General features: G+C 36.7%; 3 protein-coding genes across 8 annotated transcripts; all 3 read right to left on the minus strand.

Moving 5' to 3' along the window:
• Nucleotides 1-121,117: 121,117 nt before the first annotated feature.
• On the minus strand, nt 121,118-234,042 carry LOC149785671 (uncharacterized). Of its 2 annotated transcripts, XM_089979496.1 has the most exons (9): nt 233,988-234,042; nt 228,864-229,030; nt 224,940-225,428; nt 222,514-223,110; nt 221,282-221,884; nt 208,153-208,221; nt 173,364-173,432; nt 137,252-137,443; nt 121,118-129,970 (listed from the first exon to the last, which is right to left on the minus strand). In XM_089979496.1, exons 2-9 carry the CDS (start codon nt 228,981-228,983, stop codon nt 129,434-129,436), a joined length of 2,676 nt encoding a protein of 891 aa, XP_089835622.1. In that variant the 5' UTR covers nt 228,984-229,030; nt 233,988-234,042; the 3' UTR covers nt 121,118-129,433. The 2 variants fall into 2 exon arrangements, with proteins under 2 accessions (XP_089835622.1, XP_089835623.1); XM_089979497.1 differs by lacking the exons at nt 121,118-129,970; nt 137,252-137,443; nt 173,364-173,432 and adding exons at nt 197,867-198,565; nt 202,345-202,414.
• LOC149785672 (uncharacterized) lies at nt 144,431-169,845 on the minus strand. Of its 4 annotated transcripts, XM_089979501.1 has the most exons (7): nt 169,129-169,845; nt 162,403-162,550; nt 148,476-148,894; nt 147,868-148,143; nt 146,882-147,057; nt 146,540-146,672; nt 146,197-146,443 (listed from the first exon to the last, which is right to left on the minus strand). In XM_089979501.1, the coding sequence occupies exons 5-7, from the start codon at nt 147,009-147,011 to the stop codon at nt 146,332-146,334; spliced, it is 375 nt and encodes a 124-aa protein (XP_089835627.1). In that variant the 5' UTR covers nt 147,012-147,057; nt 147,868-148,143; nt 148,476-148,894; nt 162,403-162,550; nt 169,129-169,845; the 3' UTR covers nt 146,197-146,331. The 4 variants fall into 4 exon arrangements, with proteins under 4 accessions (XP_089835625.1, XP_089835627.1, XP_089835626.1 ...); XM_089979500.1 differs by lacking the exons at nt 146,197-146,443; nt 146,540-146,672; nt 146,882-147,057 and having other exon boundaries at nt 147,874-148,143; nt 148,584-148,894; XM_089979498.1 differs by lacking the exons at nt 146,197-146,443; nt 146,540-146,672; nt 146,882-147,057 and having other exon boundaries at nt 147,874-148,143.
• Nucleotides 180,743-195,800, minus strand: LOC149785673 (uncharacterized). Of its 2 annotated transcripts, none has more exons than XM_089979503.1 (5): nt 195,535-195,800; nt 192,888-193,092; nt 192,079-192,169; nt 187,395-187,442; nt 180,743-182,291 (listed from the first exon to the last, which is right to left on the minus strand). In XM_089979503.1, exons 1-4 carry the CDS (start codon nt 195,595-195,597, stop codon nt 187,400-187,402), a joined length of 402 nt encoding a protein of 133 aa, XP_089835629.1. In that variant the 5' UTR covers nt 195,598-195,800; the 3' UTR covers nt 180,743-182,291; nt 187,395-187,399. The 2 variants fall into 2 exon arrangements, with proteins under 2 accessions (XP_089835629.1, XP_089835628.1); XM_089979502.1 differs by having other exon boundaries at nt 192,079-192,172.
• Nucleotides 234,043-243,793: the final 9,751 nt, after the last annotated feature.

Consider the following 243,793-nt stretch of genomic DNA (forward strand, 5'->3'; position numbering starts at 1 on the left):
GTCTCATCATCATCATCATCATCTCTCTCTCTCTCTCTCTCTCTCTCTCTCTCTCTCTCTCTCTCTCTCTCTCATAGTGATACTTATTTTTCATTTCCATTATCAGACCATTCTTTTTATCCTTTCTGCAACCTTAACTCTTAATTAAAACACTCAAAAAAACTATTTTTGTTAATGAGGAATCATAACTATAGCTATATTTTGCAATTCGGCAATGATTCCACGTCCGGTTATTGAGTCAAATAGATACATCATCTAATCACATACATGATTTGTTATATCATATAAATAAACATAAAAATCATTAGACACAATTACTTTTGTCATTACTTCATTTCAGACAAAAGAAACAACTGATGGGGCAATTTTTGTTCAACATTAAAATATATCTCTTAAGACATAAAATTCATAATATGTCGAAGGTTTCATATATCGACCGGCCTCAAGGTGACCTTGTTCATATAAAGCGAAAAGCAAGCTGTAATTGCGTTAGCTGCGGATTACGTAGGAAGAAATAATGCCAGATTTACAAAATTGAATTTAGACACGCAAATGTTTTTCAGTTATCGTGGGCATGAGAAAGTTTACTTTAACAAGAAAAAGTGAAACATTGCAAGAAACTTCATGAAGATGAACCCTTCGAATAAATACATATACCTTTAAGTAAATCAAATCTTAGAATAAAAGAGTTTACAACGCAATAGGAAACAAAATTATAATATCTTTTGAATATAAACCACCAAAAAACTATGTTTCGTTACAATGTAAAGATAAAAGATGTAAATGCCTATTAAAATGTATAAAAGAAAACGGATAATGACTGCGATGACAAGTCTTTAAAATGTCGAATGATTATCGTTAAGTCAAACCATTAATCAGCCAGAGAGTCAGATATTAAATAAGTTATTGCTCTCGTGTGATTGATTGAACAATTAGTCATTCTACCGCATTAATCGCTTTATATTGGTCATTAAACTGTCTACGCCGCGGTGGAATTGTATACCTTGAGTGACAGTACAACTACTGTGGTTATGGTTGGTATTATTCCACCTGCGTCATCTTCTTTTCCAGAAAATGTTATGGACATAGATTTGCCTTTCTGCAGTTTGGGGGTGGGAGGGACGGCTGGATTTTTAAGAAACCTACATATCCTTCTTCCTCATCAAGGCCATACTTGTCAGATTATGACGATTGTAACAGGAAACAGAAGAACCAGTCTCAGATGTTTTCATCCCATCGACTTGTTCCGAGACTATGCTCTTAAAATAAGTAACAGAAAAGAGTAAAGACAACAAGCTTATTAAAATTTAACAAATAATTTATTTCCCTAGAATAAAAAGTGAAAAATGAGGGGAAAAAAATAACTTACGATATTGCGAAATAAATCCAAATATAATCCAAAAATTAAAAACACAAGTCCTAGTAATAAAGGTCCTGAATGAAACCTAATTCAAGTCCCGATGAGATCCAAAACTGAAGGCGATAACGTGTATGTTATAGTCAGCGAAGTGCTGATGTGTCAATAGTCTCTTGATAAATCACAGAAATATTTTTCCAGGTTTGAATTCAGTATAAATTCCAATGAATGTCTTTCTCCAAGAATTTTGTCAGAGAATTTTTGTATTTCTAGAGAAAATAATCACTTGAATTCAATAATAAGAAGAAAATAAAATTCAGCCCAAACTGGACACAACATAATACAACCTAAAGTGCCAGATGTTAAAGCACGACTGGTAAAATATAATAGTCACAAGATAATATAATTCTCTTCTTGACCTCAGGTTACATTAGCATTTTCTAAAAACAACCATTACATAATGGAAAATAACCATCACGAATGGTCTTTCTTTAATTTAAACAGAAAATCCTATACAATTGACTTTGCAATCTCCAAAACCTTGACCCTGATCAACATATTTACCACTTCTTGTTTACCTGAGTAATGATTCGGTTAATAAGCTCGTACACATAGAGTATAATAAAGCTATTTTTAGTTGTTTGCATAAATGACATTATTTTTAAAAAATTAAAAAGTCAATTAGGTCAAGCAGAAATGAACTCAATTTTGGACAAGGTCAAGTTCAGCAAACAATGTTACATTACAATAACATGGAATGAAATATTTAAAAAAATTAAAACTAACAGACAAACAAATCAAATTTACATAACCGACTATATACACACCAGCAATGGCAGCAACTACCTTCACGGCAGCTGTCGGACCTGGACGTGAAAAAGGATGTGTAAGACTGTTGAAGATGGATGTTTTTTGTTCTCATGAAACCCAACAGCCCTTTTCAGGACCACCATATGTTTCATCAAAGTGATATGAACCACGTTGACAAACAAAACAGTGCCCTTCTCTCCAATAAAAATATATGTGCAAAACAAAATCAAGAAACTGATATGCATTATTTCGCAAAGTCCATTTTCACATCATATCTATGTCTTACTGAAGTGGAACGGATTCTTCTGCTTTTAAAATTCCCTCCGTTTCTTTCCTTTGAATTTCCTATGCAGCGTCTTAAAAGGAATGGGTTTGTCCATTTCTGCATCTCAAAACCCCCTTACTTGTCTCTGATTCACTTTCTCTTTGATGTTCTAAACAACCCGAAGCCAATATACTTTTTCTTGTCAATGAAAGCATGTATCTTTACTTTTGTCTCGCGACATGATATATCGTTCGTTAAAACATCCTTTTGCTGTAATGTTGTGGATATTGTGTAGTCCAGTTTCTCGTGACATACATAACCTATATATTTACTTTTATCTCAGGAGGAAAAGACATGAATCTTCCCACATGTCTTGTTGGATGTGTATTATTGAATCGCTTTCTGTAAATCTCTTTTCATATAAGAAGAAGATAGCCACGCACAAATAAAATCATCTTTTGGCAGACGGCACATTTTCTTTTAAATAATTCTCTAAATTTGCCTATTAGTCACCCAGTAGCCTATGATTATTACTATAACAATGAAATATCCAGGATATAATTTGCGCTTACAGAACATAAAATAAAAGATGGCGATATGGCTCATCGATTTCTATGTCAATATAAAATATTTTCAGCATCCGCATCAAGTTGAAGTAAACTAGTTGAAATGAAAAATTTCAAGCCTTTATTCCTGTAGAAATAGTCATGTAAAAGTAAAATTTTGTGACCTAGACGATTTTTCTGTTGTTTTGTTTGTTTGGTCTGTTTTGTGTTTGCCTTAGAAAAAGACTCATTTAGAGTCGAAAGTGCTCAGGCTAGTTAGAAACTAGTTTTGCGCTGTGCGTTGTCAGTATTGCTGAACTCCAAAGATATTTTGAAGAGGAAATCGTTTATCCATATTCGTTACCCCTGCCGTAATTGTCAAGATCATCAGAGAGAAGATCGCGCACGAAAGAACATAATTGAGTAGCCCTTGAAGATACATTAAGTAGCCCCTGAGAACTAGTTTCACATTCAAGTCACTGGCGATGTAACATCAAGAAAATGTACAACTTATACTTAAACTTACACTGTCTACTAATCTGAAGTTTCCCTCTAATCTGAAGTTTCCCTCAAGTCGTACGTGTGCTGAAACGTGCAATCAGATAAAATAATTTCGTCGAGATGACCAAGAAGGTACCTTGACAGGAATGTGGATGCGTGTACACTTGCTTCATACTCTTGATTACGGATGCCAATTGCTAAATGTTTACGAAATTTTCTACTATCTTGCCACAGGACAATAGCTATAGGTCGATGTCTCTAGTCGATAATTTTTAGGCTACTTCAACGAATTTCTCCAGTTGGGTTATCCATCATGGTGTCACATCCCAGAAAAAGTAATTAAAACAAACAATTCAAGCAATGATACAGGTTTGTATAAGACATCTGCTTGAAACACGTGAAATAGAGCAAAGGAAGAAGGGTGTTTATTAAAGTATGGCTCAGTTGGCGATGGGGAAAACTCGTGCCCAATATTGCCTAAGACCAAATATTTGGGATCCAATTCAGCACCTTCAGGTCATCTAGGAAAAGAGGAAATATCCTCAAACGAGTCTAAATCGTGGGTAAAGATTTGATGGTGGTGAAGTATGAAAGGATTGTGGAATGTGTTCCACTCAACGAGTATTGCCAATGTAATAATCACTGCGTGCATGATTCAACAGAGTGCGATAATGAGTCGTGTGGCAAGAATGATGCAGCACGGCCTAGCTCCATCATCTAAAGTTATGTCATCAGTGTGCCAAAATATATGATTTGCATCCATATAGTCACTCTTGAGACGACAAGCTCATCGAGAAACTCGAATAAAAGACAAATACACAAATCCACTTGCTTTGCCAAATATTGTGGATGTACCAGTCTATTCCATATATTTAAGGAGAAATGGCCAAACTATCCGACAAGTCCTACCCATTAATCTTAAGATTTATCAGAATTTGTATAACTGCATTAAGGAGACTGTGTACAGTGGTTCATTTCTGGTGTGAAACTTTACGACGAATTGGAGCATAAAAATATAGCCAGTCTCCAAAATGGCAGATTGTGCCAGTACAATCACTGTATCCCCTTGTTGGATCCCGATAATTAATATACATGGATACTTTATAAGAAGAGAGGATTCGTAGTTTGGTTTTTGAGCTGTGAGATCCGATTTTTAGTTATTTTGTACAGATTCTAGTGAAACGCAGAGAACATCTTCACTCTAGATGGGATATGTTTTAGCAAAATGTATCTGAACACTATAAAGCATAGTGAGATTGAAGAACGATGTGGTACACTTAGAAAGAGAGATTTTTATTCCAAACACGAAAAAAGGCTCATCCACGAACAAATTATAGACTTTCAATGCCACGACTTCTGCACGCAAAAATTCCAGATCCGTAGTTCAATTAAATGATTTAAGACTCAAAGTGCTTTAAAATTAATTCATTCCACAAGAAGATACAACTCCATTGAATTTGGGAAGACGTGTCCCTTCTGTGTTCGCGTCTGAATTTCTTGGATTTCGTTAACTGGCAGATTTCCTTTGCAGCATGGTTCGCCATTCCATACAAAGACATGACCTTCAAAGCTTTGTATGTTCGCGAAATAATCATTCTGTTAAACGTTTAGCTATTAGCGATGAGTACTTCTCTGCCCTTGAGTGATGAAGATATTCGTTGCACTTATTATTTCCGAAATGTATGTCGCTAGTGATATACGCCAACAGACTTTACACGGGAAGGAGGTACATGGCTAGAATTGTCTTGGATTCGACGCCTGGAAACAAGAAATCGCTGACTATGGCAAAGACGTGTGACTCCAACTAAGAAAAACAAATGAACTTTAGAAAAGTAGAAATTTGGAAAAAAGGTATTAAACCAAATATGTTTATTTTGATGTATAAATGGTGTTGTGCATTATATTGCTGTCTCAGAATTAAAATGCAATTCGGTTCTCAACGTGAAAGACGAAAGGCCAAACATGCAAAGTTGTGACGCACTGAATTTCGCTATCTTTTTAAAATGCTGATTGCTATAGTTAGCGGTTCGGGAAAACTCGAACTTGTCAAAAGTTGGATCGAACACAAATTACTTTGATTGTTCTCCACAAGCGGTTTATACGTTATTGAGAGAAAGTCGATGGAAATCGTATTCGTTTGTTAAGAGATTTATCTCGAAGACGATGGAATCGTGTCCGACTCTATCCAAACGCATCTCGTCATCTTCGATGATGTGTTCTATGAGGACGAAGAAGAAATTGTACTTTTTTTAACATGAAAACATCTTCGAAAATGCCAATGCTGGTATTATTTACATTCCAAAAAATGTATTTCAACAAAGTTAAGTCCATGGCACCATCAGTTCCAATGCTAATTTTGGCGTTATTTAAAAGTCCAAATATTTGACAAATATTTAGGAAGCCCTGGCTGATATGTGCTTATTAAGATACCACGTATTGTGCCATACGTACTGCTATGTACATTTAATTTTTGCATTCTTTGTTAGTTAGGTTGTGTTTTTTATATATTTCATTACATGATATTGTAATGTAACTTTGTATGTTGGACTTAACCTTGTCGAAAATCAAGTTTATTTTCTACTTTACCTGAATTATCGAATTTTTCCATTTCAGAGATAGGTAAATATTATGTATGTGTATGGGTTTAATATAAGGATTATTATTAACAGAAGTAAAAATGTTTATTTGGGTCTGGGTCTAGGTTATTGGAATTCCCCTACAATTCACCTGGTGTACCTGATATAGTCCAGGTTATATATTATAATTTTAGTAACAGATTTTCCAACTGTAACTAACATTTTATTTTGTAAACATTCATTTTCTAGAATGTTATTTTTCATTAGGGAATAGTTTTCTTAAAAACTGCTAATTGTGACCTGAGGTCAAGCAAACGGCTATATAATCTTGTTACTGGAAAGATAATTCATTCGTGCCTTAAGATCTAGCAGAATCAGTTGTGTATTATTTGTTGTGTCCATACGTTCATTTGGGCTGGGATTTTTTTTTCAAATGATTTAATTAGGTGATTATTTTCTCTTGAAATAAAGAATGCTCATAAAAAGAATATTCTTGGATAGAGACATTCGCTGGGGTTTATAGTGAATTCAAGAATGGAATTATATTAATTTATTTCAACAAAAGACTTGGTACAACAACACGATACAGGCCGCCACAGGCACATCATCACCTTCAGCGTGGGACATAATTTGCATTTCCAATAAAGTTTATTCAGAACTTTAATTATTTGGACTTGTGTCTGTAAATCTATGATTATTTCGGGATTTAAATCGCCATACAGTAATGTTCTTTTTTTCCTCATTTTCAGTTTGTATTGTAAGGAAAGAAATTATTCGTTGAATTGTACAAAGCTTGTTGCTTTTTACTTTTTCTGTTATTTATTTTAAGAACTTGGGCTCGAAACAGTATTTACCATATGGATTTAAAACTTACCACCCGAGGTTATTTGAAATTCTGCACAAATTTATTTTACAATTTGTTCCTTTTTTGTTTTCGCCTAAGAAATAAAATCTATGAAAACGAAATTCGATTTCTTCCTCTCTGATCTTAAAGTAATAAATCTAAGGTATGTGCCTTTTGTATTTACATTTCCGTTTATAGCATGTTTGTTTTTAGTGATCAGTTGTTTGATTGTCGGAAGTCTGTGTTGGGGAGATATTTCTCAACCCGAGTAATTAGCCAGTATCGAGGAAAAGACCATAATGTACGGTATTCACGAGATCTTATGTTAGCATGGATTAGTTTCGTAAAATAGGTTAAGTGTTTAGTAGCTTGAGATATGGTCAGAGCAAGATAAAATGTTTCCGCTTGGCATGGGTGTTATTTGATTGTACTTTTCAGCGTGAGGTATTCATGACAGGGACCAATATTTTACCACAAAATGATGATGAAGGAGTCAGTACTTTATTTTGAGATGCTTTTCGTTATGATTGTAAAATCAGGTGGTGGAAATAAAACATGTAGGGTGTTTCTGTAATGCGGTTATAGGCTGTCTTTTGACTAACGCATAGATGGAACCGGAAATATTAATGTTCAGCCTTTCGTTTAGTGGAGAAGCCATGCAAATGGAAAACAAGGAGAAGCCTAACAAATGGGAAACAAGGAAAAGCCATGCATTTTGAAGATGTAGTTGCGTAATTGTCATTGGTTGACTAGAGGAAAACTTTTGTGTCTACGCGTTAAGTAAACGTTTCCAGCCAAACTCTCTCAAGGGTTCGATACGTTCGGTAGGGACCCCTTGCGTGTAACATTATTCAACATGACTCCCCTTTAGTCTCATCCTTCTGCCAAATGTCTATACAATCACGGACGATACAAATATGCGCTCGCATATATTAGAAACCAGTCAAAAACCAAAAAAAAACAAAAAACAAGTGAAAACCCCAGAAACAATATCAAAGAGAAAGACACGATGTAGAGAGTAGCGATGCATTATAACCACTCCAAATCCTCCTTTCCAAAGCAGGAGACCAAAATAAAAACAACTCCACCCTCACGAAAGACGTATTGCGGCTATTACGCCACACCACATCGACATTCTCTGGCGCCTCCTTCTCCTCTACCTCTTCGTTAGTGCAGATATGATTTACGCCAGGTTTAAAACAAGTGTTTCTCAATCTGCCGAAGAAATGGAAACCCATCTCTAAAGACACTCTGTCTCCTCCATTTTCTTTAACTACTGTTGCTCTTCCTGCTGCGGACAAACGGTTGAAGCACTTAAGAAAAAAGTGCAAGACAGAAAAGGAATGTTACAAGTTTACTCGATGTGTCCAAACAAGAGCCCACACAATTTAGTCCGTTGAAAACACGTCGGAGTGAAATAGCGTCCAGAGTCAATTTGGTACGGCCTACTCACAATCAAGTGGACACTCATCCCTGTCTATAAGAGGTTTTTCACAAGAGTCATCTCAGTTCCTCCGAACAAAGTAGATTTCAAATTTAAGTGCAAATCGTAATCTGTTCTTTTATCATTCCGACACCAAAACTTATTTTTGTAGCAGTCTGACCATAAAATGTCGACTCATTTATTGTGCGTATAAATTAATGTACTGAATATATTTCATAGTTTGTTCGCACCAGTATAAAATGAATCAAAAAATATTTGTTTATGATTCAAACGAATGATAGAAAATGCATTTTTTTAATCTAATAGTGAATATTTCAGTGCATTTTGAAAATGATCATAGTTTTTATGTGCTAATAAATCTTTTGAATTTACTAAAAAATCTAAATACAAAGGTAAACAGTAGACGAACATGTTATTATCATTAGCTCCAATCCGTCAAGATAGATCGATCAAAATAAATATGCTGGTCTATTATGTACGTTTTCATATTCATTAAGAATCGAAACTAGAACCCAAGCTTATATTAATATTTTAATAGGATTTTGTCAGCAACGGATTGAGTTGAGAAGTGGTGGGCGGACGAAATCTTCATTTAGTTGCCACGACCGTACCGTATATAACCATTATCATATATATCCAACTTTTTTTAAAAATGGACCCAGATCTGCCGTCGAATAATACGCTGCGAATCAGTTTCTCAACTGTTTATTTGAAGTTATAAATAGATCGTACAGTGTTGATCATTACATGCCGACTTCTTTTGCATCATTAGACCAGGCTCTTCGCTGACGTGCGCTATTCTCCTGTAGTACTGTTATATATCAAATGCAAAGTCTGTTCTAAGTTCACGAGCATGAGAACTACGAATGGAACATATAACACAAAAGTAAAAGAATGACAAAAAAGACTGTTCTGACTTTAAAAGTATGCAAAACAATTACACAGAAAACAAATTATAAGCGACCAAACGATCAATCGGTTATTAAACATTGTGTAAACTGGGTACAAGTATCATGAACGTTGAGAGGGCTTACTGATTTATCGAAATTATGTACTATAGAAACATTATATAGTAACCTTTAAATCTAATTTCATAAGTACTGTCAGAAAGCATGCTAAAAAATTCAAAAATGGGTATGAATATCTTCACCGAAAAGGTCAGATAATTCAGAATGACACCGAATCATTCTTAATTAGCTTATAGACTACAAAATGTGCCCATAAGTCGGTTTATATTTTATCAGCTCACGTGAGATTAATTAGCGTACAAGTGAGACTCTCTGCCCCTCTCTCTCTCTCTCTCTCTCTCTCTCAGATATTGAATCAAAACTTTGATAGTCGTAGTTTTCAGACAGGTCTTAAATATTTTAAGAGCGCCAATAATAAAGCACTGCGATAAATTATCATTGCTGATGGAGAACGGCTACGGGTGCCGAGTGGTCATCTTTTCAGATCACTCACATCTAACTTCTGTCCGCGTGGGTTCTAGTCTTGGCTCTGCCAACGTGGGTATGTAAGAAAGCTTGACAGTAGCCTGCCATGTGTAGTTGGTTCTTCTCGGTGACTTCGTCCATCACATATACGCGCCGCCACATATGGCCTCTTACGAATCTGGGTCTTAAAATATGCAACAAAAAGAAATGAAAGTAACAGAAAGAATGAAACCGTTAATTTAAGTAAAATCAACAAGCAATTTGGTTTTATACAATACAAAGTGAAAAGTCAAGAAACACAAATACCAAATAATCCTAAATGTCCTGTCCAAGTCCAAAAATTTATAATGTTTTGAATGAATTTTAATAGTCTTGAATGTTCTGATGTAACACAATAATGCAATCCAGAATGTCATTGAATGAGTTGACAATAATTCGAAGAAGAGAGTAGGAATTAAAAACGTGAATGAGCACTTAGTTATTCCAATGAATATTTTAAATCGATAATTCCGCTATAATTATATATAATGTCACCAACACAACTCGCAAATTTTGATCATGGATTCCCACAGGCTGATATAGAACTAAAATGAATTATTTCCTTACCAAATCGTTATCGATAAACGTTTTCACTAGATGTGAATCATTCCAACGGAAATCTCTAATCTAACTGTAAACAAGTCTGAGCCTAGAATGCTCCGAACTTAAATGTTATGCAAGCATTGTATTTACAACTTTCAATAATGGATACAAGTTAGCTACGCAAAACCAAACATGTTCATGGCGATATATCAATAATAAGTGGATATCCTATGTAACCATGCCATCTGTGTACTGACAAAATAGGTACCTTGTAGTAAAAATAAATACCTGTGTTTACTGACCAAATAGGTTCCTTGTAATAAAAAATGTCTGCGTTGACTGACCAAATAGGTAATTTGTAATACAAATAATACCTGTGTTTACTGACCAGATAGGTACCTTGTAATAAAAAATACCTGTGTTTACTGACCAAATAGGTACCTTTTAATTTTTTAAAAATGCCTGTGTTTACTGGTCAAATTTGATACTTTATGCTTTGTCATTTATTCTTACCAAACAGACTGATTGAAATTATCATGTAGAAAATGAAATACTTGCCCACATTTTCTGACTGAACGTACATTCAATCTAGTCATGTCAAAACTTACGAAAAACAAACAGGAAAAGGTCTCAGTTCTGTCCTTATTTTCTATCCCTTATGACAAAAGTATGCACAAAAAACACCTCCGTTGATTCGATGAAGCGACTGACATGAAAGTATCCTGAATCATCTGGTACAATGAATTACAGTCAGTAATAGGTCACATTAGCATAACTGAAATCACACGTGTCAGATTTTCATGCAACATACAACACTTGCCGTCACCACACGTGTATACTAAACATGTGACTACAAAATAGGAGCACCCAAATCTACCTTTGCATACATTAATGCGTCAAAAGATCAAGCTCCACGCTGTGGATATACAATCATTACATGATCTCACGGCTGACATTCTGATGTATGAGCTCGTAATACAAATTTTCGTGTTTCCTGTTGGCATTTTCGTACGCGTTATATTAAGAGAAACAAGGTAGAATATTGTGTTCTTTTTTCTCTCTCTCTCTAATATATCCTTGGCCATAAGAAGCTTTACAAGAGTATATCCTCGTTTATGAAAGGTGATTTAAATGTATAAAAAGAAGAATCAAGTGCATCGGCATATCTATGAAAACGATCGTTTGACTATCGATAGATCAGGCAAACAAGAAGCCAGACAACCATTAATCAAATATGCAATCATGCAATCGATCGATTAAAACAATCAGTCACTATTTGTTTGTTTCCCTATGCGCACAAAATACGAATAGTTTCGACCGTATCTAGCTCAGCATAATTCTATGGCAGAACAGGTCATTCTTATCCCCAAATAACATCACCCATCTCTTAACCATTTACATATAGACAACATTTCTGCATTTTGAAATTGGTTATCAATTTATGAGATATTGAGCTACGTGTAAATGCGCTTCAAATTGAAATTGACATTTTAATCGTAGTATTGTGTATGGATTAGATTTGTACCTTTTATCTTGAATTTCAATTTGATTTGCAGTTGCCATAATCTGCAATCTCAGAAACCCAGGAAAAGGCATTTGAAATCATATCTATCATATTTACGACAGCCACAGTACGAAGATCGATTACAAAGAGTGTGATAACCAAGAGCTTTGATTCAATGTGCCAAAATGGTTTCCTTTGATCGCCTTTTCTTATCGTAACATGTGCAGTACAGCACTTTTATTGACCAAGAAGAATAACTACACAATATTTTACTTGTATTAGTGTCTCGTAGCATGATTACGCAGGTCATATTCTTCCGTATTGGCTCAGTTATATTACTGTGTCATAATATGGAAAAAAATTTACTTGCGCTGTATATGTTTGGTACGATAGCGTAACTGATAGAAATAGAAACCATGCTGTAGTCAACATTTTCGCCAGTGTTCCTTCCATTTTCCATGGTAAATTAAGTTGAGTGGAAATTTTTGTTCCTTTTTCAATGGCTTTCTTGTTGATCTTCGCGATATTGCAGGGTTTACGCTTTGGTTTGTGATTGGTCAAAATACAAGGTTTAGATTTGTTATACGGAAAAGAATACGTTACAAGTAAAAATGAGAAAGATACAGTTTCAGAAAGGTTAGTTTTACTGTACAGTACAATAATAATAATAATAATCTATTTTAGTGCAGCGTTTAATCTTAAGAAGTTTTAAGCGTTGTACAATACTAGATAACACAAAGAAACATATACAACGACAAGATTACAAAAAAGACCATGGAAATGCCAAACAAAAACATACTGACAGGAATAAAATATTAAGTCTTTAAGTCTGTTCTTGTAATCGCAATACGTGACTTTTAAGAGCGCTCTTGAATGAGATCACTGTGTTCTTGTGCCTAACATCCATGGGTAATTCGTTCAATGTAGCTTGTTTCTGGTACGCAACAGGTCGATCTCCGTATGACTTCATTTTAACAGTGGGATCGATGACAATACGAGTGTTGGAAGAGGAGCGTTAGTTTCTAGATGGGTTATACACATGGCTGAGGTCTGGTAGGTATATTGGACTGTAGCCAGTCGACGAAATTTAGCATAGTGAACAAATGGTGTGTTAGAAACTTTTGATTGTAAACAACCAATGTACGCTCATGCAGCAGTTTGGTCCAGTTGATAGTAGAAGCGATAAAGTAGACGACATCTACGAGTTCATCGAGTCACAAACAAAACTTTCGGCCACACAAACGAATAATGGCAGTATCCGCTATGTCCATAATAAACGTGAGACATGCAGTATGAAAATACGATTCTGATCAGTTATTCAGGAGACATGTACGTAACTTTCCGTAGGTAACCTATGTTATTACCATAATCTCTAATTTTATCAACCAATCAGATGATGTCTTATATTTTCTCGTTTGGAGAATGAGGAGTGTGGATGAAGAGCATGAACGTATACCGAAAGATTTTATTCACTTTCACATTTTTGAAACTGCATTTCCATTGGCTAATTAAACGGTCACCTGAACATGTCCCTCAAGCGGTCGTCGTCACATCTAATTGTAGGACAGCGGAGATATGATTTTAATCAGATTCCATAGGAAGGCATATTAATGCCAACAGCTATCCCGTCTCCCTCAGAGATGTCTCATTTTACGAGTCAGTCCAAACAAAAAATTTGAAAACTAAAATGCAACTGAAGAAGGCGGGATTTTTGGCAGAAAACCAAAAGTCTCAGACATATTAAGTCAAGACGAGGAAAGAGTCTTAGTAGCTGTCACATTGCTGCTGCTTTAAAATGTAACGACTTTGTTTTGTAATTTTCATTGTCGCTGGTAAAGGTTCAAATTATACACATTTAAGAAATACAAGCAAGCAATCATAATATCAACATATGTTGTGAACTTTGTTTCAAGACCTACCAAGGGAAGGTCAGAGTCTATCAAAAAAGACGAGTGCTTTAGCCTTTCAAACATTATTAGTGTTTATTACAATTTGGTTAAAGAATATATCTTGAAGTGTTATGATTTAGTACCTGAGGCATATCGTCAAAAGTTTATGAGTTGTAGAAAAGAAACCGGACAAACCCATGTCGAATTTGCAAAGGAAAACTGTTTTTAAATGTCATAGGTCGTGTTCAGCCAAGAAGGTTGATAAATATTACGAGAACCTCAGTCAGCTCATATTATTTGAAGAGTTCAAGAACATAGTGGTGTCGAGACCTCGAGACCTATCTTAATGACCAAAGAGTGGAGAGTTTGGAATCTGATATTCGCACCGCTGATGACTATTACTTGACTCACAAAATTTCATTTTTCAATAAGTCTTCCTTAAAGAAGTTTGTTGAACAAAAATGATCGCAGTCTCATACGAGTATTTCCAAATCTCAATCTGACAAAACTTTAAGAAATCAAACATCTGAAAAGGCTGATCAAAATCCATACGTCTTCCTATGCTTACGTATTGTATTCGTTTTCTGGTTGTTACAGATTGAAAGTAGGTAAAAGAATAAAGACAGAGCTATTTCAAATTCTCTTATTGCTTAAAAGTCAAGGTCAAGGTCTTATATTGAAAGCATCACATTTTTTGGGTCAAACAAATGTTAGTCTGACTCTATTTTTGAGACTTTTGAAACATTCACGTCTGAAGGTTCTATATCACTTATTGGTGATTCTGCCAAGCATATCCCTGTTACAATATTAAGGGACACATAAGGTTCTCGGAGTCTTTTGTTATCAGTTACTTTACCCTTATCTGAGAAGTCATCTTCTAGTGAAATTGTTCGTAATCATGAGTAGATTGATGTTTTTTTAATATTCCTCTCCATTGTGTAAATTTATCATCAGACTCGGTCTGAGGAGCCGTGACAGTCCGAATAGTGACTTTTTGACCTATAGAAAGTATTCATTTATTACTAGGCGATTGACTACCTGGAGACAAAGTCATGATTATTCCACTTGTAACTGACAAGCCTTGTTTGGATCTACAAGTTGATACTATTGAGATTGAAATCCCTCTGTTGAATCCTGATTCTGCAATTGCCAACTTTATGGTAGAAAGAGCTCTTGGGAATGATGTTGATCAGAAAATTATTCCTTAACTGAAACATTTATTGGTCAGTATTTTGATGACGTCACTGTTGCTCCTAATATTGATCAATCGATCGGAATTTGTCACATTGATCCTCTTTTGACTACTTATTATAATCAGGGTGACAAAAAGAACCCCGTGTTGTCGAAGAGGACCAAGATTCTGAGTTCTTATGTTTGTTTAAGAGGTATGTTAAAGTCAAGACACATGCGTCCCAGATTGATATTGTGTTAAAAATGGGGTAATTATGAGAAAATATAGACCACCTGAGGTACCCACTGGTGATACGTGATCAGGGAACCCTCGGGTTGTCGTTCCTAACTCATGTCGACATAAAATTCTTAGTCTGCTACATATAACTCGTTTGTCTGGCCATTTAGGAATCAGCAAAACGTATTAAAAGATATTGAATGATGTTTTTAAATACTGTAAACCTTATCACACTTATCAAATAGTAAGAAAGCCCAATCAGAACATACATAAGGCTCATCCTCAACCTATTTCAATAATTTATTATAAAAGTCTGTTGATGCAAGTGATATTGGTGCTGGTAAAGTATGGATTCAAGAAAATAAAATCATCCAGTGTGAATTCTTTTTTATTTGGGAAGGAAGCACCTGAGAAATTATTTCACAATATAGAAGGAATGTTCAGCTTTGATACTGACTTTACAACATTTTAGTTTATATATTAGTTCAGCTTCCTCGGCAATTATTGTATTCATAGATCACAACCCAGTTACTTTCATTAATAAAATGAAAAATAAAACCTCAGAGATTTATGATATAGAGTTTGCTGGAAGAACGCAATACTGACATTAGACACATAAGAGAAAAGGATAATGTGATAATGATGATGCACTCTCATGTGTATAGAAGTACTATATTGTTATTTGTGTGTATATTTGGAGCCGTTCATAAGATGTCTTCCATTGTCATTTTAATTATTATAGTATAATATGTATATTTGACTAATATGGAACAGAAAGCTTTATTGAATAAATCTTTATTTCTCTTTATGAGAGGATTTATTTTATACATTTAATTTATATTGTGTTTTACTTTGTCTGCGATTGAGGGATGTGGATAGTTTTGGTATAACTATTTCGTGTCATAATTATAAGTTGTAATCAATATATTTACTAGAATTTTAGCTGAAGGACTAACCCTGCTTATGAGTTAGCGGAATTTCCCATTGAAATAATTACGTTTTCCACAACATTCTGTTTCGTCGTAGGTCAAGTGAAATATGTATAAAATGCGGTTTGGTAAACAGTCTTAATTCTTGTTTAAATACCAGTCTCTGGAATTGTTTGCAGTTGCGTTCAGATATATAATTTGAGAGGAATTATTTATTTAAATTATTCATTGGAATTAGCAAGTGCTACTTGAATACTGGACTAATACATTACTGTGAGATTATTGTGAACTCATTCATAAACAATCTGGATTGTATCATTGTGATACATCAGGATGTTCAAGATTATTGGTTTATCAGGACAATCAAGACTATTGAAACGTCAGGATCATCAAGGCATTTGGTACATCAGGACATTCAAGAGTATTGGAATTCATTGGAAACATTATATACTTCTGACCTTTTGATAGGACATTTATTAATTTTGGGGATTTAATTCACTCCACTGTAAGTGTTTCCTAAATGTACACTTTGTAACTTAGAGGATTTTACTACCATTCATGGTTTCGTTTCTTTCTGTTACATAGTTTAAGACCTAGAGTCATAACATTATTGCGTATTAATTCGGATCTGGGACGGTCCCCGTGTGTCATAGGAATCATTGCATAAAGACAGATACTTGTAGGGACCTTTCCAACTTTGTTCATAAATATATTTACTGGTAAAATTATATGAATTACTTTTGTTTGAAACCATCTCAGTCTATGACACTTAGTTATTTTAAAAGGTAAGAAAAATATTCGTTCCAATCACTCTCATCTGTAAACTCGTATTCTGGATTTCTTTTCAATATTGACTTCGGGCGAGAAGTACTGACAGTTAAATTATGATGCAGGTTTTTATTCTTTCTCTTGTTTCGCCTTAATGAGCCACAGTATGGCCTTGTGTAAAAATGCAAGGGTCACACATGTGAGAATTGATGTTTGTTTTAAGTTTCTTAAAAAAAATGATTGGGGCTGGTCTGAATATGCCATAAAACTCTAAAAGGTTTACATGCACTCAATACTTAATCTATAAACATTTTTCACCCATAGCATGTACGGGACACTAGAATCTCCTACTTTAATTTGCTTGAGTCCACGATACTGGTGTTTAAAGAAAATTCTCTGTGTCCTGTACATTAATTCATCAAGCAATTCAATATATGCTGCAAACGTATTTGTCCAAAACACATTCAAAATATTTTTCATAAAATAATTGCTAAATGTCAAAATGTCTGCAGTGTCGAGCGTGCAGCACCTAATAACCAAAGTAAACAAATAGCAATATTGTCGGTCTCTTTGACTGGTATTTGTTTTTCACAACATGTGTCTGTCATTCCCTGGCAAGTTTTATTAAACCTGTTGAAACCTATTTTTGATGTTTTAAGGCTCTCAGAATGCATATTTAGTCAACACAAAGAAATGGCCCTGAAGATTGGTAAACAACACAAAAACGAAAGAAGTGCAGACTGTCAAGTACACTGCAGGATGGGGAAGAAGCAGATAAAATACTGTCCCACTGTTGGAACGGTTTTCACACAGCAAACTTCCTATGGCCAATTTTTATTATGGAAGTACAGCCAGAGGGAATCGAAGTCTTTAAACCCGAGCCACACAAAAATAATTTCGTTGAGAAGAAAATGACAATTTCACTTTAAGTTTCTACCCAACGGGGTATATTGATAATGTGATGAAGTTAATCATGTGTTTAGATATGCCAATATGATATTGATCGAACAGTGTCCAAAATCAATAAATATTTATTTAAAGAAAATACAAGTTGTGAGAGAGGAAGTGGAAACATTGAGAAGAGAGCTGTAGGAGTTTCAGTGCGAGAATGACAAGCTAAACAGTAAATTTAGGGTCTGGAAATCGGGCATTTAATTTGGAAATTTATCACTATTTTAAAAACTCGAAGTGATGCTTTACTAAACCGGTTGAATAGCAGAACAATATACGTGACTTATGTTTTCACTAGAAGATAAGAATAAACGGAAATTGGCTAACACACGCTCGGAAAAGCGTGGTGACACTAGTCAAAAGCAAATTAGGAATATCCCTTCAGGATTTAAGCATCGCGCATCGCTTGGCTATATCTTAGAAACTGCAGATGTGTCTGTAATCTGTCGTTTTATCTCCCAAAGGAATAGACTTGAAGTCATCCAAAGGAGGAACATTTTCAAAGCCTTACATATTATATCATAAAGGGGATATAACGAAAGCAATGTATGACTTTATGGATAAGGTTAAAAGCATGAATTTGTAGAATAAATAGGAGTTTGTTCAGAATAGTTGAAAAAATGAAAACCGGAAAAAATCTTAGAATTTATGTGAGAGTAGACGTCATAAAACTAAAAGTAAAACCAAGTATAATCAGATAGCATATTACAGTTTGAGCAAAAATGTAAACAGAAACTGTGTAAAATAACTGTTATGCAATTTTTCAGATTTTCAGGTACAGAAGTGCTAGTTACTTCATGGTTTATAATAACGAAGGTTTCTTTTCGTCTTTATCCATCTGTTTTTAATAACAAAGATAATAACTCTTGTTCAACAGTGCAAATTTAAAGGATTTCCCAAACTTACCCATTTTTAGAAGCTTCGTTTTCTCTATATAGTTCTAGTGTTTTGTATGTGTCAAGATGAGTAGATAACTGGTCTATTGTTATTCCAGTTCTTACAAAGGTTTACTGCGTTATTGGAAAGCATACAAAATCCGTTTCTGTAATGACGATCAAGTCAAACGGGAGCTAAACTTATGAAGGGATGGTGGGTACCCACTGGTAAGCTAAAGCAAAACGTAGTTTTACTGATATCAAGAGAACAAAATTGTAGCAGACTACATCACCTTAGTTGCTTAATATTCTTAAAATAGATGTATTCTAAAGAGTAACATTTGAAAGAATCAGACAGAAAAGTGTGCGATTTTTGCGGCGAAACAGCCAATGTATGTGTGTGTGTCTGTGTCTCTGTGTGTGTCTGTATGTGTGTATGTGTGTGTGTGTGTGTGTGTGTGTGACTCAGATTTTTAACGTAGCTTTAACAGTTTTAGTCATATCGCTACGATGTGTGGCAGTTTATACTGATGTATAACACAAGGGTATCATGCCGTAGACATGTAGCATCATGTCCCACCCAGTCACATTTTCCTGACACCAGGCGACCAGTTCTAACAGTAACTTCTTAATGCTGAGCGTCAAGCTAGGCAGCTGCTAGTACCATTTTTATAAATCTTTGGCACGACTCGGTTTAAACCCACGACCACCCACATACGAGACGGACGCTCTAACCACTTAGGCCACCGAACCTGTCCGCAATCATAAAATACTCCCAATTAATGAGCATCGGCGTTATCATTTTTAGAAAGCGTTTGCAACATCTAGCTCGTTCTCCCAATAAATATCTAACGTCCATTGACATTTTTGGTTTCCTTCTCTTCCAGATGTATCTTGACACCAGGTATACCTCTCTCCCTCTCTCTCTCTCTCTCTGTCTCTCTCTCTCTCTCTCTCAAGAATAACATGAAATTTATATATATATATATATATATATATATATATATATATATATATATATATATATATATAACCAGAGAATAGCTAACAAATCAAACATTTACTATAGCAGTTTTCAATAAGGTCTTTGTAAATTGTATAGATATTTAATCTATCAATGTCAAATGTTAGGAATTTTATAATAAGGACAATGGATAATTCAACGAGAATTGCTTCATTGAATTGCCAGGTGTTAGGGAACCCTTTTAAAAGACGGGGTGTTTTAATGGCCTTAAAATGAAACAATACTAAATTATCTATTACAAACAACACTATTATCAAAAAAATGGGAAACATATATCAACTTGGGGTTACATATGTATCTTCAGTTCATTTTCATCCAAGTTCATAGGAAATAGATATTGTGCTAAACAAAACGTTTAGGAGACTAATCAGTTGCTAATGGCAACAAGACAGTTTTAGATATTTCAACTCAAACGGAGGCTTACGATTTAAACATTTGTGATTCTAATCTCAACATCCAAAATGTTTACACTGATGTGAGACACGATACAGATGGCCTAGAAAATCAGCCTATAATTCCAGGAAGTGATTTTTATTTCGTTAGGAATCAAGAACTTGAGACAAATAATTCCAACCCCCTAAATAACCATAAGGTCAGAGATTCAGTAGTAATATATGTTTGTACTGAAAATAATTACATATAATTACAACACCCTAAATAGCCATAAGGTCAGAGATTCAGTAGTAATAGATATTTGTACTGAACATAATTACATATAATTACAACTCCCTAAATAACCATAAGGTCAGAGATTCAGTAGTAATATATATTTGTACTGAACATAATTACATATAATTACAACACCCTAAATAACCATAAGGTCAGATTCAGCAGTAACAGATATTTGTATTAAATATAATTACATATAATTACAACACCTAAAAAACCACACGGTCAGAGATTCAGTAGTAATAGATATTTGTACTGAACATAATTACATATAATTACAACTCCCTAAATAACCATAAGGTCAGAGATTCGGTAGTAATAGATATTTGTACTGAACATAATTACATATAATTACAACTCCCTCAATAACCATAAAGTCAGATTCAGCAGTAATAGATATTTGTACTGAATATAATTACTTATAATTACAACACCCTAAATAGCCATACGGTCAGAGATTCAGTAGTAATAGATCTTTGTACTGAACATAATTACATATAATTACAACTCCATAAATAACCATAAGGTCAGGGATTCAGTAGTAACTGATATTTGTACTGAACATAATTTTTTTAACATATAATTACAACTCCCTCAATAACCATAAGGTCAGATTCAGTAGTAATAGATATGTGTATTGAATATAATTACATATAAGTACAACACCCTAAATAACCATACGGTCAGAGATTCAGTAGTAATAGATCTTTGTACTGAACATAATTACATATAATTACAACTCCCTCAATAACCATAAGGTCAGGGATTAGTAGCAATTGATATTTGTACTGAACATAATTTTTTACGTATAAGTACAACTCCCTCAATAACCATAAGGTCAGAGATTCAGTAGTAATAGATATTTGTACTGAACATAATCCAATTGATATGTAACAACAAAGAAATCTGGAAAAATATGGTGTCTTTGGAGTAAAGACAACCGCGTCAAGCACTCAAGGTTCGATTTCTTCTCAGTTTCATAAACTCTTTTTCAATGGTGGATGCAGTCTGTGTCTAACAAGGGTATACAGCTGATCACTCTAGAGTTGAATTAACTCTTATTTTTAAAGAATAAACGGAAAAACACATAATATTCTGAAAATCTAAAAATTCATAACGGAAGGATTTAGAATATAAAACACTTGCTAATAACGCAATTCAGATCAGCAAAAACAAATGTATCTCTCCCACATTCAATTCTAATACGGAACAAAGTCCAGTTTCTGAGAAGAGATTATCTATTAAGTATCCGTTATTGTTTGAAATGCTTATATTATAAATAAGATGCAAATATATTTCTTTCGCATTACATAAAAGTCAACAAGATCAGCTGGAATATTATAAATGAGATTAGTTTGTGTATTATAAGCCGGTTAGTTGAAATTTGTGCAAACCAAATGGAATGTATAAGAGTAACATCTACGGCTAAATGGGTTGAAACTGGGAAACGGTTCCACAATATTTCTGCAATTTCGGAAAATAGGAACTATACAAGTTAGATAATATCAAATTTAGCTACACTTTTAGGAAAAGTGAGCTTGCACTTTTAGCATAATAGTGAGCTAGTGTAGTGAAATAGGGTCTAAGTGGACTCGCATATCAACATGAACTTTGTGGTATTGTTTAATTTATATAATTGCAAAACACGAAGGTCTATTTTTGTTCTAAGACGATTAAATTTGTGTAAACACGCCTAACGCTGCTGAGAAGATAGAGTCTTCAGATTTATTGAATCTATATCTTCTTAGAACTTCTAGATTACATTCGTTCCTAATTATTTTCAGAGTAATTAGTGAAATGAGTCGTATCGTTTCACTTGTATCTATACAAAGTCCCTGTATCGTGGGAATACGTTGCGAACAGTGGATGTACTGATAGTAACGGACCATGCAGAAACTGAAAACACTATAGTTTTAACATAAGTGGATTGATCTGGACTCTAATGGGCATCTTAACATTAATCATTTAGTACAAAGGTTTAATACTGTGAATCTCGAGCCTTCGAAAACCACGAATTTAATGTTAGTTAGTGTTATTTATATTTAATTTGTATTGTGTGATTGACGTCTGTCCATAACTCAGAGTGGGAATTTGGGCATACCTGACTAATATTCTTTGGGCGGGGGGGGGGGGGGGGGGGGGCGGGGGTAAACAATATATTACATACCTAATTCCTGTTTCTGATTTTAGATTATTATTTAGGATCATTATTACTTTGAGTTAAAAATGTTTATTTGAAAATTATATGGTCTACCTGATTTCTGATTGGCTGGCTGTTAAAATTTCAGTGAACGACCCGACATTGTTTACATGTTAGAGTGTTCTGGAAATGAAGTTATGGCCTTAATCCTGGTTCTGTTATCGCCTCTTACGTTTTTAAATAAGGGTTGTTTACCTTGAAATTGCTGTTTCCTATTTTAAACATATTTCATAAAATCAGTTTTCTGGCTGTGTTCAATTATTATTGTAGAGGATTTAATTATTTTAATTGTTCATTAAAATTACAAAGTGATCATTGACTCTATGATAAAATCACCATTTTGAGATTACTGTGATTCTGGGTTATATAATTGTGATACATCAGGACCTAGCACATCGCCACATTACAGGTAAGTGGCACATCAGCACATTTTGGAACAGCACTGGAAGCCATTTACAATATTCTATAATTCTGGACTTGTGATATAACTTTAAGGACTATTTGGGGTTTATTTCGCAATACTCTAAGTTCTTATTAAATTTTCACCTTGTATTTTAGGGTAATATTTATTTGTTGAATTTTTTGTTGAATAGAACTTGTTGGTTTTCGCTCTTGTTACTTATATTAGGATCATAGAGTCGTAACAGTAATTTTATAACACATAGGATATAAACAAAAAATCGCCACGCCAAGATGGACAAAGAGAAAGCACACTTTTATGTTGGTTCTTCAAAACGATTGAAGTTAGGAAAATCTTCATTCATATTTTTTCTTTTACAGAGGAAAAAAAGAAAGAACAAGTACACAGCAGTTCCAAAAAATGTTCACATAAATATTTTTAAATACAGTATTAGTGCCGTTGACCCGCATGCATCCATGCATCCATCCATGCATGCATGCATGCAAACATACATACATACATACATACATACATACATACATACATACATGCATGTATGCATGCTTATATACATACAGACATACATACATACATACATACGTCCATTATTAAGTCATTTTCATCCAATGACCAATATCCTAGATTTTTGCATCTACCAATATTCTTGATTATTGGATACAGCAATATTCTAGATGTGTGGATCTACCAATATTCTAGACTTTTGGTTCTACCAATATTCTCGATTTTCGGGTGTCAGTATACTAAAAAATACTAAATAAGTATCCACAAGAATTACAACTATAAACAGTATAAAATACTGTCAAGAATACTGTTAAAATTGGAATGCATATTATTTTACATATTTATGTATTGCATTGTCCATAGTGTTCGATTATTTGGTCAGGGTAAATATTGAAAGCGACACTCGAAAATGTAAATCTTTACTTTTACAGTGGTCAAAGAGAACAGTTACCCCACTTACAATTTTAAATGCGATAAGTCTTGTTAATATCTAAAATTACTCACCTCTATATAAGTTTATTAAATCCATGCCCAATGAACTAGGTGCACCTTTTCATACATTTGTATTGGGTGGTTAAAAAATATAGCATCAAAAGAAAAACTGTTCATAAATTGTATTTTGAAGGTGGCTTGAAAATGATAGGTATAAACATGTTTGAGCATTCTTTAAAATTAGCTTTAGTGAGAAGGCTTAATACATTTAAAACTAAATGTAATGTGATTTGAACTATTTCCACCAACAATATAGTAAAATGTTCAATGCTCGACCAATCGTATTTTCACATTTTATATAATTATATCCCTACGAGAACATTTCGTTTTAAGTATAGGGGTGGTTCAGCAATCCTGAATATTAATATGATGAACGTGCCGCCCTTATCTTTAATCTTCTTGATTGATCTTTAATCTGCTTATCATGTCTGTGACATACAAAAAGCTGCTAAGCTTAAGTGTAGAAGTGATCGTTGTCAATAACTACTGACGGCTGGAACAGGGAAAGTCTTTCTTTATTAAATTTAGCTCAAGATCCTACCTACCATTCTTTTTTGTATTTTATTATTTTATTAATATTGTCTATTTCTTAATCAATAAAAGGACTTGCCCTTGTATTGCTCATAAACAAGTCTTGTATTGATTTATCTATAAAAAGAATCACATTTTTTTTACAAGCTATTAGGAAATCATATAAGAAACCAGAAGCCTTTATTGACTTTTCTATTGTGTGACTCATTAAAACGAAGGGTTTTGTATAATAAAAACAAAATGTAAATTTTTCCGAGCATGAGTTGAAGAATTGTCGGTCAAAAAGAAGTATTTCTTTCACGCTCCTTACATCAAGACTACATAAAAATATCCACATGCATATCTGTGTCTGTTTTGGTCATATACTCGTAGATAATTCGCTATTTTGTTTTATTTTAAAGACACTTTTAACACTTTATTGTCTATATCAAGTTGATAAGATGGGAGCTAAATGCGTCTCCCAAGGCCGACCCGGGCAGGCCAAGGCTCGTATCGAATCCGCAACCACTGGACTATGATTCCAACGTTTTACCAACTGTGTGACCTCGGCTTCATATTTACAGCAGATACAGACAGACAGATAGACATAGAGAGAGAAGAGATGTGTCTAATATGATAAATTTAAGAGGCAAGCAGCAGATATTGTTAATTATTCAAGTCAATTTACGATAAAACTCCGCTGGGCATACAACTAATTTATTTGGTATTTCGGGTTATTACACGATTTGGCATTGTTAGTACTAAGAAGACACCGAGCAGAAAAGGAGTGCCGACATAAAAACATTATTTTTCAGATGATGCCTGCTTTAACATTTTTACAGCTGATAGTTCATTATGACTGACTGACTGCACTTCCTCTTAAGGAAGTTAATCAAATACAGGATAATGCAGAAACACAAATAGAATCAATTTACAAAGTAAACGAGAAATTCTGGAGCACCTAATTATGCATAACTATACAAGCCCCACTATCGAAATATCAGAACTGACATCGTTAAGTATGGCACTGGCATTTTCAAATCATTTGCTAGACGCTTTTTTATAAAAGAATGTAAGTGCACACAGTATCCATTGTAACAATATTACCATTAGGTTTGAGATAATGCAAACAAGGAGTTTTGTATATAATTCTTCAATATACTTGATATTGTTGAATATATAAGTGTTGTTCCAAAATCCTACAGGAGAATGTTTTTTTACAACGTTAGGTCAATATTAATATGAAGAGATAAAATTATCATTTATACAGGTTATACTGGGAGCTATAGCTCCAGGCCTGCACACAGGAGACTCAGGGCTTAGGGTCACTTTTCACTGGACCGAAACAACGCAGGAACTCAGCTGCCCCTGATCTACTGGGCAGCTCTATGTAGGATCACACTGCCTACCCCATTAGCATGAGGAAGGGCCATTGAAGGTTCCCCAAACATTGCTTGATTGACCTTGACTCGTGTAAGCATACCACTGTGGATTCGTATTCCGCCTTAGCCGCCGTAAATCTAACACGAAGACATAGGTGCAAATGTGACTCCCACTGTCTAGAAAAGACATGCAAGGCTCCCATTGTCTGGAAAAGTCATGCAAGGCTTCCACTGTCTGGAAAAGACATGCAAGACTCCCACTGTCTGGAAAATACATGTAAGGCTCCCACTGTCTGAAAAAGGACATGCAATATCATCAGGGCCTATGCACCTGCCACAGCCAATCCAGGTTAGATCAAGGACTAATTCTATGAAGCTCATCATCCCATGTGACTTCAATGCTGGAGTTGGTGCAGATCACCTGATATCGCCAGGTGTCATCGGCAAAACGGATTTGGTAAATACAACAACAACGGACTACTCCTTCTAAACAAATTTGCTGAATACGACCTCCTGATAACCAACAAGGTCACCCGCCTGCAAAACCTTAACAAGACACCGTGGGTGAACCAACGCTCCAAGCACGGGATCTCAATGACTATGTCATAGACAGGAGAAAAGACAAGCTCGATATTTGAGTGGCAAAGGCTATGACAAGTGCAGAATCACGGACTGACCACAGGCTCGTAGTCTACAAGTTCAATATCCGATTTCAAACTAGCAGTGGATTATAAAGCAAAATTGCACCTATAAAACTCGATGTCTTCAAAGTGAAACAGGAGAATATGAAACATACATAGGTTGAAGAAATGTGCAATCAACTCAAATCAATTGATGTGAACTCCGAAATAGCCGCAAAAAGCTGTCCATTTTTCAGAGACTGTATTCGGCTGAATCCGAAACCTATCAAACGTATACGTCAAAATTAGTCTGATGAGAATGGTATTGCCATCAATTGAACGACAAACTTCGGCTCCAAAAGGTCTGTTCAGAAGACATCACTTTGTAATCTAAGAAGGCAGCTTTCAATAAGATCAGTGAGCTACAAGACTCCTGGCTGAGTAACAATGCAGATGAGATTCAGTATTACACAGTGATGAACGACACGAAGAACTGTTGCGATGCCTTGAAGACAAACGAAGAGCATCATTCATCAGGAGCATGCTCAATACCGAATGCTGACAGCACCACACTGCTCAGAGTCAAAGAAAATATGCTCTTTGATGAACAGAACAATTCTACAGCATCATCATCAGTCAAATATCACCTTTCAGTAAGAAGGCACCTGATCTACTATCCCAAATAGAAATCAATATATCAATATAATGATCTATTTCATGCATTCCTTAAATGACTTACAATAGATATTTGTAGCAACTTTGACTCACTGACATTTTCGCACATGTGAGCAGCGGAGAAATGGATATGCATTCAGTTTGATAAAGTTTGTTACTGGAAATGAGCGTTATGGGTGGGAGGCGGTCTATAGTCTCTTATTTATGCCCTTAAACTGTGTACATTACTGCATAAAATGTACATAACTAGAAACTGCTTTTAATGCTATTAATTTTATATATGTCAATTTCATTTTTTTCTCCTTTTTTATCATTTCATTCATTCAATATAGAGTGCCAATAATTTTAAAGCAAGTCCAAAAGTACAGAATGTTCAGAATGAATTCTAATAGTCTGGAGTGTCTTGATGTGCCATAATGATACAATCCAGAATGTCTTTGAGAGAGTTCTCAAATATTTCTTGGTATTGTTTTAGTCTAAAAAGTTAATGAGCACTGTGTAATTCCAATTAATCATTTTTCTATTACTATTTAATCTAATATAAATGTGTTTAAAAATCTGCTCTAATTTGTAAAATCAATTTTGTAATTATCTGCTATATTATTCTGCATCTTATTATATTTAAATTTGGTTCGATCGTAATCGGATAGGGTTTTGCCCATTACTTTCTAAAATATGTTATTGCTTTATTATTATCACTATAGTATATGCTCCAGTTCGTATTATTATTCCATCAGATGATTTTGTGCCATTAGGGTACAGAAAACCATTATTTGCTGATGCTGTATTAAATTATAAATACCATATGTCGTAGTGTATAATTACTGTTTTATAAGCTGTATTAATAGCAAACAATATTAACGGTGTTCTAAGATCCATCGTAAAATTGTGGCTTACACCGTACGTTGTATTCTCAGAATCTTACAAAAGTTTTGTCTCAGCTATAATTATTCAGTATCACAAATAGTTGTCAAACTTATTTTTATACTTTGTTTTGTTTATTATGCAATCATTATCTATTTTAGTATTGATTTCAGCAATCTCATTATCAGTAAGTTTCCTTTCGTTTATTTCCCATATTTTTCCTACCACATAATATTTGTAATCTCTGAACTAATTCGTTTGGGTCTTTATATAAACAAATCAAACCCCATTTTAAATATAATGTAATTCCTTTTATTTCTAAGTTATTGTTGCTAAGCCATATAAGTTATACAATTGTTTGCAATTGTTCAAAGATTTGTTGCAATAATTCTTTTACTATTTCCTCTTAATCAAATGAATAATATTATAATCTAGTTGTCAAAGAAATTATTAAAAAAAAATTACTTGCCTCGAGCTAAAATCTACGTGCCAATAAGGTCACTTTTTTAATACTGTTATATAGACACACCCACGCTCTCCCGAAGAAACCGAATCGTCTATTCCTTATACTTGTGACAGTATTCGTGAGCCAGAACCCTCATTCAAATTCTGCTGTAAAGGGACTCACGATTAAAGAGATTTTCCAAAATTCCAAAACATGAGCATGCTCAGTCACGGAATTCGGAATAATTGTGGTATACGCATCTGTTCTTCTGATCTCTGACTGTAAGTCTCTGCCTTCTGTATTTCATCCCGATCTGTTGCGATGAGTATTTGGGGTTCTTACTACAGATTAGTTTAGCTTTCAAACGTTGCACAAATCTCCGGGTCTCTCAAAGTTGAAAACAGAGTTTCAGTCGGAGCGATATTGATATGTTTTGTTTATCAATCAATAAAAATAGTAGCTTCAATAATCTTCTATTTACCGGCGTATATGTTTAACCAGAGCCAGGTTTCTTATTAGCATATTATATAACACGTTCATGGGACAGACCCTTCGGGCAACTCGCCTATAATGCAGGAAGTGTCCGATCTAGATTATAAGTAATAATGAGGACTTTGTATAGCGCCTAATCTTTAAAAGCTCTAAGCGCTTTTACAACATCAGACAACGCCTATAACATAAAAACATATATAATGATATTATTCCAAAAAAACAAACACCATGAAATTAGAAAATATAAAAACATGCTGAAAATATTTAAGGTAGGAAACCTTATTAGGTCTTTAAGTTTGTTCTTGCAGTCGAAATAAGTGAGTTTTAAGAGCACTCTTGAATGAGATCACTGTGTCTTTGTGTCTAAGTTCAGTGGGCAATTCATTCCACATTGCTGGGCCCTGGTATGCAAAAGAACGTTGTCAATATGACTTCGTTTACGTAGTGGGAATATACGATTGTCAGAAGAGGAGCGTAAGTATCTTGCTGATGTGTACACGTGGGTGAGGTCGGATAAGTATGTTGGACTAGAGTCCGTCAGTGAAACGTAGCACAGAGAACAAATTTTGTGTTTGATTCTGGATCGAATGGTTAGCCAGTGTAGGGTACAGAGCAGCAGGGAGGTGTGTTCTGATCGTGGTACTCTAAGTATGATCCGAGCAGCTGTGTTTTGAACTTTTTGAAATTTCTGGAGTAGATATTGAGATGAACCAGACAGAATTGAGTTACAATAGTAAAGTCTTGAAAGTACTAATGAACACACACGTGTTTTAATGGCATCAACTGAAAGATATTTGCGAATGGAGCTGATGCGTCTCAGCTCAAGATATACAGCCTTGCATATGTTCATGACATGTTGGTGCAATGTGAGTAGTTAAGTGGGGTACATTAGCGACAATGGGAATTAGCATTACAGAGACCCCTGGGTCAGATTAGCGACAAGGGAAATTTAACATGGTGAAAAATCGTGGGTCAGATTAGCGACAAGGGAAATTAACATGGAGAAAAATCGTGGGTCACTCTAGCGACAAAGGGAATTTAACATGGAACTATAGTGTGGGTCTGTCTAGCGACAAGGGGAAATTAACATGGGGAATAGAGTTTGGGCTTTTGGGAGTTTTTTTAAATTTTTTTAAATTTAAATTTAAATTTAAATTTTAAAAAAGGGTAGGCAATGGAAAGGCTATCTCTTTTCGAGAAATATGGCTGGCCCTGAAAATGGCCTTTGGGTTTTCTTCTTCTTCTGCTTCTAATTTCTTCTTTTTCTCCACCAAGTTCTTATTTTATCTCCAACACTCTTTCTCTTCTTCTCTTTCTTTTTCTCCTGCTCTTCTTTCTTCTTCTTCTCTTCCTCCTCTTCTTTCTTCCTCTTCTCATTTTCTTCTTCTTTTTCAATCTTTTCGTTCCATTTGCTTATTCTTATTCTTTCCTCTTCATCCTCCTTCTCCTCCTTTATCTCTTTCATGACACCACTAATCTTGTCCTTTACCTTTTTTAAGTTATTAATTTCCATCTTTACACGATGGGGACTATAGGAATAATGGTCTTCAACCAGTCTTATTAACATCTGCTCCATCATTCCTAAGTTGTCTAAAACGTCTTGTAATGTTTGTATTTTGTCCATTTGGTTAGAAGCCATCTTCTTTTTTTATTCTTTGCAGAATGGTTTGAACGACGAATACTGTGGGTTCTTATACTTAAAGCGCGTACGTGAAGGAAAACATCCCCCTAAAACGTAAAATTGATCTTACCTAGATCATGACCAAACAACGCGCGAACGTGAAGGAAAACATCCCCCTACTATTTCATTTCATATAATAAAACCCAAACTATACTTTCTCATTTCATATAATAAAAACCCAAACTATACTCTCCACATACGCTAAGAAACAATAAACAAAATCCATAATCTACTATCCACACAATCTTACGTGAGCGCTTACAAAACCCAAACTATACTCTTCACATACGCTAAGAACAATAAACAAATCCATAATCTACTATTCACACAATCGTACGTGAGCGGGTACAAACACAAACACACAAACACAAACACACAAACACATACGCTAAGAAACAATAAACAAATCCATAATCTACTATCCACACAATCGTACGTGAGCGGGTACAACACAAACACACAAACACAAACACATACGCTAAGAAACAATAAACAAATCCATAATCTACTATTCACACAATCGTACGTGAGCGGGTACAAACACAAACACACAAACACAAACACATACGCTAAGAAACAATAAACAAATCCATAATCTACTATCCACACAATCGTACGTGAGCGGGTACAAACACAAACACACAAATACAAACACATAAACACATACCCTCACACTATCTTAAAAAAGAGTTAGTGTTTATATTCACACTACTCTACCTACACATTGGCAAATTGATGGTTATTTCTTTTCTAGAGTATTGGGTAGCCCTGAAAAGGGCTGTTTTTTTGGAACTTCATGGACACCTGGTTAATGGTGGCACCTTCCAGGCCTGGCGCCACATACACATCTTATCCCCCAGTTACTTTTTACTTTTTGGGGGGAGAGAGCAGAGGCAGGATATGCGGCTTCAGAATCCCAATTTTCGCTCTCTGGGATTCTGAAATTTATTCTTCTTCTCTTCTTTTCCTTCTCCTCCTCCTCTTCTTTGTTTCTTCTCTCCTCCTCTTTGTATCTTCTTTCCTCTTCTTCTTTATATCTTCTCTCCTCCTCTTCTTTTTTTCTTCTTTCCTCCTCCTCTCTTATCCTTCCCTCCTCCACAATGGCTTCCGCGGCCAGTTCATTCAACAGGCGCCTGGCATATTCCAGATGCACATGAAGTTCCAACAGTTTAGACAGTCTCGTGTTCATTTTTGGTGTTGATCAATCAACAAGGGTAGCTAGACTGCCCAGCGAGTTTCAATTTATAGTGAAAGCGCGGACGTGAAGGAAAACATCCCCCTAAAAAAAACATAAAATTGATGTTACCTACATCATGACCAAAAACAACAACGCGCGGACCTGAAAGAAACACTCACTCACTTTTTTATGCTACCCATCACTATTTTAAAATTTTTTATAAATCACTTCATTAGACTATCCACATACGCAAAGCAATCCAATCTAACTCCAAATATACACCTCAAACACCAAAAAAACATGATTTTAATCTACTATTCATACCAACTTACTTAAGCACTTACTAACACACAAACACATACCTTTACATTTTTTAAAAAAGAGTTAGTGTTTATTTTCACACTACTCTACCTACACACATTGGCAAATCGATCGTTATTTCTTTTCTAGAGTATTGGGGTAGCCCTGAAAAGGGCTGTTTTTTTGTTTGCTATGGCATTCTTTTTTTAGTTTCTAAGAATGCGATGTCCTCTGAGGATAGACTTTCTGGCGATAGGTCTGCTTCTTCGGAAAGAAAAGAAGAACTCTTTGGTGTCGATACGGCAATCGACAAAGCCTCTGTCAGGTTCAGGTTGCTGCTGCTGCTGCTCTTGTTGTTGTTGTTGCTGCTGTCTCTGAAGTCTGTACTTCTCTGTCCATTCTTCTTTTTCCCTGTTCATTTCTTCTCTGAAGAGCTCTTCTATCAGGTCTTCAGTGATTTTTAACATTCTCACATTCTCTATTTCTTCTGGCTTCGGTATCAGACTGTGTCTGACCCTATGCAAATTCACGTAGGCTTCGTTGAGTTTAGCTAGTTTGGAGCACATCTTCTTAGGAGGATGAGTCAACAATGGATGGTTAGACTGGAAACAACCCGGTTCTTAAAGTTAAAGCGCGGACGTGAAGGAAAACATCCCCCACACGGTTTTTGAGTCGCAACGTTTAGTGAGTGTCATGAGAGGGATAGTAAGAAATGAAAGAGCATCAATCCAACATTCTTATAGCTAAACAAAAGACAAAGGCATTTTTTTCAAAACACAACATTTTTTATTCAAAAATCACTTAACACTAAACAACAACTCTAACATTTTTAACAATAATCCAACAATATAACATCAAACAATTTTTTTCAAAACACAACATTTTTTAATTCAAAAATCACTTAACACTAAACAACAAGAACTCTAACATTTTTTAACAATAATCCAACACTAAAAGTTTCTCCACTAGGTAAAGAGGGATAACAGTCTTCCATGGTTTCTAGTAATCTAGGATGACTTCTCTCAAACTGTTGATTTCTATGGTATTATCGAATTCTGCATACAGGATGACGTTCACCGTTTCATCAGGGTCTCGGTCTTTAAACTGAATTTCCACACGAATCTGGCCGGATTTTATAGGGTGGAAATGTCCCTCGTCGCTGCCTTGGTCTGGAGTGAAATCGAAAGCCCACAAAGCGTAGCCTCCTGCATAATCCTCGTACGTAATACCGTGACTGGTATTGGTTCCTAACTGTCCGGTGGCTTCGTACATGGACAAGTACGATCTCAAGTAATTCTTCTTGGTAAAGTCAGGTTCGAAAGGTCGGGTACACAAGGTCTTGCCATCGCGACTGACTTCGATTTTGGACACGCCAAAGTGTTGAAAGTAGAAAGGATTTTTTTCGGCAGCTCCGTTGAAGGCTGTATTCTCGACGATACCAACGATCAAACGTTTGGGTAACTGTCCTTGGAACAGATGATCTTCGATCATGGATCGCTGTCCCTTGGGAATGGTGAAGGTTTTCACTTCCACGCGTCGTATGGGATACTTGGCGGTCGTTCTACTCAACGTCTGACTGATGTCGTTTCCCACTTTAGGTAACACTTTCACACGGCGTACGTAGAGTCTGGCTTCTAGGATTTTGGTTTTGTAACCGTCACTATCAGCCATCAAATGGAAAGCGGCACTGCTACGATTCAGTCTCAGGCGGACATCCACCCCGTTCAGCAAATACTTTTCTTGCAACCACATGTCCAAATGCAAACGATCCATCAGTTCTAAACTTGTGTCGGCTCCCGTGATTCTCTTTCTTCGTTCTAGAAATCCATCATTGTTGTCTTTCTTTTCATCAGTTTCCAATATTTCAAACTTGGTAGGTTTGTCAGCTTCCCATACCACACAGGCATTGAGATGAGTGTTCTTGGCATCTATTCCGTACGTCAAGAGATTTTCCAGGTAGGCACGATACGGGTAAGTATCCATGCTGCTACTGACCAGTTTGTTATTCAAGTACAAGTCCACTCCACTGAACAAGGAATGCATGAAATTGTTGACGGGAGCTACTGCTTCATCGTCTATAGCACCTCCAGTCTTATCTAGAATTTTGACTTTCAGGTACAAGTAACTGCTATTCAGATCGATGTAATCTTCGGGCTGTCCTTTGATTTCAAACTCGATGGGAGCGGAATCGGTCAGTGAGGAGACGGGGTGAAATTCCACCCACTGGGATTCTTGCATGGTCATCATGGTAGGGGGCATGGCAAACAGATCCAGTTCCGTCTTGGAACAAGCGCAAGATTCTCGGTGCATCATTTTTTTTGGTCTCTTTTCTCAATAATCGAAAACGTCTAAGTCTCGAACGGTTCTTCTTTTCTTGGCCTTTCTCGCTTGAAGTCTGGTGAAAGGGTGTTTTCTTCGTCGTCTCTTTCTGCCTTGTCCTTGCTGAATGCCTGACTCGTTAGCGTGCAGGGCATTTATAGGTGTTTCTCGTTGGCCTAAAATGTCTTTGCCCGTTTGCAGCAAGACATTTTTGCCTGCCCTCATGAAGGCTTCTTTAGGGTTTTGTTTGTCGATGATGACATTTTGGAGAAATTCTTTGCCTTGCGTCAGTGCCGCATCTTTCAAGGCGTGCAATCCGCGTGTCACCATCGGTTTCAACACCGGGGCCACCGAACGAAAGGCCGATTTTAACATGTCTCCTAAACCGTGTCCTCGCTGTCGAGCAACCCCTCGGTACACTGGATACATGACTTACGTACGAGTCGTGAGAGAACCGTTTTCGAAAATGGAGTTTCACCGTGACTTTTCCTTTGGTGAATGGAATATTTTGTCCCAGATCTCCTTTTATAGCAATGTTGACCGTGTCCAAATACGACTTACTGACAGGCAAATAGTGAGGATGGACAAATTCGCGGTGGACGTGGTAAGTGTTTCCACCTTCCTCGTCAGCGTTCGTGGCAGAATCCACTTTGAAAGGAATGACACGCAGTAACGGTACGGAGGTGTGTCCCACCACGTTGTACTCCACCACATCGGAATACACGAACATCAAATTCAGTCCTTGGTTCAGTTCTACCGGGGCACGAAATAACTTGCTAAAAGGCTCGTTGTCGTAAACGATGGGTAATTCGTTTTTCTTGAGCATGGCCTTTCTCATGTCCATGTCTCCGCCCAACATGTCAAACAATTCAGGACAAAATAAAATGGACACGATTTTACTTCGTTCAAATTTCATCAAGAAGCGACGAGCTGCTTTGTGGTACTCCATGGTGACATTTTTGTTGACATGCTCCAAAGCTTTCAGAAACACGACATTAAACCTGGAGGTTATGGTGCTGACCAAATGTTGACCACTAAAATAATAGCCTGGGGGAATGAACAAGTGATAGGTGGTGTACTTTTGTGTACGGGTTTTCTTGTCATATTTGACATTGCTATCCATCCACTGTTGCATTTGCTCGTCATGAACTTCCACATCAAAAAAATTTTGATTGGGAAGGACATTGAGGACTTGGGTCGGGTGAATCATTTCTACTAAAGCCACTTCCCAATGGGCTTCGTGATCTAACTGGATGGCCTGAGGTAATTTGGCCGTGTAACAGCACAACGTGTTCTTGGGAAACGCCTCCATGGAACTGTCACTGGGTATAGTTAAGTAAAATTGGTTTTGGTGACTCATAATTCCAGAGTTCTGTGGCTGTCCGAGGGGTTACTGGACGTCAGAGGCGTGTCTCCGTCTAAAATGGGGTTCTGGTTGTGATTGAAGTGGTGACTGGCACTGGCACTGGACACAAGGTTCCCGGGGTTCCCGTTCGAGGTGAATTTCAGGGAGGGATTAGGAAGCAGGTAACCGATGCAACTGCTCAATAAAATGGTCCACAATTGTTTGTCTCCTTGTTGCAAACTCAAATTGGCGATGGCTGCCCCGATGACACAATACACCACGAAGATTTGGCAGAAAAAGACGATTTGCGTTTTAGGCACACGTTCTCAACACCACACCCACAAGGGTTGTTTTTGTAAATCTTGCACAGAAGAACTAGGGGAAGGAGGAGTGGTCGACGTAGCTGCGTCTGCTGTGTGAAAAGGCATGATGATCACTTCTTTTTATAGTCGATGACTTGCGAAGCGTCGATCCAAGAATCAAAACTGGGTGGATATCCTTTCCAACGTACTTTGACTTCTTTGACACGTCGTTTGCCCACTTTACGGGTTCTGCGTTCGAGAATGCTTTCGATGTCGTACACGTCGTCTTCTTTTTTGGTGACACGTTGTAACTCGGGCAAATAAAACGTTCCTTTGAGCACTTCTCCGTTCATGTCTTCCAATTTATAGACGGCAGGATGACGACCATGCACTCGTCCAGTGACGCGAAACAATTCGGTCGTCCAGTTAGGTAAGTAACCTTTGTCGAAAGTGCGTTTGGTTTTGCCAATGCGCACCCAATCTCCTACGGCCAACATTCCACTTTTCTCGGGGACAGCCCTCGTCGGGGACGTACCAAACAGGCGCTCAAACACCAACACTTCGTTGTCGGGAGTCACGTCTTGCGGGGCACGTCCGATGCTTCGATGGTAAGATTGGTTGTACGCTTGCACCAGGTGCGGTAAGATGTCGATGTACTTCAGAGTGTGGTGATGCGTAAAATATTTCCACATGCGTTCTTTCAAAGTGCGTTGAAAACGTTCCACGATGCTGGCTTTGGTTTCGGGATTCTCGGTGGTAAAAAAATGAATGTCACGTTTCTTTAATTCTTTTTGGAAAGCTTGGTTCAGAAATTCGGTGCCTTTGTCCGTTTGCCATCGAAGAGGGTGACGACCGCTTTGTTTCAGCACTCGTTGCAGGGCTCGCACTAACTCGCTGCTCGATTTGGAAGTCAAGGGTACGACCCAAGCAAATTTGGAAAAGACGTCGATGACACAAAACAAATATTTGTAGCCACGATTGTAGCTGGCCAAATGAGAGACATCGGCTAAATCGGCTTGCCATTGATGATCGATGCCTTCCACTCGGGTGCGACTTCTGGCAAACTTGCGTCGAATGGGTTTGTGTAAGGTGTAGGTAGCTTGTTCTTGTAACCATCGTTGCACTTGAGGTAAACGGAGACTTTTCAGTCGCGTTTTGGCAGCACGATACAATTTTTGAACTCCTGCGTAACCTGCAGGATGAGAGGGATCGTAGTAAATGCTGGCTAAGACTTTTTCCATTTTTTGTGTTGGTTGGTGTGTTAATAAGGCACCCACTCTTGGAGGATGCTACTCTTTTTCTCTTGAGGTATTTTCTTGGATTGCAATGCTTTGCGTGTGCGACCGGCAATAGGTGTCGAAGAGGAGAAGGATGTCTGAGCGGGGGATATCGGTTCTTGTTTCACTTCTGTCTTCACTTCTGTCTTCACTTTCTTTTTCTCTTGTGATGAAGAAGTGGTGGCCATCATCTTTTTAATCCATCCAATTCTGGAGGTAGGTGGTGTTGTTAACTTGCGTACTTTTTCTGGTGGAGTTTGAAACCCTTCTTCTTCTTCTCCTTTTTCTGTCTTGGTTACGGGTACTGGTGGTACTGGTACTGGTACTGGTACTGGTGATGGTGCTGGACTTTTCATCAAGGTCTTAAAATCTTTCAGAGTGGGTAGAGCTGTTTCGTCTAAAGCTTTCTGGTGAAAGAGTTGCAGTCGTTGCAAGAGTTGACCGTACTTTTGCGATTTTTCTGTTTCGGACAAATCTTGGCGATCCATCAAGGACTGCAATTCGTGTTGTAACTGGGACATCTCGCTTAAATGGGGATTGGGAGGTAAATGCGGGGTGCGTTGTTCTTGCCACCGATGGTATTCCATCCATCGTTTGTAAGGCACTAAAGCTAGTTTTCGTCCTTCCATGGGGTTGTCAGGGGTCGATTCTGAGATCTTGGTACTTCCGAGGCCTTTTTATCTTGCTCCCACCAGTCCTCCCAACATGGTTCCCAAGACTCCTTTCAGTATGGGGCCTAACAAGAGAGGTAAAATACCTCCACGTTGCACTAACATCTTCTTTTTTTGACGAATGGGAATTTTCTTTTGAACCATTTGGCGAAGAACGTGACGATGTTTGCCTAAGCATTGTTTCTGGTGTTTGGACAAAGGGATCGTGCCTTTCAAAACGTTCAAACAACATTCGCACACGGTATCGATGACCTCTTTGGAGGCTGTTTGAATGAGTTTTTTTCGTAGGGGTGGAGAAGCTTTGGACAGGACAGATAACATGTCCCCATGTTTGGCTAAACGTGGTGGCAGTCCTTTCCTTTTCTTTCCTTGGGGTTTTCTGGAGGGTGACATCTTTGAGTCTTCAGGAGCACCAAAAAACACTGATACCCGACTTGGTCACAGGCCTTTTTTATACTGGAACGCGTCGCCACTGATTGTCTTTACGTCGTATTAGTTTGAGGACAGGCATGACACGTCGTGCAGGGGTACGTAACGGACTAAATCGAGCCAGTTCTTGCTTGGACAAATCCAGTAAACTTTGTAACATGCCCGATCTTTCTTGAACTTTGATTTTGGGAGAAGGTACTTTGTGAGCAGCAGCCACTGCCACTAAATTGGAAGGTCCTGCCACTGGGGAAGTTCTTTTGGGGGTCATCAACGGAGAAGTTCTTGGTGTGATCAACGTCTCCAAGTACTCTTCAGTTCTGGGTGTCATTAACGGAGAAGTGGACAAACGTGAAGCTGCCGGAGACGCAGTCACCGCCGTGGCAGGTCGTGGTTTGCGAGTGTAAGGTTTGCGAGTGTAAGGTTGCGTCCTGGCCGAAGTGCCTCTCTTGCGACTAGTTTTCTGTGGACTTTTCTTTTTCTAGGGGGTTTCTTTTCTTTTTCCGGGGTGGTGGTGGTGTCTGCTCAGAGGAGGGTCCTGCCACTGGAGAAGTTCTCCTTGGGGACCTGGTCTTTTTCTTCTTGGGGCTTCGTTGGACTTTTGTCTTGGGTATAACTTTGGGGGCATTAGGATCCCATCTTAAGAGTGAGCGAATGATGACCCCTCCTAGAGTACCGCTCCCTCCAGGTTTCAAAATGATTTGTTTTTTGGTTTGAGTGTCGATGCGGGGATCGGCCAGTTGGACCAAAGCGACTTTGTTTCGATCGAAAAAGCGTTTGGTTTGATGAGGAATCTGAATGATTCCTTGGAGTAATTGACGTGCCGTCACCGTGAACCATCGTAAGACTTCTTTGAGACTAGCTTCTAAGACACGAGCTCGTGTTTGTGGATCTTTTTCTCGACTGATGCCACAAACACGATGGAATCGCCTTGACTTTCTCGCAAGAGGCTGTACGCCGATTGCCACTCTTTGTAACACCACACGATTCGTTGAGGGGGTCGATCGATCAAATGATGTTTATGTTCGATCAAACGTTTGACGAATTCGGTTTTGCCTGAACCGCTAGGTCCAGCAATGAGCATGTTAAAGGGATGGCGAAGATACAAAGCCTCCCAACTGGCACGATCTAAGTGTTCGTCGATGACTTTGACAGTAGAGGAAGAGGGAGCAGAGACAGCAGAGGTAGCCATGGTGTGAGAAATGTCACTTGTGACACGAAAAACAAACAAGACAAGAGTTTATATACTTTTTCAGAACACGTTTATTGAATGTTTTTTCAAACATGAATACGAAAGACAAAAATACATAAAAGCCAAAGGCTTAAGTACAAGAATAAAAGGCACATGATAACCATGAACGTGGAATAAACACAAGTGTCTGTACAACATGTTTTGAGTAAAGTTCTAACCAGTTCTATAGTAGGGTAAGGTCACACAAGTGTCCTCCCGAAAGGGTCTTTCAGGCCTGTCCACGACAGTCCTGTCCTGGGTGACGGGTTCTTCTGGCACCGTCACTAATAGCAGGTTGAAAAGTAACTTTTTTCCTTGAATACCTCTCGTGCATACTGGGCCACTTCTTGTGTCCAAGCCTCAAAACCCTGGTCTCGGTGATGTCCAACATTTGACTCCTAACCAGTCTGGTTTCTTCTTCGTCAACGACATGGTAAGTTACTTCAATGAACAATGAACTATCGATCTTGCCTAGGGTTCCTTTTCATATACAGACCAATACCGACGTGACCGTACGGTAAGGTGAAGTGATTGGGAAGTCGCACTCGCTTCTGGTATGCAATTTGATAGACTTTTTCCAAGGGTCGACTGACGATGTGGTGAGTGGGTAAACGTACAATCTTGTTCGGTTGATAGGTGGTCACTTTAAAGTTTCCATCCTCTCCCGATTGCAAGGCTTCTTTCAATACCCCAAAGTTCACCACTCGACTGGTACGATGATTCAGAGTCAGTCCTTTCACTTTGCACGTCGTGTGCACTTCTCCTTGTTTGTCCCGGTATTCGTACCCGTAATTTTTGGGACCACCACTGACGAAACTTAGAATCTTGTCGTCGGGATGCTCGTCTGTCCAGGCTCCTAAACGGTCTCCTTCGATGTCAGGGTGCTGTTGAATCGGGTGATGGATGTAAATGCAACTGTCCGTGTCAAAGTACAGGACGCGTTCTTCTAACAGTTCTAAAGCTTCGTACAATTTTAAGCGAGCATGAGCTGTCACGTAAGCCGCAATGATGACATTTCCAAAAGGGTCGTCTTGTACAAAGTCCAGATCTTCTTCGTAATTGACCAAGATCAAATCCTCTCGAACGACGTCCACGTGTTTCATGTATTTGGTTTTGTCGTGAATCATCTGGAAGTAGCGGGAAGGTTCTGTCAAATATTCCGTCTTGGGTAAACACGGTCGTTGTGCCATTTTACCCCACAAGCAATTTAACATCACTTTGGCAAACGATCGCCTGCCTTCGTTTTTTTCGATGTGGTCTAAAGAGATGCCTTCTTGTGCATAGTATTTCTCTTTGAATTGTATTTGGTCTTCGGGAGTGTGACTCCAGGAAGGATAGCCGCTGGCTTCTTGTTTCAGTTTCAAAAAGGCATCCACGTAGTCGGCGAAAATGCCTTTCTGAGTAGGGTCACCCTTGTGGTACTGTTGTGTCTTGGGAAAGTGGCAAATTTCGTACACTTCTAACAGTTGGTATCCCATGTCCAGAGCTTTGAACAATTCCACGCTGACCCAGGTTCCCGTCAAGGCACGTTCTTCTTGGCTGTGATGGCAAGGTTGGTCCTGGTTGCACGTTTCGGCACAAGTACGGCACAAGGGAAACATCAGTTTGCCTTGACAATGGTGAGGTAAGACGGGATGGTATAGGTTCGTGGGAGGCAAAACTTTACACTTGATCAAGCCTTCGTATTGTCGAATGTTTTTCAGGTCGATGTGTTCCGTCAACAATTGCGGGTGTCCTACAGGAAAGCGACAGTATTTGCACACGTAGGGATACAGCGAACACACGTCCAAGTATTTGATTTCTTCTCCTTTCTCTTCGTCGGCTTGGTACAGCAAACAGGTGGCATTGGTCCTTCCTCCGTACAAACTATCCCTCGGGTTCAGCGGGTCCATGAACTGGTAACTTTCCACGAGGCGTTTAAACTCGGGATCGGTTTTCAAACGGTGATCGTACTCGTGTTCCCACATTTCCACCACTTGGTATCCTTGCTGTTCTAACTTTAGGCGTCGCTGACAAGTGTCCTGGTACAAGTCTTCCATGGTTCGTTGCAAAAACTGATTTTTAGTGTCACGGTCAGGGTAGCAGACGGGACATCCGTGAAATAAGCAACCGTTAAACTCGTACACGATCTTGGGGTTTTCTAAGTCCCAGCCATCGACCGAATACGTTCCGATGGTCTTTTCGCCTCCTCCGTTGCGGGCATGCTGAATCCATTTGTCTTCCTTGTCGCACAAGTAATGTAACCAACGTAGGGCTTTGACCGAGTATTGACGCTTGACATAGTGGGTCGTTTGAGGACTGATGACAGCCACGGTGTTTTCAGGCATGAATCGTTGGCGGCACACTAAGGAACACGCTTTGGCAATGGTGCAAGCTTCTTTCAAAGGATCGACCCCTCCGTGTTCCATGAACAGTTCTCGAAATTTTCCACAGCAACGCCGTAAAATGTCCACGTCGGAACGACAATACTTTAACATTTCTTCCTGAAAGTCGAAGGGGTCAGAGGCATGAGCCTGGTACCAAGCGTAGAAAGCTTCTCGTTGTTCGGTACGCATGTTGTCGGGGTCGTAATAGTGAGCCTCAGGCAAATGGGGTAGAACAGCATGTTGATTTGCTTCCGTATTGAAAAAGTGTGGAAAGTACCCTTTAGCCATTTCTGTCATTCCAAACGTTTTAGGCATTCGACTCAAAGGCATGGCCAAGTAACTCATCGAATCTTTAAACTGTACTTGTCCCACTTGCATGAAAATGATTTTGGCTCCGTTCAAAATCACTTTAGGACGTTCGGTGCCATGTTCCGTATAGTACCTCAAAAGAAACTGTCCATCGTATCCGGAGAAATTGTGAGCCATCACCGTGGCATGACGATGACAATCTCCGTAACGTTCGATGTCCTCTTGGCTCCACGTCTTGTCGATGGGGTTTAAGACCCATCGGGCAAAATCGGCTAACGTGTTTGGTCCTCGAAAGATTTTTTCACGTCCTCCAGGAATCTTGCTGCAGTGAGGGCAATGACTGAAGATAGGTTCTTGAATGCACTTCTCGCACGCTCGATGAGCCACGCAGAAATTAGGAATGTGAATGCCGGTCTCTTGCATGCATTCGAAATCGAAAAAGATGAAATTGCCTTTCTTCTTGTGATCGTCCTCTTCCTCTGGTGGGGGTTGGTATTTTTGCACGTAGCATTGGTGTTCCAAGTCCACGATGTGGTGACAAATGTGACATTTTTTCTTTCCTCGACATACGTGTGCCTTGGCATTATTGGTAAGTATGCCTTGTCCACAGGTAGGGCACAATCTCAGGAGTTGACAAGCACATTTCTTCTGTGAACCTTGTGTTTTCAAATGTTGTTGGTAACAGGTAGGACTGACAAACGTGCGCAAACAAGTCGAACAAGGCACTGGTCCTTCGCTCAGACAGGGTGGAGAGGCCAAACATCCTGGGCATTTCATTCCACAATGCTTGTGTTGCTCTCGATTGTTATAACCATAGTCACATTTCTCACAATAATAACTGTATCCCAGGAATCCAGTGATACTGGTAATGGTATCGAAATGGTCATCGTGATGATAGACATGAATGTATTTTCCGTCCTTAAAATCTTGGCCTCGAAACAACAGAGTTCCACGCATTTCTTTAGGGTTCACTTTCAAGGTGTAGCGTGGAGCTAGGGCATCTTGCAATTTTTGCATCTCAGGAATGCCACAGGGTGTGTCTTTGGACAGTCCGGCTTGTTGCAACAGGAGTTCTGCTTCATTTCGTTGTTTGGCTCGATCGCATCGTTGAACAGTTTTCCAGGTTTTTTTCCATTCTACCGTGTCGTTCTTGTTGGCATAGGTTCGTCCCACCACGATGGCACGGGCTAAACACATCTGGTCTTGAGGGTTGTTAATTCGGACGAGACTCTTTTTGGTGTTGCGAAGGTCGTCCACCAATAACATCTTTTTGCATCCAGTTCCTTGAGGAGGAGAGACGTGAGCCATTTTCAGTGTGGCTTTACCATCGGTGATGTCAAACTGGTCATTAGATTGTTGCACCTGTTGTATCTTGTCCATGACTTTGGAAGGGGTCAGTTCTGCGGGTCTGCTAAACTCGATCCAAAGAGGGGATTTCAAACAGTCGTGATCTATGGATAGTGTCAAGCGATCGTCTTCTTTGGCTTGACATTGTCGCTTGAGTGCGGTGAGCAAAGAATCCCACATCTCGGTGATAAACCCTTCTGCTTTCTCCAAGGGTACGTCGGCCTTGAAATCTTTAAACTTCACCGTGTAGGTGTAAGCCGTGGTTCTAAATTTTCTAGAGGAGCGCTTTTCCGTCTCTCGAATGGAATAGTACTTTTCAGGGTTGACTAAGGGTGGTGAACTTGGTTTAGAGGGTTCGGATTCTGGTTCACTCATGTCCTCTTCAAAATCACTGGCATGAATTTGTGCCAAGATTTCAGCCCTGGTACGAGGCGATAGATCACGTTTCTGCCTCTTACTTTCTTCTTCTTCTTTCTTCTCGAATGAATGGGATCGTTTCATCTTGAGTGCAAAACGTCAAATGACTCAAGTTTAAACACCATAGACTAATTTATAGTCTTGGCAAACCAGCGTATATAAAAAGGGTGTGTGTCTTGTCCTTTCACTATTCATTTCACTCTCAAGCTGAGCACAACAATGGAAGAGACTACCCAGATGGAACGTTTCGTCAGAGCTTTGCGAGGGGTCATTAGAAAATTCTCTTCAGACCAGCCGACGGACTACTCTCCTTCCTTTCGAGATAAAAGTCAAGATACTTGCTATATCTGTCAGAAGAAAGGGCATTGGTCTTCAGAGTGTCCAGACCGTCAAAAAAAGAAAAAAAACAGAGGCTAAAAAAGACAAAAGTCAAGATACCTGTTATTATTGTCAAGAAAAAGGACATTGGTCTCCAGATTGCCCAAAAAAGAAACAAGAGGAGTCAGAAGAAAAGAAGGATTCTTCAGAAGAAGAGAGGGATTCTTCGGAAGAAGATAGGGATTCTTCGAAAGAAGAGAGGGATTCTTCAGAGGAAGAAGAGGAAGAAAGAAGACAATTCTATTTACAAGAAGCAAAGAAACAGGAGAAGAAAAGAAGAAGGGAAGAAAATGAGGAAAAAACGGTGAAGAAATTAAAAAAACAGAGAGACTAAACAAGGAGAAAGAAGAAGTCAATGAACTTTTAATTAAAGTGTTCTGTGGTGAATTGTGAATTGGATTGTAAAAAAATGGATAAAAGAATGCATGAATGATATAAGGTAAGTGTCTTTGAGTTCTGATTTTAAAATAAGAAGCTACACTCACGCACTCATACACAGACACGTACTATAAGGTAAAATGGGTGGGGTTTATTCTTGAGTTATTGGCAAATTGAAATTGTATTTCTTTTCGAGAAATGTGGGTGGCCCTGAAAAGGGCCTTTTTATTTTGGTGTAGGGGTGAGTTTAACCAATCAACTTTAACTGCCTTAAGCCTTTGCCACGGCCAAGGCCTACTTCTGATGATTGGGTTGAAATCACTAAGGGTGGTACGACAGGCTTAGTCACAGGGTTGGCGTGTTTAGCTCGGGAAGGTCGTATTCTCTTCGGTCGTGATAAAGAAGTCTGATACATTTGTTTCAGACTTCTTAACTCCGCTAAAATGTCCAACAGTACCGTAGCCGTTTGATTTTCACCCTCTTGTTTATTTGCTGCTACTTCTTCTTGCTGTTGTTGCTGTTGTTTTTTTCTTACCTCTTCTTGTTGCTGTTGCTGTTGCTGTAGGAGAAAAGCTTGTTCCGCTTCCTTTTGTCGTTGCATAAATTTCTCCAATTCTTCTTTCTGTCTCTGTCTAAAATTCTCCACTTGCGGTAATGAAGAAGGTAACGAAGGTTCCGGAACAAATTCTTGCGAGGTAAGAAAATCCACAAAATCCCAATGTACCTCTTCTGAAAGTAAGTCCGGGTTCCCTTGGGCAGTCTCCCCTGCTGGTGCACCCCAATGGATCGTTTTCTGAGTTTCCGTCATGTTGAATCACTGTCGCATAGATTGACTGCACACAAGCGCTAACGAATCTATATAGACCACGTGACGTCACAGACTGCTCTCTTCGGATTGGATGCGAGCTGACTGAATTTTGTAACGCGTGTTCGGATTGGTAAATGAATTCAATCCGTTTCAATCCTTCCTGTACCTATAAATAAGCGCAGTTCACTGCATTGATTCACTTGTTCTCGTCGCTTCAAGATGTGAACCGATGTGCAATCTTCTACGCTTGTGTCTTCCATAATGTTCCGGACGGACATGCTCATGTATGTCCGAGCCAAGTGGACCGTTGTCCACAGGACAAACACCAGCCTGTGGATACGTAGGATCTACGTTGAAAGACAAGGATGCCTGAAAAGAGTGCTGATTTACGGACCAACAGTGAGACGTAGCCTAAGGACAAGAAGAAGACCAATGCGGTACCACTTATGTTAATGAATACATTAACATAAACCCAAAGGACCTTTTCAGGGCCAGCCATATTTCTCGAAAAGAGATAGCCTTTCCATTGCCTACCCTTTTTAAAATTTAAATTTAAATTTAAATTTAAATTTAAAAATTTTTTTAAAAAATCCCAAAAGCCCAAACTCTATTCCCCATGTTAATTTCCCCTTGTCGCTAGACAGACCCACACTATAATTCCATGTTAAATTCCCTTTGTCGCTAGAGTGACCCACGATTTTTCTCCATGTTAATTTCCCTTGTCGCTAATCTGACCCACGATTTTTCACCATGTTAAATTTCCCTTGTCGCTAATCTGACCCAGGGGTCTCTGTAATGCTAATTCCCATTGTCGCTAATGTACCCCACTTAACTACTAATGTGAGAGTACTGTCCAGAGTAACACCTAGGTTTCGTACTGACTGTGTGAATTTAATGTTGGTATTACTGATATGTATTGTCTGAGGTAAAGGATGTGACTGAGAAAGTCTTTGTGTTGTGATCAGAATGGTCTCAGTTTTAACATCATTCATCTGCAGCTTGTTACATGTCATCCATGATTTCACATCAGAAATGCACCTCTCTACACCTTGGATGGTAGCATCAACTTCAGTTGGGTGGCTAGATTTGTATATTTGGGTGTCGTCTGCGTACATTTGGTGAGACACTGGATGATGATATATGACACTTGAGAGTGGCTGAGTTTATAGAATGAAGAGAACAGGTCCAAGAACAGACCCCTGTGGAACACCACAACATAGATCAACTGGGATGGAGTGTATTTCATTTGCAGACAAAATTTGTGTCCTGTTGACCAAGTAAGACTTGAACCACAGTAAGGCTGTATCATGAATGCCAAATATATGCTGGAGACGGTGAAGTAATATATCATGGTCTATTGTATCAAATGCTGCAGACAAATCAAGGAGGGTGAGGACTGTAATCTTTCCGCTATCCAACGCAAAGAGAATGTCATTAACTACTTTTAGAAGAGCAGTTTCAGTACTGTGGCAAGGGCGATATGCAGAATGTACATTGCTAAAAAGACTGTTTGAATTCAGATGAGATACAAGCTGAGATAGAACAACCTTTTCTAAGATTTTTTATATGAATGGGAGATTAGAAACTGGGCGGTAGTTCTTTAAATCGTTATGGTCGAGTGTTGGTTTCTTCAGCAGAGGCTTTACAATGGCAGTTTTGAAATATGACGGCAATTCCCCGGATGAGAGATGTATTAATAACATCAGTTAGTGAAGGCAATGCTGGATCTAAGCACTCAAGCAGCAGCGATGTTGGAATTGGATCAAGTTCACATGACTTTGGTGCACTCTTCATGACGATTGTACGTACTAAATCCATAGAGACAGGTTCAAATGCTACTAATGGTTGCCGCTGAAATTCTGTATTTCAACTGTATGGTGACGACGAGTCAATTGAAATTATGTTGTCAAGCTTATCTCTGATGGTTTGTACCTTGTCACGGAAGAAATTGCAAACGGTCCGGAAGGTCTACTAGAGAGAAGGTAGTTGGAAGTGGTGTACATTTGTTCCTTGACATTAGATTGTTAGTAATCTCGAAGAGCTCTTTGTACCTGGAACTTTCCATGATCTGAGTACTATAGTGGGCTGATTTCGCTGCATGGACTATGTTTCTGACGTTCTTCTTAGTGGCTTCATAGATTTGCTTATGAATAGTGAGTCTGATGGAAAGCCAAAGCCTCTCAGCTTTAAGGCGGTCTCTTCTAGCAGTGCTAAGCTGGTCCCTAACACTGCTATACCACAGAGAACACTTCTGAAATGATACTTTGCACATGGTGGCTGGGGCATGTTTGTCGAGCAATGAACGCAGGCAGTTATCGAGTTGTTCTGCTGTAGGAGGTAAGCAAGATGTTAGGTTTGCTTGGATTTTATGCATTAGTTTGGTTCTATTTATCATACGGAGGTTTCTCTTAGTAGCAAATAAAGGTGCAGGGTTAGGGACTGATATGTCAAGATGGCATATAATGCAGAGGTGATCTGATGCAGGTTCGTGGGATACCAGGGAGGACCGTAGAATATTATCATCAGGTCTATGAAGAATCCGTCTAAAATGTGACCATGTTTATGTATGGCTTGGTTAACTGACTGTTGAAAACATTAATGGAATCTAGGAGTTTTGATGTGTTTGGGTTTCCGGGACAGTCAAAGTGAAAGTTTAAATCTCCAAGAATAATCAGGTTGCCACCTATTGAATTTCCATACTCCAGGAGATTCGGAAACTTCTCCAAAAAGAGGGATTCAGTCAGTTTGTTTTTTCTACTAGGAGGGCGTTGGTATAGGCAGAAAAAATGGACTGACCTTTGTTCCAATGTGAGTATGGTTTGGACTAGTTTAAACGATATGTGGTAGAAATCGAAAGTTATTTGTTTCATGTTCTTGCCCCGTTGTGGAGCACAGTTGTTGTTTCCAACTGACAGTTGATTTTTCAGTAGTCGTATTTGGTGCACTTGGGTGCGCAGGGGTTGCAGGACCTGCTGTTGGTGTTACTTGTCCACCTTGTTATTGTTCTTTCTCTTTTAATGTTGACGGTGGTGACAGTGATGGTGATGATGATGCCAGTGATGCTTCTGGTTTGGTTTCTTCTATTTTATTCGGAGAAGCAGATGTTTTGCCTTTCTGCAATTTCTTTTATTGGTCTATTGGTGGTGGTGGTGCTGTAATTATTCTTGATAGTGTTGCTGCTCGAAGTGAAGGGGTGATTTTGTGATAGCAGTTGTCCTGGTTTCCTTGTTCTCCTCGATTATAACTGGCGTCTTAGTAATCACTGTTGACTCGTATTCTTACCATACTGTTAACCATCCATACGATTTTTTATTTAAGTCGCATGTGCGACTAATTTATTCCCACAAGGTATGCTTCTCAATTGGTCGAATGGAGAGGAATGAGAGCATAGTGTATATTAATTTGAGATTTTATATATAACTGAGACTTTAGTTCCGCCTTATGCGGTGGGTATGATGGCTTGAGTTATGGCTTTCTTATTTAATTAGTTGGTGGCTTACTATTTATCGTGCTTTGTACAGCAGGGCCTCATGATCTTGGGTTTAGAGTTAAGTTGGGACCTTATTTGGTATGCATCCTATTTATATGTTGGTCAATACATTGTCACCTTGTGTGGCGGGATCTGATGGTTGCGGTTGAAGATACCTTATACTGTCTAATTTGGGGCCAGATGTATATTGGTAAGATAGATTAGCAAAGCCCGTTACGAAAGTAGATTATGTCTTAGTAGAATAAGGGTTAATATTATGCTAATGCCTAAAAATAAGATATGCCAAATGTTGTTGTATAAAGAATTCTAAGGATTATTGTTAGTATTTCCCTGGCGACTTGGTTAACCTGTTACCTATTGGCATTGTTATTGACTTTTTGACCTGTTATTTTACATTGCCTAATGACCAGGTTGAAATTTCTTGTAGGCAGATGATGTGTTTGAGTGTTGCACGGTTTAAAGCAATTAACAGATTTTGATGGTTTTTTATTAAGCCCCGGCAGTTCCACTGCCATATTACTATCAAATATTCACCCTCACTATCGGCTTTTGTAACAGTTGTTTAATGTCGATTTTCTTACATTCCCTGAATTGCTTAGTTTTGAAAGATTTTTCAAGTCGTTTTGTTAGCAGCATGAATATATGTATAGTCGGGAATTGGTTGCTGCTCGTTATATGTATAATTCCTGTAAGTAATTTGATTATATATTGTAAGATGGTAATCGGATTTGTGTTATCTACTGGATGTGTTGATTGAATGACCATGCTATTATTGCGATTGTCTGTGCTTATTCCAGTTCGTTCATGGTTCTGGCTGATTTGGACTGGTTTACCCCCGTTACTATCTGCATAGCTATCTGCCTTCTTATTGATTTTCTAATTATTTGCATTGCCATTGGTAGTAATGTTTCCCTGTTCTTTAATTATTTTGCCTTGAGTGGGTACTATTCGTTTACAAATAGTTTTGGGGGCTGGATCCCTTCGGTTGTTTCCTTTATTATTCTGCCTATTATTGGCTGACGTTTCCTTTCGTTGTTTTTTTGTTCCTTTATTCGTTGTCAGTCGGGTTGATTTTCGTCGTCTTGGTTTTCTTTTCTTTGTCTACTTTTTCTTGTGCTGTATCTTTTCTCTCTGTTGCACCCGTGGATTTTGATGTTTTATTGACGTGTAGTTCGTGCTCTTTATTGATTTTGCTGATGGTTTCCTTAGCATTATTATATGGTATTTTCCCATAATCTTTAAGATTGAAGATCTTAGCTCGTACATTCTTCCGCGCTCCGAGTTTCTTTGTATTGTGATTCGTGAAATGCCTCGAACCCATGAATTGCTGTTAGGTGTCCAGCAGCTTCCATCAGGCTGGAGGGAGGGTCTTCGTAGGCCTCTAGATAATAGTTCGACAGGATTCCAAACTGCCATTGTTGTAGCCTTTGTTTACGGGACTTCACGGATCTCTAAACCAGATATTTAACAGCGCGTAAAATAATTACTGGCCTTTTTGGCATCGTCTATGCATCCTGAGGTCCCATATCCAGTAATATCTGTATGTATGTGTATTCCTCCTCGTATTCCTCTTGAGTTTCTTCTTATTCTTTTTCTTTTTCCGTGTTCTGTACATATTCTTTATCCTGAAAAGACTCTTCATTGCTGGTGGCCCTCAGAATGTTAGGTATACTAATAGTAGTTTGGGTCTCAGCTTCTGATGTTACTTTCTGCCGTGGCGTTTCAATGGTGGGCGGTGTGCTTCTCGTCAAAATAACGAGAGGAGGTGGATAGTGGAAACCTGTATTGAGGCTGGCACAATTACAGCGAGTGCCGAATGGTCGGCTGTCACGTATTCTGGCTTCTTTCATCCTCTCCCTCCACTTTTGATTTTTCTGGCTTTCTTCCTAGACCCTAAAGCATCATTTTCGTACATTGGCGCACTTGTATCGTCCCACGTTAAAAGGAGCGTTATCCCTTTTGCAACAGCTCGTAAGATAGCTAGTGCTTTACCTAGGATACCACACTGGCTGACTGAACTTTAGTTAACGTTTCTTTCACACAAGTGTGCATGTGCGATACGTCAATTCTCACAAAGCAGGACACTTAATTGGTCGCAAGGGAGGAAATCATAGTCACGCTCCCGTACGCGTTTATGCATACATGGTATGCTTCTTGATTCAGTCGTATTTTCGGGGCAATAAAACAGACAGTGACTGTAGGACACAACGAGTAGGAATCGTACCACCACACACTCGTTACAATGTTGTACCCTCTTGCATTTTCAGATTGACACCCTTGTGATGTCACCCTGGTTCCGTGCTTAAACGCTCTTCGGGGCACCTGATTACAAGACGATCGGTCCACACACTTTGGTAGTCCGAGCTAGGGAAGGGAGGGAAGGGGTTCGGCAGGAAACTCAAGCTTACACCGAAACTCTGAAAAACTGAAAGGTCAGGTGCACAAGGGTCGGAATGTTCTGAGGTGGTCTTCGTCTTCTTTGCATGCCGCCTCACTCCTTGTTTCTTCATACTGCTCAACCGGCAATGCCTCGAGACCAAATAGTTCAGTCAGTTGCTCTGCTGCGTCGACCAGAATGAATACCGGGTAGTGTTAAAATGTACTATTTAGTGAAGATCCGGATCCGAACTGGCACTGTTGTAACCTCGGTTACGGGGTTTTTAGCGATCGCCATGCTAAATATTTCACCGCGCTGATGTAATAATTTGATTTTTTTTATATCATCTAGCGCGGGTCCTAGCACCAGATGGAAGAGCCGTTGTCTATTCAAGTGACATTCATCTTATTCTACCTCTTCCTCTTTTCTACCCTTTCCTCTGAATTTTCCTCGACTGATTGTTGAGCTTCACTTTCATTGGTACAAGGTGTCTCTGCGCTGGCTTCAGCTGCCGCCGCTGATCATGCTCGATGGTCATTAATTGTATAAGGCTTTTATTGGTTTGAGCCTCACGGTCTGCTGTAACCGTCTGCCTTACTGTTAATGATGGTGTTTTGAAGGTCCTGGTCAATTCGTCGGTTGAAATTCGGGTAGTTGGTCCTTGCTCAATGAACTGTAGGATTGGGTGGAGAGTGGTCACTAGCTCTGAACAGTGCCTGTTTCCAATTCTTACTCGTCGTGGCTGTAACCAATGACCCAGAACTTTCGTTACCACCTACTGCCTCACTAGTCATCATACACTAGTAGTAAGGTGGTTCTCTTGACAGCAGCTCTCAGGCTTCAACTACTTGCCAGTGCTTTTCCTAGGGCCATAATGGTCCAAGAGCCAGTGTAAGTACCACTGCACTGGTTGGCAGTTTGTATAGTGCCTCGCCTTGTATTGTTAAGTTTAACCTCTCCATCACCAACGTTTTTCTTAGCTCGGTCTCGTCGCTACTAAAACAATTTTTTTTAAAAATGGATACCATACTGGCTAACGCACCGCTTTATATGCCTAAAGCGTGAACATGAAGGAAAACATCCCTCACACAAACTACACACCACATACAAGATACTAACATAAAAAAGAAATATAGCATGGACCTAAAGGAAATTCTCTCTCTCTCTCTCTCTCTCTCTCTCTCTCTCTCTCTCTCTCTCTCTCTCTCTCTCTCAACCTTTAACATACAAACATACTATACTACAACAAACACACTATGCTACAAACATGCTAAATACTCTACGTTTTTCCTCGAATGAAAAGACGAAGATGAACATATAGATACACATGCAAAAACACACACCATCAAACAAGCAAGGTATAAAGTGTTTATAGTCACACCACTAAACCCTCCCATACAAAGCACGCACACCGGAAATTGGAAAGAATTTTTCGGTTGGGGATAAAGGACAAAAACACATGCAAACATATATAAACAAGTTTTGTCAAAATGAAGAGTCACTTTCCTAGAGAATGCATCGCTTTGCATGCATCGTGACGGTCTCTATCTTTCTCTTCTGTGGCTGTTTTCTTTTTCTTTTGTTTCTGGTTCAAAGACATCTTCGTCACTCATCTCCATCTTTGTTTCTAATAGTCTAGCATCAGTTCTCTCAAGCTGTTGATTTTCTGAATATTGTTAAATTCTGCAAACAAAAGGGCGCTTAAGAGCAGCTTGTGCAAATTGAAGTTCCACACGAAGTTGGCCTGATTTAATAGGGTAGAAATGTCATGTGTCGTTGCCTTCTTTTGGACTCAAATCAAAACCCCACAAGGCATAACCTCCTGCATAATCGTCGTACGAAATGATGAGGCTGCTGTTGAAACCTAACTGTCCGGTGGCTTCATACAGGGACAAGTGAGACCTCAAGTAATTTCTCTGAACAAAGTGAGGTTCGAAGGGTCTAGTACACAAGGTCTGACCATCTCAACTGACTTATATCTTGGGTACTTTGTAATATTTAAACTCGAAAGGATTTTCAGTTATGAGTCCTTTGAGAGCTGCAATGTTGGCTATGCCGATGATTAAATGTTGGGGCACCTATGTTGGAAAAGATTATCTTTAATCTGGGATCGGAGTCCAGAAGCAATGGTAAATGTTTTTACTTCCACTCGTCTCTTCGTAAATTTGGTTGTCGTTCTACTCAAAGTATGACTGATGTCGTTTCTCACGTTGGGTAACACTTCGACAAGGCGCACGTAGAGTCGGGCTTCTTCGAAGACTGTTTTGTACTCGCTAGCATGAATAATCAAATGGAAAACGGTACTGCTTAGATTCAGTCTCCACTCCTTTCAACAGATGTTTGTCTTGCAATCACATATCCAAATACAAACGATCCATCAGTTCTAACCTAGGCCCATGTTTGATTTTGTTTCGATTATCGTTAAATTCCACATTGTGATGATAGCCATCTTCTGTCGACTCTGTGTCGATGAACTTCTGCAGCTTGTAAGGTTTCCATACCGCGGAAGCATCCAGATATGTGGCTTTTTTCTTTACGTCAAAGGACGCCATGTAAGGGTAAGTATTTTACTGCTGACCAGTTTGTTTTTCAATTATAAATCCACTTCACTGAACAACGAATGCATGAAACTGTCGAAAGTAGCTACTCTAGCATCGCCGGCTGGATTACTATTGTCCACTTTGTGAACTGTGACATTCAGGTATAATCAACCGCTATTCAGGTCGATGTCATCTTTGGTCTGTCCTTTGATTTCAAATTTGATATGGGCTGAGGTAGTCAAAGACGAGACGGGAGGAAATTCCACTTATTGGGATTCTTGCGTCATCATTATCTTGGTGGTATAGCAAGCAGATCCAGTTCTGACTTGGAACATTCGCAAGAATCTTGGTGCATTATTTTCTTTAGTAATCAAAGACGTGTCATTCTCTGGCTGTTTTTCATTTCTTAGTCTTTCACTCAACATGTTTATGAGCTCTTGAAGGGATTTCGACGCTGGGGTGTGGAAGACTGAGTGCCTTGGCCAGCAGCGTGTAGAGCATTTAAAGGGTTATATCGGCTAGCCTAAAGGTCTTTTCCTAGTTGAAGCAACACATTTCTACCTGCTCTTACGAAAGCTTTTGGGATATTGTTTGTCAATCATGACGTTTGGGAGAAATTCTTGTCCTTGCATCAAAGCCGCATCTTTCAAAGCGAACAATCCTCCGAATTTGAGCATATATCCTAAACAATGTCCTTGCTGTCGAGCGACTTCTTGGTACACATGATACATAACTTACAAGTCGCTGAAGAATATTTTTCGAAAATGTTTCACCATGAATTTTCCTTTCGAGAATAGAACATCTTGTCCCAGATCTCCTTTTGCACCACTGTTAACACTGTCGGAATACGACTTACTGACGGCAAATAGTGAGGATTTACACACTGACGGTGAACGTGATGGGTGTTTCCACTCTCATTGTAAGCAGCGATGGCATAATCCACTTAGGAAGGACTGATTCTTAGTAACGATGTGGTTTTGTTTCCGACCAGGTTGTACTCCACCACATCGGATTACACAAGCATCCTATGCATTCCTACGTTCAGATCGATAGGTTCACTAACACACTTGAAGAATTGCACGTTGCTCTGGATTTCTTTCTTGGGAGCCGTACTAGGCATTCAACCCATAATAGAAAACAATTCAGGACAAAAAGCAATGACCAAGGTTTCGGCAGCCTTAAAATACATGTCCAGACGATGAGAAATTGTATGGTACTCGATCTTGACAAGCTTTTTATGCTTCTCCACGGCGTTGCTAAATTGTTTTTTGAACATAGACGCAATCGTTTGGATCAGATGTTGAGCATTACAATAATACACTACAGAAATTTAGAGTATAGGGCATGTAATTACTGATTTTGACGTGAATTTGCTTTGGAGTCCAAAGCCATCAGGTCGTTTTTAACATTTCTTAAACTAATTCGTTCAGAATTTCGACCATGAAAGTGTTGTAATATTTCTTATGTCCAGGACTTGAGTGGGATGAGTGATTTTTTCCAAAGCAACTTCCCTATCCCCTTCGTGTTCCAATTGGATGGCCTGAAGTAATTTGGCCGTGAAACAGCATAGGGTGTTATTGGGTAACACATCTCTAGAACTGTCCTTGGATAAAGTTAGGTAAAATTGACTATTCATAATTCGATGGTTCTGCTTTCTGAGGAATCACTCGACGTCAAAAGGAGTTTCCAACGGTTCCATAAAAGGGATGTTGCTCCTGTTGTGAAATCTGGGGGTGACTGGCGTTGGTCGCAAGGCTCCCGTTGTTACTGGAATATTTCAGGGAAGGATTTAGAAGAAGATAACCGATGCAACTACTAAGCGCAATGGTTCACAATTGTTTGTCTCTTTTTGCAAGCTCAAAGTGGAGATGGCTGCTCCAATGACACAATACGCCAAAAAGATTTGAAAGAAAAAGATAACTTGCGTTTTAGGTAAACGTTCTCCTCACCACACTCACAGTGATTGCTTTTGTAGATCTTGAAGATAAGAACTCTAAAAAGGAGCTCTCGCTGATACCGTGTTGAATTAAAGAACCGAAACTCGGGGCATATCATTTCCAACGCACTTTTACTTCTGTGACTCGGCGTTTACCAACTTTAACGGTTCCTCAATCGAGACTGCTTTCGATGTCGTACACGTCGTCTTCTTTTTGGTCACTCGTTGTAACTCGGGCAAATAAAACATTCCTATTAACATTTCGCCGTTCATATCTTCGAATTTATAGACGGAAGAATGACGGACAAGCACTAGTCCAGTGACACGAAACAATTTGATGGTTCAGTTAGGAAAATAAACTTTGTCGAAGGTGTGTCTAGTTTTTCCAATGCACACTAAATCTGCGGTCGCTAAAAGTCCATTTTCTTTTTGAGGCATTATGGAATGTTCCAAACAAACGATCAAACACGGTCCTTTCTTTGACGGGAGTGATTTCTTCAGATGGGGTGTATCCAATGCTCCGATGGTAAGATTGAATGTAAGCTTTGACCAGACGCGATAAGACGTGCGTTGAAATCGTTTCAAGACGCTGAATTAGGTATCGGAATTCTCGGTGGTGAAAAACTGGAAATTCCTTTTTCTTCAGTTCTTTTTGGAAACCCTGGTTCAGAAAGTCTGTGCCTTTGTCTGTTGGTCATCAGAAAGGTTGATGACCTCAATGTTTCAACACCAGTTTTAATGCAAGCACTAACTCGGAGCTCGTTTCTGAAGTCAAAGGCACGACCCAAGTAAATGTATAAAAGACGTCGATGACACAAAACATAAATTTTGTGACCGTGATTGTAACTGGCTAAATGAGAAACATCAACTAAATCGGCTTGCCATTTATTTTGGTTTGACGTCTGGAAAATTTTCATCGAATGTTAAACTTGTTCGTAGCTGGTTCTCGTAACCATCGTTCGACCTGGGGTAAATGTACATTTTTCAGTTTGGTTTTGGTAGCAGTATACGATGCTTTTATCTCCTCAGTAATCCGCAAGTTGAACAGGATTGTAGTAAATGTTAGCTATAAAGTTCTCCATGAGGACTTTTTTAATTAACCCACCCATGTTCACCGATGCTACTCTTGGATTCATGGGGTTTCGAGACTGCTTGACTTGTCCGACGTACCACAGGAGGAGGCCTCGAGGAAGATGGTGTTAAAGATATCATTTTTTCTTGCTTTCTATTTACACTTATGGTTTCCCTTCTTTCTTTGTGACTTCTGCCGAAGTAGGAATCGACATCATCTTTTAGACCCAAGCTTGTAGTTCTTCTCATTGGGAAGTGGAGGAAGGGGTCGACAAGGACGCTGCAATTTTACTAGGGATGGGAGCCGATGCAGTTTGAAAGGCTGCGTCTGGCTTGGTTCCTGGGGGCGGCTTTTCATCATATCTTTGAAATATATGTGAGTCGGTTTCGCTGTTTCGTCTAGAGCTATCTGGTGAAAGAGTTGAAGATGTTGCAATTTTTCCGTTCCTGATAAATCGGTGCGATCCATCAACGCTTGTATTTCATTTTGTAACTGTGACAAAAGAGAGGTCCGATAAGGATTGGGAGGTAAATGATGTGTACTTTGTTCGTGCAAACGATGGAATTTCATCCATCGTTTATAGGGCACTAACGTCAACGTTCGTCCTTCCATGAGATTCTAAAGTACACGTATGACGTCTTTTCACCTTCTTCCTCCTTATCTTTTGTTGCTTGCTAACGCGTCCGATAAGCCCTCCAAACAAAGAAGCAACCACGCCTTTGAGTAAGTGTACTATCAGCATGGGCAAGTCGTATCATTTTCATGATAGGTATCACTCAAGTGCCAAATCGTGACAGTTCTTCTTTGGGTAAACTTTGTAACATTCTCGTTCTCTCTTGAGCTACATATATGCTGCCGCTAAAGAAGAAGCCACTGGAGAAACTACTCTAGAAACGGGTTTCTAATGGGGGTCATCAAATTGTGAAAAGCGTGTGTTAAATCGATTTTGACATGTATCACGAGCAACGACGATATCGAAGAAGCTGTAGACACGGTCACCGAGGGGCGTTGTTTGGGGCAGTACGGTTGCTGCCGTGTAGCAGTACCTTTCTTTCTGGTAGAAGCTGTTTTGGTCTTCTTGGGTCTTTTCTTTTTCTTCGGTCTTTTCTTAATATTGGTATATGACCTGGTCGTGGCACCACCGTACTTCCTGGAACGTCTTTGGGAAGATGATTTTTGTTTGCTCTTGGAGGTTGCTGCTGGGCATTATTATCACATTTTAGGAGGGAACGAATGATGAAACAGCTATGAGAACCGCTGCCTCCAGGTTTCATAATGATTTGTTTCTTGGTGTGAGTATTGATTCTCGAATCTGCCAGTTGCGACAAGGCCACTTTATGTTTGTCAAGAAAGCGTTTGGTTTGACGAGGGATGTGAACGATGCCTAGAAGTACTTAATGTGCTGTCAGCGTAAACCATCGTAGACTTCATTGAGACTGGGCACTAACGCATGGGAACGCACTTGTGGATTTTTTCGCTACAAATATCGTACACAGCACAAACCAATTTCTCTGGAAGATGAGACTGAAACGAAGTTATGTCAACGACTATGAGACAAAAAAGAAGTGTCGGAGGTTTATGAAGCTTTTTTCATGTCGATGAGGACGTGTAAATGACAGGCCCAACTTCTTGACGCCAGACGTGAAACAAATGGGTACGAAATCGCAAATAGTCGGATGTGATATGCTTAAAATCGATGGGTATGTAGGCGTGAGATGTTTGAGTGGCATCGTCTTACATATAGGTCAGGTAAGGAGTTCCTGTTTGGCTAACACTTGCACTTGAGACTTATCTCTGTGGCATTTAAGCAAGACCACGTAATGAGCGTTGAGACTTGTGATATGATGGGCTTTACTTTTTTGTTGAAACAAAATTTGGGTAATGTAAATGATACTGGCATTACGAAAATGCCCTTTGCGTGTAAACCAAAGTTTAATTTCTCTTTTGTCTTCTCCAAACACGTCATCGAAGATGACCAGATGTGCTTGACTCGTATCAGACACGATCCAGTCGTCTTAGTGAGGTAGCCTTCCACAAAGACAGTGGAATCTCCTTGACTTTCTTGAAGGAGGGTGTAAGTCAATTGCCACTCTTTGTGACATCACGATACGTTGGGATGGACGATCGATCAATGGGTTATGTGTTCCATCACTCTTATAGCATTCAGATTCCATGAGTAACTTAAATATCTATAATATTTCGGATACAACTGGGTTTTATTTGTGTTACACTTGTATCTTGACAAACTCTTTGTAAATTCGTTCGCTCAGTTCCAAAGGCAAACTACGAATGCTCTCTAGTAGAGTGTCCATGATGATGACATTACTTCTTGGGTCCCACTAAAGGAAGATAGTGACAGTACGGAGACCAGCTAATATGCTCCAGGTAAGCCGCATCGTTATGCTCCCATTCATGAAGTGCCACATCACAACATAAACACTTGACTATATCTCCTTAAATCATGTAGACAAATCCAGGTCTGGCTAATTGTTCCAGTGAAGGTCCATTCAGATATTTAGGCCATTTCCCTTTCAACGTTTGGAATCAATTTTCAAAGTCACAGTAGCTTGGCAAAGCCACAAGCAACGTGTATTCTTCTTTGACGGTTGGTATCTGAAGTGATTTGCACAGACTTGGATGATATTCGTAGGGTGGTACATGCACATCATCACGCTGACTTTGAAAACCAGCAAATGATCGTGCTGCATCTCTTCCACTTGTACAGAGGCAAGACTCGCGATAATAAAGTAGATAGTAGATATGAGAAGAGCCCATGTCGTGCTGTAGCGATGACGGCGCATCATTGCGATCGCAAGGCATAGCATCGCACTCGAGATTATCCCGGACCTTGAATCCCTCACTCGTTTGTGGCTGTACGAAGTAATTCATCTCTCTGGCTCTGCGTTTATAGTCGTCATGAAATGAGGGTCTTTTAAGTCTTCCCTTGTTTATATTGGAGAATACCGGCGTGTCCTTAAGGTAGGGTGTTGTAGTTCTGTCTAGAAACCGCACTCGTTTCTGGTATACGATTTATTAGATCTTTTCCAAAGGACCACTGACGAGTTGGTGGTTTTTAACCATACAATTTTGTACGGATCCAAGGTGGTCACGCTAAAGTGTTCATCCTTTCCAGATTGTAAAGCTTCTTTCAGAACGCCAAAGTTCACCACTTGACTCGTTCAATAGTTTCGCGTGAATCATTTGACCCTGCAGTTGGCATGCATTATCATCGTTGGTCTCGCTTTAGCTGTAATTTTTTGAACCCCATTAACAAAATTCGAAATCTTGTCTTCGTTTTGCTCGTCCGTACATGCTTCGAAACAATCCACTATGAGAATTTGGGTAAGAATAATCAAGATGATGAATGTAAATACAGCTGTCCGTGTCAAAGTACAGACACGATCTCCAAAGTGGTGTAAGGCTTTTTACAATTGTAAGCGAACGTGGACGGTCACGTAGGCTGCAATGATAACACTTCCAAACTTGTCGGGAGGTACAAACTCTAGTTCATCTTCGTAATTGACCAGATTAAATTTTCGCGAACGACATCCACGTGTTTCATTCCTATTATTTTGTCGTGCACCAGATCATATTAACGCTAGGATCTGCCAAGTAGTCCGTCTTGGGTAAGCACAGCCGTTGAACCATTTTTCCCCACAAGCAATTTATCATGAATTTGGTAAACGACTGTCTTCCTTCGTTGTCTTCACGTGGTCTAAAATGATGCCCTCGATGGATCGGTTCTCCTCTTTTAATTGTTCTTGGTCTGACACTAGGAGAGATCTTGTTTGAGTTTCAAAAAGGCGCTGACGTACCCCGAGAAAATTCCTTTCCGGAAGTCATCGTCCTTTTGATAAATTTCTGTGTCGGGAAAGTGGTAAATTTAGTAGACTTTTAACAAGCGGTATCCCAGATACAAAGCACCAATCAATTCCACGCTCACCTACGTTCTTGTAAAAGCCCGTTCGTTCTCACTGTGATGACAAGGTTGGTATTGGTTACAGGTTTCAGCACAGGTAGGACACAAAGGAACAGATTTTCTTGGCAATGGTATGATAAAACAGGTTGGTAAAAGTCGGTGAGAGGTAAGACTTTGCATTTTATCAAGCTTTCGTATTGACGAAAGTGTTCAACGTCGATGTGTTCTGTCAGTCTTTGAGGGTATCCTATTGGAAATCAACAATATTTACACACCCAAGGATACAACGAACACACGTCGAGGCATTTGATTTCTTCTCCTTGAGATTCGTCTACGTCATACAGCAAGAGTGTGTCATTGTTTGCACCTCCAAATAAACTGTCTTGGTGATTCAGCCGTTCCACGTCTACCATGTCGTAGTGAATTAAGCATCCATGAAATTCGTAGACGATTTGGGGATCTTCTAAATCTCAGCGATCCACCGAAAAATGTCCAATTTTCTTTTTGCCTCCTTCGTTTCTGGCATTTGAATCCATTTTCTTCCTTGCCGCATCAGTAATGTAACAAACGCAGAGCTTTGGCAGAATATCGACGACTGATGAATTGGGATGTTTGAAAGCGTATGCGGCCAGTGTGTTGTCGGGCATCAATGTATTGCGGTAAACAAAGGAGCACGCTTTGGCGATGACAGAGGCTTCCTTCAAAGGATCAATCCCTCCGTGTTTTCTAAACAATTGTCGAAAGTTTCCACAGCAACGGCGTAAAATGTCCACATTGGATCAGCAGCACTTTAACATTTCTTCCTGAAAGTCCTGGGACTGGAAGCGTGATTATGGTACCAAGTGTTGAAGTCTTCTAGTTGTTCGATGCGCATATTGTCGGAGTCATAATACTCAGCGTCGGGCAAATGCGGAAAGAATGCATGTTGATTGGCTTTGGTATGGAAAAAGTGTGAATTCCTTTAGCCATTTATGTCATTCCAAATGTTTAAGACATTCGACTCAAACTCAAGGAATCTTTAAAATGTATTTGTCCCACATGCATGTGGATGATTTTAGCTCCGTTCATGTTGACTTTGGGGCATACGGTTCTTTGTTCTGAATAGTATTTCAGCAGAAATTGTCCATCTTATCGCGAGAAATTGTGAGCTAGCACAATGGCATAGCGAAGACGGATGTTGATTATCTTTCTTGCTCCAAGTGTCGTCGGTAGGATCTTACATCCATTTGACAAAATCGGGAAGAGTGCTGGGTCCTCGAATATTTTAACACATCCTCTGTTATCATGCTACAGTGGAGACAATGGAGAAAAATGGGTTCCTGGATACGCTTTTCGCAAGCACGTTGGGCAACGCAGAATTAGGAATGTGAGTGCCGGTCTATTGAATACATTCGAAATCGAAAAAAGATGAAATTCCTTTGTGTCTATTTACTGGTTTTCAAATCATCCTCCTGTTGCTGCTTGTTCAAAGTCGACGATTTGGCAAAAAAAACGATATCGTTTATTCTTCTTTTACAAACGTTTGTCCTGCCTGGGGCTGTTGGTGTGAATGAGATGTCCACAGGAAGAACATAATCTCAACAATTGGCAAGAACTTTTCTGTAGTTGACCTTGCGATATTGTTCGTAGCACGTATGACTGACAAAGGTTCGTTGGCTAGAATAACAATGAATTTGTTATTTTCCTTCGTGAATGAAGGATATAGAGACCAAACAGAACCTGTACCTTTGCAATGTGATGTTAAGTCCGTTAAGAACTTTATTTTGATGTTTTCGAAGGAATAATTTTAGTCGACTGTGTCTTCAGTTCACTCTTGTAATATTTTACCGAAAAAAGTGATTTTTTTTCCTATTGATGCGATTTTCTAAGTGTGATGTGTGCTTTTGAAAAATTCTTAAGGAAAATATAACCTAAAAAACGTAAGTGTCGTGATATTTTAAAGTAGGAATAAAATATCATCTCTCTATCTCACAGTCATAATGCCAATTCTCTCTGTTTCACAAACACGCGCTTTAGTTTCTTCTAAAATGATTTAGATTGAAATCCTAAAGGTATCTGCTCCCGTTTTAAGATCCCTCTCCAAAATTGTAGTCAGTAGTCACAAGAACTGTTACGTTTGTTTTGTAATTTTTTTTGCAAACACTTGCAACTTTAACAAATTGTAGAACGATTTTTCTTCCATAGGTAAATCGTTGGATGATATCAAATCTTGAGTTGAATTATGCCTGTGCATGTCATGTATTTTATTTTGACACTGCAATGTATCGCGAGGAAGAATTACAACAATCAGTAGGAAAAATAAAAAACAAGCACACGGCCTTTTAAATTACTCGGCAATGGCACGTACAAAGCAAATAGCAAGAAAATCCGCAGGATTCTGAAATAGGAACCAGGGAATACATTTGAATACACTTGATGCCAGAAAAAGAAATCAAGTAAAATAATCACAAAGGAAAAATTAAACTAAATCATAAAGAAATACAGATATTACAGTTTTGACCAACAAGTGAACTCGAAGAACGTGTAACACGGGAAAACATGGACGCAGTTAGAAACAAACTGAAGAACCTAGAAAAATAATTCAAGATTAGATAAACCTGATGGGAGCTTTCTTGGGTGTGCATACAAAGAAGGGGCACAAGAGTTAGACATGTTACACATACCGAGAGACAAAGTACCAGTATCATCAGCTGTGATGTTTGCTTTGAAGATACTAAATCCGGACTACATTAAAGGCTGTACTCAAATAGCCCGATTGGATACACAAAGGATATAGCATTAGACCCAGAGAGAAACAACCAATACTACCCTATGGAGAGATCAACATCGGGAAAGAAAAATGCATGGTGAAAGAACCAACACCCATTTTAAGAAAAGTCAAGAAACAAACGAGACAGCTGTCCGATATCCCACTGCAAATTCCAACAGAGGCAGTAGTGGAAAAATTCGAAAAGAAATTTAACATTAAAGTAATCTCACCCAGGCTGGCGACGATCTCCTTAACAACAATCTACAACGAGATACGAATTTTGGAGATAGAAAAAAAGCAAATTGAAAGAAATAAACAGAGCATTCTTTATATATGGTTTCCTAGCAAAATCATGATACAAAGGATGTATGTATGACCGTAAATGTAATAGATGCGAGAAGACAGGACACACATTCTTTAAATGTCCAACAAATCCAGAAATACATGCAGTGAATTGAGAAACCCAAGAGAGGCAACAACAACAACCAAAACCAAATCTACAAAGAGAAGAAAAACTTAATCATACTGTACAGAGAGAAACAGACCTTAAAGGGAGGAGATCTGAAACGACAAGAACCAATACAGTGGAAGCGTTAACCGAGAAAAGACAAAATCATGGAGCAAAACAAACTACTAACCTGCAACACAAGGACGAGACATAACCCCAAACAACAGGAAAAAGAAAAAACACAAAACCAACAGCAGCAACATAATCCACGACTAAAACAACGACAAAGAGTACAACAACAACAACAACAAGGACAAAAATCAATCACATCAGCAACAAGATAATGAGAAGATAGACACAGGAAAGCAGAATCAGAAATAAGAAGAAAGAAGAGAAAACACAAGCACCAACGAATGTTAAGCTCGGACAACAAAATGAACCAGAGAAAGAATTACCTATATCAACTCAAACAGCAACAATAACAACACAATCAATCCTGAAAGAGGAACAAAGGATAATAAGAGAAAAGGAAAGAGATATAAAAAAGAAGAAAGGAAAAAAGAAGGAAACTAAGAGAAGAAGAGGAAGAAAGGAGTTTTCAAAGGCTGGAAGAATACTTTCTGGGAATGGACGAATACCTAGCAGAAGAAATGATTGAAAATTGGAGAAAAAAATCACAAACTTAGAAATCAAAAGTTTATACCGAAAAAAATTTCAATTCAAATAATAAACAAAAATATATATCGTGAGAAAATAAAATATTACAATATACCAATATATACAATATAGCAAACACTTATAAGTAGGGCAGGAGGGCCTCCCAATGTGGTCTGCAAAGATCAGACGGGATAGAGCACCCTCCAAAATTTTTTTTTAAATGGCTCGAGTATGACATGTCTTATCTTGCACTATATGACCCGTTCTATTCTACTCTCTCATTCTAAACAAAAAATATGCGTTCAGAAAAACCGTAACAATGTATGATCTATTTTTAGTCAGTAAGACTGCTGATATAAGAAGACATGTTTTACTGTTCTCCACGCTATGGTTCGAGGGAAATGTTGTGACATGGTTTGAAGTCTCAAGGCGTATGCTGAAAAATCATGACATCTCTTAAATTTGAGAATTGGTATAAATCAAATATTACAGCAGTCAGTCGACAATAAATATAATACTACCATTTTATGAAATTGATGAATGGAAACAACTGCCCATGAACATTTCTCACACAAACCCCTGTTAATTTATCCTTGTCCTGTAATACCACAATGTATGTTACAAGAGTTGGATAGTCTCGTGACTGGCAATGCAGGTGGCGAATTCCAGGTAAAGTTTCATCAACGTTGTAGTTTCATCTCGTCTGTCAGCGGATTAAACAAAAAACGAAATGTTATCCTCGCAATTTCTGAAAAAATAAATCATCCTTCTATAGAATGTCATGCAGGTATGTAACGATGTAAAGTCGTTCAAATTTGCTAGGCCGCCTAGTAAGCGGCTACGGTGTCGGCGCATTGCAGCATTTCGACAGGTCAATTAAACTGACTCTTCAAAGCAACATGAATGTCCAAATATCAAAAATGGGGTGGGAAGGGTCAGAGGAAACTCGGATTAGGTCTTTAAGTAACAAAAAAGAGCGCAAGCCAACAAGTTTAGTAAAATTCAACGACTAATCTATTTCTCTAAAATACAAAGTAAAAATTTAAAAAAGAACGTACAGTATTGTCAATTACATCCCAGATAGCCCTAAAACTTATATCATAATTTCAAATGTATAGAGTCTTCCGAATAAATTCCATTTGTATTCCGAATGAATTCCAATCTTGAATGCAATGATGTACCAATAGCCCAGAATAGTGTGAATGTGTTACCAGTATCGATGTTTTACAACGACGAAATCTAGATTATCCTTGAATAAATTCACAACCATCTCAATATATTTATTTAGTCCGAAAGCATTACTAGTACTTTATAATTCCAATGAATAATTAAAATTTTGAAAACAAATCCTCTCAAATATTAACTGAACACAACTAAAAACTAAGACTAAATAACAGAACCAGGATGATTGTCAAAAGCTTATTTCTAGAACATTTTATATTGTTAACAAGATCAAGTTTATTACTAAACTTTTAATACAGAACATGGAAAACATTCATGCGTACCAGATTGTTCCCAAGGAGAATACCACTGTCCCGATTTCAGTTCCAAGTAAACATGTTTACCTCTAATTAATAAGTATCTTAAATTATAATTTAAAATCATAAACAAGAATTAGCTATGTAATATGCTGTTTACACAGATAACGACATTAATTAGGTAGGCCCAACTCCTACCTCAATTATGGACAAAGGTCAATCACATAATACAAATTAAATATACATAACATAACAAGCAGACAACAAAACCTACAGATCACCAATGGTCAAAACAATAATAATGAAAATATTCACTATTTATTTAAATTGCAGTTTGTTGTACTTAAGCAAGCAGTGAATCAATCGCTACTTTTCTTGCGTTTTTAAATTCCATGATAATTATGATACATTGGACCACTCTTGTAAATTTAATGTAAGATAAAGTTTAATATTTCTCTTCGATCGATCAATTAATTTATTATTTTCTGGACGAATCTAGTGGGGTCTGAGAACTGGCAGGTACCCACCTTCTCTAAACCCTCTAAAATTACACTTACTTTTCTTTACAGTTAGATGGTTTTAAAAATGCCCTGGAAACGTTTAAGTGTTTCGACACATAAGCTCCCTCCGGGGCGTCCATCCCGCAGACACACAGACACATACATGCATACATGCATACATACATACGTACATACATATATATATATATATATATATATATATATATATATATATATATATATATATATATATATATATATATATATATATACATACATGCATGCATGCATGCATACATACATACATACATATATATATATATATATATATATATATATATATATATATATATATATATATATATATATATATATATATATATATATATATATATATATATATATATATATATATATATATATATACATAGAGAGAGAGAGAGTCGTTGATATAAATATGAGTGAATGAATGGATGACAATATGAATGGATTAGATAATAAAAGTAAGATTAGTGTGTCCTTCAAATTAATAAAAGTAAGACACGGTAAATAGTGCCACCTCTAACAAACCTAGTCCTGGAAACATATGTCGGTTATTCCAAAACAAGAAGCTGCACTGAACCAGTCTAGTGTGAGAGGACACTCGAATAAAACCATTACTATGAGCAAATGTAATGAAACGAGATGAGATGATTGATCCGTATGGGCAGTGAGTCAATAGCTGTTCTGATTTTATCGCATGCATTGAGTTTAGCAGAAAGACGATTTTTGTTCACTCATACAATTTTGTATGAACAATAAGGCGATATCCTTAAGTTCTTTTGTCTAAACTGTCGTTACTTTCTCGCCTGTAATCTTGCAAACGTACAATTTGATAATTAAAAGTTTGTTAAAGAACTTTAACAATATTAGTTTCCTCAAATGATGAAATCAGGGTCTGAACATTGTCAAAAGAGATGTTGATAAGTAAGGATATGTATTTGTTAGTCATAATAAGTGCTGAACAGTCAAAACTGGTTGTTTGTCTCCCGTAATACCTCGGTATTTTATACTGATTTTCCATATTCCCACCTCCAAGACTCATGGACTACGCTACCACCCCAAAAGCATTAAGGAAATTAATATTTTTTACTTCCTGTTGTCACTAGCAGAGCATTTTCCCTGAAAACCATGATTTTGGTGTGACATCAGATTACGCAGCAAGACGAAAAGCATATCAAGGACTTCTGAGTGATGCTTTTGTTTGGGTTTTCTCTTTTTTTTGTTGTTGTTCATTACGATGTTGTTGATCGCGAGCTTATTTGATATGAGGTGTCACTAGGAGCCTGTCATAGCCTAGCAACGTCTCTTGCTGAAGAACCAATAAGGGCTAAATATAATGACATGTGAATTTATTTTCAGCACTAAAACTGATGGGAAAAAGAGCGTCCTGTGTGCAATGGAAGCCAACAGTTGGAGATAATGAATTCAGGAAGTCTGCAAACGTCAAAATTGAATTGCTAGAATATAAATTAAGCAATTTTACTATCAAATTTAACAGGGCATAAGAAACTACTGGAGTGTCTCAGAATACCCATTTTTTTCTAAATAATACAAAGCTTTAAAGTTTCAGTGCAAATAAGCTACTTAAACCGATAGAAATGGAGAATAAAATCAAAGAATTTTTCCTTTAAAAAAAATGTTCGCCTTAGACTGAATTCAAAATAAATAGAGAAACCTCACAATAAAATTTATTACGATTAGAGTCGGGTACCACGAACAATTTTGTACCAAGGTATACCGCGGTATTCGGTATTTCTGAACGTACCGCGATACGTACCACGTTATAAGGCAATTTTGGTGACGAACAATTTAATACTCTGGGGCATGGGCCTGACACTTTTTAGTTTATATTCCGTCTGTTAATAGCTAGAAGAATACCATACTCAGATGTGAAACAAAATAACACCATCTTATATTCATATTATTTGGAATAGACCGCTCCGGTAGCCTAGTGGTTAAGAGGGTCCGCCTCGGATGATAGAGGTCGCGTGTTTGAACCCTGGCCGAGTCATACCAAAAACTTATTAAAAAATGGTACTTGCAGTTGCTTAGCTAGTCGCTCAGCATTAAGAGGTTATGTTAGGACTAGTAGGCATGGTGTCAGGATAATGTGACTGGGTGGGAGATTATGTTACATGCATGCGGCATGATCCCTCAGTGCTAAACATCACTATAAACTGTCACACTGCAGACATCGTAGCGATATGACTGAAAAATGGTTAAAGCTACGTTAAAAATAAAAACCACACACACACACACTTGGATAAGAAATATTATCTGGAGATAAAAGAAAAGAAATATTTCAGCTCAAAATAAAATCACAGCCATCCCCCGACATTAATAGTCAGTACCTTATAGTAGATGAATTTTGTACGTTAATTGCTGCATAGGTTGCAGTCTAAAAGCTATAACTAAAGTGGGATCGTATAGCTGATATTGCGAAAGACATCGTGCTGCCATTAGAGGGGCTGTTAGTACAAATAGAAAGTGTTGATACTAAAGACCTACAGTTTTCAAGTACACTGTAGAGGCAAGATATTTGTCAGAGAGGCCCAGTAAACATAAAACACACTTACTCGAACAAAACGATAAGACATCTAGTGGACTTGAGAAATTAGGTAAAGTTCAGGCAGAAAACAAGTGCGCTTCTGAAAGTAATAGGATGATTCAAAGTTCTACAAAGAAATACATATACTTCACACATTAACATACGCTTGTAAATAATTAAAACATGACATGTGTTTTTTGTAATGTTTTTATTTTTTGGGGGTGGGGCCGTTGGATTTGGCACGAATATGTTGCGCAACATTCCATTTGGCCACTGCGTTGGCATACATGACACATGCCAAATCATGTTTTAATTATATTTGTAATGTTTACCATTGATTTGTGAGAGAGACATCCGTTTGCTAGAAAAAGATATCATGATATTATGAATAATGAAAGCAAGCTGTTAAAGACGCAACACGATTCCTCGGGAATTTCCGTACATTCCTTACTGACAGGAACTACCGACGTAAACGATACAGTGAAAAAGTACATTGGTACGTACCACCGGAAAAAAATACCGCAGTAAACTGGTATGCCGGTAATACCGCGTATCTTTAATCACAGTAAATTATGTCTTTCATATACTCCAGGGTACAGACAAGTTGTTAACTTGAAGAGGAAGCAGAAATGTTTATAAAGGAATGTTATATTGCTTATGATTTCACTTATAAGTTTCTTCTATATTGGTTCAATCTCATTTTCTTCATTTAAATTTCAAGGTCAAATGGCAATTGTTTAACAGTTACACTCATCCTAATATTGAACTATCACTATGTATATACGGTTTATGTGACGAAAAATGCCTCATGTTTACCATCAGATAAGAAAAGCAGTCCGAATGATCATTTGACATGACCGGATATGCAATTTAAGTATAAAATGAATGGCAATAAAACTGTTAGAGATTATATTATTACTCTAAATACCTAATTTATGCAGTAATATCACTGTTACTACATTACTTTTTCTATCTTTAATGATCATCATCGCAGTCAGTAGCGTACTATCATGGTAGGGTCAGAATGGTCTTGGAGCGCCAAAACCCCTTTTGGACCATCATTGTCGCCCCGGGCCCCATTTACCCTTAGTACTCCACTGATCGCTGTTTCTTGTAATAGGGTATCGACAAGGGATGTTTTAAAAAAATACATTTTTATGAACTTGTTCTTTACAATGGAAGATCAAAAATGTGTTTATATTTGATAACTCTCGACATATGTTTGGTGTTACACATGTACCAAACGGAATATTTGTCTTTAATTTCTGTGCATCCGTTGTGCTTAGAATAAATTCAACTAGCTAATTTAACTGTTATTTAAAAATCTATTCAAAACCAACACTTGTTGTTTCTTGATATGGGGGTTGGGCGGCATAGTTACCGTCATATGCATGTATACATATATATATATATATATATATATATATATATATATATATATATATATATATATATATATATATATATATATATATATATATATATCATGTGTATAAGATACATTATTTATGTACACGAGACACATATGCATATAATAGATTTTCAAGTTCACATTTATGTTTTCTCCTTTATTCTTTGTCTTTCTAAACATTCTTTATCTTCCTTCATAATACTTTTTTATCTAATATGCAGCGACAAAATCAATAATAAAAAAAATCCTTTTAAAACAGGCTCCTTCAACACTGCTTCTGACCTTACACTTAGTCTTATAATGTTAAATTATTATTACGTACACATGTGCAAAGGGATCTAACTCTAAAGTCTCAAACTTATGGTAATTTACGGAATTATCGGGAACAATCGGGAAAAACGCGCATTACAGTTATGTTGCACGTGTAGTCTGGGGAACAATAGGGTTGAGCATTTACTTGCATAAAGCACGCGACCTGTACGTCGTCCTTACTGCTTGCTAGGAAAATGTACGTGTGTGTGATTTGGATTTTTAACGTACCTTTAATAATTTTTCAGTCACATCGCTACGATATCTGCAAGGTGGTAGTTTATAGTGATGTCTAGCACTGTGGCATCATGCCGCAGACATGTAGCATGATGTCCCACCCAGTCACATTATCCTGACACCAGGCTAACCAGTCCCGACACTAGCCTCTTAATGCTGAGCGCCAAGCGAGGCAGCTGTTAGCACCATTTTTTTATGATTCTTTGGTATGACTCGGCCGGGGATCGAACCCGCGAACTCCCGCATCCGAGGCGGATGCTCTAACCACTAGGCCACCGGAACGGTGCTAGGAAAATGCAAATAATGATTATATTTTGTAAACCTGTGGTCCAATAGCCGTCATGATAATCATAATAACTATTTACCAGGTAATAATATATATATATATATATATATATATATATATATATATATATATATATATATATATATATATATATCTTAGGTTTTTTTCACGTGTTCAGACGTCCTGGTTTTGTTTATTGCTTACAGTCCACTTTTTCCTTCTTTGACACACCTTTCCCAACTGGAGGCACCATGCAGAAATGACAATTGCTGATATGATCTGTTGGCTCTCTCCAAATCATTGGCATTGCACAATGCTTAGATTTCCTTTTCCTTCTCAACCACTGGCGAAGATTTGTTTCACAAGTGTTGCAGCATATGTTTGGGGCCCACCTCTTGTCCTGATCTCCATTTTTTGCAGCCAAAATAAAGGTGATAGGCTTTCTTAACCATAGTGGTTATACTGCGATGTTGTGATGCAAAGGTCACGTCACCAGAAACACAGCAGAAGTTATCTGCGTTGTTCATACAAGTACGAGGCATCTCTGCTCACTTTGGCTAAACATAAATGTGCCTCCTTGCAAAATCAAACACTCACAAATAAGAGAGCACGACAATGCATGATTTCTGCGTGATTTCTAAAGCTGATATAGGGCAAATGGTTCAGCAGAGTGATGTAAGCTTAGTTATGATTGCATCATGCAAGACTGCTAAGAATAACATGATGCAATGCATATCATGTATGACGCAATAGCAGTTTTATATTGCATCATTCATTGTTTTGCCTAAAAAGCAAGTACTGTCCAAACCCAGTCAGAGATTTATTCATAGATCCAGTCAAAGATGTATTTTAGTCATTTCTGGTTTAAATCGAGATCCCTTCCCTTTATAACCCACTCATCCTCCGCTTTTCCCCAAGTCAAGGGTCGTACATACTGACCAGTATCATATCTTTAAAACTAGAGCCAATCTACAATTTTAAGTATCATTTTCGTTCTCAGTGACCCAGAATTAGTAAAGTCTGACCACATTTGTTTCCGAAGCATTTTGGCTGTAGACCAGTGTAATTTGAAAGAATTTATCTATTTAAAGTATTCTTTGAAATTTCAAAGTGCTCATTGGCTTTAGGAATAAATCACTAATTTTGGAATTATTGTAAATTCATTCAAGAACAATTTCGATTATATCATTGTAACACATTAAGGCTGTTGACACATTAACACATTTACGAGTACCGGCACATCAGTACATTCAAGATTGGAATTTATTCGGAACACTACTAGTAGTATGGTGGGACGGTCTAGGGACTAGGGGAGTTCCATGTTAAAAAGGCAATATCCTCTCTGGGGACTACGTAAATTTAACATGGGAAGCAATATCCACTCTGGGGACTATATAAATTTAACATGGGAAAAAAAAGGCATCCACTCTGGGGACAAGGGAATTTAACATGGGAGAAAGGAAATATCCATTCTAGGGACAAAGGCAATTGAACAATGGGAGAAAAAATATCCATTCTAGGGACAAAGGCAATTGAAACATGGGATTTTTTTTAAAAATTAAAAAAATAAAAAATAAAAAAGAGGGTTGGCAATGGAAAGTCAATCTCTTTTCGAGACCTATGAGTGGCCCTGAAAAGGGCCTTTGGGTTTCTTCTGCTTCTAATTTCTTCTACTTCTCCACCAACTTCTTATTTTCTCTCCTACACTCTTTCTCTTCTTTTCTTTCTTTTCTTCCTTTTTCTTCTCTTCTTTCTTCTTCTCCTCCTCTTCTTTCTTCCTCTTCTCATTTTCTTCTTCTTTTTCAATTTTTTCATTCCATGCTCTTATCCTTATCCTTTCCTCTTCATCCTCCTTCTCCTCCTTTATTTCTTTCATCACAGCACTTATCATTTCCTTTACTTTTCTTAAGTTGTTAATCTCTATCTTCACTCGATGGGGGCTATAAGAATAGTGATCCTCGTTTAACCTCACTAACATTTGCTCCATCATACTCAAATTGTCCAGGACGTCTTGCAATGTTTTCATTTTATTAAGCTGGTTCGAAGCCATCTTCTTTTTTATTCTTTGTAGAATGGTTTGAACGACGAATACTGTGGGTTCTTATAGTGAAAGCGCTAACGTGATGGAAAACATAACCCCTAAGACATAAAATTGATATTACCTAAATCATAACCAAACAACGCGCGGACGTGAAGGAAAACATCCCTACTTTTTTCTCATTTCATATGATCTACTATCCACATACGTGAAGCATCAATAAACTAACCCCTAATCTACTATTTACACACGCAAAGCATTAAAATGAAACCCAAATCTACTATCCACACAAACCTACGTCAGCGCTTACAAACACAAACACAAGTAGTGAAGTGGGGCACTATAGGGTCTATGGGAATTAGCATTAAAAACACCCCTGGGTCGATATAGGGTCTATGTAAATTTAACATGGAGAAAAATCGTGGGTCGATATAGGGTCTATGGGAATTAGCATTACAGACTTAACCTGGGTCTGTATAGGGTCTATGTAAATTTAACATTAATCACCCTGGGTCTGTATAGGGTCTATGTAAGTAGTGAAAGGGGCCACCCTACGTACAATGGGAATTAGCATTACAGAGACCCCTGGGCCACTCTACGTACAAGGGAAATTTAACATGGAGAAAAATCGTGGGCCACTCTACGTACAAGGGGAATTTAACATGGGAATAAATCGTGGGTCACTCTACGTACAAGGGGAATTTAACATGGGGAATAGAGTTTGGGTCTGTCTAGGGACTAGGGGAATTTAACATATGGAAATTGAACATGGTGGGTCTGTATAGCGTCAAGGGGAATTTGAACATGGTGGGATTGTCTAGGGACAATGATGGTAGAGGGTCAAACACAACAGAGACAGAAACATACATACACTAGTACAAGCGTGAGATTTATATATAAAGCATTACCAAGACCTGAAATCTTGCTGGGGTGTTCACAAATTTGCATAATTGTAATGATGCTATAAATAGCTATAATCAAGGAAATGCTCAACGACAAAATGGATGTGACTAAAAGTAACGCTAAAATGACGAAATTGTCCCAGAATTTAAAGGAAAATAAACATATCCCCGAAAATTAAGTTACAATGGTTTAGACTAAAATGGATAAAATTAGTAACTACTTACAATATCAACTTCTGTGACGATCGTCGATAAATACCTATGTATCTATAATCAGCTGAAATTCCTATGAAATCCCACTATCTATTTATAGCTCCAACTTGTGGGTTTTTCCTTTGGAAAATCCCACTATCTTTTTATAGCCTCAGCTTGAGTGACGTTCCTGTTTATGAATTCTAGTATATATGTATAGCTACAAAATGTGGAAATCCCCAAGTCGATATTTATAGTCTCAAAATTTCCAGCGTCAGTGACGTCACTGTACTGAACACTAGGGGATAAATGGCAACAGTGTTGCAAGTGGCTGACCTGAATACGCGCTACTGTAGGTAGGTAGGTAGAGTGTATCTGATAGGGATAAAGTGAGTTTTATAGGGACAAACAGAGACCAATACACATACACACACACACACACACACACAACATACGCGCGCAGACACTCACACACACACACACACACACACACACACACACACACAGGGAAGAGGAAAAAACAAACCCCAAATATACTATCAACACAGAAGGGAGATAATGCAAACCCCAAATAAACTATCCACACAAACGTACGCGAACGCATACAAACCCCAAATATACTATCAACACAGAGTGAAGAAGAAAAAGTTTTTTGAAAGCACCTAAGCCCTCACCTGCAATGACCAACTCTGCCAAACACCTACACCCCACCCCTCCCCACCCCCACTCCCAACACTACAAAACCCATTTAACCCGTTATTTTATGGCATCAGTGTGTGATTTAGGAAACATCAAGACACAAAATGATGGATGAATAGACTGACTATTGTTTACCGACTTGCATGCCTAAAGAGCGTGCGTGAAGGAAAACATCCTTCCATTTCAATTCTAACTAAAACATGATCCAGAGGGATAGAGAGAGGTGAAAGAGCACAATTTCATAAAGTGTGAGTAAAAACCAAAACACGCCATCCTTATTATACAATGTCAAGACCAAGAGACACTTACGTTTTCTTTCTGGTCTATTCTCTTTTAGAAGGTAGTATGAAATTTCACATCAGGGCCAACGCATCGGCTCACCTTGTCAATTTTTTCCATTTCCATGTCTTTACTGGCACAAGTTCTTCATCATCTTCAATTTCTTCTTCTTCTGAATCCCTCTTCTCTGTTTCGTCTTGTTTTTGTTTCTTCTCTTTTCTCGTAGGGCACTCTGAATTCCAGTGTCCTTTCTCATGACAACGATATTAGGTATCTTGACTTTTGTCTCTCTTTCTTAGACGAAGCAGGTATTCTGGAGATAAATACCCATTTACCTTTGCAGATATAGCAAACTTCATTAGCACTTACACACTTTCGTTTGACTCTCATCAAATCAACGACCAAAAGAGTAAGTTTTGTTGCCACTTTCGCATGTGAATTATGCTTTCGTATGACTTTTAGCAAATATTTGACCAGCAGGTCGATCTGTGCTGACTCTTCCATCTTCTTGATCGTTTGAGAGCGGAATGAATACTCTGACGCTAAGACACTCTCCTTATATACAGAGACCTGCCGCGTATGTAACCTAGTCAAATGTAATTTTGCAATAAGATGAAACGATTTCATTGATGAAGTAAAAGGCAATGATGTACCGTATCGCCTCACACAAAACCTGAAGTGTTAGTTCAAATCCGTGTCAGCGATTTCGAAGACGACATAACTGGGCTTTAATCAATGCTCTCCAATATGCCACAAAACCACGAGTCCTGATTCACGACAAAAGAAATTTCGTTCGGTCCATAAAAAATAGTATCACATCTGAGAAACGCAAAAACGAACTTCCAGAAAAACTGAGAACGACGGCTTACACCTACAACGTAAATGTATGAGTTCAAGTAGTGCGTAAAACTTAGTCAAATTAAATTTTTATAGTCAAGACGAAACGATCTCTTTTCGAAGAAGAAAGCAGACACCAAACGACAATGGCGATCCGTGTCACACAACACTTTTCAAAATGTGTATTATCAGAGGTTTGTTCTAGCGATCTGCACGGTTAAATTAAATGTTGATGTATTTTGCAATAAGACGGACACAATTTCCATGGGATCGCCCATGCTACGATTGTTTGTGCATTAGTTTAATTTTTAAAAATATTTTTTTTATATAAATCGCCTATAGGATAGACCCAGTAAAGCATGGCCATTCTCGTCACTGTGTGAATAGCTACTCAAGTCAATTCGAAGCGAACGCGGTAAGAAAATAAGTATAGCCAATGAAATGGCTTACAACGGGTGATGCATTGTTTTGTTCTAGGACTGTGTGGCATAATAATCCCTATGTTCTTGCGTTGTTACCATTACAGTGCAGACACTGAAATGTGAACTTACAAGCCCTCTTTGTGTGTGTGTGTTGTACCATTTCCTCTTACCACATCAAACTACTGAGCGTCACAGTAATGGTTCGCGTTTTCAAGCTGGCCATTTCTTTATATCTCACTTAAACATTTTGACATAAACACTCACACTCACATCGGTAGAGTCAGAACAGACGTGTTACAGTATTGAGGGGCATGTTATCTTTTTTTTTCAAACTAATAAATTTGGGGTTTGTATGAAGTAAAGAACCGAAAGTACAGTGAAACTCAAGGATGATGACCCAATCTGTCTCTCTATTGATGCGTGTATTTACTTAAGAAGAAATATGACCTCTAAAACACAAAGAGATACGGCAAGCATGATTAGATTAAACACAACGATGTTTTTTCCTTCACGCCCGTGTAATTTAGAGTTTCAATCGTCTTTGAAGACAAACTTGGTCTCCTTTTGTAGGGCTTGAAATAATAAAAAAGCTGAAAAATCTTAAGCACTTTGCTATAGATAATTTCATCAACAGACTAAACAACATAAATACCGTTACAACAATAGAAAGCCTTAAATCTTCTATCAAAAAGAAATGCATGAAAAAAATTAAAGATTAACGATAACTAACCAATCAAACCGAATTTAACAAAGGAAAGGTAGGCGAATGTACTCTGCCATGCACCATCAGCTTGAAAAAAATTATAAACAGAGACAAACCTGAATTCAAAATTCAGTTGTTTTTTTTTTCTTCAAAATTATTTCGTTTCTTTTTTTTCTTTTTTTTTTTTTGGAACAAATCTAAGCACTAATATAGAGTGGAAAAGGGAAAATGCACATACAAGCTTTGATATTTCTGAAAAAATGAGGGGATATTCGTAACGTTCATAACCACCTACATATGCTTGGACTTGTCTGTGACTTATCCACAAAACAAGATGTACATATTTCTGGTCAAGTTGCAAGTGTGTGCGTGTTTTTGAAAATGGTAAAACTTGGATATACAATTTTCTCGTGACACTTATAAAGTGAAGAGTCTGTGCAAGTGTCAAAAGCCAAAGTCATATAAGTTCTGTATTTTGTACGGCTTGTAAAGATTTCCACTTTAGGAAATGTGAAGTATCACAAGTTATTATCACAAACAGAAGTGGAACATAGGGGCTTGCAAGAAAGAAAATGACCCAGACAGTTGGTGTCATCAAGAGTGCTAGAGACGGTACCCGAACTTGCTTGCTTGCTTACTTGAATTAAAGTGATTTTCGCTCTAATGGAGCATGTATCACTGGTTTAATAACGCACCGCGTGATTTTTAATTACTCCTGGGGAAGGAAAGAGAGCCTCATCCCCCAGGCTTTTATGTACTCACAGACTATTTTTAAATTTAGCCACTCAGGTGTAGGACTAACTAGTCCTTAACAACCTGACTGAAAGGCTTTACACATGAGTGGGAATTGTCTCACCACACACTCATTTTTTATGTCCGAGCGTGGTAAAGGAGGATAAAAGGTGCTCAGCAAGACAGCCATGGATGTTAAGTACTCACCAAAACGCTAGCCCGTACTTATTTCAAATCAAGTCGTGTCACCAAAAAAAGACGACGTGTACGACATCAAAGGCATTGTCAAACGCAGAATGCCTCAATGCTAACTGGCTAGGTCTGCATTTCTTGCTCCCGCTGCTGTTGCTTATATTTCTTCCCTCCACACCGAGTTCTGGGCCTAATTCGTTTAATTTCGTTGTACCCGAACTTACATTATCCATATTATCACCAACAAAAAAAAACAAAAACGCACAGACCTAAAAGAAACACTCACTCACTTTTTTTACAGAACATTACTATTTGTAAAATTATGATAAGCGACGGAAACGAACAACTTAGAGTCACACTTTCTAACCAAGATAAAGAAATCATGTGCTGATAGACTCACTTCTGTATTTTTTCTTCTTACTGACTAACATATCATAGGCAATGGAATGTTATTTCTTTTCGAGAGTATGGGGTAGCCCTGAAATTAATTTTTGGGAACTTGACGCTATGGCGATCGCTTAGGTTATAAGATGGCGGCCTCCTCTGATGACAGGCTTTCTCACAGGATAAGGTCTGCTTCTTCGGAAAAGAGAAGAAGAACTCTTTGGTGTCGATACGACAATCGACAAAGCCTCTGTCAGGTTCATGCTGCTGCTGTTGCTGCTCTCTCTGCCGTTTATGAAGTCTGTACTTCTCCATCCATTCTTCTTTCTCCTTCTTGAATTCCTCCTTGAAGAGCTCTTCTTTCAGGTCTTCAGTGACTTTCAACATTATGTTATTGTCTATCTCTTCAGGTCTCGGTATCAGACTTGTCATGACCCTATGCAAATTCACATAGGCTTCGTTCAACTTGGCTAATCTTGAGCACATCTTCGTAGCAAGATAAGTTAACAATGGATGGGCAGACTGGAGACTGCCCCGTTTTATGGTCAAAGCGCGGACGTGAAGGAAAACATTACTACACGGTTTTCGAGCCGGAACGTTCAAATAGTGTTATGGGAGGGATAGAGAGAAGTCAAAGAGCATGAATCAAGATTCCTATAGCCAAACAAAAGACAAAGGCATTTTTTCAAAACACATTTTTTATTCAAAATCACTTAACACTAACAAACAACTCTAACATTTTTAACAATAATCCAACAATATAACATCAAACATTTTTTTCAAATCTCAAACATTTTTTTCAATTCACACTCTACTTTAAACAGGGCTGACAACGTTGTGAATGAAATTGTGATTTCCACTGTTGGAAGTCATTAGGCCATTGATGGACACTACGTTTCCTAGCTTGAGACAAAAGATAAGCATAATGGTCACAAAACCATCGATCTACTTTCATATCGTTTCTAGAAGAAGAACGAGGATCAAAATGAGTCACTAAATGTTCTAAGGAATAGCCCAGGCTGCGATGATGCAGAAAATACACACAGTACTGTCCACACACCAAGGAATCTGTGCCTTGTAATTTCACATTATTGAATCGGGTGGTCTGAGCATTTCTTCTCATAAAGTCAATAATATCGTCTTCCAAAGGGGGCAATCCGTACGAATCGAAATATTCCACACATCCTTCTTGAGGAAAGTAAACGGCTACCCAGTGGGTTCCTGGGAGATGAATGTCGTCCGTGTTGATCACATAAGCTAGATGGTCTTGAGGTTTGCGATGAGGGAGTTCATCTTTAGCACAGACGACAGGATTCCAAGAAGCCGTATACGAACTGTGGTTCAAAAGGTAATAAAGTTCCCAGGTAACCATGTTTTGTTTTTTTCTTCTTCACAGGTAATAATAAGTCATCAATTCGATCCTGACTTTTTGCTTGAAAATGTCTGACAAATAACCGTTTCTTCGTTTCGTCTCCTCACTTTGATTCAGGAGAGCTTCGATACGATCGATCTCTTGAGTGGTTAATGGTGGACAAGAATGTTCACGCAAGTCTTTATACCACTGGTGCAACACGACTTCGTCCGAGATGAGACTCCAAGCTTCGTCCAGATACTCGTCCAATTTTTCTTCTTGACTCAGCATCAGGCATTTATCGTGTTGAATTTGACTGGGATGATCGTTTTGACATCCATAGCAATCTTTCTTGATCAATTCCGTCATTTTTTCGACCAAGTGTTTGGCAAAACAGGAGACTAAATGGGCTTCTTGTTCTGGCCATCTTGACTTCATCATAACTTCGTCGTCTTTGTCTTGAGATTCTTCTTCCACGGTCTCCTTACATTCCATTTCCAAAGTTTCTCCACTAGGTAAAGAGGGATAACAGTCTTCCATAGCTTCTAATAGTCTAGAATGACTTCTCTCAAAACTGTTGATTTCTATGGTATTATCGAATTCTGCATACAGGATAACGTTCACTGTCTCTTTCAGTGGTTCTGTAAACTGAAGTTCCACACGAATCTGGCCTGATTTTATAGGGTGAAAATGTCCCTCGTCGCTGCCTTGGTCTGGAGTGAAATCAAATGCCCACAAAGCATAGCCTCCTGCGTAATCTTCGTACGTAATGCCGTGACTGGTGTTGGTCCCTAACTGGCCGGTGGCTTCGTACAGGGACAAGTACGATCTCAAGTAATTCATCTTTGTGTCACTAAAGTCAGGTTCGAAAGGTCGGGTACACAAGGTCTTGCCATCGCGACTGACTTCGATTTTCTTTACGTTGAAGTGATGAAAGTTGAAAGGATTTCTAGTGAAGTCTCCGTTGAAGGCTTCATTGTTGACCATACCAAGGATTAAACGCTTGGGTAACTGTCCTTGAAACAGATGATCTTCGATCATGGATTGATGGTTAGCGGGAATGGTGAACGTTTTCACTTCCACACGTCGTATGGGATACTTGGCGGTCGTTCTGCTCAGTGTCTGACTAATGTCGTTTCCCACTTTAGGTAACACTTCCACGCGTCGTACGTAGAGTTTGGCCTCCTCGATTTTGCTTTTAGGATTGCCACCAGTAATAGCATCAGCATCAGCCAACAAATGGAAAGCGGCACTGCTGAGATTCAGTCTCAAGCGGACATTTACCCCGTTCAGCAAATATTTCTCTTGCAACCACATGTCCAAATGCAAACGATCCATCAGTTCTAAACTCTTTCCATTTAATATTTTTTTTCTTCGTTCTGCAAATCCCTCATTGATGTTTGCTTTTGTTTTGGGGTCATCACCAATATCTTTATCATCAAAATCGTTCGCTTCGTCAGGTTCCCATATCACGCAAGCATTGAGATGGGTGTTCTTGGCATCTATTCCGTACGTCAAAAGATTTTCCAGGTAGGCACGGTAAGGATAAGTATCCATGCTGCTACTGACTAGTTTGTTGTTCAAGTACAAATCCACTGAGCTGAACAAGGAATAATGAAATTGTTGACGGGAGCTACTTTATCGTCTACTATAGAATCTCCTCCTTTATCTAGAACTTTGACTTTCAAGTACAAGTAACTGCTATTCAGATCGATGTAATCTTCGGGCTGTCCTTTGATTTCAAACTCGATGGGAGCGGAATCTGTCATTGAGGAGACGGGGTGAAATTCCACCCACTGGGATTCTTGCATCGTCATCATGGTGGGGGGCATGGCAAACAGATCCAGTTCCGACTTGGAACAGGCGCATGACTCTCGGTGCATCATTTTTTTCTCTTTGTCTCAGTAATCGAAAACGTCTAAGTCTCGAACGGTTCTTCTTTTCTTTGCCTTTCTAGCTTTAGACGTGTGAAGTCTGGTGAAAGGGTGTTTTCTTCGTCGTCTCTTTCTGCCTTGTCCTTGCTGAATGCCTGACTCGGTAGCGTGCAGGGCATTTATAGGTGTGTCTCGTCGGCCCAAAAGATATTACCCGTTTGTAGCAAGACATTTTTGCCTGCCCTCATGAAGGCTTCTTTTGCGGTTTTGTTTGTCGATGATGACTTTTGGAGAAATTCTTTGCCTTGTGTCAGTGCCGCATCTTTCAAGGCGTGCATTCCGCGTGTCACCATCGGTTTCAACACCGGAGCCACCGAACGAAAGGCCGATTTCAACATATCTCCTAAACCGTGTCCTCGCTGTCGAGCAATCCCTCGGTACACTGGATACATGACTTACGAGTCGTGAGAGAACCGTTTTCGAAAATGGAGTTTCACCGTGACTTTTCCTTTGGTGAACGGAATATTTTGTCCCAAATCTCCTTTTATAGCAATGTTTACCGTGTCCAAATACGACTTGCTGACAGGCAAATAGTGAGGATGTACAAATTCGCGGTGGACGTGGTAAGTGTTTCCACCTTCCTCGTCAGTGACCGTGGCATAATTTACTTTGAAAGGAATGACACGCAGTAACGGCACGGAGGTGTGTCCCACCACGTTGTACTCCACCACATCGGAGTACACAAAGATCAAATTCAGTCCCTGGTTCAGTTCTACTGGGAAACGAAAATACCTCGCAAAATGCCCGCTGTTGTCAATGTCTACCATGTGAATTTTTTTGGTCTTTTTATCTGTGACCATATTGAGGTCTCCACCCAAAATGTCATACAATTCAGGGCAAAATTTAATACGTATACCTTTTTCCTCACTTTCAAATTTGATGAGTAGACGGTGAGATAGTTTGTGGTACTCAATGGTGACACGTTTTTTTAGTCCGGTCAGAACTTTGTCAAATGTTGCATAGAATTTGTCAGCGATGGCCTCCACCAGATGTTGACCACTAAAATAATGGCCTGAGTTAATTTTAAAGTGATAAACGTAAAAAGGAGGAGAAGGGTCACTGCTGTTACGGGGTAATGGGTCCTTCGCAAGAAATGACTTATGTTGAGGAGTGTTCGTCATGGTTTGCTGCACTGTTGGGTCCAGGATTTCGACGTCAAAAGTGTTTTGAGTTTCAGTGATGTTTTTGATTTGTGTTGGATAAATCATTTCTACCAAAGCCACTTCCCAATGGGCTTCGTGATCGAATGGGATGGCCTGAGGTAATTTGGCCGTGTAACAGCACAACGTGTTGTGGGGAAACCCCTCCATGGAACTGTCACTGGGTAAGGTGAAGTAAAATTGGTTTTGGTGACTCATAATTCCAGAGTTCTGTGGCTCTCCGAGGGGTTACTGGAAGTCAGAGGCGTGTCTCCGCCCAAAATGGGGTTCTGGTTGTGGTTGGAGTGGTGACTGGCACTGGCACTGGACACAAGGTTCCCGTGGTTCCCGTTCGAGGTGAATTTCAGGAAGGGATTAGGAAGCAGGTAACCGATGCAACTGCTCAATAAAATGGTCCACAATTGTTTGTCTCCTTGTTGCAAACTCAGACTGGCGATGGCTGCCCCGATGACACAATACACCACAAAGATTTGGCAGAAAAAGGCGATTTGCGTTTTAGGCACACGTTCTCGACACCACACCCACAAGGGTTGTTTTTGTAAATCTTGCACAGAAGAACTGGGTGAGGGAGTGGTCGACGTAGCTGCGTCTGTGTGAAAGGGCATGATGGTCACTTCTTTTTATAGTCGATGACTTGCGAAGTGTCGATCCAAGAATCAAAACTGGGTGGATATCCTTTCCAACGTCCTTTGACTTCTTTGACACGTCGTTTGCCCACTTTACGGGTTCTGCGTTCGAGAATGCTTTCGATGTCCTACATGTCGTCTTCTTTTTTGGTGACACGTTGTAACTCGGGCAAATAAAACGTTCCTTTGAGCACTTCTCCGTTCATGTCTTCCAATTTATAGACGGCAGGATGACGGCCATGCACTCGTCCAGTGACACGAAACAATTCGGTCGTCCAGTTAGGTAAGTAACCTTTGTCGAAAGCGCGTTTGGTTTTGCCAATGCGCACCCAATCTCCTACGGTCAACTCTCCACTTTTCTTGGGGACAGCCCTCGTCGGGGAAGTACCAAACAGGCGCTCAAACACCAGCACTTCGTTGTCGAGAGTCATTTCTTGCGGGGCACGTCCGATGCTTCGATGGTAAGATTGGTTGTACGCTTGCACCAGGTGCGGTAAGATGTCGATGTACTTCAGAGTGTGGTGATGCGTAAAATATTTCCACATGCGTTCTTTCAAAGTGCGTTGAAAACGTTCCACGATGCTGGCTTTGGTTTCGGGATTCTCGGTGGTAAAAAAAATGAATGTCACGTTTCTTTAATTCTTTTTGGAAAGCTTGGTTCAGAAATTCGGTGCTTTTGTCCGTTTGCCATCGAAGATGGTGACCACCGCTTTGTTTCAACACCCGTTGCAGGGCTCGCACTAACTCGCTGCTCGATTTGGAAGTCAAGGGTACGACCCAGGCAAATTTGGAAAAGACGTCGATGACACAAAACAAATATTTGTAGTCACGATTGTAGCTGGCCAAATGAGAGACATCGGCTAAATCGGCTTGCCATTGATGATCGATGCCTTCCACTCGGGTGCGACTTCTGGCAAACTTGCGTCGAATGGGTTTGTGTAAAGTGTAGGTAGCTTGTTCTTGTAACCATCGTTGAACTTGAGGTAAACGGAGACTTTTCAGTCGAGTTTTGGCAGCACGATACAATTTTTGAACTCCTGCGTAACCTGCAGGATGGGAGGGATCGTAGTAAATGCTGGCTAAGACTTTTTCCATTTTTTTGTGTTTGTGTGTTAATAAGACACCCACTCTTGGAGGATGCTACTCTTTTTCTCTTGGGGTACTTTCTTGGATTGCAATGCTTTGCGTGTGCGACCGGCAATAGGTGTTGAAGAGGAGGATGTCTGAGCGGGGGATATCGGTTCTTGTTTCACTTCTGTCTTCACTTTCTTTTTCTCTTGTGATGAAGAAGGGGTGGCCATCATCTTTTTAATCCATCCAATTCTGGAGGTAGGTGGTGTTGTTAACTTGCGTACTTTTTCGGGTGGAGTTTGAAACCCTTCTTCTTCTTCTCCTTTTTCTGTCTTGGTCACTGGTACTGGTACTGGTACTGGTGATGGTGCTGGACTTTTCATCAAGGTCTTAAAATCTTTCAGAGTGGGTAGAGCTGTTTCGTCTAAAGCTTTCTGGTGAAAGAGTTGCAGTCGTTGCAAGAGTTGACCGTACTTTTGCGATTTTTCTGTTTCGGACAAATCTTGGCGATCCATCAAGGACTGCCATTCGTGTTGTAACTGGGACATCTCGCTCAAATGGGGATTGGGAGGTAAATGCGGGGTGCGTTGTTCTTGCCAACGATGGTATTCCATCCATCGTTTGTAAGGTACTAAAGCTAGTTTTCGTCCTTCCATGGGGTTGTCAGGGGTTGATTCTGAGATCTTGGGACTTCAGAAGGCCTTTTTATCTTGCTCCCACCAGTCCTCCCAACATGGTTCCCAAGACTCCTTTCAGTAAGGGGCCTAACAAGAGGGGTAAAATACCTCCACGTTGGACCAACATCTTCTTCTTTTGTCTGATGGCAATTTTCTTTTGAACCATTTGGCGAAGAACGTGACGATGTATGCTTAAGCATTGTTTCTGGTGTTTGGACAAAGGAATCGTGCCTTTCAAGACGTTCAAACAGCATTCGCACACGGTATCGATGACCTCTTTTGAGGCCCATTGAATGAATTTTTTTCGTAGAGGTGGAGAAGCTTTGGACAGGACAGATAACATGTCCCCATGTTTGACTAAACGAGGAGGCAGTCCTTTCCTTTTCTTTCCTTGGGGTTGTTTAGAAGAGGGATGTTTTCTGGAGGGTGACATCTTTGAGTCTTCAGCACCAAAAAACACTGATACCCCCGACTTGGTCACAGGCCTTTTTTATACTGGAACGCGTCGCCACTGGTTGTCTTTACGTCGTATCAACTTCAGGACAGGCATGACACGTCGTGCAGGGGTACGCAACGGACTAAATCGAGCCAGTTCTTGCTTGGCCAAATCCAGTAAACTTTGTAACATGCCCGATCTTTCTTGGACTTTGATTTTGGGAGAAGGTACTTTGTGAGCAGCAGCCACTGCCACTAAATTGGAGGGTCCTGCCACTGGGGAAGTTCTTGGGGTCATCAACGGAGAAGTTCTTGGTGTGATCAATGTCTCCAAGTACTCTTCAGTTCTTGGTATCATCAACGGAGAAGTGGATGAACGTGAGGCTGTCGGAGACGCAGTCACCGCCGTGGCAGGTCGTGGTTTGCGAGTGTAAGGTTGCGTCCTGGCTGAAGTGCCTCTCTTGCGACTAGTTTTCTTCTGTGGGCTTTTCTTTTTCTGGGGACTTTTTCTCTGTTTCTTTTTCTGGGGGCTTCTTTTCTTTTTCCGGGGTGGTGTCTGGTAAGAGGAGGGTCCCGCCACTGGAGAGGTTCTCTTTGGGGACCTGGTCTTTTTCTTCTTCTTCTTGGAGCTTCGTTTGACTTTTTTCTTGGGGAGAAGTTTGGGGGCATTAGGATCCCATCTTAAGAGAGAGCGAATGATGACCCCTCCTAGAGTACCGCTCCCTCCAGGTTTCAAAATGATTTGTTTTTGGTTTGGGTGTCGATGCGGGGATCGGCCAGTTGGGTCAAAGCGACTTTGTTTCGATCGAAAAAGCGTTTGGTTTGATGAGGAATCTGAATGATTCCTTGGAGTAATTGACGTGCCGTCACCGTGAACCATCGTAAGACTTCTTTGAGACTAGCTTCTAAGACACGAGCTCGTATTTGTGGATTTTTTTTTTCTCGACTGATGCCATACAAGGCACGAATCAATTTGACGGGAACATGCGACTGAAGGGACGTCATGTTCACACTGTCAAGTTCCCGTCAAGGCCCGTTCTTCCTGGGTGTGCTGACAAGGTTGGTCTTGGTTGCACGTTTCGGCACAAGTACGGCACAAAGGAAACATCAGTTTGCCTTGGCAATGGTGAGGTAACACGGGATGGTACAAGTCCGTGGGAGGCAAAACTTTGCACTTGATCAGACCTTCGTATTGTCGAATGTTTTTCAGGTCGATGTGTTCCGTCAACAATTGTGGGTGCCCTACAGGAAAGCGACAATATTTGCACACGTAGGGATACATCGAACACACGTCCAAGTATTTCATTTCTTCTCCTTTCTCTTCGTCGGCTTGGTACAGCAAACAGGTGGCATTGGTCCTTCCTCCGTACAAACTATCCCTCGGGTTCAGCGGGTCCACCCACTGGTAACTTTCTACGAGGAGTTTAAATTCGGGATCGGTTTTCAAACGGTGATCGTACTCGTGTTCCCACATTTCCACCACTTGGTATCCTTGCTGTTCTAACTTTAGGCGTCGCTGACAAGTGTCCTGGTACAAGTCTTCCATGGCTCGCTGTAAAAACTGATTTTTAGTGCCACGGTCAGGGTAGCAGACGGGACATCCGTGAAATAAGCAATCGTTAAATTCGTACACGATCTTTGGGTTTTCTAAGTCGCAGCCATCGACCGAATGCTTTCCGATGGTCTTTTCGCCTCCTCCGTTGCTGGCATGCTGAATCCATTTGTCTTCCTTGTCGCACAAGTAATGTAAGCAGCGTAGGGCTTTGACCGAGTATTCACGTTTGACATAGTGTGTCGTTTGAGGACAGATGACAGCCACGGTGTTTTCAGGCATGAATCGTTGTCGATACACTAAGGAACACGCTTTGGCAATGGTGCAAGCTTCTTTCAAAGGATCGACCCCTCCGTGTTCCATGAACAGTTCTCGAAATTTTCCACAGCAACGCCGTAAAATGTCCACGTCGGAACGACAATACTTTAACATTTCTTCCTGAAAGTCGAAGCGGTCATAGGCATGAGCCTGGTACCAAGCGTAGAAAGCTTCTCGTTGTTCGGTACGCATGTTGTCGGGGTCGTAATAGTGAGCCTCAGGTAAATGGGGTAGAACGGCGTGTTGATTGGCTTCCGTATTGAAAAAGTGCGGAAAGTAACCTTTAGCCATTTCTGTCATTCCAAACGTTTTAGGCATTCAACTCAAAAGTATGGCCAAGTAACTCATCGAATCTTTCAACTGCACTTGTCCCACTTGCATGAAAATGATTTTGGCTCCGTTCAAAGTCACTTTAGGACGTTCGGTGCCATGTTCCGTATAGTACCTCAAAAGAAACTGTCCATCGTATCCGGAGAAATTGTGAGCCATCACCGTGGCATGGCGATGACAATCTCCGTAACGTTCGATGTCCTCTTGGCTCCACGTCTTGTCGATGGGGTCTAAGACCCATTGGGCAAAATCGGCTAACGTGTTCGGTCCTCGAAAGATTTTTTCACGCCCTCCGGGAATCTTGCTGCAGTGAGGGCAATGACTGAAGATAGGTTCTTGAATGCACTTCTCCCACGCTCGATGAGCCACGCAAAAATTAGGAATGTGAATAATGGTCTCTTGCATGCATTCGAAATCAAAAAAGATGAAATTGCCTTTCTTCTTGTGACCGTCCTCTTTCTCTGGTGGGGGTTGGTATTTTTGCACGTAGCATTCGTGTTCCAAGTCCACGATGTGGTGACAAATGTGACATTTTTTCTTTCCTGAACATACGTGTGTCTTGGCATTATTGGTACGTAGGCCTTGTTCACACGTAGGGCACAATCTCAGCAGTTGACAAGCACATTTCTGCTGTGAACCTTGTGTTTTCAAATGTTGTTCGTAACAGGCAGGGCTGACAAACGTGCGCAGACAAGCAGGACAATTTACTCTTTCTTGTCCTTCGCTCAGACAGGGTGGAGAGGCCAAACATCCTGAGCATTTCAATCCGCAATGTTTGTGTTGCTCTCGATTATTATAACCATAGTCACATTTCTCACAGTAATATTTGTATCCCAGGAATCCAGTGATAGTGGTAATGGTATCGAAATGGTCATCGTGATGATAAAGGTGAATGTATTTTCCATCCTTAAAATCTTGGCCTCGAAACAACAGAGGCCCGCGCACTTCTTGAAGGTGCACTTTCAAGGTGTAGAATGGAACTAGGACATCTTGCAATGTTTGCATTTCAGGAATACCGCAGGGTGTGTCTTTGGACAGGCCAGCTTGTTGTAACAGGAGTTCTGCTTCACTTCGTTGTTTGGCTCGGTTCGATTTTCGAATGTTCTCCCAGGCTCTTTTCCATTCTACCGTGTCGTTCTTGTTGGCATAGGTTCGTCCCACCACGATAGCCCTGGCTAAACACATCTAGTCTTGAGGGTTGTGAATTCGGACGAGGCTCGTTTTGGTGATGCGAAGGTCGTTCACCAATAACACCTTATTGCGTTGTCCGGTCCCTTGAGGAGGAGAGACGTGGGTCATGTCCAGTGTGGCTTTTCCATCGGTGATGTCAAACTGGTCATTAGATTGTTGCACGTGTTGAATCTTGTCCATGACTTTGGAAGCAGTCAATTCTGCGGGTCTGCTAAACTCACCCCAAACAGGGGATTTCAAACCGTCATGTTGTATGGAAAGTCTCAAGCGATCGTCTTCTTTGGGTTGACATTGTCGCTTGAGTGCAGTGAGCAAAGAATCCCACACCCCAGTGACGAACCCTTCTACTTTCTCTAACGGTACTTCAGCCTTGAAATCTTTAAACTTCACTGAGTATTTGTAAGCCGTGGTTCTAAATTTTCTAGAGGAGCGCTTTTCCGTCTCTCGAATGGAATAGTACTTTTCAGGGTTGACTAAGGGTGGTGAACTTTGTTTAGAGGGTTCGGATTCTGGTTCACTCATGTCCTCTTCAAAATCACTGGCATGAATTTGTGCCAAGACTTCAGCCCTGGTACGAGGCGATAGATCACGTTTCTGCCTCTTACTTTCTTCTTTCTTCTCGAATGAATAGGATCGTTTCATCTTGAGTGTAAAACGTCAAATGACTCAAGTTTAAACACCATAGACTAATTTATAGTCCTGGCAGACCAGCGCATATAAAAGGGTGTGTGTCTTGTCCTTTCACTATTCATTTCACTCTCAAACCGAGCACAACGATGGAAGAGACTAGCCAAATCGAACGTTTCATCAGAGCTTTGCGAGGGGTCATTAGAAAATTCTCTTCAGACCAGCCGACGGACTACTCTCCTTCCTTGCGAGATAAAAGTCAAGATACTTGCTATATCTGTCAAAAGAAAGGGCATTGGTCTTCAGAGTGTCCAGACCGTCAAAAAAGAAAAACAGGGGCTAGAAAAGACAAAAGTCAAGATACCTGTTAATATTGTCAAGAAAAAGGATGTTGGTCTCCAGATTGTCCAAAAAAGAAACAAGAGGAGTCAGAAGAAGAGAGGGATTCTTCAGAAGAAGAGAGGGATTCTTCAGAGGAAGAGAGGGATTCTTCAGAGGAAGAAAGCAGCCAGGTAAAGAAAAAGAAACAGGAGAAGAAAAGAAGAAGGAAAGAAAGTGAAGAGGAAGAGGAGGAAAAGACTGTGACGGTGAAGAAATTTAAAAAACAGAGAGACTAAACAATGAGACAGAAGGAGTGTAAGAACTTTTTAAAGTGCTCTGTTGTGAATTGTGACTTGGATTGTAACTATTGATAAAAGAATACATTAATTATATAAGGTAAGTGTCTTTGAGTTTCGATTTTAAATAAGAAGCTACACTCACGCACTCATATACACGTATGGGGTTTTTTGTTGATTTTTTAGTTATTGGCAATTGAAAGTCTATCTCTTTTCGAGAGACGTGGGTGGCCCTGAAAAGGGCCTTTGGTTTTTGGTGTAGGGGTGAGTTTAAGCAATCAACTTTAACTGCCTTAAGCCTTTGCCACGGCCAAGGCCTACTTCTGGACTGCGTACTGTTGATGATGATGATTGGGTTGAAATCACTAAGGGTGGTACGGTAGGCTTAGTCACAGGGTTGACGTGTTTAGCTCGGGAAGGTCGTATTCTCTTCGGTCGTGATAAAGAAGTCTGATACATTTGTTTCAGACTTCTTAACTCCGCTAAAATGTCCAACAGTACCGTGACCGTTTGATTTTCACCCTCTTGTTTCTTTGCTGCTACTTCTTCTTGTTGTTGTTTTTTTTCTTACCTCTTCTTCTTGCTGCTGTTGCTGTAGGAGAAAAACTTGTTCCGCTTCCTTTTGTCGTTGTATAAATTTCTCCAATTCTTCTTTCTGTCTCTGTCTAAAATTCTCCAATTGCGGTAATGAAGGTGACGAAGGTTCCGGAACAAATTCTTGCGAGGTAAGAAAATCCACAAAATCCCAATTTACCTCTTCTGAAAGTAACTCCGGGTTCCCTTGGGCGGTCTCCACTGCTGGTGCACCCCAATGAATCGTTTTCTGAGTTTCCGTCATGTTGAATCACTGTCGCATAGATTGACTGCACACAGGCTCTAGCGAATCTATATAGACCACGTGACGTCACAGACTGTTCTCTTCGGATTGGATGCGGACTGACTGAATTTCGTAACGCGTGTTTGGATTGGTCAATGAACTCAATCCGTTTCAATCCTTCCTCTACCTATAAATAAGCACAGTTCACTGCATTGATTCACCTGTTCTCGTCGCCTCAAGATGTGGACCACAGTCGAATCATCCACCCTTGTGTCTTCAATGATGTTTAGGATGGACATGCTAATGTATGTCCGATCCAAGTGGACAGTTGTCCACAAGTCAGACACCAGTCTGTGGATACGAAGAGTCTATGTGGAAAGACAAGGTTGCCTCAAGAGGACTCTGATTTATGGCCCTACACTAAGACGCAGCTTGAGGACAAGAAGATGCCGCAGATGCCCTTTATGTTAAGGGCATATTAACATAAATCCAAAGGCCCTTTTCAGGGCCACCCACGTCTCTCGAAAAGAGATTGACTTTCCATTGCCTACCCTCTTTTTTTATCTTTTATTTTTTTAATTTTTTTTTTTTTTTAAAAATCCCATGTTTCAATTGCCTTTGTCCCTAGAATGGATATTTTTTCTCCCATTGTTCAATTGCCTTTGTCCCTAGAATGGATATTTCCTTTCTCCCATGTTAAATTCCCTTGTCCCCAGAGTGGATGCCTTTTTCCCATGTTAAATTTATATAGTCCACAGAGCGGATATTGCTTCCCATGTTAAATTTACGTAAGTAGTGAAGTGGGCCACCCTAGGGACAATGGGAATTACCATTAAAAACACCCCTGGGCCACTCTGGGGACTATGTAAATTTAACATGGAGAAAAACCCTGGGCCACTCTAGGGACAATGGAAATTTAACATGGGGAATAGGGTTTGGGCTTGTCTAGGGACAATGGGAATTTAACATGGGGAATAGGGTTTGGGCTTGTCTAGGGACAATGGGAATTTAACATGGGAATAGAGTTTGGGCTTGTCTAGGGACAAGGGGAATTTAACATGGGAATAAATCGTGGGACTGTCTAGCGTCAAGGGGAATTGAATATGGAGAAAAATCGTGGGACTGTCTAGCGTCAAGGGAAATTGAACATGGTGGGATTGTCTAGGGACAATGATGGTAGAGGGTCAAACACAACAGAGACAGAGACATACATACACTAGTACAAGCGTGAGATTTATATATAAAGCATTACCAAGACCTGAAATCTTGCCGGGGTGTTCAAAAATTTGCATAATTGTAATGATGCTATAAATAGCTATAATCAAGGAAATGCTCAACGACAAAATGGATGTGACTAAAAGTAACGCTAAAATGACGAAATTGTCCCAGAATTTAAAGGAAAATAAACATATCCCCGAAAATTAAGTTACAACGGTTTAGAATAAAATGGATAAAATTAGTAACTACTTACAAAATCAACTTGTGTGACGATCGTCGATAAACACCCATGTATCTATTTATAGCTATAATCAGCTAAAATTCCTATGAAATTCCACCATCTATTTATAGCTCCAACTTGTGGGTTATTCCTTTGGAAAATCCCACTATCTTTTTATAGCCTCAGCTTGAGTGACGTTCCTGTTTATGAACTCTAGTATATATGTATAGCTACAACCTGTGGAAATCCCCAAGTCCATATTTATAGTCTCGAAATTTCCAGCGTCAGTGACGTCACTGTACTGAACACTAGGGGATAAGTGTCAACAGTGTTGCAAGTGGCTGACCTGAATACGCGCTACTGTAGGTAGGTAGGTAGGTAGAATGTATTTGATAGGGATAAAGTGAGTTTTATACGGACAAACAGAGACCAATAGACACACACACACACACAAACACACAAACACACACACACACACACACACACACAACGTACGCGCGCAGACATACTCACACACTCACACACACACAAACACACAAACACACACACACACAACGTACGCTCGCAGACATACTCACACACACACACACACACAAACACACAACGTACGCGCGCAGACATGCTCACACACACACACAAAAACACACAACGTACGCGCGCAGACATACTCACACACACACACACACAAACACACAACGTACGCGCGCAGACATACTCACACACACACAAACACACACACACTATAAAATGGATAAAATTAGTAACTACTTACAAAATCAACTTGTGTGACGATCGTCGATAAACACCCATGTATCTATTTATAGCTATAATCAGCTAAAATTCCTATGAAATCTCACTATCTATTTATACTACAACTTGTGGGTTATTCCTTTGGAAAATCCCACTATCTTTTTATAGCCTCAGCTTGAGTGACGTTCCTGTTTATGAACTCTAGTATATATGTATAGCTACAACCTGTGGAAATCCCCAAGTCCATATTTATAGTCTCGAAATTTCCAGCGTCAGTGACGTCACTGTACTGAACACTAGGGGATAAGTGTCAACAGTGTTGCAAGTGGCTGACCTGAATACACGCTACTGCAGGTAGGTAGGTAGAGTGTATCTGATAGGGATAAAGTGAGTTTATAGGGACAAACAGAGACCAATACACACACCCACACCCACACACAACGTACGCGCGCAGACATACGCACACACACACACACATACACACATACACACACAGAGGGAAGAGGAAAAAACAAACCCCAAATATACTATCAACACAGAAGGGAGATAATACAAACCCCAAATAAACTATCCACACAAACGTACGCGAACGCATGCAAACCCCAAATATACTATCCACACAACGTCGCTAACGCATACAAACCACAAATATGCTATCCACACTCGGGAGGAAGAAGAAAAAAAACAACCAAATATACGATCTACACAACGTACGCGAACATACACACACACACACACACAGGGAAGAGGAAGAAACAAACCCCAAATAAACTATCCACACAAACGTACGCGAACGCATACGAACCCCAAATATACTATCAACACAGAGTGAAGAAGAAAAAGTGTTTTGAAAGCACCTAAGCCCTCACCTGCAATGACCAACTCTGCCAAGCACCAACACCCCACCCCCCACTCCCAACATTACAAAACCCATTTATCCCGTTATTTTATGGCATCAGTGTGTGATTTAGGAAACATCAAGACACAAAATGATGGATGAATAGACTGACTATTGTTTACGGACTTGCATGCCTAAAGAGCGTGCGTGAAGGAAAACATCCTTCCATTTCAATTCTAACTAAAACATGATCCAGAGGGATAGAGAGAGGTGAAAGAGCACAATTTCATAAAGTGTGAGTAAAAACAAAACACGCCATCCTTATTATACAATGTCAAGACCAAGAGACACTTACGTTTTCTTTCTGGTCTATTCTCTTTTAGAAGGTAGTATGAAATTTCACATCAGGGCCAACGCATCGGCTCACATTGTCAATTTTTTCCATTTCCATGTCTTTACTGGCACAAGTTCTTCATCATCTTCAATTTCTTCTTCTTCTTCTGAATCCCTCTTCTCTGTTTCGTCTTGTTTCTGTTTCTTCTCTTTTCTCGTAGGGCACTCTGAATTCCAGTGTCCTTTCTCCTGACAACGATATTAGGTATCTTGACTTTTGTCTCTCTTTCTTAGACGAAGCAGGTATTCTGGAGACAAATACCCATTTACCTTTGCAGATATAGCAAACTTCATTAGCACACACTTTCGTTTGACTCTCATCAAATCAACGACCAAAAGAGTAAGTTTTGTTGCCACTTTCGCATGTGAATTATGCTTTCGTATGACTTTTAGCAAATATTTGACCAGCAGGTCGATCTGTGCTGACTCTTCCATCTTCTTGATCGTTTGAGAGTGGAATGAATACTCTGACGCTAAGACACTCTCCTTATATACAGGGACCTGCTGCGTATGAAACCTAGTAAAATGTAATTTTGCAATAAGATGAAACGATTTCATTGAGGAAGTGAAAGGGAATGATGTACTGTATCGCCTCACACAAAACCTGAAGTGTTAGCTCAGATCCGTGTCAGCGATTTCGAAGACGACATAACTGAGCTTTCATCAATGCTCTCCATTTATGCCACAAAACCACGAGTCCTGATTCACGTGAAAAGAAATTTCGTTCTGTCCATAAAAAATAGTATCACATCTGAGAAACGCAAAAACGAACTTCCAGAAAACTGAGAACGACGGCTTACACCTACAACGTGAAATGTATGAGTTCAAGTAGTGCGTAAAACTTAGTCAAATTAAATTTTTATAGTCAAGACGAAACGATCTCTTTTCGAAGAAGAAAGCAGACACCAAGCGACAATGGCGATCCGTGTCACACAACACTTTTCAAAATGTATATGATCAGAGGTTTGTTCTAGCGGTCTGCACGGTTAAATTAAATGTTGATGTATTTTGCAATAAGACGGACACAATTTCCATGGGATCGCCCATGGAACCATTGTTCGTGCATTAGTCTAATTTTTTAAAATCTTTTTTTTTATAAATCGCCTATAGGATAGACCCAGTAAAGCATGGCCATTCTCGTCACTGTGTGAATAGCTACTCAAGTCAATTCGAAGTGAACGCGGTAAGAAAATAAGTATAGCCAATGAAATGGCTTACAACGGGTGATGCATTGTTTTGTTCTAGGACTGTGTGGCATAATAATCCCTATGTTCTTGCGTTGTTACCATTACAGTGCAGACAGACTGAAATGTGAACTTACAAGCCCTCTTTGTGTGTGTTGTACCATTTCTTCTTACCACATCAAAATACTGAGCGTCACAGTATTGGTTCGCGTTTTCGAGCTGACCATTTTTTTTTATATCTCACTTAAACATTTTAACATAAATGCTCACACTCACATCGGTAGAGTCAGAACAGACGTGTTACAGTATTGAGGGGCATGTTATCTTTTTTTTCTTTTTTTTTTCTTCAAACTAATGAATTTGGGGTTTGTATGAAGTAAAGAACCGAAAGTACAGTGAAACTCAAGGATGATGACCCAATCTGTCTGTCTATTGATGCGTGTATTTACTTAAGAAGAAATATGACCTCTAAAACACAAAGAGATACGGCAAGCATGATTAGAATTAACATAACGATGTTTTCCTTCACACCCGTGTAATTTAGAGTTTCAATCCTCTTTGAAGACAAACTTGGTCTCCTTTTGTAGGGCTTGAAATAATAAAAAGCCTGAAAGAATCTTAAGCACTTTGCTATAGATAATTTCATCAACAGACTAAACAACATAAATACCGTTACAACACTAGAAAGCCTTAAATCTTCTATCAAAAAGAAATGCATCAAAAAATTAAAGATTAACGATAACTAACCAATGAAACCGAATTTAACAAAGGCAGTGACATGTGAAGAAATGTCTCTCACTTTGGAAAGGTAGGAGAATGTACTCTGTCATGCACCATCAACTTGAAAAAAAATTATAAACAGAGAGAAACCTGAATTCAAAATTCAGTTGTTTTTTTCTTCAAAATTGTTTCGTTTCTTTTTTCTTTTTTTGGAACAAATCTAAGCACTAATATAGAGTGGAAAAGGAAAAATGCACATACAAGCTTTGATATTTCTGAAAAAATGAGGGGATATTCCTAACGTTCATAACGACCTATGGAATTGGACTTGTCTGTGACTTATCCACAAAACAAGATGTACATATTTCTGGTCAAGCTGCAAGTGTGTGCGTGTTTTTGAAAATGGTAAAAATGGGATATACAATTTTCTCGTGACACTTATAAAGTGAAGAGTCTGTGCAAGTGTCAAAAGCCAAAGTCATATAAGTTTTGTATTTTGTACGGCTTGTAAAGATTTCCACTTTAGAAAATGTGAAGTATCACAAGTTATTATCACAAACAGAAGTGGAACATAGTGGCTTGCAAGAAAGAAAATAACCCAGACAGTTGGTGTCATCAAGAGTGCTAGAGACGGTACCCGAACTTGCTTGCTTGCTTACTTGAATTAAAGTGATTTTCGCTCTAATGGAGCATATATCACTGGTTTAATAACGCACCGCGTGATTTTTAATTACTCCTGGGGAAGGAAAGAGAGCCTCATCTCCCAGGCTTTTATGTACTCACAGACTACTTTTAAATTTAGCCACTCAGGTGTAGGACTAACTAGTCCTTAACAACCTGACTGAAAGGCTTTAAACATGAGTGGGAATAGTCTCACCACACACTCATTTTTCTGTCCGAGCGTGGTAAAGGAGGAAAAAGGTGCTCAAAAAGACAGCCATGGGTGTTAAGTACTCAACAAAACGCTAGCCCGTACTTATTTCAAATCAAGTCCCGTCTTTGCTAATGGACAGTAAAAAGTACCAATAATGTGTTAACCACTTGTGCAATTAGTTCAAATCTAACGAGTCTGTTAAATTTCCTACTTCCTAACATATCTATCTAATATTAGTACTTAGTGTACATAACAATAACCATACTGATCTTATTTAAATTATTATGTCTAAGAGACATATACCAGTTTGGTCACTGTTAGGTTTAAAAAGTTAAGTTTGTTGCGGTGTTCCAATGGGTCAAGTTTGTTTCGAGAAGAGTTTAGTCAAGGAGGGATACCAAGCCAAATATGGTTCCCTATTTAATAAAAAGCAATCTTTTGGAGCCCTAAAAAGGGTTGTTTTTTTCTATTAGAAGGTAACACGTCTCTCTTTTGCTTTCACGTTCTTTCCCGCACTCCTAGTCTCATGATTCTTGATATCAGGAAATGCGTAGCCATGATGGGCGGCAATGTAAGCAGCGGCTTCTACCAGTTGACTGAGGGGGTATCCAGTGTAGGTTTGTCTGTAGAATTGGGGAAGAACTCTGACCCTAATCCCCATTGAGAAGGTCTTGGTTTAAAGGTGTCTAGAGATTTGTAGGCAACGTATTGTATGGCTCTAATAAACTGCCCTGCTTTGTTGACGTCATACAATGCTTGATCTAGTCCCATTTCGGTGTACTTCTCAACGAGGGTCAGCGTCCCCCTCTTCCTCCTCAACCGCCTTAATTTCCTCTTCTGGTTCTGATACTAATTCTTTAGTTGAGGTAGATAGTTTCAAATCCGCTGCTATGGTGTCTGTCGCTTTTATTGTTATTGTGGTTGTTCTTTCAGCTGAGATTGCCTGTAGTATCGGAGTGAGAAAAGAACGTTGTTGTTGTAGGGTTTAACGCCATTTTTCAGCACGCGATAGGCTATACATGGTGGCCAGTATTAATGGTGGAGGAAGAACCCGGGAAAAACCCGGAAAGAACCACCGACCCACGAGAAGCTACTGGCAAGCTTTCTCACATACCCACATTAGCCGAATCCGAGACTCGAACCCACGCAGACAAAGGTGAGATGACAGTGATCCGTAACGGAGAGCGCTTTAGACCACTCGGCCACTCGGGGCCCCAGAAAAGAACGTAGTGCCTCCGATAATTACATTTGAATTTGCCATACCGTTTGTCTAACATAATTGACCCTTTGTTTTGCCACCACTCTTTCCGGGGCAGGTTGTTTGTTAGTTATAGTCGGCTGTTGACTAGATGTTATTTGTGTTCTCGAGGTGGGTGGAGTGCTAACTGGCTAGGTCTGCATTTCTTGCTCCCGCTACTGTTGCGTAAATTTCTTCCCTCTACACCGAGTTCTGGGCCTAATTCTTTTAATTTCGTTGTACCCGAACTTACATTATCCATATTATCACCAACAAAAAAAAAAAACGCACAAACCTAAAAGAAACACTCACTCACTCACTTTTTTACAGAACATTACTATTTTGAAAATTTTGATAAGCGACGGAAACGAAGGACTTAGAGTCGCACTTTCTAACCAAGATAAAGAAATCATGTGCTGATAGACTCACTTCTGTATTTTTTCTTCTAACTGACTAACATATCATAGGCAATGGAATGTTATTTCTTTTCGAGAGTATGGGGTAGCCCTGAAATTTTTTTTTTGGAACTTGAAGCTATGGCGATCGCTTAGGTTATAAGATGGCGGCCTCCTCTGAAGACAGGCTTTCTCACAGGATAAGGTCTGCTTCTTCGGAAAAGAGAAGAAGAACTCTTTGGTGTCGATACAACTGTTGACAAAGCCTCTGTCAGGTTCATGCTGCTGCTGTTGCTGCTCTCTCTCTGCTGTTTATAAAGTCTGTACTTCTCCATCCATTCTTCTTTCTCCTTCTTGAATTCCTCCTTGAAGAGCTCTTCTTTCAGGTCTTCAGTGACTTTCAACATTATGATATTGTCTATCTCTTCAGGTCTCGGTATCAGACTTGTCATGATCCTATGCAAATTCACATAGGCTTCGTTCAACTTGGCTAATCTTGAGCACATCTTCGTAGGAAGATGAGTTAACAATGGATGGGCAGACTGGAGACTACCCCGTTTTTATGGTCAGAGCGCGGACGTGAAGGAAAACATTACTACACGGTTTTCGAGCCGGAACTTTCAAATAGTGTTATGGGAGGGATAGAGAGAAGTCAAAGAGCATGAATCAAGATTCATATAGCCAAACAAACCACAAAGGCATTTTTTTCTTCAAAACACAACATTTTTTTATTCATACTAACAAACAACTCTAACATTTTTTAACAATAATCCAACAATATAACATCAAACATTTTTTAAAAAATGACAAACATTTTTTCTCAATTCACACTCTACTTTAAACAGGGCTGACAACGTTGTGAATGAAATTGTGATTTCCACTGTTGGAAGTCATTAGGCCATTGATGGACACTACGTTTCCTAGCTTGAGACAAAAGATAAGCATAATGGTCACAGAACCATCGATCTACTTTCACATCGTTTCTTGAAGAAGAACGAGGATCAAAATGAGTCACTAAATGTTCTAAGGAATAGCCCAGGCTGCGATGATGCAGAAAATACACACAGTACTGTCCACACACCAAGGAATCTGTGCCTTGTAATTTCACATTATTGAATCGGGTGGTCTGAGCATTTCTTCTCATAAAGTCAATGATATCGTCTTCCAAAGGGGGCAATCCGTACGAATCAAAATATTCCACACATCCTTCTTGAGGAAAGTAAACGGCTACCCAGTGGGTTCCTGGGAGATGACTGTCGTCCGTGTTGATCACATAAGCTTGATGGTCTTGAGGTTTGCAATGAGGGAGTTCATCTTTAGCACAGACGACAGGATTCCAAGAAGCCGTGTACGAACTGTGGTTCAAAAGGTAATAAAGTTCCCAGGTATCCATTGTTTTGTGTGTTTTCTTCTTCTTCTTCACAGGTAATAATAAGTCATCAATTCGATCCTGACTTTTTGCTTGAAAATGTCTGACAAATAACCGTTTCTTCGTTTCGTCTCCTCACTTTGATTCAGGAGAGCTTCGATACGATCGATCTCTTGAGTGGTTAATGGTGGACAAGAATGTTCACGCAAGTCTTTATACCACTGATGCAACACGTCTTCGTCCGAGATGAGACTCCAAGCATCGTCCAGACACTCGTCCAATTTTTCTTCTTGACTCAGCATCAGGCATTTATCGTGTTTAATTTGACTGGGATGATCGTTATGACATCCATAGCAATCTTTCTTGATCAATTCCTTAATTTTTTTCTGTCAAGACTATAGCATAACAGGAAACTAAATGTGATTCTTGTTCTGGCCATCTAGACTTCATCATGATGACTTCTTCGTCTTTGTCTTGGGGTTCTCCTTCCTCAGGATCTTCACATTCCATGTCCAAAAAATCCCTACTATACAAACATTGATAAAAGTCTTCCATGACTTATAATAGTCTAGAATGACTTCTCTCAAACTGTTGGTTTATATCGTATTGTCCAATTCAGCATACAGGATGACGTTCACCGTATTATCTGCGCGTAGATTTTCTGCAAACTGAAATTCCACACGCATCAGGCCGGATTTTATAGGGTGAAAATGTCCCTCCTCGCTGTCTTGACTTACAATTCGTTAGAGAACCGTTTTCGAAAATGGAGTTTCACTGTAACTTTCCCTTTGGAGAATGGAATATTGTGTCCCAGATCTCCTTTTATAGCAATGTTGACAGTGTCTAAATACGACTTACTGACGGGCAAATAGTGAGGATGTACAAATTCACGGTGTACGTGATAGGTGTTTGCACCTTCCTGGTCATTGTTTGTGGTACTATCCACTTTGAAAGGAATGACACGCAGTAACGGAACAGAGGTGTGTCCCACCACGTTGTACTCCACCACATCGGAATACACAAAGATCAAATTAAGTCCTTGGTTCAGTTCTACCGGGTTTCCAAAAGCTCTGTAAAAATCCATATTACTTTTGATCTTGGGGCTCATATTGTTTGCGACCATTTCTGCATGTCCACCCAAAATTTCAAACAAACTACTATTGAACCTGAGGGACAATGTGTCCGTATCTTGAAATTTGATCACGAGACGATGAGCCACTTTATGGTACTCAATCTTCACACTTTTTTTTGGCTCTGTTCAGTGCTTTGCCATAGGCTAAGTTGAACCTGTCCGCAATAGTGTCCACCAAATGTTCACCACTAAATTAATAACCTGAAGGAATTTTCAAGGTGTAGATAATGAAGGCTGGATTGCTGGCTGGTCTTGTGTCCCCTAAAAACCCGATTTTGTTGATTTCTTCCTCCAATTGGACATTCAGGATTTCCACCTCGAAAGTGTTTTGCTTTTCGGTGATGTTTTTGATTTGTGTTGGGTGAATGATTTCCACTAAAGCCACTTCCCAATGGGCTTCTTGATCTAACTGGATGGTCTGAGGTAATTTGACCGTGTAACAGCACAACGTGTCCTTGGGAAACACCTCCATGGAACTGTCACTGGGTAAGGTTAAGTAAAATTGGTTGTTATTGCTCATAATTCCAGAGTTTTGTGGCTCTCCGAGGCGATACTGGAAGTTAGAGGAGTGTCTCCGCCCAAAATGGGGTTGTTGTTGGAGTGTTGACTGGCACTGACACTGGACACAAGGTTCTCGTTGTTCCCGTTCGAGGAGAATTTCAGGGAGGGATTAGGAAGCAGGTAACCGATGTAACTGCTCAATACAATGGTCCACAAGTGTTTGTCTCCTTGTTGCAAACTCAAATTGGCAATGGCTGCACCGATGACACAATACACCACGAAGGTTTGGCAGAAAAAGACGATTTGCGTTTTAGGCACACGTTTTCCATACCACACCCACAAGGGTTGTATTTGTAAATCTTGCAGAGAAGAATTGGGTGAAGGAGTGATCGCAGTAGCTGAATCTGTGTGAAAGGGCATGATGGTCACTTCTTTTTATAGTGCGAAGCGTCGATGCAAGAATGAAAACTGGGTGGATATCCTTTCCAACGTACTTTGACTTCTTTGACACGTCGTTTGCACACTTTACGGTTTCTGCGTTTGACAATGCCTTTGATGTCGTACACGTCGTCTTTTTTGGTGACACGACTTGATTTGAAATGAGTACGGGCTAGCGTTTTGTTATGTACTTAACACCCATGGCTGTCTTTTTGAGCACCTTTTTCCTCCTTTACCACGCTCGGACAGAAAAATGAGTGTGTGGTGAGACTATTCCCACTCATGTTTAAAGCCTTTCAGTCAGGTTGTTAAGGACTAGTTAGTCCTACACCTGAGTGGCTAAATTTAAAAGTAGTCTGTGAGTACATAAAAGCCTGGGAGATGAGGCTCTCTTTCCTTCCCCAGGAGTAATTAAAAATCACGCGGTGCGTTATTAAACCAGTGATATATGCTCCATTAGAGCGAAAATCACTTTAATTCAAGTAAGCAAGCAAGCAAGTTCGGGTACCGTCTCTAGCACTCTTGATGACACCAACTGTCTGGGTTATTTTCTTTCTTGCAAGCCCCTATGTTCCACTTCTGTTTGTGATAATAACTTGTGATACTTCACATTTTCTAAAGTGGAAATCTTTACAAGCCGTACAAAATACAAAACTTATATGACTTTGGCTTTTGACACTTGCACAGACTCTTCACTTTATAAGTGTCACGAGAAAATTGTATATCCCATTTTTACCATTTTCAAAAACACGCACACACTTGCAGCTTGACCAGAAATATGTACATCTTGTTTTGTGGATAAGTCACAGACAAGTCCAATTCCATAGGTCGTTATGAACGTTAGGAATATCCCCTCATTTTTTCAGAAATATCAAAGCTTGTATGTGCATTTTTCCTTTTCCACTCTATATTAGTGCTTAGATTTGTTCCAAAAAAAGAAAAAAGAAACGAAACAATTTTGAAGAAAAAAAACAACTGAATTTTGAATTCAGGTTTCTCTCTGTTTATAATTTTTTTTCAAGTTGATGGTGCATGACAGAGTACATTCGCCTACCTTTCCAAAGTGAGAGACATTTCTTCACATGTCACTGCCTTTGTTAAATTCGGTTTCATTGGTTAGTTATCGTTAATCTTTAATTTTTTGATGCATTTCTTTTTGATAGAAGATTTAAGGCTTTCTAGTGTTGTAACGGTATTTATGTTGTTTAGTCTGTTGATGAAATTATCTATAGCAAAGTGCTTAAGATTCTTTCAGGCTTTTTATTATTTCAAGCCCTACAAAAGGAGACCAAGTTTGTCTTCAAAGAGGATTGAAACTCTAAATTACACGGGTGTGAAGGAAAACATCGTTATGTTCATTCTAATCATGCTTGCCGTATCTCTTTGTGTTTTAGAGGTCATATTTCTTCTTAAGTAAATACACGCATCAATAGACAGACAGATTGGGTCATCATCCTTGAGTTTCACTGTACTTTCGGTTCTTTACTTCATACAAACCCCAAATTCATTAGTTTGAAGAAAAAAAAAAAAAAAAAGATAACATACCCCTCAATACTGTAACACGTCTGTTCTGACTCTACCGATGTGAGTGTGAGCGTTTATGTTAAAATGTTTAAGTGAGATATAAAAAAATATGGTCAGCTCGAAAACGCGAACCAATACTGTGACGCTCAGTATTTTGATGTGGTAAGAAGAAATGGTACAACACACACAAAGAGGGCTTGTAAGTTCACATTTCAGTCTGTCTGCACTGTAATGGTAACAACGCAAGAACATAGGGATTATTATGCCACACAGTCCTAGAACAAAACAATGCATCACCCGTTGTAAGCCATTTCATTGGCTATACTTATTTTCTTACCGCGTTCACTTCGAATTGACTTGAGTAGCTATTCACACAGTGACGAGAATGGCCATGCTTTACTGGGTCTATCCTATAGGCGATTTATATAAAAAAAAGATTTTAAAAAATTAGACTAATGCACGAACAATGGTTCCATGGGCGATCCCATGGAAATTGTGTCCGTCTTATTGCAAAATACATCAACATTTAATTTAACCGTGCAGACCGCTAGAACAAACCTCTGATCATATACATTTTGAAAAGTGTTGTGTGACACGGATCGCCATTGTCGCTTGGTGTCTGCTTTCTTCTTCGAAAAGAGATCGTTTCGTCTTGACTATAAAAATTTAATTTGACTAAGTTTTACGCACTACTTGAATACCTGCTTCGTCTAAGAAAGAGAGACAAAAGTCAAGATACCTAATATCGTTGTCAGGAGAAAGGACACTGAAATTCAGAGTGCCCTACGAGAAAAGATAAGAAACAGAAACAAGACGAAACAGAGAAGAGGGATGCAGAAGAAGAAGAAGAAATTGAAGATGATGAAGAACTTGTGCCAGTAAAGACATGGAAATGGAAAAAATTGACAATGTGAGCCGATGCGTTGGCCCTGATGTGAAATTTCATACTACCTTCTAAAAGAGAATAGACCAAAAAGAAAACGTAAGTGTCTCTTGGTCTTGACATTGTATAATAAGGATGGCGTGTTTTGTTTTTACTCACACTTTATGAAATTGTGCTCTTTCACCTCTCTCTATCCCTCTGGATCATGTTTTAGTTAGAATTGAAATGGAAGGATGTTTTCCTTCACGCACGCTCTTTAGGCATGCAAGTCCGTAAACAATAGTCAGTCTATTCATCCATCATTTTGTGTCTTGATGTTTCCTAAATCACACACTGATGCCATAAAATAACGGGATAAATGGGTTTTGTAATGTTGGGAGTGGGGGGGTGGGGTGTTGGTGTTTGGCAGAGTTGGTCATTGCAGGTGAGGGCTTAGGTGCTTTCAAAACACTTTTTCTTCTTCACTCTGTGTTGATAGTATATTTGGGGTTCGTATGCGTTCGCGTACGTTTGTGTGGATAGTTTATTTGGGGTTTGTTTTTTCCTCTTCCCTGTGTGTGTGTGTGTGTGTGTGTGTGTATGTTCGCGTACGTTGTGTAGATCGTATATTTGGTTGTTTTTTTTTCTTCTTCCTCCCGAGTGTGGATAGCATATTTGGGGTTTGTATGCGTTAGCGACGTTGTGTGGATAGTATATTTGGGGTTTGCATGCGTTCGCGTACGTTTGTGTGGATAGTTTATTTGGGGTTTGTATTATCTCCCTTCTGTGTTGATAGTATATTTGGGGTTTGTTTTTTCCTCTTCCCTCTGTGTGTGTATGTGTGTATGTGTGTGTGTGTGTGTGCGTATGTCTGCGCGCGTACGTTGTGTGTGGGTGTGGGTGTGTGTATTGGTCTCTGTTTGTCCCTATAAACTCACTTTATCCCTATCAGATACACTCTACCTACCTACCTGCAGTAGCGTGTATTCAGGTCAGCCACTTGCAACACTGTTGACACTTATCCCCTAGTGTTCAGTACAGTGACGTCACTGACGCTGGAAATTTCGAGACTATAAATATGGACTTGGGGATTTCCACAGGTTGTAGCTATACATATATACTAGAGTTCATAAACAGGAACGTCACTCAAGCTGAGGCTATAAAAAGATAGTGGGATTTTCCAAAGGAATAACCCACAAGTTGGAGCTATAAATAGATGGTGGAATTTCATAGGAATTTTAGCTGATTATAGCTATAAATAGATACATGGGTGTTTATCGACGATCGTCACACAAGTTGATTTTGTAAGTAGTTACTAATTTTATCCATTTTATTCTAAACCGTTGTAACTTAATTTTCGGGGATATGTTTATTTTCCTTTAAATTCTGGGACAATTTCGTCATTTTAGCGTTACTTTTAGTCACATCCATTTTGTCGTTGAGCATTTCCTTGATTATAGCTATTTATAGCATCATTACAATTATGCAAATTTTTGAACACCCCAGCAAGATTTCAGGTCTTGGTAATGCTTTATATATAAATCTCACGCTTGTACTAGTGTATGTATGTCTCTGTCTCTGTTGTGTTTGACCCTCTACCATCATTGTCCCTAGACAATCCCACCATGTTCAATTTCCCTTGACGCTAGACAGTCCCACGATTTTTCTCCATATTCAATTCCCCTTGACGCTAGACAGTCCCACGATTTATTCCCATGTTAAATTCCCCTTGTCCCTAGACAAGCCCAAACTCTATTCCCATGTTAAATTCCCATTGTCCCTAGACAAGCCCAAACCCTATTCCCCATGTTAAATTCCCATTGTCCCTAGACAAGCCCAAACCCTATTCCCCATGTTAAATTCCCATTGTCCCTAGAGTGGCCCAGGGTTTTTCTCCATGTTAAATTTACATAGTCCCCAGAGTGGCCCAGGGGTGTTTTTAATGGTAATTCCCATTGTCCCTAGGGTGGCCCACTTCACTACTCACGTAGTCCCCAGAGTGGATATTGCCTTTTTAACATGGAACTCCCCTAGTCCCTAGACCGTCCCACCTTACTACTACCACTCGAATTCATTAGGAACACTATAATTTGGAATTGTGATAGAACTTATTGGACTATTTTGAATTTAATTCACAATACAGTATTTCTTAAATTTTCACTTTACACTCAAGGGAAACAAATTTTTTGTTGAATTTTACTAAACTTGGTTTTTGCTCTTTTCTGTTACTTAAAGACCATAGAATCGTAACACTTGACATTTTCCTTTTGTCACGGAGTTTTCCAGCCCGGAATCGAATGGGCTCATACAGATAGCTCAGTGTAATTCAAATATAGGTGTGGATACGTTTTCACGCAACCAACCAATGCAATTTTTTTCATTGCTCTTTATTGCTGGTATGGACCTAAATGTTTCCTGAAATGTAGCAAGCATTTGATTTGCCTTTTCCTTTCGGCAAGGGTTTTTCCATTCGGGAATCTGAGAGGCGCATGCAACCAGTTCAATTTAATTCAAATATATGAGCTGATATCTACCTTTTCATGCAACTAAACGACGAAATGTTTCGAACGAAGCTCTTGATTTATTGCAGGAAGTTACCAGCTTCCTGAACTATGGTATGCATTTCCTTGGCCTTTTCCTTAATGCAAGAGTCTTCCATACCAATACAAGATGAGCACAAATATTTGTTTAAAAAAAGTAAAGTTATAAAAAATATAAAATTTTAAAAAAAATCAGTATTATTATCAGCTAATAATTGTACAAAACCTATGAAGAGAAACACCGGCTGCTGTTGGATTAGGAATAATAAATTTTTATTTACATATATGTATGTATGTATGTATGTATGTATTTCAGTGCTAACGTATATAGGCCTACTGTAGTTCATTTTTTTTAAATGATACTATCATACAGGTGTCGGTTGTTACTGCTATTAATAATATAGATTTGTTTAATAATGTAATATACTTATGAGCCGAAGCACAAATTGTATGGATTTAATTTTATACAAAATAATCATTTGCCGCCATCGTCCCTTTATCTGTCATTTTTTCATACAGTTTCGTTTCCCTTTACTATGTATTCTGTACTTGTTAATTATTTTCCAACCTCCGTATGATTTTGTTTTGTATAATGGAGAGGAACTTGTAAGGTTTTGTGAACTTTTTTCCTATTCTTTTGCCGGTATATTACTTGGATGGCAAAAAACATGTTTAAAACTAACAAAACAAAATTGCACGTGTCAACACAATTAAAACTGGTCAGATCATAACATTTTAGTTGTCATTTAAGAGTTTAATTTTGGTGGGGGGTTTTCTGAGTTTATCGTGATATAAACTCTCAGTTGCCAAATCACACAGCAAATAACGCCCGTCCATACCAGCAGTAAGATTTTGAGTTTCCCAGCTTTTCGTTTTTTTTAAATCTAGTGAAAGAAAGAATCATTTATATTCAGAAGAAAAAAAAATCAGCAAGGATGTTTCATTTGATTCTGTCAACTCAATTTGTTGAATTTTCTAAATAATATGTAAACGCACTATTGCTATTATTTTTTAAAGGCACGCAAATGAGTATGCCTTCCAGTTCAGCGTTTACGTTAGCCACTTTGTAGGTAACTCTATAGAAGTTAGTATAACGTAGTTCTCCGTACAGTTTATGCAGAAATAAACGCTATTGGGTCTGATCACATGATTAATCAACTGATGCAACTGCAATTATCAATGCTTATGTGCCCGTTTTGATCATTAGACCATGTATTTGGGCCATACAGTTATTAATTCTAACTGAGAGACAAGCCTAGAATACATTATTGTAATAAGAAAGAGACCCAAATATTTAATCAAATTCAAATTAAACAATTTAGTCTTACATTTTTAGTTTCTAAAATTTAACCAAAGAAAATGACAAAGCCACAAACATTTAAATATTATTTTGAAACAAGCATTATAAATATGCACGAGATCACATTCCCGATATTATCACATAATTCTCTTCATCTAATCAGACCACAGTGGTCTCTGATTTCACGAGTGAGAAATCTTAGCTTTACAAGTACATCTATAAAGGGTTCTTTTAAAAGTAAATAAGGGGTCCCGGGTAGCCGCGTGGTCTAAAGCGCTCTCCTCTGTCCGCGTGGGTTCGAGTCACGTGCTTTTCCAATGTGAATATGTCAGAAATTGCCAGTAGCTTCCCGTGGGTCGTTGGATCTTACCGGCTGTTCCCTGGTTCTCGCTCCACCAGTTATGCTAGCAGCCATGTATAGCCTATCCTGCGCTGAAAATGGCGTTATAACCCAAGCAACAACAAAAGTAAATATGAATTTTTTGCTGAAGTTATTAAAAATTTAACAAATAAAAAAATATTTGGCCTGGTCGATTGGCTTTTGATTACTTTGTCTATTTGTAGCTATTATAAAGTAATTTAGGTACTTCTATCCTACCAGTTAGAATTAAATATAATAACGAGTTTCTGCTTTGCTCATTTGAAGTCATTGCCCAATACGTAATGAAATGACCGAAACGGGCTTGTAACCCTCCCGATTTGGTACTCTAATAACCCGCCACCGATTTGTTAACAAAAGTAACAACTTTATGTATCATACAGCGATAAAATACAACATTCAAGAAGTGAGATGCAAAATCGCCGGACTCCAAATTAGTGTATAGAGATGGAAACAACAGTCACTGCACGGCCGACAACTTAACGCAGCCATCGTTAATGTTCAACCCTGATAATGTCCCTTTAAACAACGTCTCTTATCAATGAACAAGAGTATTAAAGGATAAAGCGAATAGCGATTTCAGATCCTATCGAGACAATTATAGATTTAATAAGAGGAAAATAAAACTAGATATGACTTATTTCATAATAATTACAAATATTTAAGAAAAGAAAATTACTTTGAAAAATAATTTAAATGATCTAAGAAAAACTTTAAAAATATGTAAAAATGTACTATTATTAACCCGTTTAAATCATATATACATAAGCAATTGTTGACGGACGCACGGCGTCTTTGGTCAAGAAATCTAAAATATTTAATTTTGGATGGTCGAGAGACCAAGTATAATATATAAAATAGCAGCAGACAAGTTTTTTCAAACGTGTAGCAACAAGTGATAGTTTGATTCTTTTTTCAGTTATTTATATATATTGGTTATTTCACACCCTCTCGTTTGTCTCCCTTTGATTTAAAAAAGAAAAGCACAAATGCGATAAAAGATTTACAGAATTTAGTCATTTCATTTATTGAATTATAATTTCAAACCTGATTATGCCTTGGGACTGGGAGTGGGCCTAACACCGCTTTTCGTCTGGCGTTTCATTCCACACGGAAGTTTTCAGTCTTGAAGACGACCCTGCTCGCCAGTCATTTCCAGTTCCTGGACAGGTCTATTTTCAGAGAAGGGGTCTATGCACTACTACACATGTATGTACATTGAATGAAAATACTAAGTCGGCTGTTTCCGATATTTACAATCTCAAATCAAGCAAAGGAAAAGAATGACAACTTCAAATTTGCCTTTCACGTGGATTTAACATGTGGCGTAATTTCTGTTATGTGCAGTGGGATATAACTCTAAACTCTCAACCTTACGGTAATTTACGGAATTATCTGGCAGTTACCGAATAGGATAAACTAGGTCAATCTGTTGTCGAAAGAAAATAGACTCGCCCACAGTGTACGAAACATGGCGCCGTATTATTACGGAAAGTTCGTTCAGCATGAAAGGGGAAGAGAATGTTAGCGTTAAAGCCATTCCAGTCAGTTTGAAATTATTAATCAATGAATGAATTGACTAAATTCTCTGCACTTTTTTATCACATTAAAGAGTTCCTTTATTGAAATCGAAAGGGGGTACAAACAAACAGGAGTTAGATTCACACTATAGCGTCACCGATTATAAAAATTAAAAACATGAGGGATATATATCAAAAAATGTACAAAACGGGACCATATCAATAATCAATTAATAGTTTCTAATCCTATTGTTGCCAGGGATCCCTAAGTTCAACTGACTGGCTTTTCAAACCAAATGAAAGCTTCCCATGTCATCAACAAGGCAGACTGCACAGTATCTTTTTCTGGTTTCTACTCGGCAAGCCATATCGTTCAGAATGGATGAGTTGGAGCGATGGTAGGGTGAGCTGATCGTAGAGCGAGCTTGGGAGTAATCGTAGGGTGGCTGAGCTGAAATAATAATAATAATAATAAAACAATAATAATCATACTAGAGTGAGCATGAGTAATCGTAGGGTGAGCAAAAGTAAGCTTATATCGTAGTGCGAGCTTGAGAGAACAAAACAAAACAAAAAATGAGTTCCCTGAACATCCCAATGGGGTAAATAATGACCAAATAATTTAGCTATCTGATGAGTGTGAAAGCCAGTTATGGGTAATTTGCATTAAATAATTCAAAATTACGTAGTGATTGGGGAAAGTATTAAAAAAAAGTGTTAAATTGTAATCTGATCAGATATAAGTTTACATTGTATTATGGTGGAACCTTTTGAGAAGATTGTGGGAGTTCACCGTAATAAACATTTTCATTGCCTTTTACAAACTGAAAATCTGTCACCAAAGACGTATGACTTTGTGCGGGACATATTTGGACAGTTTTTTCAGGTAATCATGTGATCAAATTTGTCCTGATATGCCTTTCTTGGTTAACATTTGCCATTTTGAATATTTGTCATGATGTCATTACCCTACCCCGCGAAAAAGACAACAGAAAAAAGATGTATATTTTGTCATTTAGCGTATTCGTCATCATTTGTCAGCCATTATCTGTACAGTCATAAAACGTTAAGTTATTACATAAGTAGAAGCCGAGGGTTATGTTACACGTGTACGACTCTGGTTTGTAATAACGTTTTCTGCTTGTTTTAACTTTTTACCAAGAAACTTTATATTTCTTCATATATCTATATGTCTGTGTGATTTGGATTTTTTAACGTGCTTTTAACAATTTTTCAGTCACATCGCTACGATGTCTGCAGTGTGACAGTTTATAGTGATGTCATGCCGCAGACATGTAGCATGATGTCCCACCCAGTCACATTATCCTGACACCAAGCCGACCAGTCATAACACTAACCTCTTAGTGCTGAGCGCCAAGCGAGGCAGCTGTTAGTACCACTTTTTAAAGTCTTTGGTATGACTCGGCCGGAGATCGAATCCACGACCTCCCGCATCCGAGGCGGACGCTCCAACCACTAGGTCACCGGAGCGGTCCAAACATCTATATCATATTATTTCATAATATTGTTTTTATTTAAGTCATTTGGGTTAATGACAATATTATTATGATTGGTAATTAAAACTCTGTGTAACGCACTTTAAGGTGCGGTCACGTCGTGTACAAGAGTATATCTAGAATACGTTGTGAAATTTCCTTTCATAAACCTAGGTTATTGCCAAGTTCACGTCAAAAACTAATTTGGTTAAAGTAGGCCAACAAATTAATGCAATGCAGGCCTGAGGTTTATGCACGTCCTAGTTGTTGACTGACTAAATAATTTTTTTTTCAAAAGTCAGACCGTGACTTTTAACATAGTTTATTATAATAATAATAATAATAATAATAATGAGGACTTTGTATAGCGCCTAATCTTTAGAAACTCTAAGCGCTTTACAACATTAGACAACACCTATAACATAAAAAACATATATAATGATATGATTACAAAAACAAACACCATGAAATTAGAAAACATAAAAAACATGATGAGAATATTTAAGGTAGGAAACATTTTTAGGTCTTTAAGTTTGTTCTTGCAGTCGAAATAAGTGAGTTTTGAGAGCACTCTTGAATGGGATCACTGTATCTTTGTGTCTAAGTTCAGTGGACAATTCATTCCACGTTGCTGGGCCCTGGTATGCAAAAGAACGTTGTCCATATGACTTCGTTTTGGTAGTGGGAATAATGAGTATACGATTGTCAGAAGAGGGGCGTAAGTATCTTGCTGGCGTGTACACATCTGTGAGGTCGGATAGGTATGTTGGACTAGAGTCCGTCAGTGAAACGTAGCACAGAGAACAAATTTTGTGTTTGATTCTGGATCGCATGGTTAGCCAGTGTAGGGTACAGAGCAGCGGGGAGGTGTGCTCTGATCGTGATACTCTAAGTATGATCCGAGCAGCTGTGTTTTGAACTTTTTGAAGTTTCTGGAGTAGATATTGAGATGAACCAGACAGAATTGAGTTAAAATAGTCCAGTCTTGAAAGTACTAATGAACACACAAGTGTTTTAGTGGCATCAACTGAAAGATATTTGCGAATGAAGCTGATGTGTCTCAGCTCAAGATATGCAGCCTTGCATATGCTCATGACATGTTGGTGCAATGTGAGAGTACTGTCCAGAGTAACACCTAGATTTCGTACTGATTGTGTGAATTTAATGTTGGTCTTGCTGATATTTATTGTTTGAGGTAAAAGATGTGAATGAGAAAGTCTTTGTGTTGTGATCAGAATGGTCTCAGTTTTATCATCATTCATCTGCAGCTTGTTACATGTCATCCATGATTTCACATCAGAAATGCACCTCTCTACACCTTGGATGGAAGCATCAACTTCAGTTGGGTGGCTAGATTTGTATATTTGTTGTTGTTGTTGTTGTTGTTGTGGGGTTTAACGCCATTTTTCAGCACACGATAGGCTATACATGGCGGCCAGTATTAATGGTGGAGGAAGAACCCGGAAAACCCCGGAAAGAACCACCGACTCAAAGCTACTGGCAAGCTTTCTCACATGCCCACATTGGCTGAATCTTAGACTCGAACCGCCGCAGACAGAGGTGAGATGGCAGTGATCCGTAACGAAGAGCGCTTTAGACCACTCGGCCACTCGGGGCCCCTGATTTGTATATTTGGGTGTCATCAGCGTACAATTGGTGAGACACTGGATGATGATCTATGACACTTGAGAACGGCTGAGTGTATAGAATGAAGAGAACAGGTTCAAGAACAGACCCCTGTGGAACACCACAACATAGATTAACTGGGATGGAGTGTATTCCATTTGCATTTGTTGACCAAGTAGGACTTGAACCACAAATACATGCTGGAGACGGTGAAGTAATACATCATGGTCCATTGTGTCAAATGCTGCAGACAAATCAAGGAGGGTGAGGACTGTAATCTTTCCGCAATCCAAAGCAGAGAGAATGTCATTAACTACTTTTAGAAGAGTAGTTTCGGTACTGTGGCAAGGGCGATATGCAGATTGTACATTGATAAAAAGACTGTTTGAATTCAGATGAGATACAAGCTGGGATAGAACAACCTTTTCTAAGATTTTTTATATGAATGGGAGATTAGAAACTTGGCGTAGTTCTTTAAATCGTCATGGTCGAGTGTTGGTTTCTTCAGCAGAGGCTTTACAATGGCAGTTTTGAAAATGATGGGAATTCCCCTGATGAGAGAGAGGTATTAATAACATCAGTTAGTGAAGGAAATACTGGATCTAAGCACTCACGCAGCAGTGATGTTGGAATTCGATCAAGTTCACATGACTTTGGTGCACTCTTCATCAGGAGTGTACGTACGAAATCCACAGAGACAGGTTCAAATGCTGCGAATGGTTGCCGCTCAAATTCGGTATCCCACCTGTATGGTGACGACGAGTCAACTGAAATTGTATTGTCAAGTTATCTCTAATGGTTTGTACTCATGCATGCTTAATCTATATTGTTAGTTGGCTTCTTCCACCATGAATGTATGTTATCCATAATTGTATTCTGTAATTGACTTTGGTCCAAAATCAAGTTGTATCTGACTATGGACATTCATTTTGTAAACAACATAATATACTAATAATATTTCTCTGTGAGTATGGATTAAATATTAGGATCATTATCAATGGAGGTAAACATCGTTTTCTTAATGGGAATCTAGGGCATGATTGGTATTCCCCTGTGGAAAAACCTGGTGCCGTGTTCTTTATTATAATTTTAGTCATAGACCTTATCTTGTTGACAGCTTAGAATGTTCTAGAAATGAACGTTTTGACCTTTATCCTGGTTCTATTTTTGTGTCGAAGCTTTTTATATAATGTTTACTGGAGAAATTACTCACTCTTGCCTTAAGATCTTGAAGCAGAGTCAGTCTTATTGTGGTGTTCAATTTTTCAATTAGGCGGAATTTTTTATTCAAATTATTATTCACTGGAAGCACAAAAAATTGATCATCAATAGTATTCTTAGATTTAAACATTAATGTGCAATTATAGAGAATTCAAACAAGTATATTTTGGATTATATTATTGTGATGCATCAAAATATTCTTTGCAATCCATGCTACGGGCACATGATCATATTCGAGACTACAGGCACATCAACACATTCAATATCAGGATATATCTGGAATGCCACTGAAATTCAATTGGAACCTCATACATTTGGACTTGTGCTAAGCTTGTATGACTATGTGGGGTTTATTTCAAAATAATGTAAGTTCTTTTAAAATTTTCCTTTTGTATTCTACGGAAATTAGTTGTTGAATTTTACAAAATTGTTGGTTCTTGCACTTTCGCGTTACTTAGTTTAAGACCATATAGTCGTAACAATTTCACAATACAGAATAATAAATACCTGGAATCTTTTCTCGTGATTCAGGAGTGTTGATTTGACGCGCAGTTAGCGATTATATATAGGAGCTAAAGCGCCGAGTTCTCATTCTTCAGTTACATAGTCTTGTGAAAGAAATTTTTATTTATTTATAATTTGTTCGTTGAATTTTCAGTGGAGAAACCATTTATTTCAACATAGTAAATTACTGAATTATACTCAAATTACTCAGAGACGTGGACATTTAATTAATTTCGTTGGATAACGTGAAACATTCAATGACTTTAGAGATATTCGACGCTACTTGATGTAAACTTGGATATTTGTCTAGTATTTCTTCAGTGATGCTAGCTTGCACATAAGAACATTAGAACTTTCATTTGGAAATTCGGAATACCTTTGGATCGTTTCTTTACTACTGTGAAAATTGATATTGCATTAGTAATATTCGAAGAATTCGTGCTGTAAGTTATTTTTAATTCTTTCAGTTTGTTTGATTTTATATTTTTGGAAAATAAATTTATATTTTGTAAAATATTATTGTTGGCTTCTACACCATTTTGTTACATAGTTTAAGCGCTAATGACGTTATACTAAAGTGTTTATTGTTTAGATTTCTTTAACGATTTCATATATCGAGTTAGATTAATTTTTTTATAGACTATTTTTCATTTTAAATAAGCATATCGATCTTTTCACAACATTTGTGTTTCTTATCTCATCTGGGACTACATGGCGCGACAGCAACATAGTCACTATGAACACGTGTAGTTGTTAGTTCGATTCTCTGGTTTCGAAACGTTGCTGATGTGTGGTGGCCAACCAAACACCGATGAGTTCTGCGCAGTTCTACATCTTCCTCCACATTAAAGATCTTGTCATGTATTTAAATTATTTAAGGAAGAAACTAAAGTTAGTATCGAACCGGAAAAAATTAAGATCATGGAACTTCATACATCTGCTTTACTTTGAGGTCTCCAACAACGTGCTAAATTTAATTTACCTCGAATTTACATTTTCAGTATGTTATAATAATTATGGTTTTGAGCTTAAGATTGAGTTCCTTTTGTATTCAAGAAAGTTCCTTTGATATTTATGTCATCACAACGAAATCTGAGCCGTCAAGATCACCTGCGATACAAGCACATATTCACCCAGGTCTATCCAACCCAGTTGTGTGACGTCACATCACATCCATCACCTATTTCATTTCTGCTCTATAATATTTGAAGGGCTAAATGAATTTAAACCGAATGTTGTTATCAAGCTTTACATTAAGAAGACCTATGCAAAATTGTATTTCACTATTTTCTGACAAAATTTAAGTTATTTCCCCAATTTAACTTAAAATTTTCCCTTTAATCACATAATACTACGCAGGTAACTGTGTCAAATTGACGCTTAATTAGTTTCTCCTAATGACCACATTTTTATTCCATGACGATATCTATTTAGAATTAGAAACGTTTTTATTTTAACAATTCCATATGTAACATGTAGAAAACGTATCCCACAAACAATAATCCAGATGCCCTATCATGGAGGTTTATAAATACAAGGGGAAAAACTCTGTCTAGGCAAAGTCTGATAACGTTCTAAATGTAAAAATTTTGTCTGACGCACCAACATAAGATTTTATTCACAAACACTGGCAAACATAATTACAAATATCAAATCTGATGTATCAATGTTTGAAAGAATGTTTCTCAATGATATAAGCCCATCCCTTAGTTAACTAAGTATTTACAATGCTGATTCCTGGATTTTCCATATTAAAAAATACTGTATCCAAATCTCACACACACACACACACACACACGATAATACCTGCCTTATACTGGTGTACATTATACATTGCATTACAGTGAACCCACAATTGAAGACGCCATGATATAGACGACCTGTCTGGAGAGACCATGTTCTCAATGCTCAGATTTATTATATAATGTTTGACCTGTGATGAGCAACCACCCTTTGAGAGAAAGCAATACCTTTTGACAGAGTGGTGCTCTTTAAAGACAGGTCCTTTCGTACTATTAAATAATGCAAGGGATCTCTGGCAATACCTGCCTTATACTGGGTACGTTATACATAGCATAAGCTATTACATAGCGTGTGTGCCTGTGTGATTTGGATATGTAACATACCTTTTTTTAAAAATCAGTCATATCGCTACAATGTCTGCAATGTGGCAGTTTATAGTGATGTCTAGCACTGGGGCATCATACCGCAGACATGTAGCAGCATGTCCCATCCAGTCACATTATCCTGACACCAGACTGGCCAGTCCTAATACTAGCCTCTTAATGCTGAGCGTCTAGTGAGGCAGCTGTTATCACCAATTTTATACGTTTTTGGTATGATTCGGCCAGGGTTCAAACCCGTGAGCTCCTGCATCAAACCTGGACCACTAGAATCATCAATAAATGTAAGGGATCCATGGCAATATCTGCCTTGTACTGGTATACATTATACATCATATAAATTATTATATAATGTAAGGGATCCATGGCAATATCTGTCTTGTACTGGTATACATTATACATCATATAAACTATTATATGTGTAAGGGATCTATGGCAATATCTGCCTTGTACTGGTATACATTATACATCATATAAACTATTACATAATGTAAGGGATCCATGGCAATATCTGCCTTGTACTGGTATACATTATGCATCATATAAACTATTACATATGTAAGGGATCCATGGCAATATCTGCCTTGTACTGGTATACATTACACATCATATAAACTATTAGATAATGTAAGGGATCCATGGCAATATCTGCCTTGTACTGGTATACATTATACATCATATAAATTATTATATAATGTAAGGGATCCATGGCAATATCTGTCTTGTACTGGTATACATTATACATCATATAAACTATTATATGTGTAAGGGATCTATGGCAATATCTGCCTTGTACTGGTATACATTATACATCATATAAACTATTACATAATGTAAGGGATCCATGGCAATATCTGCCTTGTACTGGTATACATTATGCATCATATAAACTATTACATATGTAAGGGATCCATGGCAATATCTGCCTTGTACTGGTATACATTACACATCATATAAACTATTACATAATGTAAGGGATCCATGGCAATATCTGCCTTGTACTGGTATACATTATGCATCATATAAACTATTACATATGTAAGGGATCCATGGCAATATCTGCCTTGTACTGGTATACATTACACATCATATAAACTATTACATAATGTAAGGGATCCATGGCAATATCTGCCTTGTACTGGTATACATTATGCATCATATAAACTATTACATATGTAAGGGATCCATGGCAATATCTGCCTTGTACTGGTATACATTACACATCATATAAACTATTACATAATGTAAGGGATCCATGGCAATATCTGTCTTGTACTGGTATACATTATACATCATATAAACTATTATATGTGTAAGGGATCTATGGCAATATCTGCCTTGTACTGGTATACATTATACATCATATAAACTATTACATAATGTAAGGGATCCATGGCAATATCTGCCTTGTACTGGTGGTATACATTATGCATCATATAAACTATTACATATGTAAGGGATCCATGGCAATATCTGCCTTGTACTGGTATACATTACACATCATATAAACTATTACATAATGTAAGGGATCCATGGCAATATCTGCCTTGTACTGGTATACATTATGCATCATATAAACTATTACATATGTAAGGGATCCATGGCAATATCTGCCTTGTACTGGTATACATTACACATCATATAAACTATTACATAATGTAAGGGATCCATGGCAATATCTGCCTTGTACTGGTATACATTATGCATCATATAAACTATTACATATGTAAGGGATCCATGGCAATATCTGCCTTGTACTGGTATACATTACACATCATATAAACTATTACATAATGTAAGGGATCCATGGCAATATCTGTCTTGTACTGGTATACATTATACATCATATAAACTATTATATGTGTAAGGGATCTATGGCAATATCTGCCTTGTACTGGTATACATTATACATCATATAAACTATTACATAATGTAAGGGATCCATGGCAATATCTGCCTTGTACTGGTGGTATACATTATGCATCATATAAACTATTACATATGTAAGGGATCCATGGCAATATCTGCCTTGTACTGGTATACATTACACATCATATAAACTATTACATAATGTAAGGGATCCATGGCAATATCTGCCTTGTACTGGTATACATTATGCATCATATAAACTATTACATATGTAAGGGATCCATGGCAATATCTGCCTTGTACTGGTATACATTACACATCATATAAACTATTACATAATGTAAGGGATCCATGGCAATATCTGCCTTGTACTGGTATACATTATGCATCATATAAACTATTACATATGTAAGGGATCCATGGCAATATCTGCCTTGTACTGGTATACATTACACATCATATAAACTATTACATAATGTAAGGGATCCATGGCAATATCTGCCTTGTACTGGTATACATTATACATCATATAAACTGTTACATATGTAAGGGATCCATGGCAATAATCTGCCTTGTACTGGTATACATTACACATCATATAAACTATTACATAATGTAAGGGATCCATGGCAATAATCTGCCTTGTACTGGTGGTATACATTATACATCATATAAACTATTACATAATGTAAGGGATCCATCTACCTGGTACAGTGATATCTTATCATGAGAGACCACTGTACTTGCAAAACAACAACAAGCTACTTATAGGCAACATTTTTAAACTGCATGGTTCAGCTTGAAATGGTAGACAGTATCTTGACACTTTACCTGTGACTGATCATGTATGTGGAGCTTACTTACCTTCCTGTATCAAATAAGGTGTGAAAAACCTAACCAACATCCATATTTTTAACATAAGGACTAGACCAGTTGTCTCTGGGTGGAAACATTTAGTTTATGCCCGTCCTATCCTTTATTTTACCTTCAAAATTTACAATACTGTTATCATAAAACTTAATATTGGAAACTAAGGGAAGTAAATGCTAACACGTTATTTGAAGTAAATAATTAGTTCCAAAACAATAATGGCAGCTTAGGAGGATTTTATTACACAAACAAAGTCAAAAGCCTAACAGGATAACATCAGAATCAATCACACTTTCAAATGAGCGAACTTGAACATTTTGTAACTGTAGCTGAATGTCAGTTATGATGTAACAGTAAAATTCTGAAATAATGACCATGGACACAAATGATCAATCAGGTGACCAGCTTCACATATTGATCAATGCATCAGGTAGCTACCATGATCAACAGATCAATCAGATCCCAGTAAAGAATATCCTTTTGCAAGGTCTGCCACGGTCAAATCTAGTCCTCTTTTGAAGTCGAGTCTTGGACTTTTTATGTGAGAAGAAAACAAATCATTACAATGGATAACATAATTTCTTGTACTTCCTTTATATTGCTGCTCCCAATTTGTTTTAAGTTATATAAACTATGCAAGAATTGGAAGATTTACAGTACTAGAAATGAAAATCATTTACGTACAAAACTGGGAACATTTAGAACTAATTACTTAGAGAAGATGTATCAGCACCCTCGGTTCCAACATGGATCTGATCAGAAATTACCAAAGCATCATGGGTAAAATAAATTGAAACAACACCATTTTGCTTGTACTGACTTTCAAAGTCAGGTAAATTAGATGATTTAAATTTTGTGTAACCAGGTGATTTACTGGTGGGTTGGGGGTGGTAGTTAAGAAGAATAAAATGGTATAACACATGAAACTATTTAAGTTCGTCTTTTTAAAGTAATATTTTTAAAAATAAATCTGACATGATGACTCCAGCATATCCACAATAACATTAAGGAAAGAATGAGATCTATTCAGTATTTATAACATCTTGTAAAATGAATAAATGTGATTAGTGCAGAGGGACCAGCCTACGTCAATGGACCTAGTGTTGTGTCAAAAGCTATTTGCTAACAATCAAAATAGTCAGGCGTAATAGAAATTTTTGGTTTCAATATAAGAAATTTACTTAAAACTTATGCTTAACAGATTCAGGATTTTGTTTCAATGCAACTGTTATCTGTATTAATAATTTTAACATGCTTTACCCCTGCAATGAGTGGATTTATGCTGAGTCAGTGGTTTTCGAAGGAAGTTAAGTTAGTTCTACGGCTAGGACCTAACTCTCATCAAGCAAAATGATTTTTAAACCAAATGTATTTGAAATGCAGATCACAATCTGCATTTTGGTACATACAGTTTAAAGATGTGATCGATTACTTTAAATGGTAAATTTTACTTGATACATACCATCAGCCATTTCCTTACACTTGATATATATGATCAACGTTTTTTTAAACTGGTACAATTTCACTTGGTACATGCAATTAGCTGTTTCTTTACACTGGTAAATTCAGTCATACCAATTTATTTTGATTGTAACCTGGCAATCTCTTTCTCTCTCTCATACATGTGTACCCACAGAAATACATACAGACTAGCTAAACCAGTGGTTCCCAAACTTTTCTGGGCCATCGCCCCCTACCTTACTCCATAAGAAGCATTATTCAGCATTAGCCCCCCCTCCCAGTAATCCCACTGCCCCATAGGGGCAGTACCATCCACTGTTGGAACTGCTGAGCTAAACTAATATTATTTCTAATAATGATATCAATACAAGCAATCCTAATGGAATGGCTAGGACCTGAATGATTGTGTCCATTTATCCCATCATTTCATTGCATCATTTCATTGCAACTGATTCACATAGTTCCGTTACTTGCAATTTTAATTTTAATTAGGTGTTTCTCCCTTATCAATGCCAATATTGGTCTCTCAACTTTGCAGTAAAATTATTATTATCCGTAATGAAAAATGGCTTCTTTTCGTCTTCTAGATCTTTTTATCCATGATAATTTGTGAATTTCTGAAAAAGGCAACTTAAAATACCAGTAGATAAAATGTAGCAGGACCAATCCTAAAATCATGACAAGTGATTGTGTGTAGAATTGGACATGACAATTACATTCATTCTAACATGGTAAATACTGTGGTTATATAAATGGCTTTGAATACCTAGTAAAGAACCTATCAATTTTTTTGAGTACAAAATTGCTGATAATGTGATTCAACCTTCTTACCTTCATATCTAAATAAAAAAGAACAAAATCAAATTCAGGATGACTCATAACTTTAACTGAAATACAAATAATTGGGAACAAAATTTTACAGCAGAACCTGTCTTGAAAGACTGATACTTCTGCCGAAAACTAATTATCTCTCAAGACATAACACTATATAGTTAATAAATCTGTGCATGGAGAAGCTGGTCTTCCGATATAGATCATCGCTCAAGACAGGTTTTACTGTATTACATATGAATATTGAGCAACAAATAATTTTTGGTATCAATACAGCACAGTACTGCAAGTGATGTCTGCACCAAAGAAATGCAAAATTAATACAACCAAATCTTAAATGAAATATGAATCCTCATGGAGACTGATGCTCCACTGTTTCAAAATAATTTCCAGGAATCCCAAAAAAGCCCATTTCTTCTTTAGGACTGTCAAGTATTAAAACCATCTTTGATACTGCTGTCAAGTTCCAACATAGCAAATTTGGTAACAAATTTTTTTTCTTATGTGACTTCACATGATCACAAGATAGCTGTCTGATTGGCATCATTTTCATTTATGACCAACTAGAACATCTCAGTCACTATGACTGAGCATTCAAAAGTAGCTAAAACAAAATTTTCAAAATGGCCAACAAAGCTGCCATATTGGATGTCAGATATGCAACTTTGTCATAAAAACTATTTTAGTAAAAAGCCTAAGTCACTATCGCTATCCATTTAGGAAAATAACCATAAGAAGAAATTCAAGATGGCCACAATACTAGTGTATGTCAGATTGGATCATTTTCATTTAGGACCAACCAGAGTTAAAAAGAAGTCTTTTGGCAATGTTTTGGTAATTGCCATCCATTTAGAAGTTGCAAAAACACAATTTGGTGTGACATGATGGAGATCAAACTGACAACATTTTATTTAGTACCAAACAAACATCACAAGTCTTTTAGCAGATATGGTCATCCATTAAGATGCAACAGTTGTAACAAGACTTTTTAGATGGACACCATGGTAGCTATTCAAACTTCAAGGGGGATCATTTTCATTTAGAATCAGTTAGACATTATCACAAGTCTTTTATTAAAACCCTGTGTCAATAAAATCATACATTCAGGAGAAGAAGAGACAATAAGAATTTCAAGATGGATGCCTTAGTAGCCATACTAGATGTCAGATAAGCACCATTTCTCTTTACGACCAACTGGACATCATATGAAGTCTTCTAGTGAAATCCCTGTGTTAATATTACCATCCAATCAGGAGGAGAAGCAATATGATTTTCAAGATGGCCAAAATGGTAACCACACTGGATGTCCAAGGGAAAGAATGAGAGATTTAAAGTCTTTTAGTGAAAACACTAAATGAATATCCATTCAGGAGCAGTAGCAATAACAATACTTTCAAGATGTCTGCCAATAGTCATACACACCAGCAAGATACTTACGCTCATCTTCTGACAATCGTATATTCATTATTCCCACTATGAAAACAAAGTCATATGGACAGCGTTCTTTTGCATACCAGGGCCCAGCAACGTGGAATGAATTGCCCACTGAACTTAGACACAAAGACACAGTGATTCCATTCAAGAGTGCTCTCAAAACTCGACTGCAAGAACAAACTTAAAGACCTAATAATGTTTCCTACCTTAAATATTCTCAGCATGCTTTTTTATGTTCTCTAATTTCATGGTGTTTGTTTTTGTAATCATATCATTATATGTTTTTTATCTTATAGGTGTTTTCTAATGTTGTAAAGCGCTTAGAGCTTCTAAAGATTAGGCGCTATACAAAGTCCTCATTATTATTATTATTATTATTATATTTGATGTCTGCTGGTCACCATTTTCATTTGGGACCAACTAGACCTTGTGATGAACATGTTTGTAAAGTTTAATGGCAATCCTCAAACCAGTTTAGAAGTAGCAATAACAAACTTGTGCTACAGGATACTGGACAAAAGGCCACCACATAGGCTGTCAACTGACCAGAAGAATTAAAATGAATGACTACAAAAATTCTGACATTATATAATTTCTCCAAACTATATGCAAGTTCTTGATGCCATATCTGTGATGTCTCTATTTTTTTCATAACATCATTTAATAATCATTTTCATATGTATACTAATAATTACAGGTGAGATTCACTAACGATAATTTTCAACTCATTCTGGAGGACATAAATTTACAAAAACGTTTTCTGTACAAACTATAAAGATTGTGATGGTGTTCCATAAATCTGAGGGTCCAGAAATGATATATGCAACAGTAACTGATTATTGCTGACTTGACAAGTCCAGGTTAATGTATCTTGGTCAATACAATCTTCCTAATTATAACTCTTTAGCCATTTCTGACTTGTTACAAAAGCGATGCATGTATTGAGAAATGGGGCTGCACTGGGGACTACAAGCAGTAAGCAAAATACTGTTGTGTACAATTTCTCTGAGCCTTTATAAACAAAAAAGCCATTACTTGTCAAACAAGTAAAACCAGGCTATAAAAAATTTGGATAAAAATAATCTCAATTTATTTCTGTCAAAACAATGTCATTGTGTCTAAAGAAATTATCCAATTTTGGTAACAAAAAGGTGGTGTTTGCACTGATCCCAGATACTGACGTTTCCCTCCAATGTTTAAGTCTTTGGGGAAACCTTTTTTCTGTTTGAGAAATTCAGTTATGCTGCTTTATGACAGCACTGGTTTTATTTTCGCAGGTTGAAAGACTTTACATGGGTAACTTAAGTTTCATTTATCAGCAAACAAGAAACTTCCAAGAAACTGGGTGTGTAATGAATGAATAGCTAATAATACAAAAGTATCAAAATTAGGTCATGGTGACATTGTTTTAGCATGACTAATATTATATAATCTTCTTGAGATGCAATGGTTGAAAACAAAAGTTCCAGTATAAAAGCATGATCACACAACAAATAGCCAAGATAGTACATCCCCACCCCACCTCTGTTGGCAAGAGGATAGCAAAAAATAACTGAGGAAAAAAAGAAGATAACAAATTACAGCCCTGTCCCCAAGTAGAGATATCTTAATAAATGGGTGGAAACTCATCAGAGTTATATATAAAAAATGTTATCTGTTGGCATATTTCTTTAAATGAAGACATTCTGGGAATAATACAAAATATGAAGATATTTATATAAAAAATGATCTCCAACATAATCAACATTGATACAAGGTTTTGTTCTGTTGACAAAAAGGATTCAACAATCAAAACACAGCTTAAACATTTACGAAAATGAAAAACTTTTTTCACAACATATCATTTCTTATAAGTCTCCGGTTACTAGATCCAGAAAGTTGAAAGAACATAAACCTTGTCTGGTGCATGTCAAATCTGTTTATTTTAAGTAGGTCTTGATTAATCAGACTGTCTGCAAGAATTCTGCAAAAAGCTATACCACCTGATTCACCAAGGTATATTCAAAATACCCATGATTCACTGGTGTGAAAAGTAGGTCACTGTTACCTCTTTTTGCCTCTGATGAGCAGTACCATCCAAGATGATCATCGGTACACCAATCAAGTTTCACGTATGTTCATGAATGACAGAGAAACTGACCTTGAATGTAAAAACTCACCAATGATGCATGGATCACCAACGACAATGACATTGGACAAGTGATACTTGCATCTTGCTCGTAATTGCTAGCGAGACAAAAATATAGCCAGCTGTTAAAAAGAATTCAGAATAAATTTTTAATTTGGAATGATATAAAAATCCACTAATGAAATTTATTCTACAGTATTTGCTTGTGTATGATGTCCACACAATGGACATTTCATAGTGAATTTATTATGAATTGTGCAGAAATGATTTTCATAGTATTTGTGAGCAAGCAACAAGTCACACAATATATGAACCAAGCTGATGTTCAACGCTTGTCTCCTCCTGCTCTATACAGTATTTAAACATCACTTGTTTGGTTAATAATAACAGTATTTATAGTGATAAAAAATATATATCATGTTTATGAAAAATGAAAGAAAATGGAAATTAAATGGATACATGTTAATTCACATTCTGTGAACTTTAAAGATCTAATGTGATGATAATAAATTCAAAATTGCGCCTTGCCTGCATCCTCTGTACTTCACAAAGTAGATTTTATAACCATTTACAAAGACAAATACTCAATAAAACTATCTGAAATCCAAATAAATTTGTAAAAATTTGAGAAATGTGAAAGCTTTACATTCAAGAAAACAAAAATGTTAATCACAGCTTGTAACTTTGTTATGTACAAAAAACTTGGAAGAACACTAGTGGACATTTATCAACAATAATATCCCACATAAAATATGGATCACTAAGGCACTGTATTATCTACTGTTAGACACTATATTGTTGTTGTTGTTGTTGTTATTGTTATAGGGTTTAACGCCATTTTTCAGCACAAGATAGGCTATACATGGCGGCCAGTATTAATGGTAAAGGAAGAACCGGGAAAACCCCGGAAAGAACCACCGACCCACAAGAAGCTACCGGCAAGCTTTCTAACACATTTGCAAAGCCTTGGACTCGAACCCACGCAGACAGAGGTGTAGACACTATATATATATATATATATATATATATATATATATATATATATATATATATATGTGTGTGTGTGTGTGTGTGTGTGTGTGAAATCAATTAGGGCTGTTTCATTAAAACATACATGGGAGCCAGGAAAGGTACTTTTAAAGTGGGGTACTCACCCAGAGATCCAATTTAGAATTTTCATCTCATTTTAATATGGACACTGTGAAATCAAAGTACCCTGTAATATATTTTTTCAAAACTGCCTTCGTGGGGGACCCTGTATGTTTAAATGGAACAGCCCTTAGTGTCTTTGATTCAAATATTAGGTGCTTCATGATAAAAAGCTGTCAGGACATTTCTTTCCTCCTGCTGAAAAGAACTATTCATCATTCCAATGAGCAAATGGAGCACAAGATCATACAGTTAATGAATAATTAAAATCAATTCCTATAACTGCTGAATAAGCATTAAAATCAATTCCTATAACTGCTGAATAAGCATTAAAATCAATTCCTATAACTGCTAAATAAGCATTAAAATCAATTCCTATAACTGCTGAATAAGCAATCAGAAGATTAGTCTTGCTTTCTTGAAGCCCATTTTGTGTCCATCCAAAGTAACACTGTCATATGCTGAAATAATCCACTTTGCATTAACTGGCTTAAGGGTAAATGTTTTCAGCTTGAATGAGACTTCATTTGATAGAACATTTCCACTGTCCTCTCATTCATGTATATAAGAAATCGCCTGGGCTGAATACCACCCATGAACGCCATGATTTAAGTTCCTCCATGGAAAATTTGTTCACATAAATCTATTGGTTCCATATATGTGACTGGTATAAAGTTAAGATGCCATTTTCCTTTAAGTGAGTGAGCACACTGCCTTCAGTTCACACATACATACAAGGTTCACAACATGGTATCAGACTCCAGTCAACAAACTTAACTCCTTAAGAAGAAGCATGCCACCAATAGTGGGAGATTTTACTTCATGTTTCCTGCTCTTTGACTAATATGTCAGTGTCATTTAGAGTTGAAAGACTGAAACTCAACTTTGACGTAACTATTTATAAACTGAAATGATAAAAGCTTTGTTTTTATCTTTTTTATACTGTTTTCTATCATTGACTTTGTTTTATCAAATTATCCGTAACAGTCAAGAGCTTATGTTTGATAGTAGTCTTTAAGGATACTGAAAAATCTAACGGCATTCTTAATTGCCGCAATGAAAGTCAGCTTGTCCGCTTCTACATATGTGCAAAAAGATGTCAGCATCACTTCGATTCAGATCTCCACATTTATTCTAAGTGTTAGCAATGAAAATCTTGCCAAACCAATCAACTGCTACAGTATGTATTAAGCCTAAAGCATTTGGGGAAAAAATGCATGTCACTAAATGATGACAAAATCTTTTAGAGATAAATAGACACTGTTGCTGGATATTTATCTTTTTCTTAAAAAAAAAAAAATATCAATGCATGAAATTAAGTACCCATGAATATATATTTTTTAACTACAAAATTTCATACTGATGATTTAAAGTGACTCACTGCATTCCTGATGTTCATTTGGATCTTCACTATTCTTTTGGATCATAAGTAGAACAAACTTTGTAGAACTTGATCTGCCAAAACATTATACAGTTACAACTCAAGGTCTATGTTATTCAGTTACATGTGTGTATACAGGTAAGTACAGAATTCTTATACGTCTTTATCTTTCTGATGTTTGTATAGATGTAGTTCATAATTATGTAAATGAAGAATATCTCGTCCACATATCTGGCATTCAAATATATGAACCTCTTTTGTAACTTTCTTCATTGTTTTATGTTTATCCAGATGTGTTTCATAATTAAACCAATTTTCTAGATCTTTCCCACATATTTCACACTCAAACTTTACATTTTTCTTCTTTGGAATCAATTCACCATTCTGCCTATGTACTGTCAAATGTTTCTCAAGGCCTTTCATTGTCTCAAACAAATTGCCACAAATGCTGCACTTAAATTTGCTTTCTTTGCCAAAAGTTATAAAATAACCCCTGGATCGGTGCATTTTCAGATGAGCACTGAACAGGTAAATTTTGTGAAAAGTTTCCTTGCAAATTTTACACTTAAAATGCCCCTGTTGATGAATTATTTTATGTGAACATAAACTGGTTTGACTGTCAAAAACTTTCTTGCATTCTGCACATGTGAATTTCTTCTCCTTTGCCTGGTATACATCTGGTGGAATGATCTGCAAGGTAAAAATATAGGATGAAGTCAAGTGGTCATTACAAGGACCAAGTGATATCACAAAGAAGAATGATGCAGTGTCTCAGTGGTCAGCATGCCACTCACAACCAAAAGGGTGGCAGTTCAAATCCTACAATGGGATTAGCTTGGGATAGCTAGCATGGTGTCTTTAGAGAAGTCACTTTACTCCAAATGCCTCTGCACTAATTAACCCATGATCTGCTGTGCTATCAGACCCTAAACAAAACAAAACCTGATTTCACAAGGCTCCTGGAAGCCTGATATCACAAGACCCTGTGTGCTTGACATCACAAGGCTCCTAGAAGCCTGATATCACAAGACCCTGTGTTCTTGACATCACAAGGCTCCTGGAAGAATGATATCACAAGAACATGTGTGCTTGACATCACAAGGCTCCTGGAAGAATGATATCACAAGACCCTGTGTGCTTGACATTACAAGGCTCCTGGAAGAATGATATCACAAGAATATGTGTGCTTGACATCACTAGGCTTCTGGAAGCTTAATATCACAAGACCCTGTGTGCTTGACATCACAAGGCTCCAGGAAGCCTGATATCACAAGACCCTGTGTGCTTGACATCACTAGGCTTCTGGAAGCCTAATATCACAAGACCCTGTGTGCTTGACATCACTAGGCTTCTGGAAGCCTAATATCACAAGACCCTGTGTGCTTGACATCACAAGGCTCCTGGAAGCCTGATATCACAAGACCCTGTGTGTTTGAGATCACAAGGCTTCCGGATGTCTGATATTGCTCTTTTGACTCAAAATTGCAGAAGATTTCTCTTAAATCTAATGTGCAAGCCTTTCTACTTCTGCAGCCAAAGAAAAATAACTTGGTAAAGTATGCATGATTGACAGAAGGATGGACAATTAAAGGTTAAATATGGAGGTTTATGTTTAAACTTATGTTTTAGTTTTCCATACATGAAAATCCAATTTTACTTGTTGATATAAAATGTTTTTGCAGTGTTTACAAATTACTGTTTTTAATTTTGAGACTCTCACAAATGTGTCTGCAGATACTACCAGCAGAAGATCTGCATGCAGCAGTGATGTATCAGTAAAACCAAACATTTGCTCATGTTGAGATTACAATGAGGAGAACTTGCAGTAGATCAAGATATGAAAAGTGATCTGGTTGAAATTTATGAAATTGAAATGACCAATGCTAAAACAACAGTCAATATGATAAACGGACTCAAGAGAAATAAAATACTGACAGCTGTTGAGAAGAATTAGAAAATTACTGTGCAGTTCAATGCCACTGATTCTTCTCTGCTCTATGGGCAGAAATGTATTTTCTTAAATGTTACATTATACAAGTCACAAAGAAAAAAACATAAAAACATTTAAAATAATCTATCTATGAATACAAATTTCAATTCTTTCATTGATCAATAAAGCAAAAGATCAAAAGAAGATATATTAAGGTGTTTATTTAAAAGGTCTATGTATAATCAGAGATAATTATATAAAGATAAATGTGAGATGTCTGGTTGGTCACAATATGTGCAGGTCAAAACTGTTCAGACTTGTCCAGCAAACTGCAGTGATTCCAGAATCTTTGGTATGTATGCATCAGCGTTTAATGGCACATCAGCACCAAAATAGCTATACGGGTGATGCTAAGTTGATGCCATCATTCATGACGTTATGGTGTAAATTGAAATTGGCATGAACAAAAAAACTATTATAAATGCAAGTACATAAGCTGCACATGAGGCACAGCATATGGCAATAGTGGTGGCATAAAATGAACACAGTGCCTAAATTGAATGTTAATTCTTCATTATAAAAGGCATTAAAATGAAAGCATGCAAATCAAATTGGCATAAAACAAATGTCACCTGTATGGTGCCAAGCAAAGTTCGAAATAAATGGAAACAATAAATGGTGAAATATTAATTCTCATCTAAATACTCCTCCTATACTAATGTCATATTTGGCAATTACATATTGGTCTTTGCAACCTCCTATGCTACTGTCACATTTGGCAATTACATATTGGTCTTTGCAACCTCCTATGCTACTGTCACATTTGGCAATTACATATTGGTCTTTGCAACCTCCTATGCTACTGGCATATTTGGCAATTACATATTGGTCTTTGCAACCTCCTATGCTACTGTCACATTTGGCAATTACATATTGGTCTTTGCAACCTCCTATGCTACTGTCACATTTGGCAATTACATATTGGTCTTTGCAACCTCCTATGCTACTGTCACATTTGGCAATTACATATTGGTCTTGGCAACCTCCTATACTACTGTCACAGTTTGCAATGACATACTGCTATGTAAATACATACATAAACTACAACAAAACTCATGTATGGTTCCATTATAGACCATGGCAGAAATGTGCCTTGAACCAAATAAAAACTCAAGAGAATTCCATTATGGGCAAAGGACCAAGGGCATTTGTTGAGACTAATTAAAATTCACAAGAGGGTTGTAAAGTTCTTCATTCTGGCAAATGATGTCAAAATGTGTCCAAAATCATGGAATGGTGCACCTTGATTGTGACAGGAACTGATTTCTTCTGAAAAAGCCATACAAAAATTAGCCATATGTGGTACTGAAACTTTAAAGAGATGTGCGCTGCTCACACAACACTCATAAACCTCCTTATTTAACTTCATACGGTTTCAGAGTGAAGTATCTTCTTGCTTGAGCCATTCTATCCCTGACTTGCTATGAGAAATGTTCTTTATGAGGGGCTTGATTGATATAAGCCAGGTGTGCTGATTTAACATCTCTGGGTTCCAATGGAAACCTGCTTTGTACTTGTTTCAACAAATGAGATGGTAGGATCTTCCTGAAATCTCTGCTGCCAGGTTGAAGAAGTTGCTGATCTATTATTTTTGACATTTAATGTGAGCGATCATGCTTTATCAGAACCTGAAATTCCCTTTCTTTATGGAAGACTTGGAAATCAGAAGCTAATGGGGGAAAAGCATACGCAGGTTCAGATGCGGAACTGTGGACTGTCCTAGGAATCTCCGCTACTGGGTTGAGAAGGTACATGATCCATGATCTTTTGGCTCAAGTTGAATAATCAGGATTAACCAGCACACAGATTCCCCAACTCTCCCCACAACTTTGGGAATTAGTGTGCTAAGGGAAATCATTCCAATCTGGGGAAAGGACATGTTTGGGTCTGATGCAAGAGAAATGAGGGGCAGGAACTAGGCATACTACCTCACTGCAGTGAGGTCTGCAATGGGTCAACCTCAGTGGATACTGATTGAAAGACTGAGAGGTGACTGGAACCTGCAGTGTAAATTGGTAGAATCTGTCAGGTTGGTGGATAAGCTAGGAACTTGAGCCTGTCTGGGGTGTGGCAGACTTGAAGCCAGAGCATGACGGGTTTAGCATGAAAACCTGCATCATGAGGTATCAGTCAAGATTGGCAGAGGCAGTCAAAGCATTTGTCACTGAATGATGCATTGCTCTGCTAATGACCTGAGCAATTTGGACCATCAACTCCCATTCATTCTGGTTGGCTGATTTTTTTTCTGCCATCTGGAAAATCGCCAGCAAGGTCAAATCAAATACTGAAAACATGGTAACTATGTTCCCAAACCATTTGATGTGGTGAGAAACACTTTTATCCACCTTTAAAAATTAATCACCACTACATTTTTATCGAACAACAGGAGATCAGTATGGTTGGCAGTGGAATGTGTTTTATACCAGCTTGATGAAAATGTCACTGCTACTTGGCTCTAAGTAAAGAAATCCTTTGCATTCACTGGGGCATAGATATGTCCAGACAGCTGATCATTAATCCCCTTGATTTTTGTTGACTAGGAAAGCACCTAACCTATACTTATGCCTTTAAACTAAACTTCCATCTCTCCAAAGTTGTATTGGTAGTTGCTCAGGACTATCTTCACACTCAGTGTGCTAAAGTTTTCTGTTCATGGTCTGCTTCCATTTCTGAATAAACCATTCCATGTCGCAATGATGATGCAATGCCATCGTCTCTGTATAATTCCGGGCCAATACCCACAACGACAGGACAAGCAGGCTCCACTGGATGATTTCACCATACAGGTGCAAAGAGCTTGTTCACCAGGAGCATGGTGGGCACAGTTCCTGGCAATACATTAGGTAGTCTGGTTGATGCCAGTCCCAGCCTTGTCACATACATCACTGTATTATGGATCTATCATTAAAGTCCCTGTCATAATAAGTTCATGTAGTCTTATGACTGCCGAGATGGATGGATGTATCTATTGCTAAGATCCCCATAACTGTAATTGTAAAAATATTCCAAGATTGTCTCTGGTGGTATGATCTTGTACAGATTCTCCAAGCAGGTCATGTGAAAACTAATTGTGTCTCACAAAAAAAGAAATTGACAAACTCAACAAAAATGTGCTCCACCATCAGTGGACAGTGGCAAGGTACATACTCCTATCAAGGTTCGCCCTTCAGGAGTATTGCACAAGTCCGGTATGTGTGTCCAATATGTGATCAGCAAAATGCTACATCTCTCCGATTTGTTCTATATAACTGATACCATTTACCTACAGTGGGTTTGCTGTTCTAAAATTTAAGGAATTTTCATTCACATATATTGCCAAATATGACAAACATGCTGATTTGTACAAGTCAGTACAGTAGAACTTCGATTATCCATCACCCAATTAAACATCAGTCTGTTAACCATCAGAGCATTGTACGTCAAAATATTAAGAACATGTACACGTACATGTAGATATTATAACTTTTTAATGACCTAGTTTATTGTATAATACTTGTAATGTACATATTCTACTATCAGTCTATTCTCATATCCATCAAGGTCTCGGTCACCCACACCGACGGATAACCAAAGTTCTACTGTATATAGAATCTTCCATTCAGTTTTGGCTGGTTTATCTGCCCTTTCTTACCCCTGATAAGCCTAGGCAGCCAAGAGTACAGAACACTTTTCCCAGGCTGTGTAAAAGCATTTCTGTAAAAGCTGGATTATTAATGGGTTGTCGAATTTAAGATTCTGCAAGCTTTCAATGTGGACAGAGAATCAGAATAGATAATGTCATTTGGCTTTTTTTGAGGTTTCAATGTAGTTCAAATCTTTCAGTATGGCCATAATTTCAGTACCAAAAATTCAGGCTTTATCCAGTAATCGGCTTGAGCTGGTGCCATGGGGTATCTCCATAGCAGCTCCAAGTTTGCAGAATCATATGGCTAGAATAGGGAGATCTGATTTCAGTAAATTTACCTTAAAAAAGGACAGGATTTGTTGAAGACTTTTTGAATTTGCAAAGGTCAAAAATTATTTTACAAGGTTTTGCTAACCACAGTGATTTGGGGAATACAGCATTTTGCAATATTTTCCAACACTGAATTTTGCCTTTTCTAAGTTCTAAATGAACCCAGACTGAGTCTAAGTCCCTGATTACCTGTATGCATAAGAACTAGCATACAGGGGTATGAATTACAAGCTGACCATACACAATCAAGCTATGGTCAAGTCTGTATCTTACTAATGACCAGCATAACCCAAGCAAGACCTTCCAATCAGCTCTCCAATCAGTTTCTGCCATGACTTGTATTAAACCCAAGGGTTTTGACACGTGTCCATGAGGTATCTGGTATGTGGAAGAAAAGTTAGTTTACGGTCAAAACTAAAGCACAAAAATGTATTCTCCTCCCAAAGTGAATTGTGGCTATTTTAAGTTGCCAAGCAAAACAAAAAGCAACTGTTCAATAAGTTGATCAAGGTTAGACTGGTTGACTGGTTTACTGAATGAAGTGATAGGGTTTTGTGTAGAGACACGTGAATGACTGTGAAGTAGTACTGAGATCAATTTGCCTCTGATGCATTTTATTATTTTCTGAAAATAAACACTCTTCCAGCAGCCTTATCAGTATTTTTTAAAAAGCTATTGTATATAGTAAAGTTTTTAAAATTAACTCTCTTACTTTCATTTAAGAAAGTCTCTTAATGGCAGACAGCTGCTGGATTATGTTCTTTAAGCAGAATGATTTCATCAATTATTGCCTTAAATCCTTTGTATTTCCACTGTATTATCATGTCAGACACATTTATGGTTGTGGTGGAAGTACAGGACTTCTGTGAACTTTTCCTTCTTGAATATCAGAAGGCGCTTCAGTGTCCATACTCTCTGACTCCCTAACTTATTAAACACTTTGACATGATTGTCAGATCCTTTGGGAAGTAGTTTCTTTAACCCTCTCCTTGTTTGGTTTCCTTGACGCTGAAACGTTTCCTCATCCCAGTCACTAGCTGAATTATTCCTGGTTCTTTTGAGACCAAGGCTTTATAAAATTGGTTGTTTTAGTTGGTTTTTCCATAGTAGTATAATACAAACTTTGACACCTGTTCTTCCCAGTACCCTCTAAGTCCAACAACTGGACAGAGATTTACATCAATTTAACATGTTTCTCATTTCAGGTCTACACAGGGTGATACACTCGAGCAAAGCATATACTTTATTCTATTGACCCTTGCCACTGCCATCAGGTCTATGTCCTTTGTAAGGTTTGGTCAACAACATCATATTTATACTCTAAGCCAAATGAATATCACTAACATAGTCCCTGAAGTTTGGTGTGACTTGCTGATTGATTAGTCCAGGCCCTTCTGACCACCCGTCTAGCTAACTTAAGGTACAAGTACTGTGATGCATTGGAGAGGCAACCTTCAGCATCTCCTCTACTCAACTACCAGGATCCTCTCCATCAACACAGAACAAAACCCAGTGCAAACAGGTTGCCTCCACTCTGTCACCTCTGATGAAATGCAGGGAGGACACATTGGAGTTATTCTACAACTCTGAACCCACAGGCGGAGAGTAAAAAGGGGCCATGACACAGAAATTGTGGGCCCAATATGCATAAAAAAGTCACAATTTTCACCATTATGCACATGCACGGATAAAACAGCCAACTGAAAACATCTTTCATATGCCTAAGCATCCGGCAAACACCAATGAAATCAAAAGTAATCCAAATGAAATGAATCTCCATGAGAACATGATTTAATGTACGACAAAAATAAGAGTAAGCCATTAATACTCTTCCTATCAGATAAATTTCTCTTTTCCAACAAAGAGTTTAAAAATGGCAGCTGGCTGATGGTGTTATGTTCATTATGAGTGAAAAATAATCTAATAGAGTACAAAAGTAAATGTGTGCAATACTGTATTATTTCACTGAGTGATTAACTTGTCACATAAGCGAAAACTCAAGTCCCTGAAAATATCATTCATTTACCTTTTCTTTGCTCCTTAGTTGTTTCTTTCTCACCCATCCATTATTTAACTTGCTTAATCGATATAGGTGTCCTGACTGAGCTGTCTGTCCCGCTCTGTCCCACTGTCTCACTGAATCTGACTTGCCTGATGTAACTGGTTGTCCAGAGATTTCTTTGTTTGATCCTCCTAATGGTCTTTTGGAATCAGCCACCTTGATAAAATGTGTTACTGAAAATGTATTCTTTATCAACTGGTGGTCATATGGAGATATTTTACATGATTTAAAGAAAAAATGCAGAAAGAAGACAAAAACAATCACACACAAAATCACTTTCTGAAATGGAACAATTATTAATAGGTAAAAATCACAGCCGACCTTTATCATATGGGTTGATCCTTATTGTTTGATGCATAAAACTAGAAATGTCTTAATGGAACACAAACACATCACCACAGTTCCAAGAGTCACTTGTTTAAATACAGTAATACTGTCCTACCCGTTTATGTCGACATCCTCGGGCCCGAGGAAATATTGTCGACATTGGCAGATGTTGAGATAAGTGTTGGGGGGGGGGCAGGTCTGAAGAAAAAAAATATAAGTTAAATTCGTCAGTAAGGGGTGACCTGTCGTCAGTGAGTAGCATTTACACTCTGAGAAAACAAACAATGGAAATTTTGAGTACATGAAGACAAAACCAGTGTGAAATACACTTGTATATTGACAAATTACATTTTGGTTACCTTTATGTAATAAAATCCACAATAAATCAGTCACATCCTGATATGAAAAACATTCACTACAATATTCAATGTCGGTATCAGCACATGGTGATATAGTTGTTATTTACATGCTTCAAGTACATGTACTTAAATTGTCCTAGATTTTGGTCAGTCTGTTCCCATCTTACTGAGGCTACCAAGGGGATGGGTCTATTCACAGGGAAATGAAAACATGTCAACAAGTTGGTTTAAACAGTACATGTATTTAGTTACAGAAGTCATCGTGAAAAGTACATAAAAGCAAAGAGATATGTGGCTGATATGATTAATGAAGTCATAATATTGTATTCATTGACAAATGCTAAATAAAGTTAAAATGGAAACTGTCACAGCACAATAAACTTGTTTTAATCACTGATCACTTTGGAAAATGCAAGAATTGATCAGTGTTCATTGCTTTTATTTAAGTCACCACGAGAAGCCAACTTTATAGGATCAAACAAAAGCCTGGTTTTTTTTCTCCAACCACGATATTAAAGCCTGGCGGCAAGATCAACTAATTGTTGAATAAAGTACAGCTCGGAGATAGCTGCTTGCCGACATAAATGTTTAGCCAAAAAAATTGAAGCCTATCAGCAAGATCAACTAATTGTTGAATAAAGTATGGGTTGGAAATGGCACCTTGTCGACATAAATGATTAGAAAACAAAGGATTTGTTCAAGCTGGGACCAATGACTTCTGTCGACATGTATGTTAATTTTTTATCTCAGCGTCGACATAAGCATGACAATTTTGGTAGTAATAGTAGACCAAGAGACCATGGGACAGGGACTTTGCTTTTTTGTCGAAAAAGGCGGCTTGTCGACATAAATGATATCGATAAAAGTGGGTAGGACTGTATAATCCAAGGTTTCCTTGTCTGAATTCACTATAATTTCAAGTTAGGGGCCATCCATTTAGTAAGCAACATGAAGGGTGGGTGGGGGTTAACTCAAATGCATACGCTTGCATATGGGGGGGGTCTACTGAAAACGGGGTGAAACCTCAATAATAATTTGTCTAATACGTAACCTGTTCAAGTTGGCATTTGAATTTTAGTGGACACTAGACAATTTTTTTAAAGTTACGCAGCTTATTTCTTTGATACAGCCAAACATTCAACGGTGGTGGACTATATGTTTTATTAAGCTCGTTAATATTATTAATCCTTGATCGTTTCTGCATGGATTAAATATAGGCCATTCTATAGAATTTGGGGGGTGGGGTGAGTCAAGCCTACATACACAGGTGGGGGGGTGTAAAAAAGTATGCATGTGTATGGGGGGAGGGGTCAAGCTTTGCCCAATTTTGCGCATGTACTAAATGGATGGCCCCTTAATGTCTCTTTCCATGAATATCATAGATTACTCTGCATTTTCAGAGAATAATAATTTGAATTAAATAATTTCACCCAAATCAAAATACTGAATACAACAATGATTCTGCTTCAAGATCTTGCAGCAAGAATGAATAATTTCAAAGTAAACAAAAAAAAAAATAATCTTAAACACAAAAGAACAGCCAGGATGTAGGACAAAAGTTCATTTCCAGAAAAATTCAAGGTATAATCAGACAAGGTCTGATTATAATAAAGAACATAGTAAATATAATGTCCCTGACTCAGACTAAGATAATGATCCTAATATGTAACCTACACTCACAGAGAAATATTAGTTGTTGACAGAATAAATCAATGATTCTGGTCAGGCAGACAATGAACATTATATGCTATCAATAATATAACATTGTTTGATGGATTTTACCTTGTCCAGATTCAAAATCATTTTCTACTTGACATGAATCATTAATTTTTTTATATTCTGTATGCAACTAATAAGTAGCAAAATAGTTTCTGTATGCATATGAGTTAACTACATGTGTATTTGGATTATTATCTTTGCCTGAGTCACAGACGTTTTTACCATGTTCTTTATAATAATTATTTTATCTAGTAAATATTAGGAACCTTCTAGAAGGTTATTTTCCATTAGGTAATAGTTTTTATTAGAAAATGATAATTGTGACCTGAGGTCAAGTAGAGGACTATATAATCTTGTTTATCTATAAATTATTCATTTGTATTTTAAGATCTTAGCAGAATCAGTTACATTATTGTTGTGTCCAGCAATTCATTTGGGCTGGAATTTATTTATTCAAATTATTTATTCACTGGAAATGCAAAGTGCTCTTCAAAAATAAGATTCCTGGAAATAACGACTTGCATTCAAAATGAAATTTCAAAAACGGATATGTTCTTGGATTGTATTATTGTGATCCAACAAAAGACTGTTGGCACATCACCATTACATGAGCCACTATGGGCACATCACCGATTCCAGCAATGGATTTAATTTTGGATTTCCACTAAAATTTATGCAGAACTTTAATCTTTGGGGTCTGTAACAGTAGTTGTAGGATTATTTGTTATTTACTTCACAATACCGTAACTTCCTTTTATATTTTTCACTTGTATTCAAGGTAAATAAATTATTTGTTGAATTTACAAAGCTGTTGCTTCTCGCTATTTTCTATTAATTATTTTAAGACAATATAATTGTAATACTAAGTAACAGAAAAGAGCAAAAACTTGCAAGTTTTGTAAAATTCAACAAATACTTTATTTACGTATAATACAAAGTAAACATTTAAAAACAACCAGGATTGTGAATTTAATCTCAAATAGTATTAGAAGTTTTTTTCACAAGACCAAATGAATGGAATTAAAATTAAATTCCAGTGGTATTCCAAATAAGCTCCAACACTGAATGTGCTGATGTGCCTGTAGTATTGAATATGCTAATGTTCCAGTGGCCTCAAATGTGGAAATAATCCAACAGTCTCTTAATATATCACAATAATATAATCCAATATGTCCTTGTCTGTATTTTTTTAAATTCCAAAAAAGTATTTTAATCCATGACTACTATTGAGCACTTTGTAATTCTAGTGAATACTATTACTAATTGAGTAAATAAATCTTCCCAAATCAAAAACTGAGCACAACAAGAACAAATATTTGGCTTATGATGTTATGGCAAGGATGAGTAAAAATGCAAGTAAACAACAACTGAGACACAATAATAGAACTAGGATGAAGGTCAAAATGTCATTTTTTAAATATTCTACATTGTCAACAAGATATTAAAAGTCTATTACTAAAATTATACAAATAAAATGGCAAACATCAGTTACACCAGGCTTTTCGAAGGGGGGTATAACCAATGTCCTAGACTCAGAATAAGAAAAACATGTTTACCTCCATTAATAATGATCCTTATATTTTATATTTTATGTTGTCAAAAGAACTGTCCCTATACAAGTGAACTTGATTTTGGACAATGGTCATTTACGAAATGCAATAATACATAACATATAAACATTAATAAAAAGCCAAGAAATAATACAACAAATTAATTATGCATAACACTGTTAAAACTGGGAACTTGCGCACACTTGAAATCACAAACAAGATATTTATATTTTCACAAAATCATGGATCATCTTGGGGCATGGTAGAACTTCCTACAGGAGTGTACGACATTACCTGAATCAATGATCAGGTCTGATGAAGAATTTTGTTGTTGACCGGTAAAGACTCTAAAATTTCTATACGTGAACAAACATGAGCCCACACTGCAATTGAACCTTCACAATATTTGGGCAGTAGTCGTTGAGAACATTTTTGGTTTATCCTAAAACTATTCCTGAAAATGAACAATTCTTATGTGCAGGATCTAAAGGGGCTGCATATCATATTGCAACTGACATTGTCAGAAGTATCTGAATGACACAGATCAATTTAACATGTGATGCTCTAAGTTGTCAGAAGTATCTGAACGACACAGATCAATTTAACATGTGATGCTCTAAGTTGTCAGAAGTATCTGAATGACACAGATCAATTTAACATGTGATGCTCTAAGTTGTCAGAAGTATCTGAACGACACAGATCAATTTAACATGTGATGCTCTAAGTTGTCAGAAGTATCTGAACGACACAGATCAATTTAACATGTGATGCTCTAAGTTGTCAGAAGTATCCGAACGACACAAATCAATTTAACATGTGATGCTCTAAGTTGTCAGAAGTATCTGAATAACACAGATCAATTTAACATGTGATGCTCTAAGTTGTCAGAAGTATCTGAACGACACAGATCAATTTAACATGTGATGCTCTAAGTTGCAGTAATGAAAGCAATTCTGAAACAACAGGCATAGCCTACCAGGGTTATATACTGTCTGGGTTTTCACCAACTTTGAATCCAGGTGATTTGCTTTTAATTACACATGCAGCACCCGAGTATCTTCCATTTTAAAATAATCAGTTGACACATAATCATTTTATCCTTGCGGATTAAGACGGGCACACTGAGGATCTTCATAGTAAAACAAACATTGACGATACAACTGTACATTAGAGATTGACTTGATATTTAACATAATGACACTCATACCTGGACTTGTTTAACCCTCACGCATTGTTAATGTGAGAAAACCTGTTTATGCGATATATTATGGAACTGGACTCAGAGATGTTATTTGTGGAATATTAACAGATACGCCAAAAGTGCTTTCAGGATTGTCATCAATCTCTGCACCAATCACATGGTTTGCAATGCGAGTTGTTGATAGTTTTCTGTCAGATATAGTCAAAATGTTTTAAGGTAATCGTGTAAAGAATTTTCATATTTATAGTAATGGTGGCCATATTTGACCTCAGACCAGCATCGTTTATGCACATTCTAATGCTTTGGTGAAGGAAGTTTTTACGTGAAATTCTGCATGGACAATTATAAGAAGTATTGTCAACTGTCCTAACTTCGTGCCCATCCTTGGTTCATGATCCATGTTTCTCAAGACCTCTCGCACTCTGTTTAGAGATCATGATGGGTCAATACCTTTCGTCGACAGTGACAGTAAGTACTGATTAAGAAATATTCAATGAAATATAATTTAAATACGTATTACAATTCAAATAAAAGAAAGCAAAATAGAAATGTCTAGTTTAACTAATGCCACTTTTGCCTCAAGTCTGTGGCTTTTGGAGTGAGTGTTAGCTGTTCAAGGCCGCTGTTCACATGTTCATTTACTGGACCTTTTTATTAGCAGGAAACCCAAGACAAATTTTTGTGATGGCAAAAGCAATGCAAAAGCTTTGGTTATTAAATAACATGCACTTCTTCTGCCATGTTAGGAAAAATAAATGAAATGGATAACAATATGGAATAAAATTTGTCACTGAAATATTTACATATAAGGGAAAATAATCTTTCTCATTACATTGAAAGAAAAAAAATCTTATAAAAATTCACCATGTGTGCAAATATGGTAATTTTATCAAAAGTTTGAAAGAAAAATAGAGACAAAACAAAATGCATCTTAGTTTCTTCTTTGATATTTAAGTCATTGTTGTTTTAGTGCAGTTCATATGCACCTAAAAGATATGAAATACTGATGCAAATATTAATAAATATGGGGCATCATAAACAATCAAATTATATATATTGGCTAATTGTCACATTCCAATCTTATGTTAAGTGGCTTTTATTTCAGGGTATTGAATGATTGACAGAAATATACAAATCTTGACGTTTGTAAAGGCAGTAGCTACAAAGAATTTGGTGAGTTTATAAACATTTTTCAACCATAAATGAATTAAGCAGACATAGTTGAACACTTTCTATGGTGAGGTTAATAGTTTCATGTAATATTAAAATATGAGCGTTACAATTCATGAACCTTGGCAGGTCGAAGCGAGTTTTTAAATATATTTTAATATTTCTATTTTTAAAGGCATATATGTTTGATAACAGATTAGCATCATTTGTGCAAGTTCAAAACTCTTCATATCAGGATTTCTGCTGTAACATTTGGTAAAAGTATGCTGAGTGATTTTAGAGAAGACATAGCTTAAATGAATTGCTATATTTGGTAATGATGGCAGTATTTTAAGATGGATCACCATCATTTAAGGAGGCGTAAAACATATGTCAGGATGCTGTCTGTTAATTTAATTATATTCTGTTGAGTGTTTGATCATCAGAAGTTGCTTATAAGTTTTCTAGTTTTAATAAAGGTGCCATATTTGATGGCATATTGGCATTGTTTGTAACGGTTTGAAAGGTCTATATGCCAGAATGCTGTCTTTCATGTTTGGTTGCAATTTGTCCAGTGGTACTAAAAAGGTGATAATAATGTTAACATATAATCAATGATGGATAAAGGATGACATACGCAGGACCATATGATCTGATGAGCATTACAGTGCTGATTACACAATTCTGTAATCCTGAAGTAGAAATCGACATTGAAATGATAAAAACTTTTACATGACTGTAAATTTTTTTTTTAAAGTATCAACAAAGAGTATGGACGATAATAGCATACAAAATACGCATTAGTACGCAATATATATATATACTATCACAGTTAAAATGACAAATTACAATACTCATCAGCAGAAATGTTGTTTTTGACTTATTTATGAGCAATATAACCATTTAATAACCCTTAAAATTTCACTTGATTTGCTAACTTTTACGGTCATGGGCATAGACTGTGTCTTTTTGTATGAATTGTACTACTGATGGCTATGCTAAATTAACGTAACTGTACTTCTATAAAAAAACAGCTATTGCATCTATAATAAACTGGAAAGATGTAAAACCGAAAACATCACCATAAGGTGACTAGCTTTATACCGTTACTATGAAAAGTATATAATACTAAATATGGTATCACAAACAACATTTAAATATGTCAGCTTCATGAATTATAACAACTCGATCATTATCATTTGAAATGTTATTTGTGAAAAATAGTACGCTTATCTTAAGTGAAGATTCAGTCTTGATTGGTAAGCAAAACATTTGTGGAAGCCAATCAAAATGAAAAGCAAACTAAATTTGAAGTGGTTCTTGAGACATTCAGTTACAAACCTAAACCGTTCGTAAAACAATTCCATGACAACTTGAAATCTGTTTTCTTTGCATCATCGATATAACATTCAAATTCAATCGAGAACAGCATGAAGTAACATAGATCAGGCTATGTGCATAATGAGTATGGTGAGCTGATTTGTAAAATTTCTGTGTGATGTATTTGGCAAGATATACTATATTCGATGTGAACATGATTTTCATACCATGTAAAATTGTAAAAACTAGGCTGCAAACTAAAATTATTTTTAAACTGTTAATTGCAGCATTAAATAATTCTTGTTATTTTTACATATTTTGTTGATTGATCTGTATGTTTAAGAAAAGGAGCAGATTACATGTGCTTTTAAACATGAGTGGGTTCTTAAAGTTCAAACTTTATACTGGACATAGTATACTTTGTAACACTGGTTTGAAATGTGAAACACTTTTAAACCCTGTGTCTGGCTGGTTCATACTTTAGCGCATCATTTTGTAATAAGAATTTATCAGTAGGGATTTATTCTGAATATTGTATGAGATGTTATTAGCAAAGGTAATTTGTTTATATTCTCTAGCTGACCTGTTTCTGGCATTTGGTGAGTGTTCATGCTATTATAAGATGAATAAGACTGTCCGTTATATTTTGTTACAAACAAGTACTGATGTAATTTAAATGTCAAATTATCCCCATTATATTTTGTTACAAACAAGTACTGATGCAATTTAAATGTCAAATTATCCCTGCTTCCAAAATGTAATATATTCAAATCTTTTGGATTGGTGATAGAAAATTATCGAGTATACATGCAAAGCTGAGGAGTAATGACAGCTTCCTATTGTAGCATCTCTACTGAGTAGCCGTTAGTGGCACTCCCATCTGAATAATATGTGGAGAAGATGAGAAAACTAAATAATATTATTTCTTTTCATGCTGAGACGTATGTTAATCATATTATTACTTGAACTAAACCAACTACGTTTGACTTTGGATTTATGAAAAGTGTATCCTAAGCTAACCAATGCATAATAAAACTAAACTGAAATGACAAAACAGTTCAATCACAATAATTATGTAATGTTTTCCTGTAAAAATGGTATAGATCGAAGATCCTTTTCTTATCTACACTTTCTTCTTTTCTCCCATTTATTAATTTCATGTGAATGCCAGCCATCTTATATAAAAGTTTTTTCTTTTTTCTTCTCTAGAAAATGTTGTTTGTATATAAAAGGCAATAAATAATTTTAACATTTTTAGCTGATCCCAATTCTAATGTTTGCAAAACAAATATGTTATAATGATTGTTTTGACCATTCTGTGTTGTTCCTTTTCTCAATCTTTGTATGGTGTTGTAAACATGGCATTTTATTGTTGCCCAGTCTCTGTTTCTAAGGACTGGTTCTATTTCCAAAGCCATCTCACAGTCCTTTTTCCCAGGTACTTTCAGAAGTCTGAAAAACTTTCCACACTGACGCTCTATTGCATCCTTTGTCCAGTGAACTCTGTTTTTGACACACAGCTTTCTTTGTCCTGAAATGTATTGAATATAAGAAATCATAGTAAAGTTCATGCTATCATCTGCAAATGAAGGTCTCATCTTAGGTAAAGAAAAATACACATGCTTACCTACATTTTGTATTTGAACATCCATATCTTTTTTCACACTGAAAATCTTCATCATCATCCATATCCAAGTCCACACCATCATCTTCGGCATCAGCATCTTCATTGTCTGTGGTCAACAATTGGTCAAGAGAATCTACAATTTAAGCATACATTTAACTAATGCATTAATATCTTCCAGTTTTAATAATGACTACACTTAGAAAATACAATTAGAAACAATATACACATTTGAATACCTTTGACTTTATTAACTGGAACAGTTAAAAACTTGAACAAATCAATCCAGCTATACTATATAATTAAATTGAAAATTTATTAAGACAAGAAAATAAATATACAAACCTTCGTCCTCCCCTTGAGTTAAGGAATGCCATCCATCAACTACTATCAACAATTTTGCTACTTGTCCAAGTTCCACAGCTGATTCTTGATTTCTAAAGAATTCTCTATGGATGTTGACAGAATGACCCATGTGGTTTGACAACCATTCAACTTCAATGTCATTCAGGATTTAGCATCTAGAAATATGAGAATTTCAAGTACCGGTAGTAACATTTTAAAGCTACATTTCCAAGAGGCAAAAATACTGTTTCTTGAAGACAGCACAAGTGTTGTTATTTTAATATATGCATTATCTTAACAATAGTTTTGTAGACCTTTGCAAAAAATTTAGAATCCACAATTGAAAGAGACGATATTATGTATATGACTTGACACAAACTTTGGGTGATGGTGTATGATGCCATTTACTGCTGTTGTTGTTGTTGTGGAGTTTAACACCATTTTTCAGCACACGATAAGCTATACATGGCGGCCAATATTAATAGTGGAGGAAGAACCCATGAAAACCCTGGAAAGAACCACCAACCCACGAGAAGCTACTGGCAAGCTTTCTCACATACCCACATTAGCTGAATCCGAGACTCGAACCCACGCAGACAGAGGTGAGATGGCAGTGATCCGTAACAGAGAGCACTTTAGACCACTCGGCCACTCGGGCCCCGCCATTTACTGCTGTGAATACAGCATATATATCACTTTGCCATAAGCAAGGGGATAAGACGTGAGACTGATAACATTAAAAAGTTAACACTTGTAATTTCAAGATAGAGATTTTAAGCTAATCAAAACAGTTTTTATCATATAGGAAGTACAAATGTTGAGAATCCTAGTTTGAAATTAATCCAGAACATAGCTTCACATCAGTGCAATGCAATATTCCTTTGAGAAAATGATGTTGTATAATCTTTTTATTTCAAGATTTAGTCTAGTGTGATTATGCACTTTCCAAATATTATCCTGTTTATGTAGAAATAAAAAATGTGTACCTTAACGACCATGGCAATATATTTTCTCGCTGATGCCAATTCAATCATTTCAGGGTGTTCTAATCCAGCTTGTAGCACGAAGTGGTGCATGCACACATGCCCCTCTATATGACCTGTGCTGCTAAGCCACAAGAAAAGATATTGGTTCTGTTCACTTATTTGTACAAGAGGTCTGCACTTCATCAACAAAATTTATCCAGTGATTCTTTTATGTCTGGTGTCAGTATTACTGGCACAGTTCTGCCTCTTTTTCCTCTTATTTCAATCATGTCGAGTCTATTATAATGAACACAATAATCACTATATGTATATATTTGGGTATGTCGGAAAATATATCGTAATGAATTATGTTTATCATTTTATAAAATAACTGTTAGATCTAGCATTCAAAATGCATTAAAATATGATGAAATAAAATTGCACACTTAATTAAACAATATTAAATCATTATATGAATAGTAAAAGTTGCTATATATAATATACAAAACATGTTTTGTAACATAAATCTTTAGAACAATTGCTTTAAAATATCATCAATAATTAATGGTTTCAAGTTTCATAAAAAAATAATTAAACATTTTAAGAGAGGAAATAGGATAAAAATTAACCTGTTTACTAGCTGTATTTCAAGTGATTGGAGACACATAATTTCTTCATTTAAATTTTCTTTTCCAGTCAGGTCTTATGTTATAGTCTTTTGCTAATATTTTGCTTACTTCCCCACTCCGCCTTCTATTGAACATAATTATTCTGCACAGAACTGCTGCTGCCGATGCCTGAAAATGTTCACTTGAGCTCTGGTGTTCTTTCTGGCAATCATTTGCTGTTTTAATTTCATTTACAGTATACTCTTTCAGTCTGATTAAGTCATGTGCAGATGGTAGCAGAACTGGCTCATTCCTCTTTGCTTCTTTCATGGACCTTAGAGCATTTGATGTGACCTTGTATTTCCATTCCTCTTCAATCTGATGTTGCAGTCTCTGTGCATTTTTCTCACCTATATCATCACTGTTTCTTAGCTCATGACCTTTCAAAATAACACATTTTTTTCAAAATTGGCCCACATTTCAGTGCTACAGAAGGAATAAGAATGATCTTTTCGATATTACTCTAGATATTACTCTTGCACTACTCTAGATATTACTCTTGCACTACTCTAGATATTACTCGAGCCCCTTCAACAATCTTATCAAATTATTTAAATAACATGAAAGATGCATTAAATGAGGTAAGCTCATTTGACTTACAACTTTTGTAAAGATTTTGGACGTGTTCAAAGTGATTATGTTATGCAAGGAATTATCAATTCTTGAGGTGAAATTGTAGGAAAATGTAGAAATGTTTTCTTATACATTTTAATTTTTTCCCAATATATATAGTTCAACAATGTGTGTGTCAACACTGTGGACACTGTCCACAAACCATGCTTTCAGAATTCACACAAACTTGCCACAATGATTATTTCCAGAAATGTTTAATAAATCTTAGTTATCTTACATTTTGATATTCTTGCTCTTCGCTCTAAATCAAAGAAATAGTGTGTAAATGCAGACTTTAGAAATCAGTGTACCGTTTATATGAATATTTTGCTCACTTAATGCTTTAAATATATATATATATATATATATATATATATATATATATATATATATATATATATATATATATATATATATATATAATGTGCGTATCGACACTGTGGACACAGTATCCACAAACCATACTTTGAGAATTCACACACTAATAATCCTGAAAGAAAGAGTACATCCAATGAATAAAATATAACCTGTTTATATAATCCTTTCACTATCCTTGTTCTATGCCTTGAATCAAATACATACTGTGTCATTTAAATGGTTATAAATTGCTTACCTTTTTCACAAATACTGGTAGTTTCTTACTCATGTGAAATAATTCCTATCAATTAAGCCATCTCCTCAGTTCTTGTGATAAAATGAGTGCTATCAAATATTAGTATATTGTCTTTCAGACGCATGACAGGCACAACCGTGTGTAATTATGTATCAGAAAAAGATAATATCTTCCACAAATATATTAAGAGAAGACAAAAGAATTGATTGAATTATTTTTGTCAGCCACCAGTTTCAATTTTAAGCATAAAATCATTAAAGATGTAATCTGAATATAAACAAATGCTGATATTAACCAAGGGCAATTAAGTAAATAAAATCCATCACAGTTTCTTCTCCCAAGGCAAATTATTTAAATATCATGAAAGATGCATGAGACGTGTGTGTGTGTGATTTAGATTTTTAACATAGCTTTATCAATTTTTCAGTCATATCGCTACAATGTCTGCAGTATGACAATTTACAGTGACGTTTAGCACTGGGGCATCATGCCGCAGACATGTAGTCACACTATCCTGACACCAGACCAACCAGTCCTAACACTAACCTCTTAATGCTGAGCGCCAAGCGAGGCAGCTGTTAGTACCATTTTTAAGCCTTTGGTATAACTCAGTCGGGGTAGATGCATGAGATGAGAAGAGCTCATTTGACTTACAACCTGTGTGAAAATTTTGGACAACAGGTTCAAAGTGATTCATTTTATGTAATGCTAGGATTTAGCAATTCATGAGGTGAAATGGAAGAAAAATGAAGAAATGTATCCTGAGAAGGATGTCCAATGCAGGATGTTGTTAATGGCTTATACAGTGAACGATATTCATGATGCATCTATCATGCTTTCAAAATATATCAAGCTTTCATGATAAGTGTAGCATTGTTGTGGACACCGTGTCCACAAACCATGCTTATAAAATTCATACAAACTTGTAAGAAAGATTATTGAGAGGGACAATTAGATTTTTGCTATTATTTCTGTACACTTTATGAGAAATTAGTAGTGTCATTTGAAACATTTAAAAGTCAAAATACAATTTATACGACTATTTCAGTCATTAATGCCTTCCCAATTTACCTCTTTCAACAATGCATGTATGTACACTGTGGACACAGTTTCCACAAACCATGCTTTTAGAATTCACACAGACTTGCTCCAAATATTATTATCAGAAACGTTTAATAACTTGTCTTTATGTTACAGTTTCATATTCTTACTCTACATGTTAAATCAAACCAGTGTAACTGTATACTTTGGATAGCAATGTTTCGTTTATATGACTAATTTCTTCATTTAATGCTTCTCAATACACAATCAATGTAGTGTATCAACTCTGTGGACAGTGTCCACAAATGGTGTTTTCAGAATACACACTGACATATTTTATGTCCAATGAATTTACATTTAACCTGCTTCTGTTATCCTTTCAGTTTCCTTGTTCTGAATTTTGATCAGACACATGCAGAGTCATTTCAATGAATAGAAATCGCGTACCTTTTAAACAAATACTGGTAGTTTGTTATTCATTTGAAAAAAACCTATCAGTTAAGCTGTCTGCTTAGTTCTTGTGACAAAATGAGTTCCGTCAAATATTAGTAGATCATTACTTTCAGATGCAAGAAATGCACAACCATGTGTCTATGTATTTGTAGATAGTTAACAACTTCAACAAATATATTCAGGAGAAGACAAAGGAATCAAATGATTTTTTTAAATCAACCACCAGTTTTAATTTCAAGCATAGAATCATTATAGATGTAGTCTAAATATAAACAAATGCTGATATTAATCCAGGGACTTAAAATAGTTAAGATCCAATAGAATTTCTTGACCTAAGGTGAATTTTTAAATATCATGAATATGCATGAAATGACGTTAGCTCGTTTAACTTACAACTGGTGTAGACTTTTGACCAAATGTTCAAAGGGGTTTTACATGTCATGCTATGAATTACCAATCTGGGAGATGAAATCGAATAAAAATATGCAAATTTACTCTGCGGAGAATATCTAATGCAGCGTGTTGTTAATCGCTTCTACAGTGAACATTACTCATGATAAATATATTGTGCTTTATAAATAGATTATGTTTCCACAATAAGTGTAGGTTCATTATGGGCAACATGTCCACAAACCATGCTTACAGAATTCACACAAAGTTGTACAAAAGATTATTGCTAATGAAGATTAGGTTTTTGCTATTTGTTTCTGTACACTTTAAAGGAATTTAGTAATGTACTGTTGATATGACTATTTTATTCATTTAAGGTCTTCAAATTATAGATAACTTTCAACAATGGGTAAACCAACTCTGTGGAAATAATTCCACAAACCATGCTTTTAGAATTCACACAAACTCTGATCTCAGTAAAGTTTACTAAATCTTATTTTCATGACATTTTTATAAGCTTACTCTACATTTTAAATCAAACAAGTACTGTGTAACTGCAGATTATAGTAATCAATGTTCCATTTAAATGACTATTTTTTTCCTTGAATGCTTTCTCAATATAAAAATTTGAACAATGCGTGTTTCAACACTTTGGACAGAGTGTCCACAAATCATGCTTTAAAAATTCACAAATAGCAGACTTGTAAGAAAGAGTACATCCAATGAATTTAAATATAACCTGTTTCTATACATTAACACTATCATTGTATATTTTAATCAAATAACTATTGACTCTTTTAAATAATTAGAAATTATGTATCTTTTATATGACCAGAACTAGTTTCTAAAATATACACCACTCCCTCGATAACTCGCGCACATCAGGGTCCAGAAACATCGACCGCACTATAAGTGAGGCGCGAGTTATCAAGGGACCTATAAAATAAGCCCAAAACCAATAAAGTGAATGGCGACATAACGGAGAAATAAGGGGGGGGGGTAGGCAGATTATACTGCTGAATACTCACTTTATAATCGTTCTGAGATTAAATGTTAATAAATATCTCTTCATAACGGTTTACTTTATTATATCCTCATAGGACAACATTAATTTCAGGATAAATTAAAGTATATTGGTTTCCGTTCGCTTAACATGTGTACCACTTCACACATTGTGTACTACGTCACTAATTTTTATGTTGAATTGGATACATTCTAGTTTTCACTTTTTGAAAAAATCAGTTATTTTTTTGTGTGTGTGTTACTCCTTGGTTTCTCTGCCGCCGAGCAAAATCCCTCAGATTTCTCAACTGCATGAGCTTTACGTAGTCAACATTTTGGGTCTCCAGCCACCTTATGGCAATATCAAAATATCTGATTGCTTCCTGTGCAGAGGGGTGGGGGGTGTAACATCTGCGTCTGCATCACTTTCAACAGTTGTGTTACTCCAGTTAGAATCGTCTTCTGCTGCAAATTTGTTCGCTATAGAAATAATTATAGTTTCATCTCACATGTATTCGGTTGTGGGGCAATCATTGTCAGCACAAATTCACTCCTCCATATCATCAAGAGAAACGACCATCTCAGAACCATGAGTCTGTACAAATTTCTCCCAAACAGCCTCGGCATTAATGACATCAGTTTCACTGAAACATTCGAAGTCACTATCATCGTCGTTGTCTCTGTTACTGTTTTGCTTTACGTCAAAGGCAGCTCCAAGACCCTTAATCCAGCACCGGAGGTCTCTTGTAATCGATTTTTTTTTTAATGCAACAAACACTTCCCCAAGTTGTTGATCAAAACAAAGCCAGCATGTACATGTAATTAGGTTCTCACAGAAGTACTCACGGGTTTCGATGTGACGGTCGATTGACTCTTTTCATGTTTTCAATGAACAGAATATGTTATGATTATAATGTTTACACTGAAACGGAATTAAAGGATTAAAACGTGACTTTCGCACAGGAAGACTTTTAATTGGTGTTTATTTCATTCTCTGTTGCCACCTGTTAGCATTTACCAGAAGTTTTCATTGATTGCTATTTCACCAGACTGTTTACTTACAGTAACTATTTATCATAGTCAGAATATTAAGAAATGCTGATATTAATCTAAGGGCCACTAAAGTAGTTAATATCCATAATGGTTTCTTTTCTTAAGGCAAATTATTTAAAAATCATAAAAGTGGAGAGCTTGTTTTATGTACAACCAGTGTAAAGACTTTTGATCACATGTTCAAAGTGATTATAGGTGTTTAATGTAATTAAATGATGTTTACACAAAGAATGGAGTCCAGCCAGGACCCGTGATGTGGGTCAGTTCAAGGTCAGTTAAGTGGACACGCACACTAAGTGGGATTAGCTATCTGCCAATCAGAGACAGCCAATCAGAGACAAGGGTCTGCTGTGCTGAGGTAGCTGACAGTAGTCATTGACTTTACAAGTGATCAGCGTCGAGAGTGGTCTGTTTTTGTTTTCATATCCTCCATCGCCCCAACCGCCGCCTGCAGTTCTGTTACATCTGGCTCACCCTTTGCCTTCAGGTCTTCTCCTTAACCTCCCACCAGCATACTAATTCCACTATCTCTGGAGGTGGCAACCAGCCCCTGCATACTAATAGGCTGCTCTTGCTTATCTTCTCCAGTGGTATTCGCCACTACTGCATCATCGGGCATTCTGTCCCCAATCCACTCGACTTACAGACATAACAAGTTGTGGTGACTCTGCCTCAATACAGCTGCAATTCTGCCTTAACAGTTATGTCAGTCAGTCATACTGGCGGACTTCTCATGGGTACTGCAGTCGTACAGCAGCAATAAACAGACAACACTGAGATGCTCAGTTACAAAAAAATTGGTCGGTGGGAAAACTTCTTAAAAAAATACATGAAATTAACATTATTGTGCCAGCTTCTTTAAAGAAGGCTCAACTTGTGAAGATTTACAAGGAAAATTTGAAGCTAATTCAAGATGGCGGCCTAATACAAATCATCAGGCCCCTGGAGTCTGACTCCCCCAGAAGGGAGGGTTTTCAGTAGCTCAGGATGAGGTCAGTACCCAAAGACTCGCCTACTTACCTGGACGAGGCTGGGCTCAGTATTTCTGCCACCCAGCCAGTGGCGAGCCTGTGGCAATCTACCGATGCAGCTAAACCCATTACATTCATCCATGCGCTCCCTAGTCCACTTGACTTACAGACATAACAAGTTGTGGCGACTCTGCCTCAATACTGCGGCAATTCTGCCTTAACAGTTATGTCAGTCATTCATACTGGCGAGTCTGCCTCAAAACATTGGCAATTCTGCCTGGACATCAGTCATACTGGCAATTCTGCCTCATAGATAGGGCATGTTGGCCATTTGGCCCTGACATCAGTCAGACTGGCGATTCTCTCTCATAGTTACTGCATGCTTCTCTACCATCTTACCACAACTAACCTCATGCAGTGGAGGGTGAGACCCAAGGAATGCCAAAAATGTATACTTATGTACTGTTTTATAATGCTAAATAGTTGTTAATTAAAGAGTTTGAGACTATATCTCTATTAGTTCTTCTTATGCTTAAATATATCATATATGCAGTTCACCTGTCAGTCAGTCCAGCTAGAGGTACATGAGTGTCGGGTGAATGAGCAATTTTAGTTATGGTCTACCTGTCCACCATTCCATATATTTTAGATTGTGTAAATGTTATGGTAGGAATTACATATTTGGGAGGTGAAAATTGAAAAAAAATTAGAAAAGCATCCTGAGGGCTGTATCCAATGGAGAATGTTGTTAATGGTTTCTATAGTGAACGTTATTCATGGTGTATCTTCTGTGTTTTCTAATTATATCATGATTCCACATCGAGTATAGCATCGTTGTGGACACTGTGTCCACACACCATGCTTACAGAATTCACACAAACTTGCAGGAAAGATCATTGCAAGTGAAGAATAGTGTTTTGCTATTTTTTTTCTCTACACTTAAATGAAATCAGTACTGTGTAACTTTAAACTTCACAAATCAATATACTGTTTATACAGCTTTTTCATTCATTTCATGCTTTCCCATTATATATCTTTACCACAATAGCATGCGTCAATGCTGCTGACAAAATTTCCTCCAATCATGCTTTTAGAATTCACACAAACTTGAGACAAAGATTATTTCCACAAACGTTTAATAAATTTTCTTTATGTTACACATAGGTATTCTTGCTCTGCAGCTTAAATCAAATTGTTACTGTGTAACTGCAGACATTATAAATCAACACACAGTTTAGACTATTTTGTTCATTTAATGTTTCACAAGAAAAAATGAATTTTATCAAATATTAGCAGACGGGTCTTTCAGATGCATAGAATCTACCACCAAGTAAATATATTCAACAATCATATTTTTTAGAAGAGAAAAGAATCCATAAGAATTGTTTTTGCAGCCACCAAAGTATTGTTTACAGGCACAAAATCACTTCAGATGTAGTCTGAATACAAACACATTCTGATATTAATCTTGGGATCATACAAGTAGTCTGAATATAAACACATTCTGATATTAATCTAGGGACCATAGAAGTAGTCTACACATTCTGATATTAATCTAGGGATCATAGAAGTAGTCTGAATATAAACACATTCTGATATTAATCTAGGGATCATATAAGTAGTCTGAATATAAACACATTCTGATATTAATCTAGGGAACATAGAAGTAGTCTACACATTCTGATATTAATCTAGGGATCATAGAAGTAGTCTGAATATAAACACATTCTGATATTAATCTAGGGATCATATAAGTAGTCTGAATATAAACACATTCTGATATTAATCTAGGGACCATAGAAGTAGTCTACACATTCTGATATTAATCTAGGGATCATAGAAGTAGTCTGCACATTCTGATATTAATCTAGGGACCATAGAAGCAGTCTGAATATAAACACATTCTGATATTAATCTAGGGACCATAGAAGTAGCCTACACATTCTGATATTAATCTAGGGATCATAGAAGTAGTCTGAATATAAACACATTCTGATATTAATCTAGGGACCATAGAAGTAGTCTGAACATAAACACATTCTGATATTCATCTAGGGACCATAGAAGTATTCTGCACATTCTGATATTAATCTAGGGATCATAGAAGTAGTCTGAATATAAACACATTCTGATATTAATCTAGGGACCATAGAAGTAGCCTACACATTCTGATATTAATCTAGGGACCATAGATGTAGTCTGAATATAAACACATTCTATATTCATCTAGGGTCCAAAGAAGTAGTCTGAATATAAACACATTCTGATATTAATCTAGGGATGGTCCACATTCTAATATTAATCTAGGGACCATAGAAGTAGTCTGAAAATAAACACATTCTACATTAATCTAGAGACCAAAGAAGTATTCTGAATATAAACACATTCTGATGTTAATCTAGGGACGGTCCATAGATGTAGTCTGAATATAAACACATTCTGATATTAATCTAGGGACCATAGAAGTAGTCTGAATATAAACACATTCTGATATTAATCTAGGGACCATAGAAGTAATCTGAATATAAACACATTCTGATATTAATCTAGGGATGGTCCATAGATGTAGTCTGAATATAAACACATTCTGATATTAATCTAGGGACCATAGAAGTAATCTGAATATAAACACGTTCTGATATTAATCTAGGGACCATAGAAGTAGTTAAGTTCCATTACAGTTTCTTGTCCTAAGGCAAAATATTTAAATTTCATCAAAGATGTATAACAGAGGAGAGCTTGATTGACTTACAACCTGTGTAAAGACTTTTAATCAAATGTTTAGAGTGATTATTTTTCTGCTGTATTAAAAATGTCCAATCTGGGAGATGAAGGAAAATGTAGCAATGTATCCTGGGGATGATATCCAATGGAGAGTGTTGTTAATGGCTTATACAATGCATGTTATTCATGATGTATCTATTGAGCTTTTCAAATAGATTATGCATCCACAATGAATGTAGCGTAATTGTTGACACAATGTCCACAAAATCTATTACGTTTTTCAAATAGATTATGCATCCACAATGAGTGTAGCATAATTGTTGACACAGTGTCCACAAAATCTATTGCACTTTTCAAATAGATTATGCATCCACAATGAGTGTAGCATAATTGTTGACACAGTGTCCACAAAATCTATTGCGTTTTTCAAATAGATGATGCATCCACAATGAGTGTAGCATAATTGTTGACAATGTCCACAAAATCTACTGCGCTTTTCAAATAGATGATGCATCCACAATGAGTGTAGCATAATTGTGGACACAGTGTCCACAAAATCTATTGCACTTTTCAAATTGATTATGCATCCACAATGAGTGTAGCATAATTGTGGACACAGTGTCCACAAAATCTATTGCGCTTTTCAAATAGATTATGCATCCACAATGTGTAGCATAATTGTGGACACAGTGTCCACAAACCATGCTCACATAATTGTGAGAATGATAATTTTTGACTGAAGATTACATTTTTGCTGTTCTTCTTGTACACATTAAATGAAATCATTATTGTGTAACTTTAACCTTTAGAAATCAATGTACCGTTTATACAACTATTTCATTCATTTAAGGCTTTCCAATTATATTTTTCAACAATGCACGTCTCAACACTGTGGATACGGTGTCCACAAACCATGCTTTTATAATTCACACACACCTGCTATTAAAGATTATTTCCAGAAACATCAAATAAATCTTGTTTATGTTACATTTTTTATATTTTTTTTGCTCTTAACTTGAAATAAACCCAGTACTGTGTAACTGTGGACAAGTTAAGTCAATATACCATTTATATGAATCTTTTGATCACTGAATGCTTTTTCAAGACAGGTATATTGCAATAATGCACGCATCAACACTGTGGACACAGTGGACACAAACCATGCTTTCAAACTTTGCACATGGACAAACGTGTAAGAAAAAGTTTGTCCAATGAATTTAAATATAACCTGTTTCTATTATTGTTTTGCTATCCTTGTTCTTTACTTTCAATCAAATAAGAATTGAGTTATTTAAATAATTAGAAATCGTGTCTCGTTTACACACCTAGAGGTAGTTTCTAACAGATATCAAATAATTGCTATCTCATAAGCCAATTGCACAGTTTCTGAAATAAAATGAGTTCTATCAAATATTAGTAGATGGTCTTTCAGATGTATGAAATGAACAACCATGTCTTTATGTATAATACCTTCAACAAATATATTTAGGAGACAAAATAATAGATATGAATTGTTTTTGTCAACCACCAGAGTTTTAATTTCAAGCATAAAAACATTTCAGATGTAGTTTGAATAAAAACAAATGTTGATATTAATCTATGCTTCACTGAAGTAAAGTAGTTTACAGGCGAATTATTTAAAAATCATGAAAGACGCATGAAATGAGGAGAGCTCGTTTGACTTACAACCCGTGTAAAGAATGATGATCACAAATTCAAAGTGATTTTGCTACAAATTACCAATTCAGGAGGTGATATTGAATAAAAAATATAAAAATGCATCCTCAGGAGAATTTTGTTAATGGTTTCTACAGTAAACGTTATTCATGGTATAATTCTAGTGCTTTCTAAATATATCATGATTCCACAGTGAATGCAACATCATTGTGGACACCGTGTCCACAAACCATGCTTTCAGAATTCACATAAACTTGTAAGAAAGATTAGTGCGAGTGAAGATTAAATTTGTGCTATTGATTTTTCACACCTTCATTGAGATGGGAGCTGCATAATTTCAAACTTTTGAAATTGATAAACCATTTGTACAGCTATTTCATTCATTTAATGCTTTCCCGGTATCTTTGAACAAAAAGCATGTGTCAACACTGGACATGGTGTCCACAAACCATGCTTTCAGAATTCATTCAAAATTTCTGTAAATATTACTTCTAGAACCGTTTAACAAATCTTCTTCATGTTACACTTATATATTCTTGCTCTACACTTTAAATCAAACCAGTACTGCTCATCTCATTATATTCAGGCTGCCTTTCACTGATTTTACACTTGCAATTAACAATGTATGGATAGTCAGGGATTCATACAATGTACCGATTTGCATTTGAAGAAAGAGAATTGCATTGGATGCATTGTTAACAATGTTAACTTGGATTCTAATCTAATGAGCTCTCCTTGTATATTTTTATTACTTGTGGGATTTGTATTTATTTTTCAATAATATGACAGTGGAAATATATCAATGATGGGCTTAAAAAAACTGTAATAATCATCAGATTCAAGTTAACATTCCCTTACATTCAGACTACATTTCAATTGTTTCCTGAGACTGACAATCTAAGGCAACCTGCAATAATTAATACACATTTAAGTTCTAATTTCTGAAAAATAATGTGTTACTGATAGACGGTCTGTGTGCTACATAGCGTTACAACTCACATTCAGTTACACATCTGAGAAATCACAAAACAGCGTACAAAACTGGAATAATTTGAACAACTAAATAGCAGGCATAAAAGGATCTTTAAATCAGACATAAAGGGATCTTTCATTACATGGTTCCCATGCTTTTCTAAAGAAATATTTCCAGGTGATTTCCAGGGTTTTTCCAGGATGAAATTAATTTTTTTCAAGGATCACATATGACCATTACTTAATTGAATCAAAGAAAATTTTAGATTATAAAATATGCATTTTCTAAATCTAAAGATGGTTCTCTTTTAAGGCTCTCCAAAACATGTAAGCCAGAAAAGTTGATCATGTACAAAACCACAAAATGTATGACATGAAACAAGTTTGATGATATTCCTTTTAAACTGGCATGTAAAGTCATTCCAATGTACAAAATAAAAATTCTAACTTTATTTTGTTGACCTGCATTATTTTGTTAAATGGAAACAACATAATGAACATACATTAGTTTTGTTTCCTTTCAAACCTTCAATTCTAAAGAATTATATAGCAATATATATATATGCATCTTGTAAAAGTAAACATTTCCTATTACAGTATATATAAAAAAACAATAAATGCAAATAATTAGAATCTTGTCTTGCAACAAAGAGAGTTTAACCCTGAATTTATATGTGCTAATAAAATCCCAAGCAAGATTTATCAAATACCCTAATCTGCTTAAGAAGATCTGGTTAAAAATCCATCATTTTAAAAACATTTTCAAAAGGGTTGATTTAAATTTTGACAAAAGACCTTCAAAATTATATACTGTTGTATAAACATGGACTGAATTTTCTGTAAAATCAACTTGTCTTCTTGTAATTCGTTAAACCAGTCTTCATACCTGTATTGATACAGGGGCTCGAATAGTTTTTTAATATAATTCAAGGGACAACAATTTCTCATTTCAGCTCTGACATTCAACAATTTGGACTACAGATTTTTATTAAAACGAATAGCAGTCTGTTTTCTAATCTGGGTTTCCTCCAAATATTCCCACCCCATTTTTCATATTTGGGACATTTAGGTTGGGGTTTGTGGGGTCATTGCAATTACATATAAAAATTTGCTGCCGAGGTGCAGTAGCAACATATGGTAGTCGCTTACCAGCGGGCCTAGAAAATTTAAACTTATGTTATATCGACTTATACCTGCATGAAATCGATAGAAAAATGATTTATTTTCTGGTTATGTCTTTATTCCGCTGACAGACTAGGCCAAACTACGGCATTGATAAAACCTGACCAGGTACTGACAATTCGCATTACTAGTCACTTCATGAATCTCAAATGACAACATCGGAAGTCCATTAGTCATGTCATATCAACAACAATCTCCATTATAATGTTATTGTAGAGAAATCCAATTATATTAAATTAAAGTCAGATACCTTTTGTAAAAACCAGCAATCTGGCCAGTCTGATTTATCAAGCAGAAAGCACATGTCAACATGGTAGTCCTGTGATGCAACAAATCTCCAGAAGTTGTTCTCAGAATATATAAATACGGAAAACTTTGTGTTCTTTCATTTTTGTATTTTGATTACAGCCAGTATACAACTTTCATTTAATATTTTTTTATTTTTTCTCTAAATCATTTGAAAATGTGGGTTGCTAGATTTGTGTACTCATGCGACCAGCAATGCAAATCACGAGTACCAGGTCACATTTGATCAACTCCAATTTTAATACTCACAATTTTTGAGACAATAAGTAATTTTCATATCCATTTATCATGTATTACACAACCTAAAAATGTTTAAAGTTTGCTAGGTCATCCGGCAAGCAGCTATGCTTTACCAACATGATCTTTGCCTCTTGTGACGTTAGAGTGGTTTTCATAACTTCCATGTAAGGAAAGATACAGATATCAAGCTGACTTTGAAAATTAAAGTCTACTAGATGAATCTAATCCACAGAGCATTTGGATTGACTCAGCATACATGTTTACTGCAAGCACCCAAATGATACATACTGCACCCTCTGAATATTTTGGTTGTAACTCAATAAATGTAACTCATGATCAGTTTAGTTACGACTCAGTTATGTGAATGTTTCGGGCGTCAAGTGGTGGCAGAAAATTCCCAGGTTTTTCCAGACTTTCATCAATATTTGCGAAATTCTAGGACTTTTCACGGTCGGGAAAAAAATTATCATTTCTCCCGACTTTTTCCCGATTTCTCATGGTAGCATGGGAACCCTGTTCATTAATTATTTTGTTACTTAAATTTAAATTTTAAAAATCATCGTATGTCATATTATTTGGAGTAACATTTTATATGCAGTGCCCAAAAGATGCACAAATCTTAATCAATGGAGTGAAAATGTATTCAACTCACCATTTATTTTCGCCTTTGTGTCTAGAATGTGTCTAGAATGATAATTCGTAACTTCAACCATAGTTGGCTTTTCTCCAGATAACAAATTTCCTGCATATATGAGGAGAAAATCGCCGTTGAAAAATCTTGGTTGCAAAGATTCCCCGTCCTGTAACAGATGCAGAGTTTTACACATTATTCTAATGATAATGCATATCTTAAAATTATAAACTACACTGAATTTTCTTACAAATATTAGATGTCAAAATAAATGTTTCTTTCCTATAAACGAAAACTGCAATTAGCATAGGGGTGATAGACAAAAAAATTTACAAATGCAATCAATGAAATCATGACTACATGTATATTAAACTATATCCCTATTTGGGCACATTGCACTGGATACATGGATTGCCATTAGAGTACACAAAAAATGTGCATGTGTGTGAAAAGCATGCATGACTCTAAAAACAAATGTTTATTCATTTTGTAAACTTGTATTGGCATCTAAAGGTTTAGCCATAGACCGTGCTTATGTTCCTTCCTCTCAGTGGTATACGTTCAGGCATACATTTTAAAAATATGCAAGGAACATGTGTCCAACTTGTAGTATATAGTGAAACACATTAAAATTATGAAGCATATATATATATATATATATATATATATATATATATATATATATATATATATATATATATATATAAATAAAATGAAGACTTTGTAAAGTGCATATTCATTAGAAGCCGTAAATGCTTTACAACATTAAACAACACCTATAACATAAAAAAACATAAAATGACATGATTAAAAAAAACAAACACCATGAAATTAGAAAACATAAAACCATGCTGAAAATATTTAAGGTAGAAAACATTATCAGGTCTTTAAGTTTGTTCTTGCAGTCGAAATAAGTATGTTTTAAGAGCAATCTTGAATGGGATCACTGTGTCTTTGTGTCTAAGTTCAGTGGGCAATTCATTCTATGTTGCTAGGCCCTGGTATGCAAAAGAACGTTGTCCATGTGACTTCATTTTCATTTTGGGAATGATGAGTATACAATTGTCAGAAGATGAGTGTTGTTGTTGTAGGGTTTAACGCCATTTTTCAGCACAAGATTGGATATGCATGGCAGCCAGTACTGATGGTGGAGGAAGAACCCAGGAAAACCCCAGAAAGAACCACCGACCCACGATAGCCAGAAGATGAGTGTAAGTATCTTGCTTGTGTGTACACATGGGGGAGGTCAGATAGGTATGTTGGAATGGAGTCCGTCAATGAAACGTAGCGCAGAGAAAAAAATTTGAGTTTGATTCTGGATTGAATGGATAGCCAGTGTAGGGCACAGAGCAGTGAGGTGGTGTGCTCTGATTGTGGTACTCTAAGTATGATCCGAGCAGCTGTGTTTTGAACTTTCTGAAGTTTCTGGAGCAGATATTGAGATGAACCAGATAGAATTTAGTTACAATAGTCCAGTCTTGAAAGTATTAATGAACACACAAGTGTTTTAGTGACATCAACTGAAAAATATTTGCGAATGGAACTGATACATCTCAGCTCAAGATATGCAGCCTTGCATATGTTCATGACAACTGGGCTGGAGTGTATTCCATTTGTGTCCTGTTGATCAACTAGGACTTGAACCACAGTAAGGCTGTATCATGAATGCCAAATACTGTACATGCTGGAGATGGTAAAATAATATATCATGGTTTATTGTGCAGACAAATCAAAGGGTGAAGACTGTAATCTTTCCGCTATCCAAAGCAGAGAGAATATCATTAACTACTTTTAGAAGAGTAGTTTCAGTACTGTGGCAAGGGTGATATGCAGACTGTACATTGATAAAAAGACTGTTTGAACTGAATTCAGATGAGATACAAGCTGTGGTAGAACAACTTTTTCTAAGATTTTTATATGAATGGGAGATTAGAAACTGGGCAGTAGTTCTTTAAATCGTTATGGTTGAATGACGGTTTCTTCAGCAAAGGCTTTACAATGGAAATTTTGAAAAATGATGGGAATTCCCCTGATGAGAGAGGTATTAATAGCATCCGTTAGTGAAGGCAATACTGGATCTAAGCACTCAAGCAGCAGTGATGTTGGAATTGGATAAAGTTCACATGACTTTGGTGCACTCTTCATCAGGATTTTACCTACCAAATCCTGCTAATGTTTGCCGCTGAAAATCTGTATCGCAACTGTATGGTGACAACAAGTCAATTGAAATTTTGTTGTCAAGCTTATTTCTAATGGCTTGTACTTTGTCATGGAAGATATTTACAAACAAGTCAAGAAGGTTGACTGGAGAGAAGGTAGTTGGAAGTGGTGTACATTTGTTCTTGACATTAAATTGTTAGTAATCTTGAAGAGCTCTTTGCAGATGTAATTTTCCATGATCTTAGTAGTGTAGTGGTAGTGGGCTGATTTTGCTGCATGAACTATGTTTGTGACGTTCTTCTTAGTGTTTTCATAGATTAGCTTATGAATAGTGAGTATGGTAGAATACCCAAAGTCTCTCAGCTTTACATCTGTCTCTTTTAGCAGTGCGAAGCTGGTCCCTAACACTGCTATATCACGGAGAACACTTTTGAACTGATACTCTGAGCTTGGTGGCTGGGGCATGTTTGTTAAGCAATGAATGCAACCAGTTATCGAGTTGTTCCGCTGTAGGAGGTAAGCAACTTGTTAGGTTTGCTTGGATGTCATGCATTAGTTTGGTTCTATTTATCATACGAAGGTATCTCTTAGTAGCAAATAAAGGTAGAGGGTTAGGGACTGACACATGAAGATTTATATATATAAATTATAACAATATACACAAGGAGCCATGGGAAGCAGAGCAGCCAAGGCTCTCACATTTACTGATCACTGCCACCTCACCCATTTTTGTATCCTTGAGCCTTAGGCTCGGCCAATGTGGGTATGTCAGATAGCTGCTAGTAGCTTCCTGTTGGGTCAGTTGTTCTTACCACTACTGAGATTCAAACCCTATGTCATAACACACACACACACACACACACACACACACACACACACAGAGATATATATATATATATATATATATATATATATATATATATATATATATATATATATATATATATATATATATATGACTTTTAATTCGTACCCTATGGAGATTCGAACCCGTATACACCAGACAACGGAAAGTGCTATCACTGGCTTCTATAGAAGAATGTTTGATAATAGTAGGCAGAATTAATATTTGAATACAAATAATACTAACTTACAGGTTAGAGAATTTATAATTCGTACCCTATGGAGATTCGAACCCAGGTCAGCGGGTATCGCCTTGCCTGCATATACGAGCTCATATTCCCTCACGAATAAGAGCACACATCAGCAAAACATGATGTTACTCAGTTGGTGTTATATGCACTCGTGTGTAGCAGACACAATCGCATGACGACCTAGTAAATTAATTCTCATGTATCTACACAGTTATTCTGGATTCCTATGATTTGAGAGAGAGAGAGAGAGAGAGAGAGAGAAAGATTAGAAAGAGAAAATTCAAACGGGGCGAAGATCGTCACTTTTATTCAGATTCTTAAACCATATTACCATCAACTACTAATGCCAACTTTGTTTACAATTTGTATCGGTTGTACTAACGGCTGTGAGAAATGTAGTGACCTCACAATATTTCATTTGGTATTATTTTTCATAGTTGCTGCAAACTACAAATGCATCCCCCATTAAAAAACTTCAAGACATTAACCTTCCGTGGAAGCGATTAGACACATTTCGTAATCGGTGATGAACCCTTCCGCAGAAACAACAGGAACCCTTCCCCAATCCATGGAATAAGAGAACACCTTCCCCAATCCATGGAAACAAAAGGACTCTTCCCCAATCAACAGAAACGAAAGGACACCTTCCCCAATCCATGGGAACAACAGGACCTCTTCTTTAATCTATGGAAACAAGGGGACCTTCACCAATTCATGGAAATTCAAAAGACATATTCCCAAAGCATGAAAGCAACAAAAACCTTTTCCAGTCTATGGGAACAAGAGAACATATTCCCCAATCCATGGAAACATAGGGACACATTCTCCAATCCATGGAAACAAAAGGGAAGGTACCACAATCCATGGAACAAGAGGACACCTTCCCCAATCCATGAAAACAAGAGAACACATTCCCCAATCCATGGAAACAAGAACACATTCAACCAACATATGGAAACAAAGGGACATCTTTCCCAATCCATGATAACAAATCACCTTCACCAATCCATGGCTATAATAGGACCCCTTCTCCAATCGATGGAAGTGTCCCCGTGTGGCCGAGTGGTCTGAAGCGCTCACTGTTACGGATCACTGCCATCTCACCTCTGTCTGTGTGGGTTCGAGTCTCGGGTTCAGCCAATATGGATATGTGAGAAAGCTTGCCAGTAGCTTCTAGTGGGTCGGTAGTTCTTTCTGTGGGTTTTCCAGGTTTGTTTCTCCACCATTTATACCATTTATAAACCGTACAACAACAACAACAACAACATCAACCAATCCATGCAATTAAGAGAACACCTCACATAATCTACGGAAACAAGAAAACACATTTCCCCAATACCGATGAAAGCATAATTTCTCTCAAAACCGCTAAATTGATTTCCACGTAATGAATATAACTTATATATAGGGGCCGGTAAAAATGGTGGTGAAAGAAGACTCATAAAAGCAGGTGTTCGGAAAGAGAAAAAGAATGAATGATAATTAGATATTAGATAAAAAGGAAGGAAAAGTAAAATAATCTAATCAAGGTAGGGAATTAGCAAGTTCTGATCCAATCCGCTGCCATTGTCAAACATTTCATTCCTACAAATGTCTAATTAAAAACAGTCTAAATAAAATTTAAATGAATTTGTTATTTTTCAGATACTGACATTGTGGTCGCAGCATGCTTCACAGCAAGCAGGTGCTTCTGATGATTGTAGTCCTGAATGTTGTTGATTGTCTTCTGGTACTTGAATTAATGTTGGACATTCATTATATGAAAGGTACGTTTTTAATTAATTTGCAAATCAACACATACCACATTAATGTATCTAGTGTCTAATTAGCGTTATCTGGCATTCATTCAGTACATGTATGTCTAATCAAATTCGTATTCTTTCTGTAAATCCACGATGTTAATTAGATAAACGCCTATTTGAAGCAAGAACAGAAATCTACAAATAACAACTCAAACTGGCTATCGCTATTTAGAGGGTGATTGCCCTCGGTATTGTTGTTGTTGCCAGGATTGAGTAAATATTAAAATAAAGTGTGAAATTATTGATGGAATAATAATGGTCTGAGTAGATATATAGATCAGAATGACACGAGCAACCCGGGCATAGAAAAACAAAAATTTAATCAGTTACATAAACAACTGGGAAAATACATTACATTAGGAAGATACACTTCGTTTTGGAATAAATATTTCACTGAATTTCAAACACAAATATATTTATATAAATAGCTCTGTTTTAAATGATAGAATTAGTTCATCATATAATCGAGTGAACGATCGAAGTCATTGCCTTGTCCAACTTCATAACCTGCTTATTCCGGTCCTCTCCGACTTCACTGTGGTGGTTCCTCTAGGTCCTTTTGCTTTTTCCATTTTTCAACGTCCCTACTATCTCGCCTCATTTTGGCCCTCAAACTTTGTGTGGGTAGGTGGATACGTAAGTAGATACTTCAGTGGATACGTCCGTGGAGCTATTTCCCCATGTGCTTTCAAGCTTTGTTCACTTCTACCAACAAAATTGTGTACATTGAGTTTCCAGACATCCGGTCCCTTTGACCAATGTGTTACGAGAGAATTTCTTCCAAATTCAGTCTTGGAGTCCCTTATATTTTGACTCTTGCAGGAACATTGCAGACTGACTAGATTTTTCGATGGGGGCAATATTTCAAGTACAAGGAATTTCGTGTGGAATTAGTTCATCATATAATCAAGTGAACGCCCCTTATTTAGCATAACCAATCTGGATTAAATATTTTTACCGCCTTTTATAAACAGGTGCCAAAATTGTGGTCAGCATTGAATTCCAAGCAACAGGTCTTGAAAATGCCAAATATGACAGTTCCGATACAAGATCGAAGTAAACGAAGGCTTAATTAAGAATCACTTCGTCTGCCGACATATACATTAGAAATCATTGCAGTATAGTGATTTAACAAGCACCTGTCCCCATAAATTTAATTAATTGTTCTCTGTATCAAAGTTAATGTGCTCTTTAAAGATCGACATAAATTTGCAGTCTTACACACACACACACACACAAAATATATATATATATATATATATATATATATATATATATATATATATATATATATATATATATATATATATATAAGAATATAAATCATATGGCAAATAAAAATCCTTTCAAGTGCACTGGCCTGCCAATGCACTAGCCTGTAGGATAGTTGAAACATAGTGGATTTAAAGGTTTAATTCCTGTAGAAACAGCCATGTAAAGTTTTGCAAACAAAATGGTTTTTGTGTTTTTCTTTTGTTTGTCTTGTCTTTGCTTTGTACTTGCCTTTGAAAAAGACTCATTAAAGAGCTGAAAGTGCTCACGCTTGTTAGATACTAGTTTTGCACTGTTCACTGTCAGTATATTGCACACACGCACGCACGCACACACACACACACACATATTTAATCTTGTTTAGAATTACCTAAGTAGAATATATATATTTTATTATTAAACTCTTTTGTTATACGTACCGATCATTTCGTGTGTGCTTCTTTAACGCCCTGCAGTCATGTTGAGTTTGCTCTTCCATTCTCTGGAAAGATTCACTTGGTAGATGGAAATTGTACTTTGCATTATGTAAGAAGAAAAGCATTGTGGGTTAATAATTACTTTCTAGTATGGTGAATGTTGTAACTTATTGAAAACAATTTTGCAATGTAAAACTAAGTAAAATAATGAATTGTTTGCAACCTGTCGATGTGTAGAGGAAAAGCTTAAAATTTAAATAGGAAAACGTGCGTAAATATGCTATACAATTATATTTTTAATCAATGCCTTAAATGTACGCTGATTTTGCGATGCATAATTAACTCTTAGAAGTTAGTCACCAAAATAGCATGAAATTATTTACATATTAAATGCAGTTTTTGATTGTGTATTTTGTATTCCTATATTTAGAAAAATTTCTACTAACTTTTCTCTTATTCATCATAATAATTTGATTCAACCAGACAGTGCCGTAAAAATATTTATCATATGCTCTGACTTTTACCGTTATTCTCATATTAATGACAAAAACATGTGCTTGTGTTTATTTGCATGAAACACGATATCTATGAGAATGCTGAGCATAAAGAGCTTCTACACTGTACAGACAACACGTAGAATTATCAGAGTAATATCATCTTAAGAGAATAATTACAACTATCATATATATTTTCTTTATTCTACTTAGTGTCATGTAAGCATACATAGATATGAAGCATTTTAGAATATTCAACATTTAAAAAATTTATAACAACAATTGCAGAATACTTCTTTTAAAATATTAGTATTATGTTTTGGCAGTAAAAATATGAGTTTGCAAGTAATTTCACTGAGCATTACACATTTATTAAAAGGAAGACAGTAGCCATTGTCCTGAATGAGATAATATATTCTCAACTTTTTTTAAATCTAAGTTTTATCTTTATGAGAATAATGAAAAACTCTGGACAGAATTGTTAGTTATATTTCCTTATTTAGCGTTAAATTTAAACATCCATAAAAACTCAGAATAACACAAGTCTCTTGCAGCTAATTCCATACATATTATTAAAAACTGATTCATACCTTTTTGAGTCTGTAGATCTTGACTCCCCTGCTGCCACTTCAGATATGATATTTGATATGATGCTAATGCACGAGGCAAGAATACCCAATAAGAAGACAGAGCTCGCGGTATCCAATGGCAATGACATGCGCAAACCGCAATATGTATATGTGCAATGAGTTCACACACACTGGCTGCTGAGTGGGTGTGTGGCTATATACACACACATGGCAGGAAATATTTCACAATGTTGGTTTGTTCTTTTGGTATTACCATCATCTACATGAATCAAAATAATAATTTACCAGTGTGTACCATGTGGACACCAACTTTTGGTGTACTGTAAACTTTTGGTGTCCACAGTGTAAAATGTGTCCATAACGAAGGTTTATACTTTGGTTCGGTGTCCAGAACACAGTAAATCTGAGTGCACACACACACATACTGTTGCTGTTGTGGGTTTAATGCCAATTTTCAGCACATGATACAGGGGTCAAACTAGACTTGAATTTTAGGGAAAAGTGACTTCCCCTTTTGGACAGAACAGGGACAAGTAAAAGCTGAACAAGAAGTGGTAGGAAAGCAAGAAATATGATATATCTATAATGTATGTGCGTGTGTTTTCATTCTCTTGTTTGAATTATGCCCTCTATTTCTTGGTATGCATTTATGCATTTAACATTAGTTTAAAGCAATAATTTATTTTCAAGCAGAAAATTTTCTTTATTTTATGTATATTATAATCACATTTTGTATGTATATAATACAATGATATTAATTTGCGTTTATTTTGGCCATACGACTTAAAAAGAGTGTATTGTAATGAATTTTAACTGCAGGAATAGCTAGATTACAGTATTATTATTGCAACATAGTAAAACATGGTTAATCAACTACCATTAGGAAGTATTTTTGTTACTTTCTGACAGCTCACTATAAAATGGCAGTTGAAAAGATTTTGAAACATGTTTGAAACAACCCTGTACCATGTACACGAAAGCAAATGCACACGTCTTAACAAACTGTTTGTTTTAATTTCTTTATTGCTGCTAAAACATTACCATAACTATTCATAGACAACATACTGAAGCATTAAAGTCAATATATGAATGAACTAAGCCCTTCTTTCCAACACAGGCAACACGGAAATGCATCTATATATAATAGAGAGAGGGATTTTATTCATGTAACCACTCACTTTCTAGCTTCATTACAACAGTCCATTAATCGGACTGCAAATGTATGGTTTTATTGTTTGTCTATGTACTTGTAGTAAGGTCAGGGACTGGTTAAATAGTATTTGCTCTACTGCTTTATTTCTCTTTGTATTTTCACAAAAATGAGTTAGAAAACTTTTGACCCTACAACACTTCGCAAATTTCACACAACATAGCATTGTCCCGTACATTTCTGACCAACATAATTGCACTTTTAGGCTAAATCTTCAATAACATAATATTTAGACTTTGCTTTCTATAAACTGTATATTTTCTTTAATATGTTTGCCCAATGGTGTACGAAAACAGACTTCCCAGACACAGCAATGTCTGCCATTATTTCCTCATAACAGGTTCACTTAATGTTTCAAATGGATTTTGTGATGAAAATAATAAACATGCGACAGTTATTTAGATCACTGATTATATTCAAAAACTTAAATTGCTATTTACATACTACTGTTTAAATTTTAACACATTAACCCCAGGAGGTTTTTGTTGTTTTCGTCTGAAAATCGAGCAGGAAACACATTTTGAAAGCCATTTCTGAATACATCCGAAAACGCCAACTTCCAGGTGATCTCCCAATAACATACTGCCTAGTTGAGTTAGAAACATTGTTTTTCATTGGCTATTGGCTCGTGCATGAACAGAAGGGTAAAAATTTGATTAGAAAAAAATTGGGTCCAAAAAATTGAGGTTTTTCCCTCTGTATTTTGTAGTGCAACTAGAAATTCCAGATTATTTGGTATCATTGTAGAGTTACATCTGTCTACCTTTCTATAATACCACCCACTTTAGTGTATCATACATGACCTTGATGCTACAGATCTTGGCAGTAGGCTACTACCTTCTGCCACTTAAACTTGTCACCAGGGGTTAAAGTGTTAAAACACAAGTTTTTGTGTTTTTATCATGAAATGATAACTTAGAGAAATCAAGCAGTGATAGTTGCTAATTTACCTGGGAATGGGTTAATGGTAAATCAGGTATTAAAAGACATGCCTGTGAATGTGCAGGAGTATGTTTGTCAGGGCAACTGATATCAACACCAGCTATTTGATGGCTTGATGCATGCCTACAGTTCACCTTGAGCTACAGCACAACACTGGAACTACCTGGCTGGAGTGAGGGTGCATCTCAAACTAAAAGTTCATCTAAAAAACCACAAGGTGAAGTCATTTTCACTTTCCTAACAGAAGAAGCAAAGTTTTCATATCTTGAGTAAAGGCAAGCATTTTAGACCACTCAGTGGTAGCACGATATAAAAAGCTGACTAGGATCATTTACCTATAAACATGTCATAAGGCATATTCATGACTGTTTACACGGCATCTGAAAATCTAAGGATGTATTTGCTTTGCATTTGTTTTAAAATCTTAGCATAGTTGCTTTCTGATATTTTTTTTACAGTTCAAAGGAAGAAAAAAAACCTGTTTAAACTTAAAGGTGAGTGAAAATATTTGTGCACACAGTCATGGGGTAGGAGTGTATTTGGACTAATATTGTAGTCAGATACTATAGTCATTTCTATTTCTTACAACTACATAAAAACATGCTTTGCAACATAATAATAATAATGAGGATTTTGTATAGCGCTTAATCTTTAGAAGCTCAAAGTGCTTTACAACATTAGACAACACCTAAAACATAAAAAACGCATATAATGATATGATTAAAAAAACAAACACCATCACATTAGAAAACATGGTTTTGGAACATCACATCTGTAACAAAAAGATCAACTTGTAATATAGTGTATTGAATAACTACTTTTCGCAAGAGACCAGTTTTGTAAACAGATGTGAAGTCCCTCAAGACTTGTTGAACTATATGAATTATTTTTTTACATTTCCAGTCCTTTGCTGGTCAATATTGTGATACTGATATAGTGATGGATTGATGGATGGAAGTGCCAAAGGACAAATAATGAAGAGCAAGCAAGAAATACACATACCTTTTTCTTTTCTGATTCTGGTTGCCTTTGATGTCCCCGAAGCTTGTTAACTTGTGAATTTGGCAAGGCCTGAAGTGACAAAAATGTGTTTCTGAAAACGCTGTTGATATAGATGTCTTGTTTGCCCATCATTCAAGCTTCCTTGACTAAAGGAATATTTCATTGTTCAAGTTAATGTCTAGTTGGTATGCATGTCTCTGTTATTCTGAAATACAGTTTTTCTCCAAATGGAAGGGCCAACAGGCCAGCATTACAAAATTTTAAATAACTGGGGAATGAGCTTATAATTTGAAGAAAAAAATTCTGAAGTGAAAATCTACAAAAGTTTGGTCACAGTAGAAGTTGGCTCATCATCTTCTCATTGTGGAGATACAGCACTTAGACATAACATGGACTGCTTCGGAAGCCAAAAAGTTGCCATCTACATACCACATGGTGGGAATTTTCAGCAGTTTAGAAATTGCAGTAATTTTTGCAGTACCAGTGTGAGAGCACAAAATCAAATCACATAAAAAATCTCCCATCGTATTTATTATACAATCTCTAGCTCTGCAATTATTAAAATATAACTAGCAAAAATTAAAATCCTGTTTTTGTTTTTGAAAAATGTCAAATTTTAAAGCCATGAAAAATACCCACTCTATGGTATACAGTTTCTCTGATCTTTTTCTATACCAAATTTTTTTTAATTAAAAACATTTAATTCATAGTAAAATCACAGCTTATAGAGAGGTTAAAGGAACATGAATGGCTATTTCACTTGAACTACTGAATGTTCTGCCAGTTATTTTCAACCCCAAGCAAATACATATATACATGCCCATAAACATGTAAATATGCCCATCAAATACTCCTGTTCATGCCCATAAACATGTACATATATACATGCCCTTAAACATGCACATATATATATATATATATATATATATATATATATATATATATATATATATATATATATACCCACAAATATGAATAGTATACATGGCCTTAGACAGGTATACATACACATGCCCATAAACATGTATATTTACAACTGTATTCATGTAAAATTTGAGAACTGAAATGATGGTTGGTTGGTCGATTGTGCATTATACAGCACATCAGCATTGTATGGATACATTACCAGCATTGTATGGATACATTACCAGCACTGCATGGATACACTGGACCAAAAAAATGGTCATGTAATACATACTTATGCATCAAAAAAGGTTTATTACCAATGAAGGACAAAAGGAGAAAAACAAAATGATGAGATTGAAGGACAAGATGGCAAGGATGATATCTGAAGGTTCCAGGTTAACAGGTAATGTTGATAGTGTGCATAAATAGAAATTAGACAATAATTTAGGGTGATTGACCGTACACATTGGATACAAATATTTGAATAGGTTGCACACAAGATATATTTTAGAATAAATATTAGCTTTTCTTCAAGAAATTTAAAATACAAGACACATTTAAGGTATGAAAAAGTTCCTTCATGTGCTGAATGTTGTATGTAGATTGGAATCTATCATAAAGTGCTTCACTGCAAGAAACTCACTTGGGTGGCTCTTCACCCTTTTATATGCAAGGGCAGGTTATGCAAGTATAGCCAATTCAAATCCTTGCAATGACTAACTCTTCCTGATGGACGGTTCTGTAGGAAGTAGGCCATTCACCCAAGGTAGGTTTGTCAAATGGTGTTTGTTATTGTCAGCATCATTCCATTATGCCTAAATAAGGATTTTTTTTACCAAGTTTAAAACCAGTTTTTTCGAGATTGGGCTTGAAAAGATGGAATTGGAAAGAAAGTAGAAATGGATTTTTAAAAATTCCTATCACTTCTCTATTAGTCAGTGGTTCAAAGTCTGATTTGTCTAATTTTTAGACGTCTTGGAATAAAACATTTTCAGAAGTAATTTTCTAACCTGGGTTATTCAAAGAGGACTTAATACTCAGTTGTTTCCAATACATGGACATTAAAAGATACATGTCCAAATTTACATAAATATACATGTGTATAAATATATATGTATTTCCATTTACTACCTATAACATTAAATATGAATTAGTAACAGTAGCTGAGGGAACTGACAGCATGAATATAAATAAATTATTTTGGGAAAATAAAGCTTTCCAAAATATTAAAAATGATAGAAGTTAAAAGAAAAATATGTGAAATGTTTTTTTTACAAATGATCTAAAATGAAAGAAAATGGAAAATCAAAATCATAACAATTTAGGGCCAAACATTTTAATCTTAACCATATTCCTATGATATTCGCATATTAATTGCTTATGGTCAGATTTCATTTCAAAGTTTTTGTTATCAATTAGTCGAAACAAATCTGAAGGCTGACCTTTGGAATATGTAGAGTCTCAATAGTAAATCCTTGATAAACTTGTTTTTAACAATATGAACTTCAAGATGCCTAGAACAGGCGAAATGTTAATAAATGGTATGTTGTAGCTATGGAGTTTTCAAAGAAAAGAGTGTACAAAGGAACATGAATGCATAGATGTATATTAATGTCTTGCACAACAGTTTTATCTTCAAAGGTAAAAATGACAGAAAAAAACAATCTTCCATAAAACAGTTTATTACCAACTTATGTTCTGGTACGTAAGAGAAATGACATTGCAAATGACGAAACTTTTGCTTTTTAGCACAAACCTTTTTCTAGATGAATCTAAACTAACTATACATGAATTTAAAATCCATGAAATGAATATTAAAGAACTGTCAGAAAAATATTAGCAAAAACAATTTCCAATTTATAACACAGTATACATTCTGCCCTTTTGAATAGTGCTTTATGAAGATAACCAAAATGTGTGGAAACCACTTTTCTTTAGAATGACCTTGACCTCTAAATCAATAGGCTTCTAACTACTGTGTAAGGCATCCTTAACATTGTGCTGAGATGTTATCTCTATATACTGTTATCATGTAAAGATCATTTTTTCAATGACCTTGACCTTTCACTTTTTAACTCTAAAATCAATAGGATTCTTTCCTAATGCAAGTGAAAGTTGTCCACAATGTTTGGTAACTGCAGATGGTGGACACCTTGTTTTATTGTACTAAAACATTTTTCTTCTTTCAGTCAGTGACAATGACTTTTAAGCCAAATATCAATAGGGTTCTTCCTCATAATGAATGCAAGTCATCAACCAACTATTGTAAATGTAGATGATGGACCAATCAAGTTATTCTTTACACCTGAAATTGGTAACAGTCACATGAATAGACAATCAGATATCATCAGAACACAACATACTCCACATTATGGCAGGTATATAAATAAATAAATTGATAAAACCGGAAGAATACAAGCACTATTCTTCAAAACCACCAAAATGACTTTACCACTGGCCAAAAATATTCAAAACATCAGACAGACTTTATGTTGTTTTAGTTTCACCAAGTAGGCCCTATTATGAAAACATGTGACAACTTTACCTGTACAATAGTAGTGATATGAAATAAACACTCAACAGGCAAAACATGAAAATATAAGGGGCCATTCCATTATGCTTGTTTCTTTGCAAATGGTAAAACTAGCAAATGTTAAAATCCTTCTAACAAAAATATCTGGCAAGATAACAAATGCGCAACACAAAAGAGCTCACATTTATAAACTGAGAAAATGAATATTTTCCTACCAATCTGATGCAGGTATGACATGCTGCAACAGTGCACAAGTTTGCTACACTATCTGGTAATTGGCTACTCTATGCTGCCACCATGTTGGCTTAAAGTGATGGTAGACTGGTTTTCATAACTTCCATGCAAGATACAATACAGATATCTAGCTGTCTTTGAACTATCCAGTCTACTAGACAAGTCTAATCCACTGAGCATTTGGACTGACTATACAAATATGTTTATGGCAATCACCCAAATAATCTGTACTGTAACCTCTGAATATTCTAATCAAAACTCAATAAATGTAACTCTTGATCAGTTCAGCTACAACTCAGTTATAAAATTCTTTCCATGAAGTGGTGACAGAAAATTACCGGGTTTTCCCAACTTTCATCCATAGTTGCAAAATTCAAGGCCATTTCATGGTTGGAATAAAAAAAACTTTTCTCCTGACTTTTTCCAGATTTTCCGGTAATGTAGGAACCCTGTTAACTAGATATGAGTTACTGTGCAGAACTGAAATTAGCCCATTCTGCCATAACATTTCAAACCTCTGTAAACAAATAATACTTTTGGATTTACATCCAGCCTTTTCCGAAGTTTAATCCTGAGCCCTTATATATAGCTCGAAATGAAACATCAATTATTTAATAATGAACGCATTTTAATAACGAAAGCAGACACCTATGTTCCCAGCCTCTGCATGTTAATAGATCAAGCTATTTGTACAAAATTAAATCAGGAACAACTATTTACACTTTAGAGTCTAATAGAAAATCCCCCACCCATAGATGCATATAATCTTGCAAGTAATGTGCATTGTAATTATCAAATTTGAGTTTTATGCAGCCCAACCCATGGGAATGGCATAAGATAAAAATTCGTACTAGAAAAGGCACATGAGATCACTGGTTGCATAAATGTAGAAGATCTGATGAACTTTCTTCAGTTTTTGAGGAATCCTACAGTGAAAGCTGACACCCTTTCAATTGAAAAAACTATTTCATCATATTTTTAATACCAATTTTCATGAATTCATATGATCAAAAAACGTTAGAGTTACACTTCTGTTACTAAGGTTACCAAGATGGTACTCATTTACATGAAAAGAAAACTAAGGAGAACGAAGGCACTAGTTTGATGTATAGAGCTACAGGAACATGTGCCAAATGTATTTTAAGTTATGCTTATAAAAACAATCTTACGAATGTACAGCTTCTTCGCTAAAGAAACATATGCTAATAAGTTCCTAACAGCACATCCAGAATACAAGTTTGGGGGTAGACCAATTCCAAATTTATTCTGGAAAATAAATTATACATTTTCAAGTCATTTCCATGGAAAATGTTAAGAATATTTAGTACGAGCTATTTGTTCCTTGTTTCGACAGTGTCTATGTCAATTTATAACCCGTCTGCATGAAAATATGATAATGAAGTGCTGCAAATAGGAAAAAGGGATATTTACACCTAAAGTTTTATTCATGTACAAATTTTCAAAAATATATACTAAATGTTTTCAATTTATATTGCTGAAATGTTTGATAGGCAGGCTGACAGAACAGTTGCTATAACACTGTTGGTATTTTGCAATACATCACGCCACTTAATCTAATCTATGATCACTACCCGTGATAGAGTACAAAAGTCTCAACCTGAAAAAATATTTGTGCTATAAACATACACTGCTGCTTTTACAAAAATATTTATTTAATAGTTAACAAATGAACAATAAAGAAATGCACTGTTAATCATGTAAAAGATTTGGTGTCGAGTTTTCATTCACAATAACAGTATATCCATGTTGGAAATACATGTCAAATATATGCTTCATTACATTTGCTACAATCATTTCATAAAGGAAGCATTACAGTAAAACACAGCTTGTATACTGTGATAACTGGTATAGCAGTCAAATAATTTAAGATCAGTTTTTGCTTATTGTTTCCACATGGCGAGATGCTTTAGTCACAGTAATATTCAATATGTGTCTAAAATAAGTAAACCAAAAGCAAAATTGTACCCTAAAATTATGTGGTGGCTACCCCAGTTACAACTTAGTATTGCTCAAGTTTAGTGTTTCCAAATGTCTCTAATATTCACAAGAATCTGCAAATACTGCCCCATTTACATTATGAAGAAAAAAAATGGCAGTCAAAGATCCAAGACGCTCCTTAGAAAGTGACATAAACTAAATGGTCAGCAATCTGTACGTGTACATATACTCTCACATCTCCTGCATCCCTGTCCTTTGATAGAGTGGAATGTATAGACCAAATGAAATACAGAACTGTTCTCAGAAGAGTTCAGGTACAATGATTCATCAACATGCACATTTTTGATGATAAATAACATCTGTACCAAGTTTCAAAGCAACCCAATAAAACCTGCACATGTAGTTGCATTCATAAAAACCTCTCATACACTATATCCAGCTTTAAGTCCAAAAAGGTCACCAATTTGCATAAAAACTTGATAGAGAACAAAGATACATCTATGTTCATCTTTTGACAGTGACAATAATATTGTAATAGACCTGAGGGCTCTAAAGCTGTAATAGGATGGATGGGGAGGATGGTTTTTCTATGTCAAAAATTTAACATGTTACGTCAATGAATATAAATAAACTGCTGAAGGAATGAATTTGAACACTATAATGTATCAGAATTGTATAGATCGCGACTTACCTTGATATCTGTATTAAACCATTCATGCTGTATGTCAAGTGTGATTGACAGTCATGTGGTAACAAATGTCATCGAGTTCAATCTCGCACATTGTTAAATACTCACAAAATCTTCTGGAATCTTATTTTGTATGAATGTCACACCCAGAAATGTGTTTATCACACTTAAATTCCAATCCAAATCATCATTTGAATAGCACTAAGCTCGATGACTCCAACAGCTGACATCACGAAAAATATGTCTGCAGGCAAGATGGCCAACGCTAGATCACATGACCAGTTCCATACAGTAAATTTGTCCAATTCACATTTTTGATTAAATTTCACTTGTTAATTGTAAATGCTGGCTTCTTTTATACACGTATGTTTTGAATATTTAATAGTGTATTCTTCATTTTTATGCTGGTCAATGTGTGTGTGATTTGGATTTTTAATGTAGCTTTAACAATTTTTCAGTCATATTGCTACGATGTTTGCAGTGCGGTAGTTTATAGTGATGTCTAGCACTGGGGCATCATGCCACAGACATGTAGCATGTTGTCCCTCCCAATCACATCTGTTAGTAACATTTATGTAAGTCTTTGGTATGACTCGGCCTACGTTCAAACCCATGACCTCCCGCATTCGAGGCGGATGCCATAACCATTTGGCCACCGGAGCTGTGGTCAATATATTTTCAATGTTATCAGCATTCATTGGTAATTGTGTACCCTTCAACCAAGCTTAGCAGTCTTGGTTATGACTTCAAGTACTTTGACATTTGAAGGACGCAGCATCATACATAATGTTTATATATTTGCTAAAGACAGAGTGTAAAAAGACAAGTGATGATAGTTACATTGTATATTAACCATCAGTTTATGTCACAAGTTGTGGAGTATCTGTTCAGCACCATCAGACCTGTTCAATGTCCCGGACAAGCAATGATTGGTTAAATTTTCATCACATGACTATTTTCCAATGAGTATAAATAGGAGCAAAATTTGAAATTCTACATATACCTGTCAACATTAGCGCCTCTATCAACATCTCTCCACCAAATAAAATGAACACTGTATTGAGGTAGTTATAATTACAACTTTATTTAATGACATTAAAAAGCTCATAGATACTTATAAAAATATGACAAGTATACAAATTTTAATTTCTTTATTCTCAATAATAGTCTGGAATTAATATATATAGTACAACAATAGGAATCAATTCAATTCAAACAAATTCAAGTCACTGTTATTGATTTAAGCTTAATATAAAAGTAATACTGTGCCACATAAATAAGCAGCTATCTCGCACCATCCATTTCTTGCTAAATAATTACGTTATGGTTATAAAGGCCAGCATATCATAGCATTTGTGCATGTTACACATAATCAAACATGTACATTCATGTTTTATTCATATTTCTTGTATTAAGCATCTTGTCAAAATTTCATAGTCAAAAATAAAAAGGTCCTGACTTTGAGCATTTCTTTAAATTTATTATTCCATTTACACAAGTTAGCCCATAACCACCACCCCCAATCAGTTACAATATGTACAAGTTTGGCACATTATCATAAAAAATACTTGCTGACAAACCACTAATGAGACTGTGTCACACAGTGCTAGCTAACAACAAAAATGACTAGCAACTCCCACAAACATTACTGGAACATAGTCATTGATATGCTCATGTTCTAATCATCTTAAGTCCCTCAAAGAGACATGATGTAATGAGATTTTTTTTTATTCCAATAAAAGCCCATTTATTGTCTCATCTGTCTCTATACTGTTGCTAAGTTCAGTTTCATTTAAACATACATTATACCAGGGAGGCATTTTTTTTTAAAAATACGTGCTAGGGCACTTTGATTTCACAGTTCATATTATATTTATAAAACAAATTCTAAATTGCATCTATGGGTGAGTACCCCACATTAAAAGTACTTTCCCCGGGTCCCTGGTATGTCTTACAGGACTAACAACCGAGTATTAAAATGATATCCAATAACGAAGTACAACATACCAAATTTGGTGATCAAAATGTTTTCTGATATGTCCAACTTTACATGTTAAAAAGTAAACCTGTAAGTGAAGTACAAAATTCTTAGGTCAATAAACTTGTGGTGCACAAATGTCAAGATACAAATACACCCTGGTTCAATCCTTTCATTAGGCATCAACCAAACACTACAAAGAGTGTTACTAAAACCCAAGTTTCAACAAGATCAGCTATTCTGGAAAAGCAGAGATAAAATCAATTTCAAGATGGCCAGCATAACATCCCTATTCCATTTCCAATGGAGACCATTTTCATTTCAAATCAAAAAGATATAATAAGAAGTATTTCAGTGAGAGAGAAAAAACATGCTAATGTGGGAATCCATTAATGAAGAAATAGCAATGTTTTTAGGATGACCAATATGCCAGGTGGAGGATCTCTAGTATTCCTAATTGATGAGCTGGTGGCATTTACTATTGATTTGTGCCTCTGACCGCCTCTGGATGCACATTTTCTTATCCTGCAGGCTCTGTTTGGCTGTATCATGGAAGAAGTCCTTTCATGAGCAGGTGGCCAAATGCTGTTCTGATAGTGGATATTCCTTCTTCAGTCCATTTAGTTTTTCCTGAAACAGATTTTTGTGCAATAACTTTCATATGTAGTCTTCAAGTCCAAGAATAAGATAAGGAAATATGTACATATTTAACTATTAGCTCTGAACTACACATATGACGATAAAATTGTTAATACAAATTTTTCAGCCTTTACTGGAATAAAAATAAAGAATATGTCACTTCCGTTTCTCAAGAAATAATTAGGAGTGTGGTGGGGATGGGGTTAGGGATTGTCCACAGGCATTATATTTCTGGAATATCATCAATATAAGTGGTCAATTGTGTGATGGGAGGTTCATATTGAAATAAGATGATCTGCTTCTACACCCATGTGGAACTGAAGGTTGCCAATCAAAGATGCAACTGTTTTTAGTTTCCAAAATTCAGAAGAATTTGAAAACGTTTTGAAGTATGCATGAGGAACATGTTGTGAAGTTGAGGTTACTCATCAGTAACATCAGTAAGCACCATGGTTTGAGTAGATGACCACCCTGGTGTTTAGACATCTTTGCATGTGCTCTCATGCCCATTTAAAGGGTTCTTTCAAAGTATAGAGATGCTGCCATGACTTTATTAAAATAAGAGTGATCCCCCTTGTTACTGAATAAGGTCTCACTGGATAGTTTCGTATTTTCACACCCCCCTAATTTTTAAGGTAGAAGGCATGAACCTAATTATCACAAGCCCAGCATTTATAAATTCACACATAAGCTAAATCTATAATGTGGTTCAGATTTACTTTGAGTTAGGCTTGGAAATAGGTTGGCTTGCTGGTGACTGCCTGTCACAGTTAGATTTGCATTGGAGATCAAATGCGTAACTTGGGCTGCAAATGAGCTGTCGACTTGGCTTACGTATTTATGTGTGTCTGCTACAGAGGTAAATATCTAAAAATCTTGATGGTTGAGGGGTGATGAAAAGTATGCTAATTTGTTATAGTACTAGTGAACTTTATTCATGCATAAGGCACATACTGATTCTTTTAGCTGCCTTGTCACAGAAAAATATTCAAAATAGCTATTTCTTGTCAAAAATGAATGTAAAATTTAGGGGTTGGTGGCAGTGTTGGTTCGGTATAAAAACCACCAGTTGCATCAGGAATTAACCTGATTACTTCAGTCAAAATCTCACATGTATGCTTTCTACAAAAATCATCAGTTTGCTTTTATTTGTATCTTCAGTGTAAAATTATTCTCATTTTTCTGTAATTGGTCATCGTCGGATGAAAATTCACCAGATAAACTGTTCAGTGAGACCTTGAGAACCGGTGTCATTTTTTCAGTCTTGTCAAATGTGATTCACTGTGCCATAAATCATTTCCTTATTAACTCCATACCTTGAATCTGACATAGTTAGGTATTCCAAACATGCACTTCATATAGATTTTATTGCACTTATTCATAGTAGAAGAAGGGACTTAACTCAACAGTTTTAATGCTACCAGGTATTGCTCCTGATCCATTCTCCTAATGAACAACAAAAGCCTTATAAGTTTCAAGCAAGGTGGTTTAATTGAAGTATTTCACATACTTATTCAGTTTATCAACATTTTCAGTATAAACTTAGTATATTTTCCTAATTTTATGATGATTGCCTTAATTTAATGCTCTTACATCCATATCTACTCATGATGTAATGTTTCAATACATATATTTCATCTTATTTACAGAAATTTAAGTTATAATGACCTGTATATAAGAAGTTCAGGGTTTTATTTTCTTGTAGGCCTCAAGGTGTATGGGAGCACACCTGCCGAAGTGATATTGCTAACAGCAGGACAACATCAACAATTTATTGGGAGTCAGACATGCCAATTGTTGTGGAGCTTTCACAGGAACAAATATATCTGCACCAGTTTCATTGAAGTTTTTGGTGAGTTATATTAAATGGATGTCCCTTTTTTACATTGTGTTTTTTCTCCTCCCCTTTTTTACTTTGCATGATTTTCTATTTGCTTTAGATTCAGTTCTATGCAGGTGACAATCACTAGCAAAACACACTTCTAAATAGCAGCAACTTCAACAACATTATGTGCCGGCCAGTATGAAAATGATTTAGAGGTGTCCTTCTTAGTGTTCTTAAAATACATTATCCATGCATATTGTTTTATCAACAGATGGGATAAATATGGGTATAGAATTTCATTGTTTAAGTTTCCCAACTGATGTGGTTCAGTTTACAAAGATTGGTCCATACATTTGATGTTACCTGATGAGTTGCCTCCCTTAAGACTACCTTGGATTTCTCTATTCTAGAATAGATTTGACCTTCTTCATGAAATCAGTGAGAGAGTTCTGGTCAGTTTATATATGCCGTGCATCGTTATTATTCTTTCAAGTACTTGCCATGTACATTCTGCAGCCATTGTACAAGAAATTCAGCTTGGCTTCTTTTACATCTTTTATTCACTACTATTTCAGATTGCATGAAGAGTTGTATTATTTGTGCTCTCAGATATCTCTGATATCACCAGGCACTAACAAGACAGGGTGTATTAGCTATGAAAAATGATGAAACTGACATTTATAAAGAAATTGTATGTTTCAGAGGGGAAAGTAATACATGAAGTATGAAGCTGTCTCATAGCTGTTGCTCTGTTTGATAGCTTTTGGTCATCGATAAATTCAATAAATCATAGGAAACAAACAATTTTGAATTTCAAACTTCTGAAGGTTGCGTTTTATTTAGAACTGGTAAAAGTTTTGAAAATAAGAAGATTTTCCCTTAATCAGACTGCTATTTGAATTCTTAAGGTCTCACTGGATAGTTTCGTATTTTGATACCCCCCTAATTTTTAAGGTAGAAGGCATGAACCTAATTATCACAAGCCCAGCATTTACAAATTCACAAATAAGCTAAATCTATAATTGGTTCAGATTTACTTTGAGTTAGGCTTGGAAATAGGTTGGCTTGTTGGTGACTGCCTGTCACAGTTAGATTTGCATTGGAGATCAAATTCGTAACTTGGGCTGCAAATGAGCTGTCAACTTGGCTTACGTATTTATGTGTGTCTGCTACAGAGGTAAATATCTAAAAATCTAGATGGTTGAGGGGTGATGAAAAGTATGCTAATTTGTTATAGTACTAGTGAACTTTATTCATGCATAAGGCACATACTGATTCTTTTAGCTGCCTTGTCACAGAAAAATATTCAAAATAGCTATTTCTTGTCAAAAATGAATGTAAAATTTAGGGGTTGGTGGAAGTGTTGGTTCAGTATAAAAACCACCAGTTGCATCAGGAATTAACCTGATTACTGCAGTCAAAATCTCACATGTATGCTTTCTACAAAAATCATCAGTTTGTTTTCATTTGTATCTTCAGTGTAAAATTATTCTCATTTTTCTGTAATTGGTCATCGTCGGATGAAAATTCACCAGATAAACTGTCCAGTGAGACCTAAGAGGTGAGTAGGAATAAGAAAGGGGGGGGGGGGGCAGAAGACATGACCATACTTCAATATTTACTTAACACTGAAGTATCCATACTACTTTTTGCCTGCTCCCTTCTGTTTAAACTTGAATGAACTTGAAATTCTCGAAAGATGTCTACTATAGTTGTAAAAGCATTAATCTGTTGATGGTTTCTTCAATTAATCTGTTCTTTTCCTGTATGTAAATAGTGTTCTTTGCTAAGAACCTCATTCAGTCTGCCTCTAAAAGCTAGCTTAGCCAGCTTGAACAACTTTGGAAATGGTTCTTTATTGCTGATATACAATTTTCCACAGCTCATAGGTATTGTCTCAAAATATCTCCCAAATAATATTTTTTTACTAACACTAGCTCAACAAACTTTTAACTGCCATGAATCATTTTTTTGCTGACTACTGTGCGAGATTTCTTATCTGTTCCATTGATGACAGTACTGTATCAGGGTTTCAAGTCCACCACTGCCATTGTTGTCTTGTTCAGACTGAGGCATTTTCATCAAATGAAATATCTTTTCTTTTTCATTTTTCTTTAGATTTAGATCCATATTTATTCAATGTGTCTAAACCTTTAGAGTACTCTAGACAGTATTGCAGAAAAAGATTCCTGAGTGCTCAATTGTTTCAAGAAAAGAGATGAAAAGTGCACTCTACAATTTAAAATTGCTTGTATTTTAATCAGGCTTGGTAATCTACATTTCTAAATTTAATCTGAAAATACCACAGAATAGGGGGTTGATCAGCATGCCGTCTGTTTTTATCCAATCTTGCATGAACATCAGAATCGCAGTCGATACCATTTAAATTCACTGAAATTATCTGGTAAAAATTTTCCAGCTCCAAAAATCTGATATTCTTGAAAAATTTAAAAATGGTTATCTATCATCAGCTTTCATTTCCCAAATGAAATCATACAAAAACGAACCATGTTATGTTAGGATTGATCCATTTTTGGTTTTTCTAGACAACACATATTTTAAACCTGCTTTTGTAAAACTTGCTTGATAAATTCATTGTTGCAACTACCACAGAATGAGGGCATGTGTCAATGAAATTTACTTTCACAACCATTTATGTCAAGACGATGAACTCAATCCTGTAAACAATTCCCTACTGAAACAAAGACACAGGTCAATATATGTGGTATGAGACCTCTACAGTAGTATGACTTGTGTTGTGACAAACACTATTTAAATAGAAATGTTATAGTGCAAAAAGTACATTATTCCATGCATGACTTGAAACTAATTTGCATGAGTTCTTATGCACTACTGCTCTCCAAGCCATCAAATTCATTTAAAAAAATTCATGGTTCACTCGTGCACCCAACCAAAATATTGGAAATATATTTGTAATGTTTAAGACTGAAATTTTACTGAAGTTTCAGAAACTAAAACAAAATTACATTTATTGTAGTAGCAAATACACACAAAAATCTTAAGCACTCTGTTCCACATCATAGACACCATAACTGAACTGACTTTGTTTTAGTCATTTATGGAGTTTGTAACTGACTTTCAACACAGAATCTTAAAAATGTCAGTATACTAGGGCTATTCTGGAAAAAGAAGGAAAAGAAAGATCTGTGGAGCATAAAGGATGAAAAACTACATCATGATGCTAACCTCAAATTAAATAAATATTTTCAAGACACTTCATACCCATATCTAAATTTTGTACAACTTACTTCTTTTACATGTTCTCCTCTGATGTGTTGGGGGATCTGTCTCCGAATCTGCAAGAGGAAGCAAACCTATTAGCAAGGGTTCGTAATAAACAAACCCATTATATACCCATGTCATAGGTCTCTTTTCTTGCAGAAACTATGGAAAAAATAAACAAGGAATTTCCTCAGTATGGCAACTACAGATGCATTCCAAGAACACAAATGCCCCACCACAGAAAAAAATGCATTCCCTCCCACAACCTATTTTGACAGATGCAACTGTAATATTCTCTTTGATATGTAGTAGGTACAATGCTGGTCTTGCCACTCAAATCCACCTGGATCTTCCTTTTTTGTCCATTTATTTCTTTGCAAAAGTACTAGATGTGCTCACTAGACATCACGTTCAAGTTGACAAAGTGATGCAATGCTTTTGTCAATTAGGCCTACCTTATCATATTCAAGTTGATACAGTGATGCAATGCTTTTGTCAATTAGGCCTACCTTATCATGTTCAAGTTGACAAAGTGATGCAACGCTTTTGTCAATTAGGCCTACCTTATCATGTTCAAGTTGACAAGGTGATGCAATGCTTTTGTCAATTAGGCATACCTTATCATCTTCAAGTTGACACACAGTGATGCAATGCTTTTGTAAATTAGGCCTACCTTATCATGTTCAAGTTGACAGTGATGCAATGCTTTTGTCAATTAGGCCTACCTTATCATGTTCAAGTTGACACAGTGATGCAATGCTTTTGTAAATTAGGCCTACCTTATCATGTTCAAGTTGATACAGTGATGCAATGCTTTTGTCAATCAGGCCTACCTTATCATGTTCAAGTTGACAGTGATGCAATGCTTTTGTCAATAAGGCCTACCTTATCATGTTCAAGTTGACAGTGATGCAATGCTTTTGTCAATTAGGCATACCTTATCATCTTCAAGTTGACACACAGTGATGCAATGCTTTTGTAAATTAGGCCTACCTTATCATGTTCAAGTTGACAGTGATGCAATGCTTTTGTCAATTAGGCCTACCTTATCATGTTCAAGTTGACACAGTGATGCAATGCTTTTGTAAATTAGGCCTACCTTATCATGTTCAAGTTGATACAGTGATGCAATGCTTTTGTCAATCAGGCCTACCTTATCATGTTCAAGTTGACAGTGATGCAATGCTTTTGTCAATAAGGCCTACCTTATCATGTTCAAGTTGATACAGTGATGCAATGCTTTTGTCAATTTGGCCTACCTTATCATGTTCAAGTTGACAGTGATGCAATGCTTTTGTCAATTAGGCCTACCTTATCATGTTCAAGTTGATACAGTGATACAATGCTTTTGTCAATTAGGCCTACCTTATCATGTTCAAGTTGACACAGTGATGCAATGCTTTTGTCAATTAGGCCTACCTTATCATGCTCGTGAATCATTTGTGAAACATTTGCACTACACTGATAGAAATAATCATAGCACATAATTAGTACATATTTTATAGTTTTAGCTTGATTGCAACATACTTTTCACTCTATTATTTAAATCTTTTATTCATATTTTGGATCTGCAAAGTGACCTTTCACCACTGGTTATTTTCTTATGTAGATCATACCAGATGTACATGTGAATAAACTGATAGTTTCAATCACCTCAGTTCATTTGAATGTTAAACTCTTGGGGAGACAAGTTAAGCAATCTCACATTACCTCTACTTTCCCCATTATGTTATTTTATGGTGCCATTTTGGAAAGAATTGATACAAATTTGTTTAGAATTTTCCTTGCTGTATCTCATTAGTAAGACCACAAAATAATGATATCATCATCTTAGTGTATCGCATTCTGAGAGACAATGTAGTTTTCAATTTGTGAATTGCTCACATAGAGTACACTACATGTCCATTCCATTTTCATATTGGGCATAGAAGTTTTAAATATATATAGTTCAACTGTGCTTTTTATGTCTCGTATAAAGGAAGGTTTTCTTAACATTTTTTCTGGCAAGAGGATACACCCACCTCATTTTTAAAAGTCCACTACATGGATAAGATACATGTGTACAGGGTCTGTACCAAAACTGCATGACAAAATTCAAGATTTTTCAACAAACTTTCAAGGTTTCCAAAGCCTTTTCAAGACAGTTTTGCTTGCTATTTTAACACACCTTCTGCAGCAGTGACATCCAGGAACTTTATCAATTAATCATACAATGTAAGATGACTCCCCTGATATTTATGTTTATGAATAATGGCATAATGTAGCATGTTCTGTCATCAAGTGACAGCAGAAAAAGAAGCCAAATGTTTAGGAATATTTAACACACTTGGCAGCACATATTGAAGCTTTTCCACAAATTAAAACAATGTTGCTTTAATCGGACTTTACTTACTCGGATGCATCTTTTCTAATAAGTTCAAATTCTCCCACAAGCACATGGATGTGTCATCAAGTTCTGTTAACCTACGTTTCAGTTGGCTGGAATGCAACAGAAGCTGGGAATGCCAAAATTGGTTAAAAGTATGATGAATATCTTGAATGAATATAAGTTATCTAATCACTAACTTCAATATTAGTATAGTTTTATTCGTTTTGTTAAAGAAACATTCTTCAACTTGATCTGACTTTGGCATTCCTGGTTTCCATTGTATTTCAGCCAACATCATCTGTATTTTCTTTCTTTTGGAAATTTCAAGGTTTTTCCTTTCTTTTCAAGCTTGCCTAAGATAATTCCCAGTGAGACAAACTTCAAGCTAATTTCAAGGCTTTTCAAGAAGCCTTTGCAATTCAAGGGTTTTCACGGACCTGTACTGACCCTGATAATGGATTTCCCTACTTTCAGTCACTGTGACCCAGATCATAAACTTCTGTGTCCAAAACTGAAAGAGTTATTATACAAGCTATCCACAAAGATTGGTAACTCTAAATGTTGATGGAAAACTCAGGCTACTGTGTGGAAACCAAACCACTAATGTATTCACGGAAAAAATTATAGCAATCTGTTTCAAATGGAATTGATTGGTGTATTAAATGCATACATAGCTGCCAACCCCCTAATACCAAAATACTGGCTGCTTATGACAAAAATACTGATTTTCAGGAACAAATACTGATTTTTAAAATTTTAATGCATATGTAACTATTTACAACATACACAACCATCAGTAAAGTAGGACAGTGCCTGACATACTTATTTAATGTCAAAGATGCATGTGTTGCACACTTGTACTTTCCGGAATGGCCTCATGTTCCATTTGGATGCCCATTCAGAAGGTGCAAGAGTGCAGCACACTCAGACACAGGCTGTTTATAGGAGCCTTTTCCACACCTTATGTTTTTTCCAATCATTATCAATTTGAATGTACCAACTTTCACGGATGATCTCAATTCTGTGTAATTTTCTTACTGAACTGTTTTTGGTCTAGCATACGAGTAATCCTTTGCGAATTTTACTGTCTGGAAAATGTGTGCAAAATAAATCACCAGCAACACTAGTAACTGAAAGATGAATGTTTATTTCTAAAAGAAATTTAATAAACCGAATTTCAATCAAATTACATCTAGGTTCTCTATTGTATTTATAAGTTCAGGCTGAATTGTGTATGATGAAGCAGCAAGATGATGTTTATTAGCTTTTTTGTGCTCTTATATTTCATGGGCACCTCCATGCCCAATAGCAAAATCACACTACACAATTTGCAAAACGTTGAGTTTTCTCCTTTACTAGATGGTTTCACGAATCTAAATAAGATGGCACAATTGTCCTTCCAGTTCTGTTTTCTTGTCTTTCCTGGAAAAAGTTCTGAATATTCTGCTTTCCTGTTCAACATGATTAGAAGTTGAATATTACGAAGATGAGATACAGTGACAGCAGTAAATGTTTGCAAAATCCAATATGGCGGATAAAGACAGGCATGGTAGCCTCGATTTTGAATGAACCAATCATATTGTAGAACTGTATTCCTACATACATATGATACATTTCTATCAGAATGGAACCGAGTGCCCATTCTAAACTGAAAATTGCAAGGAAATTTTTTATTATTTTTTTTTAATTTAACATTTTGTGCAAAAAAACATACACCCATATTCAGGTCCACAATACAGGACAAATACAGAAAAAATGGGACACTTGGCAGCTAAGTGCATAGGAAGAAGACAGGCAGACAATGTGTTATGCCATGACATGTAAACTGTATACACATGGAAACTTGTCTGAAAATATTACCTGTACTAGATCCATTCTACATGTTACCCTTTGCGATGTCACCCTTTGCGATGTCCCTCTCCCAATTCTCATCATATGCTTTGCTTTGTTCCTGTTTTTGACCACTCTGACCTGTCATTCTCCTCATTGACCAATGGTTCATACAAGCACTTTGAAACTTTTATGCAAATCAACACTTCAGTACCAACTCAAATACCAAGTTAATGCATATCTTGATTGGTGAAAATAACTTTGGATTTACGAAGAGGACAAATACCAATCTGAACCTAATATACTGACTTCTTTTCAGGAAGATAATGTAGAAACATCATTACATATTTTTGAAGAAAAAGTTTTAAAAATCATTCAGCGAGGCAGGCTTTGGGGATACTGTGGAGATGAGAGGAGCACAATGTTAATGCCATTTTTAATACATTCAGAGGTGACCGCAGCTATGGGGCAGGAATAAAGTAACGCTTACCACTGCTATTATGATTTCATACCTGTGTTGGCCTCTGAAATTGTCATCAAGACATCTATTTCCATCTTCATTCGATTTATCACCATCAGCACCCATCCCACATATTTCAGCATCTTCTGAAAGGTTGAAGACACTAATAAATATAAACTGAAAAATTATTCTGAGCCGGTCATACAATTTGCAAATAACTGAACATTATTTCTAAAAGAAAACCTTTTGTATTTTTCCTCACTTAAATTTCACTGGCAAAACAGACTTTACTCACTAAGCACTGATTCATAATTACAGTATAAGAACTGTTGACCATATTATTGTTCAGTGCTTGAAGCCAAGAATCATTCTCATTATACTGAGTATCAAATATTGGTGCAATAATTTCATTCTAAATCTCCGATCACAAAATTCTGAAGCATGCATTATACAGACACTTTTGGAATTACAATCATTATTCAAGAATAACAAAGTTATTGTCAAGCACAAGTCACTGCATATACTCAATTTTCTGAATATTTCTTTTTATTGTTAACCAAGAACTGCAAAATATTTTTGTTCAACTAGGCCTAGGTGAACACTGTTTCAAGAGGTTCTGAGGCACGATAGTCGAGGTGCAATCTGAGTCATGTACTCTATATCAGTTTTCAGAAAAGGCAATCTTTAAACAAAAATTAGTCTGAATTCACTTCTATTGTCAAAATTTCATTCATTTCATGCTGTTCACTCTTACTATGAGACTTCAAACAGCACTTTAACTTCTGGATGTAACTGAGGTTACTTCAGCTCCACAAGCAATGTAAATGTTTTGGTAATAAACAAGATTCTATTCTAACATACCTTCTAAGTCATCAATGACAATATCTTCCAGTGTTTTCCCCTTATACTTTGCCACCTGACAAATATCCACTGCCATCAATAGGCGGCTAATATTGGCAAGCTCTACTGATAACTCATGCAGGCTGTAGTAAGTTTTACAGGTGTAAACTTCATGGCCTAAATGGCGTGACAGCCAATCCAGCTCTCCTCCTTTGAAACTCATGACCTATTTAAAAAATATAACATTATATCCTCTAGTGATTTCATTTGATTTCTCATTAACTTGGAAAGTAATATCTTTTTCCTCCAATGAAAGGCCTATATTGTCCTTGCCAAATTTTGACATTAACAGATGGAGTGAAGCCGCAGTTTCCATAATGGAAGAAATTTGGATACCTTCGACATTTTCCACAGTAATTTACAAATGGTCAACTTCAGAAATATCCATATCATTGAAGATAAATGCAGAATAATTATTTGAAGAAAAAAGCCACTAAATAACGATGTTACAAGACAAATTTGTCTGGAAAGAAAAGGCAAATTGTATGTATTCCAGATTTAGTTGCAGGCTATTTGGTGAACAAAAATGTCCTCTTCATAATCATGCAAATGGACTTCTGATTTGTCGCTATACATCTTGTGTTGAGTTCCAACAGTCTGGTGATAATTATACATGAAATGAAAATACAAACAAGTGCATGAAAAACTTCTCTCTGCTTCATCTTAACCAAGCTACATGGGATAAAGAAAATGGCAGACACAAGTTTTACTGCATTGTACAGCTGTACATATAGAGGCAACCCAAGTACTACATGCACCCACAGGTACTGTGCATGATCATTGGAAAACATGTAAACAAATGTTCTGTAAGTCTTATAATCACTGCAAGTTTTAACTATAACCCATTACCTCACCACCCACCCCAACAACAGGCCTAATTCTTTCCTCAACAGCAAGATTGCATATTGATCTGAAATATTTGGCAACAAAATTAAAGTTTTCATCTTGAAACCAAATTTTTTTTTTTCCTCACTCTAAAACTTGACCATTCACCAAAATTATTGATGGTTTAGTAAGACATCTAGTATGTAATGTACAGCAACTGATTTAACGTAGAGAACAATTCCTCCTTCAAGTCACCATGTTTCTGATATTTGACTTTCACATTCACCCGCATATCAACAGACTTGTCTTGCCTGAAGTACAATGTTTAGTGAAAGTTTATGATTTAGAATGGAAGTGGGGAGGGGTGGACTATGACCTCAACATTTAAACATCGCACCCAACCTTTCTTCAACACATCTAGTACATATTAACAACAAGGTTTCATAAATGTACATGAAGTTGAACTAAGCTTATAGTGCACATACAACAAAGAGATGGATGGATGGACAAGGGGCATTTCTGAACATGATACAACATTTATTTTTGTTTGAATATACATATGTAAGAATACTTTTTTCCTTTTAAAAACTTTGCATGTTAGAATTTGCACAAATCAAAACGTTTTGAGCAATTACAAGTTGAAATAAGCCACATTATGAAATTGTTGCATCTAAATTATCTTCAAGATATATACGTCACCTGCTAGACACTGCACCACATTCCATAGCTGCTGATCTGTGAAACACAGGTACTAACAACTGTGTCCCTGAGCTTTGATCCAAGGACTCCAAACATGCCAATGGCATTTCTTTTCCCACATTTTCTTGTATCATATTTCATGCTAAAAGCGAACAGTACTAAAAATGGTACATTCTACTACAACCTTTTGTTAATAGTCCTATATAAAGGCAAGAGTGCAGTTACTATTGACCTTTTTGTTAATAGTCCTATATAAGGGCAAGAGTGCAGTTACTATTGACCTTTTTGTTAATAGTCTTATATAAGGGCAAGAGTACAGTTACTATTGACCTTTTTGTTAATAGTCCTATATAAGGGCAAGAGTACAGTTACTACTGACCTTTTTGTTAATAGTCCTATATAAGGGCAAGAGTACAGTTACTATTGACCTTTTTGTTAATAGTCCTATATAAGGGCAAGAGTACAGTTACTACTGACCTTTTTGTTAATAGTCCTATATAAGGGCAAGAGTACAGTTACTTTTGACCTCCAATGACTTCAAAGTAAATAAAGAGCTAACTCTCCTCAAATGATACAATCAAGAATGACCGCAGATGAAACCAAACAAGTTTATAGAGGAAACTATTAGGGGTGAAACGATTCAGCGATACTTTTGCCATATTGATACATGCATTGATAAACGAGGTGAAGAATTGATACAAAATTATACTTACCCTATACAAGTTACTTTAATCTTCAGCTGTCATAAATAATTATTGTCACTTGCCTTTTCATTCTTTAAACTGAGAATTAATAATGTATTGTATCGTAGGCTGTGTATCATGAATTGTTTATATACGCAGCAAAGGTTATCATTTAACCCCTAGAAACTACACAGATGGAATGCATGACAATGGACTCATTTGATAATATTCTGTGACTTGGTGGCAGGCAAAATGTTTTCAGCACCACTGATACTTCTTAATAATTATTGTTGCATAACATGGTGGATATGTTGCTATTTGGGAATTTGGTATAGGAACCAATTTGGGTACCAATAAAGGACATTGTTAAAAAAACATCTGATAATGACTATTTTTATTACCTGAAAAACTGTTGCTGCATATTTCCTCATTCTTGTTGCAATGCTTTTTATTTCTGGACACATCCTACTTCAGCTGCAACTTTCTGAACTACTTGCCAAGAGTCTATTAATCCAGTTTCAGGTTGTGATGCGAAGAAGTAAGGGCTGGATTTATGCACACAGCAAGGAGAATGAATTGACAAAATCACATCCAAAGCTGCTTTAACCTCATCTGTCACTATAAGTGGGACTGGTCTGTGCCTTTTTCCTTCAAGCTGCACCATGTCCAGTCTGTAACATAAAATGTTTCAAATACATTGAGGACTGTGTATACTTTTATATCACGATTGCATTCTTATGGGGTAGCAGAGAATAGGGGAGAGGCCATTGATGTTGGGAAAGCATTACACAAACTGTGAACAGAAGTCTGAAAAGCAATTTAATAAATTTGGAATTCTGTATAAAAAAATGATGCTTTTCTCACTAGGTATCATGACCCTACTGTCACAAACATTCATATCCAGGTTCAAGTCATGGGGCATGATCTGTTTTTTGGTATCCAAGTTCGCGTCTTTACTAGAGTGTTTTGTGTATGCCCTTTGGCAGCCTATGTTACACATAAAGATCAAAGATCGGCATTTCAAGTAACAATTGTTTCCATCATTTATAACTCTTCAGAAAGGAGAAAGTGATCAGACTACTTGATTATGAGCAATATAAGGCATGTAAAGTTTTGAGATGATCATTCAAGCTTACTTTGAGACAATGCTAACATGTATCTGACATCTTGGTTATTATCTTGGGGTAAGACAGCCAATTTCCGCTTGGTACAGTACTAGAATCAATGCATATGGGTGTAAATATATGGCATGTGTTCCTCCCATTGTGTATGCAGAAGAAACTATATGCTTGATGTTCACCTCGTCTTGTAATTAATTTCCCCTATTCTGAAATGCTTGGTATTGCTGTATCCAAATGAAGTCCATTCTTGCATAATTGTTATGGATTTGATACACAGTTTTACAAATAAACATACTGCATAGTTAAATAGCCTATGTATGGACACATTTCATTCTTTCATTCTGAGAAAACAGTTTCTGAAGTTGCTTTGCCTTCCATGAAAAATGACTGTTGCTTTACTTGTGCAATACCTTACTGACATCAAATAATATATTTTCATACATCCACCACAACTGACATTGAACACTAGAATTCTATGAGTATGATAGGAAGTGCTGTTACCACAGCAGTGATAAACTTCTTATAAAGACTGACATTAAAGTTTAAATTTATCAGTCTGCCAAACTTATGGCTTCCATTGCTATATCTTCCAAGTTATATTTCTTTTAATTATGAAATAATTCTAATGAACAAAAAATGTTCTTCAGGAATATTAGACTTAATTTTTAGAGAATCAAGTCACCATCACTATCTGGCTTTGATTCTTTGCAAAATCCCTGACTTCAACAGCAAGTGTCATTGTTTAAAGTTTGTGTTTATGAACATTACTGATTAATTATCTCAACACTAATTCTTATTTTTGGGAAAAATGAAATTGTTTTCAAAACATTAATGTTGCTAGGATAATAAAATGTCATGTTGAAAAGGCAGTTAAAACTGTTGAGTACAATTTTAACCTGTCAAATCCACCGATGCCTCTATTGGGTCAAGTTTAGTCCAAGTTCTCAGCAACAGTCATTCCTGTAACTCTTAAAAACATATCACAATTACAATTGAAGTATGTGGTATTTTTTGAGGTGGTGAATTATTCATGGGCAAATAATGTACCTTTTTAGTAAAGATTCCTCAGTTTCCGTAAATGATGCTGCAATCTCTTCATATGCCATTTCTTGCCAATTTTACCATTGCATGTAGTCTTGTACCAATGTTTCTGCTGCTTCACTGGCTCTTCTTTTGTAGAACATTGTGGTTCTTGCCAGAGTTAGTTCTGCTAGTGATCTCCAATTCTGATAAGATTCTTCATCTTTCAATACTTTGATCTTCAAGTTCATGTTCTCTACTAAGTAATTCTGCAATTACACAAGATCTGAAGTCAATGGAATTTCTTGCCTTTCCTTTGTGGTCTTTTTCCTTTTCATTGATGCCAGAGAAACTGATGAGACAGAATCTGTCCAATCACTTTTGTGTAAGTGCAGAAATGATTCAGCCTCATTCCTCATCTTTTCATTATCTTTTCAAACAGCCATGTCTCTCTTTAAATATGCATTCTTTACAGGAAGGTGGCAAAGTCTTAATACCAAGGAAGGTCTCTCAAAAAAAGGCTTCCCAGACTGTGAACATGACAAGCCACACAATTTTTCAGTTGCCTTCAGCAATGAATCGAAACAAGATCCGCTAATCAAATTAATAAGCTGCTTAGCCCTTCCAAATGCTGCAACTGCCATTTTAAGTCGTGCTAACTGTCTCATTCTTTGGCAAATATCTTTGACTCAGGCACTGCCCAGTTTTTGTGCAACACTTATCCAAATATCATGATTAGTTGATCTTTTATTACTATAATGAAGACTTCATCTTTTCTCTTATGCTTTAGTACTGGTGAGGTCAGTTATGCTTTAAGGTTGAACGAGTGCAATTGTTTTAGCTAGTCCATCTGCTAATAAAAGTCTGGATTTTGCCAATAAAGATGACCTTGCATTTATATCTTTCTCTTCTTCTGTAGAAAATGGGCACTTCCCACAATGTCTCCAGAGATCCTCAACACGAAAAAATCCCAAACAATGAATGCAAGGCAAGTATTCATCTTCTCTGGAAGAATGTGTTGATCTTCTTACCACTATCAGCTTTCCTACCCCCTGTTCAAGCACTTTAGTATTATGTTTGAAGTTTCCCTTATTTTTTATTAACTGAAATCCTTTATTTTGTTCCATCTTACTGCTTGCAAGAAGTGATGCAACTTCCTTCTCCTTTGAATGTTGAGTTTCTAAGTGATTTCTGAGACGATGCTTTAGCAATTTTCCACAGTAAAGGCAAGCCAATTCCTTATTATAAATCCTCCGTCCATCATCTTTTTTATTAACTCCTGGTACAAACACTGAAATGAAAAAGACATTTCTGAAGACAGCTACACTGAACATTATGACTTGAAATTTACAGTAAAATCCACTTAAGTGAAAACATTAACAAAGACTTGCCACAAGGGAGGAATGCTGACTCCCAAGTGTTAGATGCACTACACTAACATGGGGCCCAAGTAGGCATGATATCATTTGCGTGATTTACATATCTAAACACATGGTTTTCGAAACCTTTATAAAGGGCTTTTGAACATGTTTTGAAGGATTGCATCAAGTTTTCAAGGCATATGTTTTTTCTCACGGAAATTAGTTTCTTTCTTTATCAACGCAGACAGACCACATGTAAAAGTTTTTAAAAATGTGTAACTATTTAGTATGCTACTTAAGTAAAGAGCACAACTCCATCTAATAACTACATCTCGTGTCATCTGATCCATCCAAAAGTAAAGAGCACAACTCCATCTAATAACTACGTCTTGTGTAGTCTGATCCATCCAAATGCAAAGAGCACAACTCCATCTAATAACTACATCTTGTGTCGTCTGATCCATCCAAAGGTAAAGAGCACAACTCCATCTAATAACTACGTCTTGTGTCGTCTGATCCATCCAAATGTACCACAATGTATACATCATTTTTATACTTTTTGCACAATAATTACACATTTTGATATAGAAAGTTATGTATGCAGTTTTCAAGGCATGCCTGTAACCAAGGATTCCTCAAAGCTGAATGAACCATGTAAACCATTTCAATCAGCAGGTTTGTAGTATTTTAAGAACAATTACTCTAGAAAGTAACTCTAAAACTTTAAATGTTCATTTTACAAAATATGCTAAAATCTGTCAAAACATAAAGGTATATTTAATAACAACAGTCTCTTGCTCATAATCTAACTCATTCAAGATCAACCCATTTACAAACTATGGTATAAATTGGAAAAGGAACTGCTCGATTATTTAATGAAGCATTAAGGATAGTTTCCTGATATTTTTTTCAAAATGGCTGCATATCAAAACAAGAATTTTGAGATTTGATGAGAAATCACAATTTATCTATCAGGCATTTTGCACAGGCATCTCATTGTTTTGTCCACTTTGTCACTCTTCAATGTGTACCATCTGTAGGCAACATAACTGCATGGTGTCATATTTATTTAACAAATGCTATCTAGGCAATTTATCCTCCAATTTTAATTCATTTTTTCTGGCTGACAGTCAGTGTCTCATACTTCTTTTGCTCCTATAGTTTATTGGCATGGAAATCTATCTTGATAAATTGTCATGAGATCCTATTGGCTATTTGTCATGTAAACATTTTTTTTAAAGAACACGAGTAAAGTGTACATCACACATCACGATCTACACCAGTCCCACAAGACTTTCTCTCATGATGGATTTGACCTGTACCTTACATACCTGAGTATGCTACATGAAAAACTGTCATGTAGTGATCTATATCTGGATAAAAGTCACTAAAAAAGACTTAACGATTAAAGTGGTATCCTCCATGTGGAAACAGATCTCAAGAGACACATTTTCCCTCAGTCACCTTTACCATTGACATAAATACCTGGTTATGGCACATGATACAATTTGAACAAAATATAACCAAGGATTGCACAATTATGGGCCTGACAATGAAAATTTAATAGATGAACTGAGAGACAGATGCACAGGCAATGCCACAACATAATACAAGAATCCAGAGATGTACTATATTCAATTTAATTTTTAACTTAAAACTGGAAATGGTAGTATATGTTGCAAATACAGTGGAACCCCGCTATAACGTAATAATTGGGGTCCAAAAAATTGGATCGTTGTTAATAGTGGGGTCACGTTAATGCTGGGTTTTACAGTATTTTACTTTTTTCAGAGAACAATTCGTTGGCACATATACGTGTATTCATGTCTAATGTATATGATGAATAGAGTATCAACACCGTTTACTATCATGCTGTCATGGCATGCAGTTCATCCATAATGCATGTAATTCCATTGAAAAATTGTACCCAGATTTACAATATTCATTAATTTTCTCCCAGATCATTGTGTCTGAATTCAACGTCTAATATTTAGCATTAAAAGGTATTAACACCGTTTACTTGTCGTCTGATATCGTACCGTCAGGACTTAACAATTAATCCATAAAACAAGCAATTCCATTGCAAAAATTGCTTACATATTTGAACTATTCATTAAATTTGGCACAGATCATTATATGTCTGAATTCAATGGGAAAAATTAACAGCAAAATTAGGTTAAGAAACACGAAGCACATGTACGGTTCATTATGTTCCTGGGTCTATGAATGGTGTCTGTACAAAAATTTGATACTGCTAAAATGTTCTCATATGCGTTTCCATGTACATTTATCCATTGTAAATTTTCAACAATTAATGCTTGTACGCCTATTCATTTGAACGACTCCAGCAATAATAATTAATAATCAACACGTGCTTTCAGCGTGCATAAAACTTTTACTTCAGATTTTGTGAATATTGAAAAAGACATGTGAAAACTACTATACTAATTATTGTGCAAAGTGCAGAGAACAACTTTCGTTTGTTCATTGCGCAAAGTGCAGAGAACGACTTTCGTCTGTGAACTTGCTTTTCCATAACAGTAAAATATTTTAATAAAAAACAGTAAATTAATAATGAGTTCATAAGCAAGCATACCCATGTAAAACCCGAGAACTAAGTGCAGTAGGTCTGCAATGGTCACGAGTCAATTTTATAATTTTTTTAAAGTTGAACACATGTGCAATTTCATACCCTTTCAATTTCCAGCTAATAAAGCAGACATTGTTTACTGGTCAACAATTTGTATCTAATAACACCACCAAGCCCAGCAAACATGTTGGCGGCTTTTGTGTTTTTGACGTTCATTAAATTGTGAGAATTTTTTATCAACTACATCATTGTCTGCTGCTTGGTTGTGTATGCAGTTAATGAAGAAACACATGCTGGCTATTGTTTGAGCAGCGATTGTATACAGAATTAATTGAAGACAATCACAAAGACTTACTGGCTTTACTCATGGATCAGTAATAAGTAACATTTCCGATAATGTTTATTTTGGCATAACACTTCAAGAACCTGGTGAAACTGTTAAATTTCAGAAGCTAAGCCAGGATCATATTATATTAAAATTCATACAAGAACTCTTCCCCAAAATAATAATAAATGTTTTACACACTATTTCTTGTACTTGATTTAAAAAAATATATTTCCCAGTATGAGAAAAATACAGGTACATGTATTTAAAATTTCAGGAACCATGCCACGATCATACTATATTCAAATTCAAATGCGATCTCTTCCCCAAAATGATAATAATTTTTTTATACATTATTTCATGTACTTTAAACAAAAAATATTTTTTCCCGGTACGAGAAAAATAAATGTACATGTATTTAAAATGTCAGGAACAATGCCACAATCGTATTATATTCGAATTCATATGTGATCTCTTCCCCAAAATAATATAAAAATTTTATACATTATTTCATGTACTTTGAACAAAAAATATTTTTTCATGTGCAAATGAATATATGAAATTTAGGGAGCCATGCCACAACCGCGTTATATCCGAATTCACGTTATCGTTGGGTCACACTGTACCTCCAAAAGATTATAATTTTAATATGGAAAATTTAATATTTAACTTTCAAAGTGAAGCATAAAATCTGTTCTTAAATTACATTACTTGTCACTTGCCTTATATATATATGAAGCCATTTGATTTCACCCCATGAGCTTTTAAGAACCCTCAAAACTAAGAAAGAGTACCTAAGTCTATGGGTTGTTTGTATGTAGGGTTTCTCTTTTCATGTACCCATGCAGAGGTCACCATTGATACCTGCAAAGAAATTTTTTGTTATCATTATTGCTGTGAAATACTCTGATTAATGATGAGAACATATACTGTACAAATTCAGGTTTCTTTATAGACTTTTGAATGATTTGTGATTTGGAAAATACTTCCCACTTCCTTATAGACTACATACTGGCCACCCTGCCATATCTTTCAACATTATAGGGATTATGAAGACAACTTAGGCAATAAAATTTTTTTTAATTTACTGATACTTTTCTCAACATACATAACTACCCTTCTTCAAAAATATGCAAACAAAACAGGCATACTCTTTGCAGTATGTACCGAAGCAATTTTTTTTTTACTCCATTCAATTATTTGTCTTGGTGAAGACATGCAAGAAAAACATGGAATTTGGAATAACTACAGACGAAAAAGTAAATGCATAAAAACAGCAAATTTTAAGTAAATTATGTTTCTCCGAGAATACTTACCCAATCAAATTACTAAAGGGGATGTTTGAGCTACTGAGCAAAGAGGAACAACACCATAACTAGTTACCTCCCCTTTACCACCCAGCAGGATATACGCTAGTTTAGCTTGTTCTTTCGCCAAGCCATGTGTATAACGCAAATTAGTTCGCATAGCGGGGAGGATGGGAGAGTCTCATCGCAATGTGATTGTATAAGTATTCTCTGAGAAACAAAATTTACTCAGAAAATTTGCTTTCTCCTTTGAATACATTTCCTAATCACATTACTATAGGGAGAATAAGTGAGAGGTGGTGGGAATATTGAGCATCCTCCCCCCCCATTAATTATCCATCTAGGGAAAGAGGAGTTCTCTCCCTTTGTGAAGGATATCTCAATCTCCCCAAAGCATACTCAACACAACATAGTGTTGTAAAAATGACATGTATGAGGCATATATGAAGATAATAATGTGAACTCTTCGGATTCCAAAAATTTATCTGGCAAGTCCAGCAAGGCATGTGCTGTGTTGATTACTTAAAGTCTGTTGGTCTTGTAGCCATTTGTGCAGCTGCTATTGAACCAATCATATTTAAGTTTTGTATCTGCATAGAAAGGTCCCTGAAATAAAAACTTGAAAAAGTTGATTCTGCATGCCAGCCCACACACTGAATAATATCTCGCAGCAATGTATTGCATTAAAAGATCAGACTGGTCGCAATAGTTCTGATCTCATTGGCACGTATGACCCATTCTAGCCAGGATGCTAGGGCTTGACCTGCAATATCTTCTAGTCCAGCCCACAATGGTAGGAAGAGTCTTTTACAGTTGCCTCTTATTGGTTTTGCATAACTCAGATAAAGACTGAAAGCGTGAACCTGATATTGTTTTATCATCGCTGATGACTTATTGATAGCTGTTAGCCATCTAATGACAATACACTGGTTACCCACTGAGGGTATTTGAATATGTGTGGTGATGAAACCAGGTTTATGCCACTAAAAATACAATAAATCCAAAGTTTTTATTTCTATAAATGTGTGTGTGTGTGATTTGGATTTTTAACATAGCTTTAACGATGTTTCAGTCATATCGCTGTGTCTGCAGTGCGACAGTTTATAGTGATGTCTAGCACTGGGGCATCGTGCCGCAGACATGTAGCATAATGTCCCACCCAGTCACATTATACTGACACCAGGCCAACCAGTCGTAACACTAACCTCTTAATGCTGAACGCCAAGTGAGGCAACTCTTAGTACCATTTCTGTAAGTCTTTGGTATGACTCAACCAGTGACTGAACCCACACAAACTCCCGCATCCGAGGCAGACGCTCTAACTACTAGGCCACTGAAGTGGTCTTTTATAAACATGCATTCTGGTGCCCACTAGCTATTCACAGTTTTAATTTGGATGTTATATTTTACAGTAGGTCTCAATCAATTGTAAATGACAAATGACCATAAGCCAATGTATCATTCAGAAGACTTTGTTACGGATGCATTTTTTCTTATCTTGGGATATTAAAGTGATCTTGAACTGTGAATAAATGAGTCGTGTTCAAAGACAAACAGTAACCTTTTGCAGAACAGTTCAACATAATTGCAGAATAAGCCAAGGTAACATGACTGGCTGCCAACAATATCTATATACACTTGGTGCACAGTTAAGTTATTTAAAGAACGTTAAGGCCTATACAAGACATCAGGAAAAAAGCTTTCAAATAGACTTGTGCATATTTGGAAGTCACTTCAGCAGTGCGTATTTAATGCAAAAAATTGTCAACCATTGAAATTGCTGTTTTTAGTTTTAACGTCATTCTTTTGCACATGATAAGACTATGCATCATGGCCATCATAACTGGAGGAATAAGCTGGCAAGAACCAACAACCAACTGGTTGCTTCTGACAAGCATTCTCATGAACCATGTTAGTTGAGCCAAGAGTCGATATTGCACTAAGATGAGATGAGGTGTGAGTAATCTATAAAGGCGAGCACTTTACAATAGCCTGCCATCTGAGACCCTGTGAACCTATTAAAGTAACCTATAAACATAGCAAATGACAACATTAAAGTACAGTATTGGACAAGATACCTGCCATATTCTTCAAAATTATTTATAACAGCTAGTTATATCTTTCAACCCTAAAGTGGGGCATATTCGAACATCTCTTGTATTTACATGTTATGTCATTTTTCAAATATACAGCCTACATTAAATAAATTTGATTACTTACCAATGACATGAAGTAGTGTTTTTGCGCCTTTTCACAACTTCAAGGTCTCATGGAAAGAGCCGAAGACGTTCCAACTGTTTGCACCAAAACCAATTGAATCTCCTTTGAACTTTGCATAACCACTGTATTCATCGAGCGATAACACCCGCCATGTTATGAGTGAAGAAAAAATTTCAATATGCACTGAACACTGACCTGTGCCAAAAACACCTTGCTTGGTCCATGGGAGATAACTGTATATTTGCAATGAAGTTTGTGGGCATATGGAGTTAAGGTGATAGAAATTAAAATCAGTCAGCGAAGTCATTTAAAGCAACATCGTTTTAAAATCCGATAAAACCCTCATAAACCCATCCAATGCTCAAATCCATTTTAAAAACATTTGAAATGACCCATATACCACCTACAGGAACTATATATATATATATATATATATATACAAACTTAAAGACCTAATAATGTTTCCTACCTGAAATATTCTCAGCATGTTTTTTTATTTTTTTAATGTTTTTCTAATTTCACGGTGTTTGTTTTTGTTATAATATTATTATATGTTTTTTATCTTATAGGTGTTGTCTAATGTTGTAAAGCGCTTAGAGCTTCTAAAGAATAGGCGCTATACAAAGTCCTCATTATCATTATATATATATATATATATATATATATATATATATATATATATATACAGTGTGACCTTGCTATAGCAAGCTTCGTTATAGCACGAATTTGGATATAACGCGGTTGTGGTGTGGCTCCCAAAGTTTCATATAAGTGTATGTATGTAATAATCACATACACAAAAAAAAATCTTTCTTAAAAGTACGAATAAAACGTAAAAACTTTATTATCATTCTGGGGAAGAGATTGCATATTGGTTTGTCAATATGAACAAAAAATTTTTTTAAGTAAGAAAAGATAAATATCAGTGCATTTTATATCCAGTTTGCGGCTTCCTTTCATGGGGCCTCTGAATTTCTGCACTCCAAAAAAGTCGCCACATGGTATGTTTTGCTGCCAATAAGGAAAAACAATCCAAATCTGCGAGATTGGCGAAGACCTGTGTGATCCTAGAATAAACTTTTTATGCCTTATTTTTCTTACTTTTAAGAAGAAAAAACTACTTTTTCGTGTATGAGAAAAATACATACAAAATTTAGGGAGCCACACCATGATCGTCTTGTATTACTGATATGCGATCTCTTCCCCAAAATGATAATAAAGATTTTTTCGTACTTTTAAAAAAGAATTTTTTTTGTGTACAAGAAAAATACATGTATGAAATTTCGGGAGCCACACCACGACCACATTATATCCGAATTCATGTTATAACAGATTGTGCTATAGCGAGGTTTAACTGTACCATGTTGTAGCAGGGTCACACTGTGTGTGTGTGTGTGTGTGTGTGTGTGTATATATATATATATATATAGTATAATTGTAACTCACTATGATAATCTGTTAATATCTTGATTTCTGTCTATGGAGTCTATGTACTTGGATAAAAATGGGTGCTTGTGGGCAAGGTGATGAATGTCGCAATTCACAGACCCAGGATTGAATCTAGGCAGAGTAAAAATGAAAAATCTTCTAACCTGTATTATAATATTCTTTCTCCATCTCACTTCATAGTGTCACACATCCTCCTGTATTATCAAGTGATAGCATTTTCTGCTCTGACAGGACTCCGGATTGACTGTGCTTAGATGATAATTAATTACTGGGTGGATATGTGGGTATGTCTTCCATGCAAGTATATCTATATCAGCGACTTTGTGGCATCCTTGTTTTAGGATGTGTGCTTGGTCAAGGGGTATATATATATATATATATATGTATATATATTGTCTGGTACATTTCTGACCTACATATTGCACTTTTAGGCTAAATCTTCATTAACATAATATTTAGACTTTGCTTTCTATGAACTGTATATTTTCTTTAATATCTTTGCCCAATGGTGTACAAAAACAGACTTGCCAGAAACAGCAATGTCCACCATTATTTCTCCATAACAGGTTCACTTAGTGTTTCAAATGGATTTTATAATGAAAATAATGCACATGCAGCAGTTGTTCAGATCACTGATTCCATTCAAAAACATAAATTGCTATTATTTACCTACTATTGTTTAAGTTTTAAAACACAAGTTTGCGTGTTTTTATCATGAAATGATAACTTACAGAAGTCAAGCAGTGATAGTTGCTAATTTACCCGAGAATAGATTAATGGTCAACCAGGTATTAAAACACTTGCCTGTGAATGTGCAAGAGTCTGTTTGCAGGGCAACTGATATCAACACCAGCTATCTGATGGCTTGATGCATGCCTACAGTTCACCTTGAGCTACAACACAACACTGGAACTACCTGGCTAGAGTGAGGGTGCATCTCAAAAATTGTAAAACTAAAAGTTCATCTAAAAACCCACAGGGTGAAGTCGTTTTCACTTCCCTAACAGAAGAAGCAAAGTTTTCATATCTTGAGTAAAGGCAAGCATTTTAGACCACTCAGTGGCAGCATGATATAAAAAGGCTGACTAGGATCATTTACCTATAAACATGTCATAAGGCATATTCATGACTGTTTACACGGCATCTGAAAATCTAAGAATGTATTTGCTTTGCATTTGTTAGAATAGTTGCTTTCTGATATTCTTTTGACAGTTCAAAAGAAAAAAAGTCTGTCTAAATTTAAAGATGAGTGAAAATATTTGTGTACAAATGCAATTATGTGCATGGGGTAGGTGTAATTGTGGTAAAATTGTAGACAGACACTATAGTCATATCTATTTCTTAGAACTACATAAAAACACCCTTTTGAAGCACCCGATTTTTATACCAAAATCAAGTTTGTAATATAGTGTATAGAATAACTACTTTTTGCAAGAGACCAATTTTGTAAACAGAAGAGTAGTCCCTCAAGACTGTTGAACTATATGATTTAATTTTTTACATTTCCAGTCTTTTTTTACATTTCCAGTCCTTTGCTGGTTAATCATGTGATAATGATATTGTGATGGATTGATGGATGAAGTGCCAAAGGACAAATAATGAAGAGCAAGCAAGAAATACACATACCTTTTTCTTTTCTGATTCTGGTTGCCTTTGATGTCCCCGAAGTTTGTTAACTTGTGAATTTGGCAAGGCCTGAAGTGACAAAAAAATGTGTTTCTGAAACCTCTATTGATAAAGCTGTCTTGTTTGCCCATATCATTTAAGCTTCCTTAACTAAAGCAATATTTTATTCTTCACTCTATGGTATACAGTTCCTCTGATCTTTTTCTAGATCTAATTTTTTGTTTAAATTTAAAAAATTCAATTCATAGTAAAATCACGGCTTATAGAGAGGTTAAAGGAACATGAATGGCTATTTTGCTTGAACTACTGAATGTTCTGCCATTTATTTTCAACCCAAGCAAATATTGATATCAAATTAAATATATGCAATTATTCTTACCAATATTTGTGAACAAAATCTTCCACTGAATATTTAATATTTCAGTGCTTAAAGAAAAAGATTTTCAGATGTGTCCAGGGCTGGTGATTGAAATAACTCGAACAACTGCCATGAAACCCGTTAGCGCAGTCACAAAACAACTCATACCAATACAATGATGCGATTTTTCAAAACAACCACTGCTAGGTACTGTAACTGTAAGATATTTATATGAACCTGGTGAACATGAAGGCGGTAAAAAAAGAACAACAGATCCTATTGGGAATATTGCGACACATAAAATTTCTAGCGTGGTTACATCCACAGGTAGACATGCAATCTACAGATTAGATTCAACTGCTCCTCAATGTGGATTTGTACACGAATTACAATTTTTTTTTGTCACATTGTTCATAACTTATCATTGTCAATAACATCGCCAGCAGTTTCTGTTAAGTCTATGATGATTCTCCACAGCTGAGATATTTTTCTGACTCAAGACAATGTGAGATAAACTAAGTTTGACCATTTGATACGATCATCAATGATCCAAACTCACGTATCAGAAATAGTTAACCCTTGAGATGAATGAATCGTCATTGCATATCCTAGCGTTCAGAGAGTTTTATCCCTGACTCCATCAGGGGTTAACGAGTTTTCAACAGCACTGACAGAACTAAAACAATATCATTTAATACAAGATTTTGTTTCTGTGATGATCCTGGTATATCAACATCAATATTCTGCCATCATATATCAACCAGTCGATAACGCAATGGTATGGGTAGATTTTAAAAAATTTCTTTATGCAACTGAAATAACCGCTGTTGAAGTGTATCATGAAATATCTTTCCACCTGTCACTATCAAATCGTTTGGTCTCCACACTTGCAGAAAATCGTTCACAGAAGTTTCTGAAATTATTTCAAGCATTTTTTCACACTGAATTTTATCTGGTTGTAGTCTGATTAATTTTTTAAACTCTCTTAATTCTGGATCAAGTGCTCTATGATCGTCAGTTATTTCTTCATAATAATCCACAAAATTCTTTAACCATTCGTGTGGAGACAATCCAACAAAAGGTGGTGGTTGACCATGATCACCATACATTATTACAGCAGTATTTTTTGTTAACAGCCAATCAATAAATATTTTTAGCATTTCTAGCGACACTGTACATATTTCATCCCAAACAATAATCCTTGGAATATATTTCTTGCCCATTTGTTCAGGAGTAAATTTATTGCCCTTCCATCAAAACAATTTATGATAAGTGCATGCTTTAATATTTCTTTCTCTCATTTCTCTTGCGAGTCTGTGTGTAGGTGTTAATACAATTATATCAACAGAGTTTGACGAACTCTGTCTAAATAATTCGATTACACGAGTTGTTTTACCACAATCTAACGGTCCATTGAGATAAACTGTTTTATGTCTAGCTACTGGATCATATACAGATGGTGCAGATGACAATTTTGATACTTCATTTTTTTTGGGTAATAAATCTCTTCAGTCGAAACATCAGTGGATTCAGAATAATCAAGTATTTCTTTTCACTTTGTTCTCCATTCACCCTATGATGCATAAGTGCCGATATGTAGTTGTTCTAGCAATTTTGTATTTTTTTTTACTGGTTCAAAATGAATCCATAGCGACTCTGATAGCAAACTCAGAAACTCTATTTATGATTGATAATAGATTTATCGAAACATACACGAGCACTGAAGATCTTAAATGAATAAACTGTGGTGACTCACCATCCAAATAACTCATAATTGTACCTAATTTAGTTCCATTTGACAAGAAAACCGTTTCTCGACTTATAAAGGTATCTTTATTCATTGTATCAGCAATTATAAAACCTAACTCAGCATCATCTATAATTAATCTTGTACAATGTCGTTTATGATCATATGATCCTCCTTGGGTGAATTTACAGATTATTTTTCTGCCAATATCTTTTGCGATTTTATTCTCAAAATCAGTTATATCATGATCTTCAAAATACTCCTTTTGTAGCAGTAACCAAACTTCTTTCTGAGAAGGATACGATATATTGCTTCACTTACAATCACTGATATCAGTATTTTTACATCAAGCATATATTGTAAAAAAAACTATTGGTGCCCACATTTTTTCTGAAAGGTGTTTACCAAACCAGACATAACAAATCGGATAAATACCTTTAGCAAACTCGAATGTCTCAATATAGGAGAATCCGGTCAAATAAAAATCCAACAATGGTTCTTTTATCGATACTCTGGTCGTCTCGTGTGTGGGATGACCAAATTTGCTAAAATACTCAGAACACTCTCCGTAACCAAGAAAACTACCCCGATAACATGCAACCATGTCAACCGAGATAACATCTCTATAATCGTATTTAGTATTCCACAATCCACCGTGTCCATATTCTATACAACTACGTTGTATTTCTTCAAGACAATCAAACAGAGTTGGCTTCCACAAATTTTTTTTCTGAGCAAAATAAGCAGCGACTGATGGAACGGTAAAACAATCAATCAGTAATTGTTTAGACCTGACATCAGGGTCATGAGGTATATTCAGTGATAAATATTGCAGTGCAAGATTTTTCATTTTTTCGTGGAGTGATTCTTTACATTATATTTCACCGCTAGGTCTTACAAACTGATCAAACTTATCTTTTTCTTTGATACAGATACTTCCGTCTGGTCTAATCAACTCATTGTTGTTTTCAGAACTCTTAAATAACCATACTGATACAGAATTGTTCTTACTTAATAAAATCGAACATATCTCCCTGGTAAAATTTAACAGTTCAACTTCATGGAAATATTGTTACTGCATTAGTCCAAGCATGCGCATTATGATCAATAATTTCAATTGAAGCTTCCCTCGATTTAATCTTTCATTCATACAAAATCTCTCCTGTTATTGTTTTTACTATTATTGGGAATTTTAATTTCTTTCCTAATTCAGCAATATCATTTATTGTAGCTCCAGTATCCTTGACTGATTCAGCCCATTTGTTTATTTTTTCACGTCACTGATATGTTAAACCATTTCCACGTATCACATTTGTAAAATGTTCCGTTACTCGTTCGGCTACACAATTTAGCCATGACAAAGTCAAGGATGAAAATTTCATTGGCGCAAGATCATTAATGTTAGGATTGTCATTCAGTGGATAAATTCCATAAATAAAAGCGGTCACAGGATACGCTCTTTCATAATATGGTTTGTCAATACCAGTCAGCATTCCTGGTTTGGAATTTTTTTTACTTAATATGACAATTTTTTCATTATGAAAGACATGGTCACATTTGTCATGGATAATCCAAGTATTATTGTCTGTTTCTGCTAATACAATAAAATTTATTCTGAAAAAATATTTTTGATCATTTAGATAATATTTTCCACTTGTTTGTCGTTCATTCAGTGATGACTTTGTCACTGTGTATGACTTTGAATGTTTACCTCACGTGAGATGCACCATCATTGTGAAATTCTTTTTTAGCATTTCGAATACTATTAATGAGAGTTTTTGTCGGATCAACCACAGCTCACATTGGTAAGTCAGGAGTTCTTCTGTCAAGATCAAATCTATATTCAGAGGGTTTAATCGCAATCGCTGATAATATCTCCATATTATAATTAAGACAAGTATTTAAATTAAAATATGATATATATATAATGATTCAAACAAAGAACAAATGTAGGTGGCTTATAATAGGTTATACAACTCCCTGTAACAAAGCTTGTGTAAATGAATTCTGTGGATATCATTTACAAAGTATGCGAAAAGGGAGTTTAGGACCAAAACCATGCTTATGGTGTGGTGATGGGGTTAGAGGAGAAACTCAGTTGTGCGTGCAATGTGATGGTAAAAAATACAGAGCTGAAACGATATTATGATAAAAATATAACACTGACAATAAAGTTATAAGAAACGCCAAAGACTATCTAGCTAGATTTGCAAATAATAATTTGGACAAATAATATTATATATAAATGGAGCAAAAAAGAATTTGTGAGATATCGTATCATCAAGAATTATGAAGCATCCCGTGATGGTGTGATCAGACACTATCGACTAAAAAACTCAGTTGGTACTGTTAATAATCATGGTTATCTCATGTTTGGTTTTAACAGAAAGAAAAATTACCTTTGTCATAAATTTATATAAGAATGTTTCGGGGGGGGGGGGAGGGTAATCGAAGATGGTCTTGTGATCGATCATATTGATTCAGATAAGAAAAATAACTCTTTAGATAACTTGTGAGCTATCACACAGAGCGAGAATTGCAAATTTGGAAATACTGGAAAATATTTAAAAATTCCTAGGGTCGTTAAATCTGTAAATACAGAGACTGGTGAAGAAATAATATTTCAATCAAAGAATGCAGCTGGCAAGTATTTTGATATTTGCATACCTTCAGTGCAATCAGTCAGAAATAATATTATTTAATCGGTGTATTCAAAAAACTATAAACAAAAAGTATTATTTCAGTATCCCCTGTTTGTGTTAGATAAATCTGTCAAGGATGCGTAACATGTTAAAGAGTTATCTCGTTTATACTACTGTTTATTTTTTTTTAAATTGTGTCATCTTCCTCATTGTTGTTTACAGCGCCATCATAGAACAATTATTTGACCAATCTGAAGCCTCTATCATGCTCTTATCGTCGCTGGTGAGCATATCGTATTTGTCTGTGGAGGTGGGGAAATTATCAAAATCATAAGTATATACAGAATTATGATAGTTTTGCAATTCGTGGCGCATGTGAAATGTCATGATACAATGGTTATTTAGTTATTCTGAGGTCTCTATTGCCGTTGATGAGTATATCATATTTGTCTGTATCAGTGAGAAAAGTTGCATAATCATATGATTATATTGTTGTTGTTCTAGGGTTTAAGGCCATTTTTCAGCACAAGATAGGCTATACATGGCAGCCAGTATAACTGGTGGAGGAAGAACCCTGGAAAACCCAGGGATGAACCACCGACCCACGAGAAGCTACTGGCAGGCTTTCCCATGTACACACACTAGCCGAACCTTGGACTCGAACCCACAACAAACAGAGGTGAGATGGCAGTGATCCGGAACGGTGAGCACTTTAGACCACTCAGCCACTCAGGGCCCCTCATATATTATTATAGATTTTGCGAGTTTCCTCAGTCATAGCATGTATGGAGGTATTTGTGCCAGGCGAAATATCATGATAGAACAGTTATTTCATCGATCTGATGTTGAAGGGAGATAACTATGTCAAGCTAAGTGCTCTCCAGTAGATTAATTAGTTATCTCGTTTGTTACCGTGTAATTTTTTAAATGTCTACATGATAATTAACATAACACATTCAAGAAAATATTTCACTTACCTCTGCTGTTCTGCACTTCAGTCTGACTGGGACAGAAAAATTATCCGTCTTTTATAGTTATGCATTTCCAGTGAATAACATAATGAGTCATTCTGGAAATCCCATTTCTGGAATATTCTATGCTTTTAATAGTCGTAAATACACTTCCAGAAATCCCATTTCTGGTGAATCACAAAATGAGGTATTCTGGAAATTCACTGGAAACTTCTGTATGCATGTTTATAACAATAAAAGACAGAGTCGCATCCTCTCAGTCAGTTTGGAAGTTTGTATTCTGAAGTGTTCAAAGGTAAGTGAAATATTTTATTTAGTAATCTAGAGGCTGCACTTTACACAACTGTATTATATCAACATGGTTGAGGAATATAATTTAAATACATATTTATTATATAATGAATCATGAAAATATCAATGCTATTATTTCTGCAATTAAAAAATTAAAACATGACGGCATAAAAATATCTGATAAACTAAATCCTGAAAAAATTATTTGTGATTTTGAATCATTACAAAAGCGTACATTTGAAGGTGGATATACACTACCAGCGGAGTAGAAATTCATTAAGCAAATTAAGCAAGCTATATTCAAATCCTTGACTACAGTTGAGGAAACAGAAGTGGATAAAGTGGATAAATTTGTATCACTTTCATGCACAATCGAAAAAATTAGATCATAATGTTCTCACAAATATGAAACAAAAATAATTATGAACACACGTGTAAGACAATTAAGAAGGATTATGTCAGATAGTGAAAACGAAAGTGAAAGTGCTGTCAGTGACTATAGTAATGAAAATGAAAGTTAGGACCTTGTCGTGGTACGTATGCATGGTATTTTGTGTCAGGCATTTTATATTCTGGTTGGGCAAAATGTCATCATCAGTCATTCTGAGGTCTCTATCATCAGTGGGAAAACAAAATCAAAATCAGCAAAAAAATAATATATCTACCTGATTCAACCATGGCAAGGATTAGACAATATTTTTTTAAGCCGATCAAATTCAAAACAAGAATGTGCACAATTCTGAATCTGATCTCTATTACACGTAATCATAGTAATATGCTCTCACTGCAGTTCATTTAATTGTTCCTGCATCAACAAAAAATTTTCATTGCCATATTCATCAATAATTATATTAACACTAAATTGTTCTGTATTGACTTGGGATGGTGTCATTATCGTTCTGATAGCATTTTCAAGTACGCATCTGTCGTGTATAAGAACTCTCATATGTTAGTACATTATATAATACCTCTTGATTTTATTTGTAAAACACTCTACATGATTAAAAATCATTACGATCTTACATATAAATTTATACTCCAAATTTCATTCCTTAAATCAAGCAAGTGGCCAGTCTGGTCAGTTAGTTTGAAATGTATCCTTGATAATAGCGGATTATGACATCGTAGACAGACCGGATTGATCGGTTCTTGCATGATCAAATATCCGGGAGGTAAAAGTATAAAGAATATATCCTTGCTGAGCTTGATTTGATTTTTTCAAGATCTGTTTGATAACTACCATCGATTGTATAACATACAAGATTGACTGCAATAGTTGAAGTTATGTTTACAAATTCCTGGTGAAATATGTCGGCCTTCACCATATCTATTATTGTTCTATCGGAGAATACTTGCCGGTGGATTTATTTTTCTCCATTCCTCGAGTATTTTAGGAAAGTATTCATCGGCGATGGCATCAACAGATTTTTTAACTCGGCTGTGTTATATCCAAGAAAGTTATAAGTCAGTAGATCTGCTTCTGTTATTGAATATTTATTTTAAAAATTTTGCTTAAATCTGTTTTCTGACTTGATTACCATTTGTATAATATTCCAATAAATAAATCCAAGATCAAATACAATTTGATTTAATCTTTCTAATTGCTTAATAATCTCAACTTTTGTAGATGTCAAGTCAAGAAGATACTCGGTAAATAATTGGCACAATTTTTTTCTTGTTGTTCATGTTTGCGATTAATACAATCAAAACAATAATGAGACAATCTTCGCTACTACCTACTCTTAAGGTATCGCCATTAGTGTCAAGATATTCAAACCACCACATTATTCTATCAGCCACGTACCAATATAATTTGGAGTAATTCCCCAGTACAAACTATTTACCGATGTAAAATCAGACCGCATTGGCTCATGTATTGCTGTAGGCGCCAACAGCGCTACTTCAGGCCTGTCTAAAACACTCCTAATCAACGAAACATAAATGTCAACAGCGTAATCCGGCGAATTTATTTCTATCACGGCTGATAGTCAGTTCATGAACCCTTATAGCTATTTTGGATTCTCATCCCGTTAATGACTTTATTCTATGCTGGAATTCATCACTGATTTGTTCTATTTGATAGATTCCCATCAGAATATCTACAATCTGCCAGTCAGGAGTTCCATCTGGTTTATTTTTATATGCAAACTCCAGAGAATTATTTGAGGGTATTCCGCCGAATGATTTTGATCTAATATTGGGCCAGCTGTAATATACTCACAATTTTGCAAGAGCTATTTCTTTTACTGGAATTGCAGTTGGAAAAACAACGCTGAATTCAGGGTTGGTTGAGCTTACTGATATCATTATGGTTTTCAACAGTGCTGTATTTGTGGTGATCTGCTGAAGCAGTTCTGTCATTCAAATTTAAATCCTGATTGTTTTAAATCAGATTATTGTTTTAAATCAGATTATCTAAATTCACTTCGTTGCAGATTTTAACCATCGCATCAAGCTCAGAATCTGATATTGCACCATTGTTAAGGCTTGACATTATCAATGAGGTTAATTTAGAATATGCATGCATCGCTGTATGTAATTTTACTACATAATTGCGTAATTTTGCATTCGCGCACGTAGATACTTTTTTCTCGATGATATTAAAAAGACTAGCAATTATTGTTGACACTGAAACACATATTGTCACATCTGCTAACTGGGGGCGTTAACACTGATAAGGTTACGCCGGATCCAGCAATAACAGCAGATGCCAAATAAACCACAATGCCAATAACAACTGCACGTCTATGATATTTTTTTAACCTTAATTGTATACTCGTCAACGATATCTTGTAGTTTTTTTTGCCATTCACGCACTTGATTATACCTAAAATTCTGTACGTCAAAACACTGTTTGTGGGGAGGGTTCATTATACTTTATTTAGCAATCAATTGAGGCTTTTCAGTGGCAAAATCCAGACACCACTAGTAAGACGCTGCAGTTAATATTTTATCAAATGATTCCAGTATAAATTTTTCTTTGTCTCCGATATTTAACACAATAGACATGGTTCCAGAAAACCTATCAGCTGAATGACGCCAGGGATACGTAGTGTATACACTAAACTTTGCACCGCTGAACACAGACAGTCTATACACGCCAGTGACTTCTGCGGTATGTCTGATAGTGTTATTTTGCGGTGACCATGTTGAGAATCCTGATGACCCTGTGTATGTCTTGTTGGTAATTTGCTCGTGGGGAATTTTAATCAAATTAATTTTTTTAACGATATAAGGAATCTCACTTATAACATCTTTTGTGTTAATATCAGAGTTTCACGTCAACAGTCAACTGGGTGCCAAAGAAATCATCAGCGATTTTATTGAGTTTTTGAAAATTTCTATGAGTACATGCATTTGTAAAATATTTAAGTGAACGTCATATTCAGCTCATAGCATGGACAATTTAGTATCTATGGTATTGTAGTTACCATCTACATATATTTCTGTTGCGGCAACTTCACCAGATGTTGGATCTATTAAAACAACTATTTTGTTTCCATTCAAGATTGATAATACCTGTTTCAACGTGGTTTGGTTTGAAAGGTAACTGAGAGTGCATAAAAAGAACTCTAAAATTTGTTAAGTTTAATTCTTTAACAGCATCAAGTAAATCAAAATTTGACATCGGTGACACAAACATGGAGTTCCTGGAAGTCTCAGACCTTTTCCGTATCAATAAGGAGTTTCTGGTAATCCAAGGCCTTTCCCGCTTTCTTTACTTCCTTGTCCTGTTGCTATTTTAATGCCATTCCAGCAGCGGTTCAAACAGCACCTAACGCAGCTGCTTTTGCAACAACTGGAGCTGCAGCGGATATTAATGCTGGTATCGCCGCAAGAAGTGGAAATATACCACCAGTTTTAGATGAGTCTTTAATGGCACCCACAGAAAGATTGAGTTTAATACCTGTTTTTGATTGTTTGGCATCACTGAAATGCTTGAGTTGACATTTTGTCAATGATAACTTATTTTGACCACCTTTTATTTGATTTTGCTTTAGTGATATTCTTATTCCGGTGCACTTTGCTGACTCTGATTAAAGCCTTTTAATCTGACCAGGAGTCAGAGTGACACTAACATGATGATATGACATTATAATATCTGTGACTGATTTAATTACGCTACATGTTTTCCACTGGTGCATCAATGACTCTCATTCGTCCACCAACACCTTCAAGTAACATTGATTTGTCAATGAGTATAACCGCAATTACTCTGTAAGCACCATGAACAACTGGTGGACCAGCTATGGTAACAGAAGGTTGGGTTGCTTGAGCTCAAAAGTGAATATCAACTACAGATTGTCTGGTTAAATCAAGGTGTTCCAGTGAAAAGTAATAAATCGGATACAACGTTGTAAAATCTAACTGTGATATTTGCAACCCTGTGTCTATGTTTTTATCACATCCCATAAACGTCATTAATTGATGATATGCACACCCTACCTGACTTTGATCAAAATTTAATAATATATCCTCAGCTGGTTCTTGATGTCCTTTTATCCTTAAAGAAACTTCACTAACTCCAAGTTTGTCAAATAGCATATGACTATGTGTTTGTGAATTTACTCACGCAAAATCTTGAAAAGCAACAAATATATGTCGTGGTGCAGAAACACCCTGCTGTGATGCTATATGCCATGTAAAAAAAGCTATTGACATTAGTTTGAACACTGTCCATGGTTACTGTCAACCATCACAACAATGATTTACTGCCCTGATCCATAAAAGAAAGTAGTTTCTGTTCTTCTGCAATCTGTTGTTGACAAAACCAACTCTAACATGAGCTGCGTACTCAGTATCACCTGTTTTTAAAATTTCACTTTCTACTTCAATGAATGCTTCAGCAGGTAAGAAATATCTGCTTGTATCTTGAACTTGTAATTCAACTCGTCCACGTTGATTTGGTTGTCGTGCGTCATAAGAGTAATACTGATAATCGCGTATATCATCTTTATGAACCAGTGCATCAATGTCAAACGCGGGATCAGATATATGCTAGAACATTTTATTATAATTATCTTCGTCTAACATGAAGAACACTTTCTGCTATCAAACTTGAAGCTATATTTTTTTTCTGCTTCATCAGCCAACTCTGACTGGCATAGTTCTGGGCTTCACACATTTGTCGAATTCTTCTCTTTGATGATTATGACCGGATGTAACTGTCAAGACAATAACATGGTCAGCATAGGCTAAATATAGATTTTGTGGATTAACACACACAGAGAAATTAACCTTGAACAAAACAGGGTACCAGACAAAGACCGAAAAATCACATGACACTGCATCTATCACTTCCTTTACAAAGGCATTTCATCCACTCTACAAAAGTTTCGTCTGCATAATTAAATCACATACAATTAGCAACATCCGAATAAATCATTACCAAGCATTAACATGCCAGCATGTAAATAGATTCATATTACTTTAGAAGGAAGGCAGTTATTCTACTCGACGACATCGGGGGGTGGGGAAAGGGTCCTTGCCGAACAATTTCACGTAGAAAACACCTGAATAAACAACACCATAATCGATAAGGAGATTATTCAGCAGCAGTGGGAAAATGGAGCGAATGGAAAGAGAATTATATATGTACCAAGATTTAAATGACGTTTTTGAATGGTTTTGCAATGTGCATGACAAAAATACCTGCTCACATATCATGCTTATGTCAAGAATAAGAACTATTAATGTATATTCAGTTAAAATAAATCTATTATTATAACAAGAAGAGCCGTTTCATAATTAATATTACTTTCAAAAGATGATATTAAATGTAGATATAAAATGCTTTAAAGTATGTAGCTTTCTTACTCTGTACATAACATATACTTCTCACAATTTTTTTAGCCCCCTTCTGGAAAGGCCACCCATTTTTTCTGGTGTGGAAGTGGTGGCCGTATAAGAGGGGGGCCACTGTATAAACATTCAAAATTGGACATCAGGATTATTGGTTGCAGAATGCATATTTTCTGCATCTTACAAATGGACTTTTTTAAAAAATGTTTTGCTTCCAAGCAGACAATGTCATTTCCTCACATGAAACAATGTAAAATCAAATAAAAATTTTCATGGATTAGAAAAAACAAGTTATTTGTCAATACAACACATCTGAAAACAAATATTATGCATTTGCAAGGCAAAATTTGAAGTCAAACATGGGCCATAACTCTGTTAAGTTTATATCATAAGATTGTGAAAATCCAATTTTAGATAGGCTGGTTTAATCTGGTTTTAAATCAGTTTCACCAATATTCAGTTCAAATCAATTTTGGTCCAAATTCAGTATAAATCCCTGAAAACATCAATATTGTGTGTTTGCCAGGCAAAGTTTTAAGTCCAACATGGGTGGCCAGATCACTGCCATCTCACCTCTGTCTGTGTGGGTTTCAGTCTCAGGTTCGGCTAACGTAGGTACATGAGAAAGCCTGCCAGTAGCTTCTCGCGAGTCAGTGGTTCTTCCCGGGGTTATCCCGGGTTCTTCCTCCACCAGTTATACTGGCTGCCATGTATAACCTATCTTGTGCTGAAAAATGGTGTTAAACCCTACAAGAATAACAACATCAAACATGGGCCATAGCTCCATTAAGTTTATGTCATAAGATGGTGAGAATCCAATTTTACCTAGGTCTTCTTAATATAAAGCTTTATACCAAATCTGGTTTTAATTCAGTTTTGCCAATATTCAGTTTAAATCCATCTTGTCCATATTCAGTATAAAATCCCTTCAGTCCATTTAGTCCTTCAAAAATGGAAATGAAATTAGTTATGGATATGATGCAAAATGACATTATGGGACGGACATGGATGATACTATTTGCTCCTTATAAAGATATGGGCAAGTCATAAAAATGTTTTATTTGAAATAAATAAATATATAAAGCAGTGTTTTGTTTACCCTCACTTGTGAATCAGAGATCCCCAAAGTTTTTACATTGACCCCCAGTTTTGAAACCATGATTGTTTTTACTCTATCTGACCCCCACTTCTGACACCAGGTGATCTTTGACTAAGTCTTGCATTCCGAGGTGATACACTTATAATGGCACAAATAAACAAACATAATGATACAAAAATACATTAGGACAATTATCATGTTTGTCCATTAAATACAAACCTGGGAACCTATACCAGCTCGGGTCACTTTACCAGCAACTGCCTTGTCAACATATGGCTCACTTGAAACAATGTTGGTTGTGCTACCAGGATGGTATGGGGATTTTGCCATCTCTTCCAAAATCATCGAATTTCCAACACTCTCCTCACTAACTATATCTATTTCAATATCCGATGGCAATTTATTCTCTTTTAAGCATTGTTTTAGCACTGTCAATGATGTCCCGATATTTGGCAACACAAGACGTGTGGAACATTGAGGAAAACATCTGTTAAGTTTTGCTGAATCAGCTGACATTTGTTCAAGGTCAGACTCTGCTTCCATATCAATGTCCTCCTCAGAATCATCAAGCATACACTGCATAGAATGTGTCGACATACTCTTTTCTTTTGTATTGTTCTGAATTGAATTGTCTGACCTTGTACTGTTTTCTGTGTATGACATGGTATATGTCCTTGATCCCACCTGCATACCATGGTGAAGGTCACTACCTTGATAAGATGATGGGGCTTCCAGAAAAGGATCCGTGTGATGGCTGTCCAGCAAATTTGATTCAGGCACCTTTGCTTTGTCTTTAACATGAGTGGACATGGATTCACAGACCTGTGATGGCAAAATAATACCATGAGATACTCAAGCATTTGTAATGTGAAAAATAAAAGCACAACTCAGGTTCCAGATATCTACAAATTTAGGGAACATTTTCTACAGTTCTAGCCACTTCTTTTCTCACCTTTGTTGGTTTCTGTAATTATTCAGAATACAATAAAATAAAATCAAATGAAAAGAAAACATTAAAGCAAAATTTAAAAGCGTCTACCAATCCATTTAATGAAGAAAAAAAATGCCTGAGAATCATAAAACATTCAACATCACTCAAAGATTATACAGACCAAAATGCATTAATGAGCACTGTTACTGGAATGTGAAAAGTAAGCCAGTGATATAATTTTGATAAGAGTAATGTAGAATCCTTCAGGATGCATACAAAAATTACACATCTGATAGAAGCAATAGCATCAGTCTGGGATACAGAGGCCAAAAACCAAACACACAGGTATTAGTGACCGTGAGTAGAACATAGCACAAGTCCTCCTGAACTTTCACGTGGGCCAGCTAGAAATGGGTAAATCAAGGCAAACAACAGTTCAAGATTAGCCACAGACACTAATCAAGAACACTCATAAGAATCACTATGTTAGTATTCATCTCAGACTATCAATATTATTTACCATAACAAATGTTGAAGAACCTGCCTGTTCCTCATCCTCATATCTTGCAATGTTCTCACTGTCTGTTTCTGGGAAGTACACTGCAGTTTTATCTAATGATGATGTTGATTGATCACTATTTTGTGACATCTGCTCAGATACATTATTTTTAACTGAATCATTGCCAGTGAGTACTGTTACTAATTCGCTATTTTTATCACTGTACTGTTTCAATATAGAATCAACTGGCAAAACTTCCATAAAGCCTGAGGCATCATGAACAGGCTTATGCTGAAAAGAAGAGGATAGGGTGGTTTCATCATGGTTTATGAGTTGATCTGCTGATGAACATGTGATAAATTCACCCTGGGTTGAGATGAGATTCGATGATGAATATGGGGTGAAATCCTCCTGAATTATATCAGTGTTGAGAGTTAATTGTCCATTATTTGATGATGCCATTTGCTCAAAGTGTGCTGCACCATTAGAAAAATTTTCTTTTTCACTGGCTGTCACTGATTTAATCAGACCTGTCTGTGTGTCTTCTAAGATTTCAATATCAGAAGTGTCTGTTTCTGATTTTACTGAAATGGGGACTGTGTTGAGGAGGCTGATGGGCTGAAAATAAATAAGACATTATGTAATATCCTTCTAATGACAAATCAAATGCTTCATTTCCTTGAACTATAACATGTCATTTTCTGCCATTAATATATTTTAAAGTGTGACATGCAAACATTACAAGCTCCATTAATATATTTAAAGTGTGCCATGCAAACATTACAAGCTCCATTAATATATTTTAAAGTGTGACATGCAAAAATTACAAGCTCCATTAATATATTTTAAAGTGTGACATGCAAACATTACAAGCTCCATTAATATATTTTAAAGTGTGACATGCAAACATTACAAGCTCCATTAATATATTTAAAGTGTGACATGCAAACATTACAACAAGCTTTTTAAAAATAACCAACATTTGATTATCAAATATTATTTTGTTTCTGAGTGACTTCTTAGACTCTGCTGTTAAAGTGACTTGTATATTTCGAGTGAAAACGATAATTTATGTATACCAATGTTCTGAGATGGTAATTTTAAGAAATCTTTTGCTTAAACTGGTACATGTTTTATTGAGTATGCAGCAGAATCTTAAACAAGAATCTAATGTTTCAGCAGTCAAGTTATTACCTTGGCAAATATTTTAGTGAGCAATCCTGATATTATGATAGCATAGCAATCGTAAGTGGCTGATGTGATATATCTATGTGATAATATCCTATTAGCCTTCATTTGTTTTCTTTAATGTAGTAGATGTCAACTTTGCAAATTTATACTCTGTGTCATATATAGTTTTAAAGCAGCTTTAAAACAATTTCACATTTATACTAATTACATATATATTTATTGTGTATTTGGCTATAATGTAACCGGTAGCATGAGAACGAGGAATGATGACAAAGTTCCAGGTCAGAAAACATCTACTCCATGTTATGTGATAGTACATTATTTTAAGTATTACTTCTTCCCACCTGAAAGGTTTTGATGGACATTAGTAACATATGAAGGTGTAAATGTAGATTCAATACAGACTGTAACAGATTATACAATGAAAAGAACAAGCATTAACTTTATCAAGCCCTTAACAGTTGATGTTATGTACATCTATAGTGTGTGCTTAACTTTTGTCTTTGATTAAGGGTTATGCCTAGCTGATAATTTGTCATGATTCTATGAATCAAACAAGATGTTTACCTGAATCTGAGTTCAAGACCTGATGCTGTTTATGACTTGATTGGTTTTTCCATAGAAAATAATAGTGTCACATGTCAAGTGAAAGACGTACGTAAAGAGACTTTGTAAACAAGCATTCATTGCTGTTTCATATCAGTCTTTGGGAATCTATGATTAGAATTTGCAGTTGTGCTCAGACAGAATTTGAGTGGATTTAATTATTGAAATTATTCACCGAGTTTTTGGACTAAAACACAACCTTGGGATTACTGAAAACTCATTCAAAGGCATTCTGGTTTATATCACTGTGGTACATCAGGCCATTCAAGACCCTTGATACATCAGGATATTTAAGGTTATTGAAATTCATTCAGAAGATTCTATACTTTTGGACTTGTGGTAGAACGTTCAGGATTATTTGGGATTTAATTCACAATACTGTAAGTTTCTTTTGAATTTTCTCTTGTCTTCTAGAGGAAAAAGCTGTTCAATTTTACTTCACTTGCTGGTTTCACTTCTTTTCTATTATATAGTTTAAGATCATAAGAGTTGTAACAAGTAGCAGACTAAAACTTAAAAGCACATGGCTAAGTCAATGTAACAATAAATAAAATGATACAATGTTATAAATGTAGATGGCTATGATGTTACAACCTATAAAATTAGGTTTCTTAATTAGAAGGCTGATTAATTTATAATAACTGACTTACCTGACAATTTATTCCATCCTGCTTTATGTCAGATGCAGGTGCCCCTAACACACAAAATGGATTTCTTGTTTCAACCGTTTCTTGTATACTCTGACGAGGGACTGTCAAGTTACCACTGGAGATCATATTAATATTGTATGCACAGTCCTGAGTTGGACTGTCATCAGACACTTGCATACTATCTGGTACATGGAACACTTGTTCTCCGTTATCAGGTTGACAGCAATAATCATTTTTCAGCAAAGTTTTGTAATGAATGCAATGTCTAATGAGGGACTGAAGCTGCAGAGTTTGGGAAAATTTATCAATTCCATTCACACTGGCTTGAGTTAATTGAATAACACCTTCATAAAGGTATTTTAAAACACTCTCAACTGCTGATCTATCATGTCCACTTGGTACGTAGAAATCAAATACATTGTTTTCCTCTGTGTGCAGTAGAAGTCTCATTATGTCTGGACAGGCTGCAACCAAGACTAGCTTGTGAAGCTGTAAAATATGAAATAACACAAATAAATTTAGGATATGCATGATTTTAACATACGGAATGGAGCCCCATTTCTGTTAGGTGAAAACACAAGGTCCGTATTTGGATCATGGTATGCATCTTTCAAAGATTACAACTGTAATATTTCTCAAATTAAATCCTGGAAGATCTTGGGAACAAAAGTTAACATGCTACTTGCAATAAATATGATGTTGGCAATCAAAAATAATTGTCATAATTATCAAAATCAAAGGACTGACATGACAAAAAAGAAATTAATGACCTCTATGAGCAAGGAAATTCAAAATAGTAGTTTTAATTAGTTGAATGCCTTTTTTAACAAAGCAGTAATCAAAATATTGGAAATACAGATGACTTGAATGGTGATGGTAATACTATATTAAACAGGATCAAAAGGATCAACAAAATGTGAGATACATTTTTACCATCAGTAAATACCAATATCTTTCTAAATATTTATAATCATTTAAATTTTGTCTTTTCTATACCACTTAATAAAGATCTGATTTTCTTTTAAATTCATAAAATATTCTGAGAATATATACAAGCATTTACAAAATAAAATGATTCTGTATACATAGCTGTCAAACTATATCATGGGAAGAAGGTGATGATAGGATGTGGACGAATACCCTCCCATCTGCTGCAATGGTCTAGTCACCTCCAGTCCTTGACCGATTTCATTATCTTTGTAATTCAAAAGAGGGAAATGGTCTCGTTGATTCTTTTCAACTGATCACCGTGTCTTGGATGTGAGAAGTTTATAAACCCAAAGCCACCGGTGTAGCCACATTTTCAGCCATGTGAGAATTATTCATATTGTCATGACCCGTTGTTTCTATTGTTATAGCTGGTGTACTTATTTTTGGAGTGCAGTGATACAGCCAGGTTTTGAATGACATAACTGTCATGCATACAGGTTTCTGCTTAAATAGTGGTAGAAATTTTAGAAAAACAGACATGTTTCTTCTTAAAAATAGGGTTAAATGCAAAGTGTGTAGAAAACTCTTCTGAATATATATATTTCATAATTACAAGTGCTGTGGATTCTATATTTTGTAGATAAGCACAGTCAATACATGTATTGCTAAATATTAAACTACTCTGATACAGGTTTGTGGTAACTTTTCCATCAGCCAGGGTATCATTTTGTTCATGTAATACTAATCCAAGTGGGATTATGACTAATCCAAGTGGGATTATGAGATTGTTCAAAGGATTAATAAACCAGGTGAACTGTCCCATAGCTGAATGGATCCTTGAATGGCATATCTGTTCCCCAATCTTTTATGTCGATAAAGCATGTGAGACTGTACACAGTGTAACGGTGGTTTGATATCATCATCAATATCTGTGAGTGTGTGTGTTTTGGATTTTTTAACATAGCTTTAACAATGTGAATCCTATCGCTACGATGCCAACAGTGTGGCAATTTATAGTGATGTCTAGCACTGGGGTATCATGCCACAGACATGTGGCATCTTGTCCCACCCAGTCAAATTATCCTGACACCAAGATGACCAGCCGTAACATGTGACTTGAAACATATTTTAGTTTGTCAGTACACAAATACTGATATTTAAGCTCAATTTTTCCAGTACAGGGGCAAAATTTACAAGTAAAAGCTTACATAAACCATAGTAATGGAATCTCGCGACTTCTAACAAATTTAGTCGCCATCTGGAAAGGACACCTTCTAAAGAACCACTTCCCCTGTGCAGAAGGAGTTGCTGTATAAGAGAGGGACCACTGTATATGTACAAGTCAGTGTTTATAAGCTCAAATGAAGTATGAAAATGCAATCAATGACCTATGACTAATCCCAATTTTAATTAAGTCTTGTTTTCAAAACTCATTCACAAAAGTGCATATATGTCTGTGGTCAGATCTGTACCATTTTCAGTGAGAACAAGAAGTGTTCTAGTGAAAACCTCAAGTGAAGACCACACTTTTCAATCAAAACCAGAAGTGTTCTAGTGAAAACCTCAAGTGAAGACCACACTTTTCAATCAAAACCAGAAGTGTTCTAGTGAAAACCTCAAGTGAAGACCACACTTTCATTCAGAACCAGAAGTGTTCTAGCGAAAACCTCAAGTGAAGACTATGCTTTCATTCAGAACCAGAAGTGTTCTAGTGAAAACCTCAAGTGAAGACAACACTTCCATTCAGAACCAGAAGTGTTCTAGTGAAAACCTCAAATGAAGACCACACTTTCATTCAGAACCATCAACATAAAGCAATAATAGTGCTTTAGTGAAAATCGTATTTAAGTTTTCACTTTCTAGATCATTCAAGAGGCGGCATTAAAAAAATTCAGTGCTTTTACCCAATTTTCATCATTTTTATATATTTATATATATACATGACTTTTCTAGGTTGGACACAAACATTTTCATTCTCCGCTTTTTCTCATCTTCCCAGCAGAATTGAAACCCTGAATAATATTGACCCAGATAAACTGGCAGGAAAATGATGACTCTCCTTTACTGCTATTTCTAGAAAAATTAATTACCCAACAAACATTCTATCTCTTCCATATATCTCTGAGTAATCTTTCCTAAAGATCTTTATGAAATTAATCAAGGGGTATAAATATGCCCCTTCTTTTACTGATTACAACACAAAATTGCAACATCTGCTTTTGCCCTGCCATTAATATCGTGATTCTGACATTCTGATACGATATGCATATCTGATCATCTGAAACTCTTTAACCAACCCATCTTGAATATCTGATCGTCTGAAACTCTTTAACCAACCCATCTTGAATATCTGATCATCTGAAACTCTTTAACCAACCCATCTTGAATATCTGATCGTCTGAAACTCTTTAACCAACCCATCTTGAATATCTGATCGTCTGAAACTCTTTAACCAACCCATCTTGAATATCTGATCGTCTGAAACTCTTTAACCAGCCCATCTTGAATATCTGATCGTCTGAAACTCCTTAACCAACCCATCTTGAATATCTGATCGTCTGAAACTCTTTAACCAACCCATCTTGCATATCTGATCGTCTGAAACTCTTTAACCAACCCATCTTGCATATCTGATTGTCTGAAACTCTTTAACCAACCCATCCTGAAATGCAAGCTTTGCACCATAAAACATTTTGTGATTGGCTACATCTTTGCTTGCATTCAAGTCAGATCCACATGCAAAGTGCACTGTTTGCAGAATAAACAACACAGACCCTGATCTGCTGGTGCATCATGCTACAACAGATCAGGGTCTGTTTGTTTGCAGTTTGACTGGATATATCAGCAATTAGATCATGTACAGCAAGTCTTCTAATGTACTTTGTTGCCAGATAAAAATGATACTCTAAAAATGAAAATTAGTGTTGATTCCTTTTTTCCAGTGCAAGTTGAAACAAGAAGGATGGAGTGACAAATAGATATATGGAAAACAACCTTGTATCTGGTACTTCCAAGGTTCAAGGCAGCATCGCAGTACTTGTCCCTCTTCCATAATGTGGATATCTCTGCAAGTAGCTGACTCGAGTGATCTGGATTTACGTACACTTTTTCCATCTCTCTACGTGATATCAGTCACATGTAGCTATCATGATGGGAATAATCTGAAAGAGAACGCAACTAACATATTGGTATCACTGTTGATTAGAAAATATGGGGTCTGGAAAACCCACCAGTAAAAGTCAAAATAAAGGAGTCTCTCCAGCCTGAACTTCCTTCCTTGCAGGTCCTGGATTCTACTCCTGATCCCATAACAAGCAAGGTTCACTTATTCTGACTGTCCTATTAAAACAATGTGACATATTTGTGCTTTATAGACAGATTTCCATTACATAATGAAATCTTTCACACTCTCTAGATTTATACATATACTTCCACCATTGTGAAATTTTAATTTCATTTCGTGTTTTTTTTTTTAACTGTAATTCCAATTCAATCAAGATTTTCTGGAAAAGAGACATTCAACTAATATCTCAAACCAAAGACAAAGCAAAGTATACTTATGAGTATGATCTATACTTACTTGCAAGACGAGTAAAACTGCAAATTGCAGACCCAGATCTGCCATCACATAAAGCACCAGAAGATCTGGGTCTGTGCATTTTGTTAGCGGTATTCTGAAGAATAAACAAAAGACCATCATCTGCAGGTGCATTATGCCTCAGCAGATCATGATTTTTGTCTTTGACTCAACTTATAAGCAAGTATATATGGCAGGTTTCAATATCAATCATATTTTCTGTGTTCTCCAATTTGTTTCAGCTAGCAAACTGCCAAATATCAATACCTAGAGCTTCAAGAGTTTATATTTAAACTGTTCACAAATTCAAATTAAACAATCAATTTTTAAATCAACTGTACAACATTTTCAGTGTTATGGTCATAATGGTGGCAAACAATGTTCTTTGAGGCAGAGGAAAGTTAACCTGGAACAGACCACCAATTAGATTCAATGATACAACAAGATCACCTATCATTCTTTGACAATTTGTATTATTTCTGATATTATTGGCTGTAGCAGTGAACACCCACTCAAGCTACAATTTGCTGGATTGATAGGCTGTCAATCCAGAAAGGGATTGCTAATAAGCACAGAATGTTTGGAAACAGCTGATGCAATATGGATTTGATTATTTATTGTTTTTATGCTGGTTTTAATGGCACCTCTAACAAATTATTGGGTATAACATGCTTAGAAAATTTAGAGCCAAGTGCCCTTCTGAAGAACACATGGAGAGTGCTGATCCTGTCAGGTGAAAGTATGTATCAAACATGCAGCTCTTTGATGAGCCAACGTAGCTGCAACATATTGATGGAAGAGACTATACTTACTATCTGGGAACAAAGGTCAGTCTACATAACTGAATTAAAAGTCATACAGATTTTAAGCAAGACATCCACCATGGAACATGTAGTTATTCTGCACCATGGCCATGTTCTTCAGTCACTGTGACACTGAGCTTTTAATCCTAAAATTTACATGGTTATTCCTTACCCCTCAGTACAAGCAGTCCATAAAGCTTGGTGCTGGTAGATGGTGGAAAATTTTAGTCATTGTGCAGAAACCATTTTTCTTCTTTCAATTAGTGACCATTTCCTTCAACAATGAGTGTGTGTGTGTGTGTGTGTGTGATTATGATTTTTATCGTAGCTTTAACAATTTTTCAGTCATATCACTATGAAAGTTGCAGTGTGAAAGTTTATGGTAATGTCTAGCACTGGGGCATCATGCCACAGACATGTAGCATGATGTCCCACCCAGTCACATTATCCTGACACCAGGCCGACCAGTCATAACACTAACCTCTTAATGCTGAGCACCTAGCAAGGCAGGTGTAGTACCATTTTTGTAAGTCTTTGGTATGACTCAGGCAGGGATCAAACCCATGACCTCCCGCTTCCGAAGCAGACACTCTAACCACTAGGCCACTGGAGCGGTCCTTTCAACAATAAAATCTTCAGGCTTCTTCCTTACTTCAAGTGCAAGCCACTGACCAAGACAGGTAACTGTAGATCATGAAGAACTCGAGTTACTATGCAGAAACCATTCTTCTTAATTCAGTCAATGCCCTTGACCTCTTATAATAAATTTAATAGTTTTTTTTAAATAAAGTAAACAACAAAAAATACAACCTTTGATATCATGAAAATCTTGCATATCCAGATACTTAGAGCTGTTATAGCTAGATGAACATCATAATGAATTACTGAAATAAAAAAAGGCATGTGACCTTTACCAAGATGATATTCTTCAGATGTGACAAACAGGGTTGTACATACCAGGTTCCAAAGTGTAAGAACTCAATATTCAAACAGCAGCAGCATCAAAATGGTAATCGACTGAACAGAATAATGTCATACTATTACAACAGCTACTTTCACTTAACACAGTATAACTTATACTCTTCCTTGTCACATGACCTAATTAATAGACATCGAAGACTTTAAAAGAGAAATTGTCTTTTTTCCATTATGGTCCCTAACTGCCAATCACCTACCTTTAAACCCTTTAATATTGATGATGTCACATTAACATTATAGCACAATTTCCTGTCTAGGAAAGAAGCAAACGTAGAAAGCAGCCTGGATACTAGATGTAACATGAATTAAGAGCGATTCTAAATACACAATTTAGTACAGGTGGATGGGAGGATGGTGCTCTTATTGTAAGAAATTACTGAAAGTGGATTTTGTATAAAACTTGGAGAAATTGAACACAAGCTGTTTTTCTGTGTATACTGTTTGCAAATAAATGGTTTCTAGTCAGTCTTGAACAACCTTGACAGCAGATGTCAAAAATAAAATTAAAAGGCATATATTGGGCATAAGCAGCATTTTATGATGAAGACAATATCACATATCTCCATGTATTTTGGTAATAATAATAATGACACAATGTTTAGTCCCATACAATATGATGAATCTATCTATACATCTATATATCTATCTACCTACCTACATCAAAATTTAATTCTAAATCTGTGTGTGTGATTTGGACTTTTGACGTAGCTTTAACGATTTTTCAGTCATATCGCAACAATGTCTGCAGAGCGGCCCTTTATAGGGATGTCTAAGCACTTGGGCATCATGTTGCAGAAATGTAGCAGGGGCCCCGAGTGGCCGAGTGGTCCAAAGTGCTCTCTGTTACGGATCACTGCCATCTCACCTCTGTCTACGTGGGTTCAAGTCTCGGATTCGGGCAATGTGGGTATGTGAGAAAGCTTGCCAGTAGCTTCTCGTGGGTCGGTGGTTCTTCCCGGGGTTTTCCCAGGTTCTTCCTCCACCATTAATACTGGCCTACATACATAGCCTATCGTGTGCTGAAAAATGGCATTAAACCCCACAACAACAACAACAACAGCAGACATGTAGCATGATGTCCCACCAAGTCACATTATCCTGTCACCAAGCCAACCAGTCCTAGCACTAACCTCTTAATGCTGAGTGCCAAGCAAGGCAGCTGTTAGTACCATTTGTATATGTCTTTGGTATGACTTGGCCAAGGACTGAACCCATGACCTTCCACATTCGAAATCTCTAACCACTTTCTTGGTATTAAGTAATTGTTCATGGCAGAATGTACAAAATTTAACACTCTGGTTTAATATTGCCCTTTTATGTAAACCGCCAGCCAAATTAAGCTGACTCATTCGATCCTGATTTCTAAAGCATAAGGTCTTTACAAATGAATACAACAATAAAAAATAATTTATGTAATGTCAAGCAGAAAACAACATAAATAATTAGTTATCACAACTAAAGAAAAATATTACTAAATCACGACTAATATGAATATAGCAAATTGTACAAATAAATGTCAACCCTATATATGGCCTAACTGACCCTGTAAAATCCACTGTAAAAACAAAAAGGTACCTGAATATATACATGTCATCTTCACTTCCACTAAACATGTTGTGCTATACTTAGTTTAGAATTCTCAATTAAAAACAATTGTAAAAGTCACCAGAACTGAATGAAGAACCATCTTACCCGATCTCTTCAAATTTTTTACAATTTGTCTCTCTCTTAATTTGAATCACTCGTTTTATGGGATGTGCCTTCTCACACACAAGCGGATACCACAATGACAAAACTAGTTGTGCATGCATAAATTAGAATAAATTGCTAATGGCAAGTACTCTTCATCATCTTTATATGGGAATTATGAACAAAGGACTGATCATACCTGAAGATATAATATTGAGAAAACTAAGTGAAAGAAGCAAGTAAAATGTAAACAAGCAGAAATGTAATTTTAAAGTATTATTTCAGGAACGATTTGGAATTCTCTTCACTATTATCAGTACTAACCACAATTGTACTTTCAATATGGTAAGTTTCATAGCTATTGGGTTACAGCCTTACAGGTATGCATGTAATATGAATGTCAGTCAAGGGACTGGGTTAAATAAAAGACCAATATCGCAGTCCTCATTATATTATAAGACACTGTAATGTTTGCCATATACATTGTATTCATAGACCCATGTAACACTAATTGCAGCAACATGACTACAGTGCAATAGGTTGATACTATCAATGTCATGATATAGTGCAAATAGAATACAATAAAAACAAAGATTATCCTTAACATTTAAAAGACATTGTTTTTAACGTTTCACTTATTACGTATTATACGTTATATCTGACTATACCACACCCACCCACCCTGTTATACCTATTCGTATTACCATTAGCCCTTAAAGAAACACAAGGGTATTAGAATAACTGTACACAAGGCTAAAATATTCAGTTTTTTTGTATATCTGTAATTTTAGCTCTTACTTGATGTTACCCTCGAAACAAAATACCCAATAATAACTATGCCTACGAATTTCATACCGTGACAAGAAAAGTATGTTATCATACGAAAATAGGTGACACTATATTGAATGTGCATCTAATATTTTCAACCTCTGTCATAACTTTCTATGTTTAAAACAAAAGGTAATATTACATACACTAGTCAAATAAGATAAAATGATACATATAATGCCAGTTGTTTTCGTGAAAACATTATGTTTATCACTTTTTCCTAAGCTCAAAAATATTACTTACGATTTCATCCATGTGACCTAGGAATACAATTCTTGTTGATCCACCGCTACTAGAGGGAGCTGGTGATCACGTTAATAACCTACCGTTGATTAGGCCGAGTTTCCTCTGACCGTTGACACCCAATGTTTGATATTTGTCAAACAATATAACTAACCTTGTATCTAAAATTGGGTGGCAGGGTTAAGAAAAGTCTGACTACAAAATGGCAAGCTTGTTACACTGGTATTTTCAAGCGAGTCTACACTTTTAAGTTTCTCATCATTAACAGTTTCGGAGCGAGCAGTTGAAACAGCAATGCTTTAAAAAAAAAAACAACAAAAAAAAAAAAAAAAAAAAAAACACATTTAAGATACTATACTGAAATTGTCTATTAATGTAAAATACAGCATATATCTATTGTCAAAGGTCTCGTTTAAGTTTAAGCTACACTGCATACGTCTATCCATACTCTCAAGTAACCATAACATAAGAACAGTAAAATGCCACAGGAGAAAACTAAGGCTCTCTGTATGCATGCACGTTAAAGAGCCCTCTTCTTCCGTACATTTGAAAGTTAACAGTTTCTGTTTACACGTGCAAGTTGTTACTTTTTTATATAGTTAATTATCTATACCCTCAACTATAAAATCCAATAAAAAAAAAACAAACTCTCTCTCTCTCTCTCTCTCTCTCTCTCTGCAAGTTGCAAGATAAAATCTAATAAATGATAATTTGTTATAGATAGATTTCACGAAAGAAAAAAGTGACTCTCTCCTCTCATTCTCTTTCAACATACTGTTACGTGTTTAGGCTCGAATAAACAGTAACACAGAAAAAGTGAAAACAACAAGCTTTATAAAATTTAACAAATAATTTATTTTCCTGGAAAATTCTGTACAAATTTTAAAAAAAAGAGAAGAACTTACGATTTCAAGAATCAAATCCAAAAATAATCTAAGAATAATCCACGAATTAAATTGCAAAAGTCCTAGTAATAAATGTTCTAATAATTTCAAGTTTGAATCCTAATGGAAAATCCAGTATGGATGACGATGACGTATGCTGTAGTCAGTACTGTGATTATCTACAATTCCTTGTAGAAATACAAATAATGGCACTCCGGTGTTGAAAATCCAAATTAAATTTGTAAGCAATGTCTTCCAAAATTTCTGTGTGAGCACTCTTCAAAATATTTCCAGAGAATAAATAATTAATCCTTTTGAAATCCAACTGATCTGAAGAATTGTTATAGCTCAAATCTGGCTACAACAAATTAACTTGACATCAGTATGAAAAGCCCAAAACTGAGAAATCTCTCTCAAAACAGAGATTATATTGTATCATAAGACGCAGTTTCGAAATTCCCTCAAGTTGCAAAATCAGAGGGGTGGTCACATGATCATGTTTATATCACATAAAATAGAATATGGCCTTGATTAGACCGATGATTTTATTCCCAGAATAAAAATATTTTTAAAAAAGTTTACTTCTTAACCCACGTAGTCCCATCATGACCTTGGCAACAACCAATCATTTTAAAATAAAATAGAACTTTGTTTACTAATTCTGAATCCAGGTCAGAATTTAGATCAACACTTGTTGTTTATAAACAAACAGTCAAGGTCAAACAATTTTCTGAAAAAGTATCATCTCAGGTGAATAAATTTACATTACAATAGCATGTAAGAAAAAGAAAAATTATAAACTGACAAATAAACAATTAAATTATAATAAATATATATTAAATCAGATATACATTACAATACATACAAACTTACATACATATATACATACACAGACATTTTTAATATACATGTAGTTTAGTATTCATACACATCTAATAAAAACCAATTATTAATAGTTTGACTGAAATCTATATAAACAAACACCCAAAAAAAGACGATAGGAGATTGTAAACAGTTTCGTTAGAAATGGCATTTAATGTAAAGTGACCAAGGGAATCAGATTTTCTCTCCATTAACTCAACAGTTACCTTCGATATGATTATTATTTTAACTTTAATTATATCACAAGATCTTTTGAAGAAAACGAATAGTTTCTGATGCATATACATTTTTAACTCAGTACATGCCACTTTGAATGCTACTGTTAACAAGCCCATGCTTGTTCGTACACCAGTAAAAGCATAAAATGTTTTCTGCTTCCTCATTCTTTGGTTTTTTTTTTCTCTTCAATTTTGGTTGAAATAACTTCATCAAAGTCAGAATCCTATTCACACTTACTCGATTTTAAACTGCTTTTAAATCAAAACAGTCACATACCGAGTTCAGAATTACAGCGAAATTAGAGTTTAAAGTATCTGAGGTAAATCTGATCCTAAATTTGGTTTGAATTAATTTTAATCTGAAAAACAGTTGTTCAGATTCCGCATTGCCATGAGGAATGACAAGTAGGAATTTTATAAGTCTGAATAGTGTTGGAAACAAAGGAAATCCATTTTCTTTGATCCAGTTTACATGATTCCAGTAATAGTATTTGTCAATTCATGGTTCTTCGTTCCCGTCAAGATTCACGCCGACCTCTTTCATAACAGGCGTCCGGAGCTATTGCTCAGCCGTTCAAAGTAATATAATTGTAGCTTAACAGTGTCAGGCACGATGATATCGCTGCTGCCAAAGTTTAGAAATCTGTCCGACAAGCAGATGGTTTTGGTCTTTGGTGCTGCAGTCATTAGTCACGAGGATGATTCGGATTCCATACACCCAGAGTGCGCGGTAAAGAGTGCGAAATGTGTCAAGCTGTTTCTTATTGCAACATGCTTATGCATATTGAAGTTTACTTGTCCTTTCTTTAATGTTTTAAACCTGGTTGTTTTACGGTCCGCTCTTTAGCCGTCAAATATTGTCCGAAGAAATTGAAATGCGTTTGGCGGTCGTAAAGACGTTCTACTAAATGAAGAATATATCCTGGTCGCCGTATAACCTGCCCCCACAGCCACAGGACATATAGACCCACTCAGAGCCCGCTACACCGTAAAGGACTTACACCTTTTATTTGCTTGGCGGCAGCAAGGTGCCAGACGGATAGGAACAAAAGGATATACCCACAGAAATGGACATAGGACAGCTCATACCGGAGTTCGATTCGTACCGTAAAACAAGGGACGTTTCACAAAGCAAAACATGCTCGACTGCTCCTAGAGGCAATTAAGAAATATCTGCCCGTCCGTGATTCTGTCAAACAACTACAAGCGCGTCAGGGGTCTCAGGTGGAATTTATAGAGGGTACAGAACAATTATTTAAACCAACTGTCGAACCAACCCAAAAATTGTGACAGCAAATGAGGCAGCACAAAAAGCTCTTGCGACATTGCCCGTTGATATTGATGGACGTCTCCAAGCTGCTCAGCCACCACTCGGACAACCTCCTCAACCACAACCTCCTCAACAGCAACCTGAACCGCCAAAAGTTAAAATTATGTATAAATTTACGGAGTAAGGTATTGCCGCTATCAGTGACCCAGACCAAATACTTAATATTTCCGCGTTTGGATGTCGTGATAGAAATATGTATGTAAAACCTGAATATCTTCAAACTCTTAAATCTGCCGATTGAGTTAGGAATGTATATCGCATCGTTCCGCAGATCGAATATCAGGATTAACATTTTTAACCAGGCAGTAAATGAGTATATTGAACAAGAAGGAAAAAAAATGGGACAAAGAAAAGAAGAAACGAATCAGCAACTTGTAAAAGCAGGAGCTGAAAGGAAATCAACCGCAAAAGCAGGGAAGAAGAAAGCAGGATAAACCTCAAGAGGGGAGGAAGAAAGAGCAACTTGAAGTGGTCTTGTTACTCGATGAAGTGGCCTTATTACTTCATGCCCCAATAATGCCCTTACAGATGTTGAAAAACTGGAAATTCTGATTGGCGGAAGACGAGCCGGTAATAATTCCCCAGAAATTATTAATGAATCAGTTGCTAATTGTCATAGATTACTTACGGGCGGTATCATGGACATTAATGTTTATCTGTCCCTCATTGATGAAATCGTTAATGACTACTGCAGTGATTAAGGACATGCAATTAGATTAGTGACAAGAAAATAAGATGACCATACATAATGCTCAACGTGGACCTCTAACGATCAGGGTGATAAATTCGCGATTATCTACGTATCAAGCGATCTACGGAGATGGACTCGGTGATGTTGTTCAGGGCATATTCAGAAGGATAGCCCCAAAAACAATAAAGATTGCAAAGCAACTGGAAATGAAAGCTATTGACGTTGTTCGTGATAAAGGTATAAGTAGTGAAGGGAGTGAGATTAGCGTCAATGGGAATTAGCATTAAAAACACCCTTGGGTCAGATTAGCGTCAAGGGAAATTTAACATGGAGAAAAATCGTGGGTCAGATTAGCGTCAAGGGAAATTTAACATGGAGAAAAATCGTGGGACGGTTTAGCGTCAAGGGAAATTAAACAGGGTGGGACTTTATAGCGTCAAGGGAAATTGAACATGGGATTTTTTTTTTTTTAAATTTTTTTTAAAAAATGGGTAGGCAATTGAAAAGTCATTCTCTTTTCGAGAAATATGACTGGCCCTGAAAAGGGCCTTTGGGTTTTCTTCTTCTTCTTCTTCTTCTGCTTCTAATTTCTTCTTTTTCTCCACCAAGTTCTTATTTTATCTCCTACACTCTTTCTCTTCTTTTCTTTCTTTTTTTTCTCCTGCTCTTCTTTCTTCTTCTCTTCCTCTTCTTCTTTCTTCCTCTTCTCATTTTCTTCTTCTTTTTCAATTTTTTCGTTCCATTTGCGTATTCTTATTCTTTCCTCTTCATCCTCCTTCTCCTCCTTTATCTCTTTCATGACACCACTTATCTTGTCCTTTACCTTTCTTGAGTTATTAATTTCCATCTTTACACGATGGGGACTATAGGAATAGTGGTCTTCAACCAGTCTTATTAACATCTGCTCCATCATTCCTAAGTTGTCTAAAACGTCTTGCAATCTTTGCATTTTGTCAATTTGGTTAGAAGCCATCTTCTTTGTAGAATGGTTTGAACGACGAATACTGTGGGTTCTTATAGTGAAAGCGCGGACGTGAAGGAAAACATCCCCTGAAAACATAAAATTGATCTTACCTAGATCATGACCAAAAAACAACGCGCGGACGTGAAGGAAAACATCCCCTACTTTCTCATTTCTTATAATAAAAACCAAAACTATACTCTCCACATACGCTAAGAAACAATAAAGAAACCCATAATCTACTATTCACACAAACATACCTGAGCTCTTACAAACACAAACACACAAACACATACCCTCACACAATGAAAAATGAGTTAGTGTTTATATTCACGCTACTCTACCTACACACATTGGCAAATGGATCGTTATTTCTTTTCTAGATTATTGGGTAGCCCTGAAAAGGGCTGTTTTTTGAACTCCAGATGCACCTATCTAATGGTTGCACCTTCCTGGCCTGGCGCCACACACGCATCTTCTTCCCCAGTCTTCTTTCACCTTTCTTCTTGGGAGTGCAGAGGCAGGATATGTGGCTTCAGAATCCCAATTTTCGGTTTCTGGGATTCTGAAATTTCTTCTTCTCTCCTTTTCCTCCTATTCTTTGTTTCTTCTCTCCTCCTCTTCTTTTCTTCTTCTTTCCTCCTCCTCCTCCTCTTTCATTCTTGCTTCTTCGACAATGGCCTCCGCGGCCAGTTCATTTAGTATGCGCCTGGCATATTCCAGGTGCATCTGGAGTTCTAACAGTTTCACTATTCTGGTCTTCATTCTTCTGGTGTTGATCAATCAACAAGGGTAGCTAGACTGCCGAGCGAGTTTCAATTTATACTGAAAGCGCGGACGTGATGGAAAACATCCCCCTAAAAACATAAAATTGATCTTACCTAGATCATAACCCAACAACGCGCGGATCTAAAAGAAACACTCACTCACTTTTTTATGCTACCCATCACTATTTTAAATTTTTTTATAAATCACTTCAATAGACTATCCACATACACAAAGCAATCCAATCTAACCCCAAATTTACACCTCAAACACCAAAAAAGACATCATTTTAATCTACTATCCATACCAACTTACTTAACCACTTACAAACACAAACACACAAACACATACCCTCACATTTTTTTAAAAAAGAGTTAGTGTTTATATTCACACTACTCTACCTACACACATTGGCAAATGGATAGTTATTTCTTTTCTAGAGTATTGGGTAGCCCTGAAAAGGGCTGTTTTTTTTGTTTGCTATGGCATTCTTTTTTAGTTTCTAAGAATGCGATGTCCTCTGAGGATAGACTTTCTGGCGATAGGTCTGGTTCTTCGGAAAGAGAAGAAGAACTCTTTGGTGTCGATACGACAATCGACAAGCCTCTGTCAGCTTCAGATTGTTGCTGCTGTTGTTGTTGCTGCTGTTGCTGCTGTTGCTGCTGTCTCTGAAGTCTGTACTTCTCTGTCCATTCTTCTTTCTCTCTGTTCATTTCTTCTCTGAAGAGCTCTTCTATCAGGTCTTCAGTGATTTTTAACATTCTCACATTCTCTATTTCTTCTGGCTTCGGTATCAGACTGTGTCTGACCCTATGCAAATTCACGTAGGCTTCGTTGAGCTTAGCTAGTTTGGAGCACATCTTCTTAGGAGGATGAGTCGACAATGGATGGTTAGACTGGAAACAACCCCGGTTCTTAAAGTCAAAGCGCGGACGTGAAGGAAAACATCCCCCACACGGTTTTCGAGCCGCAACGTTCAATGAGTGTCATGAGAGGGATACTAAGAAATCAAAGAGCATCAATCCAACATTCTTATAGCTAGACAAAAGACAAAGTCATTTTTTTTTCAAAACACAACATTTTTTATTCAAAAATCACTTAACACTAAACAACAACTCTAACATTTTTAACAATAATCCAACATGATAACATCAAACAATTGTTTCAAATCGCAAACATTTTTTCTCAATTGACAGTCTACTTTAAACAGGGCTGACAACGTTGTGAATGAAATTGTGATTTCCACTGTTGGAAATCATTAGGCCATTGATGAACACTACGTTTCCTAGCTTGAGACAAAAGATAAGCATAATGGTCACAAAACCATCGATCTACTTTCACATCGTTTCTAGCAGAAGAACGAGGATCAAAATGAGTCACTAAATGTTCTAAGGAATAGCCCAGGCTGCGATGATGCAGAAAATACACACAGTACTGTCCACACACCAAGGAATCTGTGCCTTGTAATTTCACATTATTGAATCGGGTGGTTTGAGCATTTCTTCTCATAAAGTCAATGATATCGTCTTCCAAAGGGGGCAATCCGTACGAATCGAAATATTCCACACATCCTTCTTGAGGAAAGTAGACGGCTACCCAGTGGGTTCCTGGGAGATGACTGTCGTCCGTGTTGATCACGTAAGCTTGATGGTCTTTAGGTTTGCGATGAGGGAGTTCATCTTTAGCACAGACGACAGGATTCCAAGAAGACGTATACGAACTGTGGTTCAAAAGGTAATAAAGTTCCCAGGTATCCATTGATTTGTGTGTGTTTTTTTCTTCTTCACAGGTAATAATAAGTCGTCAATTCGATCTTGACTTCTTGCTTGAAAATGTCTGACGAATAAACGGTTATTCGTTCTGTTTCTTCACTCTGATTCAGGAGAGCTTCGACACGATGGATCTCTTGAGTGGTTAATGGTGGACAAGAATGTTCACGCAAGTCTTTATACCACTGATGCGACACGTCTTTGTCCGAGATGAGACTCCAAGCTTCGTCTAGATATTCGTCCAATTTTTCTTCTTGACTTAACATCAGGCATTTATCGTGTTGAATTTGACTGGGATGATCGTTTTGACATCCATAGCAATCTTTCTTGATCAATTCCGTCATTTTTTCGACCAAGTGTTTGGCAAAACAGGAGACTAAATGGGCTTCTTGTTCTGGCCATCTTGACTTCATCATGATCACTTCTTCTTTTTCCACGGTCTCCTCACATTCCATCTTTAAAGTTTCTCCACTAGGTAAAGAGGGATAACAATCTTCCATGGTTTCTAGTAATCTAGAATGACTTCTCTCAAACTGTTGATTTCTATGGTATTATCGAATTCTGCATACAGGATGACGTTCACTGTCTCTGTCAGTTTATCTGCAAACTGAAGTTCCACACGAATCTGGCCTGATTTTATAGGGTGGAAATGTCCCTCGTCGCTGCCTTGGTCTGGAGTGAAATCGAAAGCCCACAAAGCATAGCCTCCTGCATAATCTTCGTACGTAATGCCGTGACTGGTGTTGGTTCCTAACTGGCCGGTGGCTTCGTACAAGGACAAGTATGATCCCAAGTAATTGTTCTTGGTAAAGTCAGGTTCGAAAGGTCTGGTACACAAGGTCTTGCCATCGCGACTGACTTCGATTTTCTTCACCTTGAAGTGTTGAAAGTTGAAAGGATTTTCACCGAAGGCTCCGTTGAAGGCTGAATTCGAGACCATACCAAGGATTAAACGTTTGGGTAACTGTCCTTGAAACAGATGATCTTCGATCATGGAATGATGGTTAGCGGGAATGGTGAACGTTTTCACTTCCACACGTCGTATGGGATACTTGGCGGTCGTTCTGCTCAACGTTTGACTGATGTCATTACCTACTTTGGGTAACACTTCCACGCGTCGTACGTAGAGTTTGGCCTCCTCGATTTTGCTTTTAGGATTGCCAGCATCAGCATCAGCCAACAAATGGAAAGCGGTACTGCTGCGATTCAGTATCAGGCGGACATTGACCCCGTTCAGCAAATATTTCTCTTGCAACCACATGTCCAAATGCAAACGATCCATCAGTTCTAAACTCTGTCCAACTAGGATTTTGTTTCGTCTTTCAACAAAGCCGTCATTGTCTTTTTTAAATGTGTCAAACTCCTTCGCTTCGTCAGGTTCCCATAGCACACAGGCATTGAGATGAGTATTCTTGGCATCTATTCCGTACGTCAAGAGATTTTCCAGGTAGGCACGGTATGGGTAAGTATCCATGCTGCTGCTGACTAGTTTGTTATTGAAGTACAAGTCCACTGAGCTGAACAAGGAATGCATGAAATTGTTGACGGGAGCTATATTCTCAGTGTCTGCTACTTCACCATTATCCTTATCTAGAACTTTGACTTTCAAGTACAAGTAACTGCTGTTCAGATCGATGTAATCTTCGGGCTGTCCCTTGATTTCAAACTCGATGGGAGCAGAATCGACCAATGACGGGAGCTATATTCTCAGTGTCTGCTACTTCACCATTATCCTTATCTAGAACTTTGACTTTCAAGTACAAGTAACTGCTGTTCAGATCGATGTAATCTTCGGGCTGTCCCTTGATTTCAAACTCGATGGGAGCAGAATCGGCCAATGAGGAGACGGGGTGAAATTCCACCCATTGGGATTCTTGCATCGTCATCATGGTGGGGGGCATGGCAAACAGATCCAGTTCCGTCTTGGAACAGGCGCAAGACTCTCGGTGCATCATTTTTTGTTCTGCTCTTTCTCAATAATCGAAAACGTCTAAGTCTCGAACGGTTCTTCTTTTCTTGGCCTTTCTAGCTTGAAGTCTGGTGAAAGGGTGTTTTCTTCGTCGTCTCTTTCTGCCTTGTCCTTGCTGAATGCCTGATTCGGTAGCGTGCAGGGCATTTATAGGTGTGTCTCGTCGGCCTAAAATGTCTTTGCCCGTTTGCCGATTTTAACATATCTCCTAAACCGTGTCCTCGCTGTCGAGCAACCCCTCGGTACACTGGATACATGACTTACGAGTCGTGAGAAAACCGTTTTCGAAAATGGAGTTTCACCGTGACTTTTCCTTTGGTGAATGGAATATTTTGTC

Source organism: Sinohyriopsis cumingii, chromosome 13, assembly GCF_028554795.1.
Source record: "Sinohyriopsis cumingii isolate HCF-2022 chromosome 13, ASM2855479v2, whole genome shotgun sequence".
Taxonomy (NCBI): domain Eukaryota; kingdom Metazoa; phylum Mollusca; class Bivalvia; order Unionida; family Unionidae; genus Sinohyriopsis; species Sinohyriopsis cumingii.

Coding starts and splice junctions, on each gene's coding strand:
- LOC149785672 (XM_089979498.1), bottom strand. CDS start 162,463: ATGGTTGAAGTTACGAATTATCATTCTAGACACATTCTAGACACAAAG. Junction 148,895..162,402: donor CACAAAGGCGAAAATAAATG/GTGAGTTGAATA, acceptor TTATTTTGAAAG/GTCATGAGCTAAGAAACAGT.
- LOC149785673 (XM_089979502.1), bottom strand. CDS start 195,597: ATGTGTCCAGAAATAAAAAGCATTGCAACAAGAATGAGGAAATATGCA. Junction 193,093..195,534: donor ATGCAGCAACAGTTTTTCAG/GTAATAAAAATA, acceptor TTTTTTAAATAG/GTCATGAGTTTCAAAGGAGG. Junction 192,173..192,887: donor TGTCATTGATGACTTAGAAG/GTATGTTAGAAT, acceptor TCAACCTTTCAG/AAGATGCTGAAATATGTGGG.
- LOC149785671 (XM_089979496.1), bottom strand. CDS start 228,983: ATGGAAAAAGTGTACGTAAATCCAGATCACTCGAGTCAGCTACTTGCA. Junction 221,885..222,513: donor GTTCTTCAACATTTGTTATG/GTAAATAATATT, acceptor TTGCCATCACAG/GTCTGTGAATCCATGTCCAC. Junction 129,971..137,251: donor AACTAAGGAGCAAAGAAAAG/GTAAATGAATGA, acceptor TTTACCTTGCAG/ATCATTCCACCAGATGTATA.